General features: G+C 48.5%; 1 protein-coding gene across 5 annotated transcripts; it reads right to left on the bottom strand.

Moving 5' to 3' along the window:
• Nucleotides 1-52,706: 52,706 nt before the first annotated feature.
• On the bottom strand, nucleotides 52,707-273,187 carry SASH1 (SAM and SH3 domain containing 1). 5 transcript variants are annotated; one of them, XM_055134915.1, is made up of 20 exons: nucleotides 272,258-273,187; nucleotides 224,142-224,270; nucleotides 173,454-173,504; nucleotides 173,275-173,324; nucleotides 145,158-145,198; nucleotides 141,938-142,024; nucleotides 138,640-138,752; nucleotides 127,325-127,426; nucleotides 99,544-99,676; nucleotides 92,629-93,473; nucleotides 87,028-87,102; nucleotides 84,840-84,983; nucleotides 80,502-80,637; nucleotides 79,658-79,827; nucleotides 77,905-78,114; nucleotides 76,514-76,664; nucleotides 70,148-70,261; nucleotides 61,008-62,035; nucleotides 58,574-58,705; nucleotides 52,707-56,143 (listed from the first exon to the last, which is right to left on the bottom strand). In XM_055134915.1, the coding sequence occupies exons 1-20, from the start codon at nucleotides 272,393-272,395 to the stop codon at nucleotides 55,889-55,891; spliced, it is 4,104 nt and encodes a 1,367-aa protein (XP_054990890.1). In that variant the 5' UTR covers nucleotides 272,396-273,187; the 3' UTR covers nucleotides 52,707-55,888. The 5 variants fall into 5 exon arrangements, with proteins under 5 accessions (XP_054990890.1, XP_054990893.1, XP_054990892.1 ...); XM_055134918.1 differs by having other exon boundaries at nucleotides 93,124-93,473; nucleotides 272,258-273,185; XM_055134917.1 differs by lacking the exon at nucleotides 127,325-127,426.
• Between the last annotated feature and the right edge of the window lie 15,171 nt (nucleotides 273,188-288,358).

The raw sequence follows: 288,358 nt of genomic DNA, 5'->3' as shown, positions 1-288,358 counted from the left end.
AGATAATTTAGTAGGGGGGCACATCCAGCAATGCTCAGGGGCTACTTCTGGCTCTGCACGCAGGACTCAATGCTGACAGAGCTTGGGGGATCATATATGCTGGGAGTGAACTTCAGTCAGCTGTGTGCAAGGCAAGCACACTACTTGCTATACTGTCTCTTCAGCCCTAAAGTTAAGTTTTTTTATATTGCACATATAAAATATGTTCATATGTGTGTATATGCATAAAATATATGCATGAAATATAAAATATGTGTGTTTATGTACAACACACACACAAACACACACACATACACTGGTTGACTTAAACTCAACTACAGTACCTTTTTTTGTGCAGGGTGAGGTGCAGGGGTGGAAACACATCCAGTGGGGATTGAACCGGGTTAATTGGTACCTGCTCTACTATTACTCCAGTCCCACAATCACAGTAACTAAAGAACCGCTCTGGAAGGAACACCCTGAAACATACTGTGTGCCAACTGGCTTTCTCCCTCATTCCAGAAAATGAAATATCTGGAAGTCTAGGTGGGAGAGAAAAGCCTAACAGACAGAAGCATGTTTCAGTACCTAAACCAAAGCTGCACGTCAGAACCTACCTCTAGGCTGTGATTAGGGTGAAATTTTAAAAGACAAACACTCTGGGCTCTCCTAGGAAGTCTCTGATGATGAGCATTTCCGTTGCTGGTGCGGCTGTCAAACGGATGACCATGGGGCCGGAGTGGTTCCACGGAGATTAAATTCCTCCACAGCAAAATCTAATCTAGAGTTGGAAGCAGGAGCAACAATTACAGCAAGCGTCAGTTTTCAATCAAATTCTGGCTGGTTCAGGGGTGAGTTATTCCACAGATTATTGTTTGACTTCACAGACTGTGGCCAGAAAGCTAGAAAGAGTGGTTTGCTCCTCACGGGGCTGACTTATAGATAGCACACTGGCTTCCTTGGCCTGTGACTGTAGGTAATAGTTGGTTTCCTGGCCTGGTTGCTGCAAACTGAATCAGTTATTGCTCTCCCCCTCTCCCTCCCTCCCTCCCTCCCTCCCTCCCTCCCTCCCTCCCTCCGTCCCTCCCTTCTTCTCTCTTCTCTCTCTCTCCCTCCCTCTCACTCTCTCTCTTCCCCCCGCCATCTCTTTCTCTTTCCCTCTCTCCCTCCCTCTCTCCCTTTCTCTCTCCCTCTCTCTCTCCCTCTCTCTCTCTCTCTTAATGGTCTAACCATTATTCATTTGCATATTCAATTTCTCTGGTTTGTACAACTGTATCCTTCATTAAAGCCTCCAACTCATCCTCCAGTCGCTAGATTCCCTTCTCTCAGGCATACTATCACTTTAATCTTTATAATGAAAACCACTGGGAACTTTTTGATTTGTCTGCTGCTCAACTGAGAAGTAATTGTCATTGAATATAGATAGGTTTAAAGTCTACACATGTTGATTATAATATAATTACCACCTTTGTGTTCGCTAATGCTTGATCATATCACATTCTTCTTCGTCTGGTCTATAGTGAGAACAATTAAGATCTAGTCTCTTAGCAACTCTGAAATTTATAAGCCAGTATTGTTGACTATAATCACAATACTGTGAATTACTCTCCGAGGCTGATTTAGAATTTGTGCTTTTAAACAGTGTTGAGCATAGAAGACATAACAGACGGCTGTGTGGAGGAAAGGAAGAACTTTATCTTTCAGAGTTAAGGCTGAGGACTGCCAATAATGAGGATATTCTAACTGCTTCCGACCCCCTGCCCCCATAGGCTCAGATTCAGTGGGAATAGATGGACCGGTTCTCAATAGAGGAAACTTTACATTGAAGCAATCATTTACAGGAACCAAACATTGTCCTGTGGTCATTTTCTAGATGGAATAGAAAAAGCATGGCTGATAGAAGCAGCCTGGGGCAGGGGCTGATGACGGTGGGAAAGGGGGGCGGGGAACTATGGTTGTTGGTGTGGGAAATGGACACTGGTGGAGGGATGGATGTTGGATCATTGTATAACTGAAACCCAATCATGAACAACCTTGCAACTGTGTATCTCACGGTGACTCAATAAAACAATTAAAAGTTTTTTAAAAAACTAAAAAAAAGAAAAAGGAGGGGCTGGAGCTATAGCACAGCAGGTAGGGCATTTTGCCTTGCACGCGGCCGACCCGGGTTCGAATCCCAGCATCCCATATGGTCCCCTGAGCACTGCCAGGAGTAATTCCTGAGTGTAGAACCAGGAGTAACCCCTGTGCATCTCCGGGTGTGACCCAAAAAGCAAAAAAAATAAAAATAAAAGGAAAGGCCTGGCTGAATCCATGATCAAGCTATCTTGGTAGCAGATACAGGATAGGTAGGAGGAAGAGCAAGGCGGCAGCCCTCTCATCATTTTTACTTGGAGGATTAGGTGGATGCTGAGCTCTGGTCTTCTTCAGGCTGCGTCTCCATCTCTTCCTGCCTTCCTTGCTGGGATGGGAAAGGGAAGGGACAGCAAACTGCAAATAGTTCCCGATCAGAAAAGGATGTTTTTCTTTCATGGCTATGGAAATAAACTTTTGGAGATTTCATTGCTTTCTGTGCCTGATGCTGTGAACTTTCTTCCCTCCAATTCCCCCAGCGTCTTAAGATCCCAATAGCCACCCTTCTGCTCTCGGTCTCTAGCAGTTTGGTCTGCTCAGTCTGTCTAAGCCCATCTCTGAGTGAGATCAGACAGCATCTCTAGCGTAGACAAGGTGGTGTGTGCAAGGTGGGCACCCGGAGGTCTTAGAATCACCCTTTCCTGTTCCCCTAGAGATTACCCATTTCCTCTTTCCTGAAATGGGTCTCACTGTTCCTAACACCCCACACTTTCCACTCTGCATTCATTCTCCTATTTGGTGAAAATATCACCTTAATTTCTTTTTTTTATTTCTTTTTAGGTCACACCTGGCGATGCACAGGGGTTACTCCTGGCTTTGCACTTAGGAATTACTCCTGGCGGTGCTCAGGGGGCCATATGGGATGCTGGGAATCGAACCCAGGTCGGCCATGTGCAAGGCAAACGCCCTACCCTACTGTGCTATCACTCCAGCCCTGCCTTAACTTCTTGAGAAAAATCAGAGTGGAAGTAAAATTGGAGGGACTTTATTCATTCCAAATTAATCTAACACACCCTCACAAAAATGGTGATTTGGGTAGCTAGAAATTCTCTACTGAGAAATGTTTTCTTCAAAATTTTTCCTTCAGAACTCCGTGGCATTGCCCCCTGCCTTTTCACTTTCAGTTAGCGCTATTGATCTGGTCCTGCCCTTTATATGTAACCTGTTCTGTTCCTCTCTACAAACTTATGGGGTCTGTTTTGGCCCTAACCTGCTAAAACTACATCAATGTGCCTTGCATAGAAATCTTTTAATAGATGTCACTCAGTGGGGCTTTTTAATCAGAGGTAGCCGACAAATTATCTTGAATTATTTGGCCACTTATCCCCTCAATAATCCCCTATACACAAACACACACACACATTTTAGCCTTTGTCCTATTTTTAGAACTTCCTTTTTGTTGTTGTTGGGGTTTTTTGAGCTGGAGGGTGTTTTGCGGCCACACCTGGCTGTGCCCAGGTCTTACTCCTGGCTCTGTGTTCAGGAATGACTTCTGGCAGGACTTGGGGGATCATATGCTGTGCCAGGCACCAAGCCCAGGTTGGCTAAAATACTGCTGGTGTGGAAGGGCAGAGCATCAGGTGAATTTAGTCAGTCGCTTTAAATCTCAGAACAGGTAGCCAATCAGAACAGATCATGGAATGGCTGGGGGCGGGATTTAGCAGCTGATAAAAGGAGGCCCCAGCCCTACCTCCGTAGGGACCACTTCTCCTTCTCTTTGCAGGCTGCAGAATGAGGTAGGGTGGAGCATCTGAACAGAGGTTCGAGTACAGGCCGGCCTCCTAGGCCCAGACAAGGAAGAATGCAGGCAGGGCCCAGATGTCCAGGAAAGCTCAGATTCAGCCGGGGCTGGATGCTCAGGCTGGGACAAACAGTGAGCACAGGAGTCTCACCCACCTGCTCTCAGCTGTGGCTGGAGACAGGAAGACAGGACCATGGCCGTGCAGTTGGGAGGCCCAGCGACAGGTACGGAGCACAGGGATCAAGCCCCCATGCACATGACCACAGCCTGAGACCAATGAAGGAGGGCATGGGATAGATTATGATGCAGGGATGGGACCTGGCCATGGTTCACGGGAGGTAAGAAGGCTGTGTGGAGTGACAGGGAGATGTTCATGGGATGGAGCAACATCAGGGATGCGTGACATCATTCACAGTAAAGGAGAGGCCTGGACATTTGGGGAGAGGCTTGGACCCTAATCTACTTTAACTGCACAATAAACGCGAACTTTTCATTTTCCAAGTTTTATATGCAAATCTTTCGTACAATTCTCAAGGACCCACCGGAGCAAGAAAATACACTTTCTCGAGAACAGCTGCATGCAAGGCAAGTGTCCTGCCCACATTTATATCTCTGGTCTCTAGAATTCCTTTTTTGATATATGATGTCAGGAGTTAGTTATTTAATGTTCTTATATTTAAAAAAAAAATCTCAATGATGCTTGGAGTGCTCGCTTGGGATGGGAGATGCTGAAAGTAGATCATGGACCAAATGTGATGGCCACTTAGTACCTGTATTGCAAACCATAACACCCGAAAGGAGAGAGAAAGTAAGAGGGAATGTGCCTGCCACAGAGGTGCGGGGAGGGAGTCATGGGGTGACGGTGGCGGGAGGGATACTGGGAACATCGGTGGTGGAGAATGGGCACTGGTGGAGGGATGGGTACTCGATCAGTGTATGACTGAAATATAATCACAAAAGTTTGTAAGTAAAAAAAAAATCTCTTGGGGCCAGAGAGATAGCAAAGTGGATAATGTGCTTGTCTTGCATGCAGCTGACCTGGGTTTGAGTCCCACCAGAAGTAACCCTGAGTATAAAGTAAGGAGTAGGCCCTGGTTACCACTGATATGACCCACTCCTCATGCCCCAGATCTCTTGGGGGGGGTTTTGTTCTACTCTTCACTAGATTGCAAGTTGTCTTTTGTCCATTTAAGTTTTGAAATGACTGGAGTAAAATTGATGGCTCTGTTTTTAGCCCAGTCTTCATGTCCTATGAAGGAACTAAATACTCTTGACATTGCCAATTCCTGAACATTTGGGGAAGAGACTGAAACATAAATTGGGTTACTTCTTATTTTTCCACTTAAGCTATTAACCTTCTTGCCTAAGATTCATTTTCACTCTTTTATCTACTTTGTGGTTTCCAAATTTCTGTTACTAGTGTACCGACTCCTGTTCTCTTCATCCTTGCGGTTATAAGCCTTAATAGGAATAGTTTGCCAACATTTTCTTGGGATTTGGGGAAAGAGCACAAATAGCATATGTTTAGTTTTGCTTCTTTACTAAGAGATACTGACCAAGATAACCTAAACACTTCTTTCGGCTTTGTTATAGGAAAATCCCAGTCAGGTTTAAAGTTATTAGCTGGATGTCTAAGTGCTTGACTTCACTGCATGAAAGAATCCAAGAGCAAATTAGAGTAATACTGTAGAGAAAACAGTTGATTAAAGCAAAGCATACAATTAAGAATCAGAGTAAAATCATGGTCTGACAAAAGTAGCACTGTTTCTAAGTAACCAGCAGTTTACTGTAAGAATCACCCTCAGAGTGTCAGAGGATGGCCTACACTGGCATTATTTCTACCAATTTCTAGATTTTCTAGGTTAGGAACAGGATAAGTTAATAAGGGGGAAGAAAAGACATAGGATTTCAGAGAAAAGAGAGATTTGGGGTGCAAATTTCTCAGAGATGCAGCATTACCCAGATTCTGACTGGGCTTTTGTTGCTCCTCATGGTCAATGTGACTGTTAAGGTATGCGTGTGCGTAATTTTATAATGTTAATGTTTTTATCTGTTGGTGTCCCTGTTGGAAACTCATTAACTGTGTTGACAGAAACATGCCAACATGTTTGTGTCATCATGCCATCAACATGTGTGATGGCTTTAAAGAAAAAACCTGGTGAACAGGAATCCATCAAGATGGAATGAAGAGGTAATAGGGAAGACGAATTACTTATCTCTGTGTCCATGCATCGCTGTTTGCTTATGGAATAATAGAATGCTGTGCTTGTGAAGGACTGGAATGATAGCACAGCGGGTAGGGTGTTTGCCTTGCACGTGGCCGACCCTGGTTCGATTCCTTCATCCTTCTCGGAGAGCCCGGCAAGCTACTGAGGGTATCCCGCCCGCATGGCAGAGCCTAGCAAGCTACCCCTGGTGTAATCGATATGCCAAAAACAGTAACAACAAGTCTCATAATGGAGATGTTATTGGTGCCCGCTCGAGCAAATCAATGAACAGCGGGAAGACAGTGCTACAGTGCTACAGTGCTACAGGGCTTTTGAAGCTTTTCCATGTTGCACGAGGGGCAAAGTTTTCTGGTTACTTCTCCATTCAGGTCAGGTGTCACCACATGGACACTGGCTCTTCGCCTGACTCAGCTGGACTAAACTTTACACAGGCTGCTCTCTGAATCTAGCACCCCACCCCACCCTGACTTCCCCTCGCTTTAACGCATTTGCTTTAGAAAAGTTGCCACCTCCATAATTCTTTCCTTGTCTCTTTGAGATGTAAATCTTCTCCCAGCCTCATTACAACCCAGAAATGTCTTTCTCAAGGACCTGGGAGTCATTCCTTTGAAATATAATCAGGAAAGATGGTTCCTGGACACCCCGGCTTTGTGGGAGGGTAGGAACCTATTTAGCACACACAGAATGACTAATTTCCTGACTAAATGGCCTCCAACACTTGTTCACTAGCTCAGCGAGTGTTTAAAAATTCTGCCTTTTGTTCAGCAGAGCTTGGTCCAATCTCTTGGCCTAATCACAGCAGGCTTGAATAAAGGCTTCCTCGATGGCTTGTTTAACTTCATTTGCTACAATTTTTTATAGTCTTATACATTTTTATTTCTGAAAAATGCGTTTGGTAACTGTAGCTCATGGTGACTCAATTTAAAAAAATTTTTTTTCAAGTGCTGTGGATTAGTAACTGATAAAACCAAATATTTTATCTGGGAATAGATCATATTTTTGACAAGTTGTCCAATTCAATAAATATTTCTTGAACACTTGTATATTGTGCTTATGTTATTCCAGACACTGAAAATAATGGGGGGGAGGCAATAAATTCAGGAAAAGGGCAGCTATATCCAAAAGCATCTATTATAGTCATTGAGTTTGATTTGTTTACTTATAGAAGAGACAAAGGCTCGCTTTGTGACCTGAGGTAAATTCACTCTTTTCTCTGTACTGCTGTCTTACTCTGAAAAATAGCAGCATTGCACTACATGATTTGTAAATTTCCTGTTTGACTCTCAGAGTCCAGAAGAGTTTGAAGTAATTCAACAACTTGTTTTTGGCAACACAAATTCTAATATGATTCAGAACTTTTTCTGTAGTCAAAATTTATTTCAACATTTTAACGGGTAATTTTTAAAAATCGTGGCAGAATTGGACTGGGATAATATAGGATTCAACTAAGCATAGCTGAGTTGTCTGAGAAGTACTCACCAATCAATAGTTGAATATAAGTTCAAGGTCCAAAAAGTATCTCCAGAGAGTATTACATTTTGGAGCTAGCTAAAAATTCTATAAATACTCCAGCAAAGGAAAGCAAACAAGCCACCAGTGATCTCCTGGACAGGGATTTATCGATTGGCCCAGAGTACTGGACTCCAGTCCTAATTGCTGTCAGGGTTATAAAGGCATCAGAGGAGTCATCACTCAAATGGATTAAGTACCCATTGTGTAGAAAGACCTCCCTCACCTTCCAGTGCAGAGACATAAGCTAAGACTTTTGAGTCCTGAGCCGTAGGGAATGCTTGACACAGCAAAATCCCAGCACAGGCAAAATAATTTGACTCCAACTTCTCCCTGACTTTAGCCCAATAGCAGTGGTGAGGCTAGAGAGCCCCAAATGTGATTTGCAGTCGTACGGAGCTGAGTGGAAGCCTGGCCCCAAAACAAAAATCAAAAGGAAGTCTGGTCTTTCCCCAATTACCCATTATGTGAGTGAGGGCAGGTTTATTTAACCTGCTGAGGCCTCACAGAGTTGTTGAAAGAACTAAACAAAATGGATTTGGGATATGCTTAGCACATAATACACACTAATTGAAATGCAGAAAGAGCAGATCTTCAAGTTTGCATTGGGAAGAAGTGCGTCTACCTGGTGTGCATTGTAGAGGACCAGATTATGCCTCCTTAAAATATGCCATTTTGGGATAAGAATTCTTTTCCGCTGAAGCCATGGGAAAACAACAAGTTCATAAAGGACTGGCTGGCCTCTTCCTCTTTAGAAGCAGAACATAAAACTCCCCATGAGAATAGAGAAGGGACCACTAAGTAAAGGATGCTTGGAGGGCTCGCTCAGGATGGGATATGCGTGCTGAAAGTAGACTATGGACCAAACATGATGGCCACTTAGTACCTGTATTGCAAACAATAGCACCCAAAAGAAGAGAGTCAAAGGAAATGTGCCTGCCACAGAGGCAGGGGGGAGGGTGTGGGGAGGATGGGGGAGGGATACTGGTAACATAATGGGCACTGGTGGAGGGATGGGTACTTAATCATTGTATGCTGAAATGTAATCACAAAAGTATGTAAGTCTGCAATTGTATCTCACGGTGATTCATTAAAAAATAAATGAAATTTTTAAAAAGAAAAAAGTAAAGAAAAGAAAAGCCAGGAAGTAAAAAAAAAAACTTCCCATGATAAAGATACTCTTCCTTTATCAAGAGAGGCAGAATATGGGTCTGGAGTGATAATACAGTGGGTAGGGCATTTGTCTTGTATGTGGCCAACCCAGGTTCAATTCCCAGCATCCTATATGGTCCCCTGAGCACTGCCAGCTATGATTCCTGAGTGCATAAGCCAGGACTATCCCCTATGTATCACAAGGTGTGACCCAAAAAGCAAAAAAAAAAAAAAGGCAGAATATGACTCTCATAAAATATGAACCCCTGGGTGGAGGCTCTGTCCTGCTGAATGAGACAGAAGCATCTTCCCCCACTGCCCTCTCTAGAAGAAATGCCCAGCCATGGAGATAGCCACTATAAGGCCCCTGACCTCTCGGGTCTCCTACAAAACAGTCCAGCTCTTATTCACAAGGGAGTGTTGCCCAGCAAAGATGCTAATCAGCCTAACTCCTCCTACCTCAGGCTAGGGATTCTGCCCCAACACACATCTCCCTAAAACTCCACTGCAACAGTTCCAAGTTTGCCATAAAAGGGTCTCAAAGTTGTGGAGGTCTCAATGCCAGATAAGGGGGGATGGCATCCCCAGGAAAAGAACACCTACAAACTACTCTTGACTCGAGTTCTGCCCCTCCATTATAGGTGGGAATGAGACCAGCATCCATGTCCTCTTGGAATTGTCTGTAATCCAAATGTCCCCTTCCAGCTCTTGAGAAATATGCTGTCTTTTCCACCACTCCTTCTCTTGGGGTTTGAAGATGTCTGGGGTGTAATTCCTTTGTGGTTCACCCCAAGAGTCTGTGCATGCCCCATCATTATCACCAGAATAATCATAGCCCAGAAAGGGAATCTATGTATAACCTCACTAAAATGACCTTTGTCTTCCATTACTTCCTCTTATGCTCCTAAGAGCCCAATCCCCCTTTGCTTTGGCTGTCATTTCCCCCAAAATTTATGATTCTTCATCACAAAGCTCGGGTTGCCTTTCCCTCTCTGCCCCAAGCAGAGCCTTGACAGTTGAAGACCTCCGGAACACAGCCACAGCCATACTCAAGGCCACTCTCCACACGTTTGGATGAGCCTCATGCATGAAGGGACTGGCAGAGGAACCCAGGTGTGTGGGACCCAGGGCTGAGATCTCCAAGCCTGCTCAGATTGGTACTGGGCCTTCGCCACCCAGACCCCCCTTTTCCAGTAGCTTGGCAGCTGCACCCACAAACTGCCCCTGGTGCCGTGTAATCCCACCAACGACCAACATCCAGAGACTATAAGACCAAGCTCCCGGAAGCGCAAGGCGGCGTTGTGGCCACGAAACATCTAATAGCCTTGTTCTTCCTCTTGGAGAACCTGAAAAGCTACCAAGAGCCTATTGCCCACACGGGAAGCTACATAAGCCTCAAGTTTGATTTTATCTTATTCCCTTTGATGTACTCACCACTGAGCATCTCATGTATATATGTGCAACACAAATTTATTTGTTTTAATTAAATCACCAGGAGATACATAGTAACAAAGTCACCAATGATTGAGTTTCAATCATACAATGTGCCTATATCCATCCCTTCACCAGTGTACATTTCCCACCACCAGTGTCTTCTCCACATGTACCTCCAGTTTGCCCCTAACACAAGTGCTTTTCTTCTCTCTGTGTCTCTCACTGTGTCTATCTCTGTATCTGTATCTGTCTCTCTCTCTTCTCTCTCTCTCTCTCTATCTCTCTCTCTTTTGGGGTATTATTGTGCTTCACAAATCAATAAGATCTCTTTTCCTCTTGTTATTATAATGCTTTGGTTTAATTTCCAGAATCCCAGTGAATGAATCTAAGAAGGTGGAAGAAGAAAAATTTTCCCTCCCCTAAAATATGTATGAATGTATGTCCATAATTGCAGTGCCTATCCAAAGGGCCACTAATCTCATCAATTGAGTCAGGATGACCTTTGCAGGAGGAAGCATGTCTTAGGATTGATGGCTCCTTTGAGAACATATTGGAAAGGGGGACAGAAACATTCAAAGGAATCCGCAGGCAAGAGAGGGATGAGCATCCAACACTGAGTTGAAGTCTAGCTCTTCTCTGCTGAGATTTCTCATTTGAACCACAGGACACGGAGAATGATGGATTTTCTCAACTCTTACAAGAATGTCACATATGAGTATCATCTTAGAGATTTAGGATGAAGTTAATCCTTTATATAGACCAATGAATGCCTTGGGCATGTGAACTCAGGACTTTGACTTAGTGTAGTCCGAGGAAAAGAAGTTCAAAGACCTTTAAGAACCACTAAATAAACAGAAGAGCAGACTGCGACATTCCATGCAGTTGTTTAACAGATGAAGTAAGTTTGTATGGGACATGGAAGGAGACCCCTGATTTATGGCTAGGAAGGAAGGAAGTTCTGTTCTATTTGTTTGTTCTGGTGAGGGAGGACTACACCCAGCGGTGCCCGGGGGTTACTCCTGGCTCTTCACTCAGGAATCACTCCTGGTGAGCTCAGGATATCATTTGGGATGCTGGGAATCGAACCTGGGCCAGCTGCATGCAAGGCTAGTGCCTTAACTACTTTACTATCTCTCTGACCCCTAAAAGGGAAAGTTTTAAATAGTAAGCATAGACTGCTCCATTTTTTAGTTTTAAATCCTATGTGCAAATATTTAAAATGAAAACATAATCCTGAAAAAAACTTTTTTTTTCTTTTTTGGGTCACACCTAGCGATGCACAGGGGGTTACTCCTGGCTCTGCACTCAGGAATCACCCCTGGCGGTGCTCAGGGGACCATATGAGATGCTGGGAATCAAACTCGGGTCGGCCGTGTGCAAGGCAAACGCCCTACCCGATGTGCAATCGCTCCAACCCCAATCCTGAAAAACTCTTTATCAAAATCGGGAGCATTTTGCCCTTGGAAAATGAGCAGCTGAAGGAAAGCAATAGGTGAACAAGGATAAAATTTTACACGCTATTTTCACTCTGAAAGTGTCTTTAATGAACACTGATTTATTTTGCAATAAAGAAAAACACACTTTTTTCCCAAGTCATATAAAGCTAAGACAGTAAGGTGTGAGCAGAGAAAGTATTGTTGATACTGAGAATTTCAAGTGTCTTGGGACATTGCTAAGAGTGAGGGAAGTAGGGGTGGAAATCAATACATGGTAACTGCAGAGATCTGAGTGATGTGAAGGGGCAAGGCAGAGCAGCGGGGGCTGGCGGGAGTCCAGGGACAGGCTGGAACTGGGGGTCATCTGGGAGAAGGGTCCGCGTGGTCTCAAGTTCCTCAGCCATGAGCCTCTTGAGCATTGTGGCCTCTGTCACTCATGCTCTGGAGGAATTGGTCAACCCAGGCCGCCCAATGCCAAGCCAGAACTTTCCTTCAGGCCAGAAAACCTAATGTCATTCATCCTCATGGCTTTGCCATGGCTTTCCCCTTTATCTCTATAGTGACTCTCATTAAAGTAAAAATTGTCTCGGGGTGGGAGTGACAGTACAATGGACAGGGGCCTGCCTTGCATGTGGCCAACCTGGGTTTGATCTTCTGTACCACTTATTGTCCCTCATACAATACCAAGAGTGATCCCTGAGCACAGAGGCTTATTCAGGAATAAGCCCTGAACACTACTGGGTATTATATTTATGGAGGTGCTATAATTTACGATACTGTTAATGGTGGTTTCATGCATCTATCACCCCAATACTACTATAACTCCCTTTGCCAGAGTACCAGCTTCCTCCCCTCAAGCTCCTAAAGCAATGCCCCACCCTTTCAACTCTCTCTCCTCCTGCAAACTCAGTTCTTTGGACCAACTGTCTAGTTCTCTGGTCTTTGGCACACTGTTGCTCCCTTGAAGTCCCACATAAGAGTGACTCTGATATTTTAAAGCTAAGTAATTCTGGTTCCATCTTAAACCATAATACCCTTGAAATGAGTTCCTAGGTTTGTGATATTTTCTACTTCACAGTATTGATGAAAATAATTTTTCAAAAGCATTTTAAAAGTCTATATTCTATCTAACATACTTCAGAGTATATGTAGAGAAATACCAATAACATCCCATATCATACTGTCACTGTCACTGTCATCCCGTTGCTCATCGATTTGTTAGAGTGGGAGCCAGTAATGTCTCTCATTGAGAGACTTATTGTTACTGTTTTTGGCATATCCAATACTCACGGGTAGCTTGCCAGGATCTGCCGTGCGGGCTCCATACTCTCAGTAGCTTGCTGGGCTCTCCAAGAGGGGTGGAGGAATCAAACTCGGGTTGGCCGCGTGAAAGGCGAAAGCTCAACTGCTGTGCTATAGCTCCAGCCCAATCATATCATACATTATTTATATATATATATATGTCATATCACATTATTTTGAACTCATGCCAATAAGAAGGGAAAAACAGGAGTATTCAGTACTGAAGTTAAAATAATCTGTATTTAAAATGTTGATGATTGGAGGAACAATCCTTGATTTTTAAAATTTTTTTATTAGTGAATCACCATGAGACGGTTACAATCTTATGAACTTTCGTGTTTGCATTTCAGTCACACAGTGATTGTTTACCCATCCCTCCACCAGTGCCCATTCTCCTCCACCAATGTTCCCAGCATCCCTCCCACCACCCCCACCCCAACCCCCACCACCCCACCCTGCCTCTGCGGCAGAGTATTCCCTTTTGTTCTCTCTCCTTTTGGGTGTTGTAGTTTGCAATAGAGGTATAGAGTGGCCATTGTGTTCAGTCTATAGTCTACTTTCGGCAAGCATCTTTCAACCCAAATGGGTCCTCTATTTAGTGTTCCCTTCTCTATCTGAGCTGCTTTTTCCCCCAGCATGTGAGGCCGGCTTCCAAGCTGTGGGGCAGACCTCCTGGTCTTTATCTCTACTACTCTTGTGTGTTAGTCTCATATTCTGTTACATTATATTCCACAGATGAATGTGATCTTTCTATGTCTGTCTCTCTCTTTCTGACTCATTTCACTCAACATGATACTTTCCATGTTGATTCACTTATATGCAAATTTCAAGACGTCATCTTTTCTAACAGCTGCACAGTATTCCATTGTGTAGATCTACCAAAGTTTCTTTAACCAGTCATCTGTTTTTGGGCACTCTGGTATTTTCCAGATTTTGGCTATTGTAAACAGTACTTCAGTGAACATACAAATGCAAATGTCACTTCTACTATACCTTTTTGCCTCTCTGGGATATATTCCAGGAATGGTATTGCTGGGTCAAATGGGAGCTCACTTTCTAATTTTTTGAGAATCGTCCATATTGTTTTCCAAAAGGGCTGAACCAGTCGGCATTCCAACCAGCAGTGAAGGAGAGTCCCTTTCTCCCCACATCCACACCAACACTGGTTGCTTTTGTTCTTCTGGAGGTGGGCCAGTCTCTGTGGTGTGAAATAATATCTCATTGTTGTTTTAATCTGCATCTCCCTGAAGATTAGTAATGTAGAGCATTTTCTCGTGTGTCTTTTAGCCATTCAGATTTCTTTATTTGAGAAAATTTCTGTTCATTTCCACCCTCCATTTTCTGATGGAGTTGGATGTTTTCTTCTTGTAGAGTTCAACCAGTGCTGTATATCCTTGATATCAACCCCTAGTCAGATGGGTATTGGGTGAGTATCCTTTCCCATTCTGTAGACTGTCTTTGTATTTTGGTCACTGTTTCTTTTGAGATGCAGAAGTTTCTTAGTTTAAGATAGTCCCATTTGTTTATTTCTGTTTTCACTTGCTTGGCCAGTGGCTTGTCATCTTTGAAAATAGCTTCAGTGTCATGGAGGGTTTTGCCAACCTTGTCTTCCATGTACCTTAGGGATTCTAGTATGATGTTGAGGTCTTCAATCCACTTTGATCTGACTTTTGTACATGGTGTTAGGTAGAGATCTGGGCCCACTTTTTTGCATATAGCTGTCCAGTTTTGCCAGCGCCATTTGTTGAAGAGGCTTTCCTTGCTCCACTTCACATTTCTTGCTCCCTTATCAAAGATTAGATGATCATATATTTGAGGGTGTGTGTCAGGAAATTCAACCCTGGAACAGTCCTTGATTAAGATGCCAAGGGCATGATGTTCTAATGTTTATTTGTGGAGGTTCTATCAGGAAGAGGAAGAATGATGGTTATTGTGGAGTAGGACATTAGTGCAAGAATTCAACGTGACCCAATTGTGGGAAGATTCAAGAGGGAAAGTCGTAACCAAAGAAGTGAGAGATCCAGGGGAAAAAAACCTCTGAGCCAGTCCTGGGGCGTTTGTGCAGATGGACAAGTTGGAATTTTCAGGAATCCAAGAAACCAGCCGTCTCCAGCTGCTGGAAGGAGACACCATGGAGGGCTCCCGGAGAAGCCTGTGGTTTCCCATCAGGAATGGACAAGGGTCACTATCAGCAGAACCAGCAGTCAGGAATCAGACAAGAACACAGAGCAGAAAAGCTCGAAGCACGAAGAAAATGGGCACCTCCAAGTCTATTTCTCACAGGGCATGCTTCCACCCACTTCCTTTGGGTCAACATGGACTCAGACATCTTCGAGAGGGAATATGGAAGGGGAAGCCTGAGACATGCAGCTGCATCTGAACCCACTAGACATAGTGGTGTGTAAACCCATCTTGAGATAAAAATGGGAGGCTAAGGAACAGGGGATGGGAAATAGGGACTCCGGGCAGGACTGGGACAGCTCCAAACCGCGGGGGGGGGGGGGCACTGGAGTGGGGCGGCGCCAGCCCAGCCTCCAGGTGGCCCCGGCCACCGGAAGTCACGCCCTCGACCCACCCTCGGCACCATCTTGCCACATTCAACAGAGAAGAAGCCGGGCGTTCTGGTGAGCAATTCAACCGGAGAATGCTCCGGACCCAAGACCAGGCCAGTAACACCGGGGATCCAGACAGAGGAGGTGCAGCCACCACACCTTCTCCAGATGGAGCCCCAGCGACACTGAGCAGCAACTAACACGACTCTGGGATGCGGAACTGGGACAGCTCCAAACTGCGCAGCCGCTAATGCGGCTGCGCAACCTTTTCTAAAAACTGAAAACATACAATCTTTTTTTTTTTTAAACTTAGTTCTTTTTTATTTTTATTTGTTTTTGCTTTTTGGGTCACACCCAGCAATGCTCAGGGGTTACTCCTGGCTTTGCACTCAGGAATTACTCCTGTCAGTGCTTGGGGGACCATATGGGATGCCGGGGATCGAACCCGGGTCGGCCGCAAACGCCCTATCCGCTGTGCTATCGCTCTGGCCCGAAAACATACAATCTTTTAGTGGAAAACTAATTATCAAATGCTTCCTTGGTAGTAGGGCTGTCTTTCTTGGGGGGAAACTCCAGCAACAATAGTGAATTTTGTGTTAAAATATGGAACGTAATCAAGGTAAAGAGAAAATGAAGTGAAATTCATCGGTTATACAGTTGGGGGTTGGGGGGCTGGGGCTGGGGGTATACTGGGGTTTTTGGTGATGGAATATGGGCACTGGTGAATGGATGGGTGTTTGAATATTGTATAACTGAGACATAAACCTGAGAACTTTGTAACTTTCCACATGGTGATTCAATAAAAATTAAAAAAAAAAAAAAAGAAAAAAGAAATAAGGACTCCGGGCAAGAGCAGGGACCGACATCTAAATAGGACTCAATGACTTAGCAATGAACAGGTCTAGGCTCACACAGGGCTTCTGCTACACCGTGCCTGACTCAGTTTTGCTTTGAGCCTGGGTGGAATCTCCAAAGACCACCTGTCAAGCGTCTGAACACCATACAAGCTGTGGGATCCCATCTCTGCTTGGGCTTACGTTCACTGCCTGTCCCTGCGGGCGTGGGTGTTCATCACCTTCACACATGTGTGCCAGTCAGAATCCTCTCGCCTTTCATCTGACAAGTATTCACTGAGCACTCGCATGCCAGGTGCTTTGCTAGTGCCTGGGGTTACAAGAAAGATTCCACAGGCCAGGTCTGTGCTCTCCGAAAGGGATGGAGATAGGCTCTAGCTGATTCAGGCTCCTCGCCTCTGCCTCCGCAGGACACAGGGGAGAGCTGCCGGGTCACTGGGGGTAAAGGATGCTCTTTCAGACAAGCTGATCAGGGAAGGTCTCTGGAGGAGGGGCTTCATGGAGGATGGTGTCACATGGCTCTTGGCACACAAAGCCTTCCAGACAAGGAGCAGAATGTGCCAAGGCCCAGAGAGCAGAATTTAAATTTTTTTTTTAATTTTTTTAATTTAAAAAATTTTTTAAAAAGAAGAGTGATTGCAGATGAGGCTGGAGTGATATAGTACAGCGGGTAGGGGGTTTGCCTTGCACAGGGCTGACCTGGGTTCAATCTCCACCATTCTGTATGGTCCCCTGAACACTGAAAGGAGTGAGTACTGAGTGCATTGCTGGGTGTTACCCAAAAAGTAAAAAAATAAAATAAAAATAAAAGGAATTGTATTTAGTCGAAAGAGCAGGAGGAGAGAGAGCCAGTCTCTATGAGCAACCCCAACTTGCAGATTAGGAAGTCTGCAGCACCAGGGCCAGATAGATGGTACAGAGGGTAGGGTATACTTGCTTGGCCCGTGACAAACCTGGTTCGAGCCCTGCCATTCCATAAGGCCCATTCCACCCCCGCAAGGAGTGATCCCTGAGTGCAGAGTCAGGAGTCAGCTCTGAGTATCACTGGGTGGGGCACCCTGACCATGGCACACACACCCCAAAAAGAAAATCTTGCAGCACAGAAATTTTAAATATCTTTCTTTTACACGTAGAGTAAGGAAGAAGACCTGGCAAAGGCTTTGCACAAAGAAGTCCCTCAGAAGCCATGTGCCTTTTGATCTATGCACTCTTCAACCTATGTTCCTTGAGTCACCTCTAGAGGAGAAAAAAAAATGAGATATTTTACAGAGCAGAGTTTGATGCTATGGCTTTATGTCCTCTCAGATTTCACTGACTAGGACCTGGTCACATGGCCACTCCTGCCAGTAAGGGAGGTTGAAAAACGCAATCTAATTATGGAGGAGAAAGAGGAAAATCACTGGGTGTCATAGAGCAATTACTTCTATGATGAAAATTAGGCAGGGCTGGATCCATAGTACAGCTTGTAAGGCACGTGCCTTGCACGGAGCCAACCCAGGTTTAATCCCAGCATGGTCCCTAAGTCTGCCAGAAATGATCCCTGAGTGCAGAAACAGAAGTAAGCCCTGAGCACCGCCGGGTGTGTCCACAACTCCCTCCCCCCAAAGACTCAGTGATATAAAAACATACTCAATGAACTTGAATTTTAAAAAATGTAGAATGAATAAGTGGTGAATTGTTTTAGGCAAATGTCGCTTATGAGCAGCCACCTGTCACTGTCATGGAGGGTGTTGGTGGTGCCAGATCCCTCCGCAATTAACTTTCTCTCCCCATCTTTCCCTCCGCTACCACTTACGCCTTGCTCCCCGCTTTCATTTTTGCTTTCATCCCCTCTGACCCATTTCACCTGTGTAAACAGAGGGGAGGGTTTGCCACACGGGGATCTGCTCTCTGGGGGCTCCTGAGGTTTTCCAAGAATTGAATGGACATCCAAAGTCCATATTGTAGCAGACACATCCTTTGAACATCTAATCCGCTCTCCTTTTACCTCCCTTAGGCATTGTCTATAGCGAATATAAAGCTGCAAAGCCTCATAAGCCCAGGAGAAGCTGGGAGCTGCAGCTTAGAGAGCCATTCAGCCAGATTGGGGGCAGAGGATGGAGGCCACTGGGAATGCAAGTCTCAGGGAATGAACAATATCAAATAATACACCATCTGATAGGCTTCAGGGTTGGGGGAGAAATTGGTTGATAAATACTCTGATGGGGAAAAACATAAGCCTCAGTATATAGAAAGCAAAAACAATTATAGAGCTCCAGGAAAACCAAACAGTTTGCAAGAAGGAAAGCATAACAGGGGATTACTTGGGCTTTGCAATGAAAACCATTTATGAAAAAATGTCAATACCTCTATTGATTGGCAGGATGGCAAGGTAGGATGTGGCGGCAGAAGTTAGAGGAGTTCTAAGTCTTCACCAGCCAAACAGAAAATCAATTGATAATGCCCTTCTGTTTTAACGTTCCAGTATTAAACTACTTAGGACCCTAGAAATAAATCTCACACCCCTCATACCTCTAATATCCCGGACTGGAGTGATAGCACAGTGGGTTGGGCATTTGCCTTGAATGTGGCCAACCCAGGTTGGATTCCTTCATCCTTCTCGGAGAGCCTGGCAAGCTACCAGTGGAGTATTAGATATGCCAAAAACAGTATCAACATGTCTCACAATGGAGACTTTACTGGAGCCCGCTCGAGCAAATCAATGAACAATGGGATGATAGTGCTACAGTGCTACCCCTCGTGTCCCAACCACGGGAATCTGGCTCTAAATTCTAGATGCCCCCGTTGAAAATGCTCTGCTCTCCCGGGAAGCTTAGAAGCTAATGGCCAATACCCCGAGAGCACATTCTCCTTCCAGGTTAATTCATTCTTGCAGATAATGGACGCAAATCCTCTTTTAAAAATGCCCTTAACCAAAAAGCAAAAAAGAAAAGAAAAGAAAATTGCGGCTGGAATGATAGCACAGTGAGTAGGGCATTTGCCTTGCATACCCTTGAATCCGGCCAACCCGGATTCAATTCCCAGCATCTCATATGGTCCCCTGAGCACCGCCAGGAGTAATTCCTGAGTGCAGAGCCAGGAGTAACCTCTGAGCATCGCTGGGTGTGACCCAAAAAGCAAAAAAAAAAGAAAGAAAGAAAGAAAGAAAGAAAGAAAGAAAGAAAGAAAGAAAGAAAGAAAGAAAGAAAGAAAGAAAGAAAGAAAGAAAGAAAGAAAGAAAGAAAGAAAGAAAGAAAGAAAAAAAGAAAATGCCCTTAAGCTGGTGTTTTGATCAATGTCTTTCATGAGTTTGATTATCAGTGTTTTCAGTTTGTCATTCTCAGTGTGACAAATCACCCAAAGTCGACACACCTATTCTGCAGTTTTCACGTTGTGCAAGTCAATTGTGTCACCGGTATGCACTTGTCTACACTAAGGGTGATTTTTGCTGGGGGAAACACCCCACAAGCTGTTTTCAAGGAGTCTGAGGCCAGCCAGGCAATACCCGAGCCAACAGGGCTGGCTGGTTGGATTCCCAGGCCCAGGAGTGACCGGGGGTTTCCACAGCTATGTTCAGTAGAGTTTGATAGAGATCTATCGCCAGGCCATGCACTCCTGAACCCTGAAATGTCTCCCTGGTCCCACTGAGAGCCATTTTAGAGAGGCATCTTGAAAACGACTTCCCTGGTCATATACAAGCAGCCTTACAGGACCAGAGAGAAAGATACTACAGGAGTGACGGCACTTGCTTGCATCCAGCCAACCCTGGTGTGAATTCTGGAACTATCTAAGGTCCCCTGAGCTCCTCCAGGAGTCACTCCAGAGCACAGAGCCAGGAATAGCCCCTAAGCATCGTGTGTGTGTGTGTGTGTGTGTGTGTGTGTCCCAGTCCCCATCCCAACTAGAGAGAGAGAGAGAGAGAGAGAGAGAGAGAGAGAGAGAGAAATTTCTTCAGAGCAGGAATAAACATGAGCACGGTGCTCCCATATTCCCTGCAAACCACAATGCTGTGAGCTCATTTTTCTAAGCTCATCTGACATATGGATCCAGAGCTGCTGCCAATGACGGCTCACACAGATATAGTCATGGATAACTGTTTTCTATATAAACATTTTTTGAAATTAGAAGTTCTCATAGCTTACTACCCAGTCTTACCATCCGAGGGATGCCCCATTCAGATTTTCAGGATATTCTCTTGAAGGGCTCACCTCAATCCACTCACATCTCAGCCCTTTATGGAATGTTCTAGAAGCAGAGGGGAGCAGGGTCTTTCAGGTTCTCCCAAAGAGAAGGAGATCTTGTGGCCACACAGAGTAAGCAAGATGATTCCGAGTTATTTTATTCTGTTATATAACATTGTATGCACATTTCATTCTTCATTTATGAATGGTAAACCAGGGACCGGAAAGATAGTACCGCAGGTGGGCTAAACGGTCTTGCAAGGGGCTGACCTGGTTTCAATCCCCAGAATCCTATAAGGTCCCTGGAGCCCAGTCAGGAGGGATTCTGGAGCACAGATACAGGAGTAAGCCCTGGTACATTGAATTGGGGGGGGGGGTAGTGTGTGCTTTAATCACGTTGATTTGCATCAAAGTCTGGTAAATCTGCCTCCAGAGGCCTGAGATGGACCCTTCAGGCCCCTCCTCTGTGAGTTCACCAGCAGGAGGGAGGCTTGGCCTGGATTTATCCCTGTAGAAAGGCAGTGTTTGACCCAAGGACATTCATATGCACCAGCAATGTCTGGATCCCCAAGAAATATTAAGCCCTCTCGGCTTCTGGGCAATAACTTGCAAATGCTACTCTTTCATCACTCAACCCAGGGCCTCCTTACACTTTGGGAAAGGCAGCTGGTTGCTTTTAATAACTCAATGGTCTGGGAAACGGGGCTCAGTGTACAGTGAAGGGGGCATAAGAGGACAGTTCTGTGTCGGTCCCCTGGGACACAGCAAAGATGCCACTCACATCATTTTTATGTCAATTCTTCACTGAGTTAATACAATTTTGCCATGGGAACACCTCACTTAAAGCTTATGCATTCATAGAATAAAAGTGCTCTTCGGAAGCCCCAGGCCTGTGGCCTGTGGTGGATCACCTCCCTGACAGGTGTGAGGCTGAGACTGCTTCAATCCCCAGCCCGGCCTCACCGCCCCAGCAGCCGGGGTTCAACCGTCCTGGGTCACACCATCAGCACCATGACGACAGTTTCAAAGACCAGGAAAGGAGGAGAGGCTCATGGGGACACAGGACATGTCCTCCAGACTCGGACATAGATAGAACAAGGCAGGAATTAAAATGCCACCCATAAAGGGGTGAGGAGGAGGGAGCTGGGCTGAGGGGCAGAGTTCTTCTACCTTAGAGAAAGGCACGGGAGTGAGGCACAGATGCTGACATCTGGGCAGATGTGAAAGAAGATGCACTCAGAAGCTAAGGCAGTGATTTTGGAAAAGGTTGAGTACAGGGGTATGTGTGTGTGTGTTTGTTTGTGTGTGTGTGTCTTATTGTGGGGCTTCCCAAGCAGTGTGCAGGAGGTCCTGAAGCCCCCCTGGTGATGTGTGACCCATCAGGCAGTGGTTCAAGGCAAGGGCCTGAGTGGGACTGAGGACTCCTGCTCCAGCCAGGACCACAGGGACCCATGTGGTGTCCGGAATGAAACCCGGATCTGAAGCATGCTAGGCAGGGACCCTAACCACTGTGCTATCTTCCGGCCCTTAGACTTGTGTCTTAACTGAGTCACTTCCCTGTCCGTGGAACTGTTTTCTTTCTTATCCTTTTCCGTGAAAAGGGTGGAAGCAGGTTTCTGCTCCTCGCTGGGGCATGTCACTCTCCACAGCGATGTTTCCGTCACAAACATTGCCATTGCGATGCGTGACGTGGGAAGCCAGCGCACCCCCTGCTAGCTCTACATGGTCTCCTTCCCGCATACTGTTTGCATTAATCTTCCTCTTTTTTATAGCAGCGGAGGAAATTAAATGCTACTAAATGGTTTATAATCAAAAACAGCTGTCCTTACCTCCCTCAACCCCCCCAACCCCCTCAAAAAAGAAAAAAAAACAGTCTAATGTCCCAGAGGAGATCACTTTAATTCTGTAATTGCCTTTGTTTGGTATTTATTCCTAGATTTCTAAGGAGAAGGCTTATGTGAGCCTTTACAAACTTGGACATGATCCATGGATTTTCTATGAGGCCAAAAGAGGATTTCAGGCTTCCCCATCCCCTGCCACTTCCTCTCTTGTCATCAGCTCCATTTTTAGCGAGGTCATGGACCTCCTAACATTGTGTATGTTTGTGTCAATGATAACGCGCTGTAAAACCTCTGTAATCTGCTCTTATTGTTTTCTTTCCTGCAATATGCTTTACTTTCTGGACTCTCTTGTTTGGGTCTTTGATCCTTTGCCTCCTATGAAAGGCTTACTTTCTCCCTCTACTATTGCTTATGTGTTGCTAACATCATTAAACAAAAAGTGACTTTCATGCGATGGTGAGCATCAGCATGTCAGGAGTCTCAGCATGTAAATGACTCAAGGTAACAAAATCAAAACGCTATGGACCAGGATCAGCGAGTCTCAACAGTAGAGCCTGTCTCGGACTTCCGTGAAGCCCCAGATTTGATCCCAAACATCTTCCTCCCCCAACGCACTAAGATCAGCCAACCAGCTAGGTTTTGCGTTATTGCCAAATAATTTCCTATCTGGGCTTCCACTTTACCCCTCTGTAGGACTGGAGAGATAGTGTCGTGGGTAAGGCACTTGTCTTGCAGGTGGCCAGTGTGAGTCTGGATTTGATTCTCCAGCACCATATATGGGTCCCTGAACTCTATCAGGAGGTACCCCTCAGAGTAGAGGAGTAAGGTCTGAGGATGCCAGAGAGGGGTGAAGGGGGAGAGGGAGAGGGAGAGGGACAGGGACAGGGACAGGGAGAGGGAGAGGGAGAGGGAGAAGTAGAGGGAAAGGGAGAGGGAGAAGTAGAGGGAGAGGGAGAGGGTGAGGGAGAGGGACAGGGAGAGGGACAGGGACAGGGAGAGGGAGAGGGAGAGGGAGAGGGAGAGGGAAAGCAAAGACAGAGGAGAGAGGGATGGACACACACACACACACACACACACACAGAGGGGCGGGTGGGGGGTGGGTGGGGAGGAAAGAAGAGAAAGCCAGCAAGCCAGCCCACACTTGCCCTCTGTCTTTCTCCCGTCTCCTTGTGGATGCAGGGGGTCGGGCTGCATGCCTAATTACTCCCCATTTGTCATTACCCTATTGCAATTGACTTCTGCATAAACAAAATGTTAACTTTAGAATCTGCCTTAATTTACCTTAATATCAACCTATTTGGGGGGTTGGGGGAAGGCTGGGGCTATCTTCAGCAGTGTTCAGAGGCTACTCCTTGGTTCTGTGCTCAGGGGTCACTCCTGGCGGTGTTTGGGGGATCATAAGATGCTGAGGATCAAACCAGGGGTGGCTACAAATCAAGGCAAGTGCTTAACCCCAGTGCTGTCTTTTCAGCCTCACAACCAATGTTATCTTTTGAGGGGAGGGAGCCAGGGGCACACACAGTGATGCTGAGAGCTTACACCTGCCTCAGGGATCATTCCTGGTGGGATCCTGGGTCTGCAAGGCAAGTTCTCCACAGTCTCTCCAGCACAGCCCCTGCCCTCCCCCAAACAACTGCTAAAAACTAGTTGCGCACATAGGGAGTTGATCCCTCTCCCATCCACTCGCCCTTCCTGTCGTCCTCCCAGCATCCTCCCTCCTCTCACCACTCAGCTGCTTCCCATCTGCTACACCCATCTTCCTGGAGCTTCTATCACTCTCCTGAACTGGCTGGATTCTCTGTCATTTTACTCTATTTTATTTTACTCTATTTTTTATTTGTGCAAGGCAAACACCCTCTGTCCCTCTCAGAGAGCCCGGCAAGCTACCCAGAGTATCCCGCCCGCAGAGCAGAGCCTGGCAAGCTCCCTGTGGCGTATTCAATAAGCCAACAACAGTCACAACAAGTCTCACAATGGAGACGTTACTGGTGCCCGCTCAAGCAAATCAATGATCAATGGGATGATAGTGATAGTGATAGTGTTATTTTTTATTTGATATTTGTTTTATTTTTTAATTTTACTCCTCTTTTTAAAAACTATTTTACTCTCTTTAAATTTTACTCTGTTTTGCTCTGTTCCCTCTCCTGTTGGCTTCCCCGCTGGCTCTGTTTCTCAGCCATCTGGGCGGTGCCACCCTGTTGCGTAAACATCTGGGGATTCTCCTCGAGGCGAGAGGGCTTCCCTCAGAGACACCACTCCAGAGATGGCGAAGGACTGTACCAAAAGGGGGGTCATGTCCCCATGATTTGTAATTGCTGTGGTTAATCACTGCCCCTCTATAAGGAGCAATTCGGCTTGACTCTGGGTGGGCTTTCCTTCTGTTCTTTGAGTTACTGTGTCACCCTTTTGGTATGTAGTGCTTCTCCCTAGGGATGCTCCCAATTTTCCTTGCTTCTGTTGAACTTCTCCTTTGTGTGACACTCACCTCCCCAACCCCCGCCCAGCATTGTTTCTCAGTCTATCCCTGTCGCCTAATTCTGCATCCCCATAATAGCCCTGTTTAATTTCAATAACAGTTGTTGTCTGGCCATCAGTCTATGACCAGTTCTTCCATCCATCAGCAGGAGTGGGGGGATAAGGGGAACAACCTTTTATTCTGAACGCACCAGGGGACTTTGCACCAGGGGACACCAAGGGTCCCAAAGGCACCAGGGGTCACCCCAAGTCAGTTAGACTCCCCCTCCAGTCTATTATCTCCTTTTCCTGCCACATTCTTCAGGAGCCAGCACCCAGGAGCCAGCACCCCTGACTTCTCCTTCCTAAGGCTATACCCTCCTACACTAAGCCAGGGCTGGCCTGGGGCAGAGACAATAGTGCAGGTAATGGTGGGTGTGTGATGTCTGAGGAGTTGTAGACCCTCCCCTGATCCCTGCAATCACCTGCTCTGTGGAAGGTCATGGCCAGGGCTAGTTGAACAACCTGCCAGTCCTTCACTAAGTTAGTTTGTCCCCGTGTCAGGGCAGGGGCCAGCAGAGACCTCAGCAAGGGAATTTCCATTTCACTTCGGCGTGCTTAATAGCGTTAGGTTGGTTGAGCATTGACCGCGTGAAGGCACCTGATTTTGTATGTATTTATTCATTTTCTGGGCAAGTCTAGAGAGACAGGGCATCATTGTTTTTCTCGTGGGACCCCTGGGGCCGGCACTGATGCTGGTGGTTGTCCTAAATTAGCAAAGCCAGCGCCAGCCCACAGCGCACATCGTGTACTCGCACCTTTGTAGGGGATCCACCGATAATGCCATTAAAACCAAGCGTATAAATGAACCATCAAATCCCCGTTCCACAAAATGCAAACCAGGATGTTCAGAAACAAAGCATCTATAATCACCAAGCCCGCTCAGAAGATGATTGGCTCCCTGCTGAGAGGCCAGAGACTTTTGGCAGCGCTTATAAATAGAAGAAAACTGTTAAAATCACTTCCTTCGTCTTCACCTCATAATTACTCATCTCCCATAATGGCCCTGGTATGTGGATCTAGAGAAACATCTTGGATTCTGTCAGTACAGAAAAGCACTTCAGGGGTTCAAGCGAGAGCACAGTGGGTAGGGCATTTGCCTTGCATGCGGCCGGCCTGGGTTCGATTCCCAGCACCCCATGTAGTCCCCCAAGCACCGCCAGGAGTAATTCCTGAGTTCAAAGCCAGGAGTAACCCCTGTGCATCACCGGGTGTGACAAAGAAAGAAAGAAAGAAAGAAAGAAAGAAAGAAAGAAAGAAAGAAAGAAAGAAAGAAAGAAAGAAAGAAAGAAAGAAAGAAAGAAAGAAAGAAAGAAAGAAAGAAAGAAAGAAAGAAAGAAAGAAAAGCACCCATCTAAATGGTGACTTTCAAAAACTCTAGCTGACAAGTACAGAAGGTCAAAAAAAAAAAGTTGGGAGGACCCTTTGGTTATCATAAGGCTTCACTTTTCAGAAATTGTTGAGAAGGGTCCAGCATGATAATGCAATGTGTGCGAGCATACAGGAGACCTGGATTTGAGCACTGTGATACTTCCCTGAACACAACCAGTGTGAGCCCGAGCACAGAGCCTGGAGTAGCTCCCAAGAAGCACTAGATATGTGGCCCCTGGCCCCAAAACTAAACAAAAAGGAATTTCTTGGAAGCTCTCTGAGCTGACATCACAGAGAATCCCATTGGGGTGCTCGCTGCAAACCCCTGCTTCTCAGCTGTGGTCTTAGCAGCAAATGGGATCAGGGTATCTTTCTCCTCATTTCATGAAGGAGTGATGATCCCACTTTCTTCTGACCAGGAAATCAGGTGTCTGTAGGTGTAATCACTGTAGCTGCATCACGAAACTCCAAGTGACAGTCTGTGTTTCAACCTGGACCATGCTGACTCCTAAGGAAGTGCTCCTTCTATCTTCATTCCTTTAGAATGTCCCCGCCAGTGGCCTCTCTTCAATGGCTTTTCTCCTCCTGAATCCCCACTTTGCTGTTCCTGAGACAAACGCCTATCTTGTGTTTGACAGACTGCATCTTATCACTGATGCTCTCCCTCTTGGCGTAGCTAAGGCTGGGGGTGGGAGGAAATCCCGGGACAATAGCCACTGCACAGGGGCACCTGTGGTGTACATGTGGTAGCTCTGAACAACTTAAGAACACAAGCATCTTGGGGCCGGAGCAATAGTACAACAGGTAGGGCATTTGCCTTGCACGTGGCCAATCCAGGTTCTAACCCCAGTATCCCATATGTTCCCCAGAGCACTGCCAGGAGTGACTCCCTGAGTGCAGAGCCACGAGTAACCCCTGAGCACCACCAGAAATGGTCCCCAAAACAAAAACAAAAGGCACAAGCATCTGAGTCCCAAGAAAAGAGTTAGCAAAAACCTTAGTTAACCAAAAAAAGGGTTAGCATTCTCATCAACTACCGCCACTGCAGGGCTGGATCGATAGCACAGCGGGTAGAGCGTTTGCCTTGCATGCGGCCAACAGGGTTCGATTCCTCCATCCCTCTCGGAGAGCCGGCAAGCTACCAAGAGTATCTTGCCTGCACGGCAGAGCCTGGCAAGCTACCTGTGTCATATTCGATATGCCAAAAACAGTAACAACAAGTCTCACAATGGAGACGTTACTGGTGCCCGCTCGAGCAAATCGATAATCGATGGGATGCCCGTGATAGTGACCACCACTGCTGCTCTGGTTTCGTAACCAACCAGGCTCAGTTCTCTCTCTACTGTCTGGAACATTCTTCCTTCATTCTTCTGTTTTCTAGGTCTCAGGAAGCTTCTCACAGCACCTGGGCAGTCTCAGCTCACACTTCCACTCTCACAGAGAGGGCTCAGCCAACTCAGTGTTGCTTAGTGTGGGAGGGTAAGCAATGGGTATATAGGATGAATGTTTGTAGAATGACTGAGTGAGCAAATGATTGGGTGAGGCCAACATTTCCACTGGACAGACGCTGGGACCTTCTCAGGGGGCTAAAGCCAGCCACCTTGCAGAAGGCAGAGCCACACAGGGGCTGCGAAGTGGAGAGCACTCGGTCTTTCAAATGCAAAACTTTTATTTAAGAGATATTTTTAAGTTGCAATGGTAGTACAGGCAGTAGGGCACTTGCCTTGCACGTGACCCACCCAAGTTTGATTCCTGGGACTCTGTGGGGTCCCCTGAGCAGCGCCAGGTTGATCCCTGACGATAGAGCCAGGAGTAATCCCTGAGCACTGCCAGGAGTGACCCTAAAACCAAAGAAACAACAATAACAACAACAAACGGTTTTTTTTAATCTTGCTCCGCAGGCCCGTGTCCTCCCTGGCACGACATATCTCACGGCTGGGCTCTGTGTTTCTCTGCTGCCTCTCTCTGCTCTGGGCAAGCCTGTGGTCTCTCTGCAACACTTCCTCTGTATTTCTCCCTTCCCGTCTTTCTACATGTTTCATTCAGTAAAAAACTATTTTGCTTCAGTAAAATCCATCTTGCTTCATTAAAAAAAAAAGTTTTTTTAATTATCAAGGGGCCAGAGCAAGAGAGTCACAGTGGGTCAGGCGCTTGCCTTGGTTATGGCTGCCCTGACTTCACGACCCCTAGAAGTCACTAAACAAAGAAGCCACTAAACACCACCAGTGCTGATCCCTGAGCACAGAGCCTGGAGTCAGCACTGAGAACCTCTGGATATATATATCAAGAACAATGACAAAAAAGTGTTTATAGTGACCACTCCTGGCAGTTCTCGGGTCCTGGGGCCCTCTCAGATGGTGCTTGAGATACCGTGTGGTGCCAGGAATAGAACCCGGGACCTCATACATGCTTATGTGTGGGATCTAGCACTTGAGCCATATCCCCCGCTCTGGAACACAACAAAACAAATTTATTTATTTATTTTTAAATTTTTTATTAGAGAATCACTGTGATGTACAGTTACAAGCTTATGAACTTTTGTGTTTGCATTTCACTCATACAGTGATCGTTTACCCATCCCTCCAACCAGTGCCCATTCTCCTCCACCAATGATCCCAGTATCCCTCTCACCACCCCCACCCCATCCCCCACCACACACCCTGCCTCTAAACAGGGCATTTCCTTTTGTTCTCTCTCCTTTTGGGTGTTGTAGTTTGCAATAGAGGTATTGAGTGGCCTTCATGTTCAGTCTATAGTCTATTATGTTCATTGCAGCACTGTTTACAATAGCCAAAATCTGGGGAAAAAAGAGTGCCCAAAAACAGATGACTGGTTAAAGAAACTTTGGTACATCTACACAATGGAATACTATGCAACTGTTAGAAAAGATGAAATCATGAAATTTGCATATAAGTGCATCAACATGGAAAGTATCATGTTCAGTGAAATGAGTCAGAAAGAGAGAGAACAGACATAGAAAGATTTCATTCATCTGTGGAATATAAAATAACAGAGTGGGAGACTAACACCCAAGAGTTGTAGGGATAAATACCAGGAGCTTGAAAACTGGCCTCACATGCTGGGGGAAAGGCAGCTCAGATAGAGAAGGGAACACCAAGTAGAGGATGTTGGGAGGACCCATTCGGGTTGGAAGATGTGAGCCGAACGTAGACTATAGACCAAACATGAAGGCCACTCAATACCTCTATTGCAAACTAGAATGATGGACTTCATGGATAGAGGCACAATACTGCAAGCAGCAAGGTCAAAGAAGGAAATCACGTACAAAGGAGCACCCTTAGATTCACAGCAGACAACAAAACAAATTTAAATTTGAACACATGCACTGAGTTAGGACTCATCTCTGCTGCTCACCATAGCAGTGCCCTGGGCAAGACACATCACCACCTCGGAAACAGGCAGGGAAAGAGCTGCTGAAGCACGGCGAGAGGGTAAGAGCCTGGGGGATGCTCCGATTGGTCACCCTCTTCCCTTTGGGATCAGTGAGGGTCTGTGGAGACAGAGAACGTGGGCAATAGTTACCTGGCAACAAGGATGGTCGCTGTAATGAGGTCAGATATATCTCTAAAGAATATCCTCAGGCTGAGATAGAGGACAGACGCATGACCAAATCTAACGGGGAGATTTGGGTGGGTGGAACATTTTGCTCTTCCCCAAATGTTTCTGTCAATTTTTTAATCCTCAGAACCTCACAGTGTGACATTATTCAGACACAAAGTCAGGGTTGGAAGCTGTTGCATCTCTGCGTGATGGAATACTATGCAGCTGTAAGAAAGGAAATGATCCTGTGACCTTGGATTACAGTACTGAAATCATTAAAGTGGGGGTGGGAAAGGGAGTGAGAGGTCGGAAGTGACATAAGAACATCGATGGGGGCGGGGCAGAGTGATAGTACAGCAGGTAGGGCGTTTGCCTTGCACACAGGTTTGACCCCCATCATCCTGTATGGTCCCCTGAGCACTGCCAAGAGTAGCAGCATTGCCAGGTGTGACTCAAAAAGTCAAAAAAATTAAAAAGGAAGATATTTAGCACTTTGGCGGCCGATGGTGGGGTGGTGCTGAACTGTGTAGGAAGCCATAAATGTGTAAACTATTGTAACCATGTTACCATAACTACGATTTTAGAAATAAAAAATAGGAGAGATCAGTAAGAAAGGGGGTCATTCGGACACTGACATGGACACAAGGAGACCACCACGGGGAGATGAAGGTGGAGACCAGGGTGGTGCTCCCCAGACAAGAAATGCCAGGGGTGGGCACGAGCCAACCAGGGCGGAGTCCCCCAGCCCCGGAAGGGGTCCCACCAGCAGTTCCCCCTGGAAGGACCACCACGACGTCCCATGCTGGTGCTCTGCTCGGGAACCTGCTGGAAACCAGACTTGCCGTGCCGCCCTGCCAAGGCCCACAGGGTGGTGCATTCCTTCCTGGCTGAGCATTTGAGTGTCCGAGTACCGGGTCTGACAGCTGGGCCCGCAGCAAACAGTCCGGGCCGCCCGCTCTGGCATCCGGAACCCGCCTGCTGGGTCCCAGGAATCGGGGCTGCCGGGCAGGGAAGGACGAGCAGGGGCTCATTCGTAATTGAGGGTGCCGCTGAGGGTGAACGGGGTGAGCGTGGGAGACGCCGCCTGCAGCATCTCACAGGTGGTGTCCCTGCAGGGGCCGGGGAGCCGCCGCCGGGGAGGGCGTCCAGGGGATGCCGTGGTCAACCCTCTGGCGCCCTCTACCGCCCGCGCCAGCAACAAACCCACACACCCTTGCGTCTCGGTTTAGGTTCAGATCACCGGGATGAAACAAAGGCTTGTGAAATTGAGGTTTACACTAAAACACACAAACAAATAGGAACAAAGGAGGGAGGAAATGTAGGGAGGGTAGAGGAAGAGGAGGGAGGAAGGAAAGGAAAGGAGGAGAGGAAGGGAGGGAAGGAAGGAAGGAAGGAAGGAAGGAAGGAAGGAAGGAAGGAAGGAAGGAAGGAAGGAAGGAAGGAAGGAAGGAAGGAAGGAAGGAAGGAAGGAAGGGAGGGAGGGAGGGAGGGAGGGAGGGAGGGAGGGAGGGAGGGAGGGAGGAAGGAAGGAAGAAAAAATCTTCATGCTTCATTAAAAAAGACTTACCATAAAAACAGTGCTATCATCTAACCTTCATGAGTCATCATCAGATTTGTAGGTGGAAATTTATAACATTATAAATTATAATAAATTAGTATAAATTATAATAACATCAAAGATGAGCAATCACAGAAAGTTTGAAACGTTGAATTAACAAAATGTGACACAGAGGCAGGACATGAGCACATGTGGCAAGAGGGATATCCATCAACTTGTCATACCCTTCACTTCCCAGAAGAAGAAGAACAAATAATGTCTGTGAAGCAAATTCACATGAAATGTGACTAAATAAGGATCTACTGGTAATGCCCAGTCTCATGAGTGGATCCTCTAGGGACAGTGAATTTAGAGTCCAGAGAGTAGGTGGGCGCCTGTCACAGCCCCTGGTTCCTTTAGATCTGTCGGGAGCAGTACGTGCAAGGGAGGGAGGAAGAGAGTTCAAATGCAAAGAACATGCTAACACACGTGAGGCCTGAGTGTGACCCCTGGCACTGCATGGCCCCCCGAATCACCACTGGGTGTAAGTCTGGTAACCCTGGACTCACTCCTGGCAATACCCGGGGGACCATATGGGGTGCACCCCAGCTACAAACTCTAGATATGTAAATCTCCTGACACTCCACAGCCCTAACCCTAGCCCTATCCTGAGGGTGAGGCAAGGCGTGTTCTTGACATGGCGCTGCTCTGGGGGAAGAAGCCGTTAACTCCGAGGGCCTGACTAGTTACACGGCGGAGCTATTCTCAAGGTCTGCAACATTCCTGGTGCTGTTGTAAAGGGGAGAACAAGAAGTTGAGTTTTTCAGAACCTTATTTTTTAGCTGATTTAACTGTGTCACTCCTTAAGTATGTAGAACTTCCCTCAAGGTCGAGAGCTGTCAGGGACGGCAAACAGGGACAAAGGGTCCTGAAGGGAGTGGGCTGAAGGCTGCTGATGGTTCGCTTCTGGGACTCCTGCTCTAACTGCTGGAACTGCTTTTTCTGGCTTCTGGAACAATGCTCGCTTGGATGCACTTGCAGGAAGTTCCTGGGAGCCAGGATGTAGGTCGGGTGAGCTCAGCACATTTTGCAGGAGCTTACGAAAGTGCTTGGGGAGCGGGGATGAGGGTTTTCCTAATAAAGACCAAGGCTGCTGCTGTCATGGTGCTCTTGCCTAGGCAGACAGCCCGCCAGCCGGTGTCCCTGTCCCTGTCCCTGTCCCTGTCATCCCCTTGCTCATCGATTTGGTCGAGCGGGCACCAGTAGCGTCTCCATTGTGAGACTTGTTGTTACTGTTTTTGGCATATTGAATACGCCACGGGTAGCTTGCCAGGCTCTGCCGTGTGGGTGAAATACTCTTGGTAGCTTGCCGGGCTCTCTGAGAGGGGCGGAGGAAATGAGCCCTGGTCGGCGGCGTACAAGGCAAACACCCTCAACTCCAATTTCTTAATTCATCTCCGGTGGTCGTTCTATTGTGACCCCGTATCGCTTCTCGGCCTTTTGGCTAAGATCAAGTGTAGTCTATTGTGACCCCGTGACCCTTTGGCTCTCTGATCAGGTCTATGTGTCTATTCTCAATTTACAGAGACATCAATTACATTGAAATCGTATTTAAAAAAAAACTCAGTCAAGTGCCTGGGAAACTGGAGAGATCGTATGAGAGGTGAGACACTTGCCTTGCAAGCATCTGATCTAGGTTCCGTCTCCAGCTTCCCCCCCTTCTTACCTGGGCACTTCCAGGAGTGATTCCTGAGCACAGAGCCAGGAGTAAGGCCTGAACACAACCAGATGTAGCCCAGAAATGCACACTCCACACCCCTGAAATGAAAGAAAACCAGGTGCATGCATTAGTAAGCTGGCTAATTTTTTTTAATTGAATCACCATGAGAGAATTACAAAGCTGGTCATGGTCATTTCAGTCATATAGTGTTGCAACACCCATCCCTCCCTCAGTGCACACTCCTCACCACCAATGTCCCCAGGTTCCCGCCCATCTCCCTCCCCGAAGCCTGTCTCTGTGGCAGGCACTTTCCTTCTCTCTCTCTCTCTCTCTCTCTCTCTCTCTCTCTGCATTACAGTTTGCAATACAGATACGGAGAGGATATCATGTCTGTTCCTTTATCTATTTTCAGCACACAGTTCTTATCCCGAGTGATCATTTCCAAGTATCTTTGTCCTAGTGGTCCCTTCTCTATTCCAACTGCCTTCCCCCCAGCCCTTGAGGCAGGCTTCCAACCCTGGACCAATCCTCCTAGCCCTTGTTTCTACTGTCCTTGGGTATTAGTCTCATATTATGAATTTTTATATCCCACAAGTGAGTCCAATCATTCTATGTCTCTCCCTCTCCTTCTGACTCATTTCACTCAGCATGATACTCCCCATGTCCACCCATTTATAAGCCAATTTCATAACTTCATTTTAAGCTGGCGAATTTTATGTCAACTGAATGGTTCATAAGGTGTCCAGGTACTTGATGAGCTTTTTTTTTGGTGGGGGGGTGCGTTGCATCTGGGGAGTATTTCTGGCATGAGTGCTGGAATCAGCAGACTGAGTAAAGCAAACTGACTTCTTCTTGGCCATGCATCCAGCCGGCAGCCTCCACAGAGGATGCAGTGTCAGAGGGTACGAGAACTGCCTTTCTCTGACCACTCAAGCCAGGAAAGCATCTTCGCCTGCCCTCGGCAGGGACAGAGAAACACACACAGACCCCCCTGAGACTTGAGCTCGCACATGGAGGCGGCCCGGGGAGCCCTCAACCTCCCAAATCCAGTGAACCAATTCTTCGTAAGAAGTAATCCACAGGGAGTACCGGGGAGGTAAGGCATTTGGCCTGCACGTGGAAGACCAGGGTTCAAACTCCAGCACCTTCAGATGAACCTGTAGGCACTACCAGGAGTGATTCCTGAGCACAGAGCCAAGAGTCGACCCTGCACACCCAACCTCCACTCGGCAAAGAAATAAGGTGCAGAGCCAGAACTAGCTTTGCAGTGGGGTGGTGGTGACAGTGGGGGAGGGTGGGGGAGGGGGTCGGTCCCCTGAGCCCCTCCCCCACTCTGTGCAGTGTGGTCCAGGCAGTACTGACTTCTGAAATCTATTGCATAGAGCAAAGCATGCAATCACCTACCTGTAAGAACTAAAAGACACAACACCCACCCACCCACTCACCCACCCCTAACCAGAAAAACAGCCAAAGGGAAGGGGAAGCAAATGAATATATTGGTTAGCATTATGTAGGAATATACATTTACGGAGATGTGGATATAGAGGCATGATTTATTATGAGAATCATTTTTCATGCCAGGGCTTCTTTATTGATCCAATAAAGTAAATTAAATTAGCATTAAAAATGGATGTTTTTTTTAAACTCATACATTAGGAAATAGATCTCTGCCAGAGGGTCTAATAGCTACATGACTTTTAAGTAGTCCCAAGCAGAAAGGACATGGTGAGATGGTTATAACCATTTGGCACATTGTGTGAAAGTCCCTGGGCTTCGTCTTGATGACAGTGTCCCAGAAGGTGTTGCTATCAACCACAGTGCTCGCATTCGTGCTGGATGTAGATCTTCTTCTGCGTATGGATTCAGAATGTTCCGGATTCAGAGGTCAATCTAGAACTCTCCACGCACCAGGCCAAACCCAAGCGCAGGCAGAGGGCAGCAAAGTGAGGCAGAGGGGGGCTGTAGAGAGAGGACAGCAGGCTGAGTCACAGTCCCCCCAGCAGCCAGGAGTGATCCCCAAGCATACAACCTCGAGTAACCTGTTACCAAGATGAATAATAAAGCAGACAGAGAAACAGGTGGTTATTAGAAAAATAAATGTGAATATCCGTACCCGTGTTGAAAGGGGTCAGAGCGATAGCACAATGGGGAGGGCATTTACCTTGCACATGGCAGACCTGGGTTTGATCCCCAGCATCCATATGGTGACCCGAGCACCGCCAGGAGTGATTCCTGAGTGCAGAGCCAGGAGTAAGCTCTGAGCATCATGGGGTGTGAGAGAGAGAGAAAGAAAGAAAGAAAGAAAGAAAGAAAGAAAGAAAGAAAGAAAGAAAGAAAGAAAGAAAGAAAGAAAGAAAGAAAGAAAGAAAGAAAGAAAGAAAGAAAGAAAGAAAGAAAGAAAGAGAGAGAGAGAGAAAAGAGAGAAAGAGAGAAGGAGAGAGAAGGAGAGAGAGAAGGAGAGAGGGAAGGAGAGAAAGAAGGAGAGAAATAAAGGAAGGAAGGAAGGAAGGAAGGAAGGAAGGAAGGAAGGAAGGAAGGAAGGAAGGAAGGAAGGAAGGAAGGAAGGAAGGAAGGAGGTGAAGCACATATGCTGCCATGTGTTGCTTGTGCCCAGGTGGCCAAGCACATGTGTCACCCGCTTCTCCCGTTCTGTAACGTAGGCTTCCCTATCTAATGCTGGCTGGGTGGGGCAGGGGTGGGGCTCTTTCCTCCCTTGGAGAAGCCTGTGCTCTCTCTTGAGCGCGTTTCTCTCTCACTTTCTCTCCCTCCTTCCCCTTCCTAAAACCTCCAAATAAAATCTGTTTTTACTTAGAGAGAGAGAGAGAGAGAGAGAGAGAGAGAGAGAGAGAGAGGGAGAGAGAGAGAGAGGGAGAGAGAGAGAGAGAGAGAGAGAGAGAGAGAGAGAGAGAGAGAGAGAGAATGAGGCAGAACAGAGAAAACACTACTTTTGGGCCCCCGGATAAGGCCCTTCTGGTTTGTACCCTGGACAGCCCTGATAGGAGCCCCGCCACCGGGCGATTTCCTTATCACCACCAGGGGTCGCTCCTGAGCACAGAACCAGGAATAACCCCTGAGCATCACTGGGCGTGGCCCCAACTCCCCTCCCCTCCCCCTCCCCCCTTCCACTACTGCAAAACACACACACACACACACACACACACACACACACACACACACACACACACACACACACACACACACACACACACACACACACACACACACACATAGACTCTCCCTTGGGCAACCTTCCGAAAAAGGCCTTTCCCGGTGGGTTCTGTTGGAAAGAAAGCCAGGCTGAGGCTGGGGGCGGCTGACAGTTGTGGACACAGACGCGTGTGCCCGGGCTCTGGGGCTGGCTTCAGCTCGCAGGCACCAGCACTGAGAGTTGTTCGTTGACTTCTAAGTTTTTAAACTTTTTTTCACTGATGGAGGTTCTGTGGTTTACAATGCTGTTAATGATGGTTTTCCACGCACATAACTCCAACACCACGCCCATCATCAGTGTGCCTCCGTCCCTCCCCCAAGGTCTCCCAACCCCCTTCCTTTAACTCTCCCCCCACCCCCCAACCCAAGTTGTGAATCAGTTCTCCCCTTCTGCTGTGTATCTTTGGGGCCTTGGGTGTGTATCTTTCAGTCCCACTCGCCAGAGAGATCACTCTTTATCCCCTTTCCTTCTGGCTAACTTCACTCAGCATGATTCCCTCCAGTTCCCCCCATGTCATGGGAAATTGTACGATTTTGTCCTTAGAGCTGCACAGTGTTTGATTGTGTGTATATGTCATGGTTTCTTAATCCTTTCTTGTGCAGCTGGGCATTTGAGTTGTTCTCGTGCCTTGGCTGTTGTTCTAAGCTTAGGAATGGATGAAGGTGTGCATATATCCCTTTGAATGGAGTTTTTGTGTTTTACGCTTAAATGCCAAAAGGTGGTATCGTGGGTTGTATGGGAGGTTGTATTCCTATATTTTAGAGAGATCTTCACATTTCTCTCCACAGAGACTGAACGAGATGATGTTCTCATCAACAGTGGGTGAGGGTTCCTTTCTCCCCAGGACTTTACCAACACAGTAAAGTCCAACACAGGCTATTTTTATTTTATTTTATTTTATTTTATTTTATTTTATTTTATTTTATTTTATTTTATTTTTGGTCAGGAGGGCACATCCAGAAATGCTCAGGACTTATTCCTGATTCTGCACTCAGGAATTAACTGCTGGTAGTGCTTGGGAAACCATATGGTTTGCTGGGGATCAAATCAAACTGCACTATCTTTTCAGCTCCAAATGTTATCTTGAATTTCAGTTCAAAGTAGGATGCTGTTTGTTTATGTACTTTTTTTTGGAGGGCGTGTGTGTTTCTCTGAGTGGTAGAGGTTTGATGTACTGAGTACATCAGTACCATGTCCTGATGTACTCAGGGCTGACTCCTGGCTCTGCACTCAGGGATCACTTCTGGCAGGCTCAAGGGACCTTATGGGGTGCAGGGGATCGAACCCGGGTCAGCCAGGTCAGCTTTACCCACTGTACTATCACTCAGGCCCATTTCCAGACTTTCTGACATGTGCTGTTTTTATTGGTGTGAGGTCACATCACTGTGTTGTTTTGATTTGCATTTGCCTGATTCCGAGTGATGATGAGCACCTTTTCATGGACCTTTTCCCATTTGTGTGTCTTTTGGGAGGAAATGTCTTCAGTTAATGAGAGAAACACAGTGGAAGAAAGCCTGGCACAGATAGAGGCTGGGTGGGCAGGAGGGTCCCCAACCACCCACCCATTTAAAAAGAACCTATTCAAACAATGACATCACCTCAGAGTTGTTAAGAGAAGACTTCAACGGCTGCCAGGTTGGGGCATGGTGTCAGTGAGCCCCAAAAGAAAGAAAGAAAGAAAGAAAGAAAGAAAGAAAGAAAGAAAGAAAGAAAGAAAGAAAGAAAGAAAGAAAGAAAGAAAGAAAGAAAGAAAGAAAGAAAGAAAGAAAGAAAGAAAGAAAGAAAGAGAAAATGAAGGAAAGAAAGAAAGAAAGAAAGAAAGAGAAAGAGAGAAAGAAAGAAAGAGAGAAAGAAAGAGAGAGAAAGAAAGAAAGAGAGAGAGAGGGAAAGAAAGAGAGAAAGAAAGAGAAAGAAAGAAAGAAAGAAAGAAAGAAAGAAAGAAAGAAAGAAAGAAAGAAAGAAAGAAAGAAAGAAAGATTAAATCACACCATCTCCCCACACTCGTCTTTTCCTCTAGCCCCTGGTTTAAAACAATAATTTCCATAATGATAAATTTAACAATAAGATTGAGGTCTCACTGGCGCTGGGGAATGTACAACGGGGAGGGATGGGTGTTGGAACACTGTATGGCTGAAATCCAATCATGAACGGCTTTGTAAGGGTGTAGCTCACAGTGATTCAATGAAAAAGTGAAAAAAAAAAGATTGAGGGTCTATTACTTCGGGGCGAGGATAATCACAAATTGGGTCTTACTGGTTTATTTTCTTATCAATTTACTTGCCAGTCCTTCAAGCTGTGTTGGAATAAGTTATATGAAATAAATTTGTTGTGTGCCTTAAGGGGTTTGGGAGAGAAACTGGGGATATTGTTGGAGGGAAGTTCTCACTGGTGGTATTGGAACACGGAATGTTTTTTCTTTTTTATTGAATCACCATGAAATACAGTTACAAAGCTTTCATGTTCGAGTTTGAATCACACAATGATCAAACACCCATCCCTCCACCAATGCACATTCTCCACCACCGATGTCCCCAGTATACCCCCCTTTCCAACCCTCCCCCTGCCTCTATGGCAGACAATTTCCCCCAAACTCCCTCTCTACTTTTGGGCGTTATGGTCTGCAATACAGGTACTGAGAGGCCATCCTGCTTGGTCCTTTATGTATTTTCAGCACATACATCTCCCATCCTGAACAACCCCTCCAACCATCATTGACTTAGTGATCCCTTCTCTATTCCAGCTGCCTTCTCCCCCAGCTCATGAGGCAGGCTTCCAACTATGGTGCAATATACCTGGCCCCTCGGAACACTGAATGCTTGGAACAACTGTATAATAAACAACTTTGTAAATCACAGTGTTCTTAAAAAAAATTTAAAAAAAAAACAGTGTTAAAAATACTTTGCTAGGGACATGTAAGCCAGCATCAGTCTGTGATGCTAAAGCCAATACAGGAATACAGCTTTGAATGTCCATCAGACCCCAGTGAAGCAGAGGGGGCGGGGGAGAAACGCAGACAAAGAGAGGGTTGTAAAAACCGTTTTCACCTACACAAAACCTGAAGAACGTCATACAAAGATGGTTCACTTTAACTATGAAAATAAGCCCTCCAAATTCAGGTTCCTTTTCTTTCTAGGGGTTTTACTTTCTACAAAAACATGAGCAACACCTATCAAGGCCAGAGAAGAGAACCAATTTGCACCATCGTCTTCTAGAAAGCTCTAGAAGGCTTCCATCCTTTCTGCCTTTCCTCCATCCTTCTTTTTGCCAGAGCCAACGAAAGTGCCCAGAAGGACACAGGAAGCTAAAGGAATGGGTGAAATGGCATGAACTACGTCCCTGAAGCTCTGGGAAACCCAAATGTTCCCTGCGGGATTGGGGGGGGAGGGGGCGGTAGGGGGTGACGTGCTTCTCTTTGGGGGTCGGGGAGGGGGGAATCTTGCAGAGCCAGACATTCGGGCAAGGGGTGAATGAAGGGGACCCCTCGTTGGGGTTTCTCCAGCGTGATCCCGGGTGTTCCCGGATGGAGAAGGGGAGGTGGGGGAGCAGGAGCTGAGCCGGTGCCCCACACCCTGGGTGGCCCTCACGGCACTCCTGTAATTAGCGCGTCTGCGGGCCCAGCATCTCCATCCTGCCAGAAGGAAAACAAAAACAGGATGAATTCATTGCCCAATCCCGAGACCGCTTTGGGCAAAGGCAATGTTCGGGCTTGGGGCATCCATCTAGCCTCAGCCAGCCGGGCGCAGAAATGCAGTTTCCGGAGTTGAGAAAATCAGTCTTTGAGAGAGAGAGAGGACAGCAGCTAGGGCACCTGCCTGGCACGCGGCTGACATGACACGGGTTCGATCCTTGGCATCCCGGATGGTGCCCCTCCCTCGCCCTAGCACCGCCAGGACTGATTCCTGAGTGCAGAGCTACTGAGCATTGCCAGATGTGGAGAGAGAGAGAGAGAGAGAGAGAGAGAGAGAGAGAGAGAGAGAGAGAGAGAGAGAGAGAGAGAGAGAGAGAGAAATCAGTCTTGCTAGGCCCTTTAAAACAGGGGCCTCTGGGGCTGGAGCAATAGCACAGCGGGTAGGGAGTTTGCCTAGCACACAGCCAACCCAGGTTTGATCCCCAGCATCCCATATGGTCCCTCAAGCACCGCCAGGAGTAATTTCTGAGTGCAGAGCCAGGAGTAACCCTTGTGCATCGCCGGGTATGATCTGAAAAACCAAAAATAAATAAATAAATAAAAATTGGATGTACGACATCTGATACTCCATAACTCTGGTATACCAATTATACACCACATTTGATGGGGTGCAAAGTAGAATGTAGTCCATCGAGAAGAGAGGAAAAAACATGTATGTATGTATGTATGTAATATATTTGTAATATATGTAAAAATTATATATATAAGCACACAAATCTCCACCTTTAACAACATTTTAGTAACATCTTATACAAGGGCTTAATGGTGAAATACAGCGTGAAATACAACAATCTTCACACACTTTTCTCTTTTTTTGGATCCTTTTTAGTGGATTGTTCATAACAAGCAATTATATATACAAAATAAATTATTTAGGTCCTGCTTTGGGGGCAGGGTTTGGAGGTTGGGATGGAAACCTTTGAAATATGGTGGTGGGAAGGAGTCATGGGATTGGTGTTGGAATATTAAATGTAACAAATTACTGTGAACAATTTTATAAAAATAAAATAAAAAAAGATAAAATAAAACTGGCGCGTCCAAATAAACAAGTTTCCTCTCCTTTCGGAGGGGAGATAGAGGCAGGGGGTATGAACCGAGTCGCAGAAACCCCGCAACAACATTCTTTATTATTTTCTTTTTCATTTTGAGGATATGACTTTTATTTATTTTTTAAATGTGTTAATACTTTAACATTTTTATAAAGTCCTTCACAGTAATTTATTACACCCAATATTCAATACAACAATCTCACCACCACACCTTCCCACCAGCATTAATTTGAATTTTCCCCAACCACCACCCAAGCCCGCTCCAATAACAGACCCTAAATAATTTACTCTGCATTGCTTGTGATGAATAATGCGCTCAATCAACAGCACTCTTCCGTGGGCTACTCCAACGCCTTCCGTGATCCCTCCGGGGGTGGGCGTCGGGGGGCTTTGGTGGTCCCGGTCTGCGCCCTGCCCGGGGGAGGTGTCAGGGCTGCCTCCTGCGCTGGGCTCCTTCCAGGCCAGCACTTCTGCGGGCCTCTGCGAGGAGCTGCAGCTCTTGGGGGTGCAGCCCTGCAGATCCTCCACAAACTCTGGGGTCCTCCTGGAGGGGCAGAGTGTGTGTGTGTGTAGGGGGGCGTCCCTCAGAGGAGGCCCGGAGGGCGCGTGGGTGGTGTGGCCCCAGCCTCAGGGTCCCGATGTGACGTCCCAGGCCTGCCCCCCACCCACCCAGGAGGCAGAACGATGGGGATGGGGACCTGGCTCATTTGCCCCAACCCCAGGGGAGTCTTGGCTAGCGCTGTGGGTGGGGTGGGGGGTGGGGGGGTGTCCTCACATCTGCTGGGTCCACTCAAGTGCACCCAGATCACGCGCCCCTGGTCCCGCGGCCAGCGGAGGCAGCTATTAAAGGAGCAATGAAACAGAAGCCAAGGGCTTTTTAATTTTCCTGAATGTGCTTTTTTATGAAGGCGGATTGCAAAGTGCATCTGCCATCCATCATCCGGAGCCGAAGTTATTTGGATAGCTGGTTGGTCCGGCTGCAGACAGGGATCCAAGTCTCACCCATCATTTCGTCGTGGAGGTTCTGCCCTCTCTTCCAAGAGCCTCATTTCCGGGCGGGTGGTGCAGGCGGCGCTGGGTGGGCGCTTCGCGTCTCTTCCCAAGGATGCTCGGTCCAGCGCAGCCCGCAGGCTGGCGCAGCAGTGCCCTCTGGTGGCCCGTCGCTGCAAACGCCTTGTTTGCGTGGAGCTGCTCTGCAGTCTTCCCGCGTGCTCTGATTTCTTTCTCAGGAAGAAATTGTTGTTGGAGGGGTGCCTGCCGTAGAGGCAGGCTGGGGTGGGGGGGTCGTTTGGGGGTGTGGGAGGGAAACTGTGGACACTGGTGCTTGGATATGTACACTGGTGGAGGCATGGTGTCGGAATGTTGTATGATTGAAGCCCATCACGAACAGCTTTGTAATGCTCTATCTTATGGTGGTTCGATAAAATTAAAAAAAAAAATAGGGGCTGGAGTGATAGCACAGCGGGTGGGGCGTTTGCCTTGCATGTGGCCGACCCGGGTTCGAATCTTAGCATCCCATGTGGTCCCCTGAGCACCGCCAGGAGTAATTCCTGAGTGCATGAGCCAGGAGTAACCCCTGTGCATCGCTGGGTGTGACCCAAAGAGCAAAAAAAATTAAAAAATAAAAAAAATAGCACTGTAGCACTGTAGCATTGTACCACTGCCATCCCAATGTTCATTGATTTGCTCGAGCGGGCACCAGCAACATCTCCATTGTGAGACTTGTTACTGTTTTTGGCCTATCGAATACACCATGGGTAACTTGCCAGGCTCTGCCCTGCAGGCGGGATACTCCTGGTAGCTTGCAGGGCTCTCCGAGAGGGACAGGGGAATCAAACCTGGGTCAGCCATGTGCAAGGCAAATGCCCTACCTGCTGTGCTATTGCTTCAGCAAAATAAAAATATATATATTAAAAAAAAAGTTTAAAAATAAAATAAAAGACTTGCTCCAGTGAAACGTTGGCTCAGTAGAGAGGACCCACCTCTTTGTTAAGGCCACTAGCCCTCTGTGTGGGACCTCGGTGCTTCTTGTTCCTCACCTCCAGAGGGAAGGCATTCACACGACCATCTTCACCCTTCACATAGGGGATTTAAGGTTCCCCAGGCAGAGGCCACCACTCATGTAAACAGCGCTGTGCTGAGGGTAGGGAAGAGTTCAAAGTCAAAAGGTAGCAGCTGTGTTTTCCTGAACCTCACATTGTAGTGGGAAGAAGCATTTAACGAAAAATAGACTGAAGGGAACAAAGAGGCTGGCGTGTTAGAAGGTGGTCCATGCCCGTTACTGGAAAGAGAAGTATCTCGCTAAAGTGGAGACCTGGAGAAAGACAAAGGTGGGGATGGTGGTGTCAGATGGGGCTTTTGGAGCTCACTTTGTTTTGGGGCCATGTCTGGTGTTGTTCAGGGCTTACTACTGGCCCTGCACTTGAGAATTACACCTGATGGTGCTCAGAGCACCCTATGGGATGGCGCCAATCGAACCCAGCTGGGTCGCATGCTAAGGCAGCACCCTACCTGCTGTACTATCGCTCCAGCCCTGGAGTTCATCTCTGAAATGAGACCTGGGAAGTCATTTAGTCACGCAGTGGTGGTGATGGTGGGGTGTCTAGAAAACCCCAACAAAACCCTGAATTGTTTAGTTAAAAAATAAAAGCCTTCTGTGTTCTTCTTGTTTGGGATTACTTCCTTTTACCAAACCATGCTTTTTGTTTGTTTGGTTTTTTTTGGTCACACCCAGCAATGCTAGGAGTTACTCCTGGCTCTGCACTCAGGAATGACTCCTGGCGGTGCTCGAGGGACCATATGGGATGCTGGGCACCAAACCTGGGTTGGCAAACACCCTGCCCACTGTACCATGGTTCTGGCCCTTAAACCAGGCTCTTTTAAAAAGAATTTTTTTTATTAGTGAATCACCATAAGTTACAGTTACAAACTTGTGAACTTTCATGTTTGCATTTTGTTTATATCCCACCAGTGCCCAGTCCCCTCCACCAATGTTCCCAGTATCCCTCCCACCCTCCCACCCCATCCCCCCCACCCCACCCCACCTCTGTGGCAGGGCATTCCCTTTTGTTCTCTCTCTCTCCTTTTGGGTGTTGTGGTTTGCAACAGAGGCTCTCCGTGGCCATCGTGTTTGGTCTATATTCTATTTTCAGCGTGCATCTCCCATCCCGTGCGGGTCCTCAAACCACTTAAACCAGGCTCTTGAGGCAAAAAGGGAGGGGAGATCACTGTGGAGGCCAGCGACTTGGGCTGCAATTGGGGGTGCCCATGAGTGGGGACAGTGATGCTGAGTGACGCTGGGTGGTGGGAGAGCCTGAGAGGGCAGGGCAGGCCTGGGAAAAGGGAGCAGGTAGGGAACGGTGCCCGGCCTTCCGGAAGGACTCAGTCTCCAAGTGGTGGGCCCTGGAACTAGCAATTTGATTGCTTCCATCCATGACCTGGGGACCTCCGGAGAGGACCTGGGGGTGGGAGTGGGAGGGGGTGGATAAGGGAGAAGGAAGGAAAGCAAGAGAGCTGCACTGGGAGAGACGATCTCGAGTGATCTCCTCTCCCTGGAAGATCTTCCTTCATGTAAAAACCAGCTAACATCTCTGACTCATGAAAGGAATTTTGGAAGGAAAAGAAAATTTTTGGAAGAGCCCCTTGTCACCTAGCACTGCCTAAAAAATAGCGGGGGCGGGGGGGGGTGTGGGTGGGCTCTGCGGGATTCTCTGTAAAGCATCCATGGCCTTGGATAGCCCGACTAGGTGATGGGCTTCTAGACGGACAGTCTTCGTGTTGATCCCCTCAGCTGCCCTCACAGCTCTCTGCGCCCCTCTCTTCTCTCCCCTACATCCTCACGCAAGTTCACAGCCTGACCCTGAGCCTACTCCTGACCTGGCAGCTGAAATCCATCTGGGGCTCCAATTAGGCGAATCTGAAACAACCGACTGACATTGCACCAGACTCTCCTCCCAGCCCCTTCAGCCAGCGAGGAAAGACATCTTCAATGACACATTTAATCTGATCATTATTGGTTAAAAGGAAAAGCGATGCTCGTACAGTGGAAACACAAGTGATGTTTCAAGAATAACAAGAGAAGTTCACTGAAGCCAGGAGTGCCAGCCCCAGCAAGCACATGTGTGAGCTCCACAGTCAAAACCTTCAGTGCTGAGTACAGGTGCAGAGGGACAGGTGCAGCAAAGCAAGTGGACAACCCCGGGTCACCAAAACTTTAGGAACATCATTAATAGCAGGGCAGAGGGAAGGGGGAAATTAAAAAAAAAATGAAGCCTTTGTTCTTTGAAAATAAACAAGTAAATAAAGTTTAAATACCTATGGTAAACTGGAAATGTCTTGCAACTAAAACTACGGTTAAGGCTGCCGCAGAGATGTGATCCCGGGGGCCGCACGCGTGTGCGGCCTCTCCGCAGCTGCATGAGCGTGAACCCCGACCCAGCTAAACCACTTTCGACATGGGCAGCTCCTTGCAGAATGTCTCCAGCCTGAGAACTAAGCCGCGGCCCCATGCCCACCCAGGAGGGGAAAGGTATTTCTCTCTCTCGCCTCTTCCTTTCCGGGGATGAAGGGCGTGGTGACCGCCATATTATGACGACCACAAATGGGGTTTACAAGCTTGCAATGATCCAATATCCAGAAGAAATCTCCCTGGACTTAGTTGTTAAAGTACAGAAATCCAAAACCTCCTATCTCTTCACAACAGGTCTGACTCTAGTGGGGTACTCCTAACAATAATGGTGAGGTTTGTGTTGAAATATTGAATGTAACCAAGGTAAATAGAAAGTAAAGTGAAATTTATCAGTTACAAGGTGGGGGGGTGCGGGGGGGGCAGGATGGGAGGTGTACTGTGGGTTTTTCTTGGTGGTGAGATATGGGCACTGGTGAAGGGATGGTTGTTTCAGCATTGTATGACTAAGACTTAAGCCTGAAAGCATTGTAATTTTCCACATGGTGATTCAATAAAATAAAATTCTTACTAAAAAAAAAAAAAAACTACGGTTAAGAATGCAGGGCTGGAGACTCACAAAAGAATCTGGGAAGAGAGGAGCACACCTCAGAGATGTCTCCCCACCCTGCGCCAGGCTGATTTCAGCAGAGCACCTCAGAGGGGGCAGATGTGTCCCTTTCACTGCCCCAAATGAACCCCGGTAGCTGCAAACCTTCAGAATCCAATGGCTGACACGCTCATGGTCAACCTTCACAGGCTTGTCCCGAGCCTCAACACGCATGAGGATGGATCCACTGAAAAACTCAGGCAGGCAGGACCAGTGACTGAGAACTGCAGGCTTCACGGAGTCCAGCATGGACGACCTCCTCCATCTCCCTGCCCTTCTCGTTTCCTGGCTGTCATGCCCATGAACTGCCCCAGGCACCATTTAATTAGCACATTAATGGCCATGATCCAGAGACTCATAAATGAATCTCTGAAGAGAACAGCAAGCCGCAGAGAGCCTTCCAGACCCCAATTATTTAAAAATTTAGAATTCCAGGAGCGCATGGCCACTTTCGTGGCTGCGTGACATCTCATACCATTCTAATAAGCAATACAAAATAAATTATTTAGCATCTGCCCATAGGGCAGGCTTCAGTGGTGGTGGGAAAAATTGAAATAGTGGTGATGGGATTGGTGTTGAAATATTGAATGTGATCAATTATTATGAACAACTTTATGAAAATCACTATCTCACCGTATCACTATCATCCCATTGTTCATCAATTTACTTGAGCAGGCACCAGTAACGTCTCCATTCGTCCCAGCCCTGAGATTTTAGCAGCCTCTCCTTACTCATCTTTCCCAATGATTGGAGGCTTTTTCAGGGTCAGGAGAATGAGACCTGTTATTGTTACTGCATTTGGCATATCAAATATGCCATGGGGAGCTTGCCAGGCTCTGCCGTGTGGGTGGGATACTCTCGGTAGCTTGCCAGGCTCTCCGAGAGGTATATATATATATATATATATATATATATATACATATATATGATATATGTTAGTGCAGTAACATATGCCTCAGAGACCTGGGCCCTATGCAAACAGGATGAGAATGCTATTAGGGTATCCCAAAGAGGAATCGAAAGAGCTATGCTGGGAATATCATGTCTCACTCACGTGAGAGAAGGAATCCGGGGTTCTGACCTCCGTCAATGGTCAAAAATCAGGGATGCTGTCTCGTTTGCCAAAGCATCAAAAATCAGATGGGCCAGTCATGTAATGAGATTCAGACGACCGCTGGACTAGAGCTGTTACCGACTGGATTCCACGGGACGTCAAAAGACTTCGTGGCCGCCCACCAACTAGATGGTCAGATTTCTTCGTCAAATCTCTGAATGAACGATTTGAGGCTCTTCCTGTTCCTGGAGTGAGCAGATATCACTGGGCTGCACTAGCTCGCGACAGGGACAAATGGAGACGTTACTGGCGCCCGCTCGAGCAAATCGAAGATCAACGGGACTGCAAGTGATACAAGTGATATATATATATATATGCATATATATGTATATTTCCCTCTGTAACTTGTTGCCTACTATCTGAACCCCATCAAATATGGTGTGGTAATTATGGAAAATGGGTAGGGAGTGTCTTATGATATGTCCAGGAATATGTTCACTTACGCGTGAGGCTCAGCCCGAGCGTGTGGAAAGTGGCCTGGAGCGTATCGGCAGTTGGGTAGTGGAGGTCGGCTGCCGGGGCTGGGTCCCTGGGGGTGGGGAGGGCTCTCACCCACCCCCCTCTGCGGTGCCCCAAGTGAAAAAGCCTGGTGTGGAGTCCAGTGGCATGGTTCTGGGGACCTCATTTTATGCTCCTTCTGGGAGAAGCAGCTGTGAGTTCTGGAGGGTGGCTGATGAAAATAAAATTGAAAACTTAAAAAAAAGGAGAATGTGTGGCTGAGGAGATAATACAGCAGGTAGGCTGTTTGCCTTGCCCACAGCAGATCCTCTTGAGCACAGCCAGGAGTGATTCCTGAGTACAGAGACAGGAATCAGCCCTGAGCACTGCTGGATGTAACCCCTCCCCCCCGCGCCCCTTCAAACACCACCACCACCACCAACAACAACAACAGCAAAACAACTGTACCCACGGGGCGAGTGCATCAGCATCCTGAGGGTGCCTTCAGGCTTCTGGATACCCCCAAAATTGCCGTTGTGCCTTTGATTGGACCCCAACAACTCAGGACCAATTTCCTGAGGAATTAAATAACCAAAAGTTAGGTATGTGGGAGCGACACCCACAAATCACCTCCATCCCAGCTATACAAGCTCATTTATCAGCCTTGCTTCAGAGACCCATACATAAATCTCGAAAGAGATCAAAAGCCGAATTAATCTCAGACCCGCACAAGGTTGAACAGACCAGGGTAAATTGAATGGGGGGGGGGGGGTTAGGTCAGCCTGGTGCCCACCCAAGCAGAGCCCCGAGCAGCTGTTTGCTTCCACAATCCAAAATCTCCAGCCATGCCCCCAGCCAGACAGACTCCACTGTCTTGGGACAGACCTCACTGAGATAGGACCTGCTGCTGAACAGGTGGGCAAGTGGTTTTTCTTTGCTTTTTGGGTCACACCCGGTGATGCACTGGGGTCACTCCTGTGACTCTGCAGGAGCCAGGCTCTGTGTGTGTGTGTGTGTGTGTGTGTGTATGCGTGTGCGTGCGCAATGGGGAAGCAGGGGTTGGGGGATGGTGGGAGGAAAATGGGGAACATTGGTGGTGGGAAATGTACACTGGCGGAGGGATGAGTGTTGGATCATTGTCTGACTGAAACCCAATCATAAACAACTTTGTAATGGTCTATCTCCTGGACATTCAATTAAAAAATTAAAAACAAACAAACAACAACAACACAACAAAAAATACACCGTTTTGGAGCATAATCTCAGAATGAGTGAGAGGATCCTTCACTGTATCACTGTCATCCTGTTGTTTGTCGATTTATTCGAGCGGGCACCAGTAAACGTCTCTATTCCTCCCAGCCCTGAGATTTTAGCAGCCTCTCCTTACTCATCTTTCCCAATGATTGGAGGCTCTTTCAGGGTCAGGGGAATGAGACCTAACATTACCTTTTTTGGCATATCGAATACGCCACGGGTAGCTTGCCAGGCTCTGCCCGTGCGGGAAGGGGATCCTTAGTTCTTTAATATTTTTTGAAGAGGGGGTATATCTGCAAGATGTGAGAGAGTCATTGGTACAGAGTGCAAGATGAGGCTGAACATACTTTATAAAGAACAGAACTGGATCACAAGCCCAGCTCAGCGGGCACCGTCTGCTGGCATGCCCTGCAGCTGCCACCCTCTGGGCACGCCTGGCTCTCTGCCCAGGAAGGATGCAGCTGAGCAGGCAGGCAGGAGCTGTGCCCACTGCTATGTGGAGTGTTGGGGTTCACCACCAGACTCTAGGCTGCACCAGGACCCCTTGGCATGTGTGCCTGGAGGTTGAGTGTGTGTGGAGGACAGTTATTTCCCCCAAAGGAATGCAGCAGGGTGATCCCCACAGGTGTTCTGGATTGTTTAGAATGCAGGCACAAGCACAGCTGGGAATAACCTCAAGGGGAAGGTACAGACAGGGGTGGCGCAGGATGGAGGTATCCCAGGAGGAGGCAGGGGACCGACAAAGCAACAGCCATTCACTGGGCCCCAAACACCTCAGAACTCCTTTGGTTTCTTTATTTATTTTTATTATTTCTTCATTTTTAACTCTTCATTAAAGAGCCATGGTTTTCAAAGTTACTGAGAGTTGCGCTTTAGGCATGCATTCATCCAACACCAATCCCACCACCCGTGTCAACTTCCCCCCACCAGGGCGCCCAGATTCCCTCCCCACCCCAAGCCCCACCCCAGCCCTGCCTGTCAGCTTGAGAGGCACATTACGGAGTGTCAGTGGTTGCTCCTTAGGTCTCATGTTTTGGTTCTGTTGAGTGTGTTTGGGATGTGTAGCCCTGAGGCCTTATTCTTTTCTTCCACTTCTTCTTCTTTTTTTTTTTATTACATTTTTTATTAGTGAATCACCGTGAGGTGCAGTTACAGACTTACAAACTTTCATGCTTGTGTTTCAATCATACTCCACCAGTGCCCATTTTCCACCACTAATGGTCCCAGCATCCCTCCCACCACCCGACCCCACCTCTGTGTCAGGGCATTCCCTTTGGCTCTCTCTCTCCTTTTGGGTGTTGTCTTCCACTTATTCTTTTCTTGATTTCTTTTCTTCCCTGTCTCCTACCTGAACGCTAGTGGGGTCAAGGGTCATCTAAGGATCCCAGAGCTCTTTCATAATGTTAAAAAGTAAGAGAGGGGGACAGCAAAATATCCTTTTTAGGATGTCCTCAAGGCAGTGCCAGAGGCATAATAAGTGAGGATCTGCTATTCTGCCCTTAGTGTTTGATGAGCCATCATCTGAAAGTGCATTTTCATGGATTAGAAAGACCTCCAGCCCTCTTGGAGGGAAGTGGTCACTGCACAGACAAGGATGGTGCCGAAAGGAGGTAAAGTGGTGTGCATGATACCCTTGCAGTAACAGCATTGTTAACTACAGGGCCTAAAAAGGGAAAAGAAAAGGAGGCTGGAGGACAAGAGGGAAACTGGGGACACTGGTGGAGGGAAGTGGACACTGGTGGAGGGGCTGGTGTCGGAACATTGTGTGCCTGAAACTCAATCATGATGGCTGGAGGAACCAGTTAGGGTGGGAGATGTGTGCCAAAAGTAGACAATGGACCAAACATGATGACCTCTCAGTGTCTGTGTTGCAAGCCATAATGCCCCAAAGTAAAGAGAGAGTATGGGGAATATTGTCTGCCTTAGAGGCAGGGGGAGGGTGGGAGAGTGGGGGTATACCCGGGATATTGGTGGTGGGGAATGTGCACCGGTGGAGGGATGGGTGTTTGATCATTGTGAGATTGCAACCCAAACATGAAAGCTTGTAACTACCTCACGGTGATTCAATAAAATTTAATAAATTATATATAAAAAAAAGAAACTCAATCATGAATACTTTTGTAACTTTGTCATTCGCAATGATTCAATAAGAAGGAAGAAAGGAAGGAAGGAAGGAAGGAAGGAAGGAAGGAAGGAAGGAAGGAAGGAAGGAAGGAAGGAAGGAAGGAAGGAAGGAAGGAATAGAGGGAGGAGGGAAGGAAGGCAAGTCACACAATCCTCCTGGGCCAGAAAGATAGTCCAATGGTTAAGGCACTGTCTAGCAAGTGGCTAATCAGGTCTTGACACTGATTAGAATCTGGTTCCACATATGGTTCCCTGAGCACTGCCAGGTGAGCACTGTACCCGAGCACAGACCCAGGTGTGGCTCCCAAATAAAGGCTGTCTTTCTAAAACCCCCAAAGGAGCTGTGTGATTCTAAAAGCCCTTGTCTCTGCTCTTTCCCTGAGCAACTTTCATCTGTATGTGAGTCCCACACCCCCGGAGACGGGTGGGGATCAGCTCCGAGAATCAGTCAGTTCTTAGGAATCTGTTTTGGAATTCACTGAATCTTAGGCGTTAGCTGGAGAGAAGGAACAGTTGAGATTTATGGTTAGTCCATTAAAATAAGGAGAGGAGACACTTCAGACCGGATGCCCTATTACACCCCCCCCCCCCCGCACATACACACGCAATGTGAAATCTACAAAATAGATTAAGGGGCTGAAGCGATAGCACAGGGGGTAGGGCATTTGCCTTGCACGCGGTCGACCCGGGTTCGATTCCTAGCATCCCATAGGATCCCCCAGCACTGCCAGGAGTAATTCCTGAGTGCAGAGCCAGGAGTAACCTCTGAGCATCGCCGGGTGTGATCCAGAAAAAGAAAAAAAAAAAAAAGGTTAAGAGAGTGGGGAGTGAGACAATGATTTTTGGAGCTGGAGCAATAGCTCAGAGGGTTGGGCTCTTGCCTTGCACGCAGCTGACCTGGGTTGGCTCCCCTGCACCCCATATGGTCCTCTGAACACCACCAGCTCCCAACAAAAAAAAGTCATGGTGGTTTTTTCTTTTTTTTGGGGGGGGGGTCACACCCGGCGATGCACAAGGGTTACTCCTGGCTCTGCACTCAGGAATCACCCCTGGTGGTGCTCAGGGGACCCTATGGGATGCTGGGAATCGAACCTGGCTTGGCCGCGTGCAAGGCAAATGCCCTCCCCGCTGTGCTATTGCTCCAGCCCATTTTTTTTTTAAATAAAACCCATGTGAGGAATTTAACGAAGGTTAAAAATAATTTGAGAGAATTTAAAGTAAAACTAAATCAGGGTGGGGCTGGAGCAATAGTACAGCGGGTAGGGTGTTTGCCTTGCACGCGACCGACCTGGGTTCAGTTCCCAGCAACCCAAATGGTCCTCTGAGCACCACCAGGGGTGATTCCAGAGTGCAGAGCCAGGAATAACCCCTGTGCATTGCCAGGTGTGACCCAAAAAGCAAATAAATAAATAAATAAATAAATCAGGTTAAGAGAGATAGTAAGGCCTTGCATACAGCCAAACTGGGTTCAGTTTTAAGCCTGCCAAGAGTGATCCCTGAGCATTGCCAGGTGTGGCCCTCAAACAAATAAACAAAATCTTCTTTCAGCTGGAGGTTCTGTTATTATACAACTTGATTATGTGGTACTTGGAGGAAAAATGCTGAGAATCTAAAAGCACGTCAAATAGTTTTGATGGGTATATAACTATGATTTTTGCTATTTCAGTTTTAAATCACACTTTATACAAATCCCCTTTAACTTCCTCTCTACTCCTCTCTGGAATACCCAAGGAACAAAAAAAAGGAGGCAGAGTCAACTGGAGAAATTTATTTGCTTTTTTTCCCCCCCCTAGGTACATAGATGACATAATTATAGACAAGTTTTGATACATAGGAAAACCCTTTTGTCCACCTTTCTTTTTTGCTAGATGAATCATCACAGTAATTTTTACAATTTTTAAAACAATACACAGCTTTCTCGGGCCGAAGCAATTGCAAGAACATTGGTACTGGTATATTACAGCTACTTACAATGTTTAAGAACAGCAATGGAGAAAAATAAGTTATTTAAATATTGATTTCATATACAGAAAGTGCAATGTTGTTAGTTGTTATATAACTTGCTCAACTGGTTTCTCTATCAATTTAAAAATTAAGATAACTTGGGCTACTTTTTTTTCCTTTTCCTCTTAAAATCAAACAGCACGCACACGCAGCATTGCCTGGCCACACCGATGTCCTTGGCTGCAGTTACGAAAGCGAACTCCGCTACGTGAGGAGTGGGTCTGCGACAGACGCAGCGTTTCCCATTTCACCCGTGCTAGGGGTCTGAGGCAGGACGAGGGGCCTCCGCCTAAGGCAAGGCCGTGAGAATCCATCTGCCTCTTGTCTCTGCGGAATGTCAACAGTTGCTGGGGTGGGTGGCAATTCCTTCCAGACGGCTTTCAAAAGTCACAACTCACACACAGGCCATGTGTAGCTACCTGAGCCAAACTGCTTTCCCAGATTTCTTTTGTGCTTTTCAAAGATCATTTTCAGACTGTTTCTTAACATTCTGTACAAAGGTCGACTGATGAAAATGGAACCTTGCCCAAGCTTCCACCTGACTCGCTGTGACATCTACTGGTGTCCCCAAACCACCTGTCAGCTCTCTCTCTCTCTCTCCCCCCCCCTCTCTTTCTCTCTCTCTCTCTCTCTCTCTCTCTCTCTCTCTCACACACACACACACACACACACACACAGTTTTCTAGCAAAGATAGTCCAACAACGACTAAAAATTTTTTTAAACATTAAAACAAGAAGCACAATAAAATCAACTTTGAACGTCTCAGCATCTAAAAATCTTACGACGAAAACGGACTCCTGAATTTGCTTTTTCGCGGCAGAAACGATGAATTCCAAAAGGTAACACAGACACACTGGCATTTTCAAAGCCTCAGATGCACCAAGTTCTCCTTTCTCTTGCCACTTTTACTCCTTCTGCGAAAACCTTCCACAGAAAATGAACTAACCCTTGGAGATTGGCATACGCTCTCCCCAACCCCTTTTTAACCTAGTGCATATTTCCCAGGGGGCTGTGCGCTCAGCTCCCACCTGGGGCATGATCCCCTGAAGGTCGAGTCTGGAGAAGGAGACTTGGGTCAGGATGAGGAGACCCGTTTACAGCACCCGACCCCCCTGGTCCTGAAAATATTCAGCAGTCAGGTCAATACTTTACAAATGGGTCCCATTCCGGGGAAGGTCACGCATGGCCCTGCATAAGACATGTTAGCTATGAGTTGGGGCTCAATAGGAATTTGGCAGTTTTGGTGTCTGGCATTTGTACCCCCTCTCCATGGAGCATCTTGAAGAAATCGAAGCTCATGGAAGAAACATCTCCTTTAGAAAATGCAGGTCCATGCGTGAGCCCCACATCACCTGAGATTGTCCTTTTCTGCAGAAACAAAGGCTCAAGATGGCTTTGTCATGAGTGACCTCGCTCTCTCTTCCCTGAGGGAAATGACCGGTTTTTATAAGGAGATGAATACTTTGGGAACTTTTTCATCCAGGCTTTGGGGTCCGAGAGTTCCTGCTGGGAAAGACTGCTCTCCGAGCCTGGGATTCACATACGGAAGCGAAGAGAGGATCAGTTCATAAGCAATGGAAACCTTCCATGACATAGTGATCCCAATGCTGACATACTAGAAAGGTCGGACATGAATGAAAAAGAGAACAGCCGAGGCTGACATCAGCTGGAAAACAAGTGAATAGAAAATAGGCCATTCCTGAAATGCTAAGGTGGTTGGTTTGGCTCCAGTGACCCTCTATTTGAATTAAAAGAATTACCCAAATAAATGAAGGGTAGCGGTGGTCTTAATCATAAAACAGAACCAAAAAAAAAACAGACCTTCCATTAATGACTCTCGCTTCTGAAAAAATATTTATCCTCATAAGAACTTTTTTTGCAAAGGTGATCTGTTAGCTGTGACTGCATTTCACTATGGTCATGGCCAATTTGACACAGCTTGTGACCAATATGGAACCAATGCTCAACTGGGCAAAAGGAGAAATAGTTCTCTCTCTCTCTCTCTCTCTCTCTCTCTCTCCACCCCCCCCCCACACACACACACACCACATAGGCACACACATACACATACACATTTCTTTGTGAATTTCTGAGAGCTTCTCCTGGCTTTGTAGTTAAGTTTCAAAACCAAAAGCCAACAGGAAAATTGTGCCTGTTAAAAAGGAAAAACAACAACAACAACAACAACTTACAAAAATCAGCCTGGTTAGAGTGAGAAAGAGAAAAGCCCATGTTGTGGGGGGGCCCCCAGCCCAGACGGGGGTAGACGGCAGTTTCAGCTGGAGATCTGGACTATGGTTACACGAGGGCAGTGAACACGAGTTAGATTAACTGCGTAAAAGCTCATATTAAGGCAAATAAAAGCTGATTGCAAGAAAGCAATTATTAAAATGTCTCTTGTGTCTAAAGGAGAACAGGACTTTTTTTGTTTTGTTTCCGAATGCAGCCGGGTTTTACTGATGAACAAATGGGCGTGGTGAATAGAGTAGAATCCCCCCGAGTCTGGTATTTTGGCCCAGCTAAGGTGCACGGAGGGACTGGATGGGGGGAGGGGGGCTCCTGTGGAGTGACAGAGAAGGGGTGGGGCCACCCTGCCACTTGCCCCCAGCCCCCACCCAGCACACAGCGGCCGGGTACCACGTTTGTGGCAACTTGGCATCGTGGTTCATCCTGTGTTCTTAAAACAAAAATAAGTGCTTGTCTTCTCTCTGTGTATGTGTGACGGGGGGTGGACCTCTTCCCTGTCCTGGGGGGGTGGGGCGGGGGGGGGTTGTAGTGGAGAAGAGAGGCTCATCTGTCCCGTGGCAGGCTCCCGTTCTCTGGCCGCACCCGGTGCCTGTTTCTGGGGAATTTGCAAAGGTCCCACGAGGGCGGGTTCGCCTCCGAGTTGACAGCACAGTGACAAGGGGCCTCTGGTCCAGGGAGGTCCCTTAGGGCCCGGGTGGCAGTTTGAAGAGTCTGGCTGCGGACACGAGCTTGCTGATGTGCCTCTCCTCTGTGATGCCAGCCTCCTGAAGGCAAGAGTGGGACAGAGAAGGCACTTGGCCCAGCGTGCAGAAGCCGGCCTGTGTGAGCGCGCCGGCGTACATGGGCAGCCCGATGGACACCAGCCACTCGGCCACGGACGAGACGCAGCCTGGGGACAGCGGCTTCCTGCAGATCTCCGTGAGGCCGCCGCTCGGGATCTGGAGGAAGGAAAGGGACGTTTTTATTTTTATTTTATTTTATTTTATTTAAAAAAAAATTTTAATTAGTGAATCACCGTGAAGGTACAGTTACAGATTTATACATTTTTGTGCTCATGTTTCCCTCATACAAAGTTCGAGAACCCATCCCTTGACCAGTGCCCATTCTCCACCACCAGTAAACCCAGCGTCCCTCCCCCCCACCCCACACTGCCACTATGGCAGGGTATTCCCTTTTGTTCTCTCTCTCTGATTAGGTGTTGTGGTTTGCAATAAAGGTGTTGAGCGGCCATTGCGTTCAGTCTCTAGTCTACATTCGGCACGCGTCACCCCTCCCCCGCATGACCTCCAACCACATTTTACTTGGTGTTCCCTTCTCTGAGTTGCCCAGAATGAGAGACCAGCCTCCAAGCCATGGAGTCAACCTCCTAGTACTTATTTCTACTATTCTTGGATGTTAGACTCCTAGTCTATTATTCTATATTCCACAGATGAGCGCAATCTTTCTATGTCTGTCTCTCTCTTTCTGACTCTTTTCACTTAGCATGATGCTTTCCATGCTGATCCACTTATATGCAAACTTCATGACTTCATTTTTTCTAACAGCTGCATAGTATTCCATTGTATAGATGTACCAGAGTTTCTTCAACCAGTCATCTGTTCTAGGGCACTCGAGTTTTTTCCAGATTCTGGCTATTGTAAACAGTGCTGCGATGAACATACAAGTGCAGATGTCATTTCAACTATACTTTTTTGCTCCTCTGGGATATATTCCTAGCAGTGGTATTGCTGGGTCAAATGGGAGGCCAACCTCTAGTTTTTTGAGAATCGTCCATATTGTTTTCCAAAAGGGCTGAACTAGTCGGCATTCCCACCAGCAGTGTAGAAGGGTCGAAAGGGACGTTTTTAGAGAGTCCTCAACGTGTGCCACATGAGGGCCCCTTCGGTGGGTGACACTGAGAGGGTCAGTGTTGGCTCTGAAAGGGTCTCACTGTGGAAGACTCTGCCCACCTCGCAGAAATGAGAAGGAAAAGACTCGAATCAAGGGTCTCCTCCTCTCTGGGCTGGAGCGAGAGCACTGTGGGGAGGGCACTGGCCTTGCATGTAGCTGACCCCAGTTCAATCCCCGGCATCCCGTAGGGCCCCCCAAGCACCATCAGAAGTGACCTCGGAGTGCAGAGCCAGGAATAAGACCTGAGACGGCCAGGTGTGACCCTAACTCCCCCACCCCCCCAATAGTCCTCTCTTAACTCTTCAAAGAGGACACAAAATGTTATCAAAGATCATGTTTGGGGACCAGTGAGATACTCCAGTGGGTAGGGAGCTGGCCTGGAACATGGCTAAACTGGGCTTCATTCCTGGCATCCCATACGGTCCCCAAGTACTGCCAGGAATATTTCCTGAGCCAGGCATAACCCCTAAGCATCACCATATGTGGCCCCTAAACACAGCCGAAACAAAGGAAAACTAAACTGGAGGGGCCGGAGAGATGCCACAGTGGGTAGGGAGTTTGCCTCGCACGTGGCCAGCCTAGTTTCGATTCCCAACATCTATATGGTCCCCCAAGCACTGCCAGGAGTAATTCTTGGGCACAGAGCCAGGAGTAACCCCTAAGCATCGCCAGGTATAATGCCCCCACCCCCCAAAAAAGGAAAAGAAAAAAGAGAGAAAAAAAATCCTCAAAAAAACAAAACCTAGGGGCTGGAGCGATAGCACAGTGGGTAGGGCATTTGCCTTGCATGCGGCCAACCTGGGTTTGATTCCCAGCATCCCATATGGTTCCCCGAGCACCACCAGGAGTAATTTCTGAGTCATGAGCCAGGAGTAACCCCTGGGTATAGCCAGGTGTGACCCAAAAAGCGAAAAAAAAAGCAAAAAACCCCCAAAAACTAAAATAGAAATGTTTCCAGAAATAGTGATGGACTAACCTAGAACAGATTCACCCACACACCCTGTGACATACTGACATGTACAAGTAAAATCTTGTAACAAATACTTCTGACAACAGGAAAATCCCCCATTTTCTATAGTCTTAGTGCAGAGAAATAACTGGAGGGACTTCTCAGAACGTTGCTACTGTTGTTTAAATTTCTAAAATTACAAGGGTGGGGATAACGGGTGTGGGGTGGGGAGTGGGCACCCCAGAGGTGCTCAGGGCTTAGTCCTGGCTCCGTGCTCAGGGGGGGTCACACCTGGCAATGCTTATGGGACCAGATCGCACCCGGCTTAGCCACATGCAAGGCACAAGCAAGGCAAGTGCCCTACCCACTGGGCTATCCCTCAGGCCCCTAACACTGTTTTTTGAACTGAACTGGTTGAGTTCAACCTCCCGCTCCCAGTGCAGGGCCTCCTTTCCAGCATGGGACGCCCCCTCTGTGGCTACTGGGGTCCCCGTCATGCACCCCAACTCAGCCGGGCGCCCGTGCTCACCGCCATGCGGTGCTGCTTGCGGAGCTGCTTCACCCGGATCTGGTCCATGTTGGCTGCCACGTCTCTCTCGGGCTGATCCAAGTCCTCTGCATATCTCTGCACCAGGGCTTCGGGGATGCCACAGCGGCCGTGCTGGGGGCGAGAACAGAAACGGGGCCATCACTGGGGGCAGAGAGGTGCTTCCTCCTCCAGAATCGCAAACAGGTGGGTTTAGACAGGGACTTCCTAGAAAATAGCCTCTAACACTTGCCTTCGAGGGAGCAAGAGCGATAGTACAGCGGGGAGGGCAGTTGCCTTGCACATGGCCAACCTGGGTTCGATCCCCGGCATCCCATATGGTTCCCCCTTCCTTCTCCCACGCCCGCCTGCACCACCGCCAGGAGTAATTCCTGAGTGCAGAGCCAGGAGTAATTCCTGAGCAGTGCTGGGTGTCACCCATCCCCTCAAAACAAATAAATAAACGAATAAATAAATAACGTTGGCCTGCGAGGGACATGAGTGTTGGTAGTACAGCAGACAGGGCATTTGCCTTCCACAAGACTGACCTGGGTTCGGTCCCCAGCACCCCATAGAGCCCATGCCCTGCCAGGAGTGATCACTGGGGCCAGAGCCAGGAGCGTGGCCCCTGAGAAGAGTTGGGAGTGGCCCCCAAATCAAACAAAAAAGATATACCAAAAAACCACCAAAGTGTGCATTGGACAGTTGGAGGAAATGTTGTTTGGGGGTGGGCTTGGGGGTGGTGCTGCTTGCTGGGGACGGACCCTAAATCCCCACCCCCCTTGCTCTACCCCTGAGCTATCGTCCACCCTCGGTCTCCAGGAAGAGGGATCAGGAAGCATGTGCTGGGCACCGAGCCACGCCCCTGTCTGCTCAGAGACCGGCTTTCATCTCCCAATGGTGCCCAGGAGGCCAGTTCCAGGGAAACGTTTGGAAACATAATACCCCGCTATCCTCCTGCTGATGCCCTCACTTTTGCAGACAGCCCCTAAGCAGCAGGGGGAGGGACGCCGTGTGCTGTGTCCCTCTAGCGGTCAGCGGTGTCCTTTCCCTACGTAAACCCCCATCTCCACTCAGCAGTGACCAGGAGAATTTGTTTGACTCTCCTTCCAAGAGGCTGTCACGGAGAAGGGGAGAGGGTGGCCGGAGGGTCTTACTCGCAGGTACCCCCGGACTCCTGGCCCCGAGGAACAAGAGGTGTTTCTAGGTGGAACCCCGAGGGATGTTGCTCTCGTGTCTCCAAAGTCAAATCATGTATGTATTTTTTTCAAACAAGGAAGAAGTTTTTTCTCTTCATAATCCCCCCCCCCATCCCTACCTCTCTGCTCACCCAGCTGTACCATATACAGTCTCTGAGGAGGTTTCCACAACTTTCAAGGGATGGTCACATTTAATTAATTTGGTCCTAATAATACCTCCAAGGGAGAGTTCTGCAGGTTATTACTATGCAAAATAAAATTAAAAAAAAAAGGCAAGTCTACATACAGCGACATATAAAGTGAGGCTCGGTTAACATCCTAAAACACACACAGGGACGAAGACATGGAAACTGGAATGCAGGTCCATCCCAGCCCCGCAAAACAGCGCGTTAAGGAACCAGTTCCTTCACTGGGGATTGGTTCCCTGCTAAGCACAGCTGGCAACAATGAAAGGGAAGGAGGTGGGAGAGGGGAGGAGAGTTAGGAAGAGGGAACAGGAAAAGGAAGGGGGGGGAGAAAGAAGAGAATGGGGAGGGGAAAGAAGGGGAGGAGAAGGAAGGGGATGGAAGGGGAAGAAGAGAAGGAGAGAGAAGAGGAAGGGAGGGAAGAGGGAAGGAAGAGAAGAGGGAAGGAGGAAGGGAAGAGAGAAGGAGGAAGGGAAGAGAGAAGGAGCAGGGGAAGAGGGGAGGAAGGGAAGAAGGAGGAAGGGAAGAAGCAAACAGGAAAGGAAGAGTGAAGGAAGGGAAGAGGGAAGGAGGAAGGGAAGAGGGAAGGAGGAAGGGAAGAGAGAAGGAAAAAGGGAAGAGAGAAGGAGGAAGGGAAGAGAAGAGCAGGGGAAGAAGGGAGGAAGGGAAGAAGCAAACAAGAAAGGAAGAGTGAAGGAAGGGAAGAGGGAAGGAGGAAGGGAAGAGGGAAGGAAGAAGGGAAGAGAGAAGGAAAAAGGGAAGAGAGAAGGAGGAAGGGAAGAGAAGAGCAGGGGAAGAAGGGAGGAAGGGAAGAAGCAAACAAGAAAGGAAGAGTGGAGGAAGGGAAGAGGGAAAGAGGAAGGGAAGAGAGAAGGAGGAAGGGAAGAGGGAAGGAGGAAGGGAAGAGAGAAGGGAAGAGATAAGAAGGAAGGGAAGAGAGAAGGAAAGAGGGAAGGAGAGGGAAGTGGGAAGACCAGACAGGGCGAGGGAGAGGGGAAGACGGGGCGAGGCCGGCGGGTTCGGGCAGCGGCCGGGGCGGCGGGCGGCGGGCACCTTGTCGGAGTAGGGCTCCTCGGTGAGGTCGATGCCCTCCGCGCGCAGCTTGTCCTCGGTGAGCGTCTCCAGGTGGACGGGCCGCGCGCAGGGCACCTTCCTGGCGGCGGCGGGGCCCAGCTTCACGCCGTGCTCCTGCAGGCTGGTGCTCTCGGGCAGCTCTGCCAGCCAGGGGGGCGGCCGGGCGCTGGGGGGGCTGCCGGGGGGCCGCGGGCAGTCGCCGGGGGTCCTCTTGGCGGGCAGGCCGGGCGCGTCGGGCGCGGGGAGCCCGTTGGCCAGAGCCGGGCGCTCGCGGCTCTTCTTGGCGGGCACCGGGGGCGGCTGCGCCGGGTTCCTGGCCGGGGGGGCCCTGCCCTCGGGCTCGGGCCCGTCGCTGCCGCCGGGGAGGGGCTGGCAAGGTCCTTCGGGGCCGTGCCCTCTTCGGGTGCCGTCGAGGGAGGTCCTTGTCAACGCGGGCTTAGCCGCGGGGGGCGGTGGGGCGTCGGCGTGGGGGGGCACAGCCGGCGCGGCAGGGGGGCCGTCCAGTTTCTTAGCCGCCGTCGCCTTCTGGGGCTCCGACGACCTCTTGCTTTGGGTCAGTAGCCGTGGTGGCGCGTGGTCAGCCGCGGGGTCACCCCGCGGGGGGCAGGGGCTGGACTTGGGGGGCACGGCGGGGGCCCTGGGGGTGGGGGGCGCCGGGCCCTGGCGAGGCGGGGCCGGGCCGGTCTCCGACTCGCCCTGGAGGGCGTCCAGGGAGTGGGAGCGCGGCCACTGCCCCCCGGGCTGGGCGCCGTCCAGGCTCTCGCAGCTACGGCAGATGATGGTCACCGGGAGGCTTCTCCGGTTTGGGTTCGAGGCCGGCGCGCAGGGCTGGGGCACGCAGAGCTGGGGCGCGGGGGCGCCGCCCGCCTCTCCGGGCTGTGTGCCGGCCCCCGGCTTGGCCAGCGGCAGGGTTGGGTAGGTGCCCAGCTGGCCCTTCCCGAAAGGCTTCAGAAGGCTGCCCTCGGCCGACGACTTGGCGGACGGGAGACCAGTCTTCCGAGTTTTGCCTGCGGGACGAGAGAAATGCTCACGCTTGCATGCCTAGAAATGAAAGCCTGGGAGGGGCTGGAAGGCTGGGACAGAGGGTCGGACTCGTGGCCTTGCACAAGGGGGACCTGGGTTCCAACCCGAGCACCCCATCTGGTCCTCCAAGCTCCACCAGGGGTGATCCCTGAGCAGCACTGGGTGTCACACAGGGAGAACATCAGGTGCCTCAAGGTCACTGCATGCACTAAAGAAACCTTCCCTCATTCCTCTGTGCCCCAGGACACAGAAAACTACAGTTCAGAATAGGGAGGGGGGCGAGGAGGGGAGCCAGGATTATTAGGGCCCCATTCTCTCTCTCTCTCTCTCTCTCTCTCTCTCTGCTTTTTGGGTCACACCGGGCAATGCTCAGGGGTTACTCCTGGCTTTGCACTTAGGAATTACTCCTGGCAGTGCTCCGGGGACCATATTGGATGCTGGGAATCAAACTCCGCTTGGCCGCGTGCAAGGGAAACACCCTACCTGCTGTGCTATCGCTCCAGCCCCTTAGGGCCCCATTTTCACGTTAGAAACAATCCTTGTCATTTTTTTTTTTTTTTTTTTTTTTTTTTGCTTTTTGGGTCACACCTGGCGATGCACAGGGGTTACTCCTGGCTCTGCACTCAGGAATTACCCCTGGCCGTGCTCAGGGGACCATATGGGATGCTGGGATTTGAACCCGGGTCGGCCGCGTGCAAGGCAAACGCCCTACCCGCTGTGCTATCTCTCCAGCCCCCAATCCTTGTCATTTTTAAGTTTAGGGGGGAGGGAGTACAACTAGTGATGCTCAAGGACTACTCTGGGCTCTCTGCTCAGGAGTGACCCCAGATGGTGTGGGGGTAAAATACACAGTGCCAGGAATAGAACATGCTACATTCCTGTCAGCTACGTGCCAGGCAAGCCCCGCATGGCCTCACTGGGCCCAGAATCAAGGAAGTTTGGAGGCTGTGTGCTGGGCCAGGCAGTGTGATGAATCCAGCCTCCCATCCCCCAGCCCGGGTCACCCACGCCCCTTCTAGAATCCACATGGCCAACTTCTCAATGTCCTGAGCATGGCTCCACACGCAGTACCCCTGAAAGGTCACACCCCCAGGCAGCTCCCACTACACCTTGCAGCCTCTTTCTCTTCTGAGGGGTTTGTGTCCGTGGGGGAAGGAAATGCAAGGCAACCAGCCAACCTTGTAACAACAAGCAAAGCAGCTGGGGCGGGCGAGGCCAAGAGACCATTCGTTCACTAAGCATCTCTGAAAACATCACAGCTAGGTTCTAGCTCCCAGGGTCTCGACCCCATCTTGGTCCCATCTAGACCCCTGCTCAGTGGTTCTGGGTCCCAGGGAAGCGACTGCCTGGCTTGCAATAAAGGGTTAGACTGATCTTTGAACAGGACATCAGTTACTTATTTAACGAATGCCACCCAAGATCAGTGGGTAAGCTGAATCTGATGACTTGAAGTTTTATAAATGGAGGATGCCTTTATATATGGATATTAATCGACTAACCATGGCTTGCGAAGCCTCAGTGTGAACAGAATATATATAATCAGAGGCTGGAAAGCTGAGCCTGATCAGTTCTCTTATACAAGCACACACATAGCAGACTGTCCCCTTTGTCACAGTTTTGGGTAGTAAGACGTTTGGTAAGTGCTTTGACAGGGAGCTGAGATATCTGAGGGGAACCCCAAGATGATAAGACAGAGGAATAACATTATTCCATTACTATCATCAAGAGAAAACCCCCCAAACCCACACTGGGCTGGGAAAGTGCAAAGACAAGGGATTCTCAGGACTCAAAAGCCACAATCTTGTAACCGAAGACTTTCCTGGTCTCTTGTTCCAGCAAACATGTTCCCTTCCCTTCCTCTTCTTGCTGCAAAGTCTCAATTGCTCATCCTTGTTTTGAGGCTTGAGCACACTTAGTGGTCAGGGTCCCACACTTGGCTTGTGGGCTTGGAATACCACTGGCTGTCTGGAGACACAAGTCCCCGTCTCCCCAGGAAGGTGCTCTCCCATCGAGCCTCTTCCCTGGATACCCTTTGGCAAACATTTTTATTAAGGATCTTCATGTAGAATTCTGACATCTCCCCATGCAACTATCTTATCTTTTGAATAGAATAGCGTGGAAGTGGGGTGAGCGGCTGATTTGACGGGAGGGGAAGAGAGTGGGTGATGAGGGTTTGCTGTTAGCGGCAGAGAAAAACTGATTCCTATACGATTAGCTTCCTGCCAGTTCATCCTGTTCAAACCGGCTATATTAAATGCACCACATCAATTCCAAACACAAGGACAGACAGATGGGTAAGAACGGACTCTGCCCTTTTGATCAGACACAGAAGTCAGGGGCCTGAGATCAGTGGTAGAGCCTGCCTTGTGCTAAGGATGGGTCAGTGACTGGGAACTACCACAGGTGTGTGCGGGGTAGGTAAGATAGAGAAGGGAACACAGTGACAAGAATAGTTGGAAATGATCACCCCAGACAAGAACTGAGTGTTAAAAGTAGGTAAAGGGGGCTGGAGTGATAGCACAGCGGGTAGGGCGTTTGCCTTGCATGCGGCCAACCCAAATTCGGTTCTCAGTATCCCATATGGTCCCCTGAGCACCGCCAGGAGTGATTCCTGAGTGCAGAGCCAGGAGTAACTCCTGTGCATCGCCAGGTGTGACCCAAAAAAGTAAAAAGCAAAAAAAAAAAAAAAAAAAAAAAAGAATAAAAGTAGGTAAAGGGATGGATATACATGATAACCTTTCGGTATCTGTATTGCAAACCACAATGCCCAAAAGAAGAGTGGGAGGGAGGGGTGAAGAGGGAGGGGGAGCCGGAGAGGAGGGGGGGAAGAGGGAGAGAGAGAGTTGCCTGCTATAGAGGCAGGCAGGGGGCAGGGGTGGGGCTGATGGGAGGGAACCTGGGGACACTGGCATTGGGAAATGTACACTGGTGGAGGGATGGGTGTTGGAGCACTGTGACTGAAACCCAAACATGAACAGCTTTGTACGGGTCTATCTCACAGTGATTCAACAAAAAGGAAAAAAAGGAAAGAAAGGAAAATATATTTAAAAAAAGAAGCACCTGCCTCGCAACTGTGAAGCTGGAAGTGCACCCCGGCACTGCTCCTGTGCAGGGAGCCTTCAGAGCTGAAACGACGCTTACCCACAACAGTCATCATCGGGAATGCATCCTGATCTTGTCAGATCTTATAAAATGGCTCTTTCTGAATCGGTTTTACACCCCACGAAGGAATTGCAACCCGCGGTTAAAAGGTACTTGGTAAATACTCGAACACCTGGGCCACTCCACTGAATATTGAGGGCAGCTCAGACGACCCGTCCTGGGTAGGTGTCAGAGCGGTCTTCAAGTATTCGAGAGACTAAGAGGGACCCTTAAGAGGAGTTCTAGTCTTGCCATGGAGGGGGGCTTTGCAGAACCGCACGGCCACCCACAGTGCTGAGTATGCCTGACCCCATTTCACGTAAGACTCCCTCAGCTCACTTTCCAGAGAGCGAGCTGTGTGCAATTTCCGATTCATGCTCTTAACATTCAGGCAGGAACAAGGCACAAGAGGCACAGCTGTCACACCATCCTCTGCTGGTGTGACTGCTACATGCAGCCCGGGCATGGAAGGTCCTTTAGCTCCCGTGACCTGGGGAAAATGTTTCTCTGCAGCAGCCAACAGTCCCGAGCACTCCAAGGCTGGCTTTTATCCACCAAGAAGGAAAGGTCGTTGGAGACACAGGGTTTAGGTCTTAGAGCCACAGGTACTTGAGCCAAGGATTCATTCACTGAACAGTGAGGGAGGTGGACATCAGGCAGATGCGTGTGCCTGGGGAGCATCAAAACCCTGTCCTTTGATTTCATGTTGGAATAAAGAAAGGTGGGCAGTGGGCGAGGGTGTGTACCGCATTCCTAACGATTGAGAAGGCAAAGCGCCAAAGATGGTTTTTCTGTTATGTTTTTCACATGAACTTCACCTTGAAATCATCTTGCTTTTTTTTTTTTTTTTGCTTTTTGGGTCACACCTGGAGATGCACAGGGGTTACTCCTGGCTCTGCACTCAGGAATCACTCCTGGCGGTGCTCAGGGGACCATATGGGATGCTGGGAATCAAACCCGGGTCGGCCGCGTGCAAGGCAAATGCCCTACCCGCTGTGCTATTGCTCCAGCCCCCAAATCATCTTGCTTTAAAATGCTTTCTGTTTGGGGGCTGGTGAGATGGTACAGTAGGGAGGGAACTTGCATGACACAAGGCTGACCCGAGTCTGATCCCAGGTACCCCAAATGGTCCCCCAAATGCTGGCAGGAATGATCTCTGAGTCCAGAGCCAAGAGTAAGCTCCAAGCACAACTGGATGTGGCTCCTCCCAAAATAATAATAATAATAAAATAATAATAATAAAATAAATGGACTGGAGCAATAGCACAGTGGGTAGGGCATTTGCCTTGTATGCAGCCAACCCAGGTTCGATTCCTCTGACCCCCTTGGGGAGCTCAGCAAAGCTGCCTACCCCCTGCCCCCAAGTATCCCGCCCTCACGGCAGAGCCTAGCAAGCTATCCATGGCATATTTGATATGCCAGAAACAGTAACAACAAGTCTCACAAGTCTAAAATGCAGACGTTACTGGTGCCTGCTCAAGCAAATTGATGAACAATGGGATGACAGTGCTACAGTGCTACAATAAAATAAATGATAAACATTTTAGAATGCTTTCAACTTTTCTGAACTGTGGATTTCTGGTCATTTCATACCTTCATTATATATTTTATGCTGCTTTACTAAAATTGATACTTGATCAATTACTAAGATTGATGTTCCCAAATCTGTTTACTGCATGCCTTCCATGTGCACCTGTCTCAGCAAACCTCTGGTTGAAGGGGATTTCATCATATGTAGTGTTGGTCCCAGCCAACAGCAAAATGCAGCCTTGGCAATGACTTTCAGCCATGAGACGGTGGGGAGAGCTTGGGGGCCCGCTCTGCAGCCCTAATCCTGCACACTAAAGCAGAAGGGAGGCCCCCGCTATCTGTGGACACAGGGGCTCTCCCAACTCATCTGCCATCCCGAGATTTTGCTTCACAAACTCCAATGAGCACTTCCACAATTTCATCACATACCTTGATTCAAAGCTGCCTACCCCCTGCCCCCAACAAAGCTGTGACAGTCCACGTCATGTTGATTTTGTCAGCTCAATGTACATTGAATTTGGCTGTTTTCCTACTGCAGGCTCCTCAATGCACAGATCTCGTGAGGAAGAAGTGGCTTTATTACTGCCTCCTTCCCCCCCCCCAACCCCCCCATGCTTCTGAGCAGGAAGCAGAGGCATGTCTGAATACGCTGGGCTGCCTTCTCCCTGTGCAGGGAAGGGAGACCGGGAGTGGGACAAAGCTCATAATGACCCTGCTGGTTTTGCATCCTGTTCTCTGAGATGTTCAAAATGCTCCAACAACTGCAGTGGGAGATAGAGGAATGAAACCCCAGGCCCTGGAATCTTCTTTTCTTTTTTTTTTTTGCTTTTTGGGTCTCACCCGGCGGTGCACAGGGGTTACTCCTGGCTCTGCACTCAGGAATTACTCCTGGCAGTGCTCAGGGGACCATGTGGGATGCTGAGAATCGAAGCCAGGTTGGCCGAATGCAAGGCAAACACCTTCCCTGCTGTGCTATTGCTCCAGCCCCCATCTGGAATCTTCTTGAGTCTCACAATAAAGGGATCGAGGGGCTTCTCTGGATTGTGATGTCTATTTCCTTGCCCTTTGGGTTGAGATGGGCGAAATGTTCAATGTAGTTATTTCCACTGAATGTGGTTATAATCATTGGACGTGGCCTGTCCCTCCATTCTTCTAGCAGTACCCCAGCAGCTGCCTCTCGGGGGTGACAGTGAAGGTGGTGCTGGGACTATCAAAAGCCACAAGGAAAATATGGCGGGAACTGACCATGACATAATCAAACCCAAAGGCTTGATCAGCGGGTTTATTCTTTTCCTCAAGCTCCCTGTTTGGCTTCATATTCAGTCTCTCATGAGCTTTGAATCCCTGAATCTTGGCTAAATTCCTTAGGTATAGCCAAATGACCTCAAAAACACTGGGCAATAGCCCTGCCTGGGTTACCACCTCATTATTATAATAGTTGGCTATGTCAACTTATTGGAATGAACTCAATGACCACCTCATCCCAACTCCATTCATGCAATCTGAGAGCGAGGCTGAAAATCAGTAGAACTTCCAGGAAAAGGGCATTCCAGAAAAAGACATTCCTATTAATTAAGGAAATCGAATGCTCTTTCCTATAGCCTAAGAATTATGTGTGGATGAGTACCAATCATTTGTCTTAAGTTTGTGAGATAATTTTATCTGCATATTTTATCATGTATGTGCATGTGTGTGTATGGGGGGGGGATGATAGTTATTTTAGTTTTGACTTACAGCCAAGTTTACTGAGGGCTTAGACGGGCTTGGAGGACCATATAAAGTAAGGTGACCGAACCCTGGTTGGCCAGATGCAAAGCCACATACAGCTTTACCTGCGTTGGCTCTTACTAGCTCTTCAGCCCATGCGCATGTGTGTTGATCACGATATTTGAAGAAATTCCTTACAACAAATACAAAGCAAATTTTTTCTCCCTTAAAGCCCAGTAAAGAGTCGGAGTGACAGTACAGTGAGTAGGGTACTTGCCTTGCACACGGACCCGGGTTTGACCCCCTATCATCCCATGTGGTCCCCTGAGCACTGCCAGGAGTGAAAGTGAATCCCTGAGTGCAGAGCCAGGAATAAGCCCTGAGCACTGCTGAGTGTGGACCAAAAAAAAAAAAAAAAAAGCTCAATAAAGCCCAGATACTAATGGCTATTACATAAGGACATTAAGTGGTTGGAATACAGGCATGAACATGCTTATGGAAAATAAGGCCTAAAGTACCATCTACTATAACTCAGAGTCTATTAGAAGCTTGGGTGGTGCCAGGTGAGGAAAAGACTTGAAGCACGGGGGAGACTGGCCAGCCTCTGGGTTGTGTAAGGCCCTGTACCACGCGGCCTGACCCTGGACCATAAAGGGACAAACAAGGATGCTTCTTAGACTGTCCTGGATCGCATGGCCTGCAAATGATGAAACAAGAAGCCAAATCCCTTGACAGCAAAAGGATCCCACCAGTGATCTAGAGGAAACCAGGACCGCAGTTATTGTTCCATCTGTGTAAGTATTAAGGTTTTCTAGAAAATAAGCATTACTTGCTTAAACAAACAGGCATGCTTGCCTTGCATGTCTTATATGCAGTGCACCCTGGTTTGATTCCCGGCTCCCATATAGCCGTCGGAGTCCACCAAGAGTGATTCATGTGTGCAGAGCTAGGAGTAACCTCTGAGCACTGCTGGGTGTGGCCCCGAACAAAAACAAAAAAACAAAAAGCACAGTAGGGCTTGAGTGATCTTTAGGGACTGCAGATAGAAACACTGAGCCCTACTGCCACCATGTTTACTAAATGCCCGGGATTTATTCTTGTCTTCCTGTCTAATAATAAGTGCTGGTGCTTATTATTTAATATTTACCCCTTTCCCTAATTTCCTAAAAATCTGTAACGAGAAGCTCATATTGCATTATAGAAGAAAGGGATTTAAAAGATATGAAGCAGGGGTGGGGGGATATAGAGTGGGTCAGGCATCTGCCTTGCATGCAGCTGACCCAGGTTCGATCCTCGGCATCCCATATGGCCCCTCAGCACTGCCAGGAGTAATTCCTGAGTGCAGAGCCAGGAGTAACCCCTAAGCATCACTGGGTCTGGCCAAAAAAAAAAAAAAAAAAGAATTTTGAAGCTATGAAGCAAACTGAGCAAGGTCTTCAGCTGAACCCGTTCACAATCTCCTTGCTCTGAAGAAGTCAAGGATTCATTCATTCAAATAGGGCAGAGTAAGAACTGATGAGATCACAAGGGACTCACTCCCCGCAAACACCTATAGCCTAAGACCCCTGGAGATGATGACCCCCTCAAAAGGTCCTTAATTCAGCACCACATCCTGGAAAGTCCCCTTCCCGGGGCCAGTGTCCAGGTTCACTCAGGAAGACGAGGGTCATTAGCCAAAGCACGGGGGCTGGTAGTGAGCCGGGCCAGGTGGACATTACCGTTCTCCAGGTTCTCGCTGCTTTCATAGCATCCCGAGTCCCTCGGCGAGCAGCCCCGCAGGCCCTGGCTGTCAACAAGCAGCTTCTCCTGGGACCCAGACTGGTCGCTGTTACCTGGCGGGCAGGAGGAACGGAGCATAGAGTCAGCAGGGGAATAAAAGCTGAGGGCTCAGGTCCACCCAAACCAGGGGCATGCACTCCCATGCCTCAGCGTACAATCGTCAGCCCGGGATGACAGAAAATGGGTTGATGACTCACAAGTTAAGATCACCCTTGGCCCCAGAGTACAGGGAGAAGGAAAGAAATAGAGTGACGGGGAAGGGGAGAAGAGAGAGGTGAAAAGCAATGGAGCAGGGGTCAAGGGGATTCAGGTGCATCGGTGGTTGTTAAGGAACGGCAGAACTAAATATCGGAACTACAGAGTTACCAATGCTGAAGTCACAAGACCAAACCTTACCAGCCAAAGTTAAAAGGTGCCTGTCAAAATGACAGGCTGGGGCTGCGGAGGGGGGTAGGCGAGGGAACCAGGAAATACTGGTGGGGGGGACCGTGATGGAACACTACATGCCCCAAACCCAATTAGGAATAACTTTGTAATTCATGGTACTTTAATAAAATAAAATTTGGGAAAAAAACAAAGGAAGAAAAAAAAACTACATGAGATTAGGATAATTTGCCTTTTCATAAACAGGATGAATTTGGTAGGGCCCAGATTCATAGTACAGCAGGCTGGGCACTTGCCTTGCACGTGGCCAAGCTGGGTTCAATTCCCAGCATCACATATGGTTCCCCCAAGCCCTGCACATAACTGGGTGTGGCCCCTAAACAAAAAAATACCCCCCCAAAATATAAGTTTTGAGGGAGGGGAGACACACGGACAGACAGACAGGCAGAGACAGCAGCAGAGAGAGGATTTTAATACCCTTTAGGTTACACAGAGGATGACTTTAGTCTAAGAGCCAGTCAGAGCGTCGTGAACAATGGGGCAAGGACAGCGAGGTCCCTTGAGGGATGACACAGCAGAGGAGCAGAGGGGCTAAGCATTCCCTTTCGTGAGGGAGGTATTAGGTCCCCTGCTCCTTAGAGCACTGCGAGATCTGTGCTCCAAGCAGCTCAGCTTCTATAGCAGGGAGCGAGAAGTGGCAAGTGAAACAGAGGAGCACGGGGAGCCCTTGGCGGCATTGCTGGCCCTCCTACTCTCTCAGCAGAGTGGGGCTGACCAAAGGACACACTGCATTTGAGCCAGTGTGGAGCGTGTGTGTGCCAAGGGTGGGGTGCAAGTGCTCAGGGGGCCACACAGTACCGGGTAGGGAGCCCAGGGCTCACACAAAGCAGGCGGCTGCTCTGCTCCCGGGCCTACACCCCCTGCCTGCCAACTTGTGTTTGGCTTTGAGCTGTCTGACATGATGGTCTTTGCTTCTGGCTCCTCCTTTAGCCTCGGTCAGCTCTCCGAGACCCTGACTTCCAAGAGCGAAGCTGGAGTGCTCGGGACACCCTCTGGGTGGGACACCGAGTACTGACTACTTTGGCCGTGCACGAGTGAAAGACAAATGTGCGTGTTCTCATTCCCCTTGTACAGAGAAGCCAGCAGGCATTTCTGTGCCAAGACATCAGGAATGGTGCGGGCCTTCGCCACAGGTTCTGGAAGGAGAACCCTGACCCCCAGAGGACCAAGGCTCCCTGGACAGCCATTTTTGTATTATTACGGTCGTACAAAGGGGACCCAGGTTCCAGTTCCTTTCTCTTTCCTTGATGGCCACTCCCACACAAAGGAAAAGGAAACCCATAAGGCAGAAATGATGCTTTTTCTCAAGTCGCTTTGCAGGATGACAGAGAACGGTGTCTGTTGGCCATTCCTTAGGCTCCACTCCACACGCCCAGGGGCTATTTCACAACCGAAATCTCAGTAGAAGGGGTCCTCAACAGCAGCACCCCAAAATAAGGAGGGCAAAGTTTTAAAGGGCTGAATGAAAAAATAAACTAATTGGGAACCTGAGGTCAAACCCTCCCCTTCCCCACACTCCCTCATACGAAGTGGAACATTCTAGAGTGATGGCTCATGGAGTGGAAGAAATCTGTGGATTTGGCCTTGGTGCTCCCCTAGCCTGTTATTTAGGAAAGCGAGACTTCTAAAATGAGGGCTTTGAGCTCTCAGTTACAAGCCAGGAAGAGGAACCCGTGTCACCCGGCCTTGGCCAGACAGCACCGGGCTCCTCGGGGGCCGAAACAGACTCCAAAGTGCTGACCGATGGGGATCTGACAGAAATGGAAGGGAAAGGCAGTCTGTGTCACCAGAAACAGGGCATTTAGAGGAGCAGAGGCATTCTCCGAAGCCTGAAGACGACCTCAGTCTGCCAAGCCATGGGACACATGTCAAGGCTGACAGCCACTTTGGAAGCAAGAACCTCACTCTCAAGTTGTGAAGGTGAAACTGAGGCCAGGACAAGCTGCAGCTAACAGCCTCAGTTTCTGTTTCCCCAAAGCAGGAACTGCAGTTTCTGGTAAACTCCCAGTTAAGTAATGTGCCTAGGTAAGGAATTGGGCAGTTGGGTCCGGCTGGTCATGAGGGGTCACTGCACCCTCCTTAGAAACTATTACTAACAGTGGTTAGTTATACTGTTATTAACTATAACTATTATGCTGACCACCATTGTAATAGGGCCAATGCTAAAAACAGACCAGCATATAAATTGCTCCTTAACTCTGAGCCCTATATAAATCGCTTGTGATTTGGAGTCGGGGTCCTTGTCAAGACTCCACTGTGTCGGATGAGACTTGGACCCTAGCTCGGGCTAGCGCTGGCTCGGGCTGGCAATAGAGTTCCTTTGCTTTTGCATCATCGTGTGTGGACTTGGGTCTCTCTGCAACTGGGGATCTAAAACTTGGGCACAATAACGTTTGGCCTAAAATGCAAAGCTGAAGCTTCCCAAGTAGGTAGTTAGGGGAAAGGAGGAGAAGGAAAGTTTATGCTGCGCTGCAGGTTCAAGGCCTACCCTCGCTCTACACTTACTGACATGACTGCTTTGGCACAAAGGACAAGGAATTGGGGGTTTTGGGGGGAATCCAAACCAGGAGATTTCTTGGTGAAATAGGAGGAGGAGGAGGAGATGATGAAAAAGCCTTAAAAGAATGATTTCGTTATAGAGCTTTTTAGACACTGGAGAGGCAGTACAGGCATTAAAAGTGTTTGTCTTGCACGTGGCCGATAAAAGTTCTATCCCCTTCAACACATGGTCCCTGAGCACAGAGCCAGGAGCTTTGAGTAGTTCGGGGTATAGCCCCCAAAAGACAAAAACTTAAAATTAAATTTAAAAAATATTTATGATGATGATGATGATCTTTTTGGGTCACACCAAGCTATGCTCAGGGATTACTCCTGGTGGTGCTCGAGGGACCATTTGGAATGCTGAGTATTGAACCCAGATTGGACACATGCAAGACAAACGCCGTAGCCACTGTACTGTCGCTTCAGGTCCCAAAAACCCTGAAAATCATAAAAATAACAACTTTTCAATTGGCAGACCAAGGACAGTCGCGTCAGGACCAGGTGAGGGACTGTGGCTGGGTAACTAAGAGCCCTTTGCACACAGAGTCCGGCTCCCGGCTGGCTCTCCTGGGTATGGACGCACAGGTCTCAGCACCGAGTAACCCTGCAGCAAGTTCTCACGGGTTCTGCAAGCAAACTCTCGCAAGAGCTCTAAGACCCCGCAGAGCTTTGTCTGCTGGCAGAAATTTACTTTGCTGAGACTCAACTGCGTTCTTCTAAGATAGCAGCTGCTTGAGTCATTTCTTTTTCTTTTTCTTTTTGCATTTTCGGTCACACCTGGTGATGCTCAGGGGACCATGTGGGATGTTGGGAATTGAGCCCAGGTTGGCCGCGTGCAAGGCAAACGCCCTACCCGCTGTGCTATCGCTCCAGCCCCTTGAGTCATATCTTAAATGCAGAATATTGACCCCTACTTACTCTAATCTCACATAACCTTGCAGTCAGACTATTGAGCTCTCCTGAGCTCTTCAAGTCTCTGCTCTAAAACTGATCGTACCTCAGGTGACATATAGGGAGGTGACAAAGCGCGGCCCAGCAAAGAGGACAAAGGGCATGTCCTAGGGAGCCAAAATCCCTCCGAGACTTCCAAGGTGGCATCCTCATGGGCAAAAAGACTCCAAAATAAAATCCCCAGGTGCCAACCTCGGATCCCAGGGGACAGTGAGGCTGGGCCAATGCATGAGGAAGTTGATTCCGCTGGAATCCCGCCTCCTTCTCAGGACTGAGCCTGGCTCCTTGCATGCAAGAGGCAAGGGAGTGTCTGGGACAGAGAGACCAGCTGCTCTCGGCGGCGGCTGAGGAGGAGCAAATGAGCTATTTTACGAGCAGATGCGGTCCAGGAGATGAGATGATTTCCTATTAATTGTTCCTAATACAGCCGGCCAGCTAGACCCGGCATGGTGCCAGGATCCTTCCACACAGCCTGGCCCCACACTCCCCAGTGTCCCCGAATACCAAAGACCCCCGGTGAGAATGCGACAGGAACCACGGACACAATTTGCTCCTCATATCCCCCCAGGCAGCGTGTTTATGGAGCGCTCGGGCATCAACTGGGGCGGGGGGGTGAATGGTCCCCCGTGTCCTCAGCTAATTTCGAGGGAGGACCCAATAAGAAGAAGGGGATTTATCTGGACCGATGTATCTGCTTCCACATCTCTTGGGCCTGATCCATTTCGGCAACATACAATTATTTTCCCACCATTACCCATGGTTTCGGTGTGTCTTTTAAGCAATAGAAATGCCATTTGTTAGCGAGATTCCACGAAGCAGAGCAGAGAGGAAGAAAACGCATTTGAATTCAGCAACTGGAAAGGTTCCTGGTGACGCGATGAATCATTTCAGGAATAGTTTTGATGTCAGAGGGAGGAATAAAGAGCAAGCTCGGGCTGAGGAAAACACACTAGAGTGCATTTCAACAGACTGCTTAGTCTGGATCCTGTGAGCTCGCTAGATTCTGTTCCAGGGGGTGGCCAAACAAGCCAAGATTTTGGCTGGGATTTTGCACCACGAACACTTTGCTCCACATACACACTCGGACCTGCCCTTCTTTAATGGAACCCGGTGGGTTTCATTTATTCATTAACTAACCCAATCTGTAAAAAAAGTTCCTTGTGTGCTTTGAGACTGAGTAAGCCGTGGCTGGGGAAGGGGCAGTTCCTCATCTGTCCATCATTCTTGTCACCAGCTAACCTAGTGACCCAACTTAGTTCCTAAAGTGGCACTGGCTGTATTTCTTGAGAAAGCTGCAACCTGACACTGGAGCAATAGTACAGAGGATGGGACATTTGCCTTGCATGTGGCCAACCTGGGTTCGACCCCCGGCATCCCATCTGGTCCCCTGACCACCGCCAGGAATAATTCCTGAGTACAGAGCCAGGAGTAACACCTGAGCATTGCCAGGTGTGACCCACAAAGCCAAAAAAAAAAGAAGTAAGCTACAATTTCAGGTACTGGAGAGACAGCATAAGCAGGTAGGGTGCTCACCTTGCATGCATTGACTGAGTTTGATCCCTGGCACCACATACAGTCCCCTGTATACATCTAGGAACAAACTCTGAGTCCAGAGCCAGGAGTAAACTCTGAGGACCACTGAGTGAAAGGGAGGGGAGGGGAAGGAAGGAGAGAGGGAGGGAGGGAGGGAGGGAATGAAGGAAGAAAGGAAGGAAAGGAAAAAGGGAGGGAAGGAGGGAGGGAAGAAGGAAGGAAGGAAGGAAGGAAGGAAGGAAGGAAGGAAGGAAGGAAGGAAAGAAGGAAGGAAGGAAGAAGGAAGAAGGAAGGGAGATAGGAAGGAAGGAAGAAGGAAGAAGGAAGGGAGATAGGAAGGAAGAAGGAAGGATGGAAGGAAGGAAGGAAGGAAGGAAGGAAGGAAGGAAGGGAAGAAGGAAGGAAGGAAGGAAGAAAGAAAGGAAGGAAGGAAGGAAGGAAGGAAGGAAGGAAGGAAGGAAGGAAGGAAGGAAGGAAGGAAGGGAGGGAAGAAGGAAGGAAAGGAAGAAAGGAAGGAAGGAAGGAGGGAGGGAGGGAGGGAGGGAGGGAGGGAAGGAGGGAAGGAAGGAAAGAAGAAAGAAAGGAAGGAAGGGAGAGGGAGAGAGGAAAAAGAGAGGGAGAGAGACAGAGAGAGAGAGAGAGAGACAGAGAGAGAGAGAGTGAAGAAAGAAATCTGGAGGCCAAGAGATGACTCGGGGGCTAAAGTGCCCGTGTCACCTGAGAGGCCATTGTTAGCTCCCTGATGCTGGCAGGCTGCTCTGTGAGACCCCGATGCCACACACCCAGGGGCCTGCTGAGAACCGGAGCGCGAGGCTGCCGTGCCGCGAGCCACTTACTGTCATACTCCTGCAGGAGCTCCACCGCGGTCAGCAGCACGGCCCTGTGCTCTGGGTCCCTGATGTTTAACTCGTCCAAGTCTTCCTCCTCCAGGAGCTTAAAGGTGTCCAGGTCTTCATAGCCATTGAACAGGAACGTGGGCATGTGCTCCTGGGGGGAGAGCACCCAGCCCCGAGTCAGCAGCCCCCCCACGGGCACACACTGGGCCACCAGCCTTGACCCCGCAACTTTCTCCATAGTCATGTTTGTGCCCAGGATGGATTAACGGGCGTCACTGGCCACCTCTCTCCTGGAAGTCCAGCTCCCATGGCTGGGGGGGGGGGGGAAGTGTCCACTAATTGTAGGTTAGGGTGCTGGGCACCATGGGCAGAGACAGGCCCTGGGGGCTTGCACACCACTCTCCCTCACCCTGACCACCCTCCCCTCCAAAGGGGCAGTGCAGAACACTCTGGCTCTCGGAATCCCACTCGGGGGGTCGGAGCGATAGCAAAGTGGGGAGGGGTTTGCCTTGCACGTGGCCGACCCGGGTTCGATTCCCAGCATCCCACATGATCCCCTGAGCACCACCAGGAGTAATTCTTGAGTGCAGAGCCAGGAGTAACCCCTGTGCATTGCTGGATGTGACCCAAAAAGCAATAAATAAATAAACAAATTTGCTACCAGGACCCTTTCCTTTGGGGCCGCAGTGATAGCACAGCGGGTAGGGCGTTTGCCTTGCACATGGCCGACCCGGTTCGATCCCCGGCATCCTGTATGGTCCCTACCAGTAGTAATTCCTGAGTGCAGAGCCAGGAGTAAGCCCTGAGCATCGCTGGGTGTGAACCCCTCACCCCCCAAAAAAGAAATCCCACTGAGACTGGGTGTGTTCAGAAGCACAGTGAGCCAAACAGAACTGAGCTGGACCCTCACCACACCCGGTGCGGGGAGTGACAGTGGGAAACTTTGGAGATGCCCCATGGCCCAGCGTCAGCCTGGAGCTCTGGCCAGAAAAGCTTCCCTCGAGGCTGGGCTCAAACTGTGATCCCGGGTTTCTGCTACCAGCCACAGCGCAGGAGCGGTCACAGGGCCAAAGAGAGAGTAGAGTGGGTAGCGTGCTAGCCTTGCATGTGGCCAACCTGGGTTCTATCCTGGCACCTCATATGCTCCCCTGAGCACTGCCGGGAGTTGTCTCTGAGCACAGTGCCAGGAGTAAGCCCTGGACATTATCAGATTTGGCCCATACACACCCCTAAAAAAAAAAAAATGAAGTCCTGGATGTGATTTGTATGGAAAGAAGGGTACTCATCCCGGGAACAGGGCTTGGATAACACAGCCCTCTTCCCCTTCCTGTTGGGGGTTCAGGGGAGAGGGCGGAAGGAGGGATGAGCGAGTGGGACGGGAAGGGACTGACCCTCAGATTGATCCGGTCCAGCAGATCCTCCACGGACTTGGGCTGGGGGGGCCTCCCTTTCCGCCGCCTCCGGGCTGGGCGCTTGGGTTTCTCCTCCTCCTCATTGAGCACGTCCACGTAGATGAACTTGAACGTGCCCACCTTGTTGTTCAACAGGCCCATCCAGGTGCCCATGGGCGGCTTGCTGATGATATCAATGACGTCTCCTTTCTGCGGCCCCAGGGAACAGAGAGCTTCACTTTAGGGGTGAGTCCATCAGCTGCGGTCACTGCATGGCCATGACCACCCCAGGAAGGTTGGGGCCAGTGCCACAAACCCCCTACTGGCATGACTCAGGGATGATTCCCGACCCCTTCTGCAGGCCACCAAGGGCCAAAGTGAAGCCCCTGCAAGCACCACCTGTGAGATCCCGCTGGATTACTAAGCTGGGCAGCAGAGGCCTTGGCCAGCATCCGGAGAGCACCTTCAGTGGACAAGTTCCCACTGGTCAAAGGCCCAAGAAAATCAGGCCCTACCCAGGGATATTGCCCCATAGTTGGAAGCCTGTCTCATGAGCTGGAGGAGAAGGCAGCTGGGATAGGAAAGGGATCACGGGATCACTAAGTCAGTGATGGTTGGAGGGATCGCTCAGGATGGGAGATGTGTGCTGAATGTTGATAAAGGACCAAACGTGATGGCCTCTCAGTATCTGTGTTGCAAACCATAATGCCAAAAAGTAGAGAGTATGGGGGAAATTGTCTGCCATGGAGGCAGGGGGAGGGTGGGAAAGGAAGGGTATGCTGGGGACATGGGTGGTGGGGAATGTGCACTTGTGGAGGGATGGGTGTTGGATCATTGTATGGGTGTAATTCAAACATGAAAGCTTTTAACTGTATCTCACAGTGATTCAATTAAAAAAAAAAATCAGGGGCTGAAGTGACAGCACAGTGGGTAGGGTGTTTGCCTTGCACGCGGCCAACCCAGGTTCGATTCCCAGCATCCCATATGGTCCCCTGAGCACCTCCAGGAGTAATTCCTGAGTGCAAAGCCAGGAGTAATCCCTGTGCATCACCGGGTGTGACCCAAAAAGAAAAAAAAAAATCAGGCCCTGTAATGGCCGTCTCTGTTTTATGGAATTCCAGCTGCCTGATGGATAAATAGATATCATCTTCATTTCCTAGAGCAACATTATTTATCACTATTTATATAGGAGAATCATATTCTGCCTAACTCCCCAATCATTTGGGGGTCCGACAGTGTCTCTTCAGCTTCCAGTGCAGAGAAGTGAAGTGTGGGTGGAGAGCAGGGATGTCTGAGGTGGAGACTGGGGGTCAGGGCCAGGGTGGTGGTGGGGGGACACACAGAGACCCAGGCCTGTCACGGCGCGGGCTGCCACCTCTTCCGTGCCACTCGCCACAGGGAATGCACGAGCACCTAGGCACGGGCCAGTGTGTGCCCCAGAGCCTAGCGCCGGCCAGCCCCGGAGAACTCCCCGCAGGAACACAGATCTGGGGGGGGATGGGAGAGACCCTTCAGCGGGGCAATGCGGGGGAAGGGGGGCTGCGTGGCTACGTGAGGGGCCAGCCCCGATTCCATCTCCAGCACTGCGGGGGCGTCTCTGCGGGACCGCGCGAGCCCTCGGCAGCGCAGGGCATCGGCCAGACTCCCTCCCGGGTCCTGCTGGGGGAGACCCCGTCAAGCACAGAGCCCGCGGGAGCCCCCCAGGCCGGGCTGTAGGCGTCGCCGTGGATGCGCGCCCAGCAGGCCGACCCACCTTGAGCTTGAGCGAGTCGGTGTCGTAGGGGCTGGGCGTGAAGTCCGTGTGCACCCTGGCGCGGCCGCAGAAGGGGCCCCGGTACGGCGGCTCCTCGTCGTCGCCGTCCTCCGACTTGACGCTCTCCCTGTTGCTGGTGGACGAGTCGGTGGTACTGACCGTCTGGCCGCCTGCGCGGGGAAGGACCAGAGGCGGCGGTGAGCGCAGCGCCCGTGGGGGGGAAGGGCCGGCCAGCAGGGGAGGGGGACGGCAGGCGGGTGGCCGGGGGTTCGTGAGGAGACCAGGTGCTCGCTGAGGTCTCTGTCCCCACTGGACATGCCTGAAGTTATCTTTATGGCCCTGAACGATGGAGGGACACGGAGACCCCAATAAGACACCACCAGCCCTCGATAGGCATGGGTTCACACTGGTAGGTGCCGTTTCACAAAGCGGGGCAGAGTAATCCGGAACCTGGCCCAAGGCCAAGTGGTCAGTTTGAACTGGGTCTCGGGTCCCTGATTCCAGACAGTTAGCAGCACACAGGCTGGGGGACACTGAACAGCATCTCACCTGTGGCCTTCATCACGCCCCTCCCTGTGTCCCCTTCCCCCCACCCCTTATTTGTCCGTGGTCTTGTCTTCACTTGCTTTTGACCGGATCTCCCTTCCAGATCTGCGCTACCTTCCCCTCTTCCCCACCAGATCCATCCCTGCTCTGGTCTACAGCTGCACTGACAACTAAACCCAGTACGTGGCTGACGTGTCTCTGCCAGAAACTGGGGCTCTTGACGCATGAGGGCCCAGGCACTGTCCAGCCCCGACACAGACTCCCTGGGAGACTGTCCACGGTCCCGAAGCAGACATACTCATGGAGCTCTGCCCGCTCAGGGAACTGCGCAGACTCTCCACGGAGCCTCCGGCTTTGAGCTTGGGCTTGTCGGCGTGCTCTGCATCCGGCTGGGAGGCGGGAGGGGAGCCAGGCATGCCCTCGAGGCCCGAGTCCTGGAACAAAGTTAGGGTTCATCGATGAGTAGGGTGCTTCTGCAACCCCCCTGACTGAACTGACTCAACTAGGCTCCTCAAATCCACCTCTACTGGAGTCTGTACCCAGCAATGCCCTGCTCTGAAATCATCTTCTTCTTTCATTGTATGTATTATTTATTTTTGTTTGGGGGCCAAGACTGGCGATGTTCGGAAGCTACTTCTGGCTCCTGAGTTACTCCCAGCAGTGCTCAGAGGGTCGAGGGATCAAACTCAGGGCTTCCATACACAACAGATGAGCATCAGCCCTTTGAGCATCTGCCTGACCCTTCTTGTTTCAGTTAAAGCTGTGGCCCATAATAGTATTTATTAAGCACTCCCAAATATTTATGTTTCAATAGGCACTCTTGAAACTTCCAAGACAAACATATGTACGATCATGATCACGAAATCCCGTTAATCACCGATTTCTCGGGCGGGCTCAGTAACCTCTCATTTCGTCCTTTCCCTGAGATCTTAGAAGATCTCGACTTGGCCCTCCTAACGATGTCGCACTGGGGGCTCTTTCAGTGTCAGGGGAATGAGATCCAGCTGGTTACTGGATTTTGCATATGAATACACCATGGGAAGCTTGCAAGGCTGTCCCATGTGGGCAGGAAACTCTCAGAAGATTGCCATCTTCTCCCTGAGGGAGAAGTAGGCTAAAGATATCATACATCTCAAGTAAAACATTGGATTAAAGGCTTAGAGAGTAGGAATAACCAACAGTCCCCAAATAAAGATGAGCTGAAAATGCAGAGCTGTAAATGCAGTCCCAGGAACTTTTTTTTTTTTCCGTTTTGGGTCACACCCGGCAATGCACAGGAGTTACTCCTGGCTTGCACTGAGGAATTACTCCTCGTGGTGCTCAGGGACCATATGGGATGCTGGGAATCGAACTCAGGTCGGCCGCGTACCAAGCAAATGCCCTACCCACTATACTATTGCTTCTTCCCCCCAGGAAATATTTTTGATGTAGTATTTGAAGTGAATATTTTTGTTTAATAAAAAGGAGAGAGGTTTGAGAAGGACAAGAGATAGAAGAGGGGATAAGGCACTTGCACATACACGCAGCTGACTCTATTTGGAGATTCTGACACTACCAGTGGTCCCCTGAGCACCACAAGGAGTGATGCCTGAGCACAGAGCCAGGAGTAAGCCCCAATCACAGTCAGGTGCGGGTCAACTGTCCCCACCTTCAAAAAGCCAGATTCTGATGCTTCAACCCAAATGTCTGAGATCAAGTAATGAAATGCCATCTAAGAACCAGATACATACAACAGAAACATCTTTCAGCTTAAAATAAAATACCCACCTCACTTATTGTTTAGCTTCTTTTCCTTTTTTTCATGTGTGAAACGCTCTAATGTTGCTTTCAGACCTGAATGCTTGTTTTTGTGATGGAGAACATTCCCTATTGGGGTGACTGTACCATCCCCTCGGCAGCCCCTGGCCGGCACACTGAGGTATTGAGGTAGCGCCTGCTCATTTTGTAAGAGATGCTATGCACACAACTTCTTTTGTCAGGAAGTTTGCACAGAGAATGGTTTATGTTCCAAAACAAATCTCCCTAGTACAATACACAGACTCCTGAGCACAAAACCATCAAAATGAAACCTGCTATTTGCACGGAGCCGAGTCATCAGAAAGGCAAGCACACAATTTCAAGGCCCTGAAAACATTTAAGGACAGCAGGAATGGCAGTGCTGACCTAACACACACTGTTTGTGTTTCACAATGAATGAAGGTGAGCAACGGACCTCTAGAAGCAACGATCAACAGAAGTACCATTGCTGGGAATTTACCGAAGCTGCAAAGTTGGAGTCTTGAACTTTTCATGCTGTCTCTATATCAGTCATCTTCCCAGGTTAAGTTCTCCTCTTCCTCCTCCTAGTCCTTTTCAGTGCCAAGGACTAAACCCAGGACCTGATGTGTGTAAAGCAAATGCTCTACCCCTCATTTACACTCCACCTTAAATTCTTTGGGGCTGGAGAGATAGGACAGTGGGTAGCGCACTTGCCTTGCACGTGGCTGACCTGGATTCCATCTCTAGCCTTCCCATACAGACCCCCAGGCACTGCCAGGCGTGAATTCCTGAGTGCAGAGCTGAGTGTGACCCCCAAACAAAACGAAAAACCCAAATTCTTTTTTAAATGCCTTTGGGGAAAGGCCTGCATTTTGAAGAATGAATATCCCTGACACTTTATCTTCTCAAATGCTCTAAAAATTAGCACATCATTGTGTATCTATCAAGTGCCTCCAAGACCAAGGACTGTTTCAGACATTGGCATAATGCAATTATAGAACAGAAATTCTTACTTGATTACCTATCTACACTAAAAACTTTAAAAGTACAACAATGCCTCTTTCCAGGAAGCATTATAATGAACATTTAATTAATTTAAACTTCTATAAATTGAAAGCTTAAACTTAAAAAAACTTACTGAGAATACAAAATTGCAATGTTAGGGCTGGGGACAGTACAGAGGGTAGGGCGCTTGCCTTGCATGCAGTTGACCTGGGTTTGATTCTGACCCCTCCCCACCCCCCACCCCCTGCCCCTGTCTTGTGAGCCCCTACCAGGAGTGATCTCTGAGTGTGCAGTCACGAAAAAGCCCTGAGCACTGCTAGGTTGGCAACAAAAAGCAAAACAATAACAACAACAATATTTGCAATGCTCTGTACAGGAATTGCTGCTGATGGTGCTTGGGTTGGCCACATGGAAGAGGTATAAAACCATATCTCAAAATTGGCCCATAATACAGAAGCCCCTGGACATTTAAGGTCCCAGGAGCTTTTCCATCTCTGTTGCAATAGGGAGGAAATGCCAATGAAATAAAATGCCTCCCATCAGCGGTGCCACTTTGGCTGCTGCCTGGTGCAGGGGAGAGTCCACATCACCCCTCGCTTCTCTCCTGGGTTCATTGTCACCCCCAGGCTCACAGGGACAAGAAACGGGAGAAGGCACTTGGAAAGTGGCTCGGAATTTCCCAAATTTTGGAGAAATTCATTGCTGGGCTTAGGGATGGATGTCATACTATGCATTTTTTCTTTTTTTCTTTTGTTTTTGCTTTTGGGTTACACATGGCGATGCTCTGGGGTTACTCCTGGCTCTGCACTCAGGAATTACTCCCGGCGGTGCTTGGGGGATCATATGGGATGCCGGAAATTGAACATGGGTCGGTCATGTGCAAGGCAAATGCCCTACCCGCTGTACTATCACTCTGGTCCACACTATGCATTTTGAGGGCTATCAGCACCCCTGATTGTTACCCACTAGAATGCCAGTGTAGGAGTTTACCGCCCCGCCACCCAGCCCCGTGGTGACTAGGCTGTCTGCAGTCACTGCCCACAACCCAGTGAACACCACTGTAAGGGAGCTGCCTCATTTCTCAATATGCCCACCAGAGGGCAGCAGCAGAGCAGAAAAAAAAAAGCAAAAAAAAAAAAAGCCTGCTTTTCTGGCTGTTCGCACAGGAACCCCCAACAAAATGATGCACGGAAGGGGTGCCCTACACAGAGCCTGCCACAGACAAGATGACTACTATGAAAGGCCAAAGAACAGTGTTCTGACAACTTAATGACCCAAACAATTCAAAAGCCAGCGATCCAAGTGTTGTGTCTTTATTGCCTTCACTGAAGACAGTCATGCTACCAGTGATGGAACCATCCAATTGAGGAAATGGAGCCAATGAGTGAGTGAAAGTGTCCCCTATGGCACCCAGGGACATCCCGAGCCCAGGATGCATTTTCTGAACCTACTTCTCAGAAGTGCTTCTAGAACAATGGATGCCTCCGTTGGAAGAATTACTTTAAAAAAAAAAAAAGCCCGAGTGCCAGAGATGCCTATTTTGTAGCCAGAAATGTTTTGGGAAATCAAACCTGACCCTCGTGTTCAAATTTGAGAGATGAGTGGCCTGAGCATCGCCCTGTCACCCTTTCTCTCCCCTTGTGTCTCTGGCCCCTGCTGTGTGCATGCAAAAAAGGAGGGGCTGGGCCAGGGTGACCCTAAGCGTCTAATAAATGTCAGTTCGAGCAAGTCCTTGCCCGGCTCAACCAGGCTTGGTCTTGCATCCCGATTTCTATTTGTGACCAGGTCCAGCTTCGAATGAAATCTCTGCCTGCTCATCCCCGGCTTCCTACGTCAGGCAGAGTGCGGTGGGCTTCTGCAGGGGCACACACACCTGGCCAGAGACAGAGCCGCTGTACTTCTTCGACATCCTCTTCCTCATTGTCTCCTTCACAGATTTCACCTTTTTCCCGAGGGAGATGCGGGAGGCCGTGGGGGATTTGATGACTTCCTTGTACACAAACTCCCCTTCTTTACCCTGCAAGACAAAGTTCCGTGCAAATGAAGCCCCCGGCCAAGTTTCGGCATCCCAACCCTCCGTGCTGTGCTCCCGGGACAAGACGGGCTTCCCCAGGGTCTCTGCATGTTTCCTCTGCAAATTCAGTGCTAGGTTGCTGATATTTTCAAGGAAAAGGTAAAGCCAAGCCACCCCGGGGCTTGTGTGTGTGCCTATGTTTGGTAAAGTGGGAGGTGACTTTCTATTTCATGTCACCTGAGTATACTCTTCTCTCATGATTCTCTTTGCTGTCACTGTGAACCTATGTGAACCAACAGAGGAGAGCTAGAGAGCTAGAGAGAGAGAGAAAGTGAGAGAGAGAGAGAGAGAGAGAGAGAGAGAGAGAGAGAGAGAGAGAGAGAGTTTCAGTCATTACTACAAATTACGTCAGGAAAGAGAACAAATGGCAACTCTCGTCAAGCCCAATATTGAATCACACCGACTAAGGCAGCTTCACGTACTCAGCTCCTAAAAGTATAAATTTTTTTTTTTTTTTGCTTTTGGGGTCACACCTGGCGATGCACAGGGGTTACTCCTGGCTCTGCACTCAGGAATTACTCCTGGCAGTGCTCAGGGGACCATATGGGATGCTGGGAATCGAACCCGGGTCGGCCACGTGCAAGGCAAATGCCCTACCCGCTGTGCTATTGCTCCAGCCCCTAAATTTCCTTTTCTGACCAAATAAGTTTCGGTCACTTCTTGTCCAATTTTGCATTGGGAAAAAGAGACCATCATCCCTTCAGTTATGACAGAAATCATACTTCCTATTTTTGGGGGGATTGGGTTGGGTTGACAAGGTGATTTAGGCTGTGCCCTGCAGTGCTCAGGGGCCTTACTCCTTGCTCTGTGCTCAGGTATCACTCCTGGCAGTGCTGGCGGGTAACTAACTGGATTGGCCACATGGAAGACAAGTGTCTTAAACCTTGGACTCTCTCCTCTCTGGCGCTAATATACTTTTTGTGTTTTAAGATTGACTAGATGAGGGGCTGCAGCACAGCGGGTAGGGGGTTTGCCTTGCACGCGGCCGACCCGGGTTCGATTCCCAGCATCCCATGTGGTCCCTCAAGCACCCCCAGGAGTCATTCCTGAGTGCATGAGCCAGGAGTCACCCCTGTGCATTGCCGGGTATGACTCAAAAATAATAATAATAAAAATAAATTAAAATACCTCTTCCTTTAAAAAAAAAAAAAGATTGCCTAGATGGAATGATTAGTTTTCAAGGCAAGAGAAACAGATCCCAAATGAAACAGTTTTGCTTTTTCCAGAAAACTCCTCCAATACTCTGAAAATTGGGGTTGGATGTTTCAGCTGACATGCTCTGCAGAACTACACAGAACAAAATCTGAATTTTACAGCCACGTGACTAAATCCATCAGGCAAACCCCAAATGGGATGTCAACCTTGCCTGCCTCCTTGGGGGTCTCGGTACACCAAGTGTTGAGAACGAACACTTCTCATATATCACAGTGGGAATCTGCCCCCCGGGCTCTGACCCAGAAGGTCTGAGGAGGAGGCGGCGGCAATGACCATGGTCCTGAGAATCTGCTGCACTTTGGCCCCAAGGATACACAGTTCATTCTAGAACACCCCAGATCAGAGAGAAGAGACCCAAGGAGACACGTCTCCACAGTGATACAGCTAGAGTCTACATATATGCTTTGGAATGTGCTGACTGCTTTTCAGAAATGCTCACACATACTCTTGGCAGCCACACCACGGGGCTCCATCCTGCACGCTATGGCCCTATCTGCCTTTTGAAACCCACAAATCACACTTGCACACACGACAGGTCATCACCTTGCACGCTGCACCCACAAGCCTCTGGACCTGTCCCCTGGATAAGGGAGGTGCTCAGGGAACCACGCCAGGAGAGGAAGAGAGGCGCAGGGCACAGGGCTCCTCACGCGTACACGAGTGAAGAAATCTTTGAGACAGTTTACGAGGCTTAATTCCTGGGTGATCGCAGCCCAACTCGACAACAACCTTCAAATGCCAACTGCCAGCTTTCCCTCCGATGTCGACTTACCAGTGGGTCCGAGTTGCTCGTGCCAATGTGTAGAGAACGGTTTGTCAGGTCGAAGCCCCCGAAGCTGCAGGTTCTCTGTGGAAAGCAGGTAAGGAAAAGCTGGTGATGCTCAGGTCTGCGCCAACCCAACCCCATTCCCCGAGCAGCACATCACTGACTCACAACTATGGCACAGGATGGAAGGAGAGATGATGAGGGGGAAAGGCATGGTTCATGTCACACGGTTACTTCGCTCCTTTCATCCTTCCAGGAGGCGCTAAAGGGGGCCTGTCCTGGTCGGGGGGGGGGGGGGGTGGCAGGGGGGGGGGCGCGCATGACACTTCCTTAATATGCACCGCCCATCCGCACCCCCGGCTATCTGTGTGCTTGTAAGAATGCAGGTTTCGTAGCAATAGAATTCCCCCCTAATCAAGGATCTCTCATTAATGAACTGCTAATGGCAGTGATAAGGAGAGACTCTGGATGATGGGGTCAGGGGGAGGCGAACCCCCGTCCCGAAATCCTACAGTCCTGCCACTGACAGAACACTTTCCCAACCAGGCCTTTTTGTTTAGTTTTAAATTGCTGAGAAGGGGAAAGAAGGTTATGTTTACAGTTGTCAAATCAGGCCAAGAGCATTACTCACTCGCTGCTGGCTTGACCTAGCCAAAAATGCTGATAACGTTCCCCTCCCGCTGTCCAGTTTCATTAACTACGGCCCATTTTCTCAGGCCGGGCTACGCAAAGGCACCGCATTTGCCCAGGAAGGAAAAAGGTTGCTCTGTTTCCGTGGCCGTCTCAGACCACACTTCTGCATTTCCACGGGCCGAGAACTAGTGTGACACACGAGGGCGGGGCGGGGCGAAGGGGAGGGGGAACCACTTTGCTGCCCTTTTGGTTCGTCGGCAACTTGACGGCACTGCTTCTATGTCAGCAATTTTATATTTTTGGAACTGGGGTCGAATTCCCAATTGTTTTCCTAGCAAACGCTTCTCAGTGACCACCTTCCTCCTTCCCATTCTCCAGGATAAACAAGAGGAGCTCAAAACACAGACTCATTTATTCTAAGTGGTCATCGAAGAGGATGGCCGAAATGGTTCCAATATTTGGGATCACCTATTTTTAGAGAACTTGGATACTCATCAACGGCAGATGAAATAGAAGGATATCATATCACTGTATCACTGTAGCACTGTCATCCCGTTGCTCATTGATTTGCTCTAGCGGGCACCAGTAACGTCCCCATTGTGTTACTGTTGTTACTGTTTTTGGCATATCGAATATGCCACGGGTAGCTTGCCAGGCTCTGCTGAGCAGGTGAGATACTCTCAGTAGCTTGGCGGGCTCTCCGAGAGGGACGGAAGAATTGAACCCGGGTCGGCCGCGTGCAAAGCAAACAAACGCCCTACCTGCTGTGCTATTGCACTCTAATCATTACCTGTTTCAAATAACCATATGTGTACATGTGTGCACATGCACATATGTGCATCTAAACTAAGGATCTGAGAAAGTAGAGACATTTTGGAAGGGAAAACCCCAGGTGGGAAAATCACTCAGCTGTTGCCTGACGTCTTGCTGCTGCCACTCACTTTTCCTCAGTCTCAGGGAATGAACTGAACCTTGCCCATTATTTCTCCCTCCATGTGATCCTCCCAACCCCCGACCATGCACACTGCAACTGTTGTCTTTCTCCGAGACTTTATCGGACCCTCCTAAGCTTGTCCTCAGACTGTCAGAGTGAAGCTGAGACACGGTGGACTTGCCAAATGTGCAAGGAAGGACTTGAGCGGAGTTTGGGACTGGACAAGCGGCTCTGACAGCCCATTACAAAGCCAGAGCAGCGCTGGAAGGGCCCAGGAAGAGCAAGATGGTAGGAAGTTACAGGGGGACTTTGGGGAGAACCCACAGCCGGTGTCACGCAACTTTTTCCACTTCCACCCAAGTCCTTATAGTTCTTTTACAGAATCTCCCACGGGTGTGGTTTTCCAATAGTTGTTCTTCTAGGAACCTATTAATCATCAACGATTTGATACTAGATCTCAAGTCAAGACAAACCACCTAGCTCTAGACTACTAAGCAAAAATACTCACCAACTTCCCTAACCCGAGGAGCATAACACAAATTTTCCCTGAGAGAACCAAGTAGAGGTTGGTTGTTTTTTTAGTCGGTTCCTCTCCCTCCCCCGCAAGGGCGGTGGTTTTCTTCTGGTTCCATTTCTGTGACTCAGGGCAACACACACACACACAGAGTATGGCCCCCAGATGCCACACCATTTTATGTCTTTTGTTCTCCCTTGCTTTAAATTCCAACATCAACGCCAACACTGGAGCCCCGCTCATTATTTCTGATGTGAATGAAATAACAGACAAAGAATGTATGTGGAAACTATTATCTGCGATAAATTAGCACCCCACACGGGGCTTCATAGCCTGCATGTATGCCTAAAAGAAACAGCTCATAAGAGCGGACTGGTTTTCTGAACCTCCCAACATAAACCTCTCCCAGTGAAATGAGCAAGAAGGCTTGAGTCTTCCTTATCAAAGGAGGATGCACACAGAATATAGGAATACACATGCCTTCCACTGATCTCTAACTCTTGCTGTTAAACCAAGGAGTTCTGAAGCAACACTCAACAGAGAAGAGATTACCGAGGGGGGGAAAAAAAAAAGTCAGAAGTCAGCCCATCTTGGACTTTGGTGGTCTGTAAAAATCGAAGCCTAAAGGATGTTCAGACATCTTCTTGTACAGATGATATAAAAAACATTTTGCTAGATGCTTGTGGATGAGGAGACTCAGTCAATGGAATGGTCATGCAGTTGGAAACATGTTTTGGGGCGGGGTTGAATTTTTAAAATGGACGAAATTCCAAAATGTCATGCATGTTTGTTTCCCCCAACAAAACTTGAATGATCAAATAAAAAGCAAGACAAGTGACCATTTCCAGTGAATACGAAGCATTATCATTTCCCCGAGGTCTCATCAAGCAAATATGGCATTTTTGAAAGACAGAGAGAAATCAAGGTGAAAGATTAAAGTAAACCATATGTGTTTAGATACACTGAAGAAGATTTAGGACAAAGAAGAAGAGAAAAAAAAATTGTAAGAAAGCCAAGCAAAGAAAAAAGATCTTGATCCCTTAAAAATACTTTTCCCATTAAAAACATTTTTCCCTAACTTAGTTTACTCTCTATATATGGACAAGAAGATTTTGTTTCTTAATTATACAATTTTATTCAAAAAAGAACATGTGCACTTCCAAAATTTTGGATAGAAATTATAAGGTGCTACCTTAATTTAGAGGCAAAAAGGGTGTTTGAAAACAAATTTGCCTGGAGGTACATGCTCAGTGTGAATGAAGAATTCCTAAGGAACTCAGCATGAATGAAGAATTCCTAAGGACTTTAATTGGCACAAATTTCAGGAATGTAAGTTCTAGAGAGAAAGACCCTGTGATGTCGTATTACTAACCAGCCCACATGTAACAGGGGCAGCATTTCAAGGTGCTGGGTTTGGAAAAGTTTTCAGGATGACATGATTATCATATAATTACCAAGATTTGGTATTATAAATTACCAAGAAGGGAGCTTGAGTATCTTAAGAAAATGCTGGGGGTGGGAGCTGAAGAAAAGAGAACAATCAGCAAGCCCAAAGGGTGGCTGGGATTCACATTGGACTGGAAGATGTTCCTACAGGGTTAGAGGGGTTCCAAAATTTATTGAGAAAACTAAGCAAGAAAGTTACCCTCGCAGAAACCTGAGTTAGCATGGACTCCAAGATAACCTTTGAGGGCTGAGGCTTTTTGGGAGCACACCCAGCAGGGTTTGGGGCTTACTCCTGGCTCTGCAATCATGGATTGGTTTTTCAGGCTTGGGAGACCCTACGGGATGGCCATGTGCAAGACAAGTACCATACCCATTGTACTAATTCTCTGGCCCCAGGGAAGAGGAAGAGACTGATAAGAACACTGCCATCATAGTCCCCAGATCCACAGAGTTTGACGGAATGAATTCCAAGTACAGAATCACCTAGAGAAGAACAGCTTCTTAAATGCAAAAGTACTTTGGGGAAAACCCACAGGAGGGGACAGCACCATCTCCAACCTTTCACAGGAGTCCATCATCCCACTCTAAATGAATGAGTCAGGGATGGAAGGATCCAAGGTCAGGAAGACCTTGGACTCATTGAGCTTGTACCACCATACTGCGCTAATGAAAGCTGGGTGGGAATTTGGAGGAAGGCCTATAGACTCGACTTCAAATAAGACAAGCCCTAAAAATACATGTGATTAGGGCTCAGCTGATTCCATCTTAAAAATGGAAACACACTGTATGTTTGAAAGGACTTTATTCCTTATACCTAAAAATCGATGGGGGCAAGTAAATGTTGACTTCTTGGTTGATACAGATTAAACCATCAGATAGACTAAAGTTAAACCAGTCTATTTCCTTTTGCATTTCAGCTCGTTCTCCTTGCCCAACTATTAATAAAAAGTACTTGACAGTGTTTCCGAGTTCCCAAGCGGGTGAGGATGATGAAGGCATCTTTCTACGAGCTAGTTCCTATTGTTTTAATCAGTGGGAAAGAGTCAGTGTCTTCCTTCAGGGCAAAATGTCCTGTTTTGAATCAGCTTCTTGGCAGTCAAATGACAAGACTGGCTGGGAAGCCAGAAAGCCCCCTCCCCGTGCCCAGAGGGAAGCTCCACCCCAGCCCCGAGCTCTGGAAAAGCCCAGATGTGGGGATCTTGCTTTGTTTTAATCAGAGCTTTGAGTAGCTTCCCAGGGCACACTGACAACAAAAAAAGGAGAGAAGAGGGTTGGAGATATGAGGTAAGCTGGAGAAAGTCCTGAGTGGAAGAGAAGAGCAGAGACCAGGGTCCATGGAAGGAAGGAAGCCAGGATCCTTAGAAGGAAGGTCAGGCTCCACAGAAGGAAGTTCAGGCTCCATAGAAGGAAGGTCAGGCTCTATGTAAAGAAGGTCAGGTTCCATAGAAGGAAGGTCAGGCTGCATGGAAGGAAGACCAGAGTCCATAGAAGGAAGGTCAGGCTGCATGGAAAGAAGACCAGAGTCCATAGAAGGAAGGTCAGGCTCCAAGGAAGAAAGATAAGGCTCCAAGGAAGAAAATAGGCTCTAAGGAAGGTAAGTCAGGCTCCATGGAAAAAAGGTCAGGCTCTAAGGAAGGAAAGAGGCTCTAAGGAAGGTAGGTCAGGTTCCATGGAAGAAAGTTCAGCCTCCATGGAAGGCAGGTCAGCTCCATGGAAGGAAGATAAAGCTCCATGGAAGGAAGGTCAGACACCAAGAAAGGAAGAAAGGCCCCATGGAAGGAAGGTCAGGCACCAAGAAAGGAAGAAAGGCCCCATGGAAGGAAGGTCAGGCACCAAGAAAGGAAGAAAGGCCCCATGGAAGGAAGGTCAGGCTCCAAGGAAGGAAGAAAGGCCCTATGGAAGGAAGGTCAGGCTCCAAGGAAGGAAGGAAGGCCCCATGGAAGGAAGGTCAGGCACCAAGAAAGGAAGAAAGGCCCCATGGAAGGAAGGCCAGGTCCAAGGAAGGAAGGAAGGCCATTCTGTTTGACAGCACCTCAGGGACATGACAAGGCCCGTCCTGGTGACCCGGCGGGTGACTCACGGACTTCTGGTGGATTCTCAAGAGAACCCTTTTAGTACAGCGGTCCACCGTGGCGGCCCACTTCCTCCTGGCCTCCTCCTCCTCCTCCAGCAGGCACCGCCTCAGGTCCTGCTTCTCGGCCTTGCTCAGGGTCCTGTCTGGGGCAGGCCGCACGAGCTGGGTCAAGTTGAGGTGGCTGTACAGGCTCCGCTCCACCACGTAGGTGATATTGAACTCGCTGACCGAGGGGCGCCCGCGCACCCTCCTGCCGGGTGGGCCGCAGCCCCCGCCGCCGCCTCCCCCTTTGGCTTTGGGCCGCAGCAGCTGCAGGTCACAGGGGAGGCTGTGGCCCCCCTTGCGCGAGGGGCGATGGCAGAGGAAGGCTCTGGAACACGAGTAGGCCGGCTCGCTCTTCTTCAGGCGGATCTGCTTGCGGACGCTCTGGATCTCCTCCAGGGACACCAGGAGGTGGTGCCTGCGGCGGTGGTCATACAAGCACACCCCATCCGTACTTACCCCGTGGCTCAGGGACCCCAGCCCCTTCTTCATCTCCCCCTCGGTCAGGGAGCGTGACACCTTCTGGGCCTTCTCCTCCTCGGGGTAGGAGAACAGCGTGCCCATCTTCTTGGGAGGCTTGATGAGGCCCCGGTTCTCGCCTTTGCTGAAGGTCTTGACCAGCTTCCGCCCCGCGCCCCAGGTGTCCAGGCTGCCCGACGAGGGCGAGGTGCTGGCGGCCGAGTCGGGCTCATCTCCCAGAGGTTTCTCGGGTGGGGTGTCGAAGAAGAAGGGTTTCTTGTGCACCCCGGAGTAGAGGGCGGCCCTCTCATCCAAGACGGGGGCGTTCTCTGATAGGTGCTCCTCCCCGCCTGCAGGGAGACACACAGGCATGGTCAAGGCCCCGTCTCCAGGTGCCCCGTCACCTCACAGCCCCCTCAGCCCCCGTCTGCCCCGCAGATCTCACCTTCTCCGGAAACCGGCTCCGACTGCGATAAACGCAGACCCAGAGGCCAGAGAGGTGGTGTCAGAGGGCAAAGTGCTCTCACCTTGCATGCCCCAGCCCTGGCTCTATCCCTGACACCACACGGGGTCCCCTGAGTGCGCCCTGAGTGTGGCCAAGGTCACCCCTGAGCACAGAGCCAAGAATAGCCGCTGGGCACTGCTCACTGCAGGAGCAAAGGTTGGGGCTTAGGGTCTAAAGGTATCGCACATGTTTCTTCTGCTTTAAGTATCTTAGTCAGTGAGACGGGGGCTGGAGTGATGGCACAGCGGTTGGGCGTTCGCCTTTCACGCGGCTGACCTGAGTTCGATTCCTCCGCCCCTCTCGGAGAGCCCAGCAAGCTACTGAGAGTATCGAGCCCGCGTGGCAGAGCCTGGCAAGCTACCCGTGTGTATTGGATATGCCAAAAACAGTAACAATAAGTCTCTCAATGAGAGACGTTACTGGTGCCCACTCGAACAAATCGATGAGCAACAGGATGACAGTGACAGTGAGACACTGTCGCTGACTTCTCATAAAGGTCACTGGTAGTAGCTCAACTGTCATTATCATGATAGTGGGTTTGTGTGTGTGTGTGTGTGTGTGTGTGTGTGTGTGTGTGTGTGAGATATTTTCTGGGGGCCACACCTGGCGGTGTTCAGGAATTACTCCTGGCTCTGTTCTCTGGAATCACTCCTAGCGGTGCTCAGGGCAGCATCCAAGATGCCAGGGATGGAACCTTGCACGTTGGCTGTGTGCAAGGCAAATAAATGCCTTACCCAGTTGTGCACTATCGCTCCAGCCCCTGCTTCTGCGTTTAAAGATCACTCACACACCCCGGGCCCCAAGTGGTAAAAGCGAGCAGGAGTCGGAATTTGTCCTCCTGTTTCTGGGTTTTCAGAGCTGGGCTGTGACGGAACCATGTGGCCAAGAGGGGTGCTGAGGATAGGGACACGACGGCCTCTAAAGCATCAGGTCAGCTGCATCTGGAGGGGCCGCTGCTCTCCCAGGCAGCGGGGAGCCCGCTGGCCAGGCAGACATGAGAAGCGAGGGAGCAGGGGAGGGTGCGGGCTGACGCCAGTGAGCAGGGGCGCAGACAGGCCCGACACGCAGGCAGCTCCTTGGAAGGGCTCCCTGGCGGGGCCAGGTACATCGCCAGGCGCCCCTCCCGTGCCTTTGCACTTGCTGGCAACAGCGGTGGCAGCGCTTCTGGGCCTGCAAGCAGCTGTGCACAAAAAGTAGGTCAGGCTGTGGGCGGAGCGGCCAGCTCAGTGGGCCCCTCTCGGGACATGGGAAGCTCTATCTACCCTGCAGGTCTGCACCGGAAACACACTGACCCTTGCCACATGGCATGGCACTCCCCGCGGGACCTGAGCACCCGTGTGCGGGGCAAAGCCAGTGTGTGTGTGAGAGTGTGTGTGTGTGTGTGTGTGTGTGTGTGTATGTGTGATGTTGGGGGATCATCTGAAAGTCCCCAGGGAGCTGAGTGACCGCTGTCCCCAAATAGCCCCCAAGTTGCTGGCTTTTCCAGCAGTAGGAATTAAGAGTTACTGCTGGGAAGAAGAATGGCCATCCTGCAGGTCACCCGGGACCAGCTCTGCAGCCATGGAGAGGCTGGAGCGTGGGGAGTGGGCAGCTCAGAGCGCTCCATGCTCGCGGCTACAGCTCCTGCCTCGAAGATTACAGGTTTTGAGTTTGATCCCCGGCTCCAGCCCACATCACCGAGTGAGATTACCCTGTGCCACAAGCAATACGTGAGCTCTGGCGTGTCCCGACCAAAATGTGGGGGGGTCCTTATGTAGGGCATTGGTGAGCCTAGAAAATAGCCAGTTGCCCGTCACCTTATGTCCCTTCTGTGAGCTTTTACTCCCCCCGCCCCCAGCCCCCCACAGCAACCTACTAGTGATGACAGCCAAGGGCTCCTGGAGCTATAGCAGCAGAACTGGCCCCGATCTTTGAGGAAAGAGGAGACATAGGGACGAGGGCTTGAGGGCAATGACCTAGAGAAGGCAAAGCTCTGACAGCATATGGGCTCCTGTCTGCTGTCTTCCAGCTAGTATTACTAATAAAAACAATTTTAAAATGGCAGCCCCAGGGGCTGGAGAGATAGCACAGCGGGTAGGGCGTTTGCCTTGCATGCGGCCGACCCAGGTTCGATTCCCAGCATCCCATATGGTCCCCTGGGCACCACCAGGAGTAATTCCTGAGTGCAAAACCAGGAGTAACCCCTGAGCATTGCTGGGTGTGACCCAAAAAGAAAAAAAAAATGCAGCCCCAGGCTGTAGCAATAGCACAGCGGGTAGGGCATTTGCCTTGCACGAGGCTTGCCCTGGTTTGATCCCCAGCATCTCATATGGTCCCTCGAGCACCAACAGCCAGGAGTAATTCCTGAATGCAGAGCCAGGAGTAACCCCTGTGCATCGCCAGGTGTGACCCAAAAAGAAGAAGAAGAAGAAGAAAAAAAAAACAAACAAACCAGCCTCCCTTCACTGGATGGACAAAGGCAGACTCCGGACTCCCTTCTCCGCACACACGTCTGGGCCCCATGTCGCTGTCTCCTTAGTCCCCGGAGGCACGCAAAGGCCTGTCAGCCCCCAATCCGAGGGGGGCTCGGGGACACCAGGAGGCTTTGCTGAGTGTTGGAAGGGCGTGCCACTCGGCACAGGGCTGGGAATGTTCTGGAACTGCACTCAGGGCTGTCATCAGAGATTCCGACACTTCCGTGTCACATGTGAGTCGGAACCAGCTGGAGCCCACATGTCCAGGACATGTGCCGCTCAGCTTCCCAGTTCTGGAAAAGTCGGCATCTGGGAAGGCCCTCGGGGGGACCCGAGGCACAGGGCCCATGTGACCCTGCATCCTGTGAGTCTGGCTTCCTGGCACTGAGCGCGTTGCCTCTTCTACGGAACAAACAAGAGGCGCCCGCGCCCTTCCTCCCACTCCTAACAGTACCTGCTGGGAGACATCAGGCGGGGGCCGATGACATGAAAGGAGGGGTGGGAGGGTCACCTCATGTCCCTCCCATGAGCCTTTACGGGCAACTGACTATTTTCGAGGCTCATGGATGCCTTACATAAGGACGTCAGGGGTAACCCAGGGGACAAGGAAGGAAGGACTGTCAGGAAGGACTGTCCCTCTCCTGGTCGCGAGCACTCCAGAGACGAAGGCGGCTGGAAGGAGTGTAGGCAGGGAGGAAAACCAGGCTACAGGGACATCTGCCTGCCTGCTGGGACTCCCTTCAGGATCTTTTAGGCGGGTAAGGGGCCCTTGAGTCAATGGCTTAGCCTGATGGTGCCAGAGTTGGCACCTTCATGGAATGAGGCTGGTGGGCAGGCTGCCCCTGGTGGCCCTCCTGAGGCTGATATATGAAAAAGAACCCGAAGACCCTCAATTGCCTGGCACCCAGGAGGCGCTCTATAAACGTTAATGATTACTCAGACCACTGAGTCTTGGCAAAGGATCAGCAATTTGGAAGCCTGGGGGCAGGGGAGGGGTGAAGGGAATCTGACTTTCCAAACTTGCAGACACAGCAGCCCGGGTGTGCCTCTCCGGGACTGGTAGCGGCTCTAGCCAATGAGGCACCTCAGAGAGTTTCAATTCCATTCTAACGGGGCATGGGGCCAGTGCAAAGCAGCTGCCTGAGTCTCTGTCTCTCTCTGTCTCTGTCTCTCACAGACACACACACAAACACAGACAAACACACACACACACACACACACACACACACACACACACACACACACACACACACACACACACACACACACACCCCTCGAGCCTTTTATGGTGATGCCAACCAGCCCAGTCAAGACACCAGACACTGGAGGCATCATGTGTAAAGAGCTCATTACTTCTTCTCATTACCCCCCGCCACCTCCCCAGCGAAACCTCATTCCTTCTTAGATGCATTCAAGCTCGGAGCCAGAGGGGCCCACGTTACTGCTGGTCCTTCCTAGAGCCACATCTTCTTGGCAAAGTTTCCCTTTGTTTCTCCAAGGGAGTTGAACTGATTTGCTGTGACACAAATAATGTAAATAAGAACGTTTCTGTCTTTGCAAATGTGATCCCCGCAGCAAGGCTGCCCCAAAGCCCGGCTATGTCATAGACGGGATAGACGAGGGAGGAGGCCCAGGGTAGAGACTGCAGCTATTTTATCTCATTTCTGAACAAGGACAGCACCCCCCCCTCAATCTATCCATGATATCTGAGACGGAATGTTTGCAAGTATACATGGGATCTGTTTTTAAATGGGGGCCCCCTAGGCTGAAAAAGTGGCAATTCCATATGGTTCTACTTAATATCACCAATGAATCCTGGCTGTGTGATTTCAGCGAGAGCTGCCACAGTGACAGGCCACTGGGAATGTGCTGGATCGAGGGAACCACAGAACGCAGGCAGGTATTCAAACATTGGAATGGAAAATAGGCATCGCACCCTAAATAAAACCAAACGGTCAAGGAAAAGATCCCTCTGTCCCCGCCCCTCTCATTCCGCCACCACCACCAAGAAAATAAAGCGCATGCGCTCGCACACACATGCACACTCACACACACACACACACACACACACACACACACACAATCAGATACATTTTGATTCTGGTAGCAAAGTGATCTTTCTCTTTCCTCTTTATTTTAACCCTTTGAACTCTGCTGTCCCACACTAACCCTTTCACCTCCAATCCTCCTCTTGGGATTTCAACAGACAAAAATGACGACAAACAAAAACAACTGAGTAGGAAGGATAACAAGAAAACCTCAGCTGGGTAAATAACGGGCAATCTGGTTCCATGGTCTGGTTTTAATGTTTTTGGACAGTAAAAAAAATCTCTATAATGGTCTTTTTTCTCCCCTGTTTTTCCCTTTTTTTTTTTTTAAGGGGGGGAAATAGAACAGGGGAGGGGCCAGACAAAGGCTATTCCTGGCTTTGTGCTCAGAATTGAACCCTCAGAGGAACTAGGGATGGAACTCGGATCAGCTAAAAAGTACTATCCCTGTACTGTCTCTCCAGTCCCCAAACAACCATTTTAAAATCTACATGTTAAAAAAAAAATTGAAATTCCTCACAATGCAGATACAGTATGTGATAAGTAATGTACCTTTTCTTAGGGGGGAAAAGCCATATTTATTCCCAGTAAGCTTATCTAGTTCACTTACCATTTTTCAAGAAAAAAAAAATTTTTTTTTAAAAAAGCACTTTTTACTTTGGGAGGGAGAGAAAGTACTCCAACAATATGCTACAAATCCGTATACTTCACAATAAGAGACACAAAGAGTGTGGAGATTTACACAGTCAGAACACACTTGAAAGATGAACTCTTCATTGTGATGAATCCAAGTTCGTGTCTCTCTGACATTATTGCCTCATCTGAAAAGTGGCTGAAGATAGCCCTTAAAGACCCACTTATGCGGGGATGACCTTAAAGCCCCATCTGGACTGAGACTTGAGGCTGCTGACAGGAAAAACAAATCATCCCTCCCAGATCTAAAAGAGCACGAAGAACCCCAATCGTTAGATGTTTTGTTTGAGGTGGACGTCTATCAAATCTGGACTAAATTGACAGAGCAAGAACCAGACTCCAGGGGTAGGGGGTTAGGGGTGTGGTGGCAGAGGATTCCCCCAAAAGGAAGTTACAAGGGAAAGTTTAGTCTGTATGAGAACAATAAAAAAAGCTCACGAAGCTATTCCCCTGCTTCGGAAGACTCCGTGGTCTCTTACTAGCCATTTCCCATGCTGGGAACATTCCAGAGACTAGGACGGGAGGGTTCCTCTTTCCAGAACAGGCTGCCTGGGCATCGCCCAGCTCCCACGCAGACAGACCCCCGCTCACCCTCTGCCGACTCTGCTTCAGCTCGACTCTTCCAGACCTCAGGTCTTGGAAACCCAATTCCTTTCTCTGCTGAGACATTGACCTCAAATGACAGCCTCTGACATAAGGATGGCGGACTTGGCTCTCTTACCTTCCGTGCTGGGCTTTTTCATGTCGTCCACCCGGATGAGTTTCTTTCTCACTCGGCGAGTGGAGTTGACCAGCTTATGTAACCTCTTAAACTTCACCGACTCCTCCGTCTCATCATCCGACTGTTCTCTTGACTGGCGAAAGAAGAAAAGCAAGAAGGGGATCAGCTCCCAGCTGACAAGGGGCGCAGGTGGAGCTCTGCTCTTTGAGTGACACATCAGGACCCCAACAGTTGGCCCACCAGGTTAAGGAATCTGCACATACCCTCTTCTAGCCAAATCTGGGGGGTAGACTTGGATCCTAGGCAACCCCCACACCTATCTTTGCACACCATGCTAAGTTTAGGTTTCGATGCCCCTGACTCTCTTTTAGGAGAATTACGGCAGAGCTCTCAGTGGCTGGCCCTCAGATTCCAGTTCTGCTGCTGTGGTTTGGGGTCAAGCTCACGTGTCTGCCCCATCAGGGCATGCAATTAAATGTGGCCATCAACTGCTTCTCCACCCCAAATGCTGTTGACTTGTTCCAGTCCTTCCCCCAAATCAAAACCAGCAGAACTGAAAAAAGGAAGAGCAGGGAAAACAGCAAAAAAAAAGATCGCCTCAGTTCCATCCCTTCCTCCTCACCTAGCTGGTTCCCAGACTCGAGGACAGAGCCCGCATTCCACGCAGAGGGACAAGGGAAAAAGTTGACCTTTTCCACCATACGGCACAGTCAGTCCATATTCCCCAGCATCCCATTTGGTCCTGCCGTGATTTCAAGTATGCTCAGCCCAGCTGTTTTCCCTCAAGTTTCAAACATTACAGTGCAAAGGGGGAGGGGGGGAGAGAGCTCTGCAGCAGTGACCCAGGCGGAAAAACAATTCTTTCCTTGTGAACAAAAATGACCGTTTCACTTCCAAGTCTGTTCCAACATGCGCTAAGGCAGCTTTCTCTGCTTTATCTGTTCAAAACGTGCAGCAGCCAAAGCGGGGGTCCAGCCACCTCGGCCAGCTGCATGGACTGATGGATGCTCAGGCGTTCCCAGGAACACGGGCGGTGACTGGGTCCAGCCACCTCGCATGCCCTGGACAGCTCCAGCGCCTGTTGAGCTAATCCTGCATATTCTGGCAACCACTTTCTCCCGTGTCCTTAAACCTAGTTCGCTGACACAGGAGGCAGAGATGCCTCAAAGGCAAATGAAAAAATGCAGACAAGCCGCATCTCTGAACAGGAGTCAAACCTAGAGGCCTCTTCCCATCCCACCCCCAAATGCTCTTCTTGATCCCAACAGAAGAGACTATCAAGTAGATCAGTGAGAAATAAGCAGGGAATGAGGGAGCGATTACAGGCAGAGAAATGGTACAGGATGCAGGTCTACAAATATTTCCAGATGCCTTGGCTCTCTGGAAGGGATGGATCTGACCCATTTCCTGGCCACTGATCTCACCCAAGAAACTGGGGCATGAAGACATTGTACTCTCACCTGTAATACTGTGAATAACCCTTTCGCCCACTAGAGGATAATCATGACAACTCTACACAACCAGCCTTGGGAGAAGAGAATCTGTCTTCCCGCATTGGGACATCTCAGTAGCCACGTCCAAGTTCTCTAATGATCCTCAACAAAATCTATGTTTCAGAAAGAAGGTGTAGCTGTGGGTTCCTTGGGAATAAAGACTAGAAATGGAACCTGGTTGTCAAGGGGGTGATGAGGTTATGAGGCATACAGAGGATGAGGCTGACTCGATCGGAAACTTATAATTGCTAAACATTACCATAAGAGAATGAGCTCCCCCTCCAAAAGTATCTGCTTCACTGTTGCATGGTGAAATGGTCAGAGTGGTCAACCAGGGGAAGGAGAACGTGGTTAAACATTGTTCTGGGCAATTGGCACCTGAACCACAGTGCCCCAGATGACGCATGAATGGGAAAAAAATGCTCTGTCATCTTGGGATCACTGTATCACTGTCACTGTCATCCCGTTGCTCATCGATTTGCTCGAGCGGGCACCAGTAATGTCTCTATTGTGAGACTTGTTGTTACTGTTTTTGGCATATCGAGTACTCCATAGGTAGCTTGCCAGGCTCTGCTGTTCGGGCAAGATACTCTCGGTAGCTTGCTGGGCTCTCCGAAAGGGGTGGACGAATCGAACCCGGGTCGGCCGTGTGCAAGGCAAACACCCTACCCCATGTACTATTGCTCCATCTTGGGATGGTAGCACAAGGAGCCAAGCAGTTCTAACAGAGATTGTAGAGAGTCTCTACTGCCCAACTGGACAAACTTCCAATTTGCTGAAAAGCTTCATATTGATCAAAAAGAAATAAGCACAAGTTATTTAAATCAAAATGTAGCCAAGTGACAGGATAGGACAAAAGTCATTGATATGAGGGTTTTGCCCCTCACTTCATGGTGGCTGGAGTCGGGATGAGTGGGGATGGGGGTTTGCACATGAGCAGGTGCAGGGGTGTGTGTGTGTGTGTGTGTGTGTGTGTGTGTGCGCGCGTGTGCTGCAGGGGGCAGGGAGAGTAGAAAAAGAGTACAAACATTAATAGCAGTAATAGAGAATAAACTCAGGTCTGCAAAGACTCAAGTCCTATAGAAAAGGCACTTAGGAACAAAATTTAGCAGAATAAAAAGTTATTTTTTTAAAAAAAATCAAAACACCACATTTAAAGCAAAAAACCTCCTAGCTTCCTCTATCCAGGTGCCATCTGATGACAATGCTTTCTAGGTGCTAAATTGCTTTCATCTACGTCTCTATTTTTGAGAAACAGGAACTCCTTAGAACTTGGACGTAACGTCATAAAAGACATGAAGCCTGGAGGTGCTTGCCACTGACAAATCACAAATCCCAGCAATCAAGGACTTCCGTTGCATGCTCGTGTTGTGGACAGAAGACAAAAAGGTAGATGAAAGCACAACTGAAGACAATGTAAGGTAAAACAATTATTCACGAAATATATATGTGCATATAAATATTCTCTCTAAGTCAGTCTAGAAGCCAGAGCTCATCTCCTGAAAAATGCCTTCTTTTATGGAGAGGTGTTGACTTCTCCTGTACCTGCTGAGTCTAAGAGATGTGAAATATTTGCCTTTTAAAAACTCCAGCTAGGGACTGGAGTGAAAGCACAGCGGGTAGGGCATTTGCCTTTCACCTGGCCAACCTGGGTTCGATTCCCAACATCCCATATGGTCCCTTGAGCACCGCCAGGAGTAATTCCTGAGTACAGAGCCAGGAGTAACCCCTGTGCGTCTCTGGGTGTGACCCCAAAAAAGCAAAAAACAAAACAAAACAAAAAAACCCTCCAGCTATTTTAACATTAAGATTCTCTAAAAGACACATGTCTCCTTTAAACTGGGAAGAAAAGCTTCACTCCTTCATTTTCCTGTTTTCCCTTTTAAATATAAGCCACTGCCCAAATGCTAAAAATAACGTATCTTCCCCCACCAAAAGAGATAAATACCCTCAGTGATGGTGCATTAGAATTAGAACAAATTAAAAAGAAATATATACATATAAGAATTTTTTTTGAAAAGGAAGAACTTTGTTGATAAAGTCTACATTGTACATATAAAGAATAATTCTAAGAAATAGGTTCACAGTTGTTAAAAAAAAAAGAAGGCTTTAAATAAAGTAAAAAATAAAAAACAAATAGTATATGTCACTTTGCAATCACACATACATTCTCCTGGCCTCACCCTTGGAAGTCAGAGTACTAACATGAACTTTAATTTCATCATCATCTAAAGGAGCTGAAAATTCAATCATCTGTGTAAAGCTCCCCACCCTTAAACCTTTCACAGAAAAAGGCAATTAATTTCTGCCACCAAAGGCTGTGGAGGAAAGGATTTGCAATATTGTAAACAGAAAACATTTGATTTTCAGCATGTCTGCTGCAGCTTTTTCCACCAGGAAGCCCATATGGCTCAACTTTTAATTACTTTGGCTAATGCTATATGTAGTGATTCTGTGGTGAATGCTTAAGTGTTTCATTTCTGGTTTCCATGGCAACATTACATCAGATTGCAGACAGCTGGCTCCACAGTCTTAAACCATAACAAATTGACCAAGCCAAGGCACAAAACTATAGCTGCTTTAAAGAGATAGCGCCCCATTCGCCTGCCAGGGTGCTGAAAGAGAAACCTTGGGGGCCCGCTTGGCATGCGAGAGAGGGTGGACCCTCCTTCCCTAGTCCTTCTGGGAACATGTGTCTCCTTGACACATCTGCAATGTTCTAATCGGAAAGACACGGGCCAGCATGGAGAACTTTCTGTAACAGGGCTCCATTAGGATGACCGGAAGAAAGCAACACAGTTCAGCACATCTGCAGATACTAAACTATGTGTGCCTAACCAAGTAAGCCCGGAGACCCCCGCCTCCCAGCTCAAGGGAAGCAGGACACTGCAGGTGGGGGACAGTCACTTCCCCTGACCGGCAAGAAATGTTCTCAGGCACCACGATGTGCTAGAAGAAAGGCTTGCAGACAGCCGCGTGGCATAGCAAGGCAGCCACAGAAGCAATGCGCTGTCCTAAAGTCCAACCGAGTTTGCCCGGGCAGCTAGGATCCTTCAGAGCCTGGGCTGATAAACTGTGCTCTTTGCTTGAAATGCACCCGACTTGTTTCTTGGGCGCCAACAAAACCTCCGCAGCGGCGCGCTGTCCCCAATTAACACCTCACTAAGTCAACCCCTTCCCCCCCAGAGCCCTCCACAGAGGAAGAAAAGAATTCAAGACGTCCTGAAAAGCATCCTGAAATTGGAAATGCATTTAGTGAAATTCACACAATTTCACTCTGCTTAAACCAGCGTGTCATCAGACGTACACGCCTAACTTCCTCAAGCCTGGATTGTCAACGCCGTGGCTTTCAAAGTCAAGAGAAAGAAGCCAATCTCTCTAGTCCATCTGTGAATAAGCAAAGAGCCACACATTCTCAAGTCACGTCCACCCCCACGGAGCGCCTCCACCAACTCACAACCGTGCGGCTGCCGCGAGCAAACATGGGGCTAGAGGCTGCAATCCTCGCTGTCTGCTCAGAATTAACAATCCGCTCTGCAGAGGGGGAAACCTTCGCATTAAGAGGTAGGGGGAACCAACCGTATAAGGGGAACCCCCCTTACTCCCCCCAGGAATTTGCAAGGAATTTGCAAAGAAAAGACGGAGGCATTCTAGCCAGGAACAATTGGAAACACACACACACACACACACACACACACACACACACACACACACAACACTTTCCCTTCCCTAAAGTGACAGAGAGCACACAAGCTTTTTCCATCCATATCGTGCACATCAGTGAACTTACCGGCTTCGGCATTGAGCAGGCCTACGGGGCAAACAGGAGGCTGTCTGGGACCCCAACCCCTCCCCTCCTCTGTGCAAGCGTCTTCGGTCGGCTCTGTAATCTCAAAGTGAGGATTAGGCACTCCTGGAACATGTTACATGAACAGACAGGCGTCACCGGCACCGTTTAGGATCCGAGGGAGAAAGAAGAAAAAAAAAAAAAGAAGAAAAAGCAAAGAAAAAAGAAAGTGAAGACACTGGATTCAATTAGCTGCTCTCTGCGTGCTCACTGATCCCTCAGTTCCTCGCGAACTGCATAACTTGTAAGAAAGGCATAAGTCATCCGCTCTAAGCAAATCTCCTATTCACCACAAGGAAAAAAGGGAGTGTTGTACGTGGCAAACAATCCCTGTTTTCACTGACGAAGGCTCTCTGACCTCCCGCTGGCCTGCAGTTCCTTAATTACTGTCTATGGAATTCCAGAGGAAGAAAAAAAAAAAAAAAAAGAACGCGAGACTCTGAACAGAGCCGGGACCGGGATGCACCCCTGCGAGGAGTGATGGAACTTAAAAAAGCTCTCTCGCGCCCCCTCCCCCAAGGCAGCCGAGGCCACTGGAAACAGACACCTTTCCACGGCTATTTTGGAATTCAAACTGAGCTGGAGTTGGGCTTTCTCCGGGCTGGTCACTTTCTCCGTGCCGCGCCGGTTTCCCTATTTCCCCCCTCCAGAGTCCATGCCCTTCCCATCTTGGTTGCTCCTAAAACCCATCGGAGTCCAGGGGTCCCGTGGCCGAGCTGGCATCTCTTGGATTCTAGCAGTGGCTGTGCGGGGACTGGGTGTCCAGATGAAGGTTGAATTTTTTTTTAAGGGGGTCTGGGCGGGGGGCGGCATCAGGCACCGGCTGTGATAAAATAGATGGGACTGAGCGCCCGGAGGGAGACCCCCTGTGTGTGCTGGTGGGGCGGGTGCTACCTGCAATCAGCTGTTTGAGGGGCATATTAGCAGTTGCTGAGGGTCCCTCGCCTCGTGGCATGGGCGCTCAGACTTTGCTTGTGACACAGGCACAGACACGTGTGTACCTGTAAGGTATCTGGGTGCTAGAGCCCCTTTCCTGGGTGCCTTTGGCGTCTCACCCTCTACCACAACATCCCCCAGAAGCCCCCTCGCCCCCACGCCTGACCAGATATGTCTCCTCTCACTCCTAATTTTCTATTTTTCTTCTGCCTACAGGGGGTCAAGAACCCTTCTGACCCTGCCTTCCTCACTCAGGCAAATAAACCCACACATACAGTCGCTGATTTCACACGGGCGCTGCCCCCCCTGCCCCCCGCCCCCAGTTCACACCCAGGATAAGGGTATCCTGCCTTCCTGCTTTCAAAGCCCCCAGTTCCCGGACACTGCACAGAGAGTGGCAGAGGACAGAGACGCCACTAGACGGAGTGTACTCCAGAATCACCCCATGTTTTACCTGTCACTCGAAAACGAGGGCATGTATGTCCCGAAGAAGGGGTGGTGGGGGTCTCATGGAGAGCTAGTTCAATCTGGGGTTTGCTGCCAAAGCATCCAGGGATGTTCACCTGTCTCTCTTTACACACACACACACACACACACACACAGAGGAATTCGTCTGTTTTTTGGCCTCACCAATGGTGCTCAGAGATAGGTCTGGCTCTGCACTCATTGGTCACTCCTGTCAGTGCTCTGGGAGACCAGATGTGGTGCCAGGGATCAAACCAGGGCCAGCCACATACAAGGCCTCATCCTCTGCACAACCCCTCTGACTCCTGAATACCGCCACCACCACTTCGGAAGTATCAGATGTACAAGGAGATGTCCCGTGATGAGCACTGTATGGGCCACACAGGCTCCCTTTGGACAGGAAAACCCGTGGGCCCGGAGACCTTGACTATCCCTCATTTTATTGATGGATATTCATGCTACCCAGCTCAGGGCCCCCCATTAGATGTGTGTGATCAGTGGAGGGGTCACAGCTTAGACCCTGCAGACGCACAGCATTCTGTCCTCATCATGTGGCAGGAGAAATTGTGGGATAGATCAAAGACAAGGCCAGGGGGCCCCAACCCCAGGGGCTCTATGGAGGAGTAAAGCCAGAGAAACGAAAGAGCACTTCCGGTCCTGGGCACTGGCTGGTGCACTTGAACTTGCCCATACTCCTGGAGGCTGCAAATCTGTGATTCTCAGGAGTCATGGGACAAAAGTCCTAGGACCTGACGGCTCCACGTACTCTGCATGGCCCCCAGTCCTTATTCCATGTTGCTCTGCATGTTTTATACTGCTACATTGTGGAAAGGGCCTCACATAGCAACTGGTTCTCCTCCTCCACCCTCCTCACAGCATCCCCAATACCCCATCTTTCACCAGCCCGCATCTCTGCCCTCCTGGATTCCTTAATAAAAACATCTCTGCCCATGCCACCAACTTCCCTGACTCCTCTGCATGCTTCAAAATTCAGCCCACGTGCCACCTCCTCTGGAAAGCCTTCCTGGCCTCCCTCCTCATTTTCCGTAGGCTGTGAGGTTGCACCATGAGCTTTCACAGAGGCCCTGGCCTCAGAGATGGCAGCTGCTGTGTTACTGTACTGAGCCTCCTGACGACAGTGGCATCCTTGTATTCCCTTCTGCATCTGCATTTTAGTGACCATGTTTATTTCTGATTACATATAATAGGTAATTAAAATCAGAGAATGTTCGGTCGGAAAGTGCAGATACAGAAGAAAGATAAAACAGGTCTGTCCCCCACTGGGATAATAAGTAAGTAAGGTCTGATTTGTGTTCTCCCACTTTTTTACATATATACACACAAATACACCATTATTCTAGATTGACACATTTTTATGTGTCTGTTTCTTAAAAAAAAAAAAAAAAAAGAATGCCTGCATGCTTATTATGTGCCAGGATGCCTAGAGTCTCTGATGCAGGAATACACAGAAGGAGTGAAATGGAGAGTTTATGGCTTGATCCTCTTTAGAGAGAAGTTGCGATGGGCCTGTTCTGTTAGAGAACCTGCTGTTCAAAATTACTTGGTTTGGACAGTTTCCCATGTCAACAAATACTACGAAGAAAACACAACCACATTTTAGTGATTCCATAATATTCCATCAGAGCTGCACTGTTATTGACTCCAACACTGCACACGTGCCCGTTTTTGCTGTTTCAGTATCATGAACAATACTCTCATGAACACTGTACTGTAAATTTTCTAACAGATTTAGCATACTTTTTTTAAAAAACAGATCAGTATATTATAGAATTGATAAATAAAAGCATGGGTTGATCTTCAAACCTTAATGCATATTAACAACTTGCTCTGAAGACACACTGCATTATTTTAGTTATTTATTACCATTGTAGTATCACTGCAATTTATAATTATTAGCATCATTGTATCATTAATTATTTAGTTGTACTATTTCATTATGATTCAAAAACTATGTCAAATGAATGCTGATATCTAACATGATTAAAATAGTCTTCCACTTGGATGAGGAAAAATGACTAGTACTAAGTAGATATTACATTTGTTTCCAGGTTGGAATGAATGAATGAATGCAAGCATCACTGATTCAATGCTTTAGGAAGAACAAGAAATAAGACGGATAAATTAGCTTTCTGAGACCCACAAAGGTTATCGTCTACAAAGATTAAAGAAACCCTACGAGACATTCAGATTACTATTAACCAACTATGAGAAACTAAGGCAATGGACCGAGGATTGGAGAGCTGCAGGTCTAGCAGGGTTGAACACCACTGGTTTACCACCTTGTCCTGCTACTATGTGGACTGGTGTGCAGGACAGGTGGCCACACTATAGAGGTAGAAAGGGTGAAGAAGGCTAGTGGGCACTGTCACCTTTGCCTGGGCAGATTGGCTTCAGGGAGGGAAAAACAACTTGCCTTGGGTTTTTGGACCTTCCTATCTCCCTAGTGAGTCTAAATGTTCAATGTTTAGATGGTTCTGAGGCCCCGCTTCCTCTCGCTTCCTCTCCAGGACCTCAGCTGCCCATTGATCGGGAGAGTCAAAGGCAATTTCAACTAATGCTTTATAAACAGCATGTGACACCAATCAACAGCAGCTTTATGGCCCCCTCTTCTCTGTGCTGGATTTCATAATCCCTCTAGCAGGCTGTCCTCGGGCCCAAGAAGGGGTGCACTCACGGTCACTCCCGACCTTGCAGGCAGCATGAAGTTGGGGAGACATGTTCAAGATTGGCACCGGTGCCAACCAGTCATCGGACTCTGGATGTCACTGTGGACTTCCAGTCATGGTCATTGGCGTAATGTGTTGTTCTTGGTGTTTAGAAGACAAATTAACCTCACTCTTTAAAGAAGTCAAAACGCTTTAAGAAGTGTTTATGAGTTGTTCGAGTAACCATATGAAATCTGAAACAGATTGTGGAATCTTTTTTCCTTGACTTCACAAAGGAGTCTGAGAAGGACTCATGTGTTTAGTAAGAAATATTTTGCTCATTAGCTGGTGACATCATGCACTCTGAAATTAGGAGGTTTTTGTCAGCATATGGAAAAAAAGATGAGATTCCAGTCTTCTCCCAGAGGTGCTGTGTAACACTGAAATAATCTTGTTGGCAATTTCAAAATTAACTAGTTGATGCCAGATTTGAAGAGGAGAAGGAGGAGGAGGACGACGAGGAGGAGGAGGAAAAGATTACATGAAGATTACATGATACTTTTACTTGTGAAAAGAATTTGAGGTAATACTACCCTTCCCCAAGGGAAAAGACTTGTTGTACTTTATTCACTTAAAAAATTATTTTCCGAAATAACTGTAAAACCAAAAGAGCAGCAAATGGGATGGAATGTGTCACAATAAATTCGATTATTTTTTTTTCTTTCTTTTTTGCCTTAGTGGGAGCTTGGTGCTGAAGATTGAACCCAGGGCCTCAATATATGGCCCTAAGCTTGACTCTTTTACTTAACCTTGAAAACTTATAATTTCTTTTAAAATCACCTTGCAAATAAGGTTGTTATTTCTCCATCAGGAGGAGGGAGGAAATTATAAGAATTTAGGAGTTCTTAGGCCAAGTCTAGGGGAACTGTGAATCCGGGTCAGGTCCAGTTAGCAAAGTCCGTAAGTTCATGCAACTTTCCTTCTCCTGTAAGGCAGGGAGGGGAGCCAGGGGGTAGGAGAGGAAAGACACGACAGAAGAAGACAAAAGAACGGACTTTCTCAGCCTAGCTGAGAAAAATGTGAAGTTTTCCTCTTAAGATGATGTCTCATGGCCCATAAATCAGAGAACCTGATGCTAACTTGGATTCCTCTAAGACAGGTGAGTACACTGGGGAGGGAGGGAAGGCAACACTCGTGGATTGCAGTGGGAACATTGTACTCCTGAAACTCAACTATAACTCACCATATAAGTCATGGTGCCTTAGTATTTAATAAAAAATAATAAAGAAAAATAAACCAAACAGGGGGGTTAAGGTAACAAACAACAGGAAAGGACCACAGCTCTACAGACCCTTCTGCTGAGAGTGGGTGTCGTGACCGCAAGTCAGCCTGTCCTGGAAGATACACTGCAGACTACGGCAAAACACCAAGCCCGCTCATTCCCCAGTGCATTTCATTCCCACAAAGCCGGTACCATGGAAAAAGGATGATTCAAAACAGGACTGCCAAGTAGGGCAATTACATATGTGTTTGAGAGGCTAATTTCTGGAACCGAGGGGGCAGTTTTCAATCCCAGAAGCGGTAAGTCTCCTCAGGGACTGGGTGGTGTGTCCAAAGTCACATTACTTTTATGGCTTCTTAGGCAGGCTGATTCATGGATCAGGCATGAGGAGCTCTAGGACAGAGCAGCCAAGCAACCTTGCCTAGGCACGTGATGATGTGGAAATATAAAAATGGATGGAGCCAACATGGCAACCTGGGGGAGAGTGAGACACCAGGCTCCTCCACGCAGCCAACCTGTACCACCTAGTCAGCAAAGTCATCCGGGAGCAGAGAGGAGTTAGGCCACAGCTGGTCACTATCAACAACCCCGACACAACTCTCTACAGGTCTGCAGCAAATAATAAGCAAACAAAATATTTCAGTACATGGATTTACTTCTGATTTAAAAAAATCTAGACCACAGGCCGTGAGATGTTACAGGGGTTAAGGTACTTGCCTTGTTTGCAGCCGACACTGGCTTGATTTCAGGTACCACATTACAGGTCCCCTGGGCAACACCAGGATCTTTCTGAGCCCAGAACCAAGCCCCAGGCACTACTGGGTGTGGCCCCCAAACAACACAAAGCAAAACAAAACAAATCCAGGCTGGATCCTTGGAAAGGGAGTCAAGTGGAACCAGCAAAGTGGTTTGTGATTATCTGACTGGCAAAACTATCAGGTCAGGATGATTGTTGAAAAGTACACCACAGAATATTATTCCCATGACAACCATAGAGTGAGAGGAGCACCACCCCTCAGCAGTCAGTCTGTCTGTCCGTCCGTCCATCCATCCATCCATCCATCCAAATCTATACAGATTGAGAAATATACATATTACTAAAATTAGTGAAAATATTCCACTAAAGATAACCAAATAAGAAAAACCTGTACATGCCTTCACATATTACAACTTTTAAAGTCCATAATGAAAATAAGAAAAAAAAATCTGTAAGGACCAATATAAAATGTCAGCACTCCTCCAATAGCCAAATTGATGGGGATCTTGAGAACTGTCCCCTCCACCTTCAAATCTGGAAGGAAGACAACTGAATGACCTTTCGAGGGAGTAATGAGTAAAAAGATGGTAAGTCAATAGGAAGGCTGAACCTGACTGAATTCCACTAGGATCTGAAGAAATGAAAAGCCGTCTACACCCCACCCACTCCCCCACCCATATAGCAAGTTGTGTGAGCCATGATGTGTCCTATTTAATAAAATTGTAGGAGAAAAAAAGGCCGAGTCCAATGTCTCCCAATGAAAACCACATGCCACCTCAACTGGGTTTCTCCCTTTCTTGGCATTTTTGTAATCAAATGATGGCAACAGAACACGCTTGGACCATAAGTAAAGTTCTCTACTGTAGCTTGAAAAAAAAGAGGAAAATCGGCAGTTATGTGTCACATGGGCATGTTTCAGCCAATGGCGGTTTGCAGATGATGGTGGTCTGATGCATAGCCTAGATATACGGCACAGTAAACACCTTAGAGGAGTAAGTATATCCTACGACATTCACACAACAATGAAATTCCCAACATATCCCCATCATTAAGAAATGTCATTATATTATCAGACAGCACGGCAAACAGATCAGAAAGGAGCCTTACTATATCAGCACACAGAGCAAGTCTCTTACTTGAGTCAGCCAAGCATGAACAAGGTGAAAAGAAACGCACAGCAACTACGCAAAAAAACTACAGCCGGGAGTCAGGGAAGCATGACAGACAACAAAGGTCCTATCTTTTGCCCTGAGCTCTCCATCAAAAGAAGCTGGAAGGAACAGGGAGAAATTCCTAACAATTGCTTCATATTATAAAACAATTTAATAAGTATACAAATTCAATTCCATATGACTGCACACACTAGACAAAAAACATGATTAATAGAAATTTTTAAGTCTTTAGGCATAAGGAAACAGGCCCAGAACAACCCATTACAGAATTAATTTCTACAAAATAATGAGCAAAGAAAACAATATACAAATGATAAGAATAATCCTTTCATATTAAAATATCGATATAGGTTAGAGACAGGCTGGGTTCTTTAAATATAGGTCCCCATATTACCCAAGTTTTGAAATTTACCCATTTTCTCATCTTGGCCTTTAACTTTGCTGCTCCTTCTATATGCCTCATGGTTCTCTTCCTCCCAGTGAATTCTTCCGGATTTTAGCAGCCTTCTAAGAAAGCTTCCCACACTCTCTCCACCAGGGCTTAATGGATGTTGTGTGTCTTTATCACACCAAGTTGAACTATCCCAATTAAGTCACCAACCATGTCATCCACCTGTCCGTTTCCTTTCTCACAGAGACGCTCCCTCTCTATGGGAACTGGAGTGTACTCGGTACTCAGTCATTTTTGCACAATTAATGAGTAAAGAATGTGCAAGATGGCACTCTTTCACTTACAAAGTGCAAGGCAAGAAGTGTCCTTTTAGGAATTAATTATGCAATGACACAGACATCATCCTAGTAAGGCATACCATTAACAAGGGCTGTCACCAGGGGTGGATTGGTACAAAACTAGGACAGAGAAGAGAACAAAGGGATAGTTCTACCTCCACCACCCGCCTCCCCCCCACCCCCGCAAAAAAAGTGAATAATTGGAATTTGGACTGAAATTTGATCACATTATAAAACATTGCTCTTCCAATGAGCACCACTGTCTCATGGCTGACTCTTAAGGAGTTCTGACATAATGCGAAATTGTGACTTAAAATTCAAAATAACTCTGAACAAGTGATCAGCACTCCTAAGACTTTTGATGCAATGGTTTTACTTGTAAATAGCCCTTCATCTGGAACCTAATCTTGAGCCACAAACAGCCTGAGCCTAGATCTCAATTATTACATATAATAATTCATTATATAAGATTTGGCATTACGGCAAAAGACTTACATTAACATGTAATGAATTAATGCCATAAAATATGGGATGGAAATCCTCCAACTTCCCTAAGGTTACTCTCAAAGCAAAGTGCAAATCAAATGCCCAGCCTTAACCCAGATTATAGTACAACCACCTGCATTTGGATAAAAGAAGAGAGTAAAGAAGGGTGCTCGATCCGGTTTTTGCTCCATGTCCTCGGCTAGACAAACGAAACTGCCATTTTTATAGCAAGGATTTCTAGTTTCACATGCTTCAGCCTAAGAAAAGAAACCACAAACCAGAAATTATCCAAAAGCTCTATTATATTTTCCATGTTAAAAATAGGATCCCTCGGAATATGGAAGAGCGGGTGTTTTGACCACGTGTTCCCGTTGAGGACCGTCCAAGGCTGTACCTCAGCTCTCTGCAGCTGCACAAACCAGCAAAGATAGATGCACCTGGTTAGTGTGCCAGGGGGCAGAGTCATTTATTCTAGTTATTACTGGGCCTGCTCTCAGAAAGCCCTTCGAACATAACTCACACCCACACGCTCAGTGAGATCGCTTCATTGGCACCAACATTTTCTCCAACACTCACCACACAATTAATTGCTTCTACTCAAATACTGATCCTCTGGTCCCACCACTGAAATCATACCAGACCCATCTCCAAACCCACTCACACAATAGCACCTTCTGAAAAGACAACAGATGGATAACATGTTTGGTAAAAGCACAATCTAATAAACATGCACTATTTACATGAAGCTCATTCTGACACCTCTGGCATATAAATCTGCAAGGCAACGGCAGTGCTGCGACCAACCCTTAGCATGCCCAATAACTACTTCTGTTAACTCAAAGACTGACCGAAGAGATCTTTACATCAAGTCGTAGACGCTGGCACCCCTTGGGTTTGTCCTTTGTGCCATGTAATCCTTCCACCACCTTTTGTGGGAGAAAGATGTTTGTTTGACCAAAGAAAAACCAAGCTACCAAGAGAAGTCACTGGCTCACATGGTTCAGAGCTGGTTAGCAACTGACCTGGCACTGGAACCCAATGTCTGATGAAAGTCTGTGAGTGGACCCAGCCTCTTGCCTGCCATGAGGGGAAGAGTTGGGTAAGACTCCGTCCTAACTTCATCTGAGAACGATGCTCTTAAGAGACTCACAACAAATACACAGCTCACCCTTTGGCTATTTTCCCTGGGAGAAGGCTGGGACGAGAGGGTGGTGTGGAATAAATGACAGGAAGTTGCCTAAGAGATGGACCTCAGTCAGTTTTCTTCCAGCTCCATCAAATCCATCTTCTCTGCCTGTCATTTCAATACTCTGACTTTTATTTCCTTTGCATCTTACTCTCAATAAAGTGTGGGCCTATAAATATTTTCTCATACTCATTTAAAGAGAGGTTAGCTAGGTCCCTATTTTACCAGCCTTAGTGTCAAAATCTCTTTGACAGTAAACTTTATCTTTCTGTCTTTTCTCACCCCAAATGAAATAAAATTTCTGGATAGCATCCACAAAAAGCTGAACAAGCACCTAAATCTGCAAGGATGCCTATAAGCACCAGAATCAATAACTTACTTGTAACTTGACTACGTTTAGGCAGATTGAGAAAAATTTCAATTATTTGGATATAAGGTAATACAACCTAGAATGAAGAATTGGCTGATATCTGTCTCAAGGACACAAGGTAGGCATAGCCTTGGAAAAGTATCAGTGTCAAGCCATACTTTTCTTTCTCTAAGCCATATTCCAGGTAAAATGACCAACACTTCATTCAGAAATGAGGAGCAGGGGTGATGCGATAGTACAGCGGGTAGGGCATTTGCCTTGCACACGGCTGGCCCAGGTTCTGTTCCCAGCATCCCATATGGTACCCTAAGCACTGCCAGGAATAATTCCTGAGTGCAAAACCAGGAGTAACACCTGTGCATCGCTGGGTGTGACCCCAAAGGCAAAAAAAGAAAAAGAAAAAGAAAAAGAAATGAAGAGCAAAGCACAAACACATCCAACTGCTCTCTGAAAGTTTCAACAAGAAGACTCCTATTTCAGTCACTAATCAAACTTACAACACCAATTCAAACCTGTTTAAGAGTAGACATACATACTGAGTTATGAATAAAAAAAATTCTGTAGGAAGAAACAATGGGAAGAATGTAAGTATTAATTTAGTTAGCTTTATAAGGTTTTTGTGAATGGCTGAAATAGTCCTTGTCTGAAATTCTTTACAAAACATAATAATATCAGAGAAAAAAGATAGTAATCAAGAAGGTAATATGGGGCTGAGGGTAGGCAAGATAGAGAAGAGACTGATATGACAGTAATAGCTGGGAATGATCACACTGGACAAAATCTGAGGGTTAATAGTAAGTAAGGGATATTCTTGAGAACCTTTCAGTATCAATATTGCAAACCATAGTGCCCAAAAGGGCTAGAGAGAGAGAGAGAGAGAGAGAGAGAGAGTGAGAGTGAGAGTGAGTGAGAGACAGAGACAGAGACAGAGAGACAGAGACAGACAGAGAGAAAAGCACCTGCCAAAGAGGCAGGCAAGGGGTGTGGGTGAGGATTGATGGGAGGGATGCTGGGGACACTGGTGCTGGGAAATGTATTCTGGTAGAGGAATGGATGTTGGAATACTGTATGACTGAAATCTAATCAGGAATGGCTTTGTAATACTCTAAAAAAAAAAATTTAAAAAAAAAGAAGGTAATGTAGGTCAGAGAGATTATTGGTTTTGAGCCACACCCGGTTATACTTCAGGCTTATTCCTGGCTCTGTGCTCAGGGATCACTCCTGGAATGATCAGGGGACCAAATATGATGCAGAGGATCAAATCCAGATCAGCCATATGCAAGGCAAGCCCTCTACTGCTGGACTATCTCTCTGGCCCTTTTAGAATGTCTTTGGAAGGGCTGGAGCAATACTACAGCAGGTAGGGTGGTTGCCTTGCATGTGGCCGACTTGGGTTCGATTCCCAGCATCCCATAGGGTCCCCCGAGCACCGCCTAGAGTAATTCCTGAGTGCAAAGCCAGGAGTAACCCTTGTACCCTCGTGCATCATCAGTTGTGACCCAAAAAGAAAAAAAAAAAGTCATTGGAGTTTATTAATGAGAAAACTAATATGTTCATTTATATTTTGATACCTCTGAAATATTAAAAAAAATCAAGTTTCTGAATTAGAACTTAGACATCATGTAGACATTTGCACCAAAAAACTAAAGGAATATTCAAAATAAAAATGATAAGTAGGAGCTGGAGCGATAGCACAGCGGGTAAGGCGTCTGCCTTTCACGAAGTCAACTGGTTTCGAATCCCAGCATCCCATATGGTCCCTTGAGCACCACCAAGGGTAATTCCTGAGTGCATCGCCGGGTGTTACCCAAAGAGCAAAAAAAAAAAAAAAAAAAGATAAGTAATCAGATCGGGACTGGGCAAACGGCTTAAAGGGCATGAACCCAGGATGCAGGATCCATGAATTTAATGCCAGCACCGTGTCATCCTTCAAGAGTGGTTCAACACGAAGACCAGACTCTGGCTATTGGGGCCGCTCTGCAAAACAACAGAACACAACCCATCTGCTCCCCATGGGATACTCGGGAGCACCAAGCCGCCCGTGTCTCCAGCACACTGTACTGGATGCCAGTTTTTTGACTCCAGTCGAGAGAAGCAAATCATTCTCCACAGGAACCGCTAACAAGAGAAAGTTAAGGGCGCTCTCTCCGAGTTCTCGCCAAGCTGTCAGCAGAGACGTCTCAAGCTCAGGACTCAGAGACAACCCTGGCTGTGGCTGCTGGGCAAAGGACCTGGGCAGACTCCTTCTGCTCTAGGGGGAGAATCACCACCCCCTCGCCAACCTGTCCCCAGATTGGATAGGCTCTGATCAAATTACCCAGAACATCTCGTGCTGTGGGAAGAGCTCCGTGGGGACCTTGAATGTCCACAAGAAGGATTTTGCGGAGATTCAAATAAACACAATATAGTATTTGGGAAAAAAAGCAAAGTGGGGGCTGGAGTGATAGCATAGCGGGTAGGGCGTTTGCCTTGCATGCAGCTGACCCGGGTTCAAATCCCAGCATCCCATATGGTCCCCTGAGCACCGCCAGGAGTAACTCCTGAGTGCAGAACCAGGAGTAACCCCTATGCATCGCCAGGTGTGACCCCCCCCCAAAAAAAAGCAAAGTGGACATGACATGGTCTCTCTGTTGCCTCAGCTCTTGGTGATACGGCGCAGGGTGTATCTAATTTGCCCCGTGTGTCGGCCCAGACCAGCAGCAATGTCACCGCTGGGGTAGGAAAAAAGGGCAATGGAGGTGAGATGTCATGACAGCACCAGAGCACTCTCCGCACAGTCTCAGTGACTCCCAAGCGAGAAATGATGAGCAGGGTCTGGGCGGAGGTGATGAGCTGAACTTGACGAAACATTCCACCATGGTGGAAACTCACCACAGCCGTAGCACCAGATAAAGAAAAGCAGTCCCAGTGCTTGGGGGGGAAACAGTTTCTGTGAACTGGGGGACAGTCATTTATCTTGAATATTAGAGAGTTCTAGGGCTTCACTGCCCTTCTTGCTTTCATATCACTGTCACTGTCATCCCGCTGCTCATCGATTTGTTTGAGCGGGCACCAGTAACGTCTCCATTGCGAGATTCGTTGTTACTGTTTTTGCCACAGGGAGCTTGCCAGGCTCTGCTGTGAGGGCGAGATACTCTTGGTAGCTTGCTGGGCTCTCCGAGAGGGGCAGAGGAATCGAACCTGGGTCGGCCGCGTGCAAGGCAAACACCCTGCCCACTGTGCTACCGCTCCAGCCCTTTATTTATTCTACACTTGAAAGAATAATTTAAATATTTCCCAAATCAAATCACTAACTTGATATGTTCCTCAAAGATTGTTTTATTGTAGCATTTTCATTATTACTTAAGCTCTGGGTACAGATCATCACATCTTATCCGATGTTTGTGTTGAAACAGAAAAACTATGATTAAGGGGCCAAGAGATAGGTCAGCAGTTAGGGTGCATGTGCATTGCTGAGGAGGACTGGGTAATCCCTGGCATTGTAGAGCCTTAGCAGTATCACATCTTTGGGCCAATGCACTGACCCGCTCCTTCAGACAGCTGAAAATCATTGAGAGGGGCCCTAGGCGTCCTGGGCACCACTGGAAACCCCCATACCTGAACAAACAAACACACAAACAAAGTACTGTCACTGTCACTGTCATCCCGTTGCTCATCGATTAGTTAGAGCGGGCACTAGTAACGTCTCTCATTGAGAGATTTATTGTTACTGTTTTGGGCATATAGAAAACACCAAGGATAGCTTGCCAGGCTCTGCCATGTGGGCGAGATACTCTTGGTAGCTTGCCAGGCTCTCCGAGAGGGGTAGAGGAATCAAACCGGGGTTGGCTGCATGCAAGGCAAATGCCCTACCGCTATGCTATCGCTCCAGCTCAAACAAAGTACACTGAGCAAAAAAAAAAAAGAGAGAGAAAACAAAACTAACCCTGCAAAAACCCAACTTTATTTTTTTTTTCTTTTTGGGTCACATCCGGCAATGCTCAGGGATTACTCCTAGCTCTGCACTCAGGAATTACTCCTGGTGGTGCTGGGGGGACCATATGTGATGCCGGTGATTGAACCCAGGTTGGCTGCATGCAAGGCAAACGCCCTACCCACTGTACTATTGCTTCAGCCCCCTAAAGTGTAACTTCTTTTTTTTTTCTTTTTGGGTCACATCCAGTGATGCTAAGGGATTGAACCCGGGTCGGCCGTGTGCAAGGCCGCTGTGCTATCACTCCGGCCCCCTAAAATCTAAATTCTTTAAGCATCTTCTGAACCTGAAAGCAAACAAAACCTCAGGACAGCAAGTTGAAAGTTCAAATGAGAACTCTTACACAATTTTGCTCTGGAGAAGACAAAATGAAAACAAATTTCACCAAAACAGAATGAAAAATTCTGTTAAAATACGTGTCCAGAGAGTTACGGAGGAACGGAGTTAAGTAGTCATCCAGCAAGCCCTTTAAAGATCTCGCGCGCACACAACAGAAGTTTGCTATTAATGAAAACCAGCAGACAACAGATTCCCCTCTGGCAAAGAGAAAGCTATTTTTCACTTCCCCTGGTAACTATCTTTAGTATTTTCAACTCTTGGAATCCATATGTGAATGTAGATTTATTGTGCAGCAACATGCAATTATCGAATGGCAGTTACAGGGGTGGAGAAGGCTATGAAATCACAGCAAAGGCGACGCTGTGGAATGACAGACATCAATATAGACATTGAGGGCCGGCGACAAAGGCCTTCACAGACCAACGCTCTCTCAAGGCCCCAGCATTCCTCCCGACAGCCAGGGAGGCTATTTCCATCTGAGCCTCCAAGAGAATCGATAGAAGACGGAAAAGGCCTGGCCTTTACACAAAAGATAATCAAAGCCTCTCAGCCGAAGCTAGACAAGGGGAATTCTCTTAAATGAATCACTCTGCTAACAGGCCACTGGAGGCTAGTAACGGAGAAGGAATATTAGGGACAGACAGCATTGCTTGGTGCATCTCCGTAGAAACAGAGGCCTGGCCAGAGTGAAGGAACTGGGGTGAGGGTCACGTAGATTTGGGCTCTGATGGGGGGATGGTGGGTGGGTGGGTGGGTGTGACCAACAGCAGGAGTGGAAGGGGTGATGGACGGGATTTGCAGAGAGTCTACGCACAACTTTCATGCATGGTAGAGGCAGGGAAATTGACAAAATGCAGGGTAAAGGACAAGCAACGTACATGTGGTGCACATGGTGAGGAGGGGGCTTCTGGCCACTCTCGTCATTGCTGACCAGCCTCCGCATCTGTGTCCCAGCAAAAACACATGTCACTCTCCAGCACATCTGGAAGGCTGTGCGAGAAGCGGAAGGACCAATGGAAACCCCAGGCCCTTTTGAGCCGGCGATGAAGAAATGGCTCGTTAGAAGCTCAGAAGCTAAGTGTCCATGTGCGCCTGCCGGGGTGTCCCTGCGGAGCACGAACGAGGCGGCGTCCGTGCGTGAGCGCAGGGAAGTGGCTTGAAGCTGGATGCTGCCGTATGAACGACCAGGGCAGGATCTGGCTTTGCCCCCTTCCCCTCAGTCACCCGAGCACCCAGCCCTGAGTCTGGTGCAGACAGAAGCAAGCACATAGCACCATGGCCTCCACAACGAACAGAAAATCTCAAAAGACGGAATATCTAACTTTAAATACACACACACACACACACATTTTATTTGGGGGTCACACCTGGAGTTGTGCAGGGGTTTCTCCTAGCTCTGCACTCAGGGACCCTGCCAGGTGGGTCCCGGGGGCCATCCGGAATGCCAGGGATCAAACCTGGGTCAGCCCTGTGCAAGGCAGATGCCCAGTTGGCTATATTATTGCTAGATTATCTGCCCCATTTTACATTTTGGCTTTTTGGGTCATACCTAGCAATGGTCAGGAGCCCCTGGCAGGACACAGGGGACCATATAGGATGCCAGGGTTTGACTGCTGGTCAGCTGTGCGCAAGGCAAACGTTCAACTAATTGTATTATCACTCCACCCTTCACCCCCAAATGATTTTATTTTAAAAAGTATTACTTGGGAGCTAAGATCCATTCATGGTGGTCAAGAAACTCTGCTCAGAGTCATATCTGAGTTCTCTCTGGAACATATGTAGGGTTGGGGGTCAAACCTGGGCTGGCCACATGCAAGGCAAGCACCCGACTGTACTACCGTATTATGGCTCTGGGCCTTGAATGCGCAATTTTTAAAGAAGCTGTCATTTCCTTCTGACAGGTCATGCCACAGGATTGACGTCTCCCCCCCCAAGGGTCCCAGATTATGCTAAGAATGGCAATGCTTTTTTAGCAGTTTTTACAAAAAAGGCTTTGGGCCTCAATTACGTGAACTTTTCCGAGATGAGTTACACTCTCTCCTCTCCACCTAATTGTAAGGCGCTGCTGACATCCGGTTTCTCTCTCCGGTTGGACAAGTCACAACCTCCCCTCCCCCCCATCTCAGAGGCATCCATCAGGTCAGCAGGCAGCGAGCGATACCAAAGGGACGCACCACGGACAATCGGGGCTTTGTGTTACCCCCCCAAACTGGCTTGATCCACATCAATCCTGAGTTACTATATTTAGTCTTCAGGATGTGTTAGGTTCATGAATTACATCTATGTTAGTCTTCAGGACTTGGGGGAGAGAGACTCAGAAAGGGACAATGAAAATCAAGGCCTGGATTCTTTGGATTATCACATCATCCTGGGACATACTACTACTTATTGCATAGGACACATTTATGTTCACAAGCTCACCCAACAGGATTCAAATGAAGGCTGCCATGGAAAGCTGGTTTTACTTTCAGGAAATCAAGAAACAACAAAGTGGCAGGAGGGGGCCGTCTCTATATAGCCATCACTTCTGCTTTTATGCAAAGAAGATAAAGAGGGAACCAGAGAGATAGCGGAAGGGTCAGGGCTCATGCCTGGCATGTGGCTGAACTGGGCTTGATCCTGATGCCAAACACCCTCCCCCCCCCAAAAAAAAAAAAAACACCACAGTGAGTATAGCCTTTAAAGACTCTTAAATACCACTGGGATAGACTTGGTTGTGCCCAGCACCCTAGGACCAAAGCAGCAGCCATGCATCCTTGAACGCTAGCATCAACCAATGGTCTCTAGATTAGAAAAAAAATTCACCAAAGGGATGGGGGTGTGGAGACAGTACAGAAGAGAAAGAATTTGCCATACGTGTGGCAGACCTAGGTTCGATTCCCCGCATCTCATTTGATTCCCCGAACACCACCAGGAGTGACCCCTGAGCACAGAGCCAGGAGTGTGCCCTGAGCACTGCTGGGTATAGCTCATAAAAATGAAGATAAAAAAGAAATCACTAAGAGTGGTTCCCAGACACCCCCCTTGCCCCGAATACCATTTGGGAGTATCCCTTTCCCCACCCTAAGAAAGGCTGAGGCTCTACTTCTAAGACATAAAACATGCTTTAAACGCCATGAGAAAAAACAAAATAAAAACAAACAAAAAATGCCATGAGAAAGGACAAATACAACTTTTTTCATAAACTACTTTCCCAATACTCTACTAGCCGGACACTGAGTTAGCCCATCCTCTGAAGACACAAAGAAAACACCGCATGCCTTTCTTGTTCAAGGAGCCCATAATTCCTAAGGGACAGAGTAGCAATGATTTCTGATCTTTAATAACTTTTACACTTAGTATGCAACTCTATAGCTTAGCAAAAGCATAAGATCAGAGATAATAAACCATATTTAGAAGGTTAAAGAAAGTCTTAGAGGAACTGAGAAATAACACAGGACGGAAGGGGCTTGCCATGCCTAAGGCCGACCAGGAGCTACTCCTGAGCCAAGAACTAGAAGTCGGTCCTGAACACTGCCAGGTGTGATCTCAGGAAAAAAAGGGGCAGTGGACTTCACTTTGAATTAGGCATCGGTTTTCACCTAGAAACATTTAGATGAAGGAGACATCTTTCAAAGATGCCTTTACATGAAGTAAAGTCTCTTGACACAATGTCACAACACAAATAAAAGCAGTAAGTGTGAAAATTATAGTGTGTATTGAATAGCACAATCATGGCCCCACGTGACTAGAGTGGAGGATCTTGAATGGGATGAGAGATAAAAGTTGAAAACTGGCTGAAGTCACATCACGTAGGGTGGTCTTGAATGTGCCCCAAAGTTTGGGACTTACCATGGGAACTGGAAAACCATCAGATGTTAGAAACTTACAATAGCCAAAAGGAAAGGTAAGTTTGAGGAGCTAGTGGAAAGGATGGGAGCACATGCCTTGCATGTGTCAATCATTGGCATAGACCTCCAAGCACGGCCCTGGAGCCTGGGGTACCAGTGAACCCATACAGCATCATACTACCAGGCCTGAACACTGACTGTCCTTCCTGCTGGTTGGCTGAACCCTGTTGGAAGTGGCCCCTGGGCCCTAACAATATGGGTTGGTAGGCCACACCAGCACCAAAAAAGGGGGAAGGTTTGAAAAGATGACAGCTTGGGTACAGCATGAATAGGAGACGAGACTGAAGAGGTGGAGGCAGAATAAGAGGACCAAATTTACAAAAAATTGACACAAGATCTGAAAAATGTTGACTTTATCCATTCTCATTCTACTTGGTTAGATAATGGCACCACGGAATATCAGAAATTCTGAAATTCTCATTCCTGCCATCTTTGTAGCACTCCTAGCTTAAGAAGCACATTGGTAATATTACAATTGCATGAGGGGCTAGAGAGAAAATAATAAAACAAAATAGCAAGATTAATAAAACACATCCAAATTGAAAGAGAAGAAAAGCTATCTCGGTCACAGATGTGATCTTTTATGTAGAAATTCTAACCATGCCACGGACATGCAGGTGTACATATACATACACATGCAAGCACACACAGTCCAGATAATAAGCAAATTCAGCAAAGATGAAGATACACAACCAACATTTTATAAAAAAAAATCAGTTACATTTTTATATGCTTAATATGAAAAAAATATTACAGTGTGTGAGATACTGAGTTTAATTTCTCACACTAAAATTAAGAGACAAAGAAAAAAAGATGTTGTTTAGAATAACCTTAAAAAGAAAAGACCTGCAAGTAAATTTGATCTATGAGGAAAGAGATATGCTGAAAACCAAAAAGTGATAAGAGGAAATAAAGAAGACATAACTACATGAAAAGGTAGCCTATTTTCACAGAATAGACTTCACATAGGTCAGATGACAATATTACCCAAATTGATCCAGTGCAATAACTATCAAAATATCAAAGTATTTCTTGCAGAACTAGCTAAATTTATCTTAAAATTCATATAGACTCTCAAGGGGCCTGACGAGCCAAAACAATCTGAACCAGGGCCAAGCTGGAGGGCTCACACGGCCAGATTTCAAAAATGACTATAAACTACATTAATCAAGCACAGTATGATTCCGACAGACATAGAAATCAAGGGGGGTGGGAAGAGATTCCAGGAATATTCTCCCACATATATGGTCAGTTCCTTTCCAAAAAGGGTACTAAGACCATTTCGCTGAAGGAAAAGGACGGTCTTTACAACAACTGCTACAGAGAAAGCTGGGTGAAGTCATATTCTATCAGGTACAAATATCAATTGTAAATGAGTGAAAAACCTGAACTTAAGACCTAGGTAAGGGGACCACGATCCAGAGGCCAGCTAGACTACTTCTGGTCCCAGAAACTGCTTTGCAGCCATGTCTCTAGACTGTGAACTAAGCCATTGCTCCACACCGGCCAAGGGGGGGAAATTATGCAATTTCTGACATAAATCTCCCTAGACTTAATTACTAAAATACTAATATACAGAAATCCTAAACCACGCGGCCGCATGAAGAGACATGAAGACATGAAGAGACTTCATGTCTCTTCATTCTCAGCAGTGGAAAATTGATTATCAAATGCTTCCTTCTCAGTAGGGCTGGTTTTTTTTTGGGGGGGGGCGGGAAACTTCAACAACAATAGTGAGTTTTGTGTTGAAATATGGAATGTAATCAAGGTAAAGAGAAAATGAAGTGAAATTTATCAGTTACGAGGTAGGTTGGGGGGGTGGGAGTGGGAGGTATACTGGGGTTTTTGGTGGTGGAATATGGGCACTGGTGAAGGGATGGGTGTTTGAGCATTGTATAACTGAGACATAAGCCTGAGAACTTTGTAACTTTCCACATGGTGATTCAATAAAATAAATAATTAAAAAAAATCTAGGTCAGGGGAGAAAATCCTGTGTGCTGAGTGCATGCTTGGCAGCAGGAGACCCTGGGGTCTGACCCCCAACACAAAATAGTCTCCTGAACACTGAGCTGGCAATGACCTGAGCAGAGCTGCAAGGAGCCCTCGAGTACCACTAGGTGCGGCCAAGAAACACAAGCAAAAAATAATAAAGTAACTAATTCAAGCTCTAAAACATTAAAACAAAACTTTTAGAACTTGTAATCATTTTTTGGATATAACCTTAAAAGTATAGGTATCACTGTAGCACTGTCATCCCGTTGTTCATCGACCTGCTCGAGTGGGCACCAGTAACGTCTCCATGGTGAGACTTGTTGTTACTGTTTTTGGCATATCGAATATGCCACAGGGAGCTTGCCAGCCTCTGCCATGTGGGCAGGATACTCTTGGTAGCTTGCCGGGCTCTCTGAGAGGGACGGAGGAATCGAACCCAGGTTGGCCGTTTGCAAGGCAAATGTCCTGTCGGTCTGGCTGCGACATCTGTCACCCCATTGGTCACCAAGGTTGATTCAACTGATCTGGCTGGATAGGCGGGTGTTGTCTTCCTCCCTCACCACTCCATGTGCATCTTTCCCGAAGCTGTGCGCACGGTCAAAGAGGACAGCCATCCCCAAATAGAGATGGACCGGTCTTCGGTCGAGGGTATATGAGTAGCTGCGCTCCCCTGCTAGAACCTCCAAACAAAATATAGGTACCAAAAGAAAATGTAAATTTGATTTTAAAATTAAAAGCACGTGCCTCAAAGGTCACCATCAGGAGTGTGAAGAGGCCAAAGAGATAGTACAGTGGGCAAGGTACTGTTATTTGTACATGGCCAAGCTAAGTTTGATCCCGGGCAAGACATATGGTCCCTTGGTAAGCCAGGGGCACAGCTGTGATGGGCTATACCAACTACTCTCCCCACCCCTCCCATACACACACAAGAGTGAAGAAAAGGCAACTAATGGAAAACACGTATCATATATCTGATAAGGAATTAACTAAACATATAAATATATAAAAAAAACTTCAACAACCATTAACAAAACTGACAACCCAATTCAGGAATAGGCAAAGAACTGAAACAGATAATTAACCAAAGAAGTGACACAAGTGGCCAACCACGTACAAAGTTGCTCATAATCACTAGAGAATCAGGAACTCAATTCAAGACAACACAATACCATCTCATATCCATTTGGTTGGCGAATATCAAAGAGAAAACAGCAAACATTGTCAAGGAAACAGAGAATCTGAAGTCTGCATGCAATGTCATTGGGAACATAAACTGGTGTGACCACTGTAGAAAACAGTATGAAAATGGTTCAAAAAGTGAAACTTTGGATGATGTCCAAAAATGTGGCTCCTGCTTATCTGGACTCAAAGGAATTGGTGGCAGGGATTCAGAAACCTATAATATAACAATGCTCACAGCAACATTGCTTACAGCAGCTAAAGAGAGAAATAACGAAGTATCTATCAACATCTATCAATGGATAATCTATCAATGGATAAGTAAAATATGGTACACAGAGACAGAGGAATGTAACTCCTCCATAAAAAGGAAGAAACATCTAACATATGATGCAAAAAAATGCATGAATCTTTCAAACACTATCCTCAGTAAAATAAGCTGAAAACAGAACAACACACGTATGATGCCACTTACACAAGGTACCTAGAATAGTCAAATGCATAGACAGAAAGTGGAACTTGGCTGACAGGGAATAGAGAGGGATGAGAATGGAGAATGCATGGTTATGAGATTTCCATGTAGGGTAATGAAGAATTTCTGGAAGTGGACTGTGGTAAGGAAAGCAGTATGATCATACTGAGTTGAACAATAAACTCTTTTCCATGGTAAATAAGAAGTTGCCTTCATCTTTACCATAAAGTGGGGTCTGGAGGGTAGGAGCGGGGAGCACAAATAACACAAACTGACTGTCAGGAATCTGTCAGCTAACAAAATCTGAGGAACGTGCAAGAGATGCTTCAGCAGGTGTTCAGAGATACAAAAAAGAAATCTCAAGGCAGGGATCACATCCAGTAATGCTCAGGAATTACTCCTGACAGTGCTTGGGGGACCAACAGATTCCAAACCAGGTCGCCTGTGTGCAAGACATGAATGCCAGCCTTGCGAGCCATCGCTCCGGTCCCTAGGATGCCCCTTTTCAGCAGAGATGGTGAAGATGCTCAAAGAGACAGCGACTTACATTGCAATTTGAAGAGCCATCGAATGTTGGGTAACAACCATCAGGCCAGTCGGCAGGGTCCAAGGCGGCTGACTGGCGGTGCTGGGCCTCATACTCCTTGAGCTGCAACAAGAAGCAATGGTTTCCTTCAGCCACTGCTGGTGACCAAGTGCCAGCCAGAGTCAAGGTTCCCCAAACCCAAAGGAAGATCCACACCCTGCCCTGTGGGTTTCCATCTGAATCAAACCCAGGACATAAGGGACGCTTTGTATTCTGTGCTCAATAAAACCCTTCAATTCCGCCTGCAACTGCCTCCAACATCCAAATTCATTTTTCTTTTCGGTTCAATTTCTTTTAGGTTTAAAAACATGAATTGCCTGTAGTTTGGCCTCTGAACTACCTTTCCAAGCTTTCCCATGGAGCAGACACAATGTGGTAAACCACAGACTTTAAACCCAGGAGGAAATGTGGGACCTTTTTTTTTTTAATTACTCCTTGACTGGTTTGAGATTACTTCAAGCTATCAATTCAATGCAATCCCCTAACATATATTTTGCGATTTATCAGAACTCAAATGTATTGGGGTCTTAAATGAATGAGGGAAAATAATGTGTAAGCTAGAATATGTTCAGAGACACTACAAGTTTGCATTCCAGAACTTGGTTTCAACTTCTCTGAAAAGTATAGAAAGTCAGGTGATGTACTGCAGAAAATGTGCTAACTTTAGTTAGAGTATCTTCCCAAGTGGCAAATGTGAGATGGGCCAGGTATTTCAGAAACATTATATGCATGCATTAAATTCATGCCAGAAAGCAGGTTCTGAGTATGAATTTAAGATATTGAGCAAATCAATATTCCATGAGAGAGTCACAAGTCAACAGCCTGGGCGACGGTGTGGGGTGAGCCCCTCCATGAATGAAGCTATGAGGATGAGGTCACTGACAGCTGCTCAAAGGAGGGAAAAAAAAATTCCTAAAAGGAAGCATTCTTGAGGCTGGAGCAATAGCACAGTGGGCAGGGCATTTGCCTTGCGAGCGGCTGACCCAGATTCAATTCCCAGTATCCCTATGGTCCCCTGAGCACCACCAGGGGTAATTCCTGAGTGCTGAGCCAGGAGTGACCCCTGTAAATTGCTGGGTGTGACCCAAAAAGCAAAAAAAAAAAAAAAAAAAGGGAAGAAAGCATTCTTTCTACTACAAGACTCTTTTCTGTATACTCAAGTGACAGGAAATGAACCTGGAGAGGTAGACAATATTGACTATTGGTTAAGAGTGTGGCCACAGAACCAAATAGAGGCTGTCACAGTTCATTAGCTAACTTCTCCCAGAAGTGGCAGTTGAAAGAGATAAAGGTAAGCGGTCAGTGCCCAAGTCATATATCTAATTTTCTCCACCAAGAAAATAGGAATACCTTGAATCTATTTCAGAGGGGTGTGACTAGAATTAAGTTAGATAGTGCTGCAAAGCTCTTAGTACTCTGTGCCTGAATAAGGACATTTCTTCTGATAGCAGGATAATAACCACCCGGAAGGCATCAGACAAGAGAGAGCTCCAAGTTCATAGCAAGCCTCTTCTGCTATGAGAGATACTAAGATTATTTTAATCTTTCTAGTGTGTTAGGGGCGTGAATATTATTCTAATCTCTGTGGCACACACTGAAGTCATATTTTAGGATGCTCTTTAATATGAGATATATGGGATACAGTGACCTCTCTCCTGTGAGATGGAACCCCATCCTTCTGAGCCCCAACTAGCTCCTTAATCTACTGAGGAGTCACCAAGAAAACATCACGTTTAATGAAAACAGAAAAAATTCTGAACTGCATTAACTCTAAACATATTTTATAGCTGCCATTTCCATTTGGGTTGGGGAGAAAGAGTGGGGACAAGAGTCCAAGTGCTCCCATCTTCACTGCAGTCAAGACTGGGAGGCAGTCTAAGAATGAACAGACAAAGAAGGTCTCTCTCTCTCTCTCTCTCTCTCTCTCTCTCTCTCTCTCTCTCTCTCTCTCACACACACACACACACACACACACACACACGGATTTTTTTTTTGGGGGGGGTCATTTAAAATGACGATGAAAACACTGCACTTGTAACAATATGAATGATCTTTGATCATATATGGATTCACCACATCTCCCAAAAGGCAAGTCCTTCCATTACCAAACTCATAGTAAAAGAAGATGCAGATGTGATTGTGAAGGTGAGGGTGAGAGAGCGGAACTGGAGGATGTTGGTTAAAAGGTATAGGCTTCCTCATTTCTCTAGACTGTGAACTAAGCCATAGCCCCATGCCGGCCGAGGAGAGGAAATATCCTTCTTTCTCAGTTCTTTTCCCTTTTCGGGGAGAAATGCAGCGTGGCGTCCGCCATATTATGAGGTCTATTAAGCAGTCACAAACTTGGTGGCTCGGGAAGGGGAAAAAAAATTTTTTTTTATGTACTTGGAACAGCGGGACGCTTGGGCAGTCTGGGGCCGGGGCTGATACCAGCGCATGCTCCGCCAAGATTCCACCCGGGTGGCCACACTTTTGTGCACCCGCTTTGCTGCTGATCGACCAGGATCCGGAGGCCAGCTAGACTACTTTTGGTTCCAGAAACTGCTTGCAGCCATGTCTCTGGACTGTGAACTAAGCCATAGCCCCACGCCGGCCAAGGACAGGAAATATCCTTCTTTCTCGTTTTTTTTTTCCCTTGTTGGGCAGCGTGGTGTCAGCCATATTAAGAGGACTATTAAGCAGGCACGAACTTGGTGGCGTGGGAAGGAGGGAAATAAAAAAAGAGTTAAGTACTTGGAACAGCGGGACTTCATATCTCTTCATTCTCAGCAATGGAAAACTAATTATCAAATGCTTCCTTGGCAGTAGGGCTGTCTTTCTTGGGGGGGAAACTCCAACAACAATACTGAGTTTTGTGTTGAAATATGGAATGTAATCAAGGTAAAGAGAAAATGAAGTGAAATTTATCAGTTATGCAGGTGGGGGCGGGAGGGCGGGGGGCGGGGGGAGGGAGGTATACTGGGGTTTTGGGTGGTGAAATATGGGCACTGGTGAAGGGATGGGTGTTTGAATATTGTATAACTGAGACATAAGCCTGAGAACTTTGCAACTTTCCACATGGTGATTCAATAAAATAAATTAAAAAAAAAAAGGTATAGTCTTCTGGGTTTTGATTTTTGTTAGTTTAGGGTGTTTCCCCAACAATCCTTCCCCTCTCCCCCACCCACATCCTTTGGTGTTCAGACACAGTTCAGTGCTTGGGGAATCATGCACACTCAGGCCTCCTGGATATCAGCACTAGGCGTATTGAGCAACTCTCAAGTATCAGAACTCCAATGTTAAGATAAGTCGTGAAATGGGAGAAGATAAAGGATATGTGAGCATCACTGCATTACAGGCAGAAAAGTTGGTAGCAGAGGAAATCCTGAGAATTCTCATGACAATGAAAAATTTCCTTTTTTTTTTTTTTTTCAGATTACCTAAGGATAGTGGTGGCACATCATGGATAATTTGCTGATGGTGGAATGCAGGAACCACAAGTGTTAAACTTTAACTTTACTATAAGCATATTACTTAAACTATAAACTTTTAAAATTCTTTTTCCTGGGTCTGGAGTGATAGCACAGCAGGTAGGGCGTTTGCCTTGCAGGTGACCGACTCGGGTTCGATTCCCAGCATCCCATATGGTCCTCTGAGCACTGCCAGGGGTAATTCCTGAGTGCAGAACCACGAGTGACCCCTGTGCATCGCCGGGTGTGACCCAAAAAGCAAAAAAAAAAAAAAAGACAAAAAAAACCCAACAACAAAAAACAATAAAATTTGTTTTCCTGTTTTTCTCTTATTTGTATATATGATGTAGCAGATGCTAGCAAACAGCACATAGTAATTCACAATATATGTAAGCAAACCATTGTGCTGCATATCTTCATTAACCAGACACATGCACACATACAACAGCTATATATCAATAAAACCAGAGAAAGTGATAGTATTTGTGTTTTTTCCTCTTTTCTTTGAGGGGGATGGTGGTGGTGGTGGTGGTGGTGTAATACTGGGGATGGTAGGGCTTACTCATGATTCTGTACTCAGGGATCACTCCTGATAGGCTTGGGGACCATATGTGTTGCCAGGGATCAAACCCAGGTCAGCTGCATGCAAAGTGAGCACCCTAACCATTGTACTATCACTCTGGTCCCTATTTGTGCATCTTCTGATACAGATTTAATTTATGCTCTAACCAAATTTACCTTTTATTTTCTAAGTGCAAAGTGCTGTGTACCTTAAAGTTTAAAAATAGGACTTCTAAAATTTTATTTTGAGAGTTTTTATAAAGAAAAAAAGTTTGGTTACAATTTAGAGTTATACTGTCTTATTCCACTCTGCTCCCCCCAAAATTTGATTTAAATATGATTTTAGAGAGGAAAGATCATTGTCAATTCATTTGAGAATTTGAACTTAAAAAACAAATTTATAGTGTTTTGTTTTAGCTTAATTGAAAGAGTTTTTAAGACCTGACAGTTTTAAGTGTGTGTGCGTGTATGGACCAGAAAGAAATATTTCCTCACAACCTATTTTCCTTAACCTCATGGTTTTTCTCAAAGCAAAAGTCTAAGACATGACTCTTGGAGAGAGGGTCATCTTTGGTAGTTTAATGCTTTTTGTGTCTTTAGGGAGAGACAATTTTAAAATGTTCCCATTGCTACGAGTTCCTATTGTACAGAACATTTATATGATATTGAATTTAACTCCCCTCCAGCTGCAATTTTAATTCATTTCCCTTTATTGTGTCCTCAGTAGAGACTGAAACAAAATAAAAGTCTTCAGCACATCCTGAAAATGTATTATTTAATAATCCTTCATAGGTGAAGAGGTGAGAAGTGATTAAGTTCTTTTCCATTCCCCTCCCCCCAATTCTTCTTGAAGATAAATTCTTTTCAATTTCACCATATGGATCTCTACTTTTTAAAGAAAGAACGGAAAAACCCTTAATTCATTTAGGATCACTTCCCAAGCCTCTCTAGTTGCCCAACTCTCTGTGACTGATGCACAAACACTTCTACAACAAAACAATTGAATAAAATATATAGGCGTCCTGTTTCTAAGCCTGTTGCTCTGGTAGACCAGATGCCCAGACTATGTTGCAGAATTGGTTACTATATTCCCAGTTTCTGTGGACATGTGTTCACATACACATCCTGCTCTGTAGAACTTTCCCTGGTTGACAGGAGCTGTCTCCCTAGAGACGCCTAGAAGGTGGATTCCTCCTCTCCAATCAGCTTTGTTCTTTCTCTGGCAGGACTGACTCTGCAAAGCAATTTGCTTTCTAGAGCTTGTCACTCCCTGAGGGATCAGACTCTGACTAGAATTTTCCCGAAATCTGTACCGTTGCTTCCCCTGTCTCTCCTGCTTGTTTGCCTCTCTCCCTTTAAGAGGTGCCTCCTGAAAGCTTTCCTGCAATAAATCATGTTCACGACAATCCCTGTCTCAGGTTTTGCTTCTAGGAAACCTGATGTAAGACAACTGGCATAAAGAAAATTTATAATGCCCAAACATCTGTTGACTGGTGACATATATCAAGCACCTTTCCCCTTAAATCCCCAAGAACTTTATTTTAGACTTCCACACATATATGAACGTGAGCAATTGGATATATACTTCTGAGATGGAGAAATATGCAACATTTACTAATGAAACCATCATGAGCAGTTTTAGGAGTAACAATGGTACCAATTTTTAAGGAAATAAGAAGACTAAATCATGATCATACACCTCCCAATATCCTAAAGATGCCGCTGCCGGTTCAAATGGCAAAGGGCAGATGTTTCTACAAGGCAGCTCCACCATTGCTGAGTAGCACTGCTGAAAAAACAACAGTGCTTCATCCAAAGCTTTAAATGTGAATTTATTCCTTGGCTCCCATCCTTACTGCCATACCACCAAAATGATTCAGATAATTGGATAAATTGGGGCTTCTCTACTAACTCACACAACTAACACCAAATTTAAATACCAAAGATTACTTGCCAAGAGCTATGTATGCTCTTAAGACAGCACCTGAGTTGTGTTTAGACTATGTTAAGGACTTAGATTAGATCCTCTAAATAGTTTTTAAAAAACAAGTCAGTAAGTAGTTTACCAGACTATTAGAAAATATTTGAAATGCCACTAGATTTAATGAAACTATTCAGCTAGTAAAACAAAAAAACACACATTAAACTGCAACTTTATTAAGTTACACGGAAACTTAATAAATACACCGAGTTGTTTCATCAGCTTCATTCTCTTTCAATGCTTTTGCAGCTTCCATGGACTATTATTCCTTTCTTTCTGTCTTTTCATGCTAACCTTTATATTGATGCCCAGGTTTCCAGGAGTGTCAAGCATGGCCGGATACTTTACAGAAGAAAAAAAACCGAAAGTAGATAATGGACCAAACATGATGACCTCTCAGTGTCTGTGTTGCAAGCCATAATGCCCAAAAGTAGAGAGAGAGTATGGGGAATATTGTCTGCCATGGAGGCAGGGGGAGGGTAGGGAAGGGGGGGGTATACCCGGGATATTAGTGGTGGAGGATGTGCACTGGTGGTGGGATGGGTGTTTTATCATTGTGAAATTGTAACCCAAACATGAAAGCTTGTAACTATCTCACGGTGATTCAATAAAATTAAAAAAAAAAGGAGTGATGATCATTGTGAGATTGTAACCCAAACATGAAAGCTTATAGCTATCTCACGGTAATTCAATAAGATTTTAAAAAAGGAAGGAAGGAAGGAAGGAAGGAAGGAAGGAAGGAAGGAAGGAAGGAAGGAAGGAAGGAAGGAAGGAAGGAAGGAAGGAAGGAAGGAAGGAAGGAAGGAAGGAAGGAAGGAAGGAAAGAAAGAAAGGAAGGAAGGAGGAAAGAAAGAAGGAAAGAAAGAAAGAAGGAAAGAAAGAAGGAAAGAAAGAAAGAAAGAAAGAAAGAAAGAAAGAAAGAAAGAAAGAAAGAAAGAAAGAAAGAAAGAAAGAAAGAAAGAGAAGGAAGGAAGGAAGGAAGGAAGGAAGGAAGGAAGGAAGGAAGGAAGGAGGAAAGGAAGGAAGGACGGAGGAAAGAAAGAAAGAAGGAAAGAAAGAAAGAAAAAAGAAAGGAAGGAAGGAAGGAAGGAAGGAAGGAAGGAAGGAAGGAAGGAAGGAAGGAAGGAAGGAAGGAAGGAAGGTATCCATCAATGGGACCAGATTAACAAAGAGCCCCAAACTGTCTTGCTTTGGACATGGGTACAATTTTCCCCAATAAGAGGACATTTGGGGGGATACACCTAACTCCAAATGGCACATGAGATAATGTCTCCCATGATGCCGGGTTGTCCTATCAGAATTAAAGTCTAGGAGTGCGCTCCTTAGTGTGTGGGTTTCTGCTGATAGGAGGCAGCAAGCACCAGGTGCCTAGAGGGAGACGGGACAGAGTGATGGTGCAGCCTGTTGGGTGGGTGTTTGCCTTCCAAGCAGCCAACTGGGGTTTGATCCCTGGCACCCTATGTGGTCTCCCAGCACCACCAGGAGTGATTCCTGAGCGCAGAGCCAGGAGTCAGCCCTGAGCACCACCGCTGGGTGTGGTTCCCAAACAAACAAAAATAAAATAAAAAACAGATGTCTGGAAGAACGCACTCCCTCTCACAATCTGAGAAGTGGTGGCTTTCGCATCCTCAGCAATCCAAGTACCTTGGGATCCCCCATTTTTATTGTGGTGATCATGATTTACAATGGTAATATTTCAAGGCATACAATAAATATTTTGAGGACTGACTATTTCAAGATGATGTTGCACTGAGTCCACCAGCAGAGTTCCAAAAAAAAAAATTTTTTTTTTTTAAATTCATCCATTTGTGTATTTTCGCTGAGCCAAAAATGTAATCCAACGGTTAGGCATGCAAATGTATTTATTTTATATCACTGAGTCCTGTCCCTGATCCCTCGTTTCTGGCCATAAGTTGAAGGAGGTTGAGTCTCTCCCCAGACTGCTTTCCACTCTTAGTGACGTTTTATTTTCAAGGAAGCAAGATAATTTTTATCGAGACTTATTAACAGAGATGTGAGGGGGGAGATAGGGAGTGTGTGTTCAAGAGAAAACACAGGCTCTTGCAGAGTGGAAACAGGCAAGCAGAGAAACATCAAGATAAGCGAGCGAGATACGTATTCAAAGGAGACCTTGGACTTGAAAAGCAAGCCTGCTCAAGAAGGGATTGCCCTGGGACAGTTTGATTCAAACTAGAAAGAAGCCCCACGCTGCAAGACCCTAGCTCCAGGCCGTGCGTGGCTCCGCTCCTCTGCCTTTGTCACATGGTGTCCCATCCTAGGATGCCTGGACAAGGTCATCTGTTTTTTCCACTGTGTTTTTAAAAAAAGACTTGGTACAAAATATTCTGAGTTCTTGAGGAGCTCGGTCTTTGCATCTGAAACTAGGGACGGGCAGCCAACCTGGCAGGAGCCAGGCCGTGTGGCTGAAACCTCTAGGCAAGTGTGTGCGTGGCTGTGCCCCTCTCGCCAAGTTGGCTTCGAATGCCCTGGCCCTGGATTCGATGGCCAGCTGTTGAAATGATGAGCTCAGAGAGCACTTCAAACCCTGGTTTCCTCCCCCAACTGGGAGAGCCTGCCTTAGCTTCTTTTTCAATTACAGAAACACGCTACCAAGAGTGGGCCATGCTAAAGGCACTCTTTTTTTGTTTGTTTGTTTGTTTGCTTTTTGGGTCACACCCGGCAATGCACAGGGGTCACTCCTGGCTTTGCACTCAGGACTTACTCCTGGCGGTGCTCAGGGGACCCTATGGGATGCTGGGAGTCAAACCCGGGTCAGCTGCGTGCAAGGCAAATGCCCTACCCGCTGTGCTATCACTCTGGCCCCAGCTAAAGGCACTCTTGATCTTCTTCTTCTCCAACCAAACTGCATCAAGCAAGGGACCCTCAGGTGTGGGTCCGAGGACATCATCCACATTTGGGGGAGCTGGAGAGACAGTTCAATGGGCTCAGTGTGAGCTTTGTATACAGGAGACCTGGCTTAGGTCCCGAAGCCCACCAGAAACAACCTCTGAGTGGCTGTGGCCCCCCAAACAAAGAAACAAAAGTTTTAATGTTTAGGAGGAAAATATGGCAGCAGCAGCATCACTTCTACAATTGTAAGCTAAGGCCCTTGTCCCTACCGACACCCGCGATCACACAGACACCCGGCCTGGCAGCCGGGTTGGCTGGGCCAAGGAGTACAGGGGCAGAAGAGCCAAGTCTAGGCAATCAGGCCGTGCCACCACTTTGCTTGAGTGGAGACACGGGAAGTCAGAGTCCCATGTTTCTTCCCAATCAACAGAGCAACACAAGTTGGTCAGCGAGCATCTAGAAGGGCCCTAAGGTCTCTGACTCAAACCCTGTCCGTCCTCCTACCTCCCACCTCCATCAATTACAATTATTATTATTAATATTTTGGACACCATTATCTCAGCACAACAAAGCAAACTCTTCCCCTCAGCTACTGAGGTTTGGGTTCAGATCTACTCAAATACAGATGCCATCACTGACTCGGGGTTCAGCTCTCTTAAGAGTACTCAGTGGTCAATCCTGACTCACTTCAAGAGTTCCTTGGTGACTTGCAAACTTCATTTGTTTGTAAACCTCCCGACAAATTTATGGCTTGTCTATGTAGCACTGAACTAATTCTAAGTGAAAATCCAACAATCAGTGGGGTTACTGGGCAAAGTCACGCAGATGACTTGCTGATGTCTGTCTCATGACCATCACTGCCCCTCCAGTGTCCAAAAACCTTCACGAGATTTCCTTACACACCCAATCAGAAAAAAACAAAACAAAACATGATACAATAAGCTGCAACTAGAATCCACTTAGAAGTAAAAGTGAACAAGATGTAAAACTTGGTCCACAGGTTAAAGTTTAATTTCCTGGGGATATGACTCAATAGTCATGTGTAGGCCTTGCATGTGTGAGGCCCTGGATTCAGTGCCTGGTACCACAAAACAAACAACAAAACCATACTGACTCTCTACTTCTCCCTGTCCCCTACTCCCAGTAACACCAACCCCCTCAAAAAAAGAAAAGTTTAGTCTCTGGATACATCTTATGGAACATATATTTATAATGTTTGTCTCCTATCTTTGCTTTTTACTAAACTTGCTATCACTGATTCTTACCCCTTGACAAGATTAGTAAACTGTGCAATGACATCTACAAGATAATTTTCTTCATTAAAGTGGTCCACAGCTCAAAAATATTGGCCATCCACCCATCCATCCACTTATTCTTATATTATCACATGCGCAAATCTCACATTAAAATGTGGAGTGCTTATATCCAATAAAACAACACTTCCTCAGCAAATACCACTTTACTGATTATTTGAAGGCACTGTGACTTCAGTACTGTTAATAGCTGTGTTTCAGTTCTGCAATGCTCCAACCGCACTGACGGTCACAGTATCAGTACTTCTCCAGCAGTGTCCCCAAATCCTCCGCCGTTATCCCACTCTACCCTCTTTGCAAACTTGGTTCCAAAGATCAGCTCTCAGGGGCTGTTAACGGCTGTTTTTGCTTGTTTGTTTGTTTTTGTTGTTGTTGTTTTAATTCCCTTCCTACATTTCTTTACATTTCCCATATGAAATAAACCAGTTGTTAGGAGATTAAACAGCACGTTCCTATATTCTCTCACACCCCTACCTTAGTCTAAAAGTCACTGCAACACAACGGCATAGAAGGTCTGCTCCTTATTTCAAAAACTGCTTCTCACTGTTATGACGATTGGGAAGTCCAGGAGGTTCATTGCTTAGTGGGATGCTCTTGGCCATGGTGGGATCCCACCTCCTGGTTCACAGGCAACCGTCTCCTCATGGTGTCCTCACATGGCCGAGGAGTGAGGCAGCTCTCTGGAGCCTCTTTTATAAGGTCACTCATCTCGTTCACGAGAGCTCCACCCTTAGACACGAACCTCCTTCCCAAAGGTCCCTTCGAATGGCATCACACTGGGCGTTGGACTTGCACAAGGGAACTTGGCTAGAGACACAAGCTCTGGCTACACTAGACCCCAAACATTTTTTAAAAGAAAGGGGATTGATAAGTGAAAATTGAGCGTAGTGACAAGAGGGAACATGGAGGAATGGGCTTCAATGAATCAGGAGAAGGGTGGGAAGGCATTAGAACTTTGGGATGGGAGTGGTGACAATGACACCCATAGAGAGAGAGAGGTGGGAAGTTAAATCCTTAAAACAAAATAATATTGCAGACCAATGACCACTCACTGGAAAATTTGGAAAAAACTAAACTGGTGAAGTATTCACCAACGCAAACCAGATATCCATCCCTACTTACCCTTGCAAGAGCTTCCTCAATGGTGATCATCTTTTCCTTGACCATCATCATCAGCTGGATCCGCTCCTCGTCACTCATTGTGATCTCACTTGCAACATAGCCCACGTCTTCTCCTAGAGATGAGAGGCAAAGAACAGCAGGGCTGAAAACAAGAGCTACCTAAACACCAGTCTTGAACGTTTGCCCTCTGGTGCTCCAGAGGGCTGTAATTCAGAGCATTGTCTAACATTGTACTTAACTGATGGAACAACAAGGGCAGTTATGAGCTGCTCCTTCAGGAAGCCAATGGAGCCCATATTGGGGGGAAAGAGACCCCAAGAACATATCGTAAAAATAAATCCTGAATTGTGACCAGAGCTTTTGTACTGAAAGGTGTAGTACTGACAGAAAACCAAAAGGGAGTTTGGAATGAGGAGAGGGGCAGAGAGCATATAAAAAAGACCCTGCTGGGGCCGGAGCGATAGTACAGCGGGTAGGGCGTTCGCCTTGCATGCGGCCGACCCAGGTTCGATCCCCGGCATCCCATATGGTCCCCCAAGCACCACCAGGAGTAATTCCTGAGTGCAGAGCCAGGAGTAACCCCTGTGCATTGCTGGGTGTGACCCAAAAAGCAAAAAAAAGACCCTGCTACAGAGAACTTTCTCAGCTCAGTGTTCTTTGGTCCTGATTTTAGAACTATGGAGAACTGTGGAGATAAGGAAACACTTGCACAGAGGCATGGAGGACACCCTCTGCTGTGCTGACAGAAGGCAGGGCTGCAAAGGCAGAGAGAAGCCTATGAAACGGGGGCTGGAGAGATAGCACAGTGGTAAGGGCATTTGCTTTGCACACAGTCGACCTGGGTTCGATTCCCAGCATCCCATATGGTCCCCTGAGCACCGCCAGGAGTCATTCCTGAGTACATGACCCAGGAGTGGGCTGGAGTGATAGCCCAGCGGGTAGGCATTTGCCTTGCATGCAAACAATGAGGTTTGTTTGCATGCAAGGAATAGAGGTTCGATTCCTCTACCCCTATCGGAGAGCCCAGCAAGCTACTCAGAGTATCCCACCTGCACGGCAGAGCCTGGCAAGCTACCCGTGGCGTATTCAATATGCCAAAAACAGTAACAAGTCTCATTATGGAAACGTTACTGGTGCCCGCTCAAGCAAATCTATGAGCAAGGGGATGACGGTGATACACTGATACAGTGATGAGCCAGGAGTAACCCCTGTGCATCGCTGGGTGTGACCCAAAAAGAAAAAAAAAAAAGCCTTATGAAACTCTCGCTCCCTGCCATGCTCTTGACATGTTCTTGCCAGGATCCAAACGAAGTAGATCTCAGACATGGCACACTACGCATGTGCAGGAAGGAAGGCACAACACATGGACATGTGGTGCTATAACTCTCCCAAACTGCAGGGCAGTGACTCAGCATCCAACTCAGAACTTTAAGGAGGCAGTTCTATAGAGGAAACAAGAACCCCCCACCAGGGAAGCTAAAGGGTGCTTCCTGGGGCTAGAGAGAGAGGACAGGAAAGGAGGACCTTTCCCTCGCATGCCGCCAACCTGGGTCTGATTCCCAAGACTCCATACAGCCCTGCCGAGCACTGCCAGGAGTGCTCCCTGAGCGCAGAGCCAGGAGGAAGCCAAGAGCACTGCTGCCAGATGAGTGCCCAAACCAGAGCAAACTAAAGGGATTTTCCTGCACAGCACACAGACTGTGCCGCCCCTAATCTAGCTGCAACGCCTCGGTCTGTGTGCCCCATCTCTCTCTCTCTTCCTGCTCTCCTTCCCCTGCACACCTTGCTGGCATCTCTGTCACTAGGACATTCTGCAGCGATGCCTGGGCTTGGCTTTTGCAGAGAACGAACAAGAAACAAGAGAGAAGCTTAGAAGAACCCCGTGGGGACGGGATGGGGAACGGGTGCTCCCACCCCACTCTCTTCCTGTAATCAATCGGGACAGAGCCACCAGGCACATTCCCGTCACCCAGGGGAAGGACAACTGTGCGCTGAGCGTGGACAAAAAAAAAAAAAAAGCACTGCTGTGATCCCTTGCGCTAGCTGTGCCACCTCCCCTGGGCGACAGTGGGTGATGGGGACTTGGCTAGTTTACAAGTCCAGCTTCCAGACAGTTGATTTGCCCGTCCATCCCTTCCTCTCTGTTTCTCCTATTTTTTTTTGAAGAAGATTTTTGAATGAGGTCAAGACTGTGTGGCTCAAGCGTCAGAGCACAGACCCGGTGGGGGGATTGGAAGCTGGGTGGATGCCCCTGAGCGACTTGGGGTATATTTCCCCCCACTCCCACCCCCATCTCCGCCACCGCACCCCGTGCCACCCGAGTGGACACGAATAAACACGACCGAGTAAGAATCCAAGGTTTGCTCTGGGGCACGGTGGGTTCTGGCTTCCAAGCGCCTCCCCCCAATACTCAGATCTTTACTCCCGAGGCTGGGATTTCCTTCCACACGTCAAAATTCTGACTTGTGGCCCCAGGGAAGCCAGGGCTCCCCTGGCCAAGCTGTGGCCTCGTCCACCCTCCACCCGCTCTCCCTTCTGTGAGCAGGGAGAAATGGAGCAACTTTCCGAACCGCAGGACAGGAAGATCTCTGTCCAACAAAGCAAGTGGGGCCGGCGACTCCACACGCCTCTGTGCCGTTCGGAGCGTTTCAGCCACGCTGGAATCTGGCGGGAGCTTTGTTTCCTTCCATCCCCGTCTCGGCGGAAGGGGGGGGGGCAGGGGGAGCATAAATTATATAACCGGGCCTCAAAGGGCCGGCGTATTTACTTACTATATAAATAACAACAAAAGATACGGCCAGCAGAGCGGGGGGCGGGCAGCCCGCACAAAGCCACCGGGGCAATTCCCATGATGTCACACGGTCCCGGGGTGCGTCCTGGGCCCACGACCCCAGATCTGGCCCCAGCCACAGCCAAGGGAGCGACGGCTCACAGGATGGCAAAGGGCCCAAGGGGCCGAGTGTGGGGAAGATCCCCAAGGAACACATGCTGAGCCCAGTATTTTAGGGCAAAGATTTTTCTGCAGATGGGGTGATGGGGAGCCCTAAGGCCCTATGGAGAGGCTGCCAGGGTGCCTCCCCCAAGCTTTTTTGTTCGCTTTGATTTACACACACACGTCCTGGCACCAAGTCTGAGAGTGGCGCTGGAGCGTCACAAGAGCCCAGGCTGACCCGGGCATATGTGGGAAGCTATTCTGATTTGCAGTGGCCATTCCAGTTGGGGGGACGGGGGGGTGGGGGTAAGGGGGTGCTGGCTCAAAGCCCCACTGTCCCACTGTCCCCTCTGTGTATTCTCGTACCTTTTGAAGTCTGTCTCATTATGCCTTTCTGGTTCTTTCGGAAGTTCTGCCAGAAATACTTATTTTTCTTCTTCCAATCTCCTTTTCCTTTAAAGAAAGAAAAAAAAAAAGAGGGGGAGAGGGCACAAGCCATAAATTCATTAGCAACAAAAGTAGCTTCTTCCTTATAATTCAAAGCGTGCAAGAATACTTTGATTCCACAAAGGGGGCGGGTATTTCTCTCTTTCACTCCGTGAAAGACAAGGAAATGCCTATAAAGCCGTTTGAAAGAGAGGCGAATTCCCGAGGAGGAGTCAGAGCTAGCCGGTGGCGAGGGGGTTAAGATGGGAAGTAAACATCAAAAAGGGGCCGGGGCAACGCACGCAGCTTTCCACTTTGATGTTTGTTTAACGAGTGTGTCTAATTCCGCCTTGTCTGTGGTCCGCTTTCCCCTTTGGTCTCAGCCACAATGATTCCAAGGCACCCACGGGCGAGTCTCTCACTGTTTTTTTTTTTTTTTTGCTTTTTGGGTCACACCCAGCGATGCTCAGGGGTTACTCCTGGCTTTGCACTCAGGAATTACTCCTGGCGGTGCTTGGGGGACCGTATGGGATGCCGGGGATTGAACCCAGGTCGGCCGCGTGCAAGGCAAATGCCCTACCCACTGTGCTATCGCTCCGGCCCCGTCTCTCGAGCTGTTATTCTTAAGAATCGAACCCTGATCTGTGTCAACCCAGGTGGAATGGAGGGAACAGAGTGGCTGGGATAGCCTAGGCTAACCAGCCCACAGGCTGCTTCTGTGGATGGGGGTTTAAGCGGGGAGGTGGGGGCTCCCACCCCTGCAAGGCCTCTTGGCCTGTGTATGTGTGTGGAGGGGGAGTGGGGGGAACGACAGAAAAGGGGGAGGGCACGGGACTCCCAGCTGTTGGACGTCCAAGCTAGCTAGGAGCCACCAGCCAATTCCTCCCCCCTTCCCCCCCCCCGCCCCGTCACACTCCACTGGGTGGAAACCAAGAGAAAACCAAAGGCTGCTACATGACTGGCAACTCTCGCCATTAACGACGGGGACTGGGGAGGGGCCAGAGAGACAGGCCCTCGGGCAGGGCGCTAACCTCGCACAAGGCCAGCCTGGGTTGGATCCCCCGGCACCATATCTGGTGTCCTGAGCACCATCAGGAGAGAGCCCCGAGGCCCGCTGGGTGTGGCCCCCCAAACAAGCAAAACCCAGAAAGCCCAAAGGTGGAACAGCCCATGTGGATGGCTCAGAGAGGGCCAGGGCCTGTGCCTCGCACAGCTCGAGGCCTTTGTCTGATCCTTGGCACTGTGCGGTTGCCAGGAGCACAGCCAGTGTCACACACCCCCCGGGGGTAGGCTGGACAGTAGCTGGGTGGCACAGTGTATGCTTTGCAGGGGTGAGGCCCTGAGTTCGATCTCGGACACCCCTTCCTCCCAATTTTGCAAGAAATGGGGAAGGCAGGGATGGAGCGATAGCACAGCGGGTAGGGCATTGCCTTGCATACGACTGACCCGGGTTTGATTCCCAGCATCCCAGATGGTCCCTCGAGCACCGCCAGGAGTAATCCCAGAGTGCAAAGTCAGGAGTAACCCCTGTGCATCACCGGGTATGACCCAAAAAGCAAAAAATAAAATAAAAAGATATAGAAAATGGAGCCATGGCAATCCCTGCCGAGGCACCGGCTGCTTTATCCGCAGCTGGTCCCCGGCCGGCAGGAAACCAGGCACAGCAGAGGGCGGGAAGGCACCTTCCTAGTCCAGCAGGTGGTGGCTGGCCCTGAGTTGGATCCCGGGCTTCCCGTATGGCCCCCCGAGCCCACCAGGAGTGATTCCTGAGCACAGAACCAGGAGTCCGCCCTGAGCACTGCTGCAGTGGTCCCCCCAAGCAAAAAGCAAAACAAAAACATACTGTGGAGATGGCAGCACAGGGCTCTGCTACGGGCAGTGACTGCCCCGTATGTGGGGTGATGCCCGGCTACAAAGGGCTGAGCCCTGGGGGCAAAACCAGCACCAGCAGGCCGAGGCTGCCTCTGGCAAGCTGCACGGAGCCCGCAGCAGGGGCCTGGAGGGAGACGCGGAAGCCACCAAAGCCGGCGCCGCGTGGCCCATCCCGCCTCCCCTGGGGCTCTCTAGGAAGAGACTGTCTGTCTGTCTAAGTTCCAGGGACTAAACCCAGGCACCTTAAACACAAAGGCACCTCTCAGCGATGAATGGGCTGGCTTTTGTGCCCATTTGCTGGAAAAGTAAACCAAGGCTCGCAGGGACCATGACCTGTCCCAGGTCGTCCTGATCCAGTGGGGAGAGACAGGATCACTCCCCCGTCACTCCAGGGGCTATTTATCACTGCGAGCTCAGCAGGCTCCACGTGACCTAAGAACAGACAGGCTCTACCAAAGAACTGTAAAATACAGAAAATCCCAATCGTGCATTGATTCCAGGGTTCCAAAGAATTTATCCTAATGCTGAAAGATATCTTTTGCTTTTGCTTTTGGTTTTGGGGGGGGCTGTGCTCAGGGTTTACTCCTGGCTCTGTGCTCAGGCATCACTCCTGGTAGGCTCCGGGGACCGTATGGGCTACCAGGGATTGAACCTGGGTTTACTGTATGCAAGGCAAGTGCCTTACCTTGCAAGTACAATTGCTCCAGCCCCTCAAAGATTTTTAGAGGCCACCATTTCTCTATGATGTAGAGAGAAAACTGGAAATAAATGTCCAGCCAAGAGATTAGCTGATTATGTCGGGACACATGCAAAAAAAGGCATGTGGCATGTTATGAGATACTTAAATTTTTTAGTGTAAAGAACATTGAATCATGTGGCTGAAATGTGTCATAATATATGTGGTTAAAAAATTAAACAAACATATCCCGAGGCCACGGATGTGGCTAACATAGTAGCTAGAGCTTAGATGAGGTCCCAAGTTCAACCCTCAGCCCCACCTGGTCTCCGGACATTGCCAGGTATAGCCCAGGAGACCGTCCCCTCCAGCACCTCTGGGTGTGACCTTAATTTAAAAACACATACACACACAAAATAGGCCCAGTCTGATCTAAATTAAGGGTGTTTTTAAAAAACCCATAATTTGGATCAAAATATAGAAAGCAAAGGTGTACACCCAAAATTGTAAGCGAGTTTATTTCTAGGTGGAAGGATTCCCGTGCTGATGGGTCAGTGGTATAAAGAGGAGAAAGGAGCATTTTAAACAGCGAAGCCGAGAGCCGGTACTGACCTACAGAGCCGTCCTCCGAGTTGGACTTGTGAAGAGCGTTCCTGGAAAACATAAAGAAACACAGGCCTGTTACCATCTGAGAAGCGCCACGACCGGACCCCGGCTAGGCAGAGACACTGCGGCAGGGTCCCCACTACTGGCCACTTCCTGCCACCCGCTGCCATTCAGGACATCCGCTCAGGGGCCATTTGTCAACACTTAGAAAACCCATCCCAGAGGAAGACAGACCCCAGACGCCCCCGACCCCCAAGGGAAAAGCCCACCGTGTCTGCCCACCATAAGCCGTACGTGTTAAGTCGGCCAGAATGGAAAAGGCAAATGATAACGGAAACGCAGGTGCAGGGGCCGAAGAGATGGCAGAGAGGATGTGTCTGTGTGTGGCCGACCCCAGCTCGATCCCTGGTACGCCATGGTTCCCCGAACACCACTGGGTATGGCCTGAACAGCGCTACACCTTCTGGCCCAGTACTGAAGGGCTGGACTGCTTGGCTTAATCACCAGGAAAGAGCACCCCCGTCCATCCCCTCCCTCCCCCCGCAAAAAGAAAATATCAACCTAGAGCAGCACGAGTTCAGGCCAGCCGGGAGCAGATATTTGTGCTGGAGTCCCAGGGGCAGAGTGAGAGGCAGGGAACTGTCCCCCACACGCATGTGCACACGTGCGCGCGCGCACACACACACATGCTTTCAAACACATACACACACAGAGTGGAGGCAGCTCTCCCTGCAGTGCTCTCCATACCTGTCTGCCTCTGTCCACCCTGAACATCCAGGGTGCCAAGGTACTGGTGCCAGGAAGTGGGCTCAGCGGTCAGGGGAGCATGGCTAGCGCCCACAGGGGCACAAGTTGGATCCCCGGTACCACCCGAAGTCTGAGCACAGGTGGCCTTGCCCCGGTGGCCCCAGCATTGTCTGGCCTGAGCAGTGCCACAGGACTGGGCCCAAGCACTGACCATCAGCCTGCTCAGCCAAGTAGCTTTGGGAATGGTCCCCTGGGACCTCTAAGGCTGCTATGGAGACCCCCCGCCCCCCACACGCACACAAAGTAAGGCCTTAAGGGGGCCAGAGTAATAGTACAGTGGGGAGGGCGTGTGCCTTGAATGCAGCTGGCCCAGTTTCAATCCCCAGCATCCCACAGGGTCCCCCAAGCACCATCAGGAGTGATTCCTGGGTGCAGAGCCAGGAGGAACCCTTTAGCAACACCAGGTGTGACACCAAAAAACAGAGAAAAGGTGGGGGGGGGCATAAGTAATCTTTTTAAGAGAGGGGTCTGGAGAGAAAGCAGAGGAGCTAAGATGCTTGCCTTGTATGCACTGACCTCAGCTCAGCCCCTAGCAGTACCTACAGCTGACCCCTGGCCCTCCAACACGTACCCACTCTCCCAATAGGATAAAATGGATGCAAAACTCCTGAAGCTCTAGTCTTGAGAAAGTCAAAGGCTCATTTCTGCTTTTCCAGCCCAGTTTTCACTCTCCCTGACAAAGGGGAATGCCTAATACACTAAGAAAGAGGAGAGGGGCCAGAATGAGTGATAGTACGTCAGGGAGGGTGTTTGCCTTGAACGCGACTGACCAGGGTTCCTCCATCCCATATAGTTCCCTGAGCACCGCCAGGAGTGATCCCTGTGTGCAGAGCCAGGAGTAACTCCTGAACATTGCTGGGTGTGGCCCCACACCAAAACCCTCCCCCCAAAAAGAAAAAGCCAGAATCCAAACACAGAAAGATACAATTACATTCTTCTCAGTTATCCCTGGAATTTCATATCCCCTATAAAAAACACTGACTTACAAATTTTATATTTTTTAGCGTTCATATTTTCTTTTTGGTTTTTGGGTCACACCCGGCGATGCACAGGGGTTACTCCTGGCTTTTCACTCAGGAATCACCCCTGGCGGTGCTCAGGGGACCATATGGGATGCTGGGATTAGAACCTGGGTTGGACACGTGCAAGGCAAACGCCCTACCCGCTGTGCTTTTGCTCCAGCCCCCAAATTTTATATTTTTTAAAAATCTACTTTCTTTACTTTCCTGGAGCAATAGCACAGAGGCAGGGCGTTTGGCTTGCATGCAGCTGACCCAGATTCGATTCCTCCGCCCCTTTGGGCAAGCTACCGGCAAGCTACAGAGAGTATCTCGCTGCCACGGAAGAGCCTGGCAACCTACCCATGGCGTATTCGATATGCCAAAAACAGTAACGAAGGGTGTCAGGATGGCCGAGTGGTCTAAGGCGCCAGACTCAAGTTCCGCTTCCCCAAAAACAGTAATGATAAGTCTCACAATGGAGATGTTACTGGTGCCCATTCAAGCAAATCGATGAGCAACGGGATGAGAGTGACACAGACAGTGATACTTTCTTTCCATAATTATAGAATTATTTTGAAGACTTATCCTTTGGCTTTTTTGTTGTTACATAAGACGGGCTGCTCCTCTCCTGCATTCTCTCTGCTCGCCAGCAGATGGCACTGTAGTCTCTTTATTCATCTTGCTGGGACAAGAGACAACTCTTTTAAAAAAAAAAAATTCACAAGCTCACTATCTACACATTGGCCAAAGAGCAGTGAGTCAATGTTTTTCATAAGCACAAGTTTCCCCAACTTTGCAAACTGGGGGTGTGGGGCCACAATAAGAAGTTTAATTCTGAATTGTCTCTGCACTATTGGAAGAAGTGCCAATGCCTTTCTCTCCTGGAGGCTGCCTATGAAAGGCATCCATCCAAGCAGGAGCAAAAATCAGTCATGTAACCAGATTCCAAGTGGGCCGGCAGCAGGTGGAAGGATCATCTATTAACTGATGCCCTGGTGAAGGAAATGAAAGCTAGGGGTCATCTCCATGCTGAGGCCAGAGAAGGAGGCGACAGAGGTAGCTTCCTCAGACCTTTCTAGGTACCACTTTCCCTGTCCACAGAACAGAAAAGACGGGAAGTCCATCACCACGCTCTGACAACTGGGAAGCCATAATAAACATGCTGCAATTAAGGATTTAATAATCATCAAACACTCATGTGTCTCTGAACTCGATGTCGTAAGGGACTTTATTCACAGGGCACCACCACTGTGGTGTGTGTGTGGGGGGGAGGTCAGGCATAGCTCACATGCCTTGCTCCTGTAAGACCCCAGGTTTGAGTGCTCCTCCCCCGCCCACATGCCCTCCTACTACTGCTAAACATCCAACTGCTTAATTGTTAACATTTTTCCTCAAGTTTTCAAAACTATTTTAGTTTTCCCTGAACACCAAGTAAGTATACCACCAGGAGCAAGCCCTGAGAACAGAGGGGATGGGCCCAAGACAACAATGAGGGGAAAAGTTGAGGGGCCAGAGACATAGTACAGTGGGTAGGGCCCTTGCCATGCTTGCAGCTGACCCAGTTTGATCGCCAGCATTTCATACGGTCCCCCAAGCACTGCCAGGAGTGATTCTTGAGTGCACAGCCAGGAGTAACCCCCAAGCATTGCCAGGTGTGACCTCCCCCCCCCCGAAAAATAAAAGAAAGACTTGAACAATTTGATGCTCAATTGTATCAACTGAGCCACGTTCAAGTATGAGCTACAGATGGCATGCACCAGCACCGATGTGAAAGAAACAGCATCCCCCAAACTTAACCAGTTCTTCTTTTTACATCAGTCTTCAGCAAATTCCTTGGCAAACCATTCCCTTCACTCAAACAGTATTCAGCTCCCTCTGAGACCCTCCAAACACAGTGGCTAACAAGACAGGGACCAAGCCTTGCTCCCTCTGGGAAGGCTGGGGATAAAGAATCGAGGAAGGGGTGCAGATCAGGGAGTGGGGGAGAAATAACACAGCCTTCTTAAGCACAAGTTTCCCCAACTTTGCAAACTGGGGGTGCAGGGCCACAATAAGAAGTTTAATTCTGAATTGTCTCTGCACTATTGGAAGAAGTGCCAATCCCGTTCTCTCCTGGAGACTGCCTATGAAAGGCATCCATCCAAGCAGGAGCAAAAAGCAGTCGTGTAACCAGATTCCAAGTGGGCCGACAGCAGGTGGAAGGATCATCTATTAACTGATGCCCTGGTGAAGGAAATGAAAGCTAGGGGTCATCTCCATGCTGAGGCCAGAGAAGGAGGCGCCTATAGGCTGACCTGGGTTCAATCCCTGGCACCACAGAGGGTCCACAGAGCCCCACCAAGAGTGATCCCTGAGCACAAAGCCAGGAGTAAGTCTCGAGCACAGCTGGGTGAGGCCCACATACAAAAACAAATGAACAGAGTGGGGAGGATCAGATGAGGGGTGCGGTATGCAGAGGCCTGAGGAAGAGGTATGACAGGAACGCCCCCTGCAGGTAAGACGGGGTAGGGCCAACCACAATGCCCAAAAGTTTTGTGTGTGTGTGTGTGTGTGTGTGTGTGTGTGTGTGTGTGTGAGAGAGAGAGAGACAGAGAGAGAGAGAGAGAGAGACAGAGACAGAGACAGAGACAGAGACAGAGACAAAGAGAGAGCAAGAGAGTGAGAGAGAGTGACTGATAGCAACAGAGCGAGAGAGAGACAGAGACAGAGAGAGAGCAATAGAGTGAGAGGGCAACCGAGAGCGAGCAAAAGAGAGAGAGAGAGAGAGAGAGAGAGAGAGAGAAGCGCCTGTAATAGAGGCAGGCTGGGTGGGGGAGGGAGGATGGGAGGAAAACTGGGGACACTGGTGCTGGGAAACGTACCCCTGTGGAGGTCGTTGGAACACTGTACAACTGAAACCTAATTATGCCCAGCTTCCTAAGAGTTTTATTATTCGTAAAATAAATAAATCAAACTTTTAAGAAAGACTGGGCAGGGCAGAGCAGGGACGACAAGTTCAGGGGAGTTGGTGAGGGCTGGATTTAGAGGCCACCTGCCCAGATAAAGCGGGGAGCCCGACTGAGCCCAACGGGGCTTACGAAGACAGCTCTGGGGAAGTGAATGACAGGAGCAGAGGTGAGGAGGGAGGAGGCCAATCAGAGAACACACCTAGACCTTCTCTGGCCTGAACGGCACTCAAGGGGCTGGAGACAGAGTCCAGAGTGTCGCACGCAGGGAGTTAGAGGCACAGAGCTGCGTGGGGTCCCCTGGGCCCGCGCTCAGGGGTCACTCTGAACCGAGTGAGGCCCCCAGACAGAGGAAGTTGGGGGGAGTGCAGGGAGGGGGAAATGCCATACAGTCCACTTTAAGGCTGGGCTGTTGTCCGGGCTGCGAGGGTCTTGCCCTCTCTGAGACCCCTGGGAGCACCAGAGGGAGGCAGAAACTCCCACGGACCAAAAGGGAAATCCTTCTAGCTCTTAAAGAAAACTCTCGGGTGGCTTCTGTCCCACAGAGGGCGAAGAGCCCGGCTAGGAGTGGCCCCTTGCCTGGGACAAGTCAGAAAGTCCCACGCAGCCGGCTCCCTCGCGCCCGTGCCTAGCCCCGCCCACGTCAGGAACCCGCCAGGGCCACGGGCCCGGGACATGACGGGACAGATTCTCCGAGCGTGTGGAGGGAAAGCGGGTTTCCAGCGCCCGATCGGAACCTGGTCGCCGGGCCAGGTTCAACAGAACCGGGTGTCAAATCACGGTTTGCTGGGTTCGGTGGCGGTGCTGCATCCTACTGGCGCTTGTCAGAGGAGAGGAGGCCAAAGAGTTTAGCGCGGGCTCATTTTTCTTCTTATGTCTATTTATACATAAACAGACTTAGGTCCCCCTAGGCAAAGACAACTCTATCTCCTCGTCACACACTCAGCCTGGCACTTGAGAAACGTGTAATGAATACCTTGGGGCACAAAGGAATTCCTAAAGCAGGCCCGCTTTTCCCTTTGAAGGGCTGTCCAGAAACATCAATGGAACCCAAGCAACAAAGGAAACACAATCAAACCTGCTAGAACTAATCTCTGAAAAAGGCGCACGCAACTTGATTGGGGGGGGGGGGGTGCATCTCCGGGCTGGGAGGAGGAGCTTCCTGAGATTCTAAGGATGTATTTTTTTTTCTTTTTGGGTCACACCCAGCGATGCACAGGGGTTCCTCCTGGCTCTGCACTCAGGAATCACCCCTGGCAGTGTTCAGGGGACCCTATGGGATGCTGGGAATCGAACCCGGGTCGGCCGCGTGCAAGGCAAACGTATTGCTCCAGCCCAAGGATTTATTTCTTGATGGGATTTTTCCCTCTACTGAATTGGGTCTGGGGGCTCCATCTGGGATTTTCATTGTATTTCCCTTTGGCAGGGGCCGGGGGCTGGAGGTGCAGAGTGGGTCACACTGGATGTGTTCAGGGGCCGCTCCCGGCCCTGTGCTCAGCAGTGACCCCTACTGACACTGCAAAGAGGAACCAGCCGCGGGCAGCCAAGCCAGCACCGCCACCTTCTATTATTATCTCTTTGGCTTCACTAGGGATCTTTCCGCCATCATCAGGGCCTGCCAGCACAGTTCCAAATCCAGAGCCCCCAGGCCAATTAGGGAACAAAGGAAACATGTCAACCATGATGTCCCCATGCTCTGTCTCATGGCCAGCAGCCAAGGGAAGATGGAAGGAGGTGGAAGGGTTGAGGGTGATTTTCTTTCCTCTTTTGTTTTGGGGCCATACCCCCTGGTGCTCAGGGACTACTCCTGGCTCTGCACTCAGGAATTACTCCTGATCATAAGGGATGATGGCTGGGGTTCAAACCCGGGTTGGCCACTTGCAAAGCAAATGCCCTCCCGCACCCCACAAGAGCTATAGCTCTGGCCCTGAAGGTGATTTTCTGAAGCCCACATTCTGGAATAACATTATTCCCTCACACATTGGTGAGGGGAATGGTGAATGATTCCCAGCCAGAGCCACTGTCTGTGTGGGGTTACCACCTTTTTCTCGGCTGTGTAGATTTCCTCGGGGACCCCCACATGCAAAGATGTGCACCTGAGGGTCATTTAGTGGATCTCAATTGTTGTAGTAGAAGGAAGATGGGTGACAAGGGATGGCCTCACCAGGGTGGGTGCCTGCAATGCACCCAGAGCAGCTGAGACACATTCTAGCCACCTCTGACCCCAAACAGGTTGTAGAATGAATGAATGAGTAAATGAGTGAGTGAGTGAGTGAGTGCGTGAGTGCGTGAGTGAGTGAGTGAGTGAGTGAGTGAGTGAGTGAGTGAGTGAGTGAGTGAATATTTCCTAATAGGCCCATCTGGGTCTTTAGTTTGAAGGTTGGTCATATTTTGCAGTAGAAATAAGCCACAAGAGCTTCACTTTTATTTCTGTCAACAAGCCTAGGATAAAATCAGCTTCATTACATACGTTTCACTGAGCATTAACTGTCATACTTTGTTTAGATAGCAACAAACCCTTTTTTCTTTTTTTGGTAAAATAGGTCACTTCCTAAGTTAATATTTCTTATTATCCTTGGGCGCTTAGCTGATTTTACAACCTAGGAACAGCTCTCCACTACAGAGAAATAAATATGGATTAAATTTAGTTCACACTGTGTACCGTGGGCCAGAGAAGTTCAAGTGTCACCCATCCCCGGCGACAGGGGGCTGGTGAGGGAGACACAGGTGAGACAGAGAGACATGGGTCCCTGAGCCCAGCAGGTCCCCGTACTCAGGGCAGGACGCAGCACTTCTGAGCTCTGTGCCCGCTACTGCCGTATCCTTGGATGCCCTGTGTTTTCTGGGATTCACAGCCCCAGACACCAGCCACGGGTAATGGGCATTCGACAACGGACATGAAGCATATTGTTGGAGCTCCCGGAACACCGAGCATCCGTGACAATGCGGGTGGCCGTCTGTCTCTCTTTGCAAAGGCCTCCGCAACGGCACCTTTTTCTCTGTCCCCAAGTGCCCCCTGCCTGGCCTTTGCAGCTTGTGCTCCAAGGGAACTTGACAAGTCATCGGTGATCAGGCCGTGTGCCTGGCATGTGAAAGGACCCTAGTTTGCTCCCTGGCACTGAGCCACCTGGCTCATCAGTTTCCCTGAGCACTGTTTGGGAGACCTCCTTCCCACGCAAAAAACACACGATGGAGGCAGCTGGAGGCCCAGATCTCAGAGGAGTCAGGATATGGCACACTTGGGACTCAGCTGACCCATGAAGACACTGTCTCACTCTCTCCTGCCTCTCTGTGTGAAGCGCTGGTGCCCACCAGCTGTGTGGAGAGTGACAGGACCCCGGGGGGACCCTGGGTTTAGCACCATGCCTGGCACTGGGCCATTTGCTCCAGCTGGCAGTGCCACAAAGCCCCCTCCCAGTCCAGAGTCGGCCACTAATTCATCACCAAGCTTCCTCCGTTTCCATTTTATTAACGTTAACCTCCTCCAAATAACCAGGAGGCGCAGAGCTATTCTTCTTTCTTGCCTCAAACAATTCATGGTTTTCTCGGAATTAGAAACAGCTCTCTCTTGGGGCTGGAGCGATAGCACAGCAGATAGGGCATTTGCTTTGCATGTGGCTGACCCGGGTTCGATTCCCAGCATCCCATATGGTCCCCTGAGCACCACCAGGAAAAACCCGAGTGCAGAGCCAGGAGTAACCCCTGTGCATCACTGGGTGTGACCCAAAAAGGAAAAAAAAAAAAGAAAAAAAAAAACAGCTCTCTCTTGGGACTTAAATGGGGGAGGGAATTTTCCTTGCACACAGCTGACCCAGGTTCCATCCCTGGTGTCCCAGATGGTTCCCTAACACCACCAGTGTGATCCCTGAGTGTCAGGAGTAAGCCCTGACCACCGCTGGGTGTGACCCAAACACCGAAAACAAACCAACAAAAAAAGACTTGCCCGAAAGGGTTAGGATGGACACCGAGATCCTTTGCCCTCTTCCCAGCAGCCCTTGACAAAGGCGGCTGACATTTCCTTTAGAATACCAACATGTATTCTAAATACACACCTCAACACCAGAACCCAACGCCTGCACAGAGACGTATGGGCAGCTGAGTGGCCACTGGACGTGTGTGCCAAGCCAGAGCCACCCTTTACTAGCCAGAAACCTTATTTCTCTCTTTCAGCTTGGGGGGGGGGGGCGTCCCCGAGCGATAGCACAGCAGGTAGGGCGCCTGCCTTGCGTGTGGCCGACCCAACTTTGATCCCGGGCATCCCTCCCATAGGGTCCCCGGAGCCGCCAGGAGTGACCCCTGAGCACAGAGCCAGGAATAAGTCCTGAGCACCACTGGGTGTAGTCCACACTCCCTTCCAAGTTTTTTGCTTGTTTTTTTTGCAGGGAGGGGGGTCACCCTCTGCTGTATTACAGGGCAACTGGTGCAATGTGGACTCGAGGGACCCAAAGGTACTGGGGATCAAATCCAGGGCCCCCATATGCCAAAGCACACTGGAGCCATCTTCCCAGCTCCACTGACATGCTGAATCTTAGCCCCCCACTAGACCCACGGAGAGAACATTATCCACCAAGTGGATAAAGTGGATAAAGATTCCATGAACATGCGCACATGCATGGTACTGAGGACACACCCGTGCAAGCTAAGCAGCACCCAGAAGGAGAGAAATGCCCACGCTGGCTCTTTCTTTCAACACCCTCACCCCTTCGGCCCCACAGCGGTCGGCGTGCTACGGTGGAAGGGGTTGATTCCCTGGCACCTCAGGGGGAGCCCCGGCCGCTCTCCCGGCCAAGGCCGCCTCCACCTCTGCAGACTCGGAAAATCCTTCACAAAGGTGCATTGAGAGAGAGGTCTGTCCTTCACTAGCCAGTGGGTCGCCGGTACGGAAAGGGAACGGTGCGGGCCGCTGGCAGAAGTGTTAAGAGTTTAGGGCCTGAGAAGCAGCCAAATGCCGCGGACACACAATGGAGGTGCTGGCCGGCCTGGGTCGGGAGCACAGTCCCACTCGGCCCGGGCCTGTGCAAGCGCTGAGGCGCGGAGCTGGCGATCTGGGTCAGCAACAGTCACCCGCTCCAGGGCTTCCAGAACGTCTGGGGGGGGCCCCCCCGCTCCCCTCTCCAGCTCAGCCACATGGCCCTTCATTTACGGGCTTGGGGCCCGGAACAGCCTTTCTATTGATATTTTGGGTTGTTTGCTTTTCCCCCTTGGGGTGTGTGTGTGTGTGTGTGTGTGTGTGTGTGTGTGTGTGTGTATGAGTGTATGTGTGTGTGTGTATGTGTGTGGGTGGGGGGAGGGATTTCTTTACACCATACCTGCACATCCTAGCTCTGTTCTCAAGGAATCACCATTGGCGGTATTCCGGGGACCATCTGGGGTCCTGGGGATCAACCAGGGGTCAGCTGCATGCAAGATGTGGTCATCCCCGGGTCCAGTTCTGCGGGACCCTGTGGGGACAGCAGGCCGGGCGGGACCCTCGGGCAAGGGACAGAAGAGGAGGGGGGATGAGAGGAAAAGAGGCTCCATTCAATTATCTCCCAGCCGGTTGCCATGGCCACGGCTCCCGGAAGCGGGTCAGAACTTTCTCAGTGGGGAGAAACAGCGGCTCCCATTCACGGCTGCCCAGGCCAGGCTGGCGGGCCGGCGCGGGGGACACGGGCCTCTGCTGCCAGCTGCTGGGGGGAGCGGGGTGTGCGTGTGCAACCTGGGAGGCCCGAGTGTGGAGGCGGAAGGGGTCACCAGTCCCACTCCAGGGCAGAGCTGGGGGCTCTCCCGCCTTTTTTATGGGGAACCCCTCCCTTTATTATTATTATTATTATTATTATTATTATTATTATTATTTTTCATTTTGGGGTCATACCCGGCCATGCTCAGGGGTTTCTCCTGGCTTTGCACTCAGGAATTACTCCTGGCGGTGCTCGAGGAACCATATGGGATGCTAGGGATAGAACCCGGGTCGGCTGCGTGCAAGGCAAATGCCCTCCCTGTTATACTATTGCTCCAGCCCCAGGGCAACCCCCCGAAAGGACTTTTTATTATTATTATCACATTTGGTTCCTTCAAATGCAGTGGGTGCCCATGCTCTATCGCCCTCGCTGCAGGGGAGAAGAGGAGCATGTTTGTGGGGTGAAGATCATGGAAACGGAAGGGGTGAGGTGCCAGAGTGCAGCGGGTAAGGCACTTGCGTTTCACACAGTCGACCTGGATTAGATCCTTGGCATCCCATATGGCCCGCTGAGGCCGCCAGGAACTATCTCTGAGTGTAGAGCCAGGAGTAAGCCCTGGGCGTGGCCAAGTGTGACTCCCAAACCAAAAAATAGCAAAAATAAAATTGAGGGGGCCGGAGCAATAGGACAGAGGGATAGGATGCTTGTGTTGCACACAGCTGACCCAGGTTCGATCCCTGGCATCCCACAAGGTCCCCCAAGCCCACCAGGAGTGATCCCTGAGCACAGAGCCAGGAGTAAGCCCTGAGCACCGCCAAGGGTGGCTCCCAAACCAAAACAAGGTTTAAAAAAATTTATAAGAAGTAAAACTGAAAGAAAACCAAACCCAGCATTCTCCCAGAGCTTATCTGGAAGGCCCACGCCACCCTCGGTCCCATCCCAGGCACTTTATCTCCGGGAAGCGACACTGCGGAGAGGTGAAGGGACGTGCTGACTTCGTCCTTCCCACTTCCGCTTCCCTCTCCACTGCTTGGGGCATGACGCACAGGAACTGCCGTGGAGGGTCCACACAGCGGCAGCTGGGGGTCATGGAGCCCATCGTGGGGGTGGGGGACAGCACTCCAGGGGATCGGGGAGAAACTGGGAGGTGGCTCCAAGGTAGAGGGTGTGATCCCCAACACGCACACGTTAATCTGTGTCCCCCCCTTGCCCCCGGGGCTAGTAAAACTGGGGGCTGTGCTATAATAGCCCCCTTGCCTCACGTGTGTGCGGCCCTGGATTTAATCCCAGCACCTGAAAACAAATCACCAAGTAAGAATCCAGAGGAAGTGCAAGACGTAAGCACTTGAGTGTGGCTGCCACCCTGGTTGAGTTCCTGGCACTGCGTGTGATTCCCTGAGCACTGCAGGGTCACTGCCGAGCACAGAGTCAGAAGAGCCCCAGAGCACCACTGCAGGGGAAACCCCCAGCCCCAACACAGCAAGCAAAAAGCTGTCTTTGGAGTGATTCATCAGAACAAGCTGCACCCTTGGGTCCATGCTCAGAGGGCAGCGAGAGTGCCCCGTTTCCTGTTGCTCCATGGTTGGAAGCTTGGCTCACGGGCTGGGGGAGAAGACAGCTGGGATAGAGAAGGGATTACTCAGCCAATGATGGTGGGAGGGATCGCTCGGGGTGGGAGGTGTGTGCTGAAAGTAGATAAAGGACCAAACGTGATAGACTCTCAGCATCTGTATTGCAAACCATAACGCCCCAAAGTAGAGAGAGAGTATGAGGGAAATGGTCTGCCATGGAGGCAGGGGGCGGGTTGGGAAGAGGGGGGTATAACTGGGGTCCCTGTTGGTGGAGAAGGTGCACTGGTGGAGGGATGGGTGTTTGATCACTATGACTGCAACTCAAACATGAAAGTTTTGTAACTATCTCACGGTGATTCAATTAAAAAAAATAAAGAGCTCCCTAGTTCTCCAATTAGAGATATGTGTGTGTGTGTGTGTGTGTGTGTGTGTGTGTGTGTGTTGTCCCTGTCCATCCCACAGGCTCTCTGGCTTATTACAATATGTAGGAGCTCGTGGAATCTGGATTAGACTCCAGGAGACCCGGAAACCCCACTCCTCGTCCTGTTTTGCACCTGGGACTCCCCCCACCAACACCCCCAAATCCAAGGAAGCGGGACTGCACACAGAGTTTCCAGGAAAGATTCCAGAAGGTGCAAATCCATGAGAGCCACCCAGCGGCCAGCGGCTAGCGAGGGCAAGCCTGACAGAGGTTTGATGGGACAAAAGTTTTGGGTCAGGAGGTGGAGGCTTCCCCCCCACCCCGTTCCCGACTCACAGGAAACTCTCCTCATGGAGCTGGTGGCAAAAGCCGGCAGCACAACTAAGGCTCAAACAGGGTAGCCCAGGGGGCAGGGAGCGCACAGGACCCGGATGAGACCCCCCCCAGCACCACCTGGTCGCCAGGCACTGCCAGATGTGGCCCTTGAGGTTGGTCCAGGATTCCCTGAGCCGCCACGTCCTGGGGCCCTTGCAAGGACCAGGCCCAGCTGGCCGAGCGGCACTGGCAACAACACCATGGAGGCCTCGAACCCCACCCCATATGAATTTTTAAAAAGTAATAAAGGTGGTGCCAGGAGTGACGGAAGAGCAGATAGGGCACTTGCCTTGCCTGTGGCCGACCCAGTTTAATCCCTCCCACCCCGTATGGCCCCACCTGCCCCCGCCAGGAGGGATTCCTCAATGCAGAGCCCAGGAGTAAGTCCTGAGCATCACCAGGTGTAGCCCCTCCCCCAAATAACAACAACAACAACAATAACAAGAAAGGTCAGGGCTGGAGCAATAGCACAGCGGGTAGGGCGTTTTGCCTTGCACGCGGTCGACCCGGGTTCGATTCCCAGCATCCCATATGGTCCCCTGAGCACTGCCAGGAGTAATTCCTGAGTGCAGAGCCAGGAGTAACCCCTGTGCATCACCAAAAAGCAAAAAACAAACAAACAAAAAAAACAACAAAGTTCTACCCACCCCCTCGGGGCACCCAAGCCAGGACCTATACACTGAGGCTGTCTCCGGGCCACTCAGATCCCCAGGGAGCAGAGCCCCATGGGTGGGGGGGGCTGGGGGGGTAACTAAATGTCCCTATACTTCTGTATGCTCTGGGGTCGCCCTCTAGGGCTCACACCCCGGGCTCCGAGCACGGCTGCATCTGTGCCCCGCAGAGTGTATGCGGCTCAGCCTTTCCCACACACCTGCCCCACGTCCATCCCTGCTCCCGGCTGGGCGCAGGACACACAGCCCCGTCCTAGCTGCCTCGGCTCAGCCCGTGTCCCTAAATCCCGCAGACGCCCACCCACAAGCTGGGTGCCCAGCAGGAGGCGGGGAGCAGTGCCCTGAGACCTTGGAGGGCTCCTCTGTCCTTTCCCCAGGCCGCTCTGTTTGTTTTCCCCTCTAGGGCCAGCCAGACTGACTCCAGGCCACATCGCTGGACACACAGGGTGAATGAATGTCCCCTCGCCCCGCCCCGGCGTCACCCCCTGGCCGTGAAGCCAGTCCTCAGGACACACAGTTATCACATGAGCACAGCGCCGGCTCTCCAACACAACCTGGACTGTCCCCAGCGCCTCCCGTCCCCGAGGGTCGGCTGTACTTCCTTCCTGCCCCCTGCCCCTGCACGGTCCACCAATGGGGGCCCTCCTTGGGCCAGGCCTTCCGGGAGTGGGGACCCATTCTCAGCAATAACAAGACCCACATCACCCTCCCGGCGCCCTGCAGACTTGCCCACCAGGCAGAAATGGGAAACGAGCCTGAGAAGCTCCAGCCGGCCCCCCACACCCCATCTTCCCTGAGCACGTCGGGCCTGGCAGGGCGCTGTGCTGGGGGGTGATGGGGGAGCAGGAGCAGGGAGGGTAGCAGGGCAGGTACACAGGTGTGGGCTGTGCCCACCTCTGCCGCCCCCGTCGCCTTGGCGAGCCTTCTCTGCCTGCAGCCTTGCTTCCCGTAGCCGCCGGTGACCACAGGTGGGAGGGATGAAAACTGGAGGGGCCGGAGCCATAGGAGAGCAGTAAGGACCCTGCCTGGCCGGGGGCGCCCCCTGCTTCAATCCCAGCCACGAGTAGGCGTGATCCCTGAGCACAGAGCCGGGAAGAAGCCCTGAGCACTATCACGTAGGTCCCCCCCACCCCCCGCCAACCACAATGCTGAGGTAGGGGCCCTCCCCTCTTCCTCACGGACACGCTCCAGGGCCCTGCAGGCCAGAGAAGGAGCAGCAGCCCTGGACTCACCACACCAGAGCCTGCCTGGCATCACACACAGGTCGCCCGCTGGGGCGCAGGGCGGACACAGGCGCGGGCATGTGCACACAAGCCCCGCTGGCCAGCTGGAGGCTCCCTCTGCAGGCAGGCGGCCTTCAGGGCCACCGTGTGGCCGGGGGGAACAGCTGAGCTGCAGAATCCTGCACAGCTGCGCCCGCCCCGAGCCCCCCCCCCACGCAACCCCCCCCCCACCGCCTGCTGGAATGCAGAGCCCCTGAACTATGCCATGTGCAGACGGCACACACGTGCGTCAGCACGCCTTGTACTGGGCGTTGGGAGGCGTGAAAAGGACAGGTCCGCGGGGAACGGCCGGGCTGTGTGGACAAACTCTGGGTGTGTCAACTCCGATGAGACCTAGGGGGGAATCAGCTGGGCTTTTGCAGCTGTTTGAGAGGGGCTGGGAGGAAGAAAGGCAACAGAAGCATCTGGAAGGTTGACACTGCCCGGGGCTCCCCAGGGCCACTGGACATTTGATCCCTCAGAAATTGGAGGCTCGGGGACACTCAAGCCCACCATCGGCAGCGTGAGCATCATTGTTGCACCCTGATTCCTTATTTTTTTTTTAACCAAAATAAAATCTGTTTGTAACCCACATATTGGCTCCAAAATGGCATAAAATCTGCAATGACAACGCAGTGAGATGCGGCACATTTGGGTTCCAGGCTCTGTCCCACATTGAGAGCAACAACAGCCACAGCACAGCAGCCAGTGTAGACGGCCACACAAGGGCACGCCCAGGCTTGGATCAGAAAACGCAAGGTTTTTTTTCCGGTGTGCTGTGTGGAGACCCAGCCCGGTGTGACAGTGGGGGGGGGGGGGGGGGGCAGCACCCCCGAGGGGAGGGGTGCAGACACTAACTGCCAGACTCCCACCTGGACCCCAAGCCCAAACCTCCGGGACAGTGAGCAGAAATTGGGTTGGGAGGCAGGGCCCGTGATGCCGGCCAGTACCTCTGGAGCCAGCGTTTGCCCTTCCGCTGCCCTGGAGAACAGCGGGTGGTACCCAGTGGTCTCTGGTCTCTGGTTCTGCTCGTGCTGTGAGTGCCCAATCCCCCCCACTCTGGGAAGATTTGGGGGGTGCCCCCGAGAAGGCACATCCACCAAGCGGGCCTGTGCGGACGTGCCTGCTGGGCCCTAGGATGTGCCCCAGAGAGGTCAGTCTCCTGGCCTTGTCGCACGCACACACACACACACACACACACACACACACACACACACACACACACACACGGTCCCCACGAGCAGCCAGGTCCCCTCCCCACTCCCCAGGTCCTGCTGCAAACAGGATGTGGAAACAGGATGCATCCGTCGATGCTCCGGGCCTGACCTTGACTTCCTAGCAGACTCGCAGTTGGCAAGACCCCGCGGGTCTGGTCTGTTCCAGGGCAGGTTCGGGATCACCCTCCAGGTGAGTTTCCAGGGGGCAGGAGTCACCCGGGAGAAGGCCCTGCAGCCCTGTGCGATGGGGGGGGGGGGGGGTGTACTGGGGGGGAAGAGGAGAGCTAACAGGGGACGCCCCAGTGGGTGGTGGCCGAGTCCTTCTCAAAGCTGGATCCCGGAAATGACCTTATGGAGGAAAAGAATATCTTACATCTCAGGGAGGTAGGGGGATCAATTCCTTCTCTCCTTCCCCTTCCACTCCTCATTCTTTCCTTCCTTCCCTTCCCTTCCCCTCTCTGTCTCCCTCCCTCCCCTTTCCTGCTTGGGGCTTAGGGGACTCTCTCTGTTCAGGGTCCATGTGGTGTCAGTGAACATCTGGGGCTGGCGCCTGCAAAGGAAGCGCCTTAACCCCTGTACTATCTCTGTGGCCCAGAAGGTTCTGTTCTCAACAGAACTGTCACAAACACAAACACACCCTTTCCCGCCACAGGCAAAGTCTAGCACGGGCAAATCTCCAGAGATGAGTGAGGGTGGAGGACTGGCACTCACCACAGATACAGGAAGGATGGAGGACGCGTACGGGGCTTTTGAAAACGTCCTAAGACCATTGTCACTGGACAGCGTCCTCAGGACTGGACGCTGGAAATGGGCAATCTGTATGTGCAAGTACCCCAACAGAGCTGATACACAATAGCTGAGCTCATCCCCCAGATTTTGTCAGAGAATACTCACAGCAGCATTATTCTAAAAGCCATAAAGTCCAAATAACCTAACTGGCCAACAGCCAGCAGCAGTTAAGCAACACGTGGCACGAGCCCACAACTAAAAGGAAACAAGTTCTAATGTGTGCTGCTACCCAGACAGATCTTAAACATGTTAGGATGGGCTATAGTTGGGAAAGAATATTTACCCAATACCCATCTGATAAGGGATTACTATCCAGGACATACATGATACTAGTAGAATTGTACAAGAAAAGAATCTCTAACACCATCAAAAAACGGGGAGAAGAAATGAACAGAAGCTTACTCAAAAAGGAAATATAAATGGCCAAAAAGCACATAAAAAATGCTCTACATCGCTAATCATCAGGGAGATGCAAATCAAAAGAACAATGAGATATCATCTCATACCAGAGACTGGCAAACATTCAAAGAACAAAAGCAACCAGTGTTGGCGTGGATGTGGGGAGAAAGAGACACTCTCTCACTGTTGGTGGGAATGCCAACTGGTCCAGCCATTTTGGAAAAACAATATGGACATTCCTTAAAAAACTAGAAATTGAGCTTCCATCTGACCACTTCTGGGAATAAATCCCGAGGGTGCAAAAAAGCACAGTAGAAATGACATCTGCACTTGTATATTCATTGCAGCACTGTTCACAATATCCAGAATCTGGAAACAACCCGAGTGCCCAAGAACAGATGACTGGTTAAAAAAACTTTGGTATATCTACACAATAGAATACTATGCAGCTGTTAGAAAAGATGAAGCTATGAAATTTGCTTATAAATGGATGATCATGGAGATTATCACGCTGAGTGAAATGAGTCAGAGAGAGAGGGACAGACATAGAATGACTGCACTCATTTGTGGAATATAAACATAATGTGATACTGACACCCAAGGACAGTAGAGACAAGGGCCAGGAATATTCCTCCATGGTTTGAAGCCTGTCTCATGAACTGGAAAGAAAGCAACTAGAACAGAGAAGGTGATGATGGTTGGAGGGATCACTCGGGATGGGAGACATGTGCTGAAAGTAGAAAAAGGACCAAATGTGATAGCCTCTCAGTATCTGTATTCCAAACCATAATGCCCAAAAGGAGAGAAAGAGTAGGGGGAAAATTGCCTGCCATGGAGGCAGGGGGAGAGGTGGAAAGGTTGGGGGGGGGTGTAATACTGGGGACACTGGTGGTAGAGAATGTACACTGGTGGAGGGATGGGTATTTCATTGTATGACTGAAACTCAAACATGAAAGTTTTGTAACTCTATTTCACAGTGATTCAATAAAAATAAAAAATGAATTAAAAAAGGATGGGCTGTAGAGGTGGGACAGGAGCCCCAGGCACCCAAGACAGGTCCTCTGAGACCACCAGGAGTGATCTCTGAGCACAGAGCCAAGAGTAAAGCTTGAGCATTGCTGGGTGTGTCCCATCTCACCCTAAAATTATGATCAAAAAGATAACTAAAAAAAATTGGGCTAAGTGAAGGAAGTCAGCCCTGAAAACACAGACAAAGTCCAGAACAAGCCCATTTCCATTCCAAGACAAAAAGTTGAACAGTGGTGATTTGGGATAAGGGAAATGAAAGGATGTGGAAGGGATATGAGGGTTCTTTCTGAATGGACAAAGATACTAATAATAATTTTTAAAAATCCTGTCAAATGGCCACAAAACTGAATGAACAGAGAGCCACTGAACTGTGTACTTTCAGTAGGTACGTTGTAAGGTGGGTGACGAGGGCATTTCATCCTGCTACCAAAAACTCAAGAAATGCATTTTCCCAACACAGATTTCAAGATTTAAGATTAAAAAGATTTCAAGATGTTTAAAACAAGCCAACCGTGTCTTGATAGTGTGCCTTACCGGGAGGTATTTTGCAGTCTATTATTTCTATTTAACAGGAGAAAAAAATCCTGGGGATATTTACAACAGACTGCAGAAAGATGGCACCAGGGTGGGCAGCCACGAGAAACTAATTTGGGAGTGGGATAAACTCGTCACCACATGCCGCCCTCAGGTTTTGAACAGGGGTCTTTTCCAAGCAAGTACCCACAAGTAGCTGGCACTGACGTCTCACCTTGCTACTGTAGACTTGGGAATATACCATTTCCCGTTACGGATCAGGGGAAACCCAAGCAGAAAGAATCTTCTAATATTTTACTCCGGTTTCAACCTTCTGGCAAAACACCAGGGCCGTTAGGAGAATCTGATGTAAGTCTTTAATGAGCACTTACTCTGCGCCAGCCAGAGCGCTGGAGAAAATGCAGAGAGAGACAACACACAAGCTTGGAGCCTTCAGAAACTCCAGGTCGGGCTGGCCTGGGAAAGGCAAACAGTGTTAGAGAAACTAAGGCTGGGGCCAGGGAACAAGGAGAGGATGAATGTGGGTCAGACGGAATGGACAGTGAGAGCAGATGAGCTCTGTGAGCCCGTACGAGTGGGTGCTTGGGAGCTAACTACACAAGGCTCCTGACAACTCTAATTATCCTCCTCAGGTTAAAGTTGTGGAAACTGCAGGCACAGCGGTTAAACTTAAACTTGTCATGAGTTGCAGAACTGGAAAGAAAGAGTCTGGATTTGAACCCAGACAGTCTGGCGTTGGACAGAACACCCCAACCCCAAGGCCATAAGGGTTAGTCAGATGGACTTATATATATATATATATACATATATATACATATATATATGTATATATATATATATATTTTTTAAGGGACTGGAGCAATAGCACAGCAGGTAGGGTATTTGCCTTACATGCAGCTGACCCAGGTTAGATTCCTTCATCCCTCTCAGAGAGCCCGGCAAGCTACCGAAAGTATCCCGCCCACACAACAGAGCCTGGCAAGCTACCCATGGTGTATTCAATATGCCAAAATCAGTAACAACAAGTCTCACAATGGAGATGTTACTGGTGCCCGCTCAAGCAAATCGATGAACAACGGGATGACAGTGCAGTGTTATATGTTAAGATTTTTGCGCTACACCCACTGGGCTCAGGGGTCATTCCTGATGGTGCTCAGGGAATCAAACGTAATCAAACCCAAGCCAGCCACATGCCAGGCAAACACCATAACCTCTGAACACTCTCAGGCCCTGGCTTAGCATCTTTTTGTCTCTAGCTTGGGGCCGTTAGGCAAAGTAACTACTCTAAGAATCAGTTCGCACATCTCGGTAAGTTTCTAAGAAACTCAATGACAAGACACAGTCAAAGAGATGAGGGGAGCACGGCACATCAAAAGAGCTCCAGAAAATCACATTCAGACGATGCAAACGTTGACAACAGTGTGTGTGGTAAGACCCAAGATGCCAAGATGCGTGCAGAGCGCATCTGTGCTCTGAAAGGGGGAAGTGCCCGCGGCCAGAGAAGGGGCTGAGTGAGCGTTTCTACAGCCCTGGAAGGTGGAAACGCTTCCAAGGCACAGCCCCAGGGGCCTCAGCGCCACTTGGGAAACACATAATAAGCTGGGCCAGAGCCGGGTCACAGGAACGGAAGACGCAGCTATAAAGAGGATCCGGGCTATTCGGGGACAGATCGGGATGGCCTCAGGGAGGGAGGCAGCAGCCCCCTGGGGCGCTGCCGTGAGACCAGTTTGGAGTGGGGTGGTCTAACTGAACCTTGGGGAGAGGAATCCGGGAGAAAGTTCCCAAACATGCTTCCCTAGTCTCCAAAAAGGAGAACCAAGAGTACTCGCTGGGAGGTAGAAGGAGGATAAAAGGGAAACCAGGAAAAGCTGTTGAAGTGAAAGTCACCGGATTAGCTGAGTGATGTTTGGGAATCACAGGGAGGGACAGGGGGTGATGCCCACAAGCCTGAGGGACAGGCAGAGTGGTCCCTAAGAGGAAAAGGGGGGAACTTAGAGATTGTGCAAACCAATCATAAGCCATGGGAAACTGGCTGGGGGGCGGGGGGGTTGTAGGGAGCACTGACAGTAAGAGGTAGGGAGGGAAAAAGGAGGTTGCGGAGAACAGGCGTGAGAGAAGGTGAAAGTGGAAACCCCAAGGTCTGGACATGGCGGGAAAGAAGTGGGCATGCAGGGGGACCAGGGTCTGCGCAGGGGGCGCAGCGCAAGGTCAGATGTGGTGCCATGGATCTTGGGGAGAGCATGTCAAGGGGTCAGCCTTCGGGGGGGACGATGTTCAGCAACAGGGGAGGAAAGAAACTGAATTAAGGGAAGGAAGGAGATGCCCAGAGGATCTCGAGGAGGTGGAGAAGCACGAAGCCTGTCTGTCTGCACTCAGCCATTTGGTACGCAGGATGTGAAAACAACAACCAAAAAAAAAAGGGGGGTTCACATCGAGAGGATAGTATAGGGGCTACAGTACTTGCCCTCCATGTGGCTGACTCGAATTTGATCCCAACACTGTACTGGGTCCCCGAAGCCCTGCCAGAAGTGATCTCTGTGCACAGAACCATGAGTAAGCCCTGAGCACTGTCAGGTGTGGTCCAAGAGTCATTCCCCAAACACACCACCACCACCACCACCACCACCACCACACACACACACACACACACACACACACACACACACACACACACACACACACACACACAGAGGATGAGTGCAGAGACCTGAAAGTTATCTGCTCTCTGCTCCTCCGAAGCCTGGGCCCGAGGCTAAAAACGGCCCCTTTCCAAAGAGAGGAGAGAAGGTTCCCCCAGGGGAAAGAGAGGAAGCGGATGCTGGCAAGAATCTGCAGAAAATGGAGGTGCCAAACAGACCTGGCACTGAGAACTGGGGATATGGGAGATGCCAAGTGAGAGCGCATTGTCACACACTGTGCTGCTAGTGACCCTGTACAGGTTTGAAACACTATCTTTCAGCAAGTCCTTAAAAATGTGGAGTTTGCAGGGACAGGAGCTCTAGTACAATGGGTAGGATGTTTGCCTTGCACGTGGCTGACCCAGGTTCGATCCTCGGCACCCTGTGTGTTCCCCCAAGCACTGCCAAGAGTGATTCCAAGAGCCTGAGCATCACTGGATATGGCCCCCAAACAAACAAACAAAAACAAAAACAAAAAAGTGGAATTTTGTTGTACCTTTTTGTTGTTTGGGGGCTATACCTGGCAGCACCCAGGGCTTCCTCCTAGCTCTGCACTCAGGGATCACTCCTGGTAGGGTTTGGGGGAACCTTATGCATATGCAGTGTCAGGGTTTGAACCCACCAGCGAGCAAGGCAACGCAACTTTACACCCACTACACTATCTCTCCTGGCCATCTTGATCTCTCTTGGAAGCTCTGTGGTCAGCACACAGAGCACTGCATTGTTGCTTTGCGGGGGAAGGCGTGAGTCACTAAACCAATGCCTCCCGGACAGGCCGGATCCAGGGAATAACACCTTCCTCCACCAGTTTTGAGAGTCTTTCTCAGGGTTCCCAGGACAAGGGGTACCACCCTGATGTTCACACATCAGCACCAACACCTGTGGGGTGGAAAAACAAAATTTCATTTCTCGGTTCTGTCTTCCCTCTCACCTTCACCACAGGCGTTAACTCCCTTCATGCTGGGGAAGAAGCCGGTGGAGCCTGGGCTCCCCCAAAAGTGCTGCCCCGGATATGTCAAGTACGCTGGGCTCAGAGCGTGGCCACCAAGACAATGGCCCCTCCGAAGAGCAATCCATCCAACGGTCCCTTCGATGGGCTGTGGATCTTAGACGGATCCTCCTGCCTTTCTCCTCTTTCTTAGGAGTCAGGGTCGGCTGGGGAGAAGCTGTTAAACAACACGCTCAGTCACTCCTGGGGGACTCAGGGGACCATGTGGTGCTGGGAGCGAGTCTGGGCTCCCCCTATGAAAGACGTGTGCCCAACCTGTTGGACTGCATGCATCGCTCTGGTCCCCTGAGCTGGCCTATCATTGTGTGGGCATAGGCATGGAACCGTGTTTTCTGATAATGAGCTGGGTGTCTAGCTAACTACCAACAGCGGGGTGTGCTTGCCTTCACACGCAGCCAGTTTCCATCCCAGCACCACACGGGGTGTCTTGAGCACCACCCAGGGTGATCCCTGAGCACAGAGCCAGGAGTCAGCTCTGAGCACAGTCCAACATGACCTCCAAACCAAAAAAAACAAGAAAAGCCCACACCAGAACCAAAACAACAACAAGAAACCCCCAAACCAAAACCAAACAAAAGATCAGTAAATAAATAAATAACTATGAAAGGTCAATCCTCCCTCTAATCTTGCCCCATTCAGAGTATCAAATGAATTAGACTTTGGACTTTAAAATAGTTTTCTGATTTAAACAGTTGACTGAAGGGGGTCTGAAAATTACTGGCTACTCTTAACAATTCTCTGCTGATGTCCCGCCATGGGCAATACCCTGATTGCTTATGAAAAGTAGCTTTAATAAAGCTGGATATAGTTTGGCTTGGGGGGAAAAAAAACAGGGGGGAAAAATCTGAGCATGTAATAACATCCAAGTGGAGTAAAACTGCTTGTGAAGCACATTTATCAACTCTATTCATTTTATTCAGCCATCGAATACTGGTCTATTATTTTTCCCTCCTTTTTTTATCTTCCCTTCCATCATGCTGTATTTGGGGACTTTTTGACCATAGCATAGTTGAAGTGTAATCACAGGTAATGAAAACCAGCAAAACGAAATTGGTGAATTTAAAAAACTTAGTGAAAAGAGAGCTTATAAAACACTAGGTAAAGGGGAAGTTGTGAAATTTATTTTGGACCTTCTTCCCTCGACAGCTGAATAACCAAGACCCAGAATACATCCGAGCAGACCGCTGCTACTTATGCAATGTTGATGAATACACTTGCCTGTGAACTGTTTGCATAAGCAACACAATCTTAAATACTTTGGGATCATCCCTAAGTGCTTAGGAACATGGCTTCTTTCCTGAGATCAAATCTGGGTTTCTGCTGCTTATTAACTTTGGGGCCTGGGGTAAATGATGAACAGCTCTGTGCCTCAGTCTCCCCACTTGTAAATGGGAATACCTTGCTACTGAATACTGAATACTCATAGTGAATACTCTCAGACTCTCGTTCAATACTACCATACTGAAAACTCCACACTGAATGCTCTCATACACACCTATATTAACCAGAAGCCTTCCTTACAGCTAACTTTTGAGAAAAGAGCAGGTGTAAGCAATCCTGATACATATCTCACATATGAGAAACCCAGCTCATTATCAGAAAACACTGTTCTATTCATAAGCTCACACAATGATAGGCCAACTCAAGGGACCAGAGAAGAGAGATGCACGCAGTTCAACAGGCTGAGCCCACACACCGCATAGGGGGAGCCCAGATTCGATCCCAGTATGACATGGTCCCCTGAATACTCCTAGGAGTGACCTCCCCCCCCCCAAGCACAGAGCTGTGACAGCCCTTTAGCACTACAAGATATAGCCCTCAAACAGAGGAATGAAAGATGACCTCATGAGGCAAAATACCTGTGCCCAAGGTATTCTTAACCATGGAACCCTGCAGAACCCTGAATTCATAGAGGCCATTCGTTGCTGGTCACCATTTCTCACACACATGGCTAACCTTGTTCTTAGCAGAGTTACACAGACACTTCACAGCAAAACGTCTTGCTCTCTAGATATTCTTATGACCAAACGGTGAGTAATACAGAGTTTAACAAACATTCACCTTCCAAGACACTTGACACAAATCCAAGATTTGTAATCAAGTAGACGGTCTCCTTAATGGGAAACGCAAACAGACATAAACAAAAGAGGCTCAAATAAGCCCTCCCCGGACCTGCCTTATTGTATGTTCAGTGAACACATATGCAGGAACCAGACTGCCAAGAAGATAACGATGAATAGGAACTTTGTCCGTCCGGCGCATGCAGATGGGGGGAGGAGAAGCGAGTCCATTCTATGTCTGTCTGTCTGTCTATTATGCAGGTCACGCTCATCTACAGGGCTCCCAGCTCCATCTAACAGAGGTAGCCAGAGAAGGGCAGAATGGATGGATCAGAAGTTTCTCAGTTGTCTACCCCACAAAAGACACATCTCCTCAATCTCTTCCAGCCAGAGCGAGAGTCCAGTAACCAATTACTCTAAAACCCCTGAAATGCTGAATGCAACTGGGAGAGGGGCTGGGAAGAGGATGGTGGGTAGGGTGTTTGCCTTGCATGTGGCCAACATGGGTTCAATCCCCAGCATCCCATATGGTCCTCCAAGCCCCATCAGGAGTATTTCTTGAGTGCAGAGCCAGGAGTAAACCCTGAGCATCGCTGGCTGTGGCTCAAAAGCCAAATTAATTAATTAAATAAATACAGCTGGGAGAGGTGAAGTGCCTAGAGAAATCAAACACTGGTGTTAAAACCAAGGTCTGCTATCCTCTTGAGAAAGGGGATTATCTGGGGGGTGAGGGGGCGAAGGGAGGGGAGGAATGGAGAGAGAAAAAGGTGTTGAGGTCCAGAGACTAAAGCAGGGCATGACCTAGAAGGCATGGACCATCTGGACCAACTCACCAGGGTCCTGCTGGCTTCGAAGCCTGAGTTCTGTGAGGCTTCCTCTTGCTTACTCTCTTCTCTGACCTCCAGAATAAAAAAGCATAAGAAAACGCCTGCCCGGGCAGCACGACTGGCTTCTCAAAGGGATATTTTGGTTGGCAGATCCTTTGCAGACACTAACCAGACACAACCAGCTGGTTTGCCAGGTCATCCTCTGGAGGGTGCAAAGCTACCAGCAAGCATTCCGATCTGAAGAAGGGCAGGCTTGTTTGCTTTCAGCACAATTTGCATCCACAAGTACAAAAACACAAAGAGTTGAATGGAAAGACTCATCATACCTACCCAGATTCTAATCTGATCTGGGGTATCCAGAGTATTTTAAAACCAAAGGACAACCAAACCAAATCAAAACAAAACAAGACAAAACCCCCAAATACCTTTGGGAGGTTGGAGACAGAATCCAGAGCTAAGGGGCTTGCCTTGCATGTGGACAACCCTGGTTCAATCCTGCTACCACATAGAGACTCCAGAGGCACCACCAGGAATAATCCCTGAGCACAGAGCGAGAGATACTTCCAGATGAAACACAGCAAGGGATATGATAAATGGAAAGAGTCATTTTATTTTTAAGTGGCTTGAAAAAAAGTAACAAGCTAAAGACGCACTGTTCAAACAGAGAAACTTGAATATGAATACTGAATACTATTTCATGTCTTAGATTGCGTCATTAGCAGTATTATAAGGAAATAACCTTGTCCCTAAGAGATGCACGCTTAAGTTATGAAATCTACAACTTTCTGTCAAATTGTTCGGCAATGAAGTGGTGACACTGCATGAGTGTGTGTGTGTGTGTGTGTGTGTGTGTGTGCATGCGCATGCACGTAGGGTAGTAAACAAGAGCATTCGAGTCAATGACTAAGAAAAAGCTACATGGGATCTCGCTGCCCAATTCTTGTCACTTATCTGTAAACTTAACATTTGTTTTATTTTTTGAACCACAGTGAGATTGGATTTCAATCATATAATGTTCCAACACCTGTCCTTTTACCAGTGCACATTTCCCATCACCAATGTCAAGGGTTTTTTTGTTTTTGTCTTTTTAAGTAAACAAAGTGTCATATAGGTTACAGAAGAGAATTGGGTACTGGAATGGATTAAGACGCCATCCTCAATTGTTATTTACAAAAAGGCTAAAGTCAACCTTCTCAGAGAACAAAAGTCAGATGGCAGATGGACACAAGGTCCTGGCGAGCTGCGGGTACGGTCCGTGTGCAAAGGAGGTGTCAGTTTCTTTCTTTCTGGCCACAAGTGCCAGGTCGGATTTTACGGCGGGAAGGATATAAACACGGAAAGAATGACTCCTCACAATTGAGGGGCAGAAGAAAAACCCAGCTTACTAAGATTAGTACAAACGTGGTGAGTCACCCACTCTCAGGAGACCAGGCAAACATTTCTTATTCCTGAAGGATTCAACCATTCTGGGAGGGCACCTGAGTTCTCAGCCAGTTGGACACCCCATGGGCAGCAAAGTAGACCCAGAGAACCCAACACGCCTCGCACACGCTGCTTATGCCCACGCTGGCTTCCTTCCACATCACTGATGACCAACATCAATAGACAAGCTCAGTCTCCGTCTCTTTCAGCCTCTCCCTACAACAAGATCCCTGGAAGGAAACACACACCGAAAAGTTCAGGTCCCTTGGCTGTTTCTCCTTTAGCCTTGATGGTGGGATGGACCAATGGCCGTGGTTTTCCTTCGCTCATTACTCCTGAAACCAGATCCGTTTAGCCTCTGAAACAGGGCACCGGAGCTTAGGAAGAACAGCCTCCCCACTGCCTGTCTGGGTGCCAGCAGCGTGCACACGTGGATGGATTAGGAGCCTGTGCTCTAAAGCACACACAGACTCGAGCAACAAGCGCGTCTCATTCCACAAATACCTTTGCCCAAGCCACTTCTCTGCTGCTCTTCCTGGCAGGAAGCAGGGTCGGTGGCACCGTGCCAAGGGAAGTGTGCATTTAGTGTCAGACCTGCTTGAATTCCTTTACCTCAGGAGGTCGAAAATAGAACTTTCTAGCATAATTACGAGGACATAAAAGTCAAAAAGGAAAAGGCTAGAGAAAAAAAAAATTTTTTAAAGTTTCCATTTTGAAATTGCCTCAAAGACATGCCGGAAACACACACTATAGAATTATCTTCCATGCGAGTAAATATTACAGGGTTGAAGTTGAAACCGGGAAACACAAATATTCTTTCACAGGAAAGGCCAGTCCACATTTGGCATTTTCTGTCACCAGACCTGGTTCTTGTTTTACTACCTACCTATCACCTACCAACGTAAGGCCCAGAGGATGGGTTATCTGGTAAATCATTATTTTATATCAGAATGTATTTTATTTTTGTGGCTGGCGTCTCTATGACTCACTCTCTCTCTCTTTTTTTTTTTTTTACGTGTTATATATTAAAGAGAAAGCCCATTTCATTTGATTTCACTCTCCTTTCCTATCCTCTAGGTCTAGAGAGTGAAGTTTGGGATCACTCACAGTAAGCAGGGAGAAAACTGCATTAAGGCATAGCTGGTCGGCACGGCCAATTGAATCCACCAAACTCAACCACCTACCCATTATATACACAACACAAGCGCCACAACACAACACACACAGACACACAGGCTCTCACACACACACACACAAAGAAACAGAGACAGACACACACACACACACACACACACACATACACACACATACACAGAGCACAGAGGAAACTTGTATCAAGATCCCCGCAGCACACACACACACACCAAGTGACTTCTTCCAAAATGGACCTGAAAGACACCTTCTTAGACATGCTCGTCCAGGACACGGTCAGGGAGGGAAACTTACTTTCTTTCCACTTCTGGGGTCGACACAGCACTGCAGAAGCCCAAGGACTCCTAGGAGAGAAGATTCATAGCGTCAGTGAGGCTGAGCAGAAGGTTTGTCTCATTTGTACAAAATATCGCTAAAAAAAAAAAAAAAGAGAGGCAGAAGCAAAAATAGACGATTAAAGTCATTGTGCTTACTTCGATCTGGGACCGCAGCTGAAGTGACGTGGGGCTGGCATCGGGTTTCTCCTAAAACAGAACAGATGCTGGTTTTAATGAGACTTCCAAACGTGGCACCACCAGAAAGACAAATAGACGTGTAAGCGGAGCTGGGGGGGATTTGGGGAACGCCAGGGTACAGTGGGAGGAGATGGTAGGGATAAACAGGTTTTCTGGGAAAACGAAAAGTATTTTTAAACTGAGGGCTCTTCATCTCTTTTATAATTAAACTGCTTTTGCAACCTCACCACAAGTGGTGGCTGACAATTTCATTGCAGAAGAGAAAAGAGTAGTGACAGTTAATGGTAAAAAGACTCCCCTGGGTGTAATAAGAAGACCATCACCGAGACACAGGATCCACCACCAGCCCTCTGAGTTCTGGTTATTGTTAATTAACAATGGCGTTGAATCTGATTTTATTTATTTATTTATTTATGGGGGTGGGGTCGGGAAGCACACCCAGCGATGCTCAGGGATTGCTTCCTGTGATGCTCCATCTGGGGTGCCAGGGATTAACGCAGACTGGCCATGTGCAAGGCAAACAGCTGTATTATTCCTCTGGCCCCTGAATTCTATTTTCAACTCATACACAAAAGTATTTAGCAATGGGGAACTAGTTGTTCTCCACTTCGGAAAGTTGGGACACTAAGTTTCTTCTTGTAGCCCTTAGTATAATCCTGCTCCGTTAACATCATTGGCCTGGTATGGAACATAAATTAGGTTAGTGAGCACATGCTAGGCCCCTAGTTCTCTCTCTGACACCATAAGGGTCCTAAGCACTGTTGAGCATGACCCCGGTACTCCCTCACACCTGGCCCGAAACACTGCACCAGTGGACTGAGTGAGCATTCCCAAGAATGAGATCAGGACCAGAGGTGCTTTGGGGAAGTTGCTAGGTAATCCATAAATAATCTTGAGAAAAAACTACAAGCACAACCAGAGGCTGGAGAGAGAGTACAGCAGGTAAGGTGCTTGCTTTGCACCTTATGGGGCTCATCCAGATTCAATTTCTGATATGATCCCCTGAGTCCCATTAGGATAAACACAGAGGGGTAAGCCCTGAGCACAGCCAGGTGTGGGCCCCAAACCAAAACAAAACCAAGCCAAAAAACTAAAAACACCTCTAAGACCCAACTACTCGGTATTCAGTTAACAGATGAAAGAAAGGCATGGCATTATAGACACACAATTTCTCAGAGTGTGTGTGTGTATACACACATATAATAATTTTAGCATGTATAGTGGGTAAGATGCTTGCCTTCCACACAGTAGGGATTCGAATCCTGGCCCCGCATATGACCCCCCAAGCCTTGCCAGGGGTGATTCCTAGGCATAGAGCCAACAGTAAGCTCTGAGCCCTGACCACCGCTATGTGTACCCTCTCCCCCTCAAAAAGGAAGTTAAAATTTATAGAGAGATGTACAAATATATAACACATATAGTATACATGGACTGGAGCACAGCAGGTAGAGCATTTGCCTCAAACGCAGTCGACCTGAGTTCGATTCCTCCATCCGCCTAGGAGATCCCAGCAGGCTACCAGATCCTGCCCGTATGGCAGAGCCTGGCAAGCTACCCATGGAATATTCGATATGCCAAAAACAGCAACAACAAGTCTCACAATGGAGATGTTACTGGTGCCCGCTCGAGCAGATCGATGAACAAAAAAATGGGACGACAGTGCTACAGTGCTACAGTGCATAGTATACATGAAATTTCGCCTTTTGCAACATGGAACTGGAAGGGTCATGGAAAGCAAAATAAGTCAGAAGGAGGAAGACAAATATCAGATGACTTTACCCATGTGTGGGCTAAAAACTAATCTAAGGGAGTAGAGAGTGTCCAAGGAAAACAAACTCAGAGAGGGGCACAGCAGCGAGACTGAAGGCAGGGACTGGCGAGGGCAGGAGGGACCAACGGACTATGGGGGAGGGTTGCTCATACTCTGGGGAAGGAGAGGGGAGCACTGCACCCTTAAAGCAAACATCACACTCATAATCAGTGCTGTCTCGACTTAAAAACAAACTAACAAGATAAAAGAGGTAGAAGAATCAAAAGTTTTGGTGATACCCCAAGGTCAGTAGAGACAAGGGCCAGGGGAATTGCCCCATAGCTGGAAGCCTGCTTCATGGGTGGAAGGGAGAAGGCAGATGGAATAGAGAAGGGATCACTAAGAAAATGACGGCTGGAGGAACCAGCTGGGATGAGAGATGCATGCTGAAAGGAGATAATGGACCAAACATGATGACCTCTCAGTGTCTGTGTTGCAAGTCATAATGCCCAAAAGTAGAGAGAGAGTATGGTGAATATTGTCTGCCATGGAGGTAGGAGGAGGGTGGGAAAAGGGAGGTATACCTGAGATATTGGTGGTGGAGGATGTGCACTGGTGGAGGGATGGGTGTTTGATCATTGTGAGATTGTAACCCAAACATGAAAGCTTGTAACTATCTCATGGTGATTCAATAAAATTTAAAAAATTTTTAAGAAAAAACCAAACCATGTATTCTAATACATTCATTTTATAGGTTTTTTACAACAAAATCTTTTTATTTTTAATTAATTATTAATAATTTGTTTATTTTATTAATTTATAATTTTATAAAATTAACTTATAATTTATAAATTTAATGAAATTTTATTAAATTTTTTAATAAAAATTTTAATGGAATCATTTTATAGGTTTTTTTGGAAAAAAAAGAATAAACTGCAACTGATAAAGGCACATAACAACTAAATAAGCACTGGAATGTTTTAGGCTACACCACAGGAAAATCAAGAGTCATACTTATAGTAAACAATGTCATACTGGTACTTCTGTACGTAGAGAATAATCCTACATAAAATGTCTACTAAAGTGGTCCACTCTGGAAAGTAATCCCAAGTGGGTCATCAAGTTCTTAACAGGAGAAAGGGTACTTTTTAGAGAAAGGAGGAATAGCACTAACATTAAGCCAATTCATTATGGATGCTTTTAATAATCCTTTGGTGGTCATAAGCATTGTTGGTTTCAGGTAACAATAATCTTGTTTAGTTGTTGGTTGTTGTTTTTTGGGGCAACTTTCTACTGTGCTTAGCTTACTCCTGGCTCTGTGCTCAGGGGACCATATGTGGTGCCCATGATCTCACCAGGGTTGGCTGCAAGAAAAGCAAGCTGCTGGACTTTCTCTCCAACGCAGCCAACAGTGATAAAGAGCCACAATGCATTGCTCAATTTATTACCTTGCCTTTTCCTCGTGAAACCAACTGGAGTAGGGGGTGGGGGGCTCAGAGAACACCTGGCGGTGCTTGAGGGCTGCTCCTGTCTCAGTGCTCATAGGTGGCTTCTGGTAGTAACTGGGGAACCATGCAGGGCCAGGGACTGAAACCGGACTTTCTACAAAGCACACACTCCAGTGCCCTGACCCTCACCAACACCTCCCACCTTCCCCCAGGGGCCAATACTCACTAAACTCAGCCATGGAACATGATAGCAAGTCTAACTCAGCGCAAATTGATACACATAAGGAAGTAGCAGATGGGGCTGGAGCAATAGCACAGCGGGTAGGGCGTTTGCCTTGCATGAGGCCGACCCTGGTTCGATTACCAGCATCCCATATGGTCCCCTGAGCACCGCCAGGAGTAATTCCTGAGTGCAGAGCCAGGAGTAACCCCTGTGTATCTGTGTATCGCTGGGTGTGACCCAGAAAGCAAAAAAAACAAAAAAACAAACAAAAAGAAAGTAGAGCACCCAGAGAATTTCTCTCTTGCCAACATCCTCCTGGCTTTTATGGCCACCTTTGTTTAAAAAAAAAAAAAAACACCAAAATTTTGATTTCCATCTTCTCATATCATGGTAAGACTTTTTTTTCTTTCTCTTTCTCTCTTTTTTAGATTGTTTGGAGGGAAGGGAGCTCCTAAATAGTGCTCAGGAAGCTTGGGGAGCCCACCAGCTATTCTCAGCATCCAGGTTGGCATGTCCATGCAAAAGTTCAAGAATGCCATGCAGGGGCTGTAGCGATAGCACAGCAGGTAGGGCGTCTGTCTTACACGCAGCCAACTCAGGTTTGATTCCCAGCATCCCATATGATTCCCTGAGCAGCGCCAGCCAGCAGTGATTCCTGAGTGCAAAGCCAGGAGTAAGCCCTGAGCAATGCCGGGTGTGACCCAAAAAGCAAAAAAAAAAAAAAAAAAAAAGAATGCCATGCACCTTGGCTCTGGTCTTTTATACAGGGACCAACCAGAACCTCCCCGTGGTGTTGGGGACCATGAGAGCTGTACCAGGGGGTGTTCTAGGACCATGAGGTGTCAGGAATTGGACTGATCCAATATGATCTTATAGTAGTTTTTTGGCTTGTTGTGCTTTCGTTTGGGGCCACACCCAAGAGTGTTCAGGGCTTACTCCTGGACACTGGCTCAGCGGTTACTCCTGACAGGACCCAGTGGAGCATACGTGGTGCCAGGGAATCGAAACCACGTCAGCTGTTGTACTATCTCTCCAGGTCCCTCAACCACTTTGTATTTATGAAATGATGCATAGAGATGTTGGTGTTATATTCCAAGAACAACTGGAAAGACTCAGGAGACAAATCAAGGAAGGATACACATTTTGGCTGGAGGTTTCCAGTGCTTAGAGAGGAATTATAATCATGGTGCAGTAACTAACTTCTCAGCTTCACCGAGAGAAACGCATAAACTTAGGGGTGTTAGCTAAGCTTGCACACTTTTCCTCCCGAACCTTTCTTTTTGGGAACCTTTCTCTCAGGGAAGCCTTGGAGAGAGACCCAAACTTTATTATTCTTCCTGAAAATTCCCATAAAATCGCCCATCGAAGACATGATTCCCACCCATATCCATCTAAAACTAGTAACAAAAAAAAAAAATGACCCCTAAATTTCAACTCTCCCTTCTCCATTCCCAGCTTTTCTTATAGCTCTCAGCGTCCCCTTTACTTCGTGAAATTCTATGATAGGAAACGGTCGGATTCGTCTAATAAATGTTATTTATTGGGTGGTGCCTGTTACTCCATGTCATAAACATGGTATTTATAGTAATTTATGTAAAATGTACCCCTTCCTGCATACAAAAGCAGGCATTTGCTAACAACCATATTAAATATTTGAGGATCAGGAAGCAACATTCTAAACAATTAACCTTCGCATGTTAGCTCACTGCTCATAACAAGGCATTTGACAGTGTGTTGGTGACTTTTCAGGAAATTGGTTGAGGGTGAGGTTTGATGTGCAATGTATTAAAATGTGTCAGGAATTAAAAAATAAAGTGTCTGTTTATTTAGAAGAGATGAAGCTAACCAAAAGATCTGATGCAATGATATTTCTGGTGTTTTTTCAAAAAAAAATTCTCTCAAATGTTTTTTCAGAGCAAATCTGAGTAATTTCAACTCTTGGGGAAAAAAACGATCATAATCATTAAAGAGAAATGTCTTAGTGCAAACATACTCATAAGAAAAAATGTTACGGAGCTCAGATTTGATCCTTAGTACCACACAATCCCTGAAGTCTCCCCAGGAGAGGCCCCGAGCACCAAGCCAAAGGTAGCCATATCAACCAAAGAAACAAAAACCTGATATACAGAAGTTATAGAAATAGTATAGTCAGTACAGCACTTGCCTTGCACAGGGTCAACCCAGGCTGGATTCCCCAGAACTAAACATTGTCTCCCAAGCCTTAACAGAGTGGTATCCGAGCACAGAGCCAGCAGTAAGCCCCGAACACTTACTCTGTGTGACAAAATGATCCCTCATAAACATTCCCCCCACCCCCAAAATAAAGACAAAACAAAACAAAAATGAAACATGTTATATAAAGCCCAGGAGAATCTTCTGAAGTGATCACTAAGTTAGGAACCATTAAATGATGCTTAGACAGAAAAGAAAATAAACTATTGGCAAAACTTCATCCTTTATCAAAGAAAAACATGAGGAAGAGCAATTACAATCTACTATCATGTATGTGTGACTAGGAAGTATTTGTGGCAAGGTCAAAAAAAATGAAAAATTAGAGTGAGGGGCTGGAGCGATAGCACAGCGGGTAGGGCATTTGCCTTGCACGCGGCCGACCCAGGTTCGATTCCCAGCATCCCATATGGTCCCCTGAGCACCGCAAGGAGTAATTCCTGAGTGCAGAGCCAGGAGTAACTCCTGTGCATTGCCAGGTGTGACCCCCCCCCCAAAAAAAAGAAAAATTAGAGTGAGTCCATAATCCAAACTGAGACATGGAGTACTACAGGCTAAGTAAAAACTATTCTACTGAGCACTTGAATCAAAGGTGTTCATGCTGCATATCAGACAGTGTGGGCAGACATGTACACCTATGAGGAAGAAGTGCAGTGTGTTTGTGTGTGTGTGTGTGTGTGTATACATGTATATATATATATATATATTTTTTTTTAAGCTGTGTATATATTTTTTTCCTGGTGCAATATGGCATGAAAAAGAAAACATTTGACAGATGCACCAGTTCTGGAAACAACAATCAGGAATGCTGCTTACTGGTCAGATTGACACAGAACACTGTCTCTTGTCCGTCTGTGAGACTACACATTTCTCTGCTCCCAACAGAACCAGAGTAATGATGATGCCTTGATGGATCCACAAAGGATAATAGGGGATGAAGGAAGACTTGAGAAAGGAAGAAGATGGAGTAAGAATAATAATAAAAAAAAATCACCTGATTGTCTCGTCAAAGTCTTTTAGTCCAAAGTCATTGAGGTCCTGCCTTAGAACTCCTGACTTGATCAAATCCTAGAACTCCTCACTTAATCAAACCTTACAACTCCTCACTCAATCAAATCCAAGAACTCCTGACTCAATCAAACCCTACAACTCCTGATTGGATCAAATCCTAGAACTCTTAAGTTGATCAAATCCGTGCACTGGAGGAAATAGTAAAAACTGTAAATACCATCAGACACGCTGTCACTGAATCTGGAGGTTTCTCCAGGGGCCTATTATGTAAAGATACTATCAGAGCGATGTCAGATTCTACTCCCGACACTATATGCTGACTGCTCCATGTGATTTGTGCCATGGAACAAATCACCCCAAATTTCATCACATAAAATCCACCAGCATTTGTTAGGCTCACAGATTCTTTCAACAAAAATGCAAAGGGGGGGGGGGGCTGGAGAGATAGCACAGCGGGTAGGGCGTTTGCCTTGCACGCGGCCGACCCGGGTTCAAATCCCAGCATCCCATATGGTCCCCTGAGCACAGTCAGGGGTAATTCCTGAGTGCAGAGCCAGGAGTAACCCCTGTGCATCGCCAGGTGTGACCCAAAAAGAAAAAAAAAATGCAAAGAGGGTGGGGGAATAGAAGAAAACATTTATTTCTGCTCCAGGGGTCTGGGGGCTCTCAAGGCTGAAGGAATGGTGCAGAAGGGGGCATAAGGATTGACACGGTGGTTGGGGTCCCAATGCTGAGAAAGCCTGCACATGCTTCTCTGGGGCCCACTATATGGGCACCCCAGGGAGCAGGTGAGTCTTCCTCAACACAGATGACAGGCTTCTACCGTGAGCAAATCAAGAGGCAGAAGCTGGCTGCCTATTTTGTTTTTGTGTTTGTCTTTTTGGGTCCCACCCAGCAATGCTCAGGGGCTACTCCTGGCTCTGCACTCAGGAATTACTGCTTGGGGACCACACGGGATGCCAGGGATCGAACGCGGTTTGGCAAATGCTCTCCCCACTGTACAATCGCTCCGGCCCAAAATTTGGCTGCCCTTTGATCACAGTCTCACAGGGTGTCAAGTCACAATCTCTCCCCAGTGCAAGAGGATTCCTCCCCGCAGTCTCTCCGAGGGAGGAGAGTCAAAGTCAGGTGGAAACCCCGGGATTGAAGAGGCACTAGGGCCAGCTTGAAAATGACAGCCCATCTTACTGATGGTCAAGGAGGTGGAGCCCACGTAAACTCCAAACAAGGAATGAGAAAAGACAATGCATTCATGGCAACGCGCGTATGGATCCCTTTGTGATTTCTGCAGCATTTACTTAAATTGCATATCTTGGCCACAGATTTCAGATTTAGCTAACCCCTGAAAGGTTAAAACAGCATGGTGTCATAATTGGCTACAATTCTCCTCTGTCTCCTCTTTCAAATTTCTTGTTACAAATAATTTCAAATATAAAAAAAATGAAAAGAACAGCAAAATGAACCCCCAAATCTCATGTATCTGGCTTCAGTATCTACTCACGGTCAACTGTGTTCTAGCTACATCTTCACCGTAACATACTGCATCCCCATCTTCCTTAAGGCAAATTCCAGAGACTGCATCATAAAAATCAGCATCTTTTTTTTTTTTTAATTTCTTGAACAGCACCCGGTGGTGTTCAGAGCTTACTCCTGACTCTGTGCTCAGGGATCACTCCTGGCAGGGCTAGGGGGAACCCTACGGCAGTGTGCAAGGGGCATACCCTGTGCACAAGGCTATCGTTCAAGCCCTGAGATCATTAGCATGCAGATGCCGGCATGTACCACAGTGGTTGGTACCTGAATGTGGTTTAATGTACACAGATTGCAATGCTGGCATCTACATGGGAATGGTACCGTTTGGCTGTCAGGGTTTACGGCCTAACTGAGGCTCAGCCAAAGAGCAAAAAGCTCAATCACCACGGAACTGACTTCCCTTGCTCACACTGGAGAGCTATCTTGGGTTGTTACAGGCAGTGACGGGTGGCAGGAGGGAAGGGGGAGAACATGAAGAAATATTTAAGATATTTAAATTGAGCCCATTAGAAAATTACTAAAAGCCCATTAGAAATTTACTCAATTTCCCAGGTATGAGTCTAGTGAATTTTTGGAGTATGATATGGAGTATGACACGTTCATGGATTTTGTACTTGACCGCATATCTGGGCAGTTCACTGAACTACAATCCCATGATTTGGTCTAGGCTCGATATGAAAGAGCCTCACAACACTGGTGATTTCATCAGAACCTGTAATTCAAAGTACTATGACTTATTTTTTTTTAATATTTAAAAAGGAAAGTGGATGCATGGAATTGGATGGATGGATGAATGAACTCCTCATTGGAATCTCGACCCCCCTCATCCACAGCACGTGCTCCAGCCGGCTGGGCCATCTCTCCAGCCTGTGCCAACACACACACCCCAAAACAACACAAAACAAAAAACCCAGAAATTATCAAAACGGTGAAACTTAATTTCTCAAATTAGATCATGTCCTGCATAATAATGCTTTCTCACTGTGTTGTGATTAGTAGTGAGTACTTTTAAAATCCGGAACCCGACCTGGCAACCCATTCAGTTCCCTGAACCCTGCCAGGAGAATTCCCAGAGGGCGGAGCCAGGAGTAAGCCCTGAGCATCAGTGGGCATGAGGAAGGAGGAAAGAATGAAGGGAGGGAGAGAAGAAAGGTGGAAGGGCGGGAGGGAAGGTGAGAAGGAGGCCGGAAGGAGGGAGGAAGAAAAAGATTAGTAGAAACTAGGTAATGTGTCATTAAAAAAAAAAAACATGCATAAGGCCAAACGGATACAAGAGCTAAGCTGCTTGTCCTGCAAGTAATTAATGCAGTTCAATTCCTAGTACCACATATGGACATATGGTGGCTCAAACACTGCCAGGACTAAGTCCTGAGCACTGCCAGGTATGGTCCAACCCCCTTCACTCCCCAGCCAAAAACTATGCAGCAGTCTTATGATTAACAGTGATGTTCATGATCATTTTAGAAATTATCTCACATTCATATCTTGGTTGAGGGTAGGGTCCACTCAGCTGGATTCATTCCCACAGGGTCCCCTGATCACTTCCAGAGCACCTTGGCTATGACAAAAAAAAAAAAAAAAAAAACCACCCCAAACAAACTAAACATATTTTGGGCAAAAGAATAGAAGTATGGCATGGTATAGTTTTAGTTAAGAGGTAATTATATGACAAAATAATTCCTGGGGGACCAAAGAATAAAAGTATAGTTTTAGTTAAGAAAGAATCATATGATAAAATAATTCCTGGGGGTAAACCTCAAATCCCCTTCTTGTCAAACGAGACCATTTCTGGAAACAATGCTTCACTAAGTGTTTGTTATGTCTACTATAAAGGCAAAAAACAGAACAAATGTTTCCAGATGAAATTCATCTGCTAAACCCAAACTTGTGAGCATGTGTACTTCCACCTGCTGGTGCATGCACACACACACATACACACCACACACACACACACACACACACACACGCACACACACACACAGCATGCACACCCTCAACAACTATATTTCACATATCATGCTACAATCCTTTACACACACACAAAAAAAAAAAATCCCCCCCCCCCCAAAAACCTTCTCAGCGTAGAGCTTCTGGAAAACAAATATGTGCCGGATATCCCCACTCCAATTTCTGGTTCCACCTTCTTATGGGAATCCTCCTGCTCCCTTAATGCTGCCAGTGCTTGAAGCCAAATGAACTTTGCAGCTGGAAGAGCAGGAGGGCTACACCCCTCTCTTGGTCCCAAAGCAGAGGCAGAACAGCGAGCACCCACCAGCTCAGGCCGCCCAAGTTCTCCCCCACACTGGGCACAGGGAGGAGAAGTGGAAGCAGCCAGCAGTCCCCAGGCTTAGCAACAACGGGGCCCAGGGGTAGCACAAGCAGGCTCCGAGAGAAGGGCACTCCCCTGCTCTCTCAGCCAAGCCAGCAGCGAGTGGGCACTCAATCAGGGAGAACCGACGCCAAAAGGTTTTCTTGAGGATTTTCTCCCCAGACCTATAGCTACACCCTTCACAGGATCTCTAGTGTCCAGTCAGCCCATTCCATTTCTTGATGGCCCTCTAACTGCTAGGGCCCTGGACCAACACTGGGAGTTATGGGGCAGTCACTGTCATCCCGTTGCTCATCGATTTGCTTGAGCAAGCACCAGTAACGTCTTCATTGTTCCCTGTCGCTTGCTAGTGTAGCCCAGTGGCGTCCACTCGCTCCAGGAACACGAAGAGTACGTTGTTGTTACTGTTTCTGGCATATCAAATACGTCACGGGAGCTTGCCAGGCTCCGACATGTGGAAAATAGAAAATAAAATAAAATAGAATAAAAGATAAAAATAAAGAGGTTGTGCAGCTGTAAAAGGGGCAGTATAAACCAAAAAAATCACCAAAAATATTTAGCACAATGAGGGCTGGAGAGATAGTATACAATGGGCAATTTCACTTGCACATGGCTACTGGGTCCAAGTACCAGCATCCAATATGGTCCCTCAGGCACGGCCAGGAGTAATTCCTGAGCAGTACCAAGTGTGGCCTCTAAACAAACAGAAATATTTACTGGTACATACCAGATCCCAATTAAAGTGACAGCCCAGGGTTGGAGCAGTAACACAGCAAGTAAAGCATCTCCCCACATCTGACCCACGTTCAATCCCTGGCACCAATAAAGCGCCTTTCTCAAGCCTGTGCCCAGGCGTCGCTGCAGAAGAGAAGTGTTTGATGGGCTTGTTTTGTTTAGATTCACTCTCCGTCATTCTGATGCTTCCATGGATTCTTGGTTGCCATTTTGCAGATCTGAGACTGCAGCATCACATTGGGAAGTGAAAGCAGTCCAGTAACTATTTTCAAGAAGATCTACAACCTCAAGCCACGTGCAGTCAGGTGAGAAGGAGAGACAGCTTGCTGGTGGTCTGGGGCCCGTTTCCCTCACACCTTTGGGTGCCATGATGCTGACTGGGAAACAATGGATTTGGGATTGCACCAAGCCAAGAGCAGGCCCTGGAAAGTCTAAGGTTTGACCCCAGAAACCGAATCAATACAAAACAATGCAAAAAAAATAAAAGGAACTTGAAGGGAAATACAATTTTATCACATTTGGGGTCAGCTGTGCCGTGTTCCGTGTTCTGGATCCTCTGGCCTCACTCCAGGATTCACTTTTCATGTCTTGTTTCACTCAAATCATTCACAGTAAAAGAGCAAAGGTCACCTTGCAAGCACACAGCCTGGCCTATAACTATGTTTCTAATGAGTGAAAGTGAATGGAAACATCCTATCATCCCACCATACAAACCCACCAATCACAACCTTAAAACCTATCCAACATTAGCCGATCATCAATTTCCTGAAGCAATGATAGAACACCAAAAGTGGCAAATTCCTCCTTAGCCGGTTAAGATTGCATGGTAAAATCAAATTTTCCAGGTATGGTACGCTCTGCTCTGTAAGCACTCATGGCACTTGTATTTAGAGCTCACTGTATTCCCAAAATGAGTTGAGATGGCTCACAGAAGTTAATTCCAGTGCTTCCTAAGTAACTGAATTTAAAGATTGAATACTGGCCAGGGATGTGACTCAATGAGGATTCCATCATTGTCACTGGGGTTAAAAAATAAAAGAGGGAGAGGGATGGGAGGGTTGAACACAAATGATACCAAGGCAGGGCTGGAGCGATAGCACAGCGGGTAGGGCGTTTGCCTTGCACGCCGCTGACCCGGGTTCGATTCCCAGCATCCCATAGGGTCCCCTGAGCACCGCCAGGAGTAATTCCTGAGTGCAGAGGCAGGAGTAACCCCTGTGACCCAAAAAGCAAAAAAAAAAAAAAACCCAAGGAGTATGAAAGTAATTAAGATTGAGCAGTAAGGAAAGGAGAGATAGTATAGGTGTTAGGGTGCTTGCCTTGCATGCAGCCAGCCCAGGTTCAATCCCCCGCATCCATATGATCTGCCCAAGCTTGCCAGGAGTGAAGTGGCCCCTGAGTAAATTTCAAGCACCACTGGGTATGGTCTAAAACAATCCACTCCCCTACCGCCCCCCCCCCAAAGAAAAGGAGAACAAAATGGTGCAAGGTGGTCCTCATGGAGCTTGTATATTCTAGCAATTTCTAAAAATCTTTGTGAGAATCATGTGCACCAGCATCACTGCCCCCCAGTTCCTTCTTCCTTGCCGCAAGCAGAGGACATCCGGAGGGCTATGCTCAGCTCTGAGGCGACATTTCCTGGGGCATCATGAAAACCAGAAGGAACCTTCACGCAAGGGTGTCTGCAATGGAATCTGTCAACGGGAACAATTGGAGGAGCTCAGGCTGTTTATTCAGAGAAAGGAAGGAAAGCAAAAGAAGCAAAAGGGCTCTCCAGAGAGCAAAGCTCCAGCGTGCAGCTTCCCAGGGTGGCACAGAGACAAGGACGGTGCCCTTGAGGGCACAGCAGGGAGTGGATTTCAGGTGGGAAGACAGTGCTTACATTTGAAAATAATACAAGAATCATAAAGAACATTAGGTGAGAGAGATGGCTCACAACCGGAGTATATGTCTTGTATGTGGGAGCCCCAGGTTCTAGCCCTGGTTCCTGGAACCGTTTGGTCCCAAAACACTGTTGGGAGCAACTCCTGAGCATTGTTGGGTATGGCCCAAAAACCAGGGGAAAAAATTTCAATTAGAGCACTGTGAAAATACTAAAGAGTGAATTGGTAAAGATGTCCCAAAGCACATCTTAATTTTTATGGCAGGGGGGAGGGGGAGAAGAATTAACGGACAGAGAGATAATACAGCAGGTAAGGCACTTGCCTTGCATGTGGCTGACCCCATTTCAATCCCCAGCAAAAAACAATAGTAAACCCTGAGTACTGCCAGTTGCGCCCCATAGTGTGCTCTACCCCCCACACTGGGGAAAAACAAAACAAAACAAAAAACACACAAAAAACCCAAAAACAAACAAACAAAAACAACTAAGGGGCCAAAGCAATAGTACAGTGGGTAGGGAAGGCACTTGCCTTGCACAAGGTCAACTGGGGCTCAATTCTTAGCACCCCAAATGGTCCCCCATGCTCTCCAGGAGTGACCCCTGAGCACAGAACCAGAAGTAAGCCCAAACACTGTTGGTGTGGCCCCCAAACAAACAAACATAAAACCCCACCAAAAAAAAACAACAACAAAATCCTAAACAAAAAGAAACTTAATGCTTTTGAATGTAGCTCAGTGTTAAGATTATTTGCTTTGCCTATGCGAGACCCTGGGTTCAATCCTGGACACAGAGGAGAAGAAAAACAAAGCCCTGAGCCTACTTGAAAAGAACTTTTGAAATGTCTCCAGCCACTCTAGAGTAAGACTTTTAATAGAGAGCTTTTAAAACTCTATTGGCCAACAGTGCATGCCTTACAAGGAGTAGTTGTCACACAACTAACGATTAAAAATTGCTTTAGTCATTTTAGTCACTGAAATACTTAGATCCATGTACATTTCAGGAACCTAAACAGTACTTTTATTTTGATGACCATCACGGCCAAATCTCTAATGAGAATATAACAGATTCGCAGTTGAAATTTCACAGTAGGTATCATTAAATACTGATGCAGAGTTCAAAAGCACAGCCTGGGGCAGCCAATGTCCACCCTGAACTGGGGTGCAGTGGAACCAGCAGAGCAGTGACCCACAATCGAATGACCACTATACTTTTAAATTTTATTTTATTTTTATAAAGTTGTTCACAGTAATCGATTACATTCCATTTTCTAACACCAATCCCATCCCCATTACACCTTCCCACCACCATATTTTGAATTATTCCACCCCAATCTCCAAAGCCTGATCACTGTATCACTGTCACTGTCATCCATCCCATTGCTTATCAATTTGCTTGAGTGGGCACCAGTAACATCTCCATTGTGAGACTTGTTACTGTTTTTGGAATATCAAATACGCAATGGATAGCAGGACCTAAATAATTTACTTTGTATTGCTTGTTATGAATAATCCCCTAAAGATGATCCAAAAAGTTTCCTTAGAGGAAAATGTGTGAAGATTGTTTTCTCACCCTAGAGTCATTAAGATCTGGCACTGAGTATGACATGTTGACAGGAGTTCTAATTTTTTTTAAAATTCACTCCAGAACTTCTAAGATTAAAAAAAAATGATACAGCTAGAATTAAACTTTTAACTAGAGGTGACGTTGGGGTCCGGAGGCATCTCTGCAGTGCGTTGCTCTCTTCCTCTTCCAAGGTTTATTTATTCCTGAGTCTCTGGATCATGGCCATTAATGAGCTTATACAGTGCCAGAGGCAGGGCATGGGCCTGACTGCCAGGCTACCCAAAGCACTGAGAGATGGGGGGAAGGCATCCATCCCTGACTCCGTGCGAGCCTGGAGATTTCTGACCATTATATCTTAGACCAGTATTTCTCACTGGGTGCCACACAGCTCTCGGGGGTTGGGCTCTCAGGATATTATAAGGAAGCCCCAGGAGAAAAGCAGGGAAATGGCTCTGGAGATTGAGAGCAGGGGTCGAGGCGCTTGCCTTGCACGTGGCCTACCCTGGTTCTATCCGAAGCTCCACATACGCTTCCCCCCATCCTGAGCACCATTGGGTGGGTGGGGGGAGGGGTCACCCCTGCCACAGCCCAAAGGGCCCCTAAGCACTGCTGGGTTGGCCCCAAACCAAAACTAAATAAGTGCAAATGAATCCAGGTGTTAAATAACAGAATAGAGGATGGAACGGAGAGAGCAGAGCGGGGCGAGCCTTGCGTGCAGCCGAGCAGAGCCTGATCCCGGGCCTATTATACAGTCCCCTGGGGAGTGAGAGCTGGAAGCAAGCACAGCTTGGTGTGGCCCCCAAACTCATCATCATGTAAATTATTGAAAACATACGGAGTCCATATCCCTGGAACTCCGGGACTGAGAATCGTTAGGCCTGAGATAAGGACTCTTTCAGAAACGAGTTCAGAGCCCTGTCTGACTCCACGGAGTCTAGAACTTGTGCTGACATGTAATCCCTGGAAATTAAACAAGCTTTCTGCGGGATGATTTACCTTTTGCATTTTATCTTTATGGAAAGATGAACTGTAAATCCTAATCCAGTGACTCACGGTTCTGAAATGGATGACCTTCAGAAGTTTGTGGTTGTCTGGCAGTGAACAATCACGCACTCGTCATTTATTCAGTCCCTATTTCCTAAGTGCCAGCCCTACGCTTGACAAACTGGGTACTGGGAGAACGAAGACTAGTCACTGACCTTCAGGATCTCAGGGTCAAAAACAAAAAAGAAATGGATATCGCAGAGCATGAAAACCCCAAAGCTTTCCTATTACCATATAAATCACATCTGAACTGATTAGTAGGCAGAATGCGTGTCTGAATAAGGGTTTTGCAAAATTATATGGTCTGATCAAGCTGAAGATGCCAAATTTAAATGAGTCCTCCAATAGACGGGCTTACATTTTGTGAATATTTACTGCAGTTTTTAATTATTGTTGTCTTTGTAGCCATAAAATCAAATGATGCCATCTTGACATTTAATCATCATTCTTTCCCACTCTTTAAACTAAACCATCTCTAAAAGTTTTGGAACCATTCTTTAAAAATAGCAACAATACACAAAAATCTCAATGAAATCCACAGAAATCAGTATACTCTGAAATCACCAACTTTTATGTCTACTGTAAACAAGCATTTGAATGAAATGCTCCCTAATGAAATAAAATATTTAGAAATACATGGATGGATGTCAAGATATTTGAGCACAGTGAAAAAATTAAAATAAAAGTTGTGATCTCATAACGTTAAGACAAATGCCAAATTTTAGCCCCAGGCAAGCTCTGTACTGAAGTATTACAAATGGTTAAAAAACATGAGGTTTATAATGGAAACACAAGTAGACCAAGTCTCAGTGTAATATACATAAATGATATGTTTCTGCTCTTGCGGAGTATTTTCCTCCCTCCTGAGCATTAATCTTTCAATGACTTACTCTATAAATTATTGAACTTAGTTCAAAAGCAAATGAAAGTTAAAATACCCATTTATTGAATGGCTAAAATGCCATGTTGGAATTACTATGATTTATCTGTTCCTTTAACGGTTACTGTAGCAAACGTACTTCATTACTCAAAATTATTACCTAGCTGCATAGTTTACTTTAGTTTAAATATAAATCTATTCCCCTGTTCAAAACAGCAGCTATTTGTCAGGATCTTGTTCATTCATCCACAACTACGAGACCCAACTTTTTTTCTCTAGACAACCCTGAGGTTTATCTCTGAGGTACATAATGGATAGCACTCACTTTCTGGATACGAATAAAATTCCTATGTACCGTAATTATGATGGTGGGCAGGTGGGGTGAGGGGCAACATAACAACATTCAACCAGCACAGTTCACTACCTGTGCTCAGTCACTTAGGTATACCCCACAGGGTTCCCCCAAACTTAGGGCCCCTACACCACCACTTTCACAGATGCCTTTAGTTTTAGGACAACACAGCATGATATCCATTGCTGCTGAGGCAGGGAAGGGAGGGTCTGGCAAACAATCCAACTTCCGGTGGGAAGAAGAGATGGCTCAAACGGTCCCTGAGCACTGCTGGGAACAGCCCCTCAGCCCTGTTTGCTGGGTGTGGCCCCCAAACAAAAATAAGCAAATAAATAATAAAATATAATTTTCACCCATACAGTGCTATAGTGCTACCATGTAAGTATGAGTGGGAGAGACAGGGCAGGGGGGAGGGTGCTTGCCTTGGATAAGAGTGACCCAGGGTCACTCCCAATGTTCCATATAGTCCTCTAAGCCCCACCAGGAGTGACCCCAGAGCACAAAGCCAGGAGTGACCCCAGAGCATAGCCAGAAGTGGGAGAGGGGGAGAGGGAGAGAGAGAAAGAGAGAGAGAGAGAGAGAGAGAGAAAATCATAATATTAAAAAATAAATAATGTCAAAAAATAAAATAGTATCAAAAACCATCAAAAATAAAATAATATAAACTAAAATAAGAAATGGACACCACTTAGAAATGGGCATGATATGGAAATGCAGTACAGAAAGATATGAAAATGTGTTATTAGAAATAATCAAGGTGGGTATAGAGAGAGAATATAGTGGACAGGGAATTTGCTTTGTACGTGGCTGATTCAGGTTAGATCCCAGCACCCTTAAGTCTGCCAGGAGAAATCCATGAGCATAGCTGGATGTGGCCCAAACACCTTCTCCCACCAAAAACAAATTAAGGAAATATACTTTTTAAACACCATGCAATTACTTTTCACCAAAACAGTAAAGTTTTCTTTCTTTGCCCTGATACTTTTCCACACTGGGAGTGTGAACTACAAAAAAAAAAAAAAAAAAAAAAAAAAGCACAGAAATGCTACTAGTAAAAATGCAAGTTATAAAGTATTTCAAGATAGTAATTTCACAGTTTTCAGAAATTTAAGAATTGCTACTTTGGAAAAGAACTAGTGTTGAAACCTTTACATGAGACCCTTTCAGTATTTGTACTGCAAATCATAATGCCCATAAGGGGAGAGGAGAGAGAGAGAGAGAGAGAGAGAGAGAGAGAGAGAGAGAGAGAGAGAGAAGTGCCTGCTATAGAAGCTAGAAACGGGGTGGAGGGGGAGGGAAACTGGGGTCATTGGTGTTGGGAAATTCACATTGGTGAAGAGAGGGGTGTTGGAACATTGTATGACTGAAACCCAATCATGAACAACCTTGTACCTGTGATCTCACAGTGATTCAATAAAATAAATAAATAAAATATTTTTTAAAAAAGAATTGCTACTTCCAGCCTGCTAATAAACTACATGAATGATTTGGAAAGTATAAAGATGTATTCCTGGTTATTTCTTAAAACTGGAAAAAAGTGTAATTAGGAGAATGAAAGGGTATGTAACCACTAAAATTCACAATATTATACAATCCTTAATAAGCCAAATATCTTCCTTATAGGAAGCTCAGGAATATAAGCAAGCACACTGTAACATATTTGGGTCCATACACAGATGAAACCTCCACTGGGCTGGGCAAGGTGGCATTACTTTCAGCATTACTGATGTACCCCTAGAATCCAACAGAGTTTGTAACACTGTTGTAATACTTGGTAGGTACTAAGTATCTATTGATGTGTGCACACAAAAGCCCAAACAAGAAAAAAGTCATAATGTCCTTATGGCTGAGGTAGGAATGGGGTAGAAGTGTTAATTTTCTTTTATTTTAGGCTTTTCCTTATTTCTTTCTACAACATAGAACTACTACTTGTACTAACAGAGAACGAAAGAAAAATTGAAAACAATTTTGTCCTAATAATATTCCTCCCACAGGAGGAATTTGGCTTAAATTAGTCACAGCTATTCAGTACAAGATCAAAATTCTAGACCATGCGGCCAGATAGATAGCACAGCAGGTCAGGTGCTTGCCTTGCATTCAGCTGGCCAGGGTTCAACCACCCCCAAGCCCACCAGCAGTGATTCCTGAGTATAGTCAGGAGTTACCTCTGAGCACTTCCCAGTGTGGCCCCCAAACAAAACAAAGTCTCTAGACCATAATAGGGACAAAATATCCAAGAGAAGACTGTGAAACTGTGTTAAAGGCCGATGGCATAGGTGCTTGCCTTGCACATAGCGAGCCTGGGTTCAATTCCCCGCATCCCATCTGTCCTGAGCACTGCCAGGAGTGATTCCTGAGTGCTGAGCCAGGAGCAAGCCCTGAACATCACCAGGTATGACCTCCAAGCAGTAAATAAATACATTGTGCTAAATTTCTCGAAATCGCACATGATGACAACTCCTTCTCTAGAAATACCTCTTCAAGGAGCATTTGGCATTTAAAGACAGATTACTCAGTAACACGCCTTGTTTCTCTAGTTTTTTCTAACACACATTACTGAAGATTTGTGACATCCATAGCTTAGACTTCTCCTCAGCAGACCTTTGGCTTTGAGTCTCCCTGCACTCTTGCTGCAGTCCGGAACAAAAAGCTGGAGTCTGGTTCTCATCTGAACCATCTCAATCAACTGAATATCGCCAGCATGTTAATTCGAAGATGGTTATTTTATGTGAGATTATGCATAGCATATGCAGAGAAAAATATGCATGTATACAAACAATTTCCCCCTCACAGAGAGCACTTTTTCCCTTTCAGTGAAAGCAAACAAACAGAAACCGAACAGGAAGCCCATTAGGCCTGGTGTCCCAGGGCAGAGGCAGATGGACTTCGGTTCTGAGCCCAGCGGGAGGGCTGATGTAAGCAACAAGGCCAAAGTCCACAGCCTGTGAGCCTGAGAACTGGATAAAAGGGATGCCAGAGTCCCCAAATACAGCACAGCGCTTTCAGAAGGCTACAGTAAACGCAGAGATTGGATTGTTGTTAGACCCAACAGAATACAGTTTGTCTTAGTACTTACTGTCCAGGGGGCTGGAGCCATAGCACAGCGGGCAGGGCATTTGCCTTGCATGCGGTCGACCTGGGTTCGATTCCTCCACCCCTCCTGGCAAGCTACTGAGAGTATCTCGCCAGCACGGCAGAGCCTGGCAAGCTCCCCGTGGCGTATTCGATATACCAAAAACAGTAACAACAAAGTCTCACAATGGTGACATTATGGGGGGGGGGGGAAACTCCAAATAATAACAGTAAGTTTTTGTTGAAATATTGAAGGTTATTAATGTAGCAGCCACCTCTCTGGACTGTGAACTAAGCAAAAGCCCCACACCGGCTGTTGCGGCGTGGCGTACACCATACTATGAGGCGAGGGATGGGGGATGAGGGTGAAAAAAAAAAGGAGGAAAAGGAAAAAGGAAAAAAAAAAAAAGAAGAGTTATGTACTTGTAGCAGTGGGGCTCAATATCTCTTCATTCCCAGCAATGGAAAACTAATTATCAAATGCTTTCCTGGTAGTAGGTCTGTCTCTCTTGGGTAGAAACTCCAACAACTATAGTGAGTTGTGTGTTGAAATATGGAATGTAATCAAGGTAAAGAGAAAATGAAGTGAAATTCATTAGTTATACTGTAGGGGGTAGGGGGTAGGGGGTGAGGGTGGGGGGTATACTGGGGTTTTTGGTGGTGGAATATGGGCACTGGTGAAGGGATGGGTGTTTGAATATTGCATAACTGAGACATAAACCTGAGAACTTTGTAACTTTCCACATGGTGATTTAATAAAAAGTTTAAAAAAAAAATGGTGACGTTACTGGTGCCTGCTCGAGCAAATCGATGAGCAACGGGAGGACAGTGACAGTGACAGTGACTTACTGTCAGATGTGTTCGCTGCTTCACACAGACAAGCCCTGTAGTGAGGGGGTACCGCTTCTAAGTCACCCATACTTCCCCCATCATGCCCTAAGACAATGGACCCAGAACTGCAGGCTGGAAGGAGGCAGCCAGTTATAAACTTCAGTGTGCACAGGTCTGAGAGGGGCTGAGAGACAGGGTTCGAGTCCCCAGTGGCCCGTAGGCAGCGCGGAGCATGAGCCTGGCGATTCTGAGGTTTGAGCCCGGCAGCGGCCCATGTAAAAGTGACGCAGATCACGGCCAAGTGTTGCGACTCAGTGAGATGTGTTAGCCAGCACCAGAAAGTACGGACCTGGCGGGTGGTGAGATGTAAGGGGAGGAAGGGAGGGAGCGGGAGGGGATGGGGGAGAGGAAAGGGAGAGAGAGGGAGAGAAAGAGGAAGAGAGGAAAGAAGAGGGAAGGGGAGGGGAGGGGGGAGGGGAAGGAGGGAGAGACAGAGAGGGAGAGAGAGGAGAGAAAGAGGGAGAGAGGAGAGAGGGAGGGAGGGAGAGAGAGGAGAGAGGGAGGGAGGAAGAGAGAGAGAGAGAGAGAGAGAGAGAGAGAGAGAGAGAGAATGCTCCAGGAACACAGGGCTAAGCACTCATCTCCGGCACTGCAAAGCTTGATGAGCACTGCATCTGGGTGTGTGAGCACCTGACATGCGAACCCAGGTTTGTGTGTACAATCACCAGCCACAAAACAACAACATTAACAACAACAGTGAAGGGAAGGGGGTGTGAGGGAAGGTGATTTCCAAATTAAATCACCCACTTACAAATTGAATCACAGTCAGGGTCAGAGAGTTAGTCCAGAGGCTCTTGTCTTGCACACAGTTGACCCAGGTTTGATCCCTGGCACCACAGAGGGTCCCCCGGACCCTGCTGGGAGCGAGCCCTGAGGGCAGAACAAGGAGTAAGCCCTTCGCACAGTCAGATGTGGCACCAACTATTTTTTAAAAATTAAAATTTAGGAAGGGGCCACAGAGAAAGCACAGTGGGTGAAGTGCTTGCCGTGCACGTGGTCAACCCTGCTTCAATCCCTGGTGCCCGATATGGTCTTTGCAGTAGCAACAGGAGTGATCCCTGAGCACAGAGCCAGGAGGAAGCCCTGAGCACAGCTGAGTGTAGCCAAAAAAATGCCTGACAATTTTTAAAAAAAAAAATTAAGTTGTGGGGCTGGAGCGATAGCTCAGCGGGTAGGGCATTTGCCTTGTACACGGTCGACCCGGGTTTGATTCCCAGCATCCCATATGGTCTCCTGAGCATCACCAGGAGTAATTCCTGAGTGCAGAACCAGGAGTCACCCCTGCGCATTGCCGGGTATGACCCAAAATGCAAAAAATAAAAATAAAAAAATTAAGTTGTGAGAGGGCTGCTGGAAGGTAATGAACATTTTGTTCCTGTTCGTTTTGGTTTTGTCTGAGGCCAAGGCAGCAGCATTGAGGGGTCTGGCCACTCCCTTCTCATTGCTTGGGGGTGCCCTGGGCATGGTCAGGGGTCCTTGTGGTGCCAGCGATAGAAACTGAATCCAGAGATTGAATCCAAGCTTGAGCATGCTTGAGCATCCACTAAACTATCTTTCTAGTCCTTACTGGTCAAAATTTTAGGGAAATTAAAGAGGCCGCCTTCTCACGGGCTCCCCACCCCCGCTAAGAGTGTCGGAGGGAGCCCATCATGGCATGAACCACACTCCCCTGTAGTTGCCCGACTCTCTACTCAAACTGTACTGAGTGGAGGTTACTCACCACTAGCATCCTCCACAGAAGCAAGCATCTGGGAGCGATGAAGACTCGAATGAATGAAGATGTGTGGGTTCAACGGGATGAATGAAAGGCGGTGGAAGAGGCCAGTAGTCCAGAGACCAGGGCACAGAAAGCCCCCTGCCTTCCACAGAGTTGTAAATCAACCAACACAAATTGAATTCAAATGTCTTTGACCCAGAGCATGAAATAAACGGCTTGCTGAGTGAAAGCGCAAATGATGACAGAGACGTGATCGAGGAAGGACAGAAGCTGGGCTCAGCTCTATATATATCCCCTCCGACATGTGTCCCGGGTTTTGTGGAGGATCACACACACACTACCATTTGTCCCTGTTTGTCCTGAGTAGGCAACAGGGGACAAATTGAACAGAGGGCCTTCGATCATAAAAGCAACTGCCTTCTGAACCGCCCCTTCCCCCAATAACTTATTTCCAAACAATGAGCATTGCTTTGTGTGTGCATAACTTGAATGTGTATTTTGAAACATGAACTACCAGCTGGTAAGCTATGACATGATATTAGCAAAATAGTTGGGGCTATCTGGCTAACACACCTCCGGGGCACCAGGCATTTGCCCTGTTACCACCAGGATAGTCTCAGGCTGTCCCGCCCATCTCTCACCTGCTGGTGATCATGGACCGTGAGCCTGTAGCTGAATGTGTACTGGGGTGATTTTTGCCTCACGGGGCAGGCAGTAACTGCAGTACTTTCTGACTGTCCAGCAGCAGCACAATCTAATCATTACTAACTTGATGGCATCATTATTATCTTCACTTCACCCCCTAGTTGCCACCATTCAATCTCTTTAGTGCCACATACCCACTTAGGTACCTGACATAAATTCTTCCATTTAGTCATCTCAGAACTTTACAAGGTAGGCAAGTTTATTCTCCACTTTCCAACAGGGGTCCGTGGAGACGAACAGAAGAAGTACCTTGTGTAAGACCATATGCTAGAAGTGTCATATCTACTTGATTCTGGGATGTAGCTTTGATTTTTTTAAGGGGGAGTGTCTCTCAAGCCAGTGATTCTCAGCCCATCTCTCAGAGATCTAAGGCAAGGATCCAAGTTTGCGATGCTGCTTGTCTCTGCAGAGCGGGTGACTCCGTAGACCACCCCAGCAGTGCTCGGGAGAGGCTAACCATCACCTGGAGATGCTCGCAGGACCATGCAGTGCCAGGGATTGAACCAGGGTGTACCACATACCAAGTCTGAGCCTAAACTCCTGCAGTATCTCTCCAGTCCATGGGGTAAGCTCTTAACTCCTATTTTAGTTGGGTGTGGGGGCCACACCAGTGGTGCTCAAGGGCTACTCCTGGATCTGTGTTCAGCAGTGACTCCAGGTGATGCTTGGGGGATCAAACGTGGTGCCAGGGATTAGAACCAATGCCAAGCCTAAATCCCTGTGCTACCTCTCTGGCCCCACAGACAATGGCTAATGCTCCAGAGAAAGCATCAGGCTCCTTTTAGCTTCCTCCACTCCTATTCTTCCTTCTGCACCCACGCGGGTCATTGGGGCATCATCTTCCATCAACTGCTTTGCTGCAAACTCTGCGAACTCTGAGAACTCTGAGAACTGCAGAGGACACGATCCTTGACCTCCCGGGACAGACCCAGATGCAGCCGCGTGACTGACACAGCCCTCCGTGCTGCCATCTGTTCAGACTTAACACCAAACCCACATCCACATGCCACCTGCCCTCCTCTGCTCCCCATCCCAAGGGCCTCTGCTGCTTTCCAGAATCCAACCTCCCACAGAGTCCTGCGTCTCTCCGGCAAATCCAGTGCATCCAGGTCCAAGAACTGGTGTCCCCGGTGCATTCCTGGCCCCGGGATCCTCGCTGGTCTTGTCTAGCCAAAAGGTCTGGGCTAATGATGCTCACGAAGCTTAATGAAGAATAACCCACATTCCTGGTGGTAGATGCTTTAACTCGCTTGCAATCCGGAGCGAGGATTCCTTCTTCTCTGGGCTCCGCCGCCTCCAAGGCACCAACCTACGTTGGGAGCCGGTGGCACATGCGCGCTGGCTCCCTCCTCCCGCACGTGGCCGAGAAGCGGCCGGCCACCTGTCCTACGCTCGCCATTTAGCGAGGTGCCACTTGTGAAGGGGATCTGCAACACGGAGCACACATGTGGTCCCGGTGGCTCGCACAACGGCATTCCACACTGCAAAACCCAAGAGCTATTTTTAAATATCGAGCTACCAGCTGAGCACAGCCTTGAGGGTTTCTGTTTTCTGCATGGCTGTGTGGCTTTGATTCCTGCATCGAGAATATCTTAAAAAAAAAAAATTAGGCCCATACAACTGGTGGGGATTACAAAATCGGATACAAAGGACCCTTCACAAAAGTGGCCACCATCAATGCCAAGTTTTCAGACTCGCCACAAAGTCCTTGCTTAGTTCCGACTCTCCTTTCAAAAACCAAGTGAATATTTTGCATCTTGGCCATCTGGATGTCCTTTCCAGGTAGGCGAGGGAAAGATCGCCAGGACAAGGGCCATTGGGAACAAACCCCAGAGCCTTCAGGATGCCTCCAATAAACATGAGTGTCTCAATTTGAGGCCCCACTTGCTCAGCCAGTTAAAGCCAGCCTGTCCGTGGGTGTAGGATTAAGTGTGGAATCACCCTTACCTCTCCAGACTTATAATTACACAAAGCTTTTCTGGCTTCAGTAAAAAAAGAAAAGGTTTCTTTTTAATGATTGAGGGCAAGTTGCTCATCGCCACTTTAAAAGGGCCAAAGGGAAGCCGATGGATGAGTGGGTAAGTTTAATGGGTTGCCTTTGGCTAAGACGATTGCCAGTAAGATGGCTATACTCCTCCAGGCCACCAGACCCAGCCTCCCTTCTAGAACTCATACACCATCAGGATGGCTCAGAGGTACCCTGTATCCAGCCAGCACCCCAAAGATGGCCATTAGAGGCCGGAGAGATAGTACAGCAGGTAGGGCACTTGCCTTACATGCAGCCAACCCGGGTTCAATCCTCAACATCCCACATGGTTCCCTGAGCACACAACCAGGAGTAATTCCTGGGTACAGAGCCAGGAGTTATCTCTGAACATCACTGTGTATGGCCCCAAACAAACAAACAAACAAACAAAAAACTGAAAACAAAACAAAAGATGACCAACCATTAATGTTTCAAGTTCTCCAATGGTTCAAAGGAGCAGATGTGGTTTCCAAGCCAATCCTATCTACTTTAGCTTCTCTCTAAGCTCCCAAACAGCAAAGTACTGACCCGACCAAATTACTCAGGGCAACCTGAGCAAGCCCTTGATTTCTATCACCCTAGACTTTGAAAGAAAACCGTTCTGCCCTCTATTCCCTCCCCTAGTGAATTCCTTTCTTCAAGTTTTCATGTGTCACTCTTGTTTTCTCCCTAAGATATGTGACATAGGGGACCCTCGAGAAAAAAGGTGTGTCAAAGCAATCAAGTGTCAAAACAGTGACATTCTTTGTGGGTCGTGCTGTTTAAAAGGAAGGAAGAAAAGAAGCATAGTACCTGAAAACTATGCACAGGCCCTTGGAGATAATCATAACTCCTCAGGCACCTACACCATCATTATTGACTAATACCAACATGCAGATCATTCAATACACACACACACACACACACACACACATTAACAGCAAGTGTTTTCCTCTCCCTAATCAAACATACTTGATACCAAGCAAGGGAAACAGCTTCAAAAAGAACAGATGCAATCTTCAGATGCAAGCCCTGGCATTAGTCCCCAAGCACCTCCTTGGGAGCAAACCCCCAGCCCCCAAACACTGGCCAGGATTAGCCCCCAAGACTAATGACATGCCCAGAACCTAATTCACTTGCAACAGAAGCCTCACAAATTTTCATCAAAAAAAATATGATAGTGGGTTCGAGACACAGAACACTGGGTAAGGCCTTGCCTTGCAATTAGCCACCCTGGGTTCAATCCCCAGCACCCCATAGGGTTCCTGAGTCTCGCTAGAAGTAAACCCTGAGCAGTTCCGGGTGTCCCTATTTCATGAGAGAGAGAGAGGGAGGGAGAGAGGGAGAGAGAGACGGAGACGGTGCTTCAGAGTGCAAAGCATGTGCTCCAGCCTTTTGAGTCTTTTCAGACTGTCCCTTAAGAACTAAAGATGTAGCTTGTCTGGGGTGTCACCCCTAATTATTGAGCTGTTTCTTCTATTTCCTTACACAATTGCTTCTCTTTTTAGCAACTATGGCACTGACAAAAGCAGAAGAGCAAAGCTAATTGGTTAGCTTTCACCGACTGTTAATATTAATGATGTGTCCCAGGCAAATAAAAGCTCAAAAGGTCTCCCAAGCTTCAAATGCTTTTCATTCAAGGAGAGGGAAAACCTACTGTCTCAAAGGTTTTACACAGACATGTCAATGGCCATGCCACCCTGAACGCGAACGCGCCTGATCTCGTCAAAGGTTTTACACAGACATTAAAAGAAGAAACAGTCCATCAGGTACTTCTCTTTTTTTGTTATTCCCCGGAGTGAGAGCACAGTGGGTAAGACAGCTGCCTTGCATGTGGCCGACCCAAGTTTCATCCCCAGCATCCCACACGGTACCCCCAGACCAGCAGGAGTCAGGAGTAACCCAATAACATTGCCAGGTGTGGCCCAAAAACAAAAACCAAAAAAATGCGATCTAGGGCAAGAGAATTAACACAGGGGTCAAGGCACTTGCCTTGAATGTGGCTGACCCCTTTTCAACTCCTACTCATATAAGATCCCAGCAAGCACTGACAGGAGTAACCCCTAAGTTCAGAGGCAGGAGTAAACCTTGAACACCACCAGGAGGAGGGGGGAGGGGGAGGGAGGGGGAGGAGGAGGAAGAGGAGAAGAAGGAGAAGGAAAAGAAGGGAAAGAGCAAGAGGAAGAAGAAGAAAAAAGAGGAGGAGGACGAGGAGAAGGGGAAGAGGAAAAGAAGAAGAAGAAGAAGAAGAAGAAGAAGAAGAAGAAGAAGAAGAAGAAGAAGAAGAAGAAGAAGAAGAAGAAGAAGAAGAAGAAGAAGAGGAGGAGGAGGAGGAGGAGGAGGAGGAGGAGGAGGAGGAGGAGGAGGAGGAGGAGGAGGAGGAGGAGGAGGAGGAGGAGGAGGAGGAAGAGAAAGAGGAGGAGGAGGAAGAGGAAGAGGAAGAGGAAGATAAAAGAAATGTCTTCTTTTTTCCCCACTAGAAATTTTCCAGTGCTTCTTCCCTACAGAGTTCAAGCAACAGTATTGGAACCTTTGGAAACTAATTGCAAATTAAACACAGTACCTACAGATTTTCAATTTAAAAACCAAGTTAACAATTACTTCATTGCATCATTGTTGTAAACATCATTCTAAAGCACTTTTTACCCCATTCATGATATCTTGGAAGTTAACTAATGGAATAAAAAAAAATAAGCTTTGTCTCAGCTGTCAGCATCTAAGCAGATATTGCAAGGATGTTGTTGCAAGGAGAGAGTCCAGCACAAATGAAATTTATGTGAAAAAAACAAATACCGAATCCCTAAGTGTCCATCTGCTCAAATCTATCTAAAATAGTGGCCCCTTAATGTAAAAATGTAAGCCTCTGAAATACTACAAATACTACAAATACTTACAGCCCTCTAAGTCTTTCTTATACTTCAACTACAAGTTACAACAAGCCATAAGCATCAATGTTTAGTCTAGCTCCAAGCCCCAGAAGTTACAAAACATCATGAATTAGACCAAAACGGAGATCCTAGTAAAAAATCACCCAGAGGATAGTCTGCACAGAAATGTTAGCTTATAAATTCCCATCGTGATCTTAGAGAATAAATCTTCATACTGGGAATCTGAAGGAGATGCCATGAGCTTCATGGTAATTTCACCCAATTTTCCATGGAAAATCACTCAAACGTCATAAGGCATATTTTCCATCCAGTACAGGTTTAGACTCCCGTGTCCACAATGAGTCCCAATAAACATGAACTGAATGAATGTGAATGAATGTACCCGCACAAGCTGAATTATGTAAAAGTGTGTTCTTGGCTATTTCATGTTTGTTTAATGGGGAAAAAAGAAAAAAATAAACACAAATTTATATAAACACGCATATTTATAGACACATATATTGCACTTCTCCTGGTTCCCAGGACACCAAGTAAAGTGCTCAATCCACAGTGACTGAATCGTGCAATTACATATTAAGTGGAATGCACGAAATTGCTTAAATGAAAACGCAGACCTGGAAAGCAATTGCTCTGTCTGGGTCACAGCTAGGTGGACAAAGCTTTCTGCTTCAGTACCAGGCAGCCGGAGACACTGCCGCGTGCTGTACGAGTCTAAATGAGGCCGGTGGGTAAGCTAACCCATCTCGGAACACTTATTACCTCTACAGCAACGTGGCTGTTTACGGCCACATGAGGTTTCCATTTACTAGGGAATGTGGTTTTACGCGAAGCTTATCATTAAGGCAGGCCTGGGGAGACTGGAACGCTGGTAACATCATTCACTGGCTTACAGGAAGGTTTGTCTCCTGTCTTAGGGGCTCAGTGGAGAGAACTTGGAGAACTCTCCCAGATAGGAAGCATCTTCACGGCAACTCTGGGATCTGGATGTGCCACCATTCAGACCATAACCACAAACGGAAATTTATGTAAAAAAAATTTTTCTTTTTCTTATTAGTCATCATTCTTTTCTTCTATTCTTTTGACAAACAACACTGTCAATTCATAGGCGTGGAAGGAAAAGGAAGCAAATAAAAAGAACCCTCTGTCCCTTAGAAATGCCACCGAGGAGGGTCAGAGTGATTAGCAAAGTGGGTAAGGTGCTTGCCTTGCATGTGACAGACCCGAGTTTGTGGCTTGGCCTTTTTCTTATCATCCAAACACAGTCACTGCGGTATCTGAGCAATTCCTCATGGTCAGTGGCTCATCGGGGTGGCTTTCTGGAACACTCTAGAGTCATCTACTCCAACCTAAGGGTATCCGAAGCCTCTGGGTTTTTCCACAGGCAACTCCTTGTTGGACGGAGAAGGCGTAACTGGGTCAAGCTCAGGGAGTGTGCTGTTATGGTCTGTGGTGAAAGTGATTCTCAAAGTAACCAGTCTGGGCCCTGGGACCCACGCTTCACGACTGCCTCCAACAGCTCAACTTGGTTTAATGCAAGAGGACTCTGGCCTATCTGTGTCCTTTAAATAGGGAGGGACTGCAGGGACTGGAGGGATAGTCCAGGGAGATGTTCGTCTTGCATCCGACTCAGGATGAATCCCCAGTACCACACATGCTCCTTGACAATGGTCAAGTCCTGAGCAGCGCCTGGAACAGCCCCCCGATGGCTGCCAGGTACCCCCTGACCCCCCCCACACACAAAAAAAAATGGTAATTAATAATAATAAGTAGGGATTGCTGTGTTTAAGAACGATCTGGACGTCAGGGGGCCGGAGCGATAGCACAGCAGGTAGGGTGTTTGCCTTGCACGCAGCCGACCTGGGTTCGATCCCCAGCATCCCATATGGTCCCCCAAGCACTGCCAGGAGTAATTCCTGAGTGCAAAGCCAGGAGTAACCCCTGAGCATCACTGGGTGTGACCCAAAAAGCAAAAAAAAAAAAAAAAAGAACGATCTGGACGTCACTTAGGTATGAGATGTCTCCAGAGGTCCCAAGGCTGCTATTAAAATTCCTCCCTTCTCTTATTTCTCTCTAATTCTTTTCCGAGGGTGCCACTGGCAGCTTTCAGGGCAGTTTGGACACAAGAGAAAACAACTTGAGAAGTCATTTAGAACAGACACTGAGACAAGAGAGCATTTCAATTCAATACTGCTATTCACAGAATAGTGTTTTTTTTTCTTTTGGGTCTCACAACCTGGATATTCAGTTAACAAGCTCTGAGGCTCTGCAAAGAAAAAGTGGCCAAGAAGTGGCAGGTGTTGCGGAATGCTTGCTTGTACTGCCGGTGGCTTACGTGAAATGTAGAAATGCACCTACCGCATCACTCTCTACCCACCTGGGTTACCCAGAAAGTATCTGGGGAAATCTAGGACCGATGAGAGTCTGTGATGAGCCCCTTGAAGGTACAGCCCCGTGAGGTGGCCATGAAACCACACCTGAGTTCCCCTTGTTCTACCCAGCGTGGGAGTGGATCCCTGCCTCAATTTCTCGGGGTGCTGTGGGCTCAGGCCGGAATTGCTCTTTTTGTTTTGTGTTCATTTTTATTTGGGGCCACACCTGGTAGTGCTCAGGCACTTACTCCTGGCTCTTTACTCAGGGATCACTCCTGGGGGACCCTCTGGGGTGCCAGGCACCAAACACCGGTTGGCCACTGCAAGGCAAATGCCCCACCAACTGTACTATTGCTCCAACCCCAAGCAACTGCTGTTTGCAGAAAAGGAAAGTCAGTCCTAAACCTTACCTAGGCCTTTCCCTCACAGAGAGTTTCATAAAGAGACGAACAGTGAAGTGAGACCATTGTGTGTGTAGAGATCATGAAAAGGAGAGAGAGAGAGTGCTATAGGTTCATGTCTCGGGTGGAAGGCAGGCCACCCGACAGCACAGGGAGTTGCACTGCTTTGCCTTTGGCTTCCTAGGTTTTCTCCCAGCTGCCCCTCAATGGGGCTTTCTACCTAGATAAGAGTCTGTTGCAGGGCCAGAGCGATAGTCCAGCGGGTAGGGCATTTGCCTTGCTGTGGCTAACCCGGGTTCAATCCCTGGCATCCCACATGGTCCCTCCAGGAGTAATGACTGAGTGCAGAGCCAGAAGTAACCCTAAGCACCACTGGGTGCGACCCAAAAAAGCAAAAATAAATAAATAAAAGTCTGTTGCTATGGTTTTTCAAAAAGCAGAGACTGACGCTTAGGATGGTCCTCCTACATGTTCCTAACACAATCCTTTGTTCTTGCTGGAGCTTCTCTCTTCAGCGGTGGGGGCGGAACGGGGCGGGGTGGGGGGTGGTCCAGCTTTCTCTGGGCCTGCGCTGGCGCCAGTTACGTATCTTATCAGACTTCAGTTCCTGTGTCCACCAAGTGGGTCTGGCAATACCGCTTTGAGCTGCTTTGGGGCTAATGACAGAGTAAATTCTTCTCGTCCCATCTTGCTTTTATTACTGCCCATTCCCAGCGATGCTCCCCTCTCTGCCTGCCCGCTTCACCTGGAGAGCTCCAGGGAAGCAACGATAGCAGGGGAAGGACAGGGGCAGGGCTGCAGCTGGGCGGGAAGCTGCGCAGAGCACAGGGTGACAGAGACACACAAACACCAACTCCCTCGGGCAGGAGCCGGGGGCTGAGTAGGCCTGGGGGGAGGGGAGAGATGAACTGGAGTGTTGACAGGCTCCTAAACTAAGCATCGCTGTCAGAAAAGCAGCCACATCCCCAGCTCAAGTGACACTGTCCAGTCTCTCCCAGCTGTGCCCACATACATTCCCGCCACGGGTACATCAGGTTTTTGAGTGACAAAAGCCCGAGAGGGTTTCCTCAGAGTCAAGAAATGGCCCCAACAGACATACATACATACATACATACATAAATAAATAAGAAGTATGAAACTAATATTCAAGGCCATGGAAAATGGGCCAGGAGGACTGGTCAATGGTTGGAAATTACCACAAGGGTGTGGGGGGTGGAGGGTAGTTAAGATAGAGGGGGTGCTGGGGCTGGAGCAATAGCACAGAGGGTAGGGCATTTGCCTTGCATGCGGCCGACCCAGGTTCGATTCTCAGCATCCCATATGGTCCCCTGAGCACCACCAGGAGTAATTCCTGAGTGCGTGAGCCAGGAGTAACCCCTGTGCATCGCCGGGTGTCACCAAAAAAAACAAAACAAAAAACAAAAAAAAAAGATAGAGGAGGGTCCATTATGGCAATGTTAGAAATGATCACTCTGGACAAGAACTGAGTGCTCTATCTCACAGTGATGCAATAAAATAAAAAATTCACTGTAACACTGTCACTGTCATCCCATTGATCATCGATTTGCTTGAGTGGGCCCAGTAACATCTCCATTCATCCTAGCCCTGAGATTTTAGCAGCCTCTCTTTACTTGTCCTTCCCAATGGTGCCACATTAGAGGCTCTTCAGGGTCAGGGGAATGAAATGCATCATTGTTACTATATTTGGCATATGAATATGCCACGGGGAGCTTGCCAGGCTCTTTCCTGTGAGGGCAGTAAACTCTCGGTAGCTCTCCAGGCTCTCCAAGAGGGAGAACTAGGCTATCAGATGTCAGGCGGCCGCATCACAGCTGCGTTTTTGGGAGCTTGGTTTTATAGTCTCTGGATGTTGGCTATTGATGGGATTACACAGTGCTGGGGGCAGTTTCTGGGTTGACTGCCTAGCTGCTGGAAAATGGGGAACCTGGGTGGAGGAGGCCCAGTTCCAATCCAAGCAGCCTTGGAAATCTCGGCACCGGGTCCCACACGTCTGGGTTCCTCTGCCAGTTCCTTCATGCGTGAGAAATTATCACGCTAGTAAATTATCACATTAATAAATTATGATGTTAATAAACGTTATCAGTGTTTATTTTAATAAAATTTAAAATTAATAATAATAAAAAAGAACCAGCCCCACAGCTGAGCAAGTAGGAGTTGCCAAGTGTCAGGTTTTAACTGGTCGGAGAAGGAGGGAAGATTCACAGCAAGAAAGGGCTGCAGGTGGGCAGAAGTACCCCAGGAAGAGGACAGGAAGGTGGCAGAGGGGGATGAGCACAGGCTGTGCAGGAGGAGGAAGGGACAGCGAAGGAGGAGGAGGGTAAGGGAGGTTAGGGGAGTGCCCCAGAGGAAAGGCGGCAGGTAAACAGCTTCTCCTGCACCCTGAGCTAGAAGTGATGGGGAAAGGCTGGAGACATAGCACAGCGGGTCTGGCTGCGGAGGACCCTGGTTCATCCCAGGCACTTCATGGTCCACGAGCCCGGCCGGCCAGATGCAGCCCTGGAGGCCCCCAGAGTCCCAGGGGCAGCCCAGTACTGCAGTCATGGGTCCCCTGTACTGAAGTGCCTGCCTGGTTGGCTGAGAGCGGCCAAGAGTGGACCTCCTGACCACTGCTTGGGAGACACGCCAGAGGGGCACTTGTGCACTTTCTCCGCCTCCTTACACGTGAAAGGATGTCCGCAGGCTCTCCAGGCGGCTCTCTCTCATTGCCCGTGTTGTGTGCTCTTGAGCCACTTCTCCACCCTGGACGGCTGTTGCCTTGGATGGACAAAATAAGAACAAGGGCCAAGCTGGTTGCTGATTAGTTGTTGTTTATTCAATCTCTCGTCTCTCCCAGCTCTCTTTCTCTGTATCTATCTCTAACCAGGCAATTCTTTCTTCCCGTTGTATCTGTCTCCTCTCTCTCCTCTCTCTCCCTCTCTCTCTCTCTCTCTCTCTCTCTCTCTCTCTCTCTCTCTCTCTCTCTCTCTCTCTCTCTGCTGTCTCTCCTTTAATCCCCCTGTAGCGACCTTCAGTCAATTCCTTCCACAATCACGCCTCTTATTGGACTTCCCACAGCTTGACTCTTTCTCTCCTCCTCTCCCCCGACCCCGTCCCTCCAGACCTAGGTCTCTGGGGTGCTGAGGCTGCAAACAGGCTTGGAGGAGGTGGGAAAACCCCCAAGTCTGGGGGGAGAGGAGATAGAGAGGAAAGGGAACAGGGGTGGGGCACGAGGTTCAAGGAGCAGCAAGAAGCCCTGTAAAGGAGACTTCCCTTGAGCCCATCAGGTACATCTGTCCCTGGCTTCCACAGCTGTCACAGGTATACTATATTATTATTCCCCCCACCCCTCTCTGCTCCTTGCTTGTTATTTGGGGGAGAAGGCAGGCCATACCCAGCGGTGCTCAGGGGACCTTAAATGGTGCCAGGGAAATCAACCAAGGTGGGTGCGAGTAAGACAAACACTTGACAGGCGGTACTATCTCTGTCCTGCTCTGGTACCAGGAATTCCATCTGATTGCAGGGTAGACTAGAGGGGGAGAGAAAGGAGAGAGGACGGTGAGTGGAAGGGAGGCAGCAGAGCAAGGGAGAGTTGAGAAAGGAGAGTTTCTGTCTTGGAGATGAATATCCCAGGAGTTGCACAAGAAGGAGGCGAAAGTCAGTTTGAAGGCGAATGGAGTACCAAGAGCACTTGCGAGTGTGCTCTTTGCCTCTGGTTTCCGTGTTTGTGGAGGTCAGACCTAGCAGTGCCAGGGAGATACACCAGGCACAGCTGCCCAGACCTTTAGGCCCTGGCCCCAGGCCATCCTCCAGTTTTCATGCATTCTCTTCATTGGACTTTGCACTGTACACTTGGATGCCCATTTTAACATAGTCTATCCCTTGCAACCCTTTATTAAATAGGTTTATAGATGCAAACTTTAGAGAGTGGTCTTCAACCACTGGAGAAAAAACCACCGCTACGGAGCAAAGCTGGAAAGTCAAAAACCAGTCACCAGCCTATCGTCCTGGTTCTAACCGCCAGTCTGTGAACTGGTCTGCAGGCACACGAGGCGGGAAAGATTGAAAAACGCTACTTTAACGCATGGATTTGAAGGCTGAAAAGATAGCCTAGAGGATCAGGTGCTTGCCTTGCAGGCAGCCAACCTAAATTCAATCCTGGCACCCCAGATGATCCCCCCCCAAGTTTCACCGAGAATGATCCCCGAGCACAGAGCCAGGGGTAAGCCCTGAGCACCCCCAGGTGTGACTCAAAACCAAACCAAAACAAATAAATAAATAAAGTATGCTGGAGCATTAGCACTGAGAGTAGGGTGTTTGCCTTGCATATCGTCGACCCAGGTTCAATTCTTCTGCCCCTCTGGAAAGCCCGGCAAGCTACCAAGAGTATCTCGCCCGCTTGGTAGAGCCTGGCAAGCTACCCGTGGCATGTTCAATATGCCAAAAACAGTAACAAGTCTCACAATGGAGATGTTACTGGTGCCCACTTGAGCAAATCGATAAGGAATGGGATGACAGTGATACAGTGATGAATCTTACCACTAATTTGGGAGGTGGGCCACACTCAGCAGCACTCAGGGCTGACTCCCAGCTCAGTGCTTAGGGATCTCTCCTAGTGGTGCTCTGGGGACCACGAGTGGTGCCAGGCTGAGAGAGGCGGGTAAACAAGCACGGCAGCCCCTATACTATCTCTCCAGCCCTAAAGCATGAATTTTAATATAAGATTTTTTCTTAATCAAATGCAGTTTCCTTAGAAACATTTTCTCTTCTAATTAGAAGTTTGAACCACTTAACATATTTTACATTTGTATTAGCCAGCGGGTTCTGTAATAAAAGCATTTTCCCCGGAATTATACTTTCTAAAATTTCCTTCTTGAAATGAGATTATTATTCACGCTTATTTTAAAAAACCATGAGGGTAATAAGAAAGCCTGACGTTTTTCAGGCTAGGAATCGAGAAGCCACCATAAGCACCTGCTATCTTCGTTCATTCATTCAACCCAGAAGTATTTATCGATCATCTGCGGGCCCCTGGGTTTGATCTGCAGCGCCACTAAAGCGACAGTAATAATAAAGTCCTACAGTCAGTGATTACTCATCAACAATTAGGAATCCCATTACATGCAAAAATGGTGATCATAAATATTCATTGATCTCTAGACCATCCCCAGGATCTTGGCTGAGTGCCCTCAAACATAATCTGCTTATTTCATCTTACAACAACTGTGGTTGATGTAGAATGAGGGGCCTGTGGTCACCCCTTCAGACCACGCCCACACGTAGCCTGGAGACAGGGACTGTGGGGGCAGGGTCAGTGCCCTGGGTTCCCCACCAGGAGCTGTGTCCCTGGGGAGCATTAGTTTCTGCCCCTCCCCAAGCAAAGCCACAAAGTCATTGATATCCATCACACAGAGCTTCTAAAAGAACTAGATAAGGTAGTAGATGCACATGCCTCATAAACTTCAAAGTACTTTTTAGAATGTCATTATTGTGATAATTATCAGCATAATCATTATTATGACCTCCTTATACCTAACCATTACTTTCCAGTTACTGGGAATACTTTGCATAGTGAGGCCAATTTTACACGTGTTGGGTTCTACTGGTGATCGATGATGCAGACTAGCTTAATTGATAATTATCCTAAAAATCACTGACTTTAAAATCATTTATTGGGGCTGGGGGACGTCGCTCATGGTAAAAGGGCATGTTTGTCATGGAAGAGGCTCCCAAGCATTCGAGCGCCCTACCAAACCAAACCATTAAATAAAGGATTCATTAAAGCCAGTTACTACACACAGTAAATTTTTTTTCTTTAAAATTCTCCAGTAGGAAAAAAAAGTAGAATTCCTATTCAGTCAAGTGCCAGAGTCCAACAAAGAACTCCGATGAAATGCCCTGACAGATTCTGAGAGATACAAGCGATCAAAGGAATATCCCAGAGAAGTGAAACCCACACCCTAAGGAGAAGAGCTATAAACACACAAACAAAAATGCCCTTTGAAATCCCAGATGGAGATCTGTCTTCCTCTTGGCATCCATGTTAAGAAGCTATGTCTTTGTTGTTTCATGAATTAAAAAAAAAAAAGATAATGGACACCCCCAGAAACACATCCAGATGTTCACGAATATTCATGATGTGCTTCCAATCTGCTCTGGACCTGCCCTTGATTTACTCTTGATTAAGTTCTATCAGATTCTACTGGAGCCCATGAGATAAATGGTGCTGTGGAAGCACAAATTTAGAGCATCTTCCTATTCTAAATAAATGCTGAACATTTCTCATGCTCTCCCTTATAAAATAAATGATACAGACACAAGCCACGGAAGTCAGAGATGAAGAAAGGAGCTCGTGCGTGAACCCAAACCCTGATACTACCACTGGTGGCAGAGCTGCAAATGATGCCCCACTTCTGACATAGGTTGATAGGTGAAGAGGAACTAGATTAAGGAACTCTCTTCTGTTTCCGAGAGCCTGGGAACAGAAGAGCTGAGCTCTTCAGAGCACTGAGATGTATCTTTCAATCTCACCAAATGACGTGGTAGTGTCTTTGCAGACAATGGAGGGCTGAGAAGCCTGAATAAGGAGGCGAAGAGATAGTACAGCAGGTAGGGCACTTGCCTTGCACGTAGCTAACATGGGTTCAGTTCCTGTCATCCCATATTGATCCCCTAAGCAACGCCAGGAGTGATTTCAGTACAGAGCCAGGAGTAACCCCTGAGCATCACCCAAAATCCACCCCCTCCACACACACACCAAAGTGGGTCAGAGACATGGCTCAAAAGACTGGAGCACATGCTGTGCATACAGAAGGCCAGGGTTTGATTCCCTGTCACCACCTGGGTCCCCCTGAGCACGGCCAGGTGTGGCCAAATTAACTTCCTCAAGCATGCAAGCCAAACATGTTACCATCATGCTTTCCTCTGACCCCTTTCAAGATGGTATTTTTAAGACAGTAAAATTCTTAACACCTTTCCAAATGGAAAGCTCCAAATAAAAAGATGAGCTGGCTCAAAGAGGGTGAGTGCAAGCCCAGCGTGAGAACAATGCAGGGCTCGCCCCAGCTCTGCATGGAGCCTGGGCACCACCAGGCCTAAGCAAAACTGAATCACTGAGCCAGATCGCCAAAGCACCAGTCTGTGGACCCCCTGAGCCCCCTAGGAAGAGATTGCTATTAAAAATCAAAAGTCAGGGATTGGAGCAATAGTACAGCAGGTAGGGCGTTTGCCTTGCATCACCGGGTGTGACCCCCCCCCCAAAAAAAAAGGAGGCAAGGCCAGAGAGGTAATAGAGGAGTTTAAGGCACTTGTTTTGACTGCAACAGATCCCAGTTCAAATCCCTGGAGCCACATATGGTCCCCCAGCACTGCCAGAACTTTCTCTTCAGCAGAGCCAGGAACAGTCCCTGACCACTTCCGGATGTGGCCCAACATCCCAAATTAAAAACAAAAGCAAAAACAACAACAAAAAAAACACACTACTAATAATAGAGCATAATAACCTAACTGGAGGTAGCCTGAGAAAGTTCTAGTCATTGCAGTCCTCAGCCTTCTCTTCCTGCTTGTTCTGGAGAGAGCGCAGTGTCCACTAAGGCCTGTGAGAAGGATCACTCTGAAGATCACTGTGAAGCCTCCCAGGCCTGCCCAGGGCACCTCCTGTCAGAGTCTGGCTTCTGAACCCCCAAAAAGGGACTTAAGAGGTACAGTGGGCCCCTCCACCTTCCCGAGGTCCCCAAATTTAGACTTTCTACTACTATAAACAATATGATCAGTATGGCCGCAGATGTCCACTCTTGGGCTCTGTGCATAACCAAAACTTTAAATACCGTCTCAGTCAACACCACACAGCCCCAAATGTCTGCTACACCATGATGTATGTGTTCAAACAGCACGTCATTAGCTTATGATTGGCACCAATAAATCACACTGTAATCTTCCAACTTAAAAGCATTGCATTGTTCAATGTAAACATTTAGATCACACTGCAGCTTGGGAGGCCTGGCTTTAAGATTCCAGGGCTCCACAAAAAAAAACAAAAAAAAACATGATCCCATCCAATCTTCCCAGGTAGACTGGTCTGGGCTGAGAGCTCAGATTGGGGGTGGGCAGATTCTGCATTCGGTCTGAAGACCCAGCAGCCTGTTATCTGGGGTTGCAGGGATAGCACAAGGGTTCAGGCACTTACTTCCACATGGCCGAGCCCTGCTTGATGTTTACCACCAGCGACGGTCCTCTGAGCACCACCAGGAGTGATCCTGGAGCATCCCTGGGTGATGCTTGGAGGCAAAAACAAAGATGCTGCCGTTGTTGATTCTCCTTTGAAAAGTGGGTGAAGAGGGGCTGGAGTGATGGCACATCGGGGAGGGCATTTGCCTTGTGTGCGGCTGACCTGGGTTCAATTTCTGGTATCCCATACAGTCCCCTGAGCACAGCCAGGAGTAGTTCCTGAGTGCATGAGCTAGGAGTAACCCCTGTGCATGGCTCGGTGTGACCCAAAAAGCAAAAAAAAAAAAAAAAAAAAAAAGAAAGAAAAGTGGGTGAAGAGCATTCAACAGTGTGCCGATACAGCACAGTCAACACGTCTAACCTGCCCATTCCCATAAACGTGCCCGTGATCTCCAAAGGTGTAAGAGAATGGAAGGACACTTCCACGTGCCTCTCAGAAAGCTCCGAATGATGACAGCTCTGGACACCAATAGCTATCAGACACAAACACTATCAGGCCTCTTTCTGGGCTCCGTGACTCTGGTACAACCCCCCAAATGTGGGCTATGTTAGATGCCTGCCTGGGCAGTCGGCGACAAATGCGACTTTGTCTGAGAAGAGTCAGTGCACAGAGCTGTGCTACCATCTGGCTTAAGACATAAAGCCTCAGTGTATCTGACATGGGGGTGTGAGCGCAGAGCCGGCTCAGCCGAGAACGCCCAGTTTCCGGCTGCAATCTGCAGAAGGCGCAGCAGCCCCGAGCAGCAAAAGCGTCAGGTAAGACAGACAGACGGCAGGGAAACAGAGACCAGAGCCCTTCCCAGCAACAGCTGGGCTCCGGCCGGGAAATAATCTGCAACCCACAGCACATTCTCATCCCTGGAAAGGGAAATGCGGATTTGCCTGCCTCTGCCTTGTGGCTTCCCGGGCTCCTGGGAACACTGGGGACCTGGCCTGAGCCCGGCTCGCTTTCCACATCACGGTCTCCCCTATTCAGGGAAATCAAAGGTCCAGGAAACCTGTTTCCCTCGCACTTGGCTGACTCCCGGCAGTAACAAAGGAAGAGCAGAGAACCTGCAGAGATGGGGCGGGCGGCTGCGCCTGGGTGAGGCCATGCTGACCTTGGCCCAGCGGCACGATGATTGTGAAATGGCCATTATTTTTGTTTTGTCTGGCGAAGGGGGACCAGAGCCATATTCCAGGATCCCGTTTCATGTCATGAACAATCTGCTTGTGCAAGAACGGGAACTGCACGGGTCTTTGGACTTCAGGCTCCGGCCACGCTAAACTTCTCCCAAAGGCCTGTCAAAAGTCCATTTCTCCTGGAGCGGAGCAATAGTCCCGTGGGGAGGATGTATGCCTGGCATGCGGCCGACCCATGTTCAATCCCCAGCATCGCACATGGTCCCCTGAGCAATGCCAGGAGTAATTCCTGAGTGCAGAGCCAGGAGAAACCCCTAAGCATCGCCGGGCATGGCCCAAGTCCACCGCCTGCAAAAATTTTTTTTTTAAAGCCCATTTCTCATCACCCTCTGAATTCTATACCTCTGCACCAAATGTGTCTTCTGTCCTAAATATTCTGCACTATCCACACACACATACCCTCAGCCATGTCAGGTCTGCTAGGCTTTTTCTGCTGAGGCATTCATAACCACCTCCTCCAGGAAGGCCTCGAAGGCTTCCCTAACCTGGATTAGGAGCTCTTGCATGTCTGCACAGCATTGAATAGTTCACCTCCAGGCCTCCTGCTCTGTAGGATGACATTACTTTGCCCTTTCCTTCCTTGCCACAAGTAGCTTGTCCCGGTTTTACCCAGAGTTTAGGCTTACCCCAGTCATACCCATCAAGGTGTTCCAGAATCTCTCCCATCCCTTTGTTTAGCTATAATCACTTCTCCATGCTCTCTTCCCCAAAAGAGTTAATCCGAGGCTTTCCCTTAATCTGACTCTGCTAATTTGCAAGGTCAGACCTTCCTAGGATACTGAATTTATATCATATAAGTTAATATTGCCTTTCTCTTCTTCTTGTGCCTTTTGAATAATTTACTTTAAAGCTATGACTGTTTTGTATAGACACAAGAAGACAATATTATGTTTTTATAACTTGGGAATTAATTGGCCTCGAATATTCCCTCCCGGGCCTCTGCTTTCTCCACTTAAGCCTCAGTTGCCCTCAGTTCCTAGCACCCCAAAGTAGGGTCCCCGACGTGGGACAGGAAGGATCCAGGGCAAGCGGTGAGTTATGTGCTACCCTGGCATCGAGATGGGCCTGGCCAAAGTGCCTAATTCTTAACTATCAGTTAAGAGCTTGATCATAGACAAATGCTGTCATGATCCAATAGTAATTATGAGACTGGGACCCTGCCAGGGATAGGAAAGACTGATCTGGCCTGAGCACTGTAGTCTGAGATTGAGATGGCCCCAGGAGAGCGGGAGAAGTGATTATAGCTAAACAAAGGGATGGGAGAGATTCGGGAACACCTTGATGGATGAGACTGGGGTAAGCCTAAACTCTGGGTAAAACCGGGACAAGCTACTTGTGGCAAGGAGGGAAAGGGCAAAGTAATGTCATCCTACACTGCTCCTTTTCTTCTGCTTACTTGGCTACTGCCGGGAGAGAAGGCGCTGGGCCTCACATGGAATTCAAATCTGCATCATGACATCTGTTCCCCAAAGAACAGGCAGGAGTGATCCCTGAGCACAGAACCAGGGAGTAACCTCTCAGTACCAGTGGATGTAGCAGAAAAACACAAAATAAGTGAACTAGGGCCTCTTTGAGGGTAGGGAACTAATTCTCTATTGTTTTGAAAGTCGTAGGCTCGATGCTCAGTAAATATACATATCATACATGTCATATTTATGCATATGTGCACACATACTTTTTTTTTTTTGCTTTTGGGCCAGACCCAGCTATATTCAGAGATTACTCCTTGCTCTGTGTTCAGTATTCACTCCTGGCGGTGCTTGGGGGACTATATGGGATGCCAGAGATCGAACCCAGGTTGGTTGCCTGCAAGGCAAACACCCTACCTGCCATACATATAGGAGCTCAGGGCTCTACGTGTAATCTCTTTTAACTGGACGGTGCAGAGAAGATTGGTCCCCACACAACAGTGCTCAGGAGCAGCTTTCATGGGACCATATGTGGTGGCAAGGATTTGAACCAGGATTGGCAGGATGCAAGACAAGCACCTTAACCCTCCTACGAGCTCTCTTGGATTACATCACACTGTCCCCTGCCCCCTTTGACCCACACGCCCAGCTCCTTCTTAGATATTTGTAAATAATCACACATCCTGAATTCCACAAGATCCATACCCAGAACCTGCCGCCCGCCAGACGCTGTTGTCTCTGGTGAGTACTGAAGGGAATGAAACAAACTGTCAATGTCCCTGCCCTTGATCGGGACCAATAGGGACTTTCCAGGCGTCTCCAGGCCTACAGCTCAGTCCGGCCGGCAGCCAGCCAAGCCAGCCGGTGACAGAGGCCGGGAAACCCACACTGGGCGACACAGGACCATGTGTGGCTCCCACTTGTGCCTTTTGCCGGGGCTTCTGCAGTTTCCTCTGCATTCTCTGGAGGTGTGGGGTGAAGCCTGGTCTAGGGACCCAAAGTTGGGACGAGTATCTGGGGTGCTGTGCTTAGTTCCCGTTCTCAAGAGCCATCACCAAGCAGCTGTTCTGCCGTCCCCTCCGTCATTTGGTCTCCCTGACCTAGCGTCCAGCAAACAGCTCTCCGGGTTCATCGTCCTAACACCTTCAGGTGTACAGATGGGTAAACTGAGCTTCACACACCAGTCCACTACCTCAAACAGGGCCACCAGATAACGGTCCTGACAATTATAAAACATGGTGACTCAGGGGGTTGGGTAGGGGCTGTGGTGGGGGCTGGAGCGACAGTACAGAGCGTGGAGCATCTGCCTTGCACATAGCCAGCCGGGCTCAGTGCCTGGCATCTCAGCTTGTACCCTGAGCACTGTCAGGAGTGATCCCTGAGCACAGAGCCAGGACCTGAGCATTGGCAGGAACGATCCCAAAACAGAATCAACAAAAAAGGTGATTTTATTTGACACTGCTGGCTTCTAAGGGCCAGGGAAAGTGGAGGTGGTTGCTTCTGGCCTTCCCCCTTTCGGGCGCACGCATATGTGAATCCAGGTGCCAAGGCCTCGTGCCCCAGGGCCCCGCTGTAGGTGGGGGCTCTGCCTCCAAGGCCACACCGCCCCAACACTCAAAAACCTTGTCTCCTGCCAGCCCCAAGCAGATGCAACCACGGTAGAGGCAGAGGAGGTGGTGACTGCCGAAAAAGAGAGGCCACCTTGTGTGTCCATTTTTCTGGCCACGGTATCCAAGGGATGACCGCTGTCAGGCTTAGCATCACCAGAGACGGGTCCATTCCGGGCTGGGAAGGTGCCTGCCCTCTCCAAATGGAGCTGCTCCCAGCCAAAATGACACGCAGGACCAGGACAGGTGCCAACTGTGGCAATACGGGCCGCTCCCCACTGCATCCATCGCCAGCTCTGCCGTGCCAAGTCCCCTCCCGCCGCCGAGGCTACCTGCCAAACACAAAGGCTCCCGGGGGCCCCTTGGAAGCTACATAAAAACGCTCACCATCATGATCAATCTGCGTCATCAGCCCGTTTAGACAGAATAATGTGCACCCATCTGCGCCCTCCGTGGCCGCCACAGAAACGGATGGACCCCAAAATGCTTGCTCAAGTGCCTCCCTGCAGTGGGGGGGGCTGGTGGGTGAAGGCCTGGAGATGCGGCTTCCTGCCCTGTCCAGAAAGCATGTTACTAACGCCCGGATGCAAAGCTGAGTTTCCCAGGGCCGCCCATGCCGAGCGCCTCCCGGGACAGAAGGTCCCTCCAGTGCCTGTACCCCGCTGACGGCAAACTCGGCAGAACCACACCTTCGTTTTCCCCCTCTTCTTAGAGCCAAATGCAAATTGCTGCCTGCCATCCGAGGCAACCTCTCGGCTCCCCCAATTTCAACCCCACAGGTTTTTTTGTTTTTTGTTTTTTGGGTTTTTTTTTTTTTTTTTTTTTTTGCTTTTTGGGTCACACCCAGCGATGCTCAGGGGTTACTCCTGGCTCTGCACTCAGGAATTACTCCTGGAGGTACTTGGGGGACCATATGGGATGCCAGGGATTGAACCTGGGTTGGCCACGTGCAAGACAAACGCCCTACCCGCTGTGCTCCGGCCCCAGGTTTTTTTTTTTAATTTTTATTAGAGAATCACTGTGATGTACAGTTACAAACTTAGGACCGTTTGTGTTTGCATTTCACTCATAGTGATCGCTGACCCATCCCTCCACCAGTGCCCATTCTCCCCCGCCAATGTTCCCAGTATCCCTCCCACCACCCCCACCCCATCCTGCCTCTGCGGCAGGGCATTCCCTTTTGTTCTCTCTCCTTTTGGAACCTCACAGGTTTTCCATCAAAGAAAGCCAAGGTTTGATGAACCCATCACCCCAGTACTCCCACACACGATGATGTTCCAAATCTGTTCACAACCTTTTTCCAACTGTAGCCCCTTCAGACCTTGTTTCCTTCCTGTGGCCCAGACTACTGGCCGACTCCTAGTCTCATGTCTCAGCCCCCACTTACACCATTTTTTTTTTTATCCCCTTGGGTATATAGCCTGGGCTATATAGTCCACAGGCGGCTCCTCCCAGACGAGAGTATAAATAGGCCCCCATAGCCATGCCACCAGACTCCGTGCCAGGCTGTTTTCACTCGGGGTGCCCCAGAGGGGGGCAAGTGAGAGCCCTCCCCGCCCCAAGGGACACAGCCCCGGCAGCCGACCTCCACGACCCAACCGCCGCCACACTCCAGGCCGCTTTCCAGACTGAGTGGCCGCTTCGACACATTATAAGACACTTCCTACCCATCTTCCACAATTACCACACCATATTTGATGTGGTAGTATCAGACATATCAGACAGTAGGCAACAAATCATAGAGTAATATGTGTGTGTGTGTGTGTGTGTGTGTGTATATATATATATATACATATATATATATATATATATATATATATCTCAGAGAGCCCAGCAAGCTACCGAGAGTATCTCGCCTACATGAGCAGAGTCTGGCAAGCTACCCGTGGCGTATTCGATATGCCAAAAACAGTAACAATAGGTCACATTCCCCTGATCCTGAAAGAGCCTCCAATCATTTGGAAAGAGGAGTAAGAAGAGGCTGCTAAAATCTTAGGGCTGGGAGGAATAGAGACGTTACTGGTGCCTGCTCCAGTAAATCTACGAACAAAGGGATGACAGTGATACAGTGATATAGTGCACAGTTGAGACACTGCTCTAAATGACGGATTGTTTGAGTTGGGGTTTGGCTGGGTGACACGCAGTGAGAGTTAGAGCTTACTCCTGGCTCTCTGCACAGGCTCACTCCTGGTGTTGCTTGGGGGGACAGTGGCTTGGCGGGGGGGGGGGGGGCGCGGAGGGGACAGGGGGAGCTACGTGGTGCCAGGGATCAAACTGGGGTCACCTACATGCAATTCAAGAAACTTAACTATCTCTCTGGCCCTAAATGAGATTAGTTGTTTTGTTTTGTTTTTCTGGTGTGGGGCCACGCAAGTTCAGGCTTTACTCAGGGACCACTCCTGGAAGTGCTCAGGGGACCCTCTGTACTGTCGTGATCGAAGCTGGGATGCTGCAAACAAGCAAGCTGTTCCCTCTCTCCAGCTCCAAAAATGAAGTGTTTTTTTGTTTTTTTGGGTTTTTTTTTAATGCAGGTATAGCAAATCTAGGGCTACTGTCCAAATGGTTTTCACTCTAATTTGTTACTCTCTCCTCATCAAGTGTCCCCTGAAGCATCATCTCACATTCAACTCTGATGCATCTCATGTTCAATTCAGATGCATCACATGTTCCACTTTGACGAGACTCCCCGCTGGCAGGAAGCTTAGCAAGCTGCAGGTAGGCCTGCAGACCCCAAGGAGCTCCTACCGCGAGGCAGCAAGGGAATGGCTCCTCTTGTCCAAAGGCAGATAAAAAAGTCTAGAAATGCCACTCCAGTGGGAGGCGCCGAGAGAATGTGATGGATGGAGGTACAGCTGTTCTGGAAAATGATTTCCCACCAGGACTCCATCTGCGATGAGCAGAACACTCCGGAAGTCGCCAGCATGACTTCCTTAGCATGGAATGAATGGAGGGTAACGCTTCCAGGCATCAAACACAGGGCTGGGGAGGGGGTTCAAGGTGCGGCGTGGACCTGAGGCCCCGGGTTCAATTCCCAGCACCACAACATTAACAAAGTACATCTAGCAGATGCTCTAATGCCCCATTCCCTGGCAACCCTGTGTGAAGCATAGCGCATCTACGGTCTGTGCAGCTAGAGTTTTGTTTTTTGTTTTTGTTGTTGTTTTTTGCTTTTTGGGTCACACCTGGTGATGCACAGGGGTTACTCCTGGCTCTGCACTCAGGAATTACTCCTGGCGGTGCTCAGGGGACCATATGGGACGATGGGATTCAAACCCGGGTTGGCTGTGTGCAAGGCAAACGCCTGACCCGCTGTGCTATCACTCCAGCCCCTGTGCAGCTAGAGTGTTAAGGTGGGAGCAGGGGGCAGGGTGCCAGTTCATTTAATTGATGGTGGTTTTACATCTCACCTTCAGACAAGGGATCCAGTCACAAGGTCACAGGAGGACTGGGGGTGAGAGAGGGCAGCATATAAAAGGATACAGTCCTAGAAGACCCAGGGACAAGTTACAGAGCTGCAAATACAACGAGAGGACACAGCTGGGGGCCAGAGTGAAAATACAACAGGAAGGGCACATGCCTTGTACACAGCAAAATGGGTTCAGCAGCCCATATGGTCCCTGCACCCACCAGGAGTAATTCCTGAGGGCAAAGCCAGGAGTAACCCCTAAGCATTGCCAGGTGAGGCAACCCCAAAACAAAACAAAGCAAACAAAAAAAAACAGAGGACGCAGATGACAGGGTACCAGCTGAAAATTCCAGACCTGGAACGCATACACTGGACAAAAAACAGCAGAGGGACAAGACTAGGCCATCGTACACAAATGACGAAGGACAGACCCAGGGGATCATAATCGGGGAGAGGCACCCAGGACAGGGTGAGTGACATCAAGACACGGATAAAAGGAGAAGGCTGGACACTGGGAAGGCACGCAGACCCATCTGCTTGAACTGTATAATAAAAACTTTAACTTTTTTTTGTTTGCTTTGGGGGCCACACCTAGTGGTGCTCAGGGCTCACTCCTAGCTCTGTGTCCAGGAATCACTCCTGGTGGGCTCACGGGACCATATTATTTGCCAGGGATTGAACCCGGGTCAGCTGCGTGCAAGGCGAGCGCCTTACCCACTGAACTCTGGCCCCCAATAACCTAACTTCTTAAGCATCTGAATTTTGTCTGCAAATCTTTCGTCGGGTTCTCAGGAGTACAGGAGCTCAGGAATAAATGTACTTTTGTGCTAACGAGAGCAGTCTCCTTTAGCACCTGTGCGTGTCCTGGAATGTCACAGGGGGAGGGTCTGCTCGTGCTGATTGGGGATCTCCCTGATCTCACAGATTACAGCATAGAGAATGGAACCGAGCTAGCTGCCTGGCCCGAATCATCTCCCATCAATTTTACCCACCACCCCATTCCTGCACCTCTGATGAGAACTAATTAAGCGCCTGTGGTGTTCCGGGTCCCCAGACTCTCCTTTGCGGCTCTGAAAGAGAGAGCGCCAAATCAGGCCCATCTGTCTAAACGGGAAGGCGTGATTTAGCCCACCGCCAGGCCCAGCTTCCGTTCCTGCCTCGAAGCTGCCTTCCAAGGTACTGAAAAACTAGGCAAGGCTAACAGTTCCCCTCCCACTTTCCCCAGCGAGAGCCTGAGAAGCGGAAGGGAGGGGACTGGTGAAGACACGGCCTCATTCCCAGCCTTCAGCACGCCTGAGCAAGGGGGAAGCATCCCCGAGGCCACCACGGAAGGCCACGTTCAAGGTCAACGGTTCAACATTAGAGAAATTCCCGCAATGATCAAGTTGTTATCCTGGCACAGTCTTGCCGAAAGGAGAAACTTTTTTCATTAACTCTGCCCCAACAGGGGAGCCGAATTAATTTTAATGGAACTGGTGAGTCGCTGGCCAGACGAGGTTGCTCTCCACCAAGGGAGGAAATATGATCTTGCCATTCACTCGAGCCAGGGAACAGTCGGAAGGGAGGTGCTTTTGCAAGGCATATCGGGCCTGAGGATGGTCATGATGTCACATTCCTCCTCCCCTCAGAAGCTTGGGGAAGAAACTAACAAGGAGGGGCCGGAGAGAAAAGATGGAGATGAAGGTGACTTGCCTTGTGTGTGACTGACCCCATGTCAGTCAGCAGCACCTGCGCATTAATGGGGGCATTCCTTAGAAGCCCACCCTCCTCCCCCAAGCGCTGCCTGGTGTGGCCCAGGTGTCCCTGGCATGGCATGGCCCAAAGAAGCACTGCATCCTCAGAGCCTGGCATTGAACTGCCTTCAGGTTGGCTCAGGAAGGAGTGACTGCTCTGGACCTCCTAAGCACTGCTTGGGAGACCCCTCCTCCCCTTAAAACAGACAAAGTTAGAATGTAAAAGGATGTGGGCCAGAGCATTAGTATATTGGGTAGGGCATTTGTCTGACATGCAACCAGCGGGTGCAATCCCCAGCACCCCACATGGTCCCTTGAGATACTTGAGTACAGAGATACCTGAGTACAGAGGCAGGAGTAACTCCTGAGCATTACTGGAAGGAGGAGGAAGAGGTGGAGGAGGAGAAGGAGGAAGAAGAAGAAGGAGGAGGAGGAAGAGAAGAAGAAGAAGAAGAAGAAGAAGAAGAAGAAGAAGAAGAAGAAGAAGAAGAAGAAGAAGAAGAAGAAGAAGAAGAAGAAGAAGAAGAAGAAGAAGAAGAAGGAGAAGGAGAAGGAGAAGGAGAAGAAGGAGGAGGAGGAGAAGGAGAAGAACAACAACAACAATAAATCGAGACATTCTTTAGGCTGTGTACAATAGTTCTAGAAAAGACATTCTTTCAACAAAATTGTAGCATCTACTGGCCAATAAGTAAAGATCCCTTTGGAGCTGGGAGATACAGTACAGGGGAAAGATGCTGGCCTTGTACTGGCCAGCCCCGACTGCATCCTCAGCATGACATATGGTCTCCCAAGCACGACAGGCGGGATCCCTAGAACAGAGGGAGAAATAAGCCCTGCACATCCCTAGACACAGCCCCAGACAAAAAACTAACAAAATAATCCCCCTTTCCCTTCTCTTTAAAGTGAGGAATTTCAGGGCTAGAGCAATAGCACAGCGGGTAGGGCGTTTGCCTTGCACTTGGTCGACCCGGGTTCGATTCCCAGCATCCCATATGGTCCCCCGGGCACCACCAGGAGTAATTTCTGAGTGCAGAGCCAGGAGGAACCCCTGAGCATCGCTGGGTGTGACCCAAAAAGCAAAAAAAAAAAAAAGTGAAGAATTTCGGGGGGGTGGAGGGGGCTGAATACTGGTGCAGGGCGGCAGGAAACAGAATGACAAGCATACTAACAGTATTGACAATACTGGTACCTAAATGAAAATGGTGGGAAAAATAATGAAGGCGAGTGGAGGAGTTAAGGCGTTTGCCTCGCATGTGGCTTGCTTCAGTCTCTGGTACCACATGGTCCCTGAGCATCAACAGGAACTCGGAGTTGGGGACAGCCCCAAGCACTGCTGGTGTAAACCCCTCCCCCTGCCCCAAAAACCTGGGTCTAGAGAGACAGTACAGCCGGTAAGGCGCTTGACTTGTACGTGCTGACCCAGCATCCTTCTATGGTCTCCTGAGCCCACCAGGAGTAATTCCTGAGTGCAGAGCCAGGAGTGGCCCTGAGCATCACTGAGTGTGACCCCAACACATGAAGGCACTGTGCTTACAGAGTTATCCTTATTATTATTATTATTATTATTATTATTATTATTATTATTATTATTAGTCAGGAGTTGGGGAGATGGGTTACAGCACATGCTCTGAACGTAGCCACTCTGGTTAACTCTACACTGCTACCACAGGGGTCTGAGTACTGCGGGGGGCAGGGGGTAGGGTGAGCCTGTGGGCCCCAGCAGCACTGGCCAAGCAGTCCTGGGAGCTTGACATTGACCCAGTGGCCCATTTGGGACCCGTGTTTCTAGGGTGGGGTCCTCAGGCTTTGAGGCACTACTTGGGAACCTCAACCCCCCACCCCCACCCCACCCAAGTCTTTCGCTCACTGCAAGACTTGCTCGCAGCTCCCTGCTAAGGCGCATCCCATTGGATAACCACGGGAGCACAGCTCGGATGGGCTGGGGGCGTAGCGCAGCCTTGCAGGTGGAGGCCCCGCGCTCGCAACCCCCTTCAGAGCTCAGACGCCTGCTACCCGCCCTCCCCCCGCCACCCCCAGCCCCAGGACGCCGCCCACTCACCACGTCCAGGTCCTGGGAGACGCGCCGCTTCCGCAGCTCCTCCATGCGCTCGCACACGTCGGAGAAGCAGGTGTTGTAATAGTCTGCGTACTGCTGCGCCAGGTCATCGATGGTGCCCAGGGAGCCGTCCTAAGGGAGCGAGACAGGCAGAGAACACCGCGGTCAGTCCTCCTGCGTGAACACAGGGGCTCAGCAGCGAGATCTGGGGCTGAAAAGAGGCCAGGCACTTCAGCGCTGAGTGACTGTCCAGGAAATACAAGTGACAAAAAGGGGGAGAGGGGAAGGGGTAGCTCTGATGCCCCATCGCCATCTGCTAACCCCATCGTGTCCTTCCGAGCCGGGCACGGAGGATGCCAGGACTGTGCCGCAAATGCAATCAGGGCTGTGGCTGTGTCGCAGAACCTTTTTTTGAGACTAGGGGTACCCCCCCAGAAAAAGAGCAGTGACAGTACTCTTAACTCTGTACTTAGGGGTCTCTCCTGGTGGAACTCAGGGGAAGCCTACGAGGTGCTGGAGGTGATCAAACCCACGATGGCAAATGCCTTAATCCCTTCCCTGTCTCTGTCTCTCTCTCTGCAACACAATCAAAAAATAAATAAATGGAACTACATAAAGTTAGAGTTTCTTTATAACAAAAGAAACATGAGCTAAATCTGAAAGACCTGAATGGGAAAAAAATATTTGCATTCAACTCATTAAAGGGTTGATATCATATATAATACACACACACACACACACACACACACACACACACACACACACACACACACACACATATATAGACTGGAGCAATAGCACAGCGGGTAGGGCGTTTGCCTTGCACTTGGCCGACCCGGGTTCGATTCCTCCATCCCTCTCAGAGAGCCCAGCAAGCTACCAAGAGTATCCCGCCCACACAGCAGAGCCTGGCAAGCTCCCTGGGGTGTATTTGATATGCCAAAAACAGTAACAACAAGTCTCAAAATGGAGATGTTACTGGTGCCCGCTCGAGCAAACTGATGAACAACAGGATGACAGTACTACAGTGCTACATATATATATATGATATAATATGTATATACCATATAAAATATCTATCAATATATATATAAAGTACTCACAAAAATCAGATCAACAAAAAAATTCAAAAACCCTATTAAAACTGGGAAGAGATAGACACTTCTCAGGTGGATGGCCAGTAGAAACATGAAAAACACTCAGCACTAATTATAATCAGAGAAATCCAAATCAAGATGACAATGAGATGCCATTTCACAGTGAGAAGGGCACAAACCAAAGTAGAAGGAACAGACACTGAAGCAGTCATCTATAGCAGGCAGGGAGTTTGCCTTGCACACAGCCAATCCAGATTTGGTCCCTAGCACCCCCTATGTTCCCCTGATCCCACCAGGAGTGATCCCTGAGTACAGAGCCAGGAGTACACCCCGAGCATCACCGGGTGTGGCCCAACCTGTTTCCCTCACCCCTCACCCTCCTTTCCCCCCCCCACCACCAGAATCAAAACCAAAAATAGAAAATAGTAGGAACAATCTGTGTTGGAGGGAATGTGGTGAAAAGTCCTGGCCCACTTCTTCATTTGTTATTTTTAAAGAACTATAAGCACAGAAAAACAAATGAAAAACAACAATTAAAAAAAAATGTTTCATTTATCGTGAGCTTCATTTACTGTGAGCCCAGTGCTCTCCATTAGGTGCCTGCCTGAGTCCACAGAACCGGGTTCAGGACACTTGCCTTGAATGTGGCTGACACAAGCTTGACCCCCGGCACCACATGGTCCCCTGATGCTTCCAGGAGTGACCCCAGAGCACAGAGCTAGGAGTAAGCCCCAAGCATGGCAGGTGGGCCCCCCCAAACCTCAATAAAAACACAAAACCGGTAAGAGCTAAACCTGGGAACATGCCTGAGCTAACGTGATTCCTTCCCTTCATTCTGTCTGTCTATCTGTCTGTCTGGTATGACAGACAGAGGGAAGGATCCTGTACACACTTACTGTCCAGTTTCCCGGCAGGGAATCCTATGGATTGGGATGGGGAGGTGCTGAGGGAACCCTGAGCGAGGGTGGGTCCAGCCAGGCCTGCCCTCGCTCTCAGGCCAGCAGGAAAGGCAGCTGCAGGCAGTAGAACCACACTTGGGTGCCAGGCAGCCAAACAGCACCAAGACCGCACTCCTGAGGCTAAGCCTTGCCTGGACCACAGCCTCAGCAAGAAAAATCTACAAACTCAAAGCAGCCTCCCGGCCCCGGGGTTAAGACACTGGCCTCGCATGTGGTTAACCCCAGTTCAATCCCTAGCACCGAACAGGGTCCCTGAGCACCGAGCCAGGAGTGGCCCCTGAGCACCATCTGGTATGGCCCCAAGACAAGACAAGACAAAAGAAATTGAGCACCTCCTCTTTCATTTAGCCTGAAGTGCCTGCACCCAGCCACCAAAGTGACGGCGGGAGATCACAACAGCCCCCCTCCCCTGAGCATCCTCCCAGGCCACCCACGCCTCCTACAAACTTGCCAGCCTGGCCCCCGGGATCCCTCTGTCTCTGCACCCCAACTGCAGCCCGCTGAGAGAGGGGCTGCAGCCGGCAACCTCAGAGGCTCAGAGAAGTCAGGGAGCAACTTGCAGTCCTCCCAACCTGGGTTTCCCCTTCGGGCTGGCCTCTCTACTCTGCGCTGCAGGAACTGATGGAAAGCTCTAGAAAACATGGTAGGAAAGAACCAAGTGAAAGAGCGGCAACCCGGAAGGAGAACCGAGCGCTGGGCAGAAGCACCCATACAGTTCTGAAGACACGGGAAGTGGGGTTACCTCGAGCATCCGGGTCTCTGTCCTTGGTCCTCCTAGGACGGATGCTCCCCTCCTGGGGAAACAAAGTGCTCTCCAGGGCACTTGCCAAAAACCTGCTGTGTTCTTAGCCCCTCCTCCAGCTCCAGTCAAGGAGGACCAACGACTTCCCGGAGTGACTTGAAGGTAGGTTGGTTGCTACCGTGCCCGGGGGCACATGGGGGCCCAGCAGTGCTGGGGGCAGTACCAGGGCCTTACACGGGCAAGGCATGTGTGCTACCCCTTGAGCCCAATCCCTGAGAACCCAGTTTCAAAGCTATCACCCTGATCTATTCCCCCACAGCAACTGGGGCCCTCGGACTTCTTACAGCTGTAAACTGGAGAATGTGATGCTATCTTCTTCCAGAAACTTCTGCCTTCATCCTCCCCTTTAGAAGATGAAACATACCTGGCCCCTTTGCCCTCATACAACATCTCCATCTCCAATCCCTTGACTGAACCTGTGAGCGCCAATCTTCATTTTCACATTCCTCTGGGCTGCTGTCTTTTTTTCTGCTTAGGGGACCAGGTGGAGCCAGAGAACTCAGGTGCCTGACGGTAAAGCTTGGGCTGGGTCCAGCCCTCTGAGCTCTCTCCCCAACTCCTGGCTGCTGTTCTTTCTTTTCTTTTTTTCTGCGTTTTGGGTCACATCCGCTGATACACAGGGGTTACTCCTGGATTTGCACTCAGGAATTACTCCTGGTGGTGCTCAGGGGACCATATGGGATGCGGGGAATCGAACCTGGGTCAGCCACGTGCAAGGCAAATGCCCTCCCCACTGTGCTATTGCTCCAACCCCATGGCTGCTGTTCTTAATGGAAACTAAACCCTCCCGTCTCCCCACCTTATTCACAATTGCACAGCACAAGCCCCGAACACTCCGATCTGAAGCCAATCATGATTTCTTGAGACTCCAAAGTGACCAACTTCCCTGTCCATAAATTGTACCACTTATCACAACTACTGCTTTCTTGGAAAATCAAGACCACCACTCACCCCACACAGAAATAATACGAGACATACATAGCCTTGTTCAAATTACATTTTCCTTTGTCTCTTCTCTCTCACATATCCCCAGCATAAGGATTCTTCAGTTCTCGTTTCCAAATTTGGCATCAAAACTTTTTCTACCAGAGCAAAAGTGTTCTCTGAGTATTCCTCCTGCCCAGGGACTCAGGACTCCCCGGTGATTGGGGGGTCGGGAATGAATACCTCTGGCATGGGAGGCAGAAGGCAGCTGTTCAAGTCAGTTCAGGCCCAAAACAGCAACTTTTCACGCCCAGCAACAGGCAGCGAGAGTCACTCCTACTATTTATGGGCAGCGTGGCACAGCTGCCCATAAATTTTCCCACGTCACTTTCCAGATGTGCACTAAGTCCCCATTACTGCCACTTTCATCAGTCTGGATGATTTAAATGCCAGGAGAGGCACAGGGAGAAATGCATGTGCCTGCTGGCCTGAGAGACAGTGCCGGGGAAGCAGGGTTTGAGCGGGGCTCCACCCCCAGCATCACTTCTGGTCCCCTGAGCATCACTGGGTGTGGCCCCAGAGCCACAACAAAAAAGGCTCTTTCTTTTAAAAGTAGGTCTTGAAGGGGCCAGATAGTACAGAAAGGAAAATGAGGGACTGGAGGGATAGTACAAATGGCAGGGGGCTTGCCTTGCATGCAGCTGACCCAGGTACAGCTACTGCCTGCCCCCCTCTACATACCCCCTGCTCCACACTCCATATGACTCCTGAGCCCATCAGGAGGGAACCATGAGTGCAGAGCCAGGGATAAACCAAAACAAATTCATTTTTTAAAAAGGGAGATGCTTGCAAGGCATGCAGCTGACGCATTTCATCCCTGATACTGTATGTGGTCCTCTGAGCACTACCAGGGATCATTCCTGAGCACAGAGCCAGGAATAGCCTGAGAGCACCGCTGAGCATCAGCTAAACCCCTAAACCCCGTACACATCCCACCTCCCCCCTCCAAAGAAAGATCTTGAACCAGAGAGGCAGCCCAACGGGCTGGAGAGCATGCTTTACAGGCTATCAGGCAGCCCAACGAGCTGGAGAGCATGCTTTGCAGGCTATCAGGTTTGATTCTCAGCACACCACATGCCTCACACACACAAACACACACACACACACACACACACACACACACACACACACAAACCCACCATCTTTTGCCTCCCCTGAACACAGAGACAGGAGTAGCCCCTGTGTCTTGCCTGGTATAATCCAAAATAAATAAAGAGGACAACATAGGTTTTGTCTGCCATCCCCAGAGAAAGAATTCCTTTTCTTCCCAAGCAAATGGACTCAATGAACCACAGAATGATTTTCCTCATCTACTCAAAATCCGTGCACTCTCTAGAACTATCTAGAAGACTCTGCATCATTTCTATCCAATTTGCTCCTTTTGTTTTTGCCTTGCTGTTTGGGCCACACCCAGTAGTGCCCAGGGAACCATGAGATTGTGTGTGTGTGTGTGTGTGTGTGTGTGTATGGGGAGGGGGGGCACAGTACCTCCAGTATTCAATGCATGAGTTCCAGCCCGTTAAGCTTTCTCCCTAGCCCCTATCTGACTCATTCTTTTTACTTGAGATAGTACAGCCCTATGCAGTGAAAATATTTAATTTCTACAAGAAGCATTTGCAACACGAGTGTGTGGGAAATTAAAATAATACAGAGCTGATATTTCAACAATACCACACCTAGTTAGCATATTTTCCTTCTGAAATGAGCAGCTTATATCTTGACTCAACAATGCACAAGGTAATGGCCCACTGATGAGGCAAAGTAAACTTCTACCCAGGGTATGACCTGAAACCATGTCAACCGTTGTCATAATAAATATTATTATTAAAATTCTGACAGAGGTGCTGGAGAGATGGTACAACAGGTAGGGTGCTTGCTTTACACAGGGCTGAGTGGGGTTTGATTCCTGTTGTTCCACAAGGTCCCCCTGGACCATATTGCCAGCTGTACTTTCTAAGCACACAGCCAAGAGTATGCCCTGAGCATTGCTGGGTGTGGCCCAAAAAACCAAAAAGATAAAATACTGATCCTGAGGCCCAAAAAAGCAATGTCTTGCAAGTGGAGAACCCAGGTTTGATCCCTGGCACCACACACACACACACACACACACACACACACACACACACACTTAAAATAATTAATGAAATACTGAAACTGATGTCTTGCCATAATAAATTAAATACTGAAACTGATTCTTTTTAACATGTCATACATTTCTCCAACCCTAGAGTTTATTGCTTGCCTAATTGGTTTCGTTTCTTCTCTTCCTTCTGCAGTTCTCATACATTATGCTTAACCAATGAATGCAAGTTTAAGAACTATTTCCTCAAAAGAATCTTTTGAAGTCAATTGCGCAAGCTTGTGTCATGCCCAATCTTTTCACGAGAACTTTCCCAATCCCTGTCATATAAAAAAAAAAAAAAGAAGAAGAAATACATGCAAATTCAAGTTCACTTTCCTTTCCCGGTTATAGAAGCATGTCTGAGCATCTATCCATATCACCCTATCACTTGATGCTTCAACCTGCAGCCCCATTCCTTCCTGGGAAAATGTGAGATCTTCCCCGGAAGCCATAGAATGCATTCAGACCAAGTACCCAGCTTTTACTCAGACAGCATAAAAAATACAGAGATAAGGGACCCTGCACTTCCGATCAGGTAGACAGCTGATGCAATGAAGGACAGAATAAGAAACGGTTTGTGTTGTCTCGACCACTGGTGTAACAGGATTTCTGCTATTCATCCCACTGTACCTTTGTCTATGGAAAATGTGAAAGCTGGAAGTGCTATGAAAACAGAAGGCATTTGTACCATCACTTTTGTTACTTTTACTCTCCTCTTCCCCCAGATGTCATCTCATGTTATAGAATATCTTCAGGGGCTTAAAGGGAGAGGAAGAAAAAGGAGGGTAAAAAATACTTGTCTGGAAACACCAGGAGACACAATGCTATCCTAGAGTTCTATGCAGATTGCATGCAAATGAATGCAAATGAGCATGTGGTCCTGCTATTTTATGTCACTATAAAGACAGCCCCAAGGGAAAACTCAGTGTGCTGTTCTGAATGCCCAAAGTTGAAGGGAAGGAAGAACAGATTCCCCACTCCCTTATGGGGCACCTTTGCCTTTTCCGTCCCTAACAATAAGCACATATATGAAATGTTTTATGTGCTATAAATCATAGGCTATTTACATAGGCTTTAAAAGTTCCCATTTCCATTAGTCCCTGATGTTTTAGGAGTGGGATGGAATATACACACAGGGCCCCCATAGGCTGAATCCACTTCAAAAAAATCACTGCAACACACAGTGAAGGCAGGTTAATTTTTTTATTTTTTATTTTTTTGCTTTTTGGGCCACACCCAGAGATGCTCAGCAGTTACTCCTGGTACTCTGAACTCAGAAATTACTCCTGGAGGTGCTCGGGGAACCATGTGGGATGCTGGGTTGGCCGCGTGCAAGGCAAACGCCCTACCCGCTGTGCTATTGCTCCAGCCCCAGGTTAATTTCTTGAGTGACATTATGATGTCTTTTCATTCTACAATAGTTGTGTAAAGATTCTGAGGTTATAAACACTTTCTGCAACCTTCCAGGTGAAACTGCTACCATCAGAAAAGACTTTAGCATGAAATTTGCTTCTATGTGGATGGAGAGTAAGTATCACGCTGAGTGAAATGAGTCAGAGGGAAAAGGATAGACATAGAATGTCTCACACAATTGCAGGATATAAAAATATATAGTACAAGATATTACCCAAAGACAATAAAAATGAGGGCCAGGAGGACTGGCCCGTGGAGGAAGAGGGTCACAAAAGCGGAGGGAGGGGAACATTGACTGAAACAATCATGTACAACTTTGTAACTGCGTATCTCACAGCGATTCAATTTTTTAAGCGCTGTAGCACTGTCATCCCATTGTTCATCGATTTGCTCGAGCGAGCACCAGTAATGTCTCCATTGTGACACTTATTGTTACTGTTTTTGGCATATCGAATACACCACGGGTAGCTTGCCAGGCTCTGCCGTGCAGGCGGGATACTCTCGGTAGCTTGCCGGGCTCTCTGAGAGGGACAGAGGAATCGAACTCGGGTCGGCCGCATGCAAGGCAAATGCCCTACCTGCGGTCTTAATTCTGGTTGCCATGTTCAGCCTCACTGACTGTGGACTGTGTCCATTCACACCAGCTTACCAGCCCTTCCCACCACCCATGCACATGGTCTCAGTGATCTCAGGCACAGCCTCACTCACAGCATTTCTGCAGATGTCTGAGTGGAATTCAGTGTCTCAGGGAAACACTTTTGCACATAAAAACCAGAAACACACACTCCAGGGACTGATTAGGTCATGCTGATGTGAGGGAGGGCTTCTGGGGCACACCCACGAGGCAGGTGGCTGGCAGGCTGATTTCACATCTCACCCCCGCCTCTCCAGAAACACCCAGAACTCCCCAGGGCCTATGTCTAATTCTTGCCGTGGCAAATGTCATCTTGAGCCCGGGCCCCAACTACTGTGCGTCCCGGACTCCAGTTAACAGAAACCCTGCTCTGGAGGGGCTGGGGAGATAGCACAGTGGGTAAGGTGTCTGCTGGGCATGCGGCCGACATAACTCCAATCCCCGGCACCACACAGGGTCCCCCAAGTCCTGATGGGAATGATTCCTGAGCTCAGACCCTGGAGTCAGCCCGGCTACACAGCGGAGTGTGGCCCCAAAAAACAGAAACAAAATTATACCTAGAGAACAGACAGATTTGGACAATAAGCTTAGCTTCCTCGGAATTGGAAGGTAAGGACTGTCTGAAAACCTGCAGGACTGTGCTGTGTTTTCTGTTTGTGTTTCTTTCTGTGATATAATTCACCAACAGCCATGACATCGGGGACGGGAAGGTAGTACAGGGTGTAGGCGCTTACCAGTAAGTGCACGCAGCCAACCCGCTTTAAACCCCAGCAACACGTGGTCCCTAGAGCATTGCCAGGAGTGATCCCTGAGCACAGAGACTAGAGGAGCTACCAAGCATTGTTGGTATAGTACAACTCCCCCACGAAAAACAGGAAAAAAGAGAAACATACGCTTCTTAAACATATACACAAAGGGGCCACGGCAGTAGTATAATGGGTAGGGTGTTTGCCTTGCACATGTCCAACCCGGGTTCAATCCCTGGCTTCCCATATGGGCCTCCGAGGACCTCCAGGAGTGATCCCTGAGCACAGAGCCAGGAGTAACCCCTAAGCATCGCCAGGTATAGCTCCAAAACTAAAAACAAGAACAAAACAAAGAAAGAGAAAAGGAAAAAAAATGCACACAAATGGACATTTAAATGGGGCCAGAACTGCAGTACACTGGTTAGGGCATTTGCCTTACATGTAGCCAACTTGGGTTTGATCCCTGAGCATCCCATATGCTCCCCCAAGTATCACCACCAGGAGTAATTCCTGAGCTCAGAGCCAAGAGTGCTCAGGGATTAGATGAGTATCCTGGATGTGATCCAAAAACCAGAAGAAAAAGAAGGTAATTTTAAATGAGATTTTAAAGAATAAACAAGTGTAACTGGAACCAGAGAGACAGCACAGACATTAAGACACTCGCCTTGAATGCAGCCACCCCTGGTTCTAACCCTGGTACCACAACATGGGTCCCCCAATGGGTTCCCCAAGCACAGTCGGGAACAGGACTGAGCCCTGAGCACCATCAGGGGTGGCCTAAGTCCCCCACTCCCCCACCCCACTCGATCAAGAGAAAATATAAACCCATGCTTTAAGGTGTTTCCTCTTCCCAGATGGATAAACTGCCATACTGGAGTTCTCTGTTGGGGACTTTCAAGTGAACACAGGGTCAGGCCAAAGGCACAGCATGGGGTTAAGGTGCCTGCCCTCCCTGCGGCCAGCCCAGCCGATGCCCTGAGCACAGAGCCAGAAGGAGGGAACCGCCCCCACCCCAGAAACAGATGGAAACAGAGAAGCCCGCCTGTGCTGGGTGGCTAAGGAAGGGGTGAAACCTCCCTACACACCGTGGCCCCTGGTCTAGAACGGGGCCAGAAATCACTCCAGGCTGGCCAGGCGGGCAGTAATCTAGGGAGCCGGGCATGGAGGGGCTGAGCCCACAGGACCACCAAGGCCATGAAGACCACCGGAAGCGTATCTGTCTCTCGCAGCCCCGACCTCCATGCCCTGGAGCACTTGGCCATGAACCTGCACGCACACGTGGCTCAGTTTTCCCCAAAACAAAGAACTGGCAGGACCTGGACTTCCCGCGGGCTCGCGAGTACCCCACGCTGCAAGTAAGGGGAGCCGGCAGAGCCCTGCCCTTTCGGGGGAGCTGCCACATGGCCCACCGCCTGCCACCAAGCTCTGGGTTTCAAAACATGGCTGTCGCCGACTCATTTCCGGCTTCCGAACTGAGTCAATGCTGACCCCTCGCCCCCCCCCTCCAAGAATCCCAAGATATATTTAGACCAGCATTTGTTTAACTGGCACAGCACAGCAAAGCACAGGACAGAATAGAAACTGTTGGCTTCAGGCCCATGAAAAAAAGGGTAATGTTTCAGCAGCATGTGCTTCCGCTAGGTATGTGTGCAACTGGGCAAAGAGATCTTCCAGCAAATCTGTGACCAGAAGTTGGAAAGTCACAGAATTTTTCCTTCCAGACGGCACCCCAAGAGTCCACCCCTAGAAGTCTAAAATAGAGTTCCCTGACTGTGGGTCACCCTTCACAACTCTCCCCCAAATGATGATGCTCCCTAAGGTTTACATACTCGCCTCTCTCTCTCTCTCTCTCTCTCTCTCTCCCCCTCTCTACCTGTCCTCTATCTCTCTCCCTCTCTTTCTCACCCTCTCTACCTGTCCCCTCTCTCTTTCTCTCTCTCTCTCCCTCTCCCCCTCTCTACCTGTCCCCCCCTCTCCCTCTCTCCCTCTCCCCGCTCTACCTGTCCTCTCTCTCTCCCCCTCTCTCTCTCCCCCTCTCTACCTGTCCTCTCTCTCCCCCTCTCCCTCTCCCCCTCTCTACCTGTCCTCTCTCTCTCTTTCTCTCTCTCCCTCTCCCTTTTCCCTCCCCCTCTCCACCTGTCCCCTCTCTCTCCCTCTCCCTCTCCCCCTCTCTCCCTCTCCCTCTCCCCCTCTCTTCCTGTCCCCCCTCTCTCTCCCTCCCTCTCTCTCTCTCCCTCTCCCTGCTCTACCTGTCCTCTCTCTCTCTCTCCCTCTCCCCCCTCTCTCCCTCTCCCTCTCCCTCTCCCCCTCTCTACCTGTCCCCCCCATCTCTTCCCTCCCTCCCTCTCTCCCTGTCCCCCTCTCCCTCTCCATCTTTTTCTTCTCCTGCTCAGTACAGTCTTGGGGGGATGGCTTCTGTGTTTGGAAGATTTTTTTTCTACCTCTCATCTTCTACCCTCAGGCCCAAGGCATCCCAGTTAGCATGGAAACAGCTTGCAATTTTTAATAATAAAAACTGTTACTTGCAAACACTTTTGTGCACCAACTAGTACTCCGTAATTATCTGTAAGGAAGGAATTTGAAAAGCTTGGTCTGAACAGGAAACCCCAGTTTCCTGGCCCTGGAGAGGAGGAGCTACAGTAAGACGGGATGGAAAGGGGCCTCCTCTGCTCCCTCAGGGGCACACATATGTTCCACCGTCTGTCCCATCATGTCAAGTACGAGGAAAAAAAATGATCAAGGCAGTACGTTTCCTCTTCAATCATCAAGACTTAACGGGACACTTTAGTAATTCAAATAGTACTTATTGAACATCTATGACTTCCCAGGTGCTGTAATAGGTACCAGGTCTACAATATGATACCAAGAAACAGCACTGTTTATTATTACTAAGCAGAGAAGCATAGCATGGGGAGGGAGAGATAAGATAGTACAGAAGGTGAGGGCTCTGCCTTGCAGTGACCAATCCTGGTTCCAATTCTGGCACTGCATATGGTTCTGAACTACCAGGGATCATTCCTGAGCAAAGAGCCCGGAATAATTCCTGAGTATCACCGGGTCTGGTCCCAAATAACACATTAATGAAATAAAATTTAAATTAGAGAAACAAGGTCTTTATTTTTAATATAGTTATGCGGTGACATCAGGGAAACCTGTGGAAGGATGGAACCAAATTATGCTTCATTCAAGGCCTTCTTGCCATGAAAGTCTCTGAAAGATCCAGTGTGTTGGGCCAGGCTAATAGGATCTCAAAGGGACCTTTCACAGGAACCCTCACAACTCAAAACTGCAAGGGAAAGACTGGAACGCTGACAGTTTGCTCTGCAAAGTTCAAGTATGGATTCACACCCAACGTGGACGTGTGGATTTAGCAGATGGCAAATGTAGACTGAACTCATTTCTCATTTCTAAACTGCCCTGAGCTTAATAGAGTCACAGATTTGGAAAGAACAGCAGAGCACGCTAGTTGGGTGGGAAGGCAGTCACAGTTCCAGGCCAAGAGCCACAGCCCGAGATGAGCATGAATCACACTCGATACTTTTCTCTGGCTGCCTTTGACACAGAAGCAAGGGGGTGAGGGGAGCATTTGGCCATTCGGGAGTTGGTTGGGGAAATTATGTGCTCAGTGATACTCTTTGCCTTTTGGAAATGAACATATTACCCTCAGAACAATGTTGAAATTTCTTGCTAGGCTGTTGAACCTTGTATGATATTTAGGTGTGCAGTGTATCAACAGCTCAGGGAGAGAGGCGGAAGAGCTGAGAATGCTCAGAGTCGTGACCTCAGACCAGTTCTGAAGACAAGTTAGACTGGAGTGGGACTTCGAAGGATCTGCGCGATCAAAACCAACAGCATTATCAATGAGTTGACTCAAGTCTTCTGGTTGATTCTGCCAAAAATTTAGTATTTTTTGTGAAAGGACTATAGGGGCTGAGAAGATGGTTCAAAGGACTGGAACACAACAAGCATTCCAAGCAGGAAGCCTGGGTATGACCCCTGGTCATGGAACTTAAGGAAGGAAGGAAGGAAGGAAGGAAGGAAGGAAGGAAGGAAGGAAGGAAGGAAGGAAGGAAGGAAGGAAGGAAGGAAGGAAGGAAGGAAGGAAGGAAGGAAGGGAGGAAGGAAGGAAGGGAGGAAGGACGGGCCTGATAATACAATTCACGTGGCTATAAATTGAGTCACGGATCAATCTCTGGAAGGTATGAATGCCACTCATCACTCTCCTCCCATATTAGGCCTGAGCTCTTCATCCCCCATAAGTTTTGCTCCTGATTTCAGTATTGCGGAGATGAGCAGCAACCCCATTCACCCATGCCCAACTCTCTGGAGCCTCTCAACTACCCCCCCAAGATCAGAACTCATGAAGTCTGATACGGTTAATAGGACATGTCCTACTATGACATCTCTTCCCCCAAGTCCCCAGTAGCTCCCCACTCTCCACCTGCCCGTGTGTCCCATCCCTGGCAAAGCCTGCTTATAGTCCTCTCACTTACCCCCCGGCCCATGTCCTCTCATTTACAATTTGCTCCATAACCCATGACCACTGTAACTTGCAAAATGTAAACCTTGAAAACTGTCAATGTCGTTCAGTGAAAACTTGACAAAGTCGGTCTGTTGCCTCCTATACAAGAGCCTTTTCATGGGAACTGGGGCCGCCTTTCGGCGCGGCTCCTCCTCCCCAGACCCGCGCCTGTTTAGGGCACATCAAACTGCTCGCGGCAGCACTACCTCATCTCTCCCCCACGCCCCCCTTTCCTTCTGCCTGCACTACCCTCCCTTCACCCCGTGGCCCCTGCCCCGACCACAACAGCCTGCCCTCAAAGGACTATGCACATGACCTGCCCCGCATCCACCGACCTCACATTCCCCATTCCAAGGGGATGACCAGATGTCTGCAATCTGCCTCCCGGGCACGTGGGAGTACGGGGAGCGGGGGGGTGCAGGTGCCAAGGAAGCCAGATTGACTACAACTGGCAACTGCAGAGCTGGAATTACGAGAATCGCTAACACAGTGGCGGCCAACCTGGGTTCAATCCCTGGCACCCCACATGGTCCCCTGAGCCCACAGAGTGATTCCTGAGCACAGAGCCAAGAGTAAACCCTTGGGTAGGGTGCTTGCCTTGCACACAATCAATTCTGGTTCCACCCCTGGCACTGTATAAGGTCCCCCATGTATAAGACCCCAGAGCACAGAGCCAGGAGTAGGTCCTTAGCACCACCACCAGGTGTGCCCCCAAAACAAAAGCAAAATAGAAAAAAAAAGCCACTGATCTACTTTTATACCAATTTTGGGGCCGGAGCAATAGCACAGCGGGTAGGGCGTTGGCCTTGTACGTGGCCGACCCGGGTTCGATCCCCGGCCTCTCATATGGTCCCCCAAGCATGGCCAGGAGTAATTCCTGAGTGCAAAGCCAGGAGTAACCTCTACTTTTATACCAATTTTGTTTCCATTTTGAGATTTTTTTCCCAAAGTGACTCAATTGCTTATTTGATTGGTCTTTGTCAGAGGAGACCTTAGAGACCCAGGGGTGGATCTGGCACTGGGTCCTCCACTTTGAAAACCTCAGCGTCTAATGTCATCACAGTGAGTGGAACAGAGCAAAAATGAATGGATGGAAGAGTGAATACATAAGTGAATGAATGGAAGTCACTGGAACTGATTTCTCCCCTTCCTGAAGATTCCATAAGAATCACTGGGTAACTACGCAATGCCATAGGCTCCACTGGGCAGCAGTTTTCTCCACAATGGTGAGCTCTTACAGTCACAGTCCCCACAGTCTTTCAGTGCTGCAATTAGACACTGCGATCTTCACGCACACTGTCTCTCATCAGAAACAATGGGGCTAGAGCAATAGGAGAGTGGGGAGGGCACTTGCCTTGCACGCATGGCCAACCTGGGTTTAATCCCCGACACCCCACATGGTCTACTGAGCCCACCAAGTGATTCCTAAGCACAGAGCCAGGAGCAAACTCAGCACCACCAGGTCTGGCCCAAAATGCTAAGAAGGAAGGAAGGGAGGAAGGGAGGGAGGGAGGAAGGAAGGGAGGAAGGAAGGAAGGAAGGAAGGAAGGAAGGAAGGAAGGAAGGAAGGAAGGAAGGAAGGAAGGAAGGAAGGAAGGGAGGGAGGGAGGGAGGGAGGGAGGGAGGGAGGGAGGAAGGGAGGGAGGGAGGGAGGGAAGGAAGGAAGGGAGAAAGGGAGAAAGGGAGAAAGGGAGGAAGGAGGAAAGAAGGAAGGAAGGAAGGAAGGAAGGAAGGAAGGAAGGAAGGAAGGAAGGAAGGAAGGAAGGAAGGAAGGAAGGAAGGAAGGAAGGAAGGAAGGACACATGCAGAGAGAAAGAGGGAGGGAGAGATGGAGGGAAAGAGGGAGGGAGAGAAAAAAAAAAAGAACTGAGGCAGAGGGTGGGGAAATGCTTCAGGAAGAAGGGCCTGTAATTTCTGAGGAGTCAGCCTAGCCTCTTTCAACAGGAAAAGCAACTAAGTGGCTAATGATTAGAATATTTGCCTTGAAGGCAGCTGACCTGGGTTTGATTCCCAGTGTCCCCTGTGGTCCCCTATAAGCACCACCAGGTAGAACCCCTGAGCACAGAGCCAGGAGAGAAATCTGAGCTCCAGGTGTGCCACCCCCAAGCCCCTCACCAAAACCACTTCTTGCTGTTCTGTCATCCATTTCACTAGCGTGGACGCTTAGCCACGGACGCGCCTTGAAAACAGTACACGGGTCAGGATGGCCAGACTTTCAAGTCTGTTTCTTTGGGGGGTGCACAGTTCTTTCCTCACTACATCGTTTCTTCTCCAGATCTCCATTTTTATCACAAAAGGCCTCTCTGTTTGCCAAGAATATGAATGCATTCTCCAAAACTTTCTGAAGCACACGACCCCATTCCGACTGTAGACGAAAAACAGCTTGGAAACAAGGGTGGGCGCTCATTTGACACAGGGTCACCTGACCCTGATGAGCAAGAGGACAGCAAGGAAACAGCTGCAATAAACCCATTCTACCAAGTCTATTATTACAAAATAAAAAGAACGCAATGGGGGTAGTGGAAGGCAGAGTGGAGGTCTACCGAGCTGTTCTGGTAGTTTGGGGGCCCCTACTCGGCCAACCAAGCCAGCACTTCAATGCAGGGGTCTGTGATGCGGGGGTGTTGAGGTGCATGGGGCTTCCAAGGCTGTAACTGGCGATGCTCAATGTCCATGCAGTGCCGGGAATTGAACCAGGATCAACCGAATACAAGGTAGATGCCTTGTTTAGCCCCTGTATTATCTCTCTGATCCCCAAAGGTTGACTTTTCATTTGTTTGGTGTGGTGCTGGTTTGGGGGCCACACTCAGTGGTGCTCAGGAGTTATGAGTGACCCCTGATGGTGCCTGGAATTTGAGCGGGGGTTGTGGTATACTCTATCTCCAGTCCAAGAGCCATTTGCTTAAATTTTCTCACATGCTGGAAATTCACTACCCATCACAAGCTTCTTCCTAACATCCCAAACTCGAGTATCAAATGTACACTCTTAGGAAAGAACGACCCGCTCATGTCACTGGAGAAGTAAAGTTTTCATCTGTTCATCAGGCACATCCTGAGCCTCTGGAAAGTTTTTCCCAGGTCCACGTCTGTTCGGACACAGTCTCCTCGTCCATGCTTCTGCGCTTCGGGATTTACAATGAGACAATTTTATGAAGGGAAATGACCCTCTTTAAACTGTGCCTAACACCTGTCCAAACTTTTTTATGCTTCTCAATTGCCCTATAAAGAAGGGCAATTTCACTTTTTCCTCTGTGATGTGGAAAGGCCAAATATTTTCAATTTTATTGTTGACCACGTGGTGGGAGAAAAAGTCTACAAAGAAATTTCATTGTGCCATCGAATGTCTTCCACAATCACTGGTGTGTGTGTGTGTGTGTGTGTGTGTGTGTGTGTGTGTGAGAGAGAGAGAGAGAGAGAGAGAGAGAGAGAGAGAGAGAGAGAGAGCGAGAGAGAGAGAGAGAGAGAAAGAAGAAATACTGAGAGGCAGGATGAGCTTTCCACTCACGAAGCAGAGCTGCTCAGTACTTCTAGTTTGCAGAGCCACCTCCTTTCAGCCTGTGTACCCTCTGAACTCAGCAAGGGTGTTTGTCTTGCACGCAGCCTACCCGGGTTCGATTCCTCCATCCCTCTTGGAGAGCCTGGCAAGCTACCAAGAGTATCCCGCCTGCACAGCAGAGCCTGGCAAGCTACCCAGGGAGTATAAAACAGAAACAACAAGTCTCACAATGGAGACATTACTGATGCCCACTTGAGCAAATCGATGAACAACAGGATGACAGTGACCCTCTGAGCTGCTGGAACCCAAGAACCCGTGTCCCTGGGGCTTCCTCTCCTACAGGGCAAGATGCCCCAACCCTCCAACTCTTTCCACACCTGAGCGGCCTCAGGAACACCTCCCCTCTCTGCCCAGACCCATTCGGGGCCTCACGCTGATTCAATGCCCTCGACCCCACTGGCACCAATCTCGTCATTTCTTGAAGACTGAACCCATCAGCATTGCTCAGGCCTCAGGGCCTGTTCCTCAGCGCAGCCTATCTGCTCTTCCCCAGTGCCTGTCATCACCTCCAGGTTTCCCAAACACCCTCATTAATTTGTGGTTCAGTGGTAGACGGGCTGCCTCATAGTCATGAGGTGTCGGTTCAATTCCTATCCCCTGCCCACCAAGGAGTTAATTCCATCTGAGCATCCGATAGCTCAGGGAGAGCTCTAAGGTCTACATGTGGGGCTGGAGTGATAGTACAGCAGGTAGGGTGGGTAGGGCCTTGCATGCAGCTGACCCAGGTTCGATCCTCAGCATCCCATCTGATCCCCCAAGCACTGTCAGGAGTAATTCCTGAGTGCAGAGCCAGAGCAAACCCTGAGCATTGCTGGGTGGGACCCAAGAAGAAGGAAAAAAGAAAGATGGGGGGTAGGTCTATGTGTTCCTAACTGGCATGAGCCAAGCCCTAGACACAACCCCCAGCACCAGGACTGGCCCTGGTGGCACCTAGCCCTCGCCAATGGAGATCTGAGCCATCAGCTCCACGAGAATCAACAGGAATGGCCTGAGTACCCCTGAACACTCTGGGAGGCACTCCTCCAACCCCAAAAATACACCCCCGGGCCGGAACGACAGAACTGCGGGGAGGGCGTCTGAACTTGCATGCGGCTGACCTGTATCCAACTCCCAGCATCCCGGATGGTCCCCCAAGCATCACCAAGAGTAATTCCTGAGTATAGAGCCTGGAGTAACCCAAAAAAGCAAAACCAAAAAAAAACCCTCCGTAACAAGTCTCACAATGGAGACATTACTGGTGCCCGCTTGAGCAAATCGATGAGCAATGGGACAACAGTGCTACAGTGCTACTCTAGCACCAGCCTTGACTATCTAAGCAGCTCAGTCTGCACACTATCTCTAATCCATTTTCTGCCTTGCCTTTCTTCTTACTACTCTTCATCATTTTAGCAGCTTGCATATTACTCCGTTTTGTAAGTATCCTTCAGAGTTTGTTTAGGGGTCGGGTGTAGGGGTGGGGGGCACCCTACACCCGAGGACTGGTGATGAGGGACAACCCAGGGTTCCTGACAGCATTTGTTCCTGATAACTTTGAGTGATATATCCTGGCCCCCACAAACTAAGCCCTAAAGTTCCACAGGAGCAGAGACTTTTCTTAGGATAGCATTCAGTGCTTAGAAAAAACGGATCCAACACTCTCAATTTAAATTTGCTGAATGAATGGATAAAACAGAATTTCAATGTAAAAGCAGCAAGCCAGCAGGAAGCTCCCAGCCTTGGGGATATGAATATTAACAATTTATGTGTTGCTTTATGCTTTCTTTTTCTCTAAGTAACCTATTGACTCCTTTGGGTCTTAAAACTTTAAAGTAACTGGGAAGTTTTTACTCCTAGCACACCCATGACTTCAGCATAATTTAAAAAGCCAGTATTAACTCTGCCAGAGCCTTTTGTATGTGTATCATCCTGTTTTCTTGTGCAGTTTCAAAAGAAACAAATGGAATATATTTATCTCAAGGTGTTAATTACACGAGCTCATTAAAAACAAACTCCTGAGAGGTGTCAGCTCTAACACTTAACACTTTTATGTTTATGTAGTTTATTAGTTTTATAAGTGTGAGAAAGTCAAACGCAATAAGCATAATATTGCAAAACAGCCACTACCAAAGGAAAATAATTTCACTACACAGACAAACCTTTCAAAGAACTGGCCTGACAGTTTATATAGTCTCCAACTTTGAAAGTGAAAGAACATGGCAGCGGAAACAGGTTTTTACATGACAGGGTCTCTGCATTCAAGGCCGGAAGATGTGCTTTCTGATGAGACTCAGATTTTTTTTTTCTTTTTGGGTCACACCCGGCAATGAATGCACAGGGGTTACTCCTGGCTCTGCATGCAGGAATTACTTACTCCTAGCAGTGCTCAGGGGACTATATGGGATGCTGGGAATCGAACCCAGGTTGGCAGCGTGCAAGGTAAATGCCCTACCCCCTGTACTATTGCTCCAGCCCCTGAGAGACTGAGATCTAAACAATTTCACATCATCTCCACAGATGTCTCTGCAGACTCGCATTCTGTAAAAGCGGGTGAGGACTATTTCCAGACACTCTGTAGATTATCCTGGCCCTTTGTGATCTACGCTGAAAATGCCCAGTAATTTTTTTGGGGGGGTAGGGAATTGTTTGGGCACCACACCCAGAAGTGCTCAGGGTATTCTGGTTCTGCACTCAGGGGTCACTTTTGAAGGGCCCATATCTGATGCAGGAGATGATCCAACCAGAGCTAGCCACATGCAAGGCAAGCGCCAGAAATTCTGGGTTTTGTTTTTGTTTGGGTGGGGGAGGGGCACAGCTGGTGGTGCTCAGGGCTTATTACTCCTTGCTCTGAACTCAGAGATCACTCCGGGCAGGGCTCGAGGGACCATCTGGGGTGCCAGGGTTTGAATCCAGGCCGGCCAAGTACTAGGCAAACACCCCACCTGCTGTACTATCGTTCTGGCCCCAGTGACCAATAACTTTTGTCTTACATGTGCAGAGAACTGGTTCTGTCCATGAGAATCCCGATAGAAGGACTGCTGGTTAGCATGTAAAAGCGAGAGAAGCCAGAAATGCCAGGAAGCAGGATTTGCAAAAAAAATAAAATAAAATAACAAAAAATACCCCAGAGATCACAGACCTCCAAACTGCAGGATTTCACCACCCCACCATGGTGTGACGGAAGAGAGATGGAAACTCCTGAGGCTCCTGCCCGGGGCCCCCCCGACCCCCTCCCAGCCTCTCCTAGCTCTAGGCCTGGATGCATCTAGGCCTGTACCCACCTCTCCACAGACATGTGTGGTTCTGGGAGCCTGACATGACTCACGGGCACAACTGCAGAAAAGCCCACTTGATTTCCCAAACAAGTCATGTGGAGAATGTCTCTTTTTTTAAACACCCAATTAATTTCCACCTCCCTTCCTGTTTTCCTAAACCCAAATGCAGGAATATTAAACTCTTCTCATCACCCTCTGGCAACCAAATCAAGAAAAAGTCAAATATGGGGAAAGAAGAATCCAATGTTCCTAAAAACTACAGCTGTGGGCTGGAGCAGGAAGGGCATTTTCCTTGCACATGGCCAACTTGAGTTCAACCCCCGGCATCCCATATGGTCCCCCGAGCACTGCCAGGAGTCATTAATTCCTCAGCCAGGAGAAAGTCCAGAGCAATGCTGGTATGACCCAAAAACAAAAACAAAAAAAAACCTACAGTTGCCGGCATTTGGTACTCTGGTGGGAATATCCCAGGAGAGAAGCAAGGAAAAGCAAACAAGGAGCGGGGGCGGAAAAATCTTCATTTGTTATATAAACCCAAGCTTTAATTCTCATCTGCCAATACCCCGCTGGGTTGGAGTATACTTTGGGGCTGTTAGAGTTTGGGGGGAGGGGGTATTTTGGTTTTTTGTGCCACACCCTGCAGTGGTCAAGAGACTGCCTCTAGCTCCGCTCTCGAGTGATCTATGGCCATGCTGGTCAGGCCACAAGCAGTGCGAGGGATTTGAACCTGGGTCTGCCACATGCAAAGGAAGTGTCCTGTACTATGCCTCCAACGAGGAGCATAATTTTGGAGATCCTAAGTTAGTCCAAAGCACTAAGGCAATTGAATGCAGTCTTTCCTCAAACAGGCAATATGGCTGGGAGTATTGGGGTGGGGGACAGGAGGGCAAAGCTGTAACCTGAGGTACAGAGAAGTGAGATGTGGGGAAGCTGACAAACTTTTATTCTGACAAGGAGGAAGTAGATCAAACACATTTGGAAACCCTTGATAGGTTTCAATCAGAGAAAACTAAGACACCGCTGTTAAAAGACTAGAGAAGGGGGCTGGAGCAATAGCACAGTGGGTAGGGCGTTTGCCTTGCATACGGCCGACCCGAGTTCAAATCCCAGCATCCCATATGGTCCCCTGAGCACCACCAGGAGTAATTCCTGAGTGCATGAGCCAAGAGTAACCCCTGTCCATTGCCGGATGTGACCCAAAAACCAAAAAAAAAAAAAAAGACTAGAGAAGAGTGGAGTTGGAAAGATAGTGCAGGAGCTAAGACTTTACACACAGCAGCTGCCTTGCAAGAGGCCATCACTGGTCCAATTCCATAGCACTGCTTGGTTCCAGCGCATCACCACTGTGACCCAAATGCACCCCTCATTCAAAAAAGAAAACTTTTTTTTTGGATTTATATATATAAGGCCATTGTGCCTTACAAAGTAATGGAATGCTGTGACGGATCCTGAATAGCTTGGCTTCAAAAATGTTACTGTATCTTAATGAATTCACCTGTGTCAGGAAGAAAGCTTCAAAGAAGACATTATACAAGTGAGACAATGTATAGAAACCAAGAGAGCCAATGAGTAACACAGCTGCCCAGATGCCCTTTCCCCTTGCTCCAAGCTCAGACATGCATATATACTCAGGACATTGAAGGGATGAGAGTTAGGGAAGAAACTAAGAACTTCATCTGGAGAACTAGAGTACCCATCAATTGTTCTTGTTTACTCTTTCATTGAAAATAAACTGTTTGGGGACGGGGCTGGAGAGATAGCATAAGGATTAAGGCACTTGCATTGCATGCAGCCAAACCCAGTTCAGGGTACCCGTAAGGTCCCCTGAACCCTGCCACGAGTGAACCCTGAACACAAAGTTGGGAGTAAGTCCTGAGCAGCATGGAGTGTCGCTCAAAAACCAAATAAATAGAAAAATTAAATAAATGAATCCGATAGACCGTTTCACTAACTCTACAAAACCAGGAGGACACAGACAGTCCGGGAGGGGACATATGTGGCACTGCCACTTGGACAAGACCCAGCACAGGATACAGCCAGGCCTGGGGAAGGTGGCTCAGCAGAACAGCCTAGCCAGTGGGAGGCGCTGGGCTTGATCCTCCACACACACAAACCCCCAATCCATGCCTGTCTCTTTAAGACTGGCCTTTGCCTCCAGAGCAGACAGCAAACCTCAGCCAATGTCACTGCTAATGAGCCACAGCAGAGGCCTTCAAAAAAAGTACCCCTCCTGTAAGTGTTCAAACATTTAAAAAAAAAAAAAAGAGGGGCCAGAGAGATAGCATAGTGGGTAGAGCACTTGCCTTCGCCTGGTGCGCACCCCAGCTCAATCCCTGCACTGAGTATGGTCCCAGAAGCACCAGGTGGTTTTCCTGAGCATGGAGCCACAGGAGTAAGCCCTGAGCACCACCTCCGTGCACCCCCCCCCAAATTTAATAAAATGAAAGAGATCCCTTAACCCACCACCAGCTGAGTGCCTGGCCCCCTGGATGAGTCAGACCCTCATCCTCTCCCTCCGGGCCCTGCCGATGACGGCAGCCCGGGTGCACGCACAGCTGTGGCCATGTGGGCAAGGCTTGGCCCTGCCAGGGTGTCACCATCACTTTAGGAACCCGAGGGGGGTACTTCCGTGCCAGCAGAGTCACAGGTCTCTCCCACTAGCTCCCCACCTCCAGGGGGCTGAGGGAGCCTGGCTCTCATCAGCATCTCAGAGTGCTGCCCGAAGGGGGGGGGCCCGGGGTGGGGGTGGAGGGGGTATCTATGTGTCACCACATCCTGGTCCGCCCTGACCCGCCCTACCCCAGGAAAGCTTCCTGAGGAAATCCTGACCGCTGCAGAGAAAATACACGGCTCGGCAAGGATGTAAACAGGAGCAGAGCACCTCATCCGGCGTTCCTGACACCCAAGTCAGCCAGGCAGTCTCTGCGGAACCAGTTTTTCTCCGTCCCTTCCCCCCGCTTTGTGGTGCTGGCGGCGCTGGTGGCTGCGACGCCGGAAGTCGCACACCACCGGCTAGCAGTGTCTGGTACTGACCTGTGACCCTGGGGATCCCCGAGGCACTGCCATTGTAGGATACTCAGCATTGTGCGAGGTGCCAGGGACCCAGCCCTCAGACCCCCCACCTCCAAGGCAGATGGTTGGACCCTGAGCCGGGCTCTCAGAACATTTGTGGGTTTTTTACCTACAGTAGCCACACAGTTTAAAGGCCAGGCTGGGAGGACCGGGATTTCATAGTCAAGATGCAAAATAAAGAAGGAGGGCCAGAGAGATAGTACAGCAGGGAGGGCGTTTGCCTTGCACATAGCAGACCCGGGTTCGATTCCCCGGCATCCTATAGGGTCTCCCAAACACTGCCAGGAGTAACTCCTGAGTGCAGAGTCAGGAGTAACCCCTGAGCATCGCTGAGTGTGATCCCAAAAGTAAAAAAAAAAAAAAAAAGAGATACAAGGATGGTGACGAGAGAGGGGAGAGGAGGGCGGCAGGGAGGTAGTTCAATGGGCTATGAATGCACCGCATGTTTCACACACGGACATCAGATTTGATCCCCAGTACTGCATGGTGCCTGGAGCACTACCGGGAGTGACCCCTACGCACAGAGCCGGGAGTAGTTCCTGAGCACCACCAAGTATAGCAACCCCCAAATAAGAATGGGTACGAGAGCCCAGGAGGTGATGCAGCAAAATTAGGACATGTTTCGCATGCAGGAGCTCCAGGCTCGATCCATGGCACTGCATGGCTCCCAAGGGCCATCAGGTGCGGACACCCCAAACACAAAAAATAAATAAAAGAAGAAGAATGGGGGTGTGGGTGAGGTCCGGCTAAAGGACTGGGGTGCTGTAACTCTTAAAGCTCAGCAGCTGGAGAGACAGCACAGCAGGACTCTCTCGTGACCAGCCAAGGTTCGATTTCCAGCATCCCACGGGGTCCCCTGAGTGCAGAGCCAGGAGGAAGCCCTGAGCAGCACGGAGTGTACCGGCCAAGCAACAAAAACCCTTTCAGCTCCGGAAAGCACGACATGATGGGGAACAGGAGCTGGCGACCGGCTGCTGGCGCCCTGAGCTCAGCAGAGCAGCTGCTCCAGGCGCGCTTAGCTGTGGGGCTCTCACGCGTGGCTCCTCACTCTCTCGAAGAGCTGGGGGCCCCATGCACAATGCACTGAGCATGTGTGGGTGGCTGCAAGGAATCTAACTCACAGCCCCCTGCACTAAGGGCCGGGGGCTCTCACCCGGGAGCCATGCCTGTCCTTTTGTTCATGACATTCCAGTGTCAGATACTTTGTCCTTCCTTTCTTTGCGTGGCCCCAATGTCCTGGTCCACCCTCGCACCAGCCAGTCCCTGGTAGCAAGGAGGTGGACAGACTAGCTGCCTGGCCTTGCAGCTGGCCTTCCCAGACACGGCCCTTCCCGAGTGCGGCCTTGACTGCAGCTCTGGGGAGAAAATGACAGCATCAAGGACATGGAGTGTCGCACCCAGTGAAAATCAACATGGGTTTAGAGCCAGAATCTCTGGGTCCACATGCCCCGGGCAGCTCCTGCTTGATCCTGCTGGAATCCATCCCCTCTGTCAGCCTGTCACACACACAGGCCAGCACTGCCTGGGGCAGAAGATTTGCGAATCTTTTTGTTGTTTTTTGTGTGTGGGCCTCACCCAGCAGTGCTCAGAGCTCACTCCTGCTCTTTAATCAGGAATCACTCCTGGTCTGTTTGGGAATCATACGTAGTGCCAAAAATTGAGCTGGGTTGGCTGCATGAAAGTTAAGAGCCCCGGGGTTGGAGCAATAAATTCCCTACCCAGAGCGGGTAGGGCGTTTGTTTGCCTTGCATGTGGCTCACCCAAATTCTATCCCTGGCACCCCATATGGTCCCCGAGCACCACCAGGAGTAATTCCTGAGTAGTAATTCCTGAGTGCAGAGCCAAGAGTAACCTCTTAGTACCACCGAGTGTGACCCAAAAAGCAATACACACACACACACACACACACGCACACCAGAACCCTACCCGCAGTAATATATTGTTCCAACCCTGACGCTCCATAAATATTCACCAACTCTCGTAAGTAGCACACGTGAGAATTCATTGTCTGCACAGATCCCGGAGATGTGAGATAAAATACACTTTCTATCAAGTATTTTATTTTTAGGAACAGTCACAGAGAGGTAGTAGAGATTTGGGAGCCACTTAATTAAGTCTGACACAATTAGCCCCTCCGGGAGCGTTCGGGAAGGCAAAGCTTCAGAGATGAGCTGGAATCCCCCTTCCCGGTGCCAGACTGGACGGGGGCCGCTGCTCTGTCCGAGAGAGCTCTCTGCGCCAGAGGGAGGCTCCTTCGCGTCCTCAAGGATGCAGCCTGGGGAGTCCAGCCCGAGGACCGCTTCTTGCCCCAGTCACTGTGCGGTTCTAAAGGGCGTGCTGGGCTTGTCTAGGTGGGCCATCCCCAGCCGTGCTCAGGGCTTCCTCCTGGCTCTGCTCAGGGATCAGTCCCGGTAGGGCTCATGGTAACATGCAGGGTGCCAGGATGGAATCCGGGTTGGCACCTGCAAAGCAAATGCCCTGCCCGCTGTACTATCGCCCTGGTCTTCAGCACATTCTTTAACAGGTGCCACATGTGCTGGCCTAGAGGCATCCCGGCAGTGTCCATAGGGTTGGAGCAACAGCACAATGAAGAGGGCGTTTACCTTGCACGCAGCCAACCTGGATTTGATCCCCCAGAATCCCATATGGTCCCCTGAGAACTGCCAGGAGTCGTTCCTGAGTGCAGAGCCAGGAGTAACCCTTGTGCATTGCCAGGTATGACCCCAAAAACCAAAAAGCCAAAAAAAAAAAAAAAGGCAGTGTCCAAAACTAGTAGACTGTAGCAAGCACAGCAGGTAGGGCGTTTGCCTTGCACACGGCCAACTGGGGTTCAATTCCTCCGTCCCTCTTGGAGAGCCCAGCAAACTACCAAGAGTATCCCGCCCGCACGGCAGAGCCTGGCAAGCTACCCATGGCGTATTTGATATGCCAAAAACAGTAACAACAACTGGGGAGGTGGGGGGAAGGGGGGAGGTATATCATGATTCTTGGTGGTGAAATATGTGCACTGGTGAAGGGATGGGTGTTTGAGCATTGTATAACTGAGACTTTAACCTGAACGCTTTGTAACTTTCCACATGGTGAATTAATAAAAGAATTTAATACAAAAAAAAAAAGTAACAACAAGTCTCACAATGGAGACGTTACTGGTGCCCGCTCGAGCAACTCGATGAACAGTGGTATGACAGTGCTACAGAGAGTGCAGTCCATAACTGAACTCCCATGTGCTAGGCATGTGTTCCGCCCTTCAGGCCATTTCCCTGGCCCCAGTTTTGGTGTTTGGTTCGGGATCAGCAGTTCTGCCACATGTCACACTGCCCAGGTGGGCCAAACAGACAGACAAGGGGCAGCTGTGTGTCCAGGCCCTCCAGGAGGTGCAGGGAGGCGGTCATTCCGGAGGCCCGGCTCTGGGGCGCGGGCAGCCCTGTGTGGACTGCTCAACTCCATGTCGACCTAATGGGACTTCTGTCCAAAAAGAAAAGGTCATCTGGCTGCGCTTAAGCCCCGTGGGCGGGGAATGTGAGTCAGCGGTGAAGCAGCTTCCTACAGGTGAGGTCCTGGGTTTGATTCTTGATGATGCAAAAAAAATAGAAAAGAAGGGGGATGGAGGGACTGTACAGTGAGTAAGGCATTTGCTTTACACATGGCTGACTGGGGTTCGATCCTCAGTCGCCCCTATGATCCCCTGAGCACCATCATAAGTAATTTCCGAATTTCTTCAGCTGGGTAACCCCAAAACGAAAAACAAAACCAGGGGCAGGGTGGCTGGGTGCTTTAGCTGGAAGTATCAGTAGGCGTGCTGTACATGCGAGACCCCAGGGCCCAACCCCTGAGCCACAAAAACAGAACCACGTGCCACTCTCCAGGGTTCTCCTATCTCTGCCAGTGACAGAGACAGCTCCTTCTGGGACCTATTTCAACGCATCTCCTTAGGGAAATGGGCCCTTTTTTATTTCCAAGGAATTGATATAGTTTAGTATAGAAGAGACTATAGACCACAAAAATATGCATTAATAACATGTATTTATCCTCCCCCCATTTTCAGAATGAACTCAGAGTACTAAGTGATGAATACCTTTAAAGGATATATGAGTTGGTTTTTTGTTTTGTTTTGGGTGGGCTGTTTTGTTTTTTGTTTTTTGTTTTTTTTTTTTCTTTTTGGGTCACACCCAGTGATGGTCAGGGGTTAACTCCTGTCTCTGCACTCAGGAGTTACTCCTGGCAGTACTTGGGGACCATATGGGATGCTGGAGATTGGATCTGGGTCGGCCGTGTGCAAGGCAAATGCCCTACCCGCTGTACTATTGCTCCAGCCCTCAATTTTTTTTTTAAGACAGTTAGTTTTGTTGTATGGGGGCCACATCAAGCAATGCTCATTCCTGACGGTAACTGGGGGAGCATGTGATGCCAGGGATCAAACCCAGGTCTTCAGCATGTGCTCAGCCCTTTGAGCCATCTTCCACATCCCAAGAAAAGGCTATCTTCATCCATCTTCCATAGCCCAGTTCAAAATAATACTGTTTCAACATGCATGCACAAAAAAAAAGTGGGGGGGGAGGGCTGGAGCGATAATACAGCAGATAGGGCATGCACATGTCTCCGGGGGACACCAGTCTTACATGCTTTTATACATACATATTGTCTCCCAGAGAGTTCTCAGTCAAAAAGAGACTATGGAACAGCAGCAATAGTATAGCCCTAAGGGCGCTTTCCTTGCATACCCCAAGGCAACCAGGGTTTAATCCCCAACACTCATCTGGTCCCACCAGCCCCACCAGGATTGGTTCCCAAGTGCAGGGCCAAAAGTAGCTCCAGAGCACCACCAGGTGTGGTCCAAAAAACAAAAAAGAGGAATCACCAGCAATGATAAGTATGAAGTCCACACCTGAAATTATGATGAATTGCCTACCAACTCCTAAATCCACCCACACCCATGATCAAGATGAAAAGGGAAGATGAGAACTTCCGGGAGAAGGAACATCAGCCCTTGTGGTTTCTCTTTTCTCAAATAACCATCTTAAGGCCCCAGATGAAGTGCTGATCAAGCCCCCACACACAGCAGCCCGTCATTTCACAGCAGACGCCCAGAGACTGGGCGGCATCTCACCAAGCCCAGACAAACCTTCCCCTTAACCAAATTCTTTGACTTCCAGATGAAGCTTCATCGCCGGTGGAGCCCACACTTTCTCGGGTCCACCCTCTGCTGCCCCACTCCCTCAGCATAGCCTATTCCTGCACCTTCCTGCACCTCCTCTCAACATGCATCTTCCCAGACCCAAGACCCCTTTCACTAAACCTGCAGCCAAGAACTATGCATCGGAAAATGGACTTTAGGAAAGAGAGATCACGGTGTTTGGATTCCCCCCGAGGAATTTGCAGTCTTGGGGCCAGAGAGAGAGAGTAGGGGGAGTTAGATGCTTGTCTTGCATGCAGCCCACCCCAGTTTCATCTCCTGCACCACAAATGAGCACCTCCAGAAGTGACCCCCGAGCTGCAGAGATAGTACAGTGGGTACGGCACTTGTCTAGCATGCAGCTGACCTGAGTTCAATTCCTGGCATCCCATATGGTCCCCTGAGCACATCATGAGTGATTCCTGAGTTCAGAACCAGGAGTAACCCCTGAGCACAGCTGTGTTGAGCACAGCACAAAAACAAAACAAAACAAAACAAAAAAAACAACATAAGTGACCCATGAGCACAGGGCCAGGAGTTGGTCTCGAACACCTATCAGATAAGGCCAGCAGGTAGGGTGCTTGCCTTGCACGCAGCTGACCTGGGTTTGACCCCTGAGAATCCATCTAGTCCCCTAAATTCTGCCAAGAGTGATCCCTGAGCAGAGTCAGGAGAAAGCCTTCAGCACTGCCAGGTGTCGCCCAAAAACCTAAAAAAAAAGATAGGAAGAGCTCGTCGAGGGCAATGGGGCTTTGGACAGCGCAGCAATGTGGGATGGACGCCACGGACAGAGGTGACCAAGAGCAAGAGCAGAGAAAGAGTGTGGTGCCATGCAGAGCGGGCCCAGTAGAATTGAGTTGTAGGCCAGTGAAATGTGCCAGCCAGGAACTGGCCACGGAAAGGAGCAAAATAACCCCAAGAAAAGCCTTGTGCTCAGGGGGACTGTCCTTCATTTTGCAACATCAAAGCCCTGCACTTCTTGTTCCCTGTCTCACTGTGGCCGCAGGCTGGTTCTGGCGGGGAGAACTCCGGGCAAGGATGCTCCCTCTCTCGAGGGGGTCTCCCACAGCGGCTGAGCAGAGGCAGCACTACCCACTGGAACGTTCCCTCACCCGGACCTCACATGAGCTTCCCTTTGGGCTCGAGTCATTTCCTGTCCTCACTGCAGCCATTTCTAACCTTACATCCTCCGGGGAAACTGAATCACAAGCCCTAAGTACTCAGGACCTTCCAACTTCTGCATTTCTGCCTCCCACACCCAGATCCTTATGGGTCTCCACCCGTTCTCTGCCCACTGCCGTGCTGGATGCCAAGTGACGGACTCACTGTGGTTCTAAAGGGGCAGCCTCAGGAGGCTGTGCTCTGGGCTCCGGGGCTCACTGTGGGAGTTTGTATCCCAAAAAAGAGTGGAGTGTATCATAGGAAACTCCTGGGCCTTTTCTATCAACTTCCTTCCTCCTCCTTCCCAACTCGACAACTTTCCTTTTCCTCTGCAAACCAGAAGTTTCTTAATAGGATGTGTACTGGGCTGTGTAACGGTCTCCTAAGGGAAGTGACGAGGGTTTCGGCTCAAATCATCGACTCAGAGTTGGAAGAAGCAATCACTAGTAACCCACTGCAGGGAGCTTCGCCAACAGGAAGAGCAACCTGTGACCTAGAAAGTTCCATTTTTCCCCCCTCACTATTCTGGAATACCTTAAGAGGCCACACTGCTGAAAATTCTCTGAAAGTGTGTATTCTGAACCACTGGTGGGAATGAAAGTATATTCAGGGGGAACTGAACCTGAATGTCCCATAAGAGATTAAATGTCCCATAGAGAGTCATTGAGATGTCCGATCAAAGGATCCACAGAGAATAAAATGCAAAGCACTTAAACCTATTTTAAACCTCTTTCCATTCTCATCCCTGTCCTCTCACACTCAGCGACCCAGTGAAGAATGATTTCCCATTTTCAAGTTCCCCACAGCCCCTGAGAAGGGGGAGCCTGTCATATCAGGTGGTCTCAAGTCGAGATTACCCTCGAGATCCAGAGAATCTACCCTTCCTTAGCACTAACTTTTTGGGGTGAGGGGTACTTTTACACACACCCGGCAGTGCTCAGGAACTACTCCTGGCTTTGTGCTCAGGAGAAACCCCTAGCAGTGCTCAGGGAACCACATACAGTGCCAGAAATCAAATCTCAGCTACAGCAGAAGAAGCAGCTACACACAAAGCAAACACCTCACTTGGGGGGGTGGGGGGGGCGAGTAATATCCAAGATATATAAAGCACTGGTAGAACTTTAAAAAAACACACATAAAAATATGAGGGGGAGGACTGGAGCAAGAGTACAGCGGGTAGGGCAGCTGACCCGGGTTCGATCTCCGGCATCCCATATGGTCCCCAAGCCAGGAGGAACTCCTGAGTGCAGAGGCAGGAGTAACCCTTGAGCATTACTGAATTTGACCCAAAAAGAAAAAAATATATATATATATATATATATATATATGTGGGGGAAGAGATGAACAGCTGTCTGTGTGTCCTCCAGGAAGGCACACAGACAGCCGAAAGATAAGAAAAGGTGCTCTGAATCACTTGCCATCAGGGAAATGCAAATTAAAACAATGAGTATCACCTCACACCAGAGGAACGCATGAAACACATCAAAAAGAATAAAAATAACCAGTGTTGGTCACTCTGATTCACTGCTGATGCAAATGTTTAATGGTCCAGCCTTTTTAGGTAACCCCTGTGCATCACTGAGTGTGACCCAAAAAGCAAAAAAAAAAAAAAGTGAGGAACTGAGGAAATGGGTAGGGTACTTGCCTTGTGTGCAGCAGACCCAGATTCATTCTCCAGCATCCCAAATGGTCTCCTGAGCACTTTACAAGGAATAATTGCTGAGCACAGATCAAGGAATAACCCCTGAGCATCACCAGATGTGGCCCAAAAACCAAAACCAAAAACAAACAAAACCAAGGAATTGAACTTCCTTCCATATGAACCAGCAATTTCACTTTCTGGCATCTACCTGAAGAGCCCAAAAACTATTCAGAAAAAACACCTGCATCCCTATGTTCCCTGCAGCACTATTCACAATAGCCCAAATCTGGAAACAACCCAAGTGTCCAAGAATGGATGAGTGGATAAAGAAACTATGGCACATCTACACAATGGAATACGACTCAGCTATGAGAAAAGATGAAATAGGGCTGGAGAAATAATACAGTGGGTAAGGCACTGGTTTTACAAGAACCATACCCAAGAGTGATCCTCAGTATACCACAGGGTTCCCCAAGCCCCCACCAGGGGTAATTCCCAAGTGCAGAGCCAGGAGTCCTCCCTAAGCATTGTTGGATGTGACCCCTTTCCCCGCCCCCCCCAAAAAAAAAAAACTCAAAAGATGAAATCATGCGATTTGCCCCTACAGGGATGTATGTGGAGATTGTAGTTAATGCTGAGTGAAATTAGTCAAAGGAGAGGGACAGACACATTCTCTCATAAGTGGGATATAAAGAACCAAGGTAGGGGAATTAAAATGCCTACAGGAAACAGAAAGGGGGCCAAATTGACGCTGGGTGTGACACAAAAAGGCTGTTGTGGGGGGGCGGGGAGGGGGGGTGAAGCAAACAGAAAGTGAGAACTGGTTTCCAGAAGGAATCCACCACAGGAGAGACAGGGGGAAGATAGCATGTGCAGCGTGTGGTGCTGAAATTTCTAAGTGTGAAACCACACTGATAACAGCTTTGTAAACCACATTACTTTTAAAGATAAATTCCTGTTACAAGGTCCTCCAGTCTTCCTGCCCCAGAGCATCTTCACAAAGGACTCTCCACCAAGCCTTTTGGCAGTTTCAAAGAAGGCTCCAACTAACACACACACACACACACACACACACACACACACACACACACACACACACACATATATAACCTCCACTCAATCTCTTTGGGGAGTAAAATGATTGCAATGGTTGACCAGGGAGTGTAATATAGAATGTTCTGCCTTCTCCAATGAGTTCTGAGCATTAAGAGGGCAGAACAGAGACGGGCGGAAATTGGTTTCTCAGTTTCCTTGGGTATACAGCAAAGAAAAATGATACTACCTCCATACCCCTGCACCCTTCCTCTTTTTTTTTCTTTTTGGGTCACACCCGGTAATGCACAGGGGTTACTCCTGGCTCATGCACTCAGGAACTACTCTTGGCGGTGCTTGGGGGACCGTATGGGATGCTGGGAATTGAACCTGGGTCGGCCGAGTGCAAGGCAAATGCCCTACCCGCTGTGCTATCGCTCCAGCCCCTGCACCCTTCCTCTTGACCATACTATGTGCTGATATTCTTTCATATTCTCAAGTCCATTTTCGTGTCTGTTTTTAAAAAGGACAAAAGAAAATCGAAGCCAGGGAGCCAATGAACTGCTAATGGTTGAAGGAGGACTGACTGATATTCAAAGACAAAAAATGTGAGTGCCCTCAGCTGTAAAAACCATTTCCGAGCTTGGCCATCTCCCCAGTTATACAACACTGAGCGTCAGTCACAGCCTCAGTCACAGCCGAGATGCGGCTGCAACCTCAGGACACAATTCTCAGCACGAATAAAGCCTGTTTTGATTTGGAGCTTCCTGGGACAACAGACAACCCCCTACTCCCACCCCATCATTCCACTAAGTCATTTCTCAACCAAAACAACTTTCAGAACCTCATCTCTGGGGACTGCCAGACTGCATTGCATAATTCCGTGCTTACTTATCTTGACCCGACTAGCAAATCACTCAAACCCATCTTGCTTTGGCTTGTTCACTTGGTCTTTGGCTGATCTTCTGGAACCATCTGTAACCTGGTGCCCTTAAGGAACTCTTGCCCTGGATTTTCTTCTTAATGTGTAAGGACTTGAAACCAAACATTCTTGAACTTGTCTGCAAGTAATTCTGTAGGTATGCAAACAATAGGTTCTTGTGCCTTAAAAAATATCTTTTTTAAATTTTCCCTGCGGTGCTGGAGCTCATTCATACATGCAAGGTAGCATGGATTCAACCCTGAGCCATATCCAGACCTTGACTTTTTGCTTTATATCAAACCTTGACTTTTTTTTTTCTTTATATCAAAATTAGGCAGGGGGCCAAACAGATAGTACAGTGGGCAAAGTGTTCATCCTGCATGCAGCTGACCTGGGTCTGATCCCCGGCACCCCCTTATGGTCCCCCAAGCACCACGAGGAGTAATTCCAAAGTGCAGGTTCTGTTGTCCCAAGCATAAGCCCTGGGCATCACTGGATGTGGCCTAAAAACAAAAATAAAACACAAAACCTAGGTGGAAGACATTGTAGGGAGCCATCTTACAGAGCTTGGCTCTTATCGTCTAGTCAAGCGGAGGCTGCTTGGGATTCCTGTGATCTTATCATTTCACCATTTGTCTCACTAGCCAACGGCCATGCCTGATCAGCATTCTACTACTGTTCCTATGGGGGTCCAAGCATGCATACTATACCACCCCCCTCCCAGCAGAGGTATAAGTATTGTAACTGCTGTGAATGAACTCTCTCTTTCTCTCCTCCTCCTTCTGGCTCTGCGTCTGTTCATTCGGCTGCGTCCCCTCCCTTAGCCCCACGAAGGGTCCTCCCTGCGGGACAGGACGGGACCCCACAAGACATGACTTGGGAGGTAAGTGCATACACCTTGCATGTGACTGCATTCTTGATTTCCCAATCTCTGACACTCCTGAGCACAGGAACAAACCTCTGGGCACTGCCAGATGTGGCCCCCATGCCAAAATAAATAAATAAAACAAAAGCTAATATTATTTTTCAAAAAAAAAAAAAAAAAGAACTGCCTGGTCACTTGAAAACCCTTAGGCGAAACGGGGTAGAGTTCGCCTTTCCCGGTCTTGTGGAAGTGGGGCCCTTCCTGTTCTCTATAATAGGAGAACAAACTAGAAATCATGGGACCTGCAATTGTGTTGTTCTAGACAAACTCACAGCATGCCGGTCACAGAGACCCGGAGGCCTGGCTTCACTCTGTCTTCTGGAATCCGTGGGTCTTCAAGGATGAGTGTTTAGCTCGGTGACCCCCAAACCCACACAGCATGCAAGACCCCGGGGCCCAGGCAACCAGAGGAAACACAGACTCAAGGACACTGCATGTCACTTTCAGGTTTTACCCCAAATCCTGGTCCGAGACTAGCAAAACCGGGGGGGGGGGGCTGCAATGATAGTACAGTGGGCAGGGTGTTTGCCTCACACGTGGCCAACCTGGGTTTAATCCCCCACATCTCATATGGTCCCCCCAAGCACAGCCAGGCGTGATTCTTGAGGACAGAGCCAGGAGTAGCCCCCGAGCCTTGTCTAAAGACTAGCAGAAGCCATAGCCACTTGGGTCTGGTCTACCTTGGATGCTTATTCGCAAAAATTGGCAGAGAGATAACCTCCTGAGGACCTTTGCCTATTCCACAGGAAAACAAAAGAAATAGTTGAAGAATGGGTGCTGGAATATAGGCATGAAGAGATCAACCTGGTAGGCTAAGCACATGCTTTGCACACAGGAGGCCCGGCTCCCGGCCCTGGCACCACATGGCTGCTAAGCATGGCAAGGAGAGACCCACACACACATTGCTGGAAGCAGCCCCCAGGGACTGCCAAATATGAGCCTAAAAACACAAGGAAGGGAGGGAGGGCAAGGGAGGGGGGAAAAAGAAGAGGGAAGGGGAGGGAAGAAGGGGATGAGAGGGCTGGGGCAATAGCACAGCGGGTAGGGCGTTTGCCTTGCACGCGGCCAACCTGGGTTCGATTCCCAGCATCCCATATGGTCCCCTGGGCGCCACCAGGGGTGATTCCTGAGTGCAGAGCCAGGAGCAACCCCTGTGCATTGCCAGGTGTGACCCAAAAAGCAAAAAAAAAAAAAAAGGGGGGGGATGAGAGGGGAGAGGAAAGGAGAGGAGGGTAGTGGAAAAGGAGAGGAGGTAAGGGCAGAAAGGGAAGAAGAGAAAGAGGAGAGGGGAGGCCAATGAAAGGCAGAAGGCAGGTATGCTAGAAAAGGCCTAGGTGACTTAGTAAGGGCTAAAGCACGGTGGATCGCTGCAAGATGGGCTGGTGGGAAGGAGAGCCGTCAGTGAATCCACGCAGGTCAAGACACTAGGAAGGGCAGAGAGGACAAGGCGTTGGGCAAGTGCAAATATTTCCAGTAACACGCACATCATTCCTGCACGGGCCTCCCTGCAGCCCAGCCCTGGAGCCGCTCACATTCCCTTAGCTCCGCCGGGCTCCTGGTTTCTATGGCAGCCCTGCCAGGGCTCGGGAATGCAGGGCCCTACAGCGCCGGGACAGGCTGATGAGTTCTTTGATAGAGGACGCGGGGCTGCTCCCCCCGACACAGGGTTCTGTCGAAACACACATAATTCTTAGCCAACGCTGCGTTACATCACCAGGGTTTTACTGTATCTTTCATGGCCCGTCCTCTATGAATCATCTGACACCTATTTGCTCTAATAATGCTCACCGTAGAGCTTCCGTTTCATAACATCCTAATCAAGGCCAATCATTGCACCGGAGTGACGAGGGGCTTCCCGGAAGTTACACCTGGGCAACACATGTGGGGAAGGTCAGTGGGGCCGAGCTGTGGACAGCAGCAATGACCTGGCCAGCCCAGGCTTTCCTGGGAAATGGTGCACAGGACGAATTCCCCATTCACTATGTTTTTCAGATGAAACATTCTGGTCCTTCCAACACAGCACGCGCTTTTCTTGTCTATGTTTGGAGGCCACATCCGGGAGGTCTCAGGGTTTACTCCTGGCTCTGTGCTCAGGAATCATGAGGTGCTGGGGATCGGATGTGGGTCAGCCACGTGCAAAGCAAGCACCTTCCCCTCTCTACTGTCTCCCCAGCCCCAGAAGGTGCAAGGGTCTTCACTGTCTCAAAGATATTAAATTCCTTCAGATTTTCTTTAGGAGCATCATGAAGTTAGCCTCAAAGGTATCCCATTTTTTTGCCTGAAAAACTTCCTTTTGTTTTCACACTGAAAAGTGTTTGCAGGTAGCGGGTGGTGGTGGGGGGGTGTGTTCTGGTGGGGGACCACCACGACCATAGGATGCTTTTATAAAGTCTTGTCTGATGACCGTGAGATGATCTAATACGATCTTGTCTGGAGACTGCAGACAGACATCAAGAGCCAGAAGGAATTACTGGCGACCCTGAAACAGTAGTTAATTCAATAAAACCCTGGAAAAGGTTGCATCAAAATTAATGTAATAAAACAAATTTAATGCTTCTTATGAATCCAACGTTCAAAAAATAGAATCAGGCTGAAAGATAGTATGGGGAGGTGGGGGGAGGTTGTTAAGGCACGGTCTTGCATGTGACTGATCTTGGTTCAAATCCCTGGCGCCACATTTGGTCCCCTGAGGACAGCCAGGGATCAATCCTTAGCAGAGAGCCAAGTATGAGCCCTGAGCACTGTTGAATGTGAGCACAATACCTAAATAAATCAAATTAAATCAAATAATTTGTTACTACTTCCAACATGTCATATGTTCCTAGTAAGTCATCAGGCTTGGTGGGCTTGGAGAACCATCTGGGGTTCCAGGGATTGAACTCAGGTCTGCCAGGTGCGAGGTAAGTGACTGAACCACAGGAATATCTCTTCAGTCCCTCTCTGGCCATTTTTAATGGGATTGCACAAACACCTAACTATGGTCCTTGCACAACTGGGAGGAGTGGTGTTGAGGCCACACTTGGCTGTGCTCAGGGGCTATTTCCAGCTCTGAGCTCAGGAGTGATCCCTAGCGGTGCTCAGGGGATCATACGTGGTACCAGGGATGGAATCAGAGGGGGCAGGGTGTGGAGCCCACTGTTCTATCTCTCCGGCACCTAGGTCTTGTCCATTAGTCATGTTTTTCCCCTTCCTTCCTTTTGTTGCTGTGATAACTAGGAGTCACTCATGCACAGACACACACACATACATACAGACACACACACATACACATACATGCCCTGGTGGACTCCAGTTGCTTGTGGCTCTGGACAAAGCCACTGCAACGGTAACCACTGACATTGTCATAGGATCAAATTCACAGCCAAATGCTTCTAACACCCTTGCTCTAAGCCATGGAGCAATCTTCCATATCCCAAAGTTCTGGTCACTGTTTTAGATGTAGAAGCTAATTTGAATTGCTATTTTCACTGAAAATAAAAAACGGGGGGAGGGGGAGGGCAAAGAACATCACAAAAGACTAGAGCACAGGCTATGCATGCACTCTGGCCTCCATCCCTGGCACTGCATGGTCCCTGAGCATCACTGGAAGTGCCCTCCAAACACCAAATATCAGGGTGATGGTAGGTAGGCTCGAAGCACTGCCAGCTATGGTCCAAACAACAAACATCAAATATTTTTTCAAATATTTGCATTCTCAAACAAGGAAATTATCAATCTTTTATTTTGTGTGTGTGTACATGTGAGTGTGTGTGTGTGTGTGTGTGTGTGTGTGTGTGTGTGTATTCTGTGGCAGGAAGCTTGGGGGGAGTGCAGTTTACTGTTTTGTTTTGTTGGTTTTTTTTGCTGTGAGAGCCCCAGCCAGCTCTGTACTCAGAATTAGCTCTTGCTCTGGCACGACAGCACAGCCGGAAGGGCATTTGCCCTACACACGGCTGATCTGGGTTCGATGGCTGGCATCCCATATGGTCCAATATGGACTAATTCCTGCGTACAAATGCAGACCCAAGCTTGGCATTTATTTTTTTTTTTTGCTTTCTGGGTCACACCCGGTGATGCACAGGGGTTACTCCTGGTTTTGCACTCAGGAATTACCCCTGACGGTGCTCAGGGGACCATATGGGATGCTGGGAATCGAACCCGGGTCGGCCATGTGCAAGGCAAAAGCCCTTCCCGCTGTGCTATTGCTCCAGCCTCACTTGGCATTTTTGAGATACTTGTTTTTATTATTATTATTTTGCTGTTGTTTTGTTTTATAAGGGCCACACCAGCAGTGCTCAGGGGTCACTTCTGGTTCTAGGGTGGCTCCTGGCAATGTCGGGAGTGGGGTGGGGGGCACACAGGGCCAGAGATCAAACCCTGGCTTTCTGCATTCAAGCACACACAAGTCCATTGAGTTTTCTCCCCAGCCTGAAATACTATTTTTATTTTATTTTATTTTTTTTACTTTAATGAATCGCCATGAGATGCAGTTACAGACTTACAAACTTGCATGATTACGTTTCAGTCATACAATGTTCAGGTACTCATCTCTCTACGTGCCCATTCTCCACTACCAAAGTTTCTAGTCTCCCTCCTGCCACCCCCACCCTTTACCCCCCACCCCCACTGCCTCTGTGGCAGGCACATTCCCTCTTACACTCTCTCTTTCTCCTTTTGGGTGTTATGGTCTGCAATACAGGTACTAAGTGGCCATCATGTTTGGTCCATAGTCTACTTTTAGCACACATCTACCATCCCGAGCAAGCCCTCCAACCATCATTTACTTAGTGGTCCCTTCTCTATCCCGGCTGCCTTTCCCCCCAGCACATGAGATCGGCTTCTAAGCTATGGAGTGATCCTCCTGGTCCTTATCTCTACTATGCTTAGGTGAACCACTATTTTTAAAAAGAAACCTAAATAATATTTTTAACGTGGTGGGGTGCTTTGGGGAGATGTTAAGGGAGAACCTAGCCAAAACCAAGTGTTAGGCAAATAAGCTAAAGGAAAAAAAATCAACTAGGATAAATCTTTGGGCTGGAGCGATAGCACAGCTGGTAGGGTGTTTGCCTTGCATGCAGACAACCCGGGTTCGATTCCTCTGCCCCTCTCGGAGAGCCTGGCAAGCTACTGAGAGTATCTCACCTGCATGGCAGAGCCTGGCAAGCTACTCATGGCATATTCAATATGCCAAAAAACAGTAACAACAAGCCTCAAAATGGAGGCATTACTGGCGCCCGCTTGAGCAAATCGATGAGCAACGGGATGACAGCGACAGAGTGATACAGAATAAATCTTTAAAGTCACTAAGACTGAGTAAACACTGCCGCTTTTTTTTTAATCCCACTCTCAGTGAATGGCACATTTAGGAAAAATTTTGATGGTAACTCCCTTCTAAGCCCACTCTGCTGGCTAGGTGAGAGAAAAAAGCCACAATCTCAGATAGCGACCACCTGCTACTGGCTCTCAAGGCCGAAGTAACAGCCAATGAAATGAAACACCCAAATAAGCCCCCGTGAAGTAAGTGTCCAGCGCCTCCCCCCCTCCCCCCCCAAAACGACCAGGTTTCCCCACAAGGCAAGGAACCACCGCCTCCAGAGCGCTCCTCCTAAATACCAACTCGCTCCTGTTTTCAGCAATCATTGTAGAAAAGGAAAAAGACAGCGGGAGAGACCCCTGGGCAAAGGAAAACTACTGATTACAGAGAGGAAAAATGATCCCATTAGTAAGCCTTTGTCCTGAGTCTCAGACACCATATGTCTGAGGAGGCATCTCCGAGCAGTCATCTGGGTTCCCTGGGTTGACAAACAAGAAAAGGTACCAGCCAAGGGGTTATCTCCAGGAGACGCCTCGCCTCATAAAGAATGAATGCTGAAGCGTTATGGAACCAAAGAAAGGGGGACACCAAACAACTGGCTTGGAGCAAGCCTCGGGAGGGACAGGCCCTCATTTTCGGGTCTTATTACCAGAAGGAAATTAATAAATAAAGGAGCATGCCATCTGAAAAAGGAAAAATGCATGTGGCCAGAAAAATACATCTGACCTCAAAATTAAGTGTGATGTAGGGCCGGAGCCATAGTAGAGTGGGATGGGCATTTGCCTGGCACACGGCAACTACGGTTCCATCCCCAGCACCCCTTAGGGTCCCCGGAGATCAGCCAGGAGTGATCCCTGAGCAGAGCCAGGGGTAAGCCCTGAGCACTGTTAAGGGTGCCCCACCACCACCCCAATATATATATATATATATATATATATATATATATATATATATATATATATATATACTGAGCTTAAAGACTAGATGAAGATAGTTCAAAGGGATGAAGACATGGTTTGCTGTAAGCAGCCCAGGTTCGATCCCCGGCATCTCTGGGAGTGATCACTAAACAGGCACCCAGGAGTGGCTCCTGAGTGCTGCCTTAAGCAGCTTAATCAATGAATAAAGAAAGAAAAGGTACTGGGCCTAAAGAGAGTGGAATCCCTGATGCCACAGGAGCTCCCCCAGGGATAACTCCCCCACAAGCGCTAAGCCACAATTAGCCCCTGAGTACCACCGGGTATGGCTCCTCAATATATATATATATATATATATATATATATATATACAGATATATATATATATATATATATATATATTTAAGAAATGAGAGGCCACTGGGGCTGGAGCAATAGCACAGTGGGTAGGGCATTTGCCTTGCATGTGGCCGACCCGGGTTCGATTCCCAGCATCCCATATGGTTCCCTGAGCACCACCAGGAGTAATTTCTGAGTGCAGAGCCAGGAGAAACCCCTGTGCATCGCCGGGTATGACCCAAAAAGCAAATAAAATAAAATAAAATTGAGGGGCCAGAACAGTTGTAAAAGGGTTAAGGTGCTTGCCTTGCATGCAACTGAGCAGAGTTTGAACCCTGACATCACCTACACTGCCAGGAAGGATCCCAGAGCACAGAGCCAGGAGTAACCCCTGGCTGCCAGGTGTGGTCCCCAAAGAATAACAAAAAGTACTATAAAATTGCAGCTTGGAGACAGGCTGTGACTCAGCCCAGCATCTCGGATGTGAAGGGCCCGAGTTCCGTCCCTAGCGGCACCCACAGGAACACAGCTGTGAGCAGCCCCCGGGGTACCACAGCCACTCAGGCAGACCGCTCCCAGCAAAGGGACCACAGATCCCAGATCTAGGATCCCGATAGACAGAGAAAAGAGAGACCGCAACTAGGAGTTCTTTTCCAAGGAATATGACCACGCTCGAAATCCTAGTCTGTGCAATGGACGACATGTATGTTTGCTGTCATGGTGAAAAGGAGACATTACAGGGGCTGGAGCGATAGTACAGCAGGCAGACCATTTGCCTTGCACGCAGCCAAGCCAGGTTCGATCCCGGGCATCACAAATGGTCCCCCCGAGCGCCACCAGGAGTAATTTCTGAGTGCAGAGCCAAAAGTAACCCCTGAGCATCGCTGGATATGACCTCCTCTCCCAAAAAAATTTACCATAGGTGACCATGCATCAAGCATGTGAAAACCCCAGGAGGAAAAGGGCAAGGCCCAAGCCAGGGAGAGTGGCAAGTGATGGCCGGATCACAGGGGAAAAAGGGGAGCACGGGAGCAGAAGACTAGATGGCAGCACCTCCTTCTCCCACTGCAATCACCAAAGACTTGTCACTTTGTCTTTCATGAAGAACTGCAACTTGGGGCCTGAGTTCTAGTCCTGGTTCTTACAGACATGAGCCCATCCATGCTTCCCTCTGCCCCTCTGCCACCACTGAGAACTCCACCACTTACAAAGCCCCCAAATTACAACGGAGTCAGAAAAAAATGTCAAACTGGGGCTGGTTCCAAGATGCAAAAATTGGGCCGGAGTGATAGTAGAATGAGTAGGGCATTTGCCTTGCATGCAGCCAACCAGGGCTTGATCCCCGGCATCCCATATGGTCCCCCGAGCACTGCCAGGAGTCATTCCTGAGTGCAGAGCCAGAACTTAACCCCTGAGTAACACTGGGTGTGACCCAAAAAGAGGAAGAAAAAAAAGATGCAATAATTGACTCTCCAACTCCAAGACTGACAATTTAGTCCTAAGATGTCTGGCTTCCAGGAAAACACCTCCAGACATGGACAAAAGGAAAGACTCAAAGCACTCTCCCTTTAAAAGGCTCTCCCCTCCCCCACACTTTCCCTAAATATACAAAGCAAAGGAGGGTCTTCAAAAAAAAGGATAAAAAAAAAAAAAAAAAAACGACCACAGCCAATGGCCAACAGGTTGATGGGTTAAAGGCTACCACCAAGAAACTTTCTGGGAGCTTTCTTAGGAGCTAGAAAAGCAGAAGGCTTGGAGTCACTCTCCAGCTCTACAAACTGCATTTTCCAAGCAGAGCTAGGAAATGGGTGTAGACAGCAGGACTAGGGCGCCAAGAGAGGAAATTTAAGGGTTGGGGGAGGGGCATCTCTCAGGATCTTGCAAACAATGGGCACTTGCCAACTCCCATCCTCTCCTCTCCCAATTCAGTTTTTAAAAAGACCGGGTTGAGGTCTCAAGAGGCACTTACATTCTTAAGGGAAAGCTTTAAGAATGGTCACAATGTATGACACCAAATGGATAATCAATGAGAGGGAAGAAAATGACCTACCATATCTAATAACCTGAGCAGTTTCTGTTCTTAAAAACAACTGCCCTCTCCCCGCACACCGAAAGTTTAACTAAGTAAAGTAGAATGGACGACGGGGAATATGTGTCTGCAGTATGGCCTCAAGAGGAAAGTGTGATCGCACAGGATTCTAGCTCATTTGCACTTGGGGGTTGAAATTAAGCATGTCCTCCTGAAAGGTGATGTGCTTTGAAACCCCAGCCTTGCCCCCAGACCCCAACCCAGCCTCAACGCAGAGTTTGCGAACAGAAGGACGCGGATTTCACAAGAAGGCTATGGTTTAATTGCTTGGGGTTTACAAACATGTTGCAATTTGCCATTATCATAACCACTTGGAAGTGCCAGGAATTTCCTTTGCATGATGATAAAACTAGCGAAAAGGGAGCTGAAGCATGGACTTAATTTATTCTTGTTTTCCTAAGTGCACCCCATTAAAGCGAGACATGAGTTTTTTTACAGAGCTGTATTTTGATGTGGTTCCTGCATTTGGGAAGCAGTGTTGTTGGGTTTTTGTTTGTTTGTTTGTTTTTAATTTAGTCCAACCATGTTCTCAGGATTCAATAAGTCCCAGGCACTGAAGATTAAAAATAACAAGAAGAAAAAACACTAACCCTGTCCTACAGGCACTCACAAGCCGTAGAATATTTGTACACTCATTTTCTCTTAATCCCACACCTATTTTCATGCAGTTATTAGTATGCATCACTCTAGTCAACCTCAAACATTTTCATACCAAACATTAGAATATATTTCTGTAAATAAACATGCTGTTACCAGTTATAGAAAAACAACTATGGAACGATGCTGAACAGTATGGCAATGAATCAATTTGTCTTTATTTTTGCACCCTGCCCATTGCACTATCTCCCCAGCCATTCCCCCCTGCACACCCGTTTCTGTTTGGTTGGTTATTTTTTCTTTCAAGCTACAGCCAGCAATAATCAGGGACTACTCTCAGGTCAGTGCTCGAAGTCACTCCTGACACTTCTGGGGGAACATTAGGTGCAGGGGATCAAACTGGGACTCTGCGACACCAAGCGTGAGCTCCAGTCACTGAGTTGCCTAGGAGTGAATTAATTTACTTTTTTATCTTTTTTGTGTGTTTTTGTACCTCTGTACTATCTAACCTCTGTACTGTCTCTCTGGCCCCTTAGTCTTGATATTTTCACACCCAGCGATGCTCAGGGCTTACTCCCAGTTCTGCACTCAGGAATTACTCCTGGCAGTGCTTGGGGAACTATATAGGGTGCCGGGGACTGAACCCAGGTCTGCCACATGCAAGGCAAACACCCAGACCGCTGTACTATTATTGCTCTGGCCTCAGGAGTGAGCCTACTTATTTATTTATTTAATTGAATCACCATGAGATAGTTACAAAACTGATTGTGGTCGACTTCAGACATATGGTGTTCCAACACCCATCCCTCCACCATTGTATATTTCCCCACCACCAATGACCCCAGTTTCTCTTCTGTCACCCTCTCTCCAGCCTGACTCTATAGCAAGCACTCTCTCTCTCTCTCTCTCTCTCTCTCTCTCTCTCTCTCTCCTTTCCCCTCTCTTCCCTCCCACCCTCCTTCAGGGTATTGTAATTTACAATACAGGTACTGACAGGTTATCATGTTTGTCCTTTTCCCTAATTTCAGCACTTTTTTTTTTTTTTTTTGCTTTTTGGGTCACACCCAGCAATGCACAGGGGTTACTCCTGGCTCTGCGCTCAGGAATTACTCCTGGTGGTGCTCAGGGGACCATATGGGATGCTGGGAATCGAACCCGCGTCGGCAGCATGCAAGACAAATGCCCTACCCGCTGTGCTATGGCTCCGGCCCCAGCATGCAGTTCTTATCCAGAATGTTACAGTGGTCCCTTCTCTATTCCAACTGCCTTCTCCCCCCCAGCATTTGACATGGGCTTCCGGCCCTGGGACAGTCCTCCATCCTGGTCCTTGTTTCTAATGTCCTTGGGTACTGGCCTCATATTATGTTTTTTTATATATATCCCACAGATGAGTCCAATCATTCTATGTCTATGCCTCTCCTGACTCATTTCAAGATTTTAAGGAGTGAATCACTTTACACCGTGCCCCAAAGAAATCGAAGAACCATCCTGCACTGAGATCTAGGTTTCTAGGGTTGTTTTTTTTTCTTTCTTTCTTTTTTTCTTTTTTATTTTTGGATTTTTAGGCCACACCTGGCAATGCCCAGGGATTACTCCTGGTTCTGCCCTCAGGGATTACTCCTGGGGTGCTCCAGGGGACTGTATGGGATTGCCAGGGATTGGATGCAGGTCAGACACATACAAGACCAGCAACCTACCTGCTCTATGTACTATGGCTCCAGCCCCTGAAAAAAAATCTGTTTCTTAAGCAACACCCCTTCCTGGGTTAGAAATAGCAAAATGCCCTGTGGCAAAAGCCCAGCATCCTTCAAAACACAGAAGGTGTATTCATTCTCCTAAAAGAAATGTTTGAAACTAACAGACTTTGAAGTTTGTTTACACTTATGATGGGATGCGAAATTCCTCTCCAAACCTAAGTTCAGTAGTGAAAGAATCTGTTAAATCGCACATCCCTAAAACGCTGCGCGCGCGCGTACACGCACACACGTAGCCCAGTGGGAGAGAGCGCGCAATCTACACGTGAGGCTCTGGGTTTGATTCCTGGCCTGCAAAACATTCTGGCGTAAGAACATTTTTATTAAGTGAATCTGGGCTAGTTAAGCATCGAGTACAGGGCGTGAAGGTGAGGGAACAGTTGTCAGTAACAAATGCATATGGCACTGCTCAAATCATTTCACATGTCTAGGCTGATTGCAAAATAGTTGAAATACAAAATAAAGGAAATGTGTGTTCCATTTTGGTCAGTGCAGAGAAACATGACCGAGTTCCCTCAGTGGGTCACCCCACCCGGCCAGGCACAGGGGCCACAGCTGAAAGCAGGGATTTGAACCACCCTAGCAGGAACAGCTACATTACAAGACCTGCAACGTTTTTTACCTCTGTGCTATCTAACCTCTGTACTCTTTCTCTGGCCCCTGGGTCTTGATGTTTCCTCAAAGATACCATTTCTTACAAGCACTGGGTGAGAGCTTTCTAGCAGCAGCAGAAAGCAAGGGCCTGGCTTCTAATCTGCTGATTTCCAACACACATGGGACAAAGGAGAGGTAAGCCCCGTCTTCCTCCGGATTTCACCAAGGAACATTCCTGCTATCCTACTCTTAATTCCAAGAAAAATTAAAAGATGGGAAACGGAGAGTGACTAGAACTTGTGCAGGGCAATCCTTCAAGTCTTTCCAGTCTCACATGGAAATATTAGCTTTGTAAGAAAAATACATATTTTCTCCCGCATCTGCCCTTTGAATAACAGGTTTGAGTGTCTGGGCCCCACCCCTTCGAGCCGCCCCGCCAAAGCACACGCTGCAGCAACTGACCCCGCCATGCTGGAATCTGCTAAGGAAGGGAAAAGCAAAGTCTCTGGGTCATGCCACCTGCCAACACTCGCTTCCAAAACAAGCCGGGTGCCCCTCGGTCTCCAGCCCATCCCCTGGGGAGGGATGCCATGTGATGTTGTCAACCCCGTTTTCTCAGTGACCGAAAATCACACAGTGAGATCTAAGCAAGAAATAACACCATCAACTTCCTGCTTGGGCAAAGTTAAACAGTCCACAGGCACAACTTCCAAATGTTCTGGAATTTCACTGAAGGGACTCATCGTCTGAGCACAGCTCTGGAAAGGCAAACACGTGGGGGAGGGGCGGCGGGGTTAATGAAATATCTGTGATTTCACGACCATGTTATAATTTTTTTTTTAAGATAGAAGAGAAGGGGGCTGGAGCTAGCACAGCAGGTAGGGTGTTTTCCTTGCATGCAGCTGACCCAGGTTCGATTCCCAGCATCCCATATGGTCCCCCGAGCACCGCTAGGAGTAATTCCTGAGTGCAGAGCCAGGAGTGAGCCCTGAGCATCACTGCGTGGGACCCAAAAAGCAAAAAAAAAAAAAAAAGATTGAAGAGAAGGCCGAAGTGATTTTACAGCAGGTAGGGCATTTGCATTGTCCATGACCCACCCCAGTACCAGCCATGGCACCCCTTGCAGTCTCGAACCCTGGCCAAGAGTGATCTGAGTGCAGAGCCAGAACTAAGCCCTGAGCACTGCCAGATGGGGCCCGACAACAACAACAACAACAACAAATTGTTGTTGTTGAGTGCGCAGAACAAATAGAAATCTTCTGACACCCACGGGACTGACCAAAAATAAACACCTGAAAATTGAAAAACTAGACTTCCACTTGGAAGTCTGGAAAGATGAGTCAAGGCTGCTTGTAGAAAACAACAACAACAACAACAAAAAAAAAACCCGGCGGACTCTCCATTTATTGAGCACCTATTACAGGCCAGTTACACAGACATTATTTTAGCTGGATCTCAGAAAATCAGGATCATCTCAGCTCACACCCTAGCCAAGGTCAACGAGAGCTAGGATGTGACCAGAACTCAGTCCAAAGCCCAATAAGCTGATTTACTTTGCTTTAGAAAAAAAGGGGGAGGGGGAGGGGCGGGAATTGCATTCTTCCACACTTCCCAAAAAGAAGTTTCTTTTGAAATAATGCATGTCCCCTTAGGAAAGTCAAATCCCCCTTGCTGAAAATCTGGAGCCCTCTCTCCAAGGAGTTCCCACAAGTGCCAGTCCCAGACCTTTAAGCAAAAATGGACATTTTATGGGTGGATTAAGATGTCTGCCTAGAATAACACTCCCCCTCCCATCTGATTCCTGTCTACCTGCCAAACCTTCGGCTTCACCAAATCAAACCGAATCCTTCCCCCAAGGTACTGGGACCCACAGCGCCCCGTCCTCCTCGCTCAAGAACTCAGTCTCAGAAACGGTGCCAACTCCACGGGGCGGGTTGAAAACGTGAGTGGCCCTTTCCAAACACATGACAGCACAGATTTCACAGAATCGGCCCTATTGTTCCGCGTCCCAAACATAGGACAACAAACAGCCTTGTAAACCTACAAACGCAAAACCGGCCAACTGAGCCCAGACAGCCAACCTGGGGGTGGTTCCTGTTGGGGGACCTGCAAGTCTTTCCCTCTCCCCGCCGGAGCACCAAACGGAGAAGCCAGCGACGTCTTCTCAAATCCAACGGCGACAGGAACCTCGGCCAACCCGTGTTTATTTACATCGACGCTCGGAAGGGACTTTTCTAGCCGCCTTCCCCCCCCCCCCGCCCCCCGACGCCGACTTCTCAGCAGGTGTCCCAGCTAAAACGCCTGGATTTCACACCTGATTGTTTGGATCTAATACAATGTAATACAATGTATATACTATATTATACCTTGGACGCGATCTGGGGCTTGTTAGTTATTAATCAGAGTTAGAAATCCTCCACCACGTGTACTGAACAGCCCCCCAAGTACCGGGCGACCCCCTGGGCCGAGCGGCAGAGCGAGTCGACGAGCGCCCCGCGCGCCCGCAGCACGCAGGTAACTCACCAGGATGCCCATCACGTCGGTCCAGAGCCGGGAGAAGCCCTCGGACATGCCAGCAGCCGCCTCCGGCTCCTCGGCCACGGGCTGGGGCTCGGGCTCCGCTTCGGGCCCGGGGCCAGCCGCTCCCGCGTCCTCTTCCATGGCCGATCCCGGCGCGGGCCGTGCGTCCGGCTCCCCGCGGCGCCCCGGTGCCCGCAGGAGCGCGCGCGCCCGGCCCCCCGGCCCCGGTCCCCGCCCGCCGCGTCAGCGAGCCGCGCCCCCGCGCAGCATCCCCCACCCCGGGCCGCGGCCGGGCGCTCGCGGCTCCTCGGCTCTTAGGTGACGGCGCGAACTGACAACTCCAGAAAGAAAACTTTTGCCCGGCCCGGCCCGGCTGCGCCCGGGCCTTTCGGGGGAGAAGGCAGGAGGCAGAGTTCGCACCACCCGGCTTGACGGCGGGGAACGTTGGCCGCCCAGCCGCCGAGAAACACACTGCCAAGCCGTTCCTCCCCGGGACGGGAACCAACTCACGCAGGCACGCGACTCTTTTTTGCTCCTGGCAAGTCTGGGCAGGGCCGGGCGGGCGTGACCGCGGTGCCTCGGAAACCGCCAAGGCCCTCCCCGGACCCCCTTTCTGCAAAATGAGCTCTTCCAGCCGCCCCGGACTCCCTCCCCTCGATGCTTCAGAAAGCGTTTAGCAACAAAAGGTGCTCTGATGTCAGGCGCTTTGCATGGAAATGAGCCCCAGACAGGAGAACAAATCGCCTGTTGAAAGAGCAGCCGCGCTGCAGCCTCCCGCCCGCGCAAGTTTCCAATCTTTGAGACGCACTTGGGCACCGCCAGCCCAGAAAGTTAATCTTTAAGCGACTCCTGCCCGGGCAGGGCCGAGGTCGGTCGGTCCTGCAGGGCGCGCGCACCTCGGCCCCGGGGAGCCGGGCGATCACAGGAAATCCTGCTTTGCCTCCAGTCGGCCAGGACGCGGGGGCGGGGCGGCGATGGGGGGGGACCTGGGGGGTGGGTGACCAAGTGACCAGGGCTGTGCTCCTGCCATTGTGTGTGCCCCTCTCCGGGAGGCCGGACATCTGGGTTCCTGGGGGTGCCCGCAGCGCTGGCCATTGCTAGAAGTTTCAGCTAATTGGGAAAAATGTGCTCTGGATTTTCTGGTTGTGTTTTATTTTGTTTTTAGTTTGCATGAAAGACGGTGGGCAATTTCATTTTCAAAGCTCAGGATTGGGGTGGTAGCCATCTCATCCAGGCGCACGGCTGGGGGCTTGGGCCGTGGGGGGAGGGGCGGTTTTCCCCCCTCTTTTTGCTTTTGTTTGTTTGCTTGCTTTCTAGGCCATACCTGGCGATGCTCAGGGGTTACTCCTGGCTGCCTTCAGGGATCACTCCTGGCGGGGCTCGGAGAGACCCTATCGGATGCCTGGGATCAAACTCGGGTCGGCCGCGTGCAGAGCTAGTGGCTTAGCAGCTGTATCATCTCTCCAGCCCAGCGATGTGTATTTTTCAAGGGCAAGAGCCATGACGGATCTTGTTTGGGGAGGGAAATAGTCCTGGAGAGGTTTTCTCTTTTCGTGAGTCTTTAAGAAAACCACTCAGAACGTGTCCTGGGAGGTATCAATATGTGTTAGCTCCGGTGCAGTGACTGGTCACTGGGTTAAGAAGCCTCGGAGAATTTGTGCCGGTGTTCCAGGGCTGAGGGACTTGCAGGTGAGCTGTCCCCAGGAGAAACTGCTCAGTTTTAGAGGCCTCTTTTGTTGCTTTTTGCCTTAAGAGCAATAGAAGTAATCTCCCTAGTTCATTTCTGGGAGCACCTACCGAGGAAATAGACTTAAGAGGAAAAGTTCAAACTTGAAAACAAACCAAAAAAAAAAAAAAACAGAACTTTCCTGGGGCAGGGTAGTACAGTGGGTAGAACTCCAGCCTTGGCATGCAGCTAACCTGGGTTGATCCCAGAAGCCCATATGGGCCCCTAAGATCCACCAGATATGACCCCTGAGTTCAGAGCTAGGAGCAAACTCTGAGCATAACTGGGTGTGACCCCAAACCAAAAAAAAAAAAAACCCTTTCAAAGGAAATTAAAGGTAAAAGCATGATTCCAGATCAATATTTCTAAAAGTAGAGAAAGTGCACGATTTAAAAAGAAAGAAAGGGGGGCTGGAGTGATAGCACAGTGGGTAGGGCATTTGCCTTGCACTCGGCTGACCCGGGTTCATTTCCCAGCATCCCGTATGGTCTCCTGAGCACCACCAGGGGTTATTCCTGTGTGCAGAGCCAGGAGTGACCCCTGTGCATCACCGGGTGTGACAAAGGAAGGAAGGAAGGAAGGAAGGAAGGAAGGAAGGAAGGAAGGAAGGAAGGAAGGAAGGAAGGAAGGAAGGAAGGAAGGAAGGAAGGAAGGAAGGAGGAGGAAGGAAGGAAGGAAGGAAGAAGGAAGGAAGGAAGGAAGGAAGGAAGGAAGGAAGGAAGGAAGGAAGGAAGGAAGGAGGAGGAAGGAAGGAAGGAAGGAAGAAGGAAGGAAGGAAGGAAGGAAGGAAGGAAGGAAGGAAGGAAGGAAGGAAGGAAGGAAGGAAGGAAGGAAATCGCACAAACTTTTCCTGGCTAGTAAAGTGGCATTATGTTGCCTGGGAAGCATATAGAAAGTGAATTCATTTGAGCAAACCTGGTACTTAGACTGCTGATGCCGGGTTAGGCCAGAGGCTGTTCCAAGACACAGGGAATCCCACGGCACCTCAGGCCAATCAATGGTAGGTCATTTATCACATTGTTGTTATTATTAGTTATGACTGTAACTATAATATTAGCTTTGCATGTAAACACTGAGCACTGCAGGGTGTGGCTCAAAAACATAACAAAACAAAACAAAAATGTGGGTCTGGGAACTGACTCAAAGGGCTAGAGCACATGCTTTGCACATAGGAGACCCCCCCTTCCCCTGGCAGCACATGGTCCCAACTCTGTTAGTAATGATCCCCTGGCAACACAGGGTATAGTCTCGAAAGTAACAAAAAGAACTATGCTGATATTTTTTCTTTTCTTTTTTTTTTTTTTTTTTTGCTTTTTGGGTCACACCCAGAGATGCACAGGGGTTACTCCTGGCTCTGCACTCAGGAATCACCCCTAGCGGTGTTCAGGAGACCATATGGGATGCTAGGAATCGAACCTAGGTCAGCTGTGTGCAAGGCAAATGCCCTACCCGCTGTGCTAACACTCCAGCCCCTACGCTGATTTATTTATTTATTTATTTATTTATTTATTTGCTTTTTGGGTCACACCTGGCGATGCACAGGGGTTACTCCTGGCTCTGCACTCAGGAATTACCTCTGGCCGTGCTCAGGGGACCATATGGGATGCTGGGATTTGAACCCGGGTCGGCCGAGTGCAAGGCAGACGCCCTACCCGCTGTGCTATCTCTCCAGCCCCTATTTATTTTATTTTATTTTATTGCTTTTTGAGTCAGATTCTGTGATGCACAGGGCACAGGGGTTACTCCTGGCCCTGCACTCAGGAATTACTCCTGACGGTGCTCAAGGGACCACACGGGATGCTGGGACAGGAACCTCATGCAGGGTAAAGCCCTACCCGTTGTGCTATCGCTCCAGCCCCACTATAATAATTCTAAGGGGCAACTTGTTCTCTGCATAAACAGCTCTTTCCTTCCTTCCTTCTTTCTTTCTTTCTTTCTTTCTTTCTTTCTTTCTTTCTTTCTTTCTTTCTTTCTTTCTTTCTTTCTTTCTTTCTTTCTCTCATTCTTTCTTTCTTTCTTTCTTTCTTTCTTTCTTTCTTTCTTTCTTTCTTTCTTTCTTTCTTTCTTTCTTTCTTTCTTTTCTTTTTTTTTCTCCATTTTTTGACCTTACCCAGCAGTCCTCAGGGCTTACTCCTGGCTCTGTACTCAGAGATCAGCCCTAGTGGTGCTTGGGATATGGTATGTGGTGCCAGGGGTCAAACCCAGATCAACTTCAGCAAGGCAAGAACCTTGCCCACCACACCATTTCTCCAGCCCTGCATAAACACTTTCTAGTAAATGAGTGAACACAGAGTCTAGAAATAGGACGGTGAGGTCTAGGTGAGGGGCCCCAATGCCTGATGCAAATCATAATTTTTATGATTGACTCACCAGAGAAGCTGGAGGCAAAGCATTGGCCCTGATGGCAGTTTCCCTAGCCAGGAGGAGGCAAAGCCACCCTAATTGCCACCCACCTCCTCAAAGGTTTCCAGGTCAGCATAAGAGAGGTAAGGACACATACACACATATCGCTGTCATTAAACCTTGCCAGCAGTTTGGCATTTATAGAAATTGGTCTTTCCTAGACATTCAGGCTCCTTTTCTTGGTGCTCCTTATACGTGAATAGAGAAAAGAGATGAAGAATAGACTCATTTCGGACACGTGGATGCTTTTGGTTGTGTTGTCTTTATGGAAGTAGGAAATATTGAAGCATACTACTTCTAGAATTTGAATAATCGTGTGAAGTGGTTTATATATGAAACTGAACCTCTTGTTAGGGCGGTGGGTATTTGTTTACTTTTTAGTTTTTAGACTACACGTTGCAGTGCTTAGCACTTCCTCCTGGATCTGCACTCCTGACAGTGCTCAGGGGACATGTGGGGTTCTGGGGATCAAACCTGGGTCAGGGGCTGGAGAGATAGCACAGCGGGTAGGGTGTTTGCCTTGCACGCGGCTGACCCGGGTTCAAATCCCAGCATCCCATATGGTCCCCTGAGCACGGCCAGGGGTAATTCCTGAGTGCAAAGCCAGGAGTAACCCCTGTGCATCGCCAGGTGTGACCCAAAAAGCAAAAAAAAAAAAAAAAAAAACCTGGGTCAGCCACATGCCAGGCAAATGCAGTACCGCTGTACTATCACTCTGGCCCCACAGCTGAACATCTTTGCTGATCAACTTCATAATGCATTTACTCAAGGTGCGCTGATGACCTCTCCTAAATGTAAGTCATTTTTCCAATCATTCATGCCCATCCTTATTTCCAAACTTTTTTTTTTCTTTTTGGGTCACACCCAACGATGCACAGGGGTTACTCCTGGCTCTGCACTCAGGAATTACTCCTGGCAGTGCTCAGGGAACCATATGGTATGCTGGGAATCAAACCCGGGTCTGTCACGTACAAGGCAAACTCCCTAACGCTGTGCTATCGCTCCATCCCTTATTTCCAAACATTTCTCAGGGGCTTTTTGTTTTGCTCTTTGGGGACCATAGCCAGCGATGCTCTGGGCTCTGGGCTCCATGGTCAGTCCTGGCTGTGCGTTTGGTACTAGGGTGGAAACCAAACCTTTTGCATGCAAAGCACATTCTCAGCCCGCATAACCATCTCTTTAAAACCCATTCTCAGAGATTTTAAACAAAATACAAATAAACAATATAATCATTAACACCACCATCATCCTCATCATATTTCAGAGTCCCAATAACAAAGAGCTTTTTCTTTTGGGGGCTTTACCCAGTGGTTTACTTCTGGCTCTGCACTCCAGGATCACTCCTGGGGGACCTAGGGGACCATATGTGGTGCCGGGGATCAAACCTAGGTCAACCACATGCAAGGCAAACACCCTACCCACTGTACTATCTCCCCAGCCCCACAACTAAGAGCTTTATTTATTTTTATTATGTTTGGGGGTTTGGGGCCACACTTGGCAGTTCTCTCGTCTGACTCCTGGGATCCCTGTGCTCAGGAATCACTCCCGGTGGCCTTGGTGGGCCATAGAAGGTGCCAGGGAAGGATGCCAGGTCAGCTGTGTGCACAAGAGCCCTGAACCACTGTACTATTTCTCCAACCTTCTACAAAGAGCTTTTTATAACAGAAATTTATCCTGAGGATAGGAAAGGGCCTGGGAAGTAATCTCGTTCCAATCCTTTATTTTACAGATGAGGAAATCATTCCCATGAACTTGAATGATCAGCCTTTTTTTTTTTTTTTTTTTGGCTTTTTGGGTCACACCCGGCGATGCACAGGGGTTACTCCTGGCTCTGCACTCAGGAATGTCTCCTGGCGGTGCTCAGGGGACCATATGAGATGTTGGGACTCAAACCTGGATCGGCCGCGTGCAAGGCCAACGCCCTACCTGCTGTACTATCGCTCCAGCCCCATTGAATGATCAGTCTTAGGGTGCTTCTCAACTTTGTAATGAGAGTATAGTCAGATGATTTGATTACTTTGAGTTTGTTCGCGTCTGTTGGTGTGGCTCTGATGGGTAGTTAACTGCAGGCAGTGGGAGCTTCCCCCTCGCAGACCCGTCTCTTCCCATCTTCCTTTCCACCGGGCTCCCCTCTAGCGCATTAAAACTGTCAGGAGTGTAGGCAGTCAACCTCTTTTTCTGTTGTTTTTTTTTTTGTTTAGGGTCATATGCAGCCATGCTCAGGGGCTACTTGCAGCACTGTGCTCAGCTGTCACCCCTGAGGGTGCTCAGGAAACCATGTGGTGGCTGGAATGGAATCGGGGTCTCTCCAGCCCTATGATTAAGTTTTAAAAGCCACTAGTCTAGGGGCTGGAGTGATAGTACAGTGGGTAGAGCGTTAGGGGGTTTGCCTTGCATGCAGCCGACCCGGGTTCAATTCAATTCCCAGCATCCTATATGGTCCCCTGAGCACCACCAGGGGTAATTCCTGAGTGCAGAGCCAGGAGTGACCCCTGTGCATTGCCAGGTGTGACCCAAAAAGCAAAAAATAAAAAAATTTTAAAAGCCACCAGTCTAGATGTTACAGGATGCTGCCTATGGTCTACTTGGGTTATCATTATGATGGAAGAAAGGTAACCGAGGCTGGAGGGATAGTACAGTGGGTAGGGTGCTTGCCGTGCACATGGTCAACCCAGATTCAATCCACAACCCCCAATATGGTCCCTCAAGCCCCACCAGGAGTGACCCCTGAGCACTGCTGTGTATGCCCCCTTCCCCCCCAAAAAAATGAAACGAAACAAAAAGTTAACCGCTTCCATCCTTGGCAGGAAGAGAAAAGCACAAGAATAGGATCAGAACAACGCTAGGGGTGAACTTTCACTCATTTCTTTAAGACATTGAGCAAGTTACTTATCTGATCTGTAAAATGGAATCTTTCCACAGATTTCCTGCGGTTGTTGGAAGGTTGGAAGGTTACTGTGACCTCTCCCCTTTCCCCTCTCTCGGCTCGTCCTCCTTCCACCCCACTCATGCCTCTCTCTGAGCTCTGAGCTCTAGAAGGAGGTTAAGTTCCTGTTACACAATGAAGTCACTCCGAGCCTGGAATGTGGCTGTTGAGTCACAGACAAGGTAGGTTTCTTCTGGCAGGGTGGGGCAACTCAAACTCTTCTGTTTGGATAATAAAGGTAGTAAAGACAGTAATAATAACATCGCTCCCTTCTTGAAAATACACTCTTCAACTTTCACTGGGGTGGGGATGGGTGCACGCCCTGCCATGCTCAGGGTTTACTCCGCCCCAGACTGGGATTTCTTTTGTTTGTTTGTGGGTTTTGCTTTGGTTTTGAGTTTTTTGCACCACACCCCAGAGATGCTTGGGGACTGCTCCTGGCCCTGCACTCCAGAATTACTCCTGGTGGTGCTCGGGATCAAACCCTGGTCCACTGCATGCAAGGCAAGTGCCCTAGCCCTGGACTTTTGTTTGTGTTTGTAAAGCCTGTGCCCAGCCCATTGAGCCATGTCTGTAGTCCTTTCACTGGGATCTATGATTTCACACCCGCTACTCTGTTCTGAGCGTCCCTTTGTTCCAGCCACCCAGCTCGGGGACAGGCTTGAGTCCTTTACCTCCCTCGCCTTCGTTCCCATCTCAATCATACGTAAGCCCCATTGATTCTAGTTTCTAAGTCGTCATCATCATCATCATCATCATCATCATCATCATCATCATCATCATCCCCTTGATCATCGAATTTCTCGAGCAGTCTCAGTAACGTCTCCATTCATCCTAGCCCTGAGATTTTTGCAGTCTCTCTTTACTCGTCCTTCCCAACGGTGCAACATTGGAGGCTCTTTCAGGGTCAGGAGAATGAGACCCAGCTTGTTACAGGTTTTGGCATATGAATACACCATAGGGAATTTGCAAGGCTCTCCCATGTGGGCAGGAAATTCTCGGTAGTTTGCCAGGTTCTCCCAGAGGGAGAAGTAGGCTATAAGATGCTTCCGGGAGCTTGGTTTTAAGTCTCTGGATGTTGGCCATTGGTGGGATTACAACGGCGGCACTGGGGGCAGTCCCTGGATGTGACCAACTAGCTACTGGAAAATGGGAAATCTGGGCAGAAGAGGCCCAGTCCTGATCCGAGCAGGCTTGGAGGTCTCAGCCCCGGGTCCCACACACCTGGGTTCCTCTGCCGGTACCTTTGTGTGTGAGGCTCATCTGAATGTGTGGAGAGGGCCCTTGAGCATCGCTGTGGCTAGGCTCTGGAGGTCTTCCGCACAGGAGCTCTGCTTGGGGTGGGGAGGGAAGCTGGAGCCCACCCCCTCCGAGGGGCCCCAGGGAAAGACAGTCAGGTATGCGGGCAAGAGACTCTCAGAGAGTTTCTAAGTATATGTCAAAATCACCCCCTTCTCGCCATTCCCACTGCCATTGCCTTTGTCCATAGTGCTGCCACGTCTTGCATCTAATCAGAACTTTTCAGTGTGGACAATGTGGACTTAAGGATGGAAGCTTCAGCATGACTTGGAACTTGCTAGAAAGGCAAATGTTGAAGCCCTGTCCCACATAGACTCATACTCTGGAGGTGGGACCAGCAGTCTTATAAACAACCCGCCAGGTGATTTTGCTGTCTCATCTCACACAGAACCTCTGTGAGGCATGGGTGGGTTCCATACCATATTGTAGGGAAACATTACCTAGAAAAGGGCCAGAGAGGTGGCTCAGTGGGTGGACCTCATGCTTCACATGTGGGGTGTGGGGGGGGCTGCCTTGTTCCATCCCTGGCACCACATGATCCTCTACCACCAAAAGGAGTAGATCTGAAACTGAGCAAGGAGTCTTCCCTGAACACTGTTAGATATTACCCCCCCCCCCAAAAAAAGAACCAGAGAGATAGTACAGGGTTAAGGCACTTGCCTTGTATGTGACTAACCCCAGTTCAATCCCCAGATTTACACATAGTCCCCCAGCATCACGAGGAATGATCCCTGAGCACAGAGCCAGGAGGAAGCCTTAAATACAGTCAGGTATGCATATACACACCCCCCCCCCAAACAAAGAAAGAAAGAAAACAATGGGAAATTTAAAATATGGTGAAAAACTAAATTATTATACTGTTTTAAAAGAATTCGTTGCTGGGGGGTCAGAGAGAGATAGTTGACTTGCCTTGGGCCCTTGCCTTGCATGCGATCAACCCAGGCTCAATCTTCTATACTTCATGTATAGAAGAACTTCTATACTCCTCAGCACCACCAGGTGTACCCCAAAAATCAAAACGAAAACATTCATTGCTGAGCCAGAGAGGTAATACAGTGGATAAGGCAATTGCCTTGCAGGTGGCCAGCCTGGGTTCAATTCCTGGTGCTGTATATGGTCCTCTGAGCACCACCATGAGTCATACCTGAGCGTAGAGCCAGGAGTCCACCCTGGGTACAATGGGGCATAGCCCCAAATACAAAACAGAAACACAAACCCCAAACAAACAAAGGACAGGTGATTAAATATGGAAATTAAAATATGTGTTTAAGAATAGCACAGGTGGTAGAAACAGCTTCATTTAAGTACAAGTACTTAAAGATGGGGTGGGGGTGGGGAGCTGGAGTTATAGTAGATCCCTGAGCACTGAGCCAGAGGGGGCCCTGAGCTCGGCTGGGTGTGTCCTAAAAACCTAAACAAACAAACAACTTTTTTGGTTTTTGCTTTGTTTGGGGGGGAAGGGGGCACAACTGGTGTGCTTAGGACTTCCCCGGCCCTGTGCCAGGGGACCATTTGCAGCAAATGCCCTACCATATGTAGCTACTATCTTTCCACCCCATTAGTTATTTTTTAAGTGACAGCATTTTTTTTTTAGGCCTTTGGATCACACTTTGTATTCTCTCTTTTTTGGGGGGGGTCATACGCAACGATGCACAGGGGTTACCCCTGGCTCTGCACTCAGAAATTACTCCCGGTGGTGCTCAAGGGATGCTGGGAATCGAACCCAGGTTGGCCGTGTGCGAGGCAAACGCCCTACTCGCTGTGCTATTGCTCCAGCCCCACACTTTTTATTCTTGGCTCTATGATCGGGGAACCAGGCATTGCTGGGGTTTGAACCCAAGCCTCCACATGCACTCCCTACCAAAAAAAAATAATAATAATAAAGTGAGATTAAGCAGAGATAATAAATAGTCCCATTTCTTTTTTACCACACTGACTTCTGAACTTGAGCAATGGAAATTGATAAGTTCATTTGCCTTTGGCCCGTCCCCTGGCATCCAGTGTGGGGCCATTCCACAATGCTTCGGGGAACTCACTTCAAAGGAAGACTGAAATGCTGCAGTACTTCCCACTGGACAAGCCCCGATTCTTTAATGTGGGCCAACTCCAGGCATTCTCTGTTTAAAAACCTCTTCACTCTGGAGGATTTGGTAAGAGATGAGCAGAGTGAAGCGCAAACTAAAGAGAAATGAAAGTGAAGACAGCCAGAACAGGCTCTGCAGAGAAGGTAAACAGGGAAAGTGGGGTGCAGGGCTATAAATAGTTTTCTCTGATATCCTTCTACCGTTCTGATAAGCAAGTCATCTGTGTGGATGCTGTATAAACACCGGGGCTGGGCCTGAGTCCATCATCCAGAATAGCACTTCGACCCATGAGACATTTTATATATAGGAAGGTCAAATTGCATCATTTCTAAAGCCATGGGTAATTCTGAAGTGGAAGGAATATTCAGAACTATTCGGTCATAACAGAGTATAGACAAGAAGCAGAAACTTCTGGATGCGCTGCCAACATAGAACTCACAGTATGTAAAGTAAAGGACCCAAAGACGCACCATGAAGTTCCCTCTGACTTCAGACGAGCATCGTCTTTCCTGTGGACAGCTGGGAGCGTCTGTGAAGGCCAACTGGTGTTTAAGAGGAGGAAAAGGCAGAAGGGAGAGCACATAGTCCTTGGAATCCAATCCCCAGCTATTTATCTCTTCACTGTAGAAGGGTGTCAGGAATAATAATAACAATAATAATAAAGGGGTGTGTTAATCAGAGACCAGAGATGATGTTAACTGTTTCCAAATTATGCAAGGAGAGGTTAAAAAAGCACAGCTGGAAAGTATCTACTGACCCCAAGCCTTCATCAATCTTGGCTATTTTGTAAACTTGACCCCAGCAGAGTGCCTTTTTGGCTCTGTCTATGGTTTAAGGACACTTGTGAATTTTTCCCTTCGACTAAGTTGAAAAGGTCCAGTAAGAACTGTTGCTTTGCCATTCTATTATGAACCTAAGACACAAGATTATCACTCAACAAATCCCAGTGGAAGATGATTGCGAACTTATTCAGAGAATGATACAGAATACTTTGGTGGAACAATAACAAATAAATGTTTTGATGTAACTCATAATGAATGATATTTGCCTAACACTTGAAAATCAAAAAGAGGGGACATTGTGTTATACTCAATGGGATGCTGGGAATTGAACCCTGGTCATCTGTATACAAGGCAACTACCCTGCCCACTGCACTATCTCTCCTGTCCCCAAAAAGAACATTTTTTTTTAATAGTTAGATTTGTCTGCCAGCTTTTGAGGAGAGATATTCCTGGGGCCAGAGAGATAGTACAGTGGGTAGGTTGCTTGCCTTGCACATGGCTGACCCAGGTGTGATCCCCAGCATCCCACATGGTATCCTGAGCACAGCCAGATGGGGCCCAAAACCAGGGAAGAAAAAAGAAGCAAGGAAGGAAAGAAGTAAACTTTGCATTCAGCTATAAGATTCTATCCCTTTAGAATCTAAGAAACATCTATCTTCCTTTGCCTGCAATCTATGTCCTCCTTTTCCTGTATAGTAAGTCTGACAATCTCCTCCAGACTTTCAAGGCCATTTTCCTCTCTTGGGTACTTTCTTTCAAATTGCATTTCCTGTGACATACATAGAGACACAGGTGCGCTCAAACATGCACGCATGCGCGCACACACACAAAGAATTGGTTATCTCCACTTTTCTGAGCTGCCTTATAGAATTGAAGATAAAAATAAACTCCCCCGGTGAAGAGCTCATCTAAGGAGGTGGGGCCATGGGAATGTCTCAATGAGCTTCTTACATGGGAAGATAGAAGCTCTGAGTGGTAGGACGTTGGGGGTCAATGTTGCTTCTTTAACTAATGTCTTGGTCAAGCTTACTGAAACAATTCCCTGTTTAAAGATGCACATAACACGCTCTGTTTCTGTAGTTAGTGCTGGCCTGAATGTAGTTTGAAGTCTAAAAGAATTATTAATACGGGTAAGCAGGCATCAGATTTTCTGCACCATTTCCCTCTCAAATGAGCACAGGCATTCTTAAAATACAGAAAAAAAAATGAATTATCAAAGCATAGTTTCCCCTTGTGTCTTATAAATGAAACAGCTAGGTGCTAGCTACTCTTGATTTAATGAATGTTTTCAAAAATCAGATGGTGTTGATTCCAATAGTAAAGAGACATTGAACAAAGGGTCCTTGTTCTAGAAATGAGGTCATTTGGATAGTCTATCCATTAAGAACAAGCCTATTTTGCTTTCAGAGGTCACCTATTGGGGCAGGAAATCCATCTTTCAGCCAGTGGACTAACATCTGGCCTGAGTCTTCGGAGCGAAAATGTCAATTTCCTGGTCTCAACAGAATACACATGAAAGAAAAAGAATATGGAGAATTCAAAGCTGCATTGGTGGAAGACTTCTTCAAGAGTAGCATAAATGATAAAAATTCTTTAGACAGAAGTACTCATTAGTGATCAAACAAAGTCAGCAAGAGGAAATGCCAGAAAAGCAAAATGTGTGTTTTTTATTTGTTTGTTTGAACTATACCCTGGGCAGGGGGACAGTGCTGGGGATCTAAGCAAAAACTTGCAAAGCAAGCACCTTGACCCCTCCACTATCCCTCCAAGCCCAGACAAGCACTGAATGTTTCTGCTCTCCTTCTTTTCCTTCCTTGTTTACAATTTTGTTGTTGGGCTGGACTGGAGCAATTTAGTGCAGTGGGTAGGGCGCTTGCCTTGCATGTGACTGACCTGGGTTTGATCCCCGGCATCCCATGTGGTCCCCTGAGCACAGCCAGGAGTGATTCCTGAGTGCAAAGCCAGGAGTAACCCCTGAGCATCGCCAGGTGTGACCCAATCCAGCCCCAAAATATTAAAAAGTCAACACTAAATGATAGCCAGCCAAGAAGACAACTCAAATATTCACAAGTCAATCCAAAACTGAATCTACTTTAGGGACCTGATAGATTTTATATTGGGTTACATGCAAGCCGAGTTCAATCCCTGGCACACCAGTACCTCCAGGAGTGATCCTTGAGCATAGAGGCATGAGAAAGAGAAAGAAGGAAGGAAGGAAGGAAGGAAGGAAGGAAGGAAGGAAGGAAGGAAGGAAGGAAGGAAGGAAGGAAGGAAGGAAGGAAGGAAGGAAGGAAGGAAGGGAGAAAGGAAGGAAGGGAGAAAGGAAGGGAGGGAGTGGGAGGGAGGGAAGGGGGAAGGGAGGGACAGAAGGAGGGAGGAAGGGAGGGAAGAAGGGAGAGAAGGAGGGAGGGGGGAGGAAGGAAGGAAGGAACTGAGAGAGAGAGAGAGAGACAGACAGATTGCATTCTAAGTCCTAGGTTTGATCCCCAGCACTGCATGGTCCTCAGAGCACTGTCAAGGTGTGACACCCTCCCACTCCTTAAAAAAAAAGAAAAGAAAGAGAATTTTTTTGAAACTGGTCACAGGGCAGAGAAATAGTACCGCAGGGTGTTTTTTGCCTAACACACAGTCAACCCAGATATGACTGGCAGCACATATGATCTTCCAAGTCCCTTTAGGAGTGATCCCTGAGCATGGCCCTAGGAGACAGAGCCCTGACCACTGCCAAGGGTGGACCCTCCTCCAAAAATAAAAATGACTAAACTTAAATGTTAGTCAAACATCCTGAGATCCTTTTGAAAGTTGGTTGAAGGTGCCATAAAGCAGTTTGTGTAAAAATGTACTAAGCCACTCAATTTATACTTTCTTGATACTCCTTGAGAATCTTCCATAAATTTGACTCATTTTCTCCTTCTGATTCAAAGGAGAAAGATTTTATTGTGCCCATGATTCATTCATTCAGCGTGTAGCAAATATTGAATTTCCATTATGTTTGACATTTGTGTTTGGTAGGTAGCAACAAGAGACAGTGCCGGCTTTCAGGGCCGGCTAATCTAGTAAGAGATCGAAAAGTAATTAGTCGTTATAGATTCACAACAAAGACAGTGCTCCGAGGAGAGAACAGGCAATCTGGTGGAGAGGAAGAATTCACAAAGGAGGTGAATCCTATTGACGGTTGAAGACTCTACAATTCAGCAGTCAGTCAAGAAAGTGAAAGGGAAGCTATTCTGGGCTGAAGAAAAAGCCTGAGGAATTTAAGCAGTGTCAAGGCCGCCCAATGATGTTGGAGGCAGGAAACAATAAGAAGAGATCGAAGGCCTTAAATGCCGGGGCGAAGAGCAGGTCTTTGCAGCCCCTTCTAGTGAGGCGCTTTGCTTCCTCTTTAATCCAAGCCAAGGCAAAATGCAGGTTTGTGATCTATTTTGATTATGTCTCACCTGAGATATAAGCCACGTGGAGCTACTAGAAGGTGTTCTTTTTTTTTCTTTTTGGGTCCCACCCAGCAATGTTCAGTCAGGGGTTACTCCTGGCTCTGCACTCAGGAATGACTCCTGGAGATGCTGGGGGGACCTTATGGGATGCTGGTAATCAAACCCGGGTCGGCCGGGTGCAAGGCAAATGCCCTACCTGCTGTACTAGCCCTCTGTCCCGCTACTAGAAGTTTTAAGAAGGAAAATGTTACCTGTCCAATGTTCATTTTATGATTAATGGCAATAATCATAGAAGAGGGTGAAATTTGTGACAAGGCCACTTTTAGTTAAACCTGGAGCTACTGACCCAGGCAAGAGGTTCTAGGGCATAGTGGTAATTATCTTGGATTTGCTTACCCAGATTCCCAGTCCTCTTCTTCCCTTTCATGCAGGAGCTGGGAAGTGGAAAAAGTGGAAAGTGACATTTCTCAGGAGTCCTTTGCCACTCTGGTAAAGGATGTAATTTTTTTTTTTTCTTTTTGGGTCACATTTGGCGATGCACAGGGTTTACTCCTGGCTCTGCACTCAGGAATTACTCCTGACAGTTCTCAGGGGGGGCCAAATGGGATGCTGGGAATTGAACCTGGGTTGGCCATGTGCAAGGCAAACACCTTACCTGCTGTGCTATCACTCCAGCTCCTGAAGGATGTAATTTAGACTCTACCAATTTAATACGGCTGGAGCGGTAGCACAGTGGTAGGGCGTTTGCCTTTCATGAAGTGGACTCATGTTCAATTCCTCCATTGGGCTCAGAGAGCTCAGCAAGCTACCGAGAGTATTGCGCCCCCACGGCAGAGCCTGGCAAGCTACCCATGGCGTATTCAATATGCCAACAACAGTAACAATAAGTCTCACAATGAGAGATGTTACTGGTGCCCGCTCGAACAAATCGATGAGAAACAGGATGACAATGACAATGACCAACTTAATAAATTTTGCATAAGGCCTTGGTGGTGGTGGAGGTGGGGACAGTGGGGGGCATAACCAGGAGTGCTCAGGGCTTACTCCTAGCCCTCTTCTCAGGGATCACTCTTGGCGGTGCTTGAGGGGACCAGATGAGTTGCCGGGAATCAAACTCGGGTTGGCTGCAGAGCAATGCAAGTGCCCTACTCCCACTATATTGTCTTGGACCATGCATGTGGCTGTAAGCAGAGCCGGCTTGGGCCTCCGTGCACTGCTCAGCATGCTGATGAGAGTATGATTATGCAGCATGGTTTGGTAGTGACAGCAAAGATACCTTTCCCCCAGCAGAAAGAGAGGTCAGTAGGGTGAGCATGTGCTTTGGTAGCAGGAGGCCCTGATTCCATCCTGGGCAATGCATGGTCCCCTTGAGCTCTGAGCTGGCAGTAGCCCCTGAATACCTCTGTGTGTGGATGTCCCTGTGCCTCCCAAATCTGCCTACCTTTGGTAAAAT

Source organism: Sorex araneus, chromosome 4 (assembly GCF_027595985.1).
Source record: "Sorex araneus isolate mSorAra2 chromosome 4, mSorAra2.pri, whole genome shotgun sequence".
NCBI classification, from domain to species: Eukaryota; Metazoa; Chordata; class Mammalia; order Eulipotyphla; family Soricidae; genus Sorex; species Sorex araneus.
The sequence above is the reverse complement of the archived record's forward strand: the minus strand, read 5'-3'. Positions and strand labels throughout refer to the sequence as shown.

Coding starts and splice junctions, on each gene's coding strand:
- SASH1 (XM_055134915.1), bottom strand. CDS start 272,395: ATGGAAGAGGACGCGGGAGCGGCTGGCCCCGGGCCCGAAGCGGAGCCC. Junction 138,753..141,937: donor AATGAGACAGACTTCAAAAG/GTACGAGAATAC, acceptor TCTCATCTCTAG/GAGAAGACGTGGGCTATGTT. Junction 76,665..77,904: donor TGGACCGGATCAATCTGAGG/GTCAGTCCCTTC, acceptor CTCTCCCCCCAG/GAGCACATGCCCACGTTCCT.